The 288,358-nt window shown below is 46.2% G+C and overlaps 3 protein-coding genes across 3 annotated transcripts; all 3 read left to right on the forward strand.

Moving 5' to 3' along the window:
- The first annotated feature begins 13,377 nt into the window (after nt 1-13,377).
- On the forward strand, nt 13,378-229,226 carry LOC141047066 (uncharacterized). The gene is made up of 7 exons (XM_073541996.1): nt 13,378-13,443; nt 213,090-213,239; nt 213,369-213,548; nt 213,632-213,755; nt 213,839-213,936; nt 214,131-214,221; nt 227,473-229,226. Exons 1-7 carry the CDS (start codon nt 13,417-13,419, stop codon nt 229,164-229,166), a joined length of 2,364 nt encoding a protein of 787 aa, XP_073398097.1. The 5' UTR covers nt 13,378-13,416; the 3' UTR covers nt 229,167-229,226.
- On the forward strand, nt 15,440-22,506 carry LOC141047134 (uncharacterized). The gene is made up of 2 exons (XM_073542095.1): nt 15,440-15,512; nt 21,432-22,506. Exons 1-2 carry the CDS (start codon nt 15,440-15,442, stop codon nt 22,448-22,450), a joined length of 1,092 nt encoding a protein of 363 aa, XP_073398196.1. The 3' UTR covers nt 22,451-22,506.
- LOC141047078 (uncharacterized) lies at nt 21,462-59,542 on the forward strand. The gene is made up of 7 exons (XM_073542022.1): nt 21,462-21,589; nt 39,942-40,091; nt 40,221-40,400; nt 40,483-40,606; nt 40,690-40,787; nt 40,980-41,070; nt 57,941-59,542. The coding sequence occupies exons 2-7, from the start codon at nt 40,014-40,016 to the stop codon at nt 59,380-59,382; spliced, it is 2,013 nt and encodes a 670-aa protein (XP_073398123.1). The 5' UTR covers nt 21,462-21,589; nt 39,942-40,013; the 3' UTR covers nt 59,383-59,542.
- Nucleotides 229,227-288,358: the final 59,132 nt, after the last annotated feature.

Genomic DNA, 288,358 nt, shown 5'->3' on the forward strand with positions numbered 1-288,358 from the left:
GTTGGTTAAAAGTCATTATATTCCTATACCGGCAAATAATTTCATGACTCAATACACACGACCCGTGGGGTGCAAACCCTGCGGTTCTTGTGTTGCCTGTTGTAACATTGTCAGAGCTCATTCTTTAACTAGTTCTGACGGATTGCGTGTCTACAATATCAAAAAATCTATCACTTGTTCATCAACAGCTGTGATTTACTATGCTACATGCCCGTGTTCCCTCATCTACGTTGGCCTCACCACTCGCCAGCTCAAGGTGAGGGTTCGCGAGCATGTCTTGGGCATAAAGGCAGCTGGGGAGGTTGATGATATTGCCTCCCTTAAAACCTTGCCAAAACATTTTAAAATGTATCACAACTGTGATCCTACTTTATTAAAGGTGTCTGGGATTGACATGATTTGTAGGGGGATTAGGGGAGGCAATATCAGCAAACGTCTTGATCAATTAGAAACCCAGTGGATTTGGACACTGAATACTGTGTCCCCACTGGGTTTGAACGAGAGTCTTTCTTTTATTCCGTTTATATGAATAGTATATCTTGTACACTTATTAATATTTTATACATTTTGTATATTTATTTTAGATGGTCTGGTCGGCATATGTGTCATGGTGGATCATTCACATTGATTAACAAGAAAAAGTGACAAGACTTGCGCACATATATATTGTATTTACACATTATATTATGGTATTTGGATGTTGAAACAGCATTCATATAATAATTTTTGGCATGTTATATTAATTGTCATTTTATTCTCACGCTTCATTTTTCTATTATTTTTTTATTTTTTACTCTTTATTTTTATTTTTTATTTTTTTATTTTTTATTTTTTTCTTAATTGTCACACATATTGTTTCTCATGTGTTTATGCACCTCATTGTATGTAATTATATTAATTATTATTGCACATATTTAATTGTTATTATATATTTTTTTCACTATTTATTTTCTTTTTATTCATTTTTACATATATATATGTATATAATCTTGTCCCCATTAGTAATACATCCATTGCAGTGATGTACTAAGTTATGAGGTTTTATGCAGCAACAGCTGTACTTACACAGCCCTCAATTTCTCATGGACGGGCACTGGTGCGCATGCGCCGCCTCGGCGCCGGTTGTTCACATGGCGACGGCGTCTCCTCATGGCCGGACACGCCGGGTTTACCCGGCGGTACTTGGTCATGTGACGCCGCGCGCGATGTGTCTTCCGGGTCGCGGCGGCGCATGCGCCGTTATGTGACCTGCCCGCTAATTAGTCCAGTATATAAGGATGTACCGACCAGTCTTATACCCACCCCCTGACGAAGGAAGTTCTATTCCGAAACGCGCGTCGGGCAGCGTTCACAGGCATTCCCAGGCACCATCCACTGGCTCATTAGGTATTACTCTGTCCATTCCTAGCTCCCATTTCTTCTTTTTTCACATTGTGTAGCACCTCAGTAGTGTCACCCTTCTAATTGTGCACTGCATATCATTTATCTATTTTTCATTGCACTTCTTATTTTATTGCACTTTGTATGCACAGCAGTTGTTATTATTTGCACACTGTATATATATACTTTTTGGTTATTTATTATTATATTGTGCATTGTATGCATATTTTTTGGGGGGGCTTTAATAAGTGTACAGTCATTTCTTCTACTGTATAGCATTGAGCCTGTTCTCTATGGGTATATATTTTACCCTATGTTGAAGTTTATTATAATTCAACACTACGCATTTATTTGGGATGCCTTTTTATTTATTTTAAGTGTACACCCATTTATATTTCAATAAAGGTGTTTTTATTTTTACGTGTTGCTGTATATATTATTTTCATTTGGCACTTTGTCAGCATCATCTTCCACCATACTCATTGGTATTGGGTTCAAGAATGTGCAAATAAGTAATCAAAGCAAAAGGTGGCTACTTTTAAGAACCTAGAATATAAGACATATTTTCAGTTGTTTCACACTTTTTTTGTTAATTATATAATTCCACATGTTAATTCATAGTTTTGATGCCTTCAGAGTGAATCTACAATTTTCATAGTCATGAAAATAAAGAAAACTCTTTCAATGAGAAGGTGTGTCCAAACTTTTGGCCTGTACTGTATATATATATATATATATATATATATTTGCCTAAAATATAAAGGAAACGTGTCATCTTTAACTTTAGACCTTTTAGACATCTCTTAATCTTTAACTTGCTTAGGCTGGTTTCACACTTGCGTTTTTTTTGCGGGATTTTAGCGCTAAAAAACGCATGCGTTTTTTTTTTCCTATATTTTGCATGGGATGCGCTTATGTGCGCATACACATGCGTTTGTATGCGTTTTTCCGCGCATGCGTTTTTTTGCGGTATGCGCTCGGGCGCACAAAATGCATCCTGGTGCATTTTTTGGGCGTCCGACTTGCCTCAAAAAAACGCATGCGCGCGCAATGCGTTTTTTTACAGCAAGACACCCATTATAAGTCTATGGTGAGCATATGTGCGCATTGGCATGCTCATGTATGCGTTTTTTTGCACATGCGTTTTTTTTTTACCATTCGTTTAGACAATGGAATTTAGGGGTTTGGGTTAGAGTTAGGGTTAGTTAAGGGGGTTAGGGTTAGGGCCAGGGTTAGGATCAGGGTATGGTTTGGTTAAGGGTTAGGGTTAGGGTCAGGGTCAGGGTTAGGGTTAGTAAAGTCATGGTTTGGGTTAGTGTGAGGGGCCACCTAATGTTGGAAAAAAACGCAAACGTGGTAAAAACGCACTAAAAACGCATACAAACGCATAAAAACGCTGCGTTTTTTTCATGCATGCTCATAAAAATGCTTGAAAAAAACGCAGCATCTGTATGCGTTTGTATGCGTTTTTTCAATGCGTTTTTTTGCGGGAAAAACGCGCTGCAAAAAAAAGCAAGTGTGAAACTAGCCTTAACTATTCACATTAACAGCAAAAAACATCTTTTACAATTGGGATAATTTTCAGTTTAGTACTTAGCAGCACATCCGCACTTTTATTATTTCCATTTTTGCACAGTAATATTGCATGCACTACTCCCTTATTTTCATTTTTCTTAAGTGTTTATCCACACTTTAACACTTTACAGCTCACCGCTAATATTCACACACATTAATAGGTTGCTCATAGAGGAAACACTTTTTTCACCACTCCACCCTCTATAGGTATAATGCTTCCTTTTTCATGTTTATCTCCATACATACAGTGGGTACAGAAAGTATTCAGACCTTTTGCTCAGTATTGAGTAGAGGCATCCTTTTGAGCTAGTACAGCCATGAGTCGTCTTGGGAATGATGCAAAAAGTTTTTCACCCCTGGATTTGGGGATCATCTGTCATTCTTCCTTGCAGATCCACGCCAGTTCCGTCAGCTTGGAAGGTGAACTTTGGTGGACAGACATTTTCAGGTCCTTCAGAGATGCTCACTTGGGTTTAAGTCAGGGATCTGTCTGGGTCAGTCAAGAATGGTCACAGAGTTGTTCTGAAGTCACTCCTTTCCTATTTTAGCTGTGTGCTTAGGGTCATTGTCTTGTTGGAAGGTGAACCTTTGACCAATTCTGAGGTCCAAAGCACTCTGGCAGAGGTTTTCATCCAGGATATCTCTCTACTTGGCCATATTCAAGTTTCCTTCAATGTCAACCAGTCATCCAGTCCCTGCAGCTGAAAAACACCCCCATAGCATGATGCTGCCACCACCATGTTTCACTGTTAGGATTGTATTGGGCAGGTGATGAGCAGTGCCTGTTTTTTTCCACAGGTACCGCTTAGACCTTTTTGGTGATAATTCTATCTTCGTCTCATCATACCAGATAATCTTATTTCTCATAGTCTCGGAGTCCTTCATGTTTTTTTAGCAAAATCAATGCGGGTTTTCATATGTCTTGCACTGAGGAGGGGATTCTGTCAGGCCACTCTGCCATAAAGGCCCGACTGGTGGAGGGCTGCAGTAATATTTAACTTTGTGTAACTTCCTCCCATCTCCCTACTGCATCTGTGGAGCTCAGCCACAGTGATCTTGGGGTTCTTCTTCTACCTCTCTTACCAAGGCTCTTCTCCAACGATTGCTTAGTTTGGCTGGACGGCCAGGTCTAGGAAGACTTCTCGTGGTTCCAAACTTCTTCCATTTAAGGATTATGGAGGCTACTGTGTTCTTAGGAACCTTGAGTACTGCAGAAATTCTTTTGTAACCTTGGCCAGATCTGTGACTCAACACAATTCTGTCTGAGCTCCTTGGCAAGTCCCTTTGACCTCATTATTCTCATTTGGTCTGACATGCACTGTGAGGTCTTATATAGACAGGTGTGTGCCTTTGCAAATCAAGTCCTATCAGTTTAATTAAATACATCTGGACTACAATGAAGGTGAAGAATCGATTCAAGGAAGATCACAAGGAAATGGACAGCATGTAAATTAAATATGAGTGTCTGACCAGAGGGTCTGAATACTTATAACCATGTGATATTTCAGTTTTTCTTTTGTAATAAATTTGCAAAATTTCTACATTTCTGTTTTTTTTCAGTCAAAATGATCTGCAGATTGTACATTAATGAGAAATAATGAACTTTTTTGAATTTTCTTAATGGCTGCAATGAAACAAAGAGTGAAAAATGTAAAGGGGTCTGAATATTTTCCGTACCCACTGTATTCGGTCCAGCACCCATTATTAATTCTCTTGGCCATTCTCTTTACTGACGGCACATTATATATCCGGGCTTGGGATAATGGAGCGCACACTTCTTTGGACCACGCCTGGCACGCAGCACGGTCGTTACCATGATCTCGATACTGGACACTTTCACAGCTCATAACTATCTACCTTCACAGCTGAAATAGTTGTTCTATCTTTTCAGTATACATAGCGGTTCCCAAGTTGGCTGCCACTTGGAATTATTCATCCATTCATGGCGAATACAATTTCTTGTTCTCCATCCTATGCTACAGATCGTTGGCAGCCTATTGTGTAACACTTTTTATGCAAGTTAATCAGCTCTTCTGCTCTCCTTACCACAGGATTACATGATCTCACTGGAATTAAAGGGAACCTGTCACCAGGTTTGGCCGATATCAGATATGGCCACCGCCTTTCAGGGCTTATCTACAGCATTCTATAATACTGTAGATAAGCCCCCAATCCGACCAGAAAGATAAGATAAATAAGTTTTATTGTACTTATCCGGGGGCAGTCTGGTCCGATGGGTGTTGCAGGTCCAGGTTTGGCGCCTCCCACCTTCTCATAATTGCCGCCTTCCTGCTTGCTTCATGGCTCCCGGCATCACGCTCCTGGACAGGCGTACATATCTGTCTGTACTCAGGCCCATGTCTATTCTCTGTGTGCTCTACCCTGCGCGTCCGTACTCCTTTACCCTGCTCTGCACGTCTGTATTCCTGTATCCTGCTCTACTTCTCCGTACCCTCTACACTGCTCTGCACATCCATACTCCTGTACTCCGTTCTGTATATCTGTCTCTAGTGCTCTGGTGTTCGTCAGTCTTCTACGTTTCCCTTCTATCCCATGTGTCTCCCACTATCTGAGCCGCCTCTCTTGGTATCAGCTAACGTGGTATTTGTCACACCGCCAGTCACGCGGCTCTCACCTGGGGGCAGGACCCCACGCCCGGTGTCACCATGTCTGGCGCTGCGGCCGCTCCGGGGTTCCCATTGGGTCCGCACACGCGCCTCTCATACTTAGTTCCATGGATGCACAACGTTGCTAGTGTGCATCTGTCTCTGCTCTGTCATACTCCTTTGCACACGCTCAGCTCCTACCTTCTCCCTGTCGTGCTTCTCAGCACACCCACTCTCTAACCTTGCACTCAGGCGTGCCCTCTGCGCACACTTTGCCTAACTCTGTACTCAGACGTGCTCCTTCGCTCGCGCCCTGCTTTGCTCGCACCGGGGCGTGCTTGTCTATGCACGCCATACGTGCTCTCGTGTACCCACCTTGCACTATCCTGTATCTAGCGTACTCCCGTGTACATGCTTTGTATTGTCCTGTACTCTCAGTGCTCCCGTACACTCGCCCTGTATTGTCCTATACCCTGCATGTCCCTATGTCCACGCTATGCACACTCTTGTACTCTGCACATTCCCTGTTGCTAGACACATCACTCGTGTCTCCTGTGAGCCGGCCACCTGGTTCCAGCTGTCGTGGTAGCTCACCCCTTTAGGCTTGCCCCTGACACTCCCTGTATAGGGAGTGGTCCTCACTAGGTCAGCTCGCCCTAGGTGGGTTGGTGTCACGACCCAGAAGGTCCACTCCAGGAGTCGTCACAGAATTAGAGATCCCTGGGCCTGTCCCTGATGATCCCTGTATAGGGGTCAGTCTTCACTAGGTCAGCTCGCCCTGGAGCTATCTGTTCCACAGTCCAGAGAGTCTACTCTTATTGCTCGCCTCCCTGTGGCGTTACAGAATAACCAGGCCATGGACCCCGCTGGCACCACGTTTTCCGCGGCTTCCGTACAGGTAACAGCCTGTGGCTTTGGCTCTGTGTCCTTGCCACATTTCCCGCCTCGTGCTTGCAAGCCACCTAAGTTTTCCCAATCTGTGCAGGCGTTTTTTGACTCAGTGCAGCATCCATTTTGAACTCCTGCCCCTGTGGTATCCCACCGACCGGGCAAAGGTGGCTTTCATTTTATCTCTTCCAGAGGGAGAGGCCTTGGCTTGGGTGAATCCCCTGTGGGAGCGTGATGACCCCATTGTCTCCCAATTGGCAGCTTTTTTGGAGACTTTTCGCAGGGTCTTCGATGAACCAGGATGGCTGGCCTTCATGACTGGGTCCCTTTTCAACCTTCGCCAAGGTTCCCTGTCAGTAGCTCAGTGCGCCATTCGCGTCCGCATCCTAGCCTCCGAGTTGGGATGGAATAATGAAGCTCTGGTTGGTGCTTTCTGGCATGGGCTGTCAGGCTGGATTAAGGATGAGCTCGCGGGGCGAGATACTTCAACCTCCTTGGAGGATCTAATCTCCTTGGCCACATGCATAGATTTGTGTTCCCAGGAACGATCCTGCAAGGCTTCATAGAATCATAGAATCATAGAATCGTAGAGTTGGAAGGGACCTCCTGGGCCATCTGGTCCAACCCCCTGCTCAAAGCAGGATTCGCTAAATCATCCCAGTCAGATGTCTGTCCAGCCTCTGTTTGAAGACTTCCATTGAAGGAGAACTCACCACTTCTCGTTGCAGCCTGTTCCACTCATTGATCACTCTAACTGTCAAAAAGTTTTTTCTAATATCTAATCTGTGTCTCCTCCCATTCAGTTTCATCCCATTGCTTCTAGTCTTTCCTTGTGCAAATGAGAATAAAGTTGATCCTTCTACAATGTGACAGCCCTTTAGATATTTGTAGACAGCAATTAAGTCTCCTCTCAGTCTTCTCTTTTGCAAACTAAACATTCCCAAATCCTGCAACCTTTCCTCATAAGACAGGGTTTGCAGACCGGTCACCATTCTGGTCGCTCTTTTCTGAACTTGCTCCAGTTTGTTGATGTCTTTTTTAAAATGTGGTGCCCAAAACTGGACACAATATTCCAGATGAGGTCTGACCAAAGAGGAGTAGAGGGAAATAATGACTTCACGTGATCTAGACTGTATGCTTCTGTTAATACATCCTAGAACTGCATTTGCCTTTTTTGCTGCTGCATCACACTGTTGACTCATATTCAGTCTGTGATCTATTAGTATACCCAAGTCTTTTTCACATGTGCTGTCACTTAGCCCTATTCCTCCCATTCTATATATGCTTTTTTCATTTTTATTGCCCAGATGTAGTACTTTGCATTTCTCCCTGTTAAAAACCATTCTGTTAGTTACTGCCCACTTCTCCAGTTTATTTAAATCTTTTTGAATCCTCTCTCTCTCTTCTCTAGTATTAGCTATCCCTCCTAGCTTTGTGTCATCAGCAAATTTAATCAGTTTACCCTCAATTCCTTCATCTAAATCGTTGATAAAGATGTTGAACAATACAGGGCCCAGGACAGAGCCCTGTGGTACCCCACTTGAGACATTCTTCCAACTGGATGTGCAGCCATTTACGACCACTCTTTGGGTCCGATCACTAAGCCAGCTATGAATCCACCTAACAGTTGCCTTGTCCATTCCATACTTAGTCATTTTTTCAATTAGGATTGTATGAGAGACTTTGTCAAATGCTTTGCTGAAGTCAAGATATACTATATCTACAGCATTTCCTTGATCCACCCAATCAGTGATACCGGAGAGGCTGGTTTACTTCTTCCTCTAGGACAGGTAGGGGAGGCCTTCTTAGGAGTTCCTGATTCCTCATCTCCCTTGACTTTTTAAGTTTTGAAATACATGGAGCAGTGACATTACTCCGAGGTGGCCTATGTGGATTCGGGTGTGGAAGGCAACTTTATTAAAGTAGTCTCAAGACTGTCAGGAGGCTTCAGATTCCTGTTGTTTCCCTGGACAGACCACGTTTGATTGCATCGGTTGATGGAAGACCTTTGCCAGAGCTCGTCACCATGGTGACCGAAGAAATAGTACTACAGATTGGGGCCCTTCATTAGGAGAGCATTGCCTTGTACGTACTACCGAACCTCTCACACGCACTGTTGCTTGTGTTGCCTTGGCTCTGGTCCTATGAACCTATCCTTGATTGGTGCTCGGGTGATGTGCTACGTTGGGGGATCCTCCTGCCAGAAGCAGTGTCTGCAGCCAATTCGTCCTGTTAATCTCCCACAGTCCACCTCTGCTCCCGCAGGTCTCCCTTCGGCTTATTGGGGCTATACGGTCTCCCTTCGGCTTATTGGGGCTATACGGACGTCTTCAATAAGAAGGAGGCTGAGGTCCTTCCTCCACACCGCTCGTATGATTGCCCGATCAAGCTTGTTCCAGGTTCCTCACCGCCCAGGAAAAGGATCTACCCTTTGTCTCCGGAGGAGACTCAGGCCATGTCGGAGTATATTCAGGAGAACTTTTCCAGAGGGTTCATCCGGACAGACAAGCACACACACACAGACACACACGCAGCTCCACTCCGAACACGGCTCCACTCCGTACACCTCGTACACATGCGACTCGGCTCTGTACGTCTCGTACACACGCGGCTCTGCTACATCCACCCTGTAAACCCCTCCTGACCCCACACAGAAACTTCCCCTCATCCAGCACCAAGACAACCAGCACAGCAGAGTCCTGCATACACTGAGGCCCTGATCATGTGACCCCTGACTCCTCCCCTCCTGTGACCTCATGACAGGTCCTGTGCGCACAGAGCTGCCATATATGTGGAGTGTGGCTCTGTGGGTGGAGGTCAGTGCTGGAGGCTCCATTATTCTCTATGTGGAGTGTGGCTCTGCGGGTGGAGGTCGGTGCTGGAGGCTCCATTATTCTCTATGTGGAGTGCGGCTCTGCGGGTGGAGGTCGGTGCTGGAGGCTCCATTATTCTCTATGTGGACTGCGGCTCTGTGGGTGGAGGTCGGTGCCGGAGGCTCCATTACTCTCTATGTGGAGTGCGGCTCTGCGGGTGGAGGTAGGTGCTGGAGGCTCCATTATTCTCTATGTGGAGTGCGGCTCTGCGGGTGGAGGTAGGTGCCGGAGGCTCCATTATTCTCTATGTGGAGTGCGGCTCTGCGGGTGGAGGTCGGTGCTGGAGGCTCCATTATTCTCTATGTGGAGTGCGGCTCTGCGGGTGGAGGTCGGTGCTGGAGGCTCCATTATTCTCTATGTGGAGTGTGGCTCTGTGGGTGGAGGTCGGTGCTGGAGGCTCCATTATTCTCTATGTGGAGTGCGGCTCTGCGGGTGGAGGTCGGTGCTGGAGGCTCCATTATTCTCTATGTGGAGTGCGGCTCTGCGAGTGGAGGTCGGTGCTGGAGGCTCCATTATTCTCTATGTGGAGTGCGGCTCTGCGGGTGGAGGTCAGTGCTGGAGGCCCCATTATTCTCTATGTGGAGTGCGGCTCTGCGAGTGGAGGTCGGTGCTGGAGGCTCCATTATTCTCTATGTGGACTGCGGCTCTGCGGGTGGAGGTCAGTGCTGGAGGCTCCATTATTCTCTATGTGGAGTGCGGCTCTGCGGGTGGAGGTCGGTGCTGGAGGCTCCATTATTCTCTATGTGGAGTGCGGCTCTGCGGGTGGAGGTCGGTGCTGGAGGCTCCATTATTCTCTATGTGGAGTGCGGCTCTGCGGGTGGAGGTCGGTGCTGGAGGCTCCATTATTCTCTATGTGGAGTGTGGCTCTGTGGGTGGAGGTCGGTGCTGGAGGCTCCATTATTCTCTATGTGGAGTGCGGCTCTGCGAGTGGAGGTCGGTGCTGGAGGCTCCATTATTCTCTATGTGGAGTGCGGCTCTGTGGGTGGAGGTCAGTGCTGGAGGCCCCATTATTCTCTATGTGGAGTGCGGCTCTGCGAGTGGAGGTCGGTGCTGGAGGCTCCATTATTCTCTATGTGGAGTGCGGCTCTGCGGGTGGAGGTCAGTGCTGGAGGCTCCATTATTCTCTATGTGGAGTGCGGCTCTGCGGGTGGAGGTCGGTGCTGGAGGCTCCATTATTCTCTATGTGGAGTGCGGCTCTGCGGGTGGAGGTCGGTGCTGGAGGCTCCATTATTCTCTATGTGGAGTGCGGCTCTGCGGGTGGAGGTCGGTGCTGGAGGCTCCATTATTCTCTATGTGGACTGCGGCTCTGCGGGTGGAGGTAGGTGCCGGAGGCTCCATTATTCTCTATGTGGAGTGCGGCTCTGCGGGTGGAGGTCGGTGCTGGAGGCTCCATTATTCTCTATGTGGAGTGCGGCTCTGTGGGTGGAGGTCAGTGCTGGAGGCCCCATTATTCTCTATGTGGAGTGCGGCTCTGCGAGTGGAGGTCGGTGCTGGAGGCTCCATTATTCTCTATGTGGAGTGCGGCTCTGTGGGTGGAGGTCAGTGCTGGAGGCCCCATTATTCTCTATGTGGAGTGCGGCTCTGCGGGTGGAGGTAAGTGCTGGAGGCTCCATTATTCTCTATGTGGAGTGCGGCTCTGCGGGTGGAGGTAAGTGCTGGAGGCTCCATTATTCTCTATGTGGAGTGCGGCTCTGTGGGTGGAGGTCGGTGCTGGAGGCTCCATTATTCTCTATGTGGAGTGCGGCTCTGTGGGTGGAGGTCGGTGCGGGAGGCTCCATTATTCTCTATGTGGAGTGCGGCTCTGCGGGTGGAGGTCGGTGCTGGAGGCCCCATTATTCTCTATGTGGAGTGTGGCTCTGCGGGTGGAGGTAAGTGCGGGAGGCTCCATTATTCTCTATGTGGAGTGCGGCTCTGCGGGTGGAGGTCGGTGCGGGAGGCTCCATTATTCTCTATGTGGAGTACGGCTCTGCGGGTGGAGGTAAGTGCTGGAGGCTCCATTATTCTCTATGTGGAGTGCGGCTCTGCGGGTGGAGGTAAGTGCTGGAGGCTCCATTATTCTCTATGTGGAGTGCGGCTCTGTGGGTGGAGGTCGGTGCTGGAGGCTCCATTATTCTCTATGTGGAGTGCGGCTCTGCGGGTGGAGGTAAGTGCTGGAGGCTCCATTATTCTCTATGTGGAGTGCGGCTCTGTGGGTGGAGGTCGGTGCGGGAGGCTCCATTATTCTCTATGTGGAGTGCGACTCTGCGAGTGGAGGTCGGTGCTGGAGGCCCCATTATTCTCTATGTGGAGTGCGGCTCTGCGGGTGGAGGTCGGTGCTGGAGGCTCCATTATTCTCTATGTGGAGTGCGGGTATGTGGGTGGAGGTCGGTGCCGGAGGCTCCATTATTCTCTATGTGGAGTGCGGCTCTGCGTGTGGAGGTCGGTGCCAGAGGCTCCATTATTCTCTATGTGGAGTGTGGCTCTGCGGGTGGAAGTCAGTGCTGGAGGCTCCATTATTCTCTGTGGAGTGTGGCTCTGCGGGTGGAGGTCGGTGCCGGAGGCTCCATTATTCTCTATGTGGAGTGCGGCTCTGCGGGTGGAGGTCGGTGCTGGAGGCTCCATTATTCTCTATGTGGAGTGCGACTCTGTGTGTGGAGGTCGGTGCCGGAGGCTCCATTATTCTCTATGTGGAGCGCGGCTCTGCGGGTGGAGGTCGGTGCTGGAGGCTCCATTATTCTCTATGTGGAGTGCGGCTCTGCGGGTGGAGGTCGGTGCTGGAGGCTCCATTATTCTCTATGTGGAGTGCGGCTCTGCAGGTGGAGGTCAGTGCTGGAGGTTCCATTATTCTCTATGTGGAGTGCGGCTCTGCGGGTGGAGGTCGGTGCTGGAGGCTCCATTATTCTCTATGTGGAGTGCGGCTCTGCGGGTGGAGGTCGGTGCTGGAGGCTCCATTATTCTCTATGTGGAGTGCGACTCTGTGTGTGGAGGTCGGTGCCGGAGGCTCCATTATTCTCTATGTGGAGCGCGGCTCTGCGGGTGGAGGTCGGTGCTGGAGGCTCCATTATTCTCTATGTGGAGTGCGGCTCTGCGGGTGGAGGTCGGTGCTGGAGGCTCCATTATTCTCTGTGTGGAGTGCGGCTCTGCGGGTGGAGGTCGGTGCCGGAGGCTCCATTATTCTCTATGTGGAGTGTGGCTCTGCGGGTGGAGGTCGGTGCTGGAGGCTCCATTATTCTCTATGTGGAGTGCGGCTCTGCGGGTGGAGGTCGGTGCTGGAGGCTCCATTATTCTCTATGTGGAGTGCGGCTCTGCGGGTGGAGGTCGGTGCAGGAGGCGCCATTATTCTCTATGTGGAGTGCGGCTCTGAGGGTGGAGGTTGGTGCCGGAGGCTCCATTATTCTCTATGTGGAGTGCGGCTCTGCGGGTGGAGGTTGGTGCCAGAGGCTCCATTATTCTCTATGTGGAGTGCGGCTCTGCGGGTGGAGGTCGGTGCTGGAGGCTCCATTATTCTCTGTGTGGAGTGCGGCTCTGCGGGTGGAGGTCGGTGCTGGAGGCTCCATTATTCTCTATGTGGAGTGCGGCTCTGCGGGTGGAGGTCGGTGCTGGAGGCTCCATTATTCTCTATGTGGAGTGTGGCTCTGAGGGTGGAGGTCGGTGCCGGAGGCTCCATTATTCTCTATGTGGAGTGCGGCTCTGCGGGTGGAGGTCGGTGCCGGAGGCTCCATTATTCTCTATGTGGAGTGTGGCTCTGCGGGTGGAGGTCGGTGCTGGAGGCTCCATTATTCTCTATGTGGAGTGCGGCTCTGCGGGTGGAGGTCGGTGCCGGAGGCTCCATTATTCTCTATGTGGAGTGCGGCTCTGCGGGTGGAGGCAAGTGCTGGAGGCTCCATTATTCTCTATGTGGAGTGCGGCTCTGCGGGTGGAGGTCGGTGCTGGAGGCTCCATTATTCTCTATGTGGAGTGCGGCTCTGCGGGTGGAGGTCGGTGCTGGAGGCTCCATTATTCTCTATGTGGAGTGCGGCTCTGCGGGTGGAGGTCGGTGCCGGAGGCTCCATTATTCTCTATGTGGAGTGCGGCTCTGCGGGTGGAGCTCGGTGCTGGAGGCTCCATTATTCTCTATGTGGAGTGCGGCTCTGCGGGTGGAGGTCGGTGCTGTAGGCTCCATTATTCTCTATGTTGATTGCGGCTCTGCGGGTGGAGGTATGTGGGGATTCTCCACATCTTTTTAGTCTCTTTAGCTTCATAGTATCAGCTCTAATCCAATGGTGAGAGAGCGATTTACCCTGAAGAGTCACAGATTGTGGGGTTGGTATAAAATGTTATATTTAGCGATTTCTGTGTTGTCTCCTTATAAGAATCACAATGGTTTTGTTCCTTTTCCGCTGATTGATACAAACGACCCAACTATGAAACACGAGAACCGAGGAAACCTGTATTACTCTCATAGTACGGGGCCTCTTACTTGCCCCCATATACAGTATAATGTTCCCCCAGTATCGCCATCCTCCACACACAATATGTTTCCACCCAAACCAGGAGATAATCAGTTCTCACTCTTCCCCATACTTAATGCCATAGAGCCCCTTTCTTGGTTCCCGCACACAGAATTATGTTCCACAGTATCTCCATCCCCAATTTTATTTATTTATTTTTGTGTTTTTCATGTAATATACGGAAGCCTACAGGGAAATGCTAAAATATACCACTGTACGTGGAGACATTGGCCTCATATATATATAGGTTTTATTAGTAGATGTAAAGAAGGAAACTAAATACTGTAAAATAATAAATCTCCTCATATGTTTCCCTTATTATCTCCAGTAATTGTATTATTACACAGAATATTTATGATGTTACATCGGCTCATCTTCTCATTCAGGTCTCTACAATATCGTATCTTCTCAGTGAAGATCTATATAAGAGAATTTTCCTGATTTACCCATCAAAGATGGATATGGACAGAGACAAGATGGTGGAGAGGATATTACACCTCACCCTAGAGATCCTCTTCCGGCTTACTGGAGAGGTGAGAGATTCTGATGACGTCACATTACATCATTCTTATCTATGGGAATAACAGATGGACAGAACTGGAGAGGTGAGGACTCTGGAAATGTCTGTAGTGAGGTTTATTATTGTGTCTCTCCATAACCAGGATTACACTGTAGTGAAGAAGACCTCTAGTGGGCGCTGTCAAGACCCTGTGTCTGAGAGATTGAGAAGACCCCTGAACCCAATCATGGGGCCTCCACCTCACCCCCTGATACATGATGACATCAATGACGAGAAGATCCTAGAACTCACCTACAAGATGATTGAGCTGCTGACTGGAGAGGTGACACTGCTGGGAATGCTGGGACATTATACAGTAATGCTATGAAGGGATCAGGGGATGACGGTATCATTGTATGTGTCAGGTTCCTATAAGGTGTCAGGATGTCGCTGTCTATTTCTCCATGGAGGAGTGGGAGTATTTCGAACGACACAAAGATCTGTACAAGGACGTCATGATGGAGGTCCCACAGCCCCTCACATCACCAGGTAATAGACAGGACTAAATACACACGGCCTATAATTATCTTTATGTAAAGAATGAATTCAGTCCCTGTATGTGTTTCTTCCAGACCTGTCCAGTAAGAGGACAATACCAGAGAGATGTCCCCGTCCTCTTCTTCCACAGGACTGTAAACATGGAGATCCCAATGTTCCTCAGGATCATCAGGTAGATGGAGAGAAGGTGTTATGAGATCTCCCCTATGATGTGTAGATGGCTGTGAAGGTCTTGTGCTCAGTCTTGTTTTATCCCCCAGTATTATATGTTTTATACTTGTGTAATGAGAGCGGTGGAGATGGCAGGATTAGAGCTGATCATAGATGTGACTTCTCCATCTGTGACTTTTACAATATTTATTTTAGGGTGAAGATCTGACCCATATTAATACTACAGAGACGTGTGAGGGGTGATGAGAGATGTAAAGAGGAGATTACTGCTTATAACCGGTCGGGTGAGTACTGACCACTAAATATAGACAAGTCAGAGATTCTTCTTAGTCACCGGCTATGGCGGCTTTATCGGTGGTGTAGTCAGGCCGTATCACAATCGTGTGATCAATACTATCATAAAACCTCACCGTTTAGAAAATGATTTTTGAATATGCAAATTTTATTAGTCACACAGAGTCCAACGTCTTGGCCGAGCGGGCCTTTATCAAGGGTATTTATCTAAACAAAATATAACAATAATATAAAATAAATGAATCCTGTCTAAGAATGGCACAAAATGAAATAAGTACAGTATCACTGACTGACATATTAGTGCGAGTGAAAAAAAGTTTATAATAAAAGTGTCATGGTCACGTGTGGCAGTACACACCGCCTCCAGCAGGGCGAATTTATATGACACGCGTGACCCTGGATACACCGCCGCCAGCAGGGCGAATTTAAATAATACAACGTGCAGCTGGATACCCCGCCTCCAGCAGACGAATTTCAGTATACACGTATCTATGGATACACCGCCTCCAGGAGGGCTAATTTAAACAATAAAAGGAAACACCAGGGAAACCGATACAATGGAGGGCCCTGCGATAGGGAACGGGGACGTGGAGACCTCCTGCACTCCCCTGAGCCAGTGTCCCTGCACTCCTCACGAACCCCAGGCCGGTTCCGCACCGGGCGCCGATCAGGAACCTAAAATCCCTAACTCTCCCTGCGCCAGTCCCTTACTAGTGAAGTGGACGGTGCAGAAACTAATCCCACCACTGCACTAAACACACACTGAGGAAAGTGACAAAACAGGGAAACACCACTTAGCTATGCTCTGTTTCTAATGCTCTCAGCAACAGAGTCCAACACCTGAGTGCACCTTTTCTTCCCACCGGGTCCAACACCAGCATGCAGCCTTGGAGCAACAGAGTCCAGAACCTGAGTGCAGCAGTCCAGAAACAAAGTCCAGCATCCAAGTGTAGCTTTCCAGCAACAAAGTCCAGCATCATGATTGCAGCTTTACACCATAGCTGCCACTCCACCAAGCTTTGCAAGAACTCCTCATTGACACCATAGCTGCCACTCCACCAAGCTATGCAAGCACTCCTCGCTGACACCATAGCTGCCCCTCCAGGACTCTGACTGAGATGCCCGGGACTCTCCTCCAGCTCCTTCCTTCACCAAGGCTTGGTTGCAACTGAGCAATATCACCCACGCTGATTGCAACACCTGACACTCTTTTATAGGTCAGCCAGAGCAGTCACACCTGCTAAATAATAACGTGCAATAAACCAAAGTAACCAGTGTGCAATGACCCTAACGGCCACCGGGGGCAAACTAGAACTGAAACCACCACAGTGCAATGACCCTAACGGCCACCGAGGGCAAACTAGAACTGAAACCACCACAGTGCAATGACCCTAATGGCCACCGGGGGCAAAACCAACGCCGAGCACACAGCTCAAGGAAAAAAAAGGTTACTTGAACATTTGTCTGTCAGATCCAACCTGGATCATTACAAAAAGAAGACGTCTAATCAATATACGCAATACATTGAACAGAAATAACGAAAAAGATTTTTTTCCTCTCAGGAGTAAGGACTCCATCATCAGAATAAATCCTCACAATAAATCAATAAGTACAATCTGTAAAAAAAAGAGGAAAAGAGGGGAGAGAAGTTACTCAAATACCATAAATAAAATACAGCCTAACGCAGCTTAAAGGTACCATAGAGGAAATGTGCAAAAAGTAAAAGGATATAAGTACCTGTGTGGCTATATATTGAAGTTTCAAAAGCTCTAAGAAAGAAGAGGAGAAAATAAGGGTAAAAATAAGGTAAAAACCAGAGTATGACAGAAGAAAGCATTGTAAGTATATTGTAATATAAGCGGTATATAGCTAATATTTACAAACCTAGAACGAGAAATGCGGTAACATGGGACTGCGCTGCTGCCTGTGGAGTGTGTGCATGTGTATGGGCCGGAACTTGTGTCTCTTTTATATTCTACTCATGACACAAATGCACTACAGCTGGAGGGGTACAGGCGTGCAATATCGCCAATATCGCGCATGCGCAAACCGTCTCTCCGGACGGAAGTGGGGCATGATCTGTACGAGTAAAAAGGAAGTGTGTCAGAGAAGCTTAATGTTTAACCGCGCGGATGCAGACCGTCCCTCTGGATGGAAGTGGGGCATAATCATGTCCGAAATCGGAAGTGTGGCAAGGAGGAGTGATAATGTATAAATAATGACCGCTACAGCGCAAGCGCTAGAAATAACGAAAAGAGGAGAAAATATGTGTATAATTATAAGTATATTATATTACATATATCTGAGCCAGGTCAAATATGAAGGTCTATATCGCATGTATGTGTAAAATTGTTATAAAAACAAGAAATAGAGGGAGGGAAAGAAAAAAGAAAAGGGGGGAAAACACCACCAAGTGAAAAAGATCAGAACCGAAAGTGGGTACCTTCCTTCCGCGATTAGGTCTGTAAAAGAATAAAAAGAGAAAGAAAAAATTATTCTTATATTACATAGACACATATGAGGCACTTATATAAATACCTATACAATGCTCATAACATGTTACTTATGAGAAAACCTACGAATGTTTGCATGTGTACACATATTGAGGGATACATGTATACATATGACGAGTTTGATCTTTATCTCTCAACGGGAGATCTTTAGATATACCGGATGGTAGCCAGATTGATAGCTTGTTGCCCGGGCAAGGTGACAGATCAATACAGAGACAGGTTATGTATCTGCAACATGCCACACGGCTGTTTAATCACATCAAGTTTATATACTCTTTTGAGTAGGCGGTTACATTACATCATCATATTCCATTGGACAGTTGATTATTCAAGAGTAAGCATAAATGGTTTCAACCAATCATATTCATATTCGGCAACCAATCAGATTGTACTCGGCTGTTAATTATTAGATACATTCGGGAATTTCCAGAAAAAGGTGGAAACAGGTATTGGTTATACAATACCCTAACATTAGCCTCATTAACCTGTCTTAATAAGGGTTCATAGCCCCTTTATCTATCTATTTCTAAGACTATCTACCTTAGGCCTACATGGAACTCGTGATATGTTCTTTAGTTACATGAATCATAAGAGTTATAGAGGTGAGAGGCAAGAATAACAGGATTAGGTGATAGTTGATCTCTTCTCTGTCAGCTAATATCATAGAAGTATGGAGAGTGAGACCCTAAGAGTGTATGAAGGGACCCCAAAGAATCAGGGTTTCCCTATCACACATATATATCCAAAATAACTAATATTATAAGGTAAATATAGTGCTCTCTATAAAAAGATCAAGGCACCAAAACTCCACATTATCATAATGGAAGTTAAAATAAAATTAAAATGGAGAAAACCTGGAGAAAAAAATCAATAAAAAACCTCATACTCCCTATTAAGGCCAAAAGGTTCCAATGTTTGAAGAACAAAAATCCAATAGGACTCTCTTTCAGTCTTTGTATCCTGTTGCCACCTCGTCTAGCCAGAGGTACACTGTCAATTACTTGATAACAAAGTTTAGAAATATTGTGGTTATGAGAAATAAAATGAGCTGAAATGGGTAACAGAGTTCTCTTACAGCTGATAGTGGATTTATGTTGAGAGATTCGGTCTTGGATATGTTGGGTAGTCTCTCCAACATATCCGAGACCGCATGGGCATTTTATGAAATATATTACATATGATGAGTCACAATTGTAATAGTCCTTAATTGGAAAAATCTTTCCCGATCTGGGATGGGTAAAGGTGTCCCCTTTAGTAATTTTGGAACATTGCAAACAATGCAAGCAAGGAAAAGTCCCTTTGCGCAATGGCCTAAATAAAATTTGTCTTCTTGAATCACGGGAACTACCAATGTCTGCCCTTACTTAAAGATTGCGTAAGTTAGGAGGTTTTTTGTGACAAATCAAAGGTGGAGCTTAAAATTGGGGTATCTGAGGATAAGAATTAGAGAGGAGTGGCCAGTGTCGACGAATAACCTTATGGATGAGATACATAAAGGGATGGTATGTGTTAACGAAGGCCACCCTATTAATTTTAGTTGCATGACTAGATATAGATGGAGGAGAAAAAGACAACAGGGAATCGGGATATCCTCGGGATTCGAATTTGGATTTCATTTCAGCAAAACGACCAACACGATTAAGATTATCAGACACAATATGGTTAATACGGCAAAATTGTGATCTTGGGAGAGATTTTTTTTTATGTGTTTCGGATGACAGCTAGTGAAATGTAGGAGACTATTTTTGTCCATTGGTTTTACAAACAAATCAGTGGAAAGGGAACCATCAATATCTCTAATAACCCAGGTGTCAAGAAAAGGAATAGAAACTGAATTATATTGCTTAGTGAAAGATAAACCTGCAACTTTTGTATTAAGATCTTGGAAAAAACTCTCAAGAGAAACCAAGTCACTCGTCCAGATGAGAAAAATGTCGTCTGTGTATCTCTTCCACAGTACCGAGTACTGTTGGAAGAGAACATGTGGGTAGACAAACTCTAATTCAAATTCTGCCATAAAAATATTGGCATATGGGGGCACCAGATTTGAACCCATTGCAGTGCCAGTTAATTGAATAAAAAACTGATCCTCAAATAAGAAAAAATTCTTTGTTAGAATGAGAGTCAACATAGAAATACAAAAAGATTGAATGTCGCTAGAAAAATCCGTTTTATTTTCTAAAAATATTTTTACGGCTTGAATACCCCTTGTATGGCTAATAATAGTATATAAACTAGTGACCTCTAATGTCACCAAGTAACAATTAACCGAAGTTAAATTCAAATCCCTAATGCAAGACAAAAAATGTGATGTATCTCTAAGCCATGAGGGGATCAAATGTAAGACAGGAGAAAGGATCTTTTCAAGTACAACAGATAACGGTGATAATATTTTTACCCTTTTGTTCTCCTCTTCTGTCTTTAAAGCTTTTGAAACTTCAATATATAGCCACACAGGTACTTATATCCTTTTACTTGTTGCACATTTCCTCTATGGTACCTTTAAGCTGCGTTAGGCTGTATTTTATTTATGGTATTTGAGTAACTGTTCTCTCCCCTCTTTTTTCCCTTTTATTTACAGATTGTACTTATTGATTTATTGTGAGGATTTATTCTGATGATGGAGTCCTTACTCCTGAGAGGAAAATAATCTTTTTCGTTATTTCTGTAAATTTTGTCAATGTATTGCGTATATTGACCAATATTGACCAGATGTTTTCTTTTATTATAAACTTTTTTCACTCGCACTAATATGTCAGTCAGTGATACTGTACTTATTTCATTTTGTGTCATTCTTAGACATGATTCCTAATTTTACATTATTGTTATATTTTTTAAAGATAAAAACCCTTGATAAAGGCCTGCTCGGCCGAAACGTTGGGCTCTGTGTGACTGAAAAATAAAATTTGCATATTCAAAAATCATTTTCTAAAGCCTCAGGTTTTATGATATTATTGATTGATTTTCCTGACGGCTTGGTTGTCTTTCCCCATATATATATTATACAATCGTGTGATCACCATTTTGCCGCTAGACAACGTTTTCCACCACCCAAAACAGTTCAGATGACCTTGGTCATTGAAAGCCCTTTTCTATAGAAGTTACAACCTTGAGGATCCACTTACTACCTGGGATTAGAAAACGCTGACCATTACCTGCTCAGATCTGAAAACTAAAAAGCCAAATGACAGTGTACATAGAATGTGCTGACAAGTTAGAAAATCACTTGAAGAAAAATATTATGATGGGTCTGTAAGAGAAAGTGGAAGGTAATGATGCTGTTGGCTTCCTAGATCCCTGATATTTTATTGGATGAATCTAGCTTCTCTCCCTTCTGTGCTACTGAATGTGCTCATATGGTCCCTACAAGACCAGGTCCAGTCTTTCCGGCCAAACTTCTCTTTTATGATCACTAACATTAAATGTGCAGTGAGGCCAAGTGTGAATTTCTGTACAATAACAACAGAGTTTTCCTTCATCCTTACTTTTCAATTTAAAAATGAATAACTTCAAACAGGGTCGTGAGAAACTGCATAAAAATATTACACCTTTTATAAATTTCAATGATTTTATTCAAAAATAATAATTGGTTTTATTCTTGGCAGATGACTGTACCAGGAGATCAGGGGGACAGCTGACATCTTCAATTTTTAAATCAGATGATCTTGAGATTACACAGGATACCACTGAAGTGAATGCCATTAATCCAGATATTCCATCATCCCTTCAAAGCAAAGATCGACCTTCTGATCCTTTGAAACAGGTCCTGTCTTCTGATTCATTACTGACCCCTGAGGAAACTCAAAGTCACAAAATAAGCATTAAAAAACAAACTTATAAAGCAAAGAAACCATTCTCAAGTTCTGAATATGTAAATAGTTTTCCCCTCGAAAAGTCGTTTCTTAAATATCAAAAAATTCACACAGAGGAGAATAGATTTTCTTGTTCAAAGTGTGGGAAATGTTTTAACCAGAAATCACATCTAGTTACACACCAGATAACTCACACAGGGGAGAAGCCTTTTTCATGTTCAGAATGTGGGAAATGTTTTACAGATAAATCAAATCTTATCACACATCAGAGAACTCACACAGGGGAGAAGCCTTTTTCATGTTCAGAATGTGGGAAATATTTTACAGATAAATCAAATCTTATCACACATCAGAGAACTCACACAGGGAAGAAGCCTTTTTCCTGTTCAGAATGTGGGAAATGTTTTACAGGTAAATCAAATCTTATCACACATCAGAGAACTCACACAGGGGAGAAGCCATTTTCATGTTCAGAATGTGGGAAATATTTTACACGGAAATCAAATCTTATCACACATCAGAGAACTCACATAGGGGAGAAGCCATTTTCATGTTCAGAATGTGGGAAATATTTTACACGGAAATCAAATCTTATCACACATCAGAGTGCTCACATAGGGGAGAAGCCATTTTCATGTTCAGAATGTGGGAAATATTTTACACGGAAATCAAATCTTATCACACATCAGAGAACTCACACAGGGGAGAAGCCTTTTTCATGTTCAGAATGTGGAAAATGTTTTGAGAGGAAATCATCTCTTTTTAGCCATCAGAGCAGTCACACTGGAGAGAAGCTTTTTTCATGTTCCTAATGCGGGAAAAGTTTTATTTGGAAATTTAACTCTTAATAAACTTCAGAGTAGTCAAACAGGGGAGAAGCCTTTTTCATCTTCAGAATGTTTTAACCAAAAAGTGTATCTTATCATTTCTCATGTTCGGTCTCTTTAAAATATGAACAATCATACTCTCCTTCCATGCCTATGCTGATTAATTGGTGTTGCGATTCACATTCCCGCATTTCTTATCAAAGGGCACATCTTCCCACTCTGGTGCCATTACTGCCTCAGCTTGGAAAAAGCACTTAACTCACAGGCTTGAGCTGTCTTACATTATGAAAGTCTTGCAATTTCTCCATTCTTAATGTCGGTCTCACAAGAAAACAGCTCCACAAATCTTCTTGTGTTCTCACCGATGCCCACATACTGAGCAATGTTTGCTTCACAGGGGAATTTACCTCCCCCCTCCCAAACCACAGGGGATTCTGATATGTGGAACACCATAATTGATTTGTATACCGTATTGCATCTATGCCTACTAAACAAGACATGGAGCAATATAAACAAAGGCTGGAGACCACATACAAAACTGAAAATATGTTCCCTCACTTATAGCCTGTCACAGCTTACTGTCAAGGTACAGAGATTACAGGATGATGTTGTACAAGTTTTGGACCATCAAAATGCTCATAAACTAACACTGGATCTTCACAGCCAGCAAATAAACAGTCTGTATAATATGGTTGATGACCAAGAAAATCACAATAATATCTGGATAAGAGGTATACCTGAAAGCATCAATGCACAAGTGATTATGCAGACACTGCTCACTTAATTCAATACTATCCTACCAATGCTATACTAGATTTTCACAATAATCCTATACACTATCAATATACCGTTTCCTATACATAGTATAATATTTACAATCATAATAACATTATTAGTTACAGTCAAAAAGCTGTCATTATTTGAGGTAAGTGGCAGATTCTATCCCAGCCGGGGTATCTTCTAGTGTCCTTGTGCTGTATGGAGGACCCGCTCAAAACCTCCAACGTTGGTTTTGGGTGAGCGGCAAGATATAACTGGTTTCCCCTTTAGACCTCATCTTCGGCCACACCTAACAGGTTTTTCTTTAGGTCTGTAGTTGTTGTGCAATGATGAAGTCTCTGTATTTTAAAAGGCACGTGTAAAACCAAGAAGGAGCACCTGAATAGGTGCTAAACTATATACAAAGAAAGTTTTGATCACTCACTGTTCATGATCCCATTGTCTCTACTTCTTTTTCTCCTTATGACTATAAAACATAATCAGGTATAATATGTTGCCAAAGCCCCCCTGGGTCTAACTATTTACAACGGACTTGCCCTAGTCTCTGTTCATTTTAATGGGGCTGAATGATACAACCTCCTGGTTACATTGAAGCTGTTTGGTTCCCTTGCTTCCAGGGAAGAACTTCAGGACTACTGCGTCTTGGATGGATTATGATTGCTGTAGCAGCCTGGGTATATACTGCTTGCGGAGCTTCATCTGGTAAAGTCTCCTCCTGTCCTATTGTTGGCAATGATGATGGATTGAGTGCTGGTTGAGGTACAATTGCAGCCTGAGGAACAATCTGCCTTACTGCAGCTGGTGTCACTGCTGCTGTACGTGGCACTGGTGGTATTGCCATGGCTAGGATTACACTGACGGAGCCTCAGTTGTTGCCCCCTGGTGGTCCTGTGGAGCTATCAGCTCGGCGGGAATCCTGCGGACATGAAGCACGTACCATCTCCTGTCTCCAAGATGGCGAGTAAAGGAGACATACTCGTGAGGGAACAGATCGCGCTCCGGATGTCCCCGGATGAGATGAGCTTCGACATCCCGCCTGTTCACAAATAGGTTGGGAGCTTTTCTGGAGTCCTGGATGAACCTGAATCCTCTGAGGTCGAAGCAGAGGACTCTGCCCCAACCCATGGGATTACAGTTCTCCAAATGCTCACCATGGGCCTGGATCTTGCCCCTTAGATTACGCTCCGCCAAGGCCAGTTTCTGCCTTTGTCGCTCCCACTCTTCCTGCACAAATGTAAGTATCTGCCTATGGCAGAACTCTTGTGTGGTGATGGGGAACCCCATGACATCAGCTCCCTCTTCCTCCCCTCCCACCCGGCCATCTCCAGCCTGTTGCACGCTGCGGGAGTTGACTGCATTATGGGGACAGGTTCCAGGATCCCTCCCCTGGGCGCAGCTTTCCGGTCCCCGGCGATGTCCATGACGACCTGGCCGGAATTTGTGGTCGGTGGTAACCCGATGGGGCCTAGCAGGGCATCCCTTGTCCCAGGGGCGCTGACCGTACCTATTCCTCCAGGGCCGCAGTCATCTTTCACAGGCTCCGGTGACGGAGAGACTGGTGCGGCAGGTACCGGCGAAGATGGTACCTGGGAACTGGCGGTGGGTATCATTGGTGGTGGTACCTTGGAACTGGGAGTGGGTACCGGTGGCATTGGTACCAGTGTTCTGGCAGTTTCCTCATGGGCAGCCTGTCTTTTCTGCGCAAGGAGAGCCTGCCACTGATGCAGACTCCTTTTCAGCTCCTCAATTTCCTGCTCCAGGTTGACATACTCCGAGGGGCCGGAGCCTGATTGCACAGAGTCGGGAGAAAGTTGCATTTCTCCACCGCACTTCACAGGCCTCCTTCTGCTCTCCATCATGGCCTCCTGGTGTACTGGCTTCTCCTATGCTCTCTTTCCCACCGTGGGGCCTCTCTTCACCCCCTGGCGGCTGTGTCTTTTTCCTTTGCTGCAATACCAGGCCAAGATCCAGACCCCTCTGGCTGTCGGCCATGATGCAGTTGCATAGAAGTACAGGCAGGGGAGGTTCATGCTGCTTCACGCTCTTTCTTGGGTACCGCCCACGATGGCATGCCTCACCGCACACCTCGTGGGACCGCCATAGCAGCCATCTTTACAGTCAAAATCATAGTCCAATAAATGTGTTGTGGTTTGCCCATTGTGGTTTATTTCTCAGTACAGTCACATTTCTGGCACACAGGACCCAGTGACACCGAGCATCGAAATCCTGTTCGTGACACCAAGTTGGAGCGCCCACCAGAGCCGTGGGGTACTCTGTATCGGGCCGCTTTTTAAAGGGACAGCATCACTGCGGCGGTGACCCGGTCCGTGTCCCTGGGCATCCAATAAATGGGGTATATTTACAGGGGATTGAAAATAAAGAGTTTTTGTATACAGTGTTTGTGACGCCACCTGTAGTATCTGATCAGAAGGGACCAGCGCTGCAGTGCAGATCCTCTGGGACTGATGGTGTGATGCAGCAGAGTTGGAATAGCTCTCCACAGGCAGAGCTTAGTCCCAGTGCAGTTGTAGAAGAAATTGAGGATCACGGTGATGATATAGTGTTAGGCAAGAGATGTAGCAGTGCTGAGAATGTGACGCAGGAAGAATGCAAAAGACACAGCTGGGTGCAGTTCCAAAGCTTTACTCATAGTTCTGTCTACAGTACAGATTCCCGCTTGGTGCCACATCCTCCAGGTGAGGGATCCAGCCAACCTCCAGAAAGATAGAGAACACCTTTCCAGAATTTCCTGTCAGTATGTGCCTTCCCTGGCCATCTCACAGTGCTGCTTTCCACTTTCCTTCCTTTCCAGCACCTCACAGTCAGTGTCCCAGGCCAGCTGCCGCGAACCCTGCCAGATAACGTGACCCAAAACGTTTTCTTGATCCTTTCTGGCTGCCTTTCCGGAGAAGATAACTGTGGTAATTGGCAGTGGCCCCTAAAGTTGCCACAGCTGTTGGCTTGCTAACTGAGTCCTGTTGTCCACTCCACTAGGCTAGGGGTCGAGACCCTTCTGCGACCTGGAATTCCCCAACCTGACGTCCGTCAGCATGGAACGAGCCCCACGGGGAGTACTCTCCACCAGTGCCTCTGGGAAATCCCTATCCCCTTCAGGGAGCTTCTTTCAGTCCTTCAGTCCGTACCAGCAGTCCCTCAGAGCAGGGGTCTGCTGTACAATTCTATCTCTTCCCACCTTCACTTACGGGAAGGTTGCCTATGCACGTCTTTTCCCTTCTTCCTCTACGGGAAGACTGATCCTAACTTCCCTTCTATTCTCCCGCTCCAACCTTCCAGCTCCACCCACCTTCTAACACCCTTTCCTAGCCAGCAGGGATGGTGAAGCACATCACTTGCTGCTGTGGTGTGTGGTGGATGCAGTGTTTTTTTTTATAGCCAGGTCAGATGTCTCCATCTTACCTGAAAGGTGGGATACTACACCTCTGGTTGAGGTGCAATACCTCTGTGGCGACTGGACCCTCAGGGGCGCCACATATATTTTCAAAAATCCAAGCAGCATGAGACCATTCTGTGATGCCCTGGATATTCCCAGAATCCATATATATCTTACTGGACATCTGCTCCACCATTGCCACAGAGAGTTCCAGCACGTTGCAGAAGGCTTTCAATGGATCAGGAACTTTCCAGATGGGAAAGGAACCTGCCAATCATATGAGCTTCTGAAATGAAACTTGTCTCCCCTGATGAGAGAGACAGTTTACAGATGTTTGGTTGTTTCTTTAAGAATATAATTACATATAGCTTAATAGAGTTTTATGTTCCTCTCTCCCACTATAAAGAATGTCTCAGTTCATATAAGATCTTAGAACTGCATATAAGTTGAGCTCACATTATATTACTGTGATATCTGGCTGTATTAGTTTACTTGCTATGTATTCCATGGTTCCACTTAGTAGGATCCCTAGGACTGAAAGTTAGACTTACACCTGTAAAAAAAAAAACAACACCAGTTATGGATTTGAGTTGGGGTCTGCTTGTTTCGCAGTTTCTTTGTGTTCAATATATCCATAATCTATATGCCTTGGAGGTAGAGAGGTAGACGTTACTATCTATACTTCCTCCTTCCTCTTAATCTTTCTATCTATCCTTTTTTTCCTTCCCCCTTTTTTCCATATAATATGGCACAACTATAACTTACCAGAGCTACAGAAAGCAAAAAAAGAGTAGTGAGTGGAGGATAAGCGTATATGTTTGGTATCACAAATCTTGAGGGATGAATTATTTAAGAGCTTTGAACAAATAATGGCCGATTTTTAACTTTCCAAATAGGGTCGTTAATCAGTATCTGCAAATACGTCATGTGTATAGTACACTATCTAGAATAAACGCCTTACTGATTTATAGATCTCACAATAGATACAATTCCTAAAGTGGTGGACACAAAAGGTCTAATATCCCTTATTTATAGGCAGTTAAGGCCCTGTCACACTAAACGATGTCCAATGATCCGACATGATGGGATCGCTGGGGCATCGTTAGGCTAATCGCTGGTGAGCTGTCACATAGACAGCCCCAGCGATCGGGACGAGTGACTCTGGTTTCTAATGTAAACGTCGGGTATCCAGGAGCTGCGCGACTCCTGGATACCCGCTGTTTACCTTGGAACCCGGCGTACAAGCTGGTTTCCAAGGTAAACATCAGGTATCTAGGAGCCGCGCGGCTCCTGGATACTTGACGTTTACATTAGCAACCAGCGTCGCTGATCGCTGGTCTCTCGCTGCCACACGCAGCGATGCGCGTTGGGCAGCGGGAGACCAGCGATCGAAAAACTGCCCAGGCCGCTCAAGCACGATCAGCGATAACCGGCAGTGGGGCCAGTCGCTGATCCCCGTTACACACAGCGATCTCACTGGCAAGATTGCTGATGTGTCACAAAATCAGCGATCTCGCTAGCGAGATCACTTAGTGTGACGGGGCCTTTACTGGCCCTACATTTGATAGTTTAGACAAAATGGGAGGATGACGTGGGTCCTTTGAGGAGCAATGGGTGAAAATGCTGTATGTGATACCTAAACTTTACTTGTCGGAGTCACAAAGAATGTTCCAAATTCCTCTCATCCATAGGGTATATAAATCCCCAATGTTATGCACCAGAGAACTCACGCAGGGGAGAAGCCTTTCATGTTCAGAATGTGGAAAATGTTTTAAATAGAGATCAGATGTTGTTATACATCAAAGAACCCACACAGAGGAGAAGCTTTTTCCTGTTTAAAATGTGGGAAATGTTTTACAGAGAAATCAATACTTGTTACACATCAGAGGACTCACATAGGGGTGAAGCCATTTTCATGTTCAGAAGGTGGAAAATGTTATGTGAAGAAATCATCTCTTTTACTCTTCGCCACGACAGCACCCACTTGGAGAGAGGGATCCGCCCATAGGAACAGGAATCCTACAGAGATAAAAGAGGGCGGTCCGCCTCTCCTCCTCAGTTGGTTTCCTGTTCCTATAGGAACCACAGGATTTCTACAAAGAAGACATACCTGGGCCAAGGAACCGCCTGTGCAGTGTCTGTGCGATCGGCAAGGGTTCCGGTCCAGAAGCAGCGTCGGGGGAGTGCTGGAGTCCGGCTCCCTCCTCGTCTGGGACAGCGGCAGCGCAAGGAGAAACACCGGTACCGGGTGTAGCCGACCGGGGGTTTTCTGGTAAATCATACACGTCACCGGGATTTTGGAGACATCCATCCCGGTTCGTGTGGGGGTGCAGAGCCGAGATGAAGGAAGCATCTACGGCGTTCTAGGCCTCAGCATCAGGGAGGACGCACATACAGCGCTGGGAGGAGGCAAGGAGGAACTTCCGGGTTAACGGAGGTTCCTCAGTCCACGGAGCATGCTCGGTGTCACACAGCCGCGCGAGATCAGCAGGGAAGAGCACTCCCCACCCCTTCCAGGAAGAAAAAAAAGAGGAGATGGTTTAATGCAGCAGCGCCGGCAACTGTATTTCCAGGCCGGTTGCAGGCTAATGAGCGCGCCGCAGGCAGGCGCACCTGGGAGGGGGAGGTACCAGGTATTGAAGGGGATATAAAAAAACGGTGGGGATATGGATAGAGCGTGCAGACATGTCTTCCCCAAGACAGGACACGCAGCCCCAGGGAGGTGACACAGCGGCAGCCAAGGATCACTCACGTCGAGGCTCCTCGGATAGGAGCCACAGAAGCCATGCCAATAGAACCCCTTCTCAGCCTCCTGAGCCGGTACCTACAGCTTCTCTGGGTGAGTGGACGACTCTCTGCCTATCAAGCTGTTAAAGAATCTCTCTCTCCCTCTCTCTCTCCCTCTCTCTCCCCCCCAAAAAAAAAAATCTGCTACGTCCACCGTAGGCTAAGAGGAAAGAAAAATCAAAAAGCAAAGAATGTGCCCTCTGTACACGTCCCTTACCGGACTCTTCTACAAAGAGACTGTGCAAAAAAATGTATAAATGAGACTGCAAAACAGGCTTCAACACCAGTCACAGACATAAGGGCTATAATAAGAGAGGAGTTACAGGCCCTAACCCAGTCTAGTGGCATATCTAAGAAAACTAAGACTAACAAATCGACTGCAGTTAGCTTAGATACGGATGAGGACGAAGCAGTAGTCTCCGACAGCTCCAATACGTCTACATCATCATCTTCCTCGGATATCAAGGGACGTTCATGTTTTCCATTAGATAACATGGACAATTTGGTGAAATCAGTGAGAAACACCATGGGATGCGCAGAGACTAAAGAACCGCAGACGACACAAGACATTATGTTTGCGGGATTGACAGATAGGAGGAGAAGGGTTTTTCCCGTTATACCAGCGATAAAAGCCCTAGTGAGAAAGGAATGGGAGAAGCAGGACCAGAGAGGTTATCTTCCCTCGACGTCAAAAAGAAGGTATCCCTTCAGCGACGAGGAATTGTCAACGTGGTCTAAGGTCCCGAAAGTCGACGCGGCAGTCGCCTTAGCCTCAAAACAGTCGGCCTTACCAGTAGAAGACGCAGGGATTCTAAAAGACCCACTGGACCGGAAAGCGGATGCCTCACTAAAGAGGGCATGGGAGGCAGCTATGGGCACGTTTAAGCCGGCAATAGCCAGTACGTGCACAGCTCGCTCTATGCTGGTCTGGATTGATCAGCTAGACCAACAAATAGAACAAAAAGTCTCCAGAGAGAAGCTACGAGCTGTGATACCACTGATTCGTGGCGCAGCGGCATACATAGCAGATGCGTCAGCTGACTCGCTACGCATGTCAACCCGAACAGCAAGCTTAATAACGCCAGGCGTAGCCTGTGGCTTAAGAGCTGGAAAAGTGACACCCAATCCAAGGCAAAGCTCTGTGCCATACCTTGTGAGGGTGAGTTTTTATTTGGAAAAGCTTTGGATGAAATCCTTGCTAAAGCAAAGGAAAGGAAAAAAGGATTCCCTAACCCCTGTCTCCCATTTTATAGGAGGGCATTTAGGAGACGACCATTTGGTAGGGGAAGACCAACAGAGAATCAAAATCGCTGGGCCACGAAGGAAGGGAAAGGCAAAGGTGCTATGTTTAGAGGATCCTCCTTCCGCAGAGATCGGAGCTAAAGAACCAGTCCCTCCAGTAGGAGGGAGACTAAAATTTTTCCTTCAGGAATGGGAGAAAATCATGGCCAGCCCTTGGGTCCTAGGCATTATTAGGGAAGGACTAAAAATAGAGTTCCATCATGTACCCCGTAACTCAGTCATCGTAACATCCCTCAGCTCCCCAGTCCAACAACGGGCCTTAGAGACTGAGATTTTCAGTCTGCTGAACAAAAAAGTCTTGGTCCAGGTGCCTAGAGGACAGGAAGGGAGAGGATTTTACTCTCCTCTCTTTCTGATACCTAAACCCGATGGTTCCTTCAGGACGATAATTAACCTGAAGAAACTAAATTAATTTATAATAAATCATAAATTTAAAATGGAGTCTATTAGATCTACAATTAAGCACCTTTTCCCAAATTGTAGGATGGCAGGCCTGGATCTAAAAGATGCCTATTATCATCTTTCCATCCATTACAGATTCCAGAAATACCTCAGAGTGGCGGTCTTCCTCGAGGGCACCATACAACACCTTCAGTTCACAGTCATACCATTCGGCCTTTCCATCGCACCAAGAGTCTTTACAAAGGTGATGCTGGAAGTAATGGCTTTCTTACGACAAAAGGATACATTGATAGTTCCCTATTTGGATGATTTTTTGATAATAGGGAACTCAACTAGACAATGTAATGAACGAGTGGCTGATGCAATTTTGTCCCTACAGGCTCTTGGTTGGGTAATAAATTTCAAGAAGTCCAGAATCGAACCACAATCAGTTCAGTCCTTCCTGGGTCTTCAGCTAGACTCCATAAGCCAAAAATGTCTGCTGCCACAGGTAAAGATTACAGCAATTAAAACGAAGGTCAGGTCAGCAATAGACAAACCACACATCTTTAAGAGAGGCAATGTCCCTCCTGGGGTCCCTTACTTCCTGCATCACGGCAGTTCGGTGGGCCCAATTTCACATGAGAATTACAGCATCAAATCCTCTTGGAGGAAACTCAGGACCATGGGAATTTGAGGAAAAAAATCACCTTATCTCAGATGGTCCTAACCTCCCTAGCATGGTGGCTAGAGGAGGATAACCTATCGGGAGGAGTACCATAGGTAATAACACCCTCCCGTATAATTACTACTGACGCCAGCCCCACAGGATGGGGAGCTCATATGGGAAGCACCTTCACCCAAGGCTTATGGGGTATAAGGGAGGAGCAGGATTCATCAAACTTGAAAGAGCTAAAAGCAGTGGGTCATGCATTATATCACTTTCTTCCACAGTTACAATGACAGAACGTGAGAATCCTGGCAGACAACACCATAGTGGACGCATATCTGAACAGGCAAGGCGGGACTCGATCAGTCACATTAATTTCTTCCGCAAGAAAGATCTTGTCCTTAGCCGAAAAACATTTTTCGTCTCTCTCAGCCCTCCACATAAGAGGGGAAAACAATTCGGAAGCAGACTTTCTAAGCCACCATACACTACGGCAAGGAGAGTGGTGCCTGAATCAGCAAATATTCACACGCATCGTGTCACTATGGGGTCTTCCCCAGATAGATCTCTTCGCCACCAGGGGAAACAGGCAGGTGCGAAGATTCGCCTCTCTGAATGCGACAGACAGTCCAGAAATCCTGGATGCCCTCCAAGCCCCATGGCAGTTCAAACTAGCATACGCCTTCCCCCCCAATCATACTACCGCAGGTGATCAGGAAGATCAGGGCGGAGGAAGCACGAATAATCTTAATAGCGCCATTCTGGCCCAGGAGGCCGTGGTTTTCATGCCTGCAAGCAATGTCAGTGACAGACCCTTGGGTGCTTCCTTCAACCCCCAGGCTCCTCTCGCAGGGGCCATTCTTCCATCCTCAAGTGGACAATCTCCACTTGACGGCCTGGAACTTGAAAGGGAAATGTTGAGAGCAAGAGGATTCTCGGAGGGGTTAGTCAAAACTCTCTTACAAAGTCGGAAACTGGCTACGACGAAAATTTACACCAGGGTGTGGAAGAAATTCCTAGAGTTTCACACAACTCCTGGCTCCAGAGAAATCCGGATAACAGCAATCCTAGAATTTCTACAGAAGGGGAAAGATTTAGGACTATCGATCAACACACTAAAAGTCCATGTGTTGGCTTTAGGGGCCCTCTGTAGTTATAACGTGGCAGGCAATAGATGGATAACCAGATTTATCTCGGCCTGTGAGCGGAGCGAACCGGTACACATACCTAGAGTCCCTCCTTGGGACTTGAACCTGGTGCTAGAGGCCCTTACACTCCCTCCATTTGAACCATTAGACTCAATATCCCTTAAACATCTGTCTCTCAAAACAGTACTGCTAGTGGCACTAACCTCAGCCAGAAGAGTTAGTGACATACAAGCACTTTCAATAGAACCCCCTTTTCTGTTGACATTCCAGGATCAGTTAATATTAAAACCAGACCCCTCATATTTACCAAAGGTAGCAAGAAAGTTTCATAGATCACAAGAGATCCACCTCCCCTCATTTTTTAGTAACCCTTCTACTCCAGAGGAAGAAAAGTTCCATACGCTAGATGTTAGAAGAGCAGTACTACAATATATCGAAAGGTCTAGCAGCTGGAGGAAGAGTAGGGCTCTGTTTATTTCCTTCCAGGGCCAAAAGAAGGGATATGAGGTCACAAGGGGTACTCTGTCTCGATGGATCAGAGATGCAATCAGCCTGGCATACTCCGCGAGCAATGAAGATCCTCCGGAGGGTATCAAGGCACACTCCACTAGATCTATGGCCTCCTCTTGGGCGGAGAGGGGAGACGTCGCAATCGAGTCTATCTGTAAGGCTGCTACTTGGTCAACGCCCTCTACCTTTTATAACCACTATAGGCTTGATTTATCATGCTCATCGGACCTAGCCTTTGGTAGAGCGGTCCTCGGCACGGTGGTCCCTCCCAGGTGAAGGTCTCTGAAAGTCTCTCCAAGTGGGTGCTGTCGTGGCGAAGAGTAAAAAGCCGGATTACTTACCGGTAATGCTCTTTTAATGAGTCCACGACAGCACCCGTTCACTAACCCTCCCTAGAAGTTAACATAATGGATATACACCATCTTAGTTGTAAAGTTAATAAATTTAGAATATTGAATAATATAATGGCCTAATAATTGGCGGTCCTCCGGGTACTCTGAAATCCAACTGAGGAGGAGAGGCGGACCGCCCTCTTTTATCTCTGTAGGTTTCCTGTTCCTATGGGCAGATCCCTCTCTCCAAGTGGGTGCTGTCATGGACTCATTAAAAGAGCATTACCGGTAAGTAATCCGGCTTTTTTCATCATCAGAGTAATCACACAAGGTAAAAGCCTTTTTCCCGTTCACAATCTGGGAAAGTTTTAACCAGAAATTACATTTTGTTAAGCACCAGCAAATTCATACAGGGAAGAAGCCTTTTCCCTGTACAAAATGTTTTAACCAGAAAGCATATTTTGATAGACATCAGAGAAGTCTTCTTTAAACTGTGTTCTAAATTATTATGTAAAAAGAGTTTAGGAGTGATAAGGTTAGAATTTTTTTGTTTTGTCATTTAATCTCATTGATGGTGATGTGTGTCAGGGCTCTTTATATCACTGTAAGCAATTGCAGATACCTGTGCAAATTAGTTTGGCAGGTGTGTACAAATAAAGGCAAGACTACTTAAGAAGGCTGTTCCACATTATTGAGCAGCCTACATTTTTTGCCAAAATGGGAAAGAAAAAGGGTGTGTCAGCTGCTGAGAAGCTACAAATTGTGGAGTATTTAGGTCAAGGCATGACTACAATCAACATTGCCAAGACACTTCATCGTGATCATCTCACAATCAAGAAGTATATAGCTGATTCCCAGCACACGTGTGCGTACTGATAAGGAAAAATTGAGGACTCTTTCCAACAGGCAATTGCGGCAGGTTAAAAGAGCAGCTGCAAAAATGCCTTGTCATAGCAGCAGACAAGTTTTTGAAGCTGCTGGTGCCTCCTACGTCCCCCGAACAACAGAACAACAAGATGCAGGGTCCTTCAGAGGTTTGCAGCTGTGCGTAAGCCATCCTGTCGACCACCTCTATCCACTGCACACAAGCAGAAACGGCTCCAGTGGGCCAAACGATACATGAAGACTGACTTCCAAACTGTTTTGTTCACCGATGAGTGCCATGCAACGCTCGATGGTCCAGATGGATGGAGTGGAGGATGGCTGGTTGATGGACACCCCATGAAAACACAGCTAAGGCGCCAACAAGGAGGAGGTGGAGTAATGTTTTGGGCTGGAATCATGGGGAGAGAGATTGTCGGCCCCTTTAGGATCCCTGAAGGGGTAAAGATGAACTCCATAATCTATGTGGAGTTTCTAAAACAGGACTTCCTGCCATGGTTCAAGAGGAAGAACAGTGCTTTCCGCAGCAAGATCATTTTCATGCATGATAATGCACCATCTCATGCTGCAAATAACACATCTGCATCTCTGGCTGCTATGAGCATAAAAGAGGACAAACTTATGGTGTGGCCACCATCTTCCTCTGACCTCAACCCCATTGAGAACCTTTGGAGCATCATCAAAAGAAGTGTCTATGATGGCGGGAGGCAGTTCACATCTAAGCAACAGCTCTGGGAGGGTATTCTGTCCACATGCAAAACAATTGAAGCACAAATCATCCAAAAACTGACAAATTCAATGGACGAGAGAGTTCAGAAGCTTCTTTCAAACAAGGGGTCCTATGTGCAAATGTAACATCACCTAGAATAAAGTTTTGACTTGAAAACTGTTTGATTTCATTTTGTAATAAGCTGATAATGCTTATAATTTCACAATTGACCATTTTTTTTGTTCAAAATAAAAATAAAAAGGTTGAAAACTCTGCTGTGCATAATAATTTGGAACATGCATTTTGAATGTTTCTTATTTTTAAAAATATACTGTTTTCATAGGCAGTTTGTTCAAAAACATTGCAATTATACTAGAATATTAGATGACTGGAAAATAACAATGACTGCAATTCATATAGGTAATTTAGAGAAAATATGAGGAAATATTTTTTGCATAATAATTTGGAACACAGTGTATATTCCTAATGTGAGAAATGTTTTACTTTGAAAGACACACCTTTATCAGGAAAAAAATCTTGCTAATAAGTGTCTAATAGACTGGAGACGGCTTCCTGTGACATAGTACGAAACCGGTTGGAAGGATCTGGTCCGTACTACCTGCTGATCTCAGTCACGTGACTTTTTGACGTCATCAAGGTCCTGCAACTTCACTGCAGCCGGCGGCATCGCGCCGCGAAGAACGTCGGCGCACCGAGGGAGCTGCGTACAGTGAGTAACTAAGAGACTGTCACCGGCCGGGACAGTTCTCAGCAGATATTGCTGGACTGAGTGCCTTAAACGTACTCTTGTCTTGCTTTTAGACTCTGTATGTACAGTATTTGATTATCATTGCAGCGATGGAGCCTCAACTTCATTAGCTCCCTCATAATCGCTACATTCTGGTCCCCTTATGAGGCTTTGAACGTTTTTTTGGAATGCACCTAAGGTACATATATATATCCTCTTAAAGTGTTTTTATTATTTATACGCCTATTATATATGTTTGATCCTTTTATCTATTTTTATATAGTGGTAGTTTCATTCAGTGTGTTTTCTGCTACTGCGTTTTTTAGAACATATATGTTTGGTGGACATTCTGTTTTTTCATTGTATATATTGATTAATTGAGATCCCCATATCCATTTGTAATTTATTGCTATATTTGGCCTCTTTAACCCTTGCTTTTGTGGGGTTGTGTGGTTTATTCAGCGCAGACATTTTCTACATTAACAGAATAATATTAGAAAGAAATAAAAAGACACAAGATGTAATACACAGATGGGAATAATAGAGGAAATATTGGAGAACAACACATGTAATATTCAGATGGAGCCAATCATTGTTTTATTAAAAAAAACTACTTATTAAATGAACCAAAACATGATGGAACAAAGCTCCGCTCCTTACACAAACAGATCTGCTCAGTACACATCGTAAACACACGGATCTGCTCAGTACATGTCGTAGACACATGGCTCCTATCCGTACACAAGCAACTCTGCTCCGTACATATTGTACACGCACTGCTCAGCACTGTACACTACGTACACACGCAGCTCCACTCCATACACCCTGTACACAGGCGGCTTCGCTCCATATATCCCGTACACACACAGCTCCACTCCATACACCCTGTACACAGGCGGCTTCGCTCCATATATCCCGTACACACACAGCTCCACTCCATACACCCTGTACACAGGCGGCTTCGCTCCATATATCCTGGACACACACAGCTCCACTCCATACACCCTGTACACAGGCGGCTTCGCTCCATATATCCCGTACACACACAGCTCCACTCCATACACCCTGTACACAGGCGGCTTCGCTCCATATATCCTGGACACACACAGCTCCACTCCATACACCCTGTACACAGGCGGCTTCGCTCCATATATCCCGTACACAGACAGCTCCACTCCATACACCCTGTACACAGGCGGCTTCGCTCCATATATCCCGTACACACACAGCTCCACTCCATACACCCTGTACACAGGCGGCTTCGCTCCATATATCCCGTACACAGACAGCTCCACTCCATACACCCTGTACACAGGCGGCTTCGCTCCATATATCCCGTACACACACACCTCCACTCCATACACCCTGTACACAGGCTGCTTCTCTCCATATATCCCGCACACACACAGCTCCACTCCATACACCCTGTACACAGGCGGCTTCGCTCCATATATCTCGTACACACACAGCTCCACTCCATACACCCTGTACACAGGCGGCTTCGCTCCATAGATCCCGTACACACGCAGCTTCGCTCCATACACCTTGTACACACGCTGCTCCACTCCGTACACCTCGTATGCACACGGCTCCGCTTCATAGATCCCGTACACACGCAGCTCTGCTCCGTACACCTCGTACACACAGCTCTGCTCCGTACACACGTGGCTCCGCTCCATACACCCCGCATACACACGGCTCTGCTCCGAACACCTCCTACACATGTGGCTCCACTCCGTACACCTCATACACACACGGCTCTGCTACGAACACCTCGTACACATGTGGCTCCACTCCGTACACCTCATACACACACGGCTCTGCTCCATACACTTCGTACACACACGGCTCTGCTATATCCACACTGTAAATCCCTCCTGACCCCCCGAACACACAAACTTCTCCTCATCCAGCACCATGACAACCAGCACAGCAGAGTCCTGGCATACACTGAGGCCCTGATCATGTGACCCCTGACTCCTCCCCTCCTGTGACACAGGACAGCCATACGTGTGTGCGGTTCTGCAGATGAAGGTATGTGGAGATTCTCCATTACTGGCGCATTAATATTAGAAATATATTGCTTGGTCTTCCAGACTTTATCTTGACCTCTACTGTTCCTGATAACTGCCATGTCTTAATTACATTTAGAACTGAGGAAAGGGCAACTTGGAAGAAAACTCTTTGCTATCTTCTTATATCCTTCTCCTGGCTGGGAAATTTGCATCACCTGGATAGAACAAGCCATAACCCTAACCAGGCTCATTAAGGTCTGAAACTTGGGTCTAAGTTATCTGAGCACACAAATCTCCTGGCGTGGCCAATCTTTTTCATCACCCCATTCTCCTTTTTGTACTTTTTAAAATGTAAAAAATGCCTATATATATTTGCCTAAATGCAAAGGAAATGTGTCATCTTTAATTTTAGGCTTTTTAGACTTCGTTTAATCTTTAATTTGCTTAACTGTTCACATTAACAGCAAAAAACATCTTTTACAATTGGGATCATTTTCAGTTTCGTACTTAGCAGCACATCCACACTTTTATTATTTCCTTTTTTGCACAGTAATATTGCATGCACTAGTCCCTTATTTTCATTTTTCTTAAGTGTTTATCCACACTTTAACACTTTACAGCTCAACGGTAATATTCACACACATTAATAGGTTGCTCATAGAGGAAACACATTCTTCACCACTCCACTCTCTATAGGTATAATGCTTCCTTTTTCATGTTTATCTCCATACATACAGTGGGTACAGAAAGTATTCCGACCCCTTTACATTTATCACTTTTTGTTTCATTGCAGCCATTTGGTAAAGTCAAAAAAATTCATTTTTTTTTCTCATTAATGTTCACTCTGCACCCCATCTTGACTGAAATAAAACAAAAATATAGAAATTTTTGCAAATTTATTAAAAACCAAAATCTGAAATATCACATGGTCATAAATATTCAGACCCTTTGCTCAGTATTGAGTAGAAGCACCCTTTTGAGCTAGTACAGCCATGAGTCTTCTTGGGAATGATGCCACCAGTTTTTCACCCCTGGATTTGGGGATCCTCCGCCATTCTTCCTTGCAGAGCCTCTCTAGTTCCGTCAGGTTGGATGGTGAACGTTGGTAGACAGCCATTTTCAGGTCTCTCTAGAGATACTCAGTTGGGTTCAGGTCAGGACTCTGTCTGGGCCAGTCAAAAATGGTCACAGAGTTGTTCTGAAGTCACTCCTTTGTTATTTTAGCTGTGTGCTTAGGGTCTTTATCTTGTTGGAAGGTGAACCTTCAGCCAAGTCTGAGGTCCAGAGCACTCTGGAAGAGGTTTTCATCCAGGATATCTCTGTACTTGGCTGTATTCATGTTTCCTTCAATGGCAACCAGTCATCCTGTCCCTGCAGCTCAAAAACACCCTCATAGCATGATGCTGCCACCACCATGTTTCACTGTTGGGATTGTATTGGGCAGGTGATGAGCAGTGCCTATTTTTCTCCACACATACCTCTTAGAATTATCACCAAAAAGGTCTATCTTCTTCTCATCCGACCAGAGAGTCCTATTTCTCATAGTCTGGGAGTCCTTCAAGTGTTTTTTAGCAAACTGTATGTGGGTTTTCATATGCATATGGAAGATGAGTCTATGAGGAACGTATTCAGCTGCCGACTCCGAGGGAGAAACTGCTTGTTGTCTGTGGCCTAAATATATAGGTTTTATTAGTAGATGTAAAGAAGAAACTAAATACTGTACAATAATAAATCTTCTCATATGTTTCCCTTATTATCTCCAGTAATTGTATTATTACACAGGATTTTTATGATGTTACATCGGCTCATCTTCTCATTCAGGTCTCTACAATATCGGATCCTCTCAGTGAAGATCTTCTACAAAAGAGAATTTTCCTGATTTACACATCAAAGATGGATATGGACAGAGACAAGATGGTGGAGAGGATATTACACCTCACCCTAGAGATCCTCTTCCGGCTTACTGGAGAGGTGAGAGATTCTGATGACGTCACATTACATCAGTCTTATCTATGGGAATAACAGATGGACCGAACTGGAGAGTTGAGGATTCTGGAAATGTCTGTAGTGAGGTTTATTATTGTGTCTCTCCATAACCAGGATTACACTGTAGTGAAGAAGACCTCTAGTGAGCGCTGTCAGGACCTTGTGTCTGAGGGATGCAGAAGACCCCTGAACCCAATCACAGAGCCTCCACCTCTCCAACTGATCCATGGTGATATAAATGACCAGAAGATCCTAGAACTCACCTACAAGATGTTTGAGCTGCTGACTGGAGAGGTGACACTGCTGGGAATCCTGGGACATTATACAGTAATGTTATGAAGGGATCTGGGGATGATGGTATCATTGTATGTGTCAGGTTCCTATAAGGTGTCAGGATGTCGCTGTCTATTTCTCCATGGAAGAGTGGGAGTATTTAGAAGGACACAGAGATCTGTACAAGGACGTCATGATGGAGGTTCCCCAGCCCCTCACATCACCAGGTAATAGACAGGACTAAATACACACGGCCTATAATTATCTGTATGTAAAGAATAAATTCATTGCCTGTATGTGTTTCTTCCAGACCTGTCCAGTAAGAGGACAATACCAGAGAGATGTCCCCATCCTTTTCTTCCACAGGACTGTAAACATGGAGATCCCAATGTTCCTCAGGATCATCAGGTAGATGGAGAGAAGGTGTCATGAGATCTCCCCTATGATGTGTAGACGGCTGTGACGGTCTTGTGCTCAGTCTTGTTTTATCCCACAGTATTATATTTTATACTTGTGTAATAAGATCGGTGGAGATGGCAGGATTGGAGCTGATCATAGATGTGACTTCTCCATCTGTGACTTTTACAATATTTATTTTAGGGTGAAGATCTGACCCATATTAATACTACAGAGACATGTGTGAGGGGTGATGAGAGATGTAAAGAGGAGATTACTGCTTATAACCGGTCGGGTGAGTACTGACCACTAAATATAGACAAGTCAGAGATTCTTCTTAGTCACCGGCTATGGCAGCTTTATCGATGGTGTAGTCAGGCCGTATCACAATCGTGTGATCAATACTATCATAAAACCTCAGGCTTTAGAAAATGATTTTTGAATATGCAAATTTTATTAGTCACACAGAGCCCAACGTTTCGGCCGAGCAGGCCGTTATCAAAGGTATTTATCTAAACAAAATATAACAATAATGTAAAATTAGGAATCCTGTCGAAGAATGACACAAAATGAAATATGTACAGTATCACTGACTGACATATTAGTGCGAGTGAAAAAAGTTTATAATAAGTGTCATGGTCACGTGTGGCTGGACACACCGCCACCAGCAGGGGGAATTTATAAGACACGCGTGACCCTGGATACACCGCCTCCAGCAGGGCGAATTTAAATAATAGAACGTGCAGCTGGATACCCCGCCTCCAGCAGGCGAATTTCAGTATACACGTATCTCTGGATGCACCGCCTCCAGGAGGGCTAATTTAAACAATAAAAGGAAACACCAGTGAAACCGATACAATGGAGGGCCCTGCGACAGGGGATGTGGAAACCTCCTGCACTCCCCTGAGCCAGTGTCCCTGCACTCCTCACGAACCCTAGGCCGGTTCCGCACCGGGCGCCGATCAGGAACCTAAAATCCCTAACTCGCCCTGCGCCAATCCCTTACTAGTGAAGTGGACGGTGCAGAAACTAATCCCACCACTGCACTAAACACACACTGAGGAAAGTGACAAAACAGGGAAACACCACTTAGCTTTGCTCTGTTGCTAATGCTCCCAGCAACAGAGTCCAACACCTGAGTGCACCTTTTCCTCCCACCGGGTCCAACACCAGCGTGCAGCCTTGGAGCTACAGAGTCCAGAACCTGAGTGCAGCAGTCCAGAAACATAGTCCAGCATCCAAGAGTAGCTTTCCAGCAACAAAGTCCAGCATCATGAGTGCAGCTTTACACCATAGCTGCCACTCCACCAAGCTTTGCAAGAACTCACTGACACCATAGCTGCCACTCCACCAAGCAAAGCAAGCACTCCTCGCTGACACCATAGCTGCCACTCCTGGACTCTGACTCTGACTGAGATGCCCGGGACTCTCCTCCAGCTCCTTCCTTCACCAAGGCTTGGTTTCAACTGAGCAATATCACCCACGCTGATTGCAACACCTGACACTCTTTTATAGGTCAGCCAGAGCAATCACACCTGCTAAATAATAACGTTCAATAAACCAAAGTAACCAGTGTGCAATGACCCTAACAGCCACCGGGGGAACCTAGAACTGAAACCACCACAGTGCAATGACCCTAATGGCCACCGGGGGGCAAAACCAACGCCGAGCACACAGCTCAAGGAAAAAAAAGGTTACTTGTACATTTATCTGTCAGATCCAGCCTGGATCATGACAAAAAGAAGACGTCTAATCAATATACGCAATACATTGACAAAATTAACAGAAATAACGAAAAATATTTTTTTCCTCTCAGGAGTAAGGACTCCATCATCAGAATAAATCCTCACAATAAATCAATAAGTACAATCTGTAAAAAAAGAAGAAAAGTGGGGAGAGAAGTTACTCAAATACCATAAATAAAATACAGCCTAATGCAGCTTAAAGGTACCATAGAGGAAATGTGCAACAAGTAAAAGGATATAAGTACCTGTGTGGCTATATATTGAAGTTTCAAAAGCTCTAAGAAAGAAGAGGAGAAAAAAAGGGTAAAAATAAGGTAAAAACCAGAGTATGACAGAAGAAAGCATTGTAAGTATATTGTAATATAAGCGGTATATAGCTAATCTTTACAAACCTAGAACGAGAAATGCGGTAACTTGGGACTGCGCCGCTGCCTGTGGAGTGTGTGCATGTGTATGGGCCGGAACTTGTGTCTTTTATATTCTACTCATGACACAAATGCACTACAGCTGGAGGGGTACAGGCGTCCAATAGCGCCAATATCGCGCATGCGCAAACCGTCTCTCCGGACGGAAGTGGGGCATGATCTGTACGAGTAAAAAGGAAGTGTGTCAGAGAAGCTTAATGTTTAACCGCGCGGATGCAGACCGTCCCTCTGGATGGAAGTGGGGCATAATCAAGTCCGAAACAGGAAGTGTGGCAAGGAGGAGTGATAATGTATAAATAATGACCGCTACAGCGCAAGCGCTAGAAATAATGAAAAAAGGGGAAAATATGTGTATAATTACAAGTATATTATATTACATATATCTGAGCCAGGTCAAATCTGAAGGTCTATATCGCATGTATGTGTAAAATTGTTATAAAAACAAGAAATAGAGGGAGGGAAGGAAAAAAGAAAAGGGGGAAAAACACCACCAAGTGAAAAAGATCAGAACCGAAAGTGGGTTCCTTCCTTCCGCGATTAGGTCTGTAAAAGAATAAAAAGAGAGAGAAAAAATTATTCTTATATTACATAGACACATATGAGGCACTTATATAAATACCTATACAATGCTCATAACATGTTACTTATGAGAAAACCTACGAATGTTTGCATGTGTACACATATTGAGGGATACATGTATACACATACATATGACGAGTTTGATCTTTATCTCTCAACGTGAGATCTTTAGATATACCGGATGGTAGCCAGATTGATAGCTTGTTGCCCGGGCAAGGTGACAGATCAACACAGAGACAGGTTATGTATCTGCAAAATGCCGCACGGCTGTTTAATCAGATCAAGTTTATATACAGTACTCTTTTGAGTAGGCGGTTACATTACATCATCATATTCCATTGGACAGTTGATTATTCAAGAGTAAGCATAAATGGTTTCAACCAATCATATTCATATTCGGCAACCAATCAGATTGTACTCGGCTGTTAATTATTAGATATATTTGGGAATTTCCAGAAAAAGGTGGAAACAGGTATTGGTTATACAGTACCCTAACATTAGCCTCATTAACCTGTCTTAATAATGGTTCATAGCCCCTTTATCTATCTATTTCTAAGACTATGTACTCATTATCTACCTTAGGCCTACGTGGAACTCGTGATATGTTCTTTAGTTACATGAATATAGAGGTGAGAGGCAAGAATAACAGGATTAGGTGAGAGTTGATCTCTTCTCTGTCAGCTAATATCATAGAAGTATGGAGAGTGAGACCCTAAGAGTGTATGAAGGGACCCCAAAGAATCAGGGTTTCCCTATCAGTCCCCCCTTTTGAGAACAGATATCATTCTCTCACCCTCCTTCCTCCAGGTACTTGAAAGGCCTAAGCGCCAGTTTTGAGCTTGTTATTATTTTCTTCACCAAATTCCCTGGAGTGGGTTGAGAGATCATATCTCATTCTCAACCTTGTCAATTCTTGGGGGAGTATTCACGTATTTTATTGTGTTAGTGGAAGGTGTTGGGCCTAGCTTGATCTGTTATTCCCCTTATTGCATCTCTAGTGTAATTTATAAACCTCTGTTGATTACAGTAAATGTAATTCATCCAGTACACATGTTTCTTAAAATCAAATGAGCTGCATTTCTTGCTACATGTTCACAGACTTACCAGTGGAAAAGTCAAACTTCACATGCCACAAATGCAAGCTTGTGTCCCTATTGGAGGAAAAGTTGCAAAATCTCGGAGAGGTTAGCTACATTGAAGATCATTAAGGAAGTTGAAGAGTTCTTAGACAGAGCAGAATTATCTCTTCATGTTACAGAAAGAGAAGAAATTCAAAGTGCACCTGAAGAAACAGAGGAATGGAAACATGTGACCCAGAGAAGCAGGAGGATCAGGAGGCAGTCAGCACCCATACTTCTCAGGAACCAGTACCAGGCTCTCACGCAGGAAAATGATGAAGAAATACATCAGGATAAGACTTTGCCCACAAACAGCAACCTTGTACGCCTTCAGAGTCCTCCTGGATGGAGAAAGAAAAATGTTGTGAAGAAGAAACAGAGAGTGGTGGTCATGGTGGATTCCCTGCTGAGAGGAATAGAGGCCGCTATCTGCAGACCGGATATAGCTTCAAGAGAAATGTGCTGTCTTCCAGGTGCAAAAATTAAAGATGTGTCTGACAGGATATCAGGACTCTTCAGACCTACAGATGACTACCCATTCCTGCTACTACATGTGGGGACAAATGACACCGCAAGAAACGACCTGGAAACCATCTGTAGAGACTTAGGCAAGAAAGTGAAAGAACTGGGAGCGCAGGTGGTCTTCTCTTCCATCCTCCCAGTGGATGGCCATGGAACAAGGAGGTGGAATATGATTCTGCAGGTGAACAACTGGCTACGTCGATGGTGCCGTCAGCAACGATATGGATTTCTGGATCACGGAGTGAATTACCTATAAGATGGACTAATTGCTAGAGATGGGGTGCACCTTACGAAGACTGGAAAACAAGTATTTGGAAGTCGCCTTGCTACACTTGTAAGGAGAGATTTAAACTAGAACAACGTGGGAAGGGAAGCAAAAGGCCAGAAAAAGCCATACACCTGACAAATGCTATTGAGAACTCTGCTATTAGAAGTGGAAAGGAAGAACAAAGACAAAAGAATCTAATTAATAAAAATATTGGAGAAAGAGAAACCAATCACAAACTAAAATGTTTCTATACTAATGCACAAAGCATGGGCAACAAACAAGGAGAATTGGAACTACTAACGCAGGAAAAGAAATATGATGTCATTGGAATCACTGAAACTTGGTGGGACGATACACATGATTGGAATACAAGACTAGAAGGATACAACTTATTTGCAAGAAAGAGACTTGATAAACGAGGAGGGGGTGTCGCATTGTATATTAGAAACGCGTATATCTGCACAGAGATTGAATCTTCAGAGACTGGGAGTTCTGTGGAAACTGTTTGGGTAAGAATACAAGGACAGAACAATGGAAAGGACACCATTGTAGGCATTTACTACAGGCCGCCTGTGCAAGTTGAAGATATGGATGAACTCTTTATGCATCAAATGGCCAAGTTCTCCAAAAAATATGACATAGTTGTCATGGAAGATTTCAACTATCCAGACATTTGTTGGGAATCTCTCTCAGGCAAAACTAACAGGTCAAGGAAATTCTTATCCTCTCTTGCTGACAACTTTATCTTCCAAAAGGTAGGGGAGAAAACAAGTGGAACTGCTACCTTGGATCTAATCCTTATAAACAGGGAGGAAATGGTTGAGGAGGTAAAAGTGGCTGGGACCCTAGGAGGTAGCGACCATGCTATTTTAGAATTTTGGATAACTAGAGGAGGAAGACCTGTGAAGACTCAGACTTCAAGGTTAGATTTCAGAAAGGCAGATTTTAAGGGATTCAGAAAGAGAATTGGAGGGATCCAATGGCTGGATATCCTTAAAGACAAAAATGTCCAGGAAGGATAGGAAATCTTGAAAAATGAAATTCTCAAAGCACAATTGTTAACAATTCCGAAAAGAGGGAAGAATAGGAAGCATTTAAGGAAACCAGGATGGATGAACACAGAACTTAAGCACATGCCAAATAGGAAGAAAGAAATGTTTATAAAATGGAAAGAGGGAGGCATTTCTAAAGAAGAATATAATGCTGTCTGCAGAACCTGCAGGGCACAAAATAGATTATCTAAAGCTGACAATGAATTGAGGCTTGCAAGAGATGTCAAAAGCAATAATAAAGGATTTTGGGGATGTCAAAAGTAAAAGAAAAGTCAAAGATGCTATAGGATTTTTACAGGATGAAAATGATGAAATGGTAAGACAGGATGTTGAGAAGGCCGAACTTTTAAATTCCTATTTTGCATCTGTTTTCTCTCAGAAAGAAAATGTAACATCAACTGTTCTTCACTGTCCTATTAATGGAATAGAAGAATCCAGGATATCTATAAACAGAAAGATAGTGAGGAAACACTTAGCTAACCTAAATGAATTCAAGTCTCCAGGTCCAGATGAATTACACCCCAGAGTACTGAAGGAGATAGCAGAAGAAATTTTTGAACCCCTCTCCATAATCTTTGAAAATTCTTGGAGAACAGGAGAAGTCCCAGAAGACTGGAGAAGAGCAAATGTTGTTCCTATCTTCAAAAAGGGGAAGAAGGTGGACCCAGGCAACTATAGGCCGGTGAGTCTGACTTCGATACCAGGAAAGATCTTTGAACAAATTATTAAACAACATGTATGTCAGTACCTGGATAAGAATGAAGTGATTAAACAGAGTCAGCATGGTTTTGTAACTAATAAGTCATGTCAGACTAACTTAATTTCCTTCTATGACGGAATCACTGATTGGGTGGATCAAGGAAATGCTGTAGATATAGTATATCTTGACTTCAGCAAAGCATTTGACAAAGTATCTCATACAATCCTTACTGAAAAAATGACTAAGTATGGAATGGACAAGGCAACTGTTAGGTGGATTCATAACTGGCTTAGTGATCGGACCCAAAGAGTGGTCGTAAATGGCTGCACATCCAGTTGGAAGAATGTCTCAAGTGGGGTACCACAGGGCTCCGTCCTGGGCCCTGTATTGTTCAACATCTTTATCAACGATTTAGATGAAGGAATTGAGGGTAAACTGATTAAATTTTCTGATGACATATAGGTAGGAGGGATAGCTAATACTAGAGAAGAGAGAGAGAGGATTCAAAAAGATATAACTAAACTGGAGCAGTGGGCAGCAACTAACAGACTGGTTTTTAACAGGGAAAAATCAAAGTGCTACATCTGGGCAATAAAAATGAAAAAGGCATATACAGAATGGGAGGAATAGGGCTAAGCAACAGCACATGTGAAAAAGACTTGGGTATACTAATAGATCACAGACTGAATATGAGTCAACAGTGTGATGCAGCAGCAAAAAAGGCAAATGTAATTCTAGGATGTATTAACAGAAGCATACAGTCTAGATCACGTGAAGTCATTATTGCCCTCTACTCCTCTTTGGTCAGACCTCATCTGGAATATTGTGTCCAGTTTTGGGCACCACATTTTAAAAAAGACATCAACAAACTGGAGCAAGTTCAGAAAAGAGCGACCAGAATGGTGACCGGTCTGCAAACTCTGTCTTAGGTTGCAGGATTTGGGAATGTTTAGTTTGCAAAAGAGAAGACTGAGAGGAGACTTAATAGCTGTCTACAAATATCTAAAGGGCTGTCACATTGTAGAAGGATCATCTTTATTCTCATTTGCACAAGGAAAGACTAGAAGCAATGGGATGAAACTGAATGGGAGGAGACACAGATTAGATATTAGAAAAAACTTTTTGACAGAGTGATCAATGAGTGGAACAGGCTGCCACGAGAAGTGGTGAGTTCTACTTCCATGGAAGTCTTCAAACAGAGGCTGGACAGACATCTGACTGGGATGATTTAGTGAATCCTGCTTTGAGCAGGGGGTTGGACCAGATGGCCCAGGAGGTCCCTTCCAACTCTATGATTCTATGATTCTAAATCTAAAAGGAGCTGCTGTCTTTAAAATGTAATTTTGGAGTCTCTGCGTCTGTCCCTTTTGGAGCAAGGCTGTCATCAGCAACAGGAACAGGATCATCATTCTTCCGTTCCAGGGCCTTGCAGTGGCTGGCATGAATCCAAGTGGGTTTTCCTTCAAGCTTCACTGATGTGGATGTAGTGAGGAGAACTTGGAATGGACCGTCGAACCTTGGTTCCAGTGGTTTCCGTGTGTGTCTTTTAACCACCACCCAATCTCCTGGTTGGAGAGAGTGGGTTCCTTCTTGATTCTCTGGGTCTGGAATAGAATCAAAGACTTGTTTATGCACAAGTGAGAGCCTCTTCTGAAGGCTCTGGATATAGCTAGTGAGATTGTCACACTGTAGCTGCAGTGTCTGTGGGAAGTATAGGCCTAACCTTGGCGCTGACCCAAACAAAACTTCAAAGGGGGGACACTTTTGTCTTTCTATTAGGTGTGTACCTAATGGAGAACAAAGCTAGGGGTAAACATTCTGTCCAAGGTTTCCCCAATTCCTCACTTGCTTTTTGAATCTTTAACTTAAGTGTCCCATTCAGCCGCTCAACCTTACCACTTGCTTGGGGTCTGTAGGGTGTGTGGAATGCTTGTGTGACCCCCAACGTTTGCATAACATGCTGCATTACCTCTCCAGTGAAGTGGGTACCTCTATCGGACTCTATGGTTTCAGATAGTCCGAACCTACAGAAAACTTCTGACATCAGCTTCTTTGCAGTAGCCCTTGCAGTGGCTTTCGGCATCGGGAATGCTTCTGGCCACCCTGAGAAGAGGTCAACACACGAGCACATATTCATACGTTGCTACTTGGGGTAACTGTATGAAGTCAATCTGCAGTCGTTGAAACGGGTAGAGGGGCTTAGGTATGTGTTTCTGTGGTACTTTCACTACACCTCCTGGGTTGTGTTGTGCGCATGTCAGACATGCTTGTGTGAACCTAGTAGCAACCGTTGTGAAACCTGGGGCGATCCATTGCTTATCCACCAAAGAACACATAGCATTTTTAGAAAGGTGCGTCGGTCCATGGGCTGCTTGAGCCATGACGGGGTACAAGGATCTTGGCAGACACACCCGCTGTCCCACCATCCACAAACCTTCATGGTCACGTGCTCCAGCTTTTGACCAGACCTGTTTCTCTTCCCCGGTTGTCTGCCGAGTCAGAGCCTGCAAGATACTCAAGTCGAAATGGTTACACTCAGTGCTTACCATAACCAGTGGAGGTGCCTCAGGGGTCTCATTGTGTTTGGGTCTTCTAGCTGCTTCCTTGGCAGCTCGATCCCCTTTGTCATTTCCTCTTGCTTCGGTGGTATTAAGCTTTGTATGTGCCTTTACCTTAACTATGGCAACCTCTTTGGGCAGCAGCAACGCTTCCATCAGTTGTTTGATGAGGTGCCCATGTTTAATAGGAGTGCCTGTTGATGTAAGAAAGTCTCTTGCTCTCCATATAGGACCGTAGTCATGGGCCACCCCGAAAGCATACCTTGAGTCTGTGGAAATGTTGTAGCTTCTACCGTCAGCCCCTTTAAGCGCTTCAATGAGTGCCGTCAACTCCGCCTGCTGCGCAGACATTTGAGGAGGGAGTGGTTCTGCTTTTACTACCTCGTGCTGTGTTACCACTGCATAACCAGTGTAGAACCGTCCGTCTTCACCGATGCTTCCATCTATGAAAAGCTCAACATCTGGATTAGCGAGAGGTACATCAGAAACATGTGAAAAACCTGCTGTCTCTTGGGCCATAAGGGCCATACAATCATGTTCATGATATACATCAAAAAGCTCCTCTTCAGTCAAATTCTGCAAAAACAGTGGTTTGCCTTGTCCTTCTCCCCCCCCCCTTTTGAATCCACCACATTAATGGGAATGAGAGAGGCTGGATTCAAAGTTGTACATCGTTTCAGAGTGACATTGAGAGGCATGAGAAGTGTACACTGCAGTCTCAGGTGTCTGGCTACAGAAATGTGCTTGGGTTGAACTTGGTTAAGAATGCTGTGCAAGTCATGTGGAGTGTAGATGGTTAGAGTAGTCCAGTATGATCTCTGATGCTTTGTCAAGAAGGAATGTGACAGCTGTTACTGCTCGGACACAAGATGGTGCTCCTCTCGCTGCAGGGTCCAGGCGGGCTGAGTAGTATGCCACAGGCCTGTTTTGCTGACCATGTTTTTGGGCTAGGACCCCTGTAGCATGTCCTTGCATTTCTGTGCAGTACAGGAGGAAAAGTTTGGCATAGTCTGGGGTGCCTAGAGCTGGGGCAGAGACGATTGCTAGTTTGAGTGAGTAGAAACTGTCTAGTGCTTCCTGATCAAGTCTGAAGGGTTGAGAGGGCACACAATCATAGAGTGGCTGCATGAGAATGGATGCAGAACGAATCCAAGGCCTACAATATGATGCCAACCCCAGGAAGGTGTGTAGATGTTGAACCCCTGTGGGTGGTTTTAGCACTTCAATCGCCTTTTTCTTGTCCTCTGTCAAGTGGCGTGCACCCTGTGATATGCAATGTCCGAGAAACACAACTTTTGGCTGACAAAACTGTAACTTTTCTCTGGATGCCTTACACTTTTTGGCAGCAAGATGTAGAAACAATGAGATTGTAGCTTCACAGCATTCATCTCTGTTTGGGGCACAAAGGAGTAGGTCATCAACATACTGAAGTAAGACAACCTCAGCATGTTTGGTGTCCCAATCCTGCAAAATGAATTGCAAAGCAGCAGTATACAGGGTCGGAGAGTTTTGAGCTCCATGCGGCAGCACCAGCCATGTATACTGTTGGCTCCTAAAAGTAAAAGCAAACAAATACTGACAGTCCGGATGCAAAGGGACAGAAAAGAAAGCATTTGCCAGGTCAATAAAACTGAAATAGGCAGCTGTTGAAGGGATCTGTGACAAAATTGTGTGCGGATTCGTAACTACTGGTGTCAGTAATTCTGTGACAGCATTTATGGCTCTAAGATCATTAACCATCCTGTAAGTAACTGGCCCCCCTTTCCTGCCTTTCTTTTTCACTGGGAACAAGGGGGTGTTGGCTATAGATTTTGTGAGTTTGATTGCCCCAGAGGCAATTAATTCTGTAATGTTTTTGCCTATAGCTTCCTCTTGAGCTGTGCTTAATGGATACTGTTTTAATTCCAGTGGTCTCTCTCCTGGTTTCAGGTTAATCATTACAGGAGAGACTGGCATGTGTCCGATGTCAGTTTTAGACTTTGACTATAGCGAGTCTGGGATCTGCACTAACTCCCTATTCTCTTCTGAAAGGGCGGGGGAGTCAGAAAAATACATGCAGGCTAGAACTTTGCACAGGGTGCGCTCAGAGACTCCAGCCTTCAATTTCACATTCCCGTCAGATTCATACAAGATATGTGCCTGTATCGCTTGCAGTACATCAGAACCAAGTAAGTTTACGGGTGTTTTGTCACTAACTAGCAGCTTAGTTAGGCATGTGTGGTCAGCCAGTCGAAGGGGCAATGGTTTCGTCATTTTACATTCCTGTATCAGTCCCTCAAACCCTTGAGTGTAAATGGTTTCGTCGGATATGTCAGATGGTTTCACATGTTCCTGGCAAATAACAGTTTTGGCTGCCCCCGTACCCACCAGGAATGGGATTTTCTTACCATCTGGGAGAGATACTGAGACTACCCCTTGTGGACCTGTTTTTTAACAGGAAGGTGTCCTAAGGGGGTAGATGGCTACGGGGTTGCCTATTTCCTATTGTGGGTCTTGGGTCGGGACGTCCGTCCTGGCCTGGTTCTCTTTTCTGGTTGATCTGCACTGTCGGCTAATATGGCCCATCTTACCGCACTTGTAACATTCAATCTGTCTGCGGTAATTTCTGGCTGGGGTAGCTTTCTGACCTGTCTGGGTGTCATTGGACGCATACTGTATCTGTACTGGCTTCATCCTCTGGTCTAACTCAACACCTTTTGCCACACGCACTAAGTCTTCTATGAGGCATGTCCTCCAGTCGGGCTTAGCTGCCTGCACCCTCTGTCGAGCTGTGATCTAAGCCCTGCCATAAAAGCTCCATGGAAAAGTTTCCTTCCTGCTTCTCCCATGATGTCATAGCCCAGATCTGCATATCTCAACTTCAAGTTCCCCCAAAACTGGTCTACTGTCTCCTTAGGACCCTGTACCACATCCAGAAGGGAGATAGTGGATTCCCCCTCCTTTCCTCGACTCCATGTGTGCATACCTCTCAGGAAATGCATCCCTGACTCTATAGTTCTTACGTACTGTGCTCCCAGTCTACTCTCTGCACTGTATGACCTTCCAGCTCTGTTTATGTCCTCTAATACTGACTCCATTCTTGCATCCCCAATTTTCCCCCTCAGGAGGGACTCGTAAGTCCATCCATGTGCAGGTGTAGGTGTTGTTTAATCCTACCATCCATCTATAAAAGGCCATTGGCAAGTCAAATGGGTCTGGGGCGTCTTTGACTAACGTCATTTGGTCCTTTGGACTCCATGGTCAGTAATGAGACACAGTAGTTGTCTGTATAGTCGGTCGTGCGGGGGTAGATGTTGCAGCTGCTGCGATACCAGTCGTGTCCATGGTCTGATATTCCCCTTCTTCCATTGTAATCAGCATACTGTTTTCTGGTTTTACTACCATGTTGTTGTATGTACCCAGGGACCTGATACTGAGTCTGACCCTGCAGGACTGGGTATATCCCTGTGCCCTTGTGGGGTCTTGGTCTCCCGCAAGCAGAACATTGTTCACGCCAGTCGGGGTTTTCCTGTCCACACACACAAGTCCATCCCTCTGGTCCTGCCATAGGATGGGCCTGATAAGGTGGAGGCGTTTTTATTTTCCTTGCATACCTCACTCCTTTTGGAGTTTCTTCCTTAACCCAACAACCGTCTCTCTTCATTTCCTTTGCTACCTCTGCCCAAGCCTTTGCTTGTTTTATTAACTCATTGTCAGCAATCCATCCCCTGCTTGGTGCTAGAGCAGACTCCCAGAGAGAGTAATCCAGTGGATCACCCTCCATTCCTAAACCTTTTAACAGCTTCTTTGCCTCTTTTACAGCAAACTTTCCTTTTCTTCTCTCTATTATCTCACACGCCTTGCAACCCTCCTGATGCTCTGAACGTTCTGCGTTTCCCATTTCTGTCTGATCTCTCTGTCTGCCTCTTTCTCTGGTTGTTACTCACTATTCTCTTAATACGTGCTGCTATTTTGTGCCCACTTCCCAACTTCTTTCTCACTTTGCTTGCAATTCCTTGACCTATGCCGACTGCACTTCGCTAATTCGATGCATAGGCTTGCATGCCGTTGTTATAAGGGGTTTCCGCTCAGTGTCTGAACTTTCGTGACCTAGACTGCCTCCCCACCTTCCCAGTTGATAGGTGTCAAGACCCGTAGAAACCTGATAAAGAAGTTTACTTATTTGGTGGTTTGGCCAATGTGACCCTACCCGGTCACCTCCCACTAAATCTCTATGTTCTCAGTACAAGATGGCACTTCTCTGTAATTAATCCTAGTATATTCAGCAATTCTATATATCAACCAGAGAGAAAATCCAACTAACCATAGGCAGACTAATATGACCCAAATTTTCTCATAATCTTCTAGTCCCATATGAGGCAAGGCAGAAATTGAACAGTCCTATACCATGGAGGGTGCGATCATGCATAACCCACACAGTTGCAGCTTCCCCAAGATATCATCTAAGTTGTTGTAAAACCCGCAGGCCAACAGAAAACACGGATAGGGCAAGCCCAACCACGTGCAATCCAATTTCTCTGCGTGGCTCCGCTACAATAGCAAAATATATTGGTTTCAGCTTATCTCATTCATTCAGGTGTGACTATGTGTTCGACTTCCTAGTGTTCCTCCACTCTATTTCTGGTACCAATTGACCAGTTAGCATACCTAACGGACTCCCTTATACATTCAGGATTTTATGTCACAATCCTTATTACATGCATACGGTCTTTCAATTCACTCAGGGAGTCTCATCCTCTACACACACATTCACACCTCCAATACGGTATACCGTTAATTTATCACAAGGATATTCTATGGTTCTTTGCCAAACAACTGGTCATATAAGAAGACGGCTATACTGTACCCGAAACCCGGCTGCAGAGCATGTGACAAGAGGAGACACAGAAAGTTGTAAGAAACAATGGCTCTTACCTTCACCGGTGATTTTGGTCTGTGTTTCCTCTAGGCCTCAGTCTGCGGCTGCCGTATCTCAGATGCCGGGGGTCTTCCTGTTGCGACCAGCCCGCCCAATGGGACGCCAAATAACGAGTTTGATCTTTATCTCTCAACGGGAGATCTTTAGATATACTGGATGGTAGCCAGATTGATAGCTTGTTGCCCGGGCAAGGTGACTGATCAACACAGAGACAGGTTATGTATCTGCAAAATGCCACACAGCTGTTTAATCAGATCAAGTTTATATACTCTTTTGAGTAGGCGGTTACATTACATCATCATATTCCATTGGACAGTTGATTATTCAAGAGTAAGCATAAATGGTTGCAACCAATCAGATTGTACTCGGCTGCTAATTATTAGATACATTCGGGAATTTCCAGAAAACGGTGGAAACAGGTATTGGGTATACAATACCCTAACATTAGCCTCATTAACCTGTCTTAATAAGGGTTCATAGCCCCTTTATCTATCTGTTTCTAAGACTTTGTACTCATTATCTACCTTAGGCCTACATGGAACTCGTGATATGTTCTTTAGTTGCATGAATCATAACAGTTACAGAGGTGAGAGGCAAGAATAACAGGATTAGGTGAGAGTTGATCTCTTCTCTGTCAGCTAATATCATAGAAGTATGGAGAGTGAGACCCTAAGAGTGTATGAAGGGACCCCAAAGAATCAGGGTTTCCCTATCACATATATATATCCAAAATAACTAATATTATAAGGTAAATATAGTGCTCTCTATAAAAAGATCAAGGCACCAAAACTCCACATTATCATAATGGAAGTTTAAAATTAAAATGGAGAAAACCTGGAGAAAAAATCAATAAAAAAATCAATGAAAAGCCTCATACTCCCTATTAATGCCAAAAGGTTCCAATGTTTGAAGACCAAATTCCAATAGGACTCTCTTTCTTTAAATCTTTGTATCCTGTTGCCACCTCGTCTATCCAGAGGTACACTGTCAATAACTTGATAACGAAGCTGAGAAATATTGTGGTTATGAGAAATAAAATGAGCTGGAATGGGTAATAGAGTTCTCTTACAGCTGATAGTGGATTTATGTTGAGAGATAAGGTCTCGGATATGTTGGGTAGTCTCTCCAACATATCCGAGACCACATGGGCATTTTATGAAATATATTACATATGATGAGTCACAATTGTAATAGTCCTTAATTGGAAAAATCTTTCCCGATCTGGCATGGGTAAAGGTTTCACCTTTAGTAATGTTGGAACATTGCAAACAATGCAAGCAAAGAAAAGTCCCTTTGCGTAATGGCCTAAATAAAATTTGTCTTCTTGAATCACGGGAACTACCAATATCTGCCCTTACTAAAAGATTGCGTAAGTTAGGAGGTTTTTTGTGACAAATCAAAGGTGGAGCTTGAAATTGGGGTATCTGAGGATAAGAATTAGAGAGGAGTGACCAGTGTCGACGAATAACCTTATGGATGAGATACATAAAGGGATGGTATGTGTTAACGAAGGCCACCCTATTAATTTTACTTGCAGGACTAGATATAGATGGAGGAGAAAAAGACAACAGGGAATCGAGATATCCTCGGGATTCGAATTTGGATTTCATTTCAGCAAAACGACCAACACGATTAAGATTATCAGAACATGTGGGTAGACAAACTCTAATTCAAATTCTGCCATAAAAATATTGGCATATAGGGGCACCACATTTGAATCCATTGCAGTGCCAGTTAATTGAATAAAAAACTGATCCTCAAATAAAGAAAAATTCTTTGTTAGAATGAGAGTCAACATAGAAATACAAAAAGATTGAATATCGCTAGAAAAATCCGTTTTATTTTCTAAAAAAATTTTTACGGCTTGAATACCCCTTGTATGGCTAATACTAGTATATAAACTAGTGACCTATAATGTCACCAAGTAACAATTAACCGAAGTTAAATTCAAATCCCTAATGCAAGACAAAAAATGTGATGTATCTCTAAGCCATGAGGGGATCAAATGTAAGAGAGGAGAAAGGATCTTTTCAAGTACAACAGATAACGGTGATAATATATTTACCCTTTTGTTCTCCTCTTCTTTCTTAGAGCTTTTGAAACTTCAATATATAGCCACACAGGTACTTATATCCTTTTACTTGTTGCACAGTTCCTCTATGGTACCTTTAAGCTGCGTTAGGCTGTATTTTATTTATGGTATTTGAGTAACTGTTCTCTCCCCTCTTTTTTCCCTTTTTTTTTACAGATTGTACTTATTGATTTATTGTGAGGATTTATTCTGATGATGGAGTCCTTACTCCTGAGAGGAAAAAAATCTTTTTAGTTATTTCTGTAAATTTTGTCAATGTATTGCGTATATTGACCAATATTGACCATATGTCTTCTTTTATTATAAACTTTTTTCACTCGCACTAATACGTCAGTCAGTGATACTGTACTTATTTCATTTTGTGTCATTCTTAGACATGATTCCTAATTTTACATTATTATATTTTTTAAATATAAATACCCTTGATAAAGGCCTGCTTGGCCGAAACGTTGGGCTCTGTGTGACTGAAAAATAAAATTTGCATATTCAAAAATCATTTTCTAAAGCCTCAGGTTTTATGATATTATTGATTGATTTTCCTGACGGCTTGGTTGTCTTTCCCCATATATATTATACAATCGTGTGATCACCATTTTGCTGCTAGACAACGTTTTCCACCACCCAAAACAGTTCAGATGACGTTGGTTGGTTGGTTGGTTGGTTGAAAGCCCTTTTCTATAGAAGATACAACTTGGAGGAACCACTTACCCCCTGGGATTAGAAGACGCTGATCATTACCTGCCCAGATCTGAAAACTAAAAAGCCAAATGAAAGTGTACATAGAATGTGCTGACAAGTTAGAAAATTACTTGAAGAAAAATATTATGATGCGTCTGTAAGAGAAAGTGGAAGGTAATGATGCTGTTGGCTTCCTAGATTCCTGATATTTTATTGGATGAATGTAGCTTCTCTCCCTTCTGTGCTACTGAATGTGCTCATATGGTCCCTACAAGACCAGGTCCAGTCTTTCTGGCCAAACTTCTCTTTTATGATCACTAACATTAAATGTGCAGTGAGGCCAAGTGTGAATTTCTGTACAATAACAACAGAGTTTCCCTTTTTCCTGACCTTTCAGTTTAAAAATGACTAAATTCAAACAGGGTCGTGAGAAACTGCATAAAAATATTACACCTTTTATAAATTTCAATGATTTTATTCAAAAATAATAATTGGTTTTATTCTTGGCAGATGATTGTACCAGGAGATCAGGGGGACAGCTGACATCTTCAATTTTTAAATCAGATGATCTTGAGATTACACAGGATACAACTGAAGTGAATGCCATTACTCCAGATATACCATCATTCCTTCAAAGCAAAGATCGACCTTCTGATCCTTTGAAACAGGTCCTGTCTTCTGATTCATTACTGACCCCTGAGGAAACTCAAAGTCACAAAATAAGCATTAAAAAACAAACTTATAAAGCAAAGAAACCATTCTCACGTTCTGAATATGTAAATAGTTTTCCCCTCGAAAAGTCTTTTCTTAAATATCAAAAAATTCACACAGAGGAGAATAGATTTTCTTGTTCCAAGTGTGGGAAATGTTTTAACCAGAAATCACATCTAGTTACACACCAGATAACTCACACAGGGGAGAAGCCTTTTTCATGTTCAGAATGTGGGAAATGTTTTACAGATAAATCAAGTCTTATCAAACATCAGAGGACTCACACAGAGGAGAAGCCTTTTTCATGTTCAGAATGTGGGAAATATTTTACAGATAAATCAAATCTTATCACACATCAGAGGACTCACACAGAGGAGAAACCTTTTTCATGTTCAGAATGTGGGAAATGTTTTAACCATAAATCAAATCTTATCACACATCAGAGAACTCACACAGGGGAGAAGCCTTTTTCCTGTTCACAATGTGGGAAATGTTTTACAGTTAAATCAAGTCTTAACAAACATCAGAGGACTCACACAGGGGAGAAGCCTTTTTCATGTTCAGAATGTGGGAAATATTTTATCCAGAAATCAAATCTTATCACACATCAGAGAACTCACACAGGGAAGAAACCTTTTTCATGTTCAGAATGTGGGAAATGTTTTAACAATAAATCACATCTTATCACACATCAGGGAACTCACACAGGGGAGAAGCCTTTTTCCTGTTCACAATGTGGGAAATGTTTTACAGTTAAATCAAGTCTTAACAAACATCAGAGAACTCACACAGGGGAGAAGCCTTTTTCATGTTCAGAATGTGGAAAATGTTTTACAGTTAAATCAAGTCTTATCGCACATCAGAGTGCTCACACAGGGGAGAAGCCTTTTTCATGTTCAGAATGTGGGAAATATTTTACACGGAAATCAAATCTTATCACACATCAGAGAACTCACACAGGGGAAAAGCCTTTTTCCTGTTCAGAATGTGGGAAATGTTTTAACCATAAACCACATCTTATCACACATCAGAGAATTCACACAGGGGAGAAGCCTTTTTCCTGTTCAGAATGTGGGAAATGTTTTACACTTAAATCAAATCTTATCACACATCATCAGAGAACTCACACATGGAAGAAACCTTTTTCATGTTCAGAATGTGGAAAATGTTTTGAGAGGAAATCATCTCTTTTTAGCCATCAGAGCAGTCACACGGGGGAGAAGCTTTTTTCATTTTCCTAATGCAGGAAAAGTTTTATTTGGAAATTTAACTCTTAATAAACTTCAGAGTAGTCACACAGGGGAGAAGCCTTTTTCATCTTCAGAATGTTGTTTTAACCGAAAAGTGTATCTTATCATTTCTCGTGTTCGGTCTCTTTAAAATATAAACAATCATACTCTCCTTCCATGCCTATGCTGATTAATTGGTGTCGCGATTCACATTCCCGCATTTCTTATCAAAGGGCACATCTTCCCACTCTGGTGCCATTTCTGCCTCAGCTTGGAAAAAGCACTTAACTCACAGGCTTGAGCTGTCTTACATTATGAAAGTCTTGCAATTTCTCCTTTCTTAATGTCGGTCTCACAAGAAAACAGCTCCACAAATCTTCTTGTGTTCTCACCGATGCCCACATACTGAGCAATGTTTGCTTCACAGGGGAATTTACCTCCCCCCTCCCAAACCACAGGGGATTCTGATATGTGGAACATCATAATTGATTTGTATATCATATTGCATCTATGCCTACTAAACAAGACATGGAGCAATATATACAAAGGCTGGAGACCACATACAAAACTGAAAATATGTTCCCTCACTTATAGCCTGTCACAGCTTACTGTCAAGGTACAGAGATTACAGGATGATGTTTACAAGTTTTGGACCATCAACATGCTCATAAACGAACACTGGATCTTCACAGCCAGCAAATAAACAGTCTGCATAATATGGTTGATGACCAAGAAAATCACAATAATATCTGGATAAGAGGTATACCTGAAAGCATCAATACCCAAGTGATTATGCAGACACTGCTTACTTTATTCAATACTATCCTTGGTGATCCTATTGATAAGGACTGCTGGAGATCGATAGGATGCACCATACAGTAGACAATCATGGCTCAAATTCTGAGAGTCCAATAGACATTATTTGTCGCGCATTTTTTCAAAGTAAATGAGCCCATTATGAGGAAAACAAGAGAGTTGGGTCTTATTAATTTCAATGTAAAACGCATACAATTGCTCACAGATCCTTTCTGAATGAGCACTCTCCACCCGTGCCTCTGGGAAATCCCTTTCCCCTTCAGGGAGCTTCTTTCAGTCCTTCAGTCCGTACCAGCAGGCCCTCAGAGCAGGGGTCTGCTGTACAATTCTATGTCTTCCCACCTTCCCCTACGGGAAGGTTGCCTATGCACGTCTTTCCCCTTCTTCCCCTAAGGGAAGACTGATCCTAACTTCCCTTCTATTCTCCCACTCCAACCTTCCAGCTCCACCCACCTTCTAACACCCTTTCCTAGCCAGCAGGGATGGTGAAGCACATCACCTGCTGCTGTGGTGGATGCAGTGTTGTGTAAGAGCCAGGTCTGGTGTCTCCATCTTACCTGAAAGGTGGGATACTACACCTCTGGTTGAGGTGCAGTACCTCTGTGGCGACTGGACCCTCAGGGGCGCCACATTACCCCCCATTAAGCGCAGCACGTCCACGGGCTGAAACAGAGTACATGATGTTACAGGGGAACATACAAACAATTTAAACACGTGTTATCAGGTAAAACATATTCAAACTCAACTTCTCTTTATGAGAGACACTCTCTCACTTCAACGTTACATGATAACATTACCTTACATTATCTATATCTTACATCCTAGATAGTTATCCATTCCTATCTTCTATATTCTAAAGTACTACTGGCAGCAACCATTACCAACTGTGAAGTTCGTTACCAAGTCAGGGCACACTATCCCTGCTGAAATACTTTCATTATTCCTTATGTCTTGCATCTATCTATACAATACTAACACATGTCCCTAAACTGTTTGGGTGACAACAGTTGCTAATTGGTTCGTCACCTGCTCTGGACACCTTGTCCCAGAAACAATACTTCTCTCATTTACTATTAGACATTCACCATATTTTACAAAAAGCCGGTTCCCTACTTAATAATCTACGGATACCTATTAGTTCTGATACTCTACCAATGCTATACTAGATTTTCACAATAATCCTATACACTATCAATATACTGTTTCCTATACATAGTATAATATTTACAATCATAATAACACTTTTATTAGTTACAATGAAAAAGCTGTCATTATTTGAGGTAAGTGGCAGATTCTATCCCAGCCGGGGTATCTTCTAGTGTCCTTGTGCTGTATGGAGGACCCGCTCAAAACTTCCAACGTTGGTTTTGGGTGGGCGGCAAGATATAACTGGTTTCCCCTTTTGACCTCATCTTCGGCCACACCTAACAGGTTTTTCTTTAGGTCTGTAGTTGTTGTGCAATGATGAAGTCTCTGTATTTTAAAAGGCACGTGTAAAACCAAGAAGGAGCACCTGAATAGGTGCTAAACTATATAAAAAGAAAGTTTTGATCACTCACTGTTCATGATCCCATTGTCTCTACTTCTTTTTCTCCTTATGACTATAAAACATGATCAGCTATAACATGTTGCCAAAGCCCCCCTGGGCCTAACTATTTACAACGGACTTGCCCTAGTCTCTGTTCATTTTAATGGGGCTGAATGATACAACCTCCTGGTTACATTGAAGCTGTTTGGTTCCCTTGCTTCCAGGGAAGAACTTCAGGACTACTGCGTCTTGGATGGATTATGATTGCTGTAGAAGCCTTGGTATATACTGCTTGCGGAGCTTCATCCGGTAAAGTCTCCTGCTGTCCTATTGTTGGCAATGATGATGGAATGGCTGCTGATTGAGGTACAATTGCAGCTTGAGGAACAATCTGCCTTACTGCAGCTGGTGTCACTGCTGCTGTACGTGTCACTGGTGGTATTGCCATGGCTAGGATTACACTGACGGAGCCTCAGTTGTTGCCCCCTGGTGGTCCTGTGGAGCTATCAGCTCGGCGGGAATCCTGCGGACATGAAGCATGTACCATCTCCTGTCTCCAAGATGGCGGGTAAAGGAGACGTACTCGTCAGGGAACAGATCGCGCTACGGATGTCCCTGGATGAGATGAGCTTCGACATCCCGCCTGTTCACAAACAGGTTGGGAGCTTTTCTGGAGTCCTGGATGAACCCGAATCCTCTGTCGAGGTCGAAGCAGAGGACTCTGCCCCAACCCATGGGATTACAGTTCTCCAAATGCTCACCCTGGGCCTGGATCTTGCCCCTTAGATCACGCTCCGCCAAGGCCAGTTTCTGCATTTGTCGCTTCCTCTCTTTCTGCTCAAATTCAAGTATCTGCCTATGGCAGAACTCTTCTGTGGTGATGGGGAACCCCATGACATCAGCTCCCTCTTCCTCCCACCTGGGGATCTTCAGCCTGCTGCATGCTGCGGGAGTTGACTGCGGTATGGGGACAGGTTCCAGGATCCCTCCCCTGGGCGCAGCTTTCCGGTCCCCGGCGATGTCCATGACGACCTGGCCGGAATTTGTGGTCGGTGGTAACCCGATGGGGCCTAGCAGGGCATCCCTTGTCCCAGGGGCGCTGACCGTACCTATTCCTCCTGGCCCGCAGTCATCTTTTACAGGCTCCGGTGACGGAGAGACTGGTGCGGCAGGTACTGGCGAAGATGGTACCTGGGAACTGGCGGTAGGTATCATTGGTGGTGGTACCTTGGGACTGGCAGTGGGTACCGGTGGCATTGGTACCAGTGTTCTGGCAGTTTCCTCCTGGGTAGCCTGTCTTTTCTGCGCAAGCAGAGCCTGCCACTGACGCAGACTTCTGTTCAGCTCCTCAATTTCCTGCTCCAGGTTGACATACTCCGAGGGGCCGGAGCCTCATTCCACAGAGTCGGGAGAAGGTTGCATTTCTCCACCGCACTTCACAGGCCTCCTTCTGCTCTCCATCATGGCCCCCTGGTGTACTGGCTTCTCCTATGCTCTCTTTCCCGCCGTGGGGCCTCTCTCCACCCCCTGGTGGCGGTGTCTTTTTCCTTTGCTGCCATACCCGGCCAAGATCCAGACCCCTCTGGCTGTCGGCCATGATGCAGTTGCATAGAAGTACAGGCAGGAGAGGTTCATGCTGCTTCACGCTCTTTCTAGGGTACCGCCCACGATGGCATGCCTCACCGCACACCTCGTGGGACCGCCATAGCAGCCATCTTTGCAGTCAAAATCATAGTCCAATAAATGTGTTGTGGTTTGCCCATTGTGGTTTGTTATTTCTCAGTACAGTCAAATTTCTGGCACACAGGACCCGGTGACACCGAGCATCGAAATCCTGTTCGTGACACCAAGTTGGAGCGCCCGCCAGGGCCGTGGGGTACTCTGTATCGGGCTGCTTTTTAAAGGGACAGTGTCACTGCGGCGGTGACCCGGTCCATGGCCCTGGGCATCCAATAAAAGGGGTATATTTACAGGGGATTGAAAATAAAGAGTTTTTGTATACAGTGTTCGTGACGCCACCTGTGGTATCTGATCAGAAGGGACCAGCGCTGCAGTGCAGATCCTCTGGGACTGATGGTGTGATGCAGCAGAGTTGGAATAGCTCTCCACAGGCAGAGCTTAGTCCCAGTGCAGCTGTAGAAGAAATTTGCAGTTGTAGAAGAAATTGAGGACGACGGTGATGATATAGTGTTAGGCAAGAGATGTAGCAGTGCTGAGAATGTGACACAGGAAGAATGCAGAAGACACAGCTGGGTGCAGTTCCGAAGCTTTACTCACAGTTCTGTCTGCAGTACAGATTCCCGCTTGGTGCCACGTCCTCCAGGTGAGGGATCCAGCCAGCCTCCAGAAAGATAGAGAACACCTTTCCAGAATTTCCTGTCAGTATGTGCCTTCCCTGGCCATCTCACAGTGCTGCTTTCCACTTTCCTTCCTTTCCAGCACCTCACAGTCAGTGTCCCAGGCCAGCTGCCGCGAACCCTGCCGGATAACGTGACCCAAAACGTTTCCTTGATCCTTTCTGGCTGCCTTTCCGGAGAAGATAACTGTGGTAATTGGCTGTGGCCCCTAAAGTTGCCACAGCTGTTGGCTTGCTAACTGAGTCCTGTTGTCCACTCCACTAGGCTAGGGGTCGAGACCCTTCTGCGACCTGGATTTCCCCAATCTGACGTCCGTCAGTGTGGAACGAGCCCCACGGGGAGCACTCTCCACCCGTGCCTCTGGAAATCCCTTTCCCCTTCAGGGAGCTTCTTTCAGTCCGTACCAGCAGGCCCTCAGAGCAGGGGTCTGCTGTACAATTCTATCTCTTCCCACCTTCACTTACGGGAAGGTTGCCTATGCACGTCTTTTCCCTTCTTCCTCTACGGGAAGACTGATCCTAACTTCCCTTCTATTCTCCCGCTCCAACCTTCCAGCTTCACCCACCTTCTAACACCCTTTCCTAGCCAGCAGGGATGGTGAAGCATATGCTGCTGTGGTGTGTGGTAGATGCAGTGTTTTTTTTGTAGCCAGGTCAAGTGTCTCCATCTTACCTGAAAGTTGGGATACTACACCTCTGGTTGAGGTGCAATACCTCTGTGGCGACTGAACCCTCAGGGGCGCCACATGTATTTTCAAAAATCCAAGCAGCATGAGACCATTCTGTGATGCCCTGGACATTCCCAGAATCCATATATCTGACTGGACACCTGCTCCACCATTGCCACAGAGAGTTCCAGCATGTTGCAGAAGGCTTTCAATGGATCAGGAACTTTCCAGATGGGAAAGGAACCTACCAATCATATGTGCTTCTGAAATGAAACTTGTCTCCACTGATGAGAGAGACACTTTGCAGATGTTTGGTTGATTCTTTAAGAATATAATTACATATAGCTTAATAGAGTTTTATGTTCCTCTCTCCCACTATAAAGGATGTCTCAGTTCATATAAGATCTTAGAACTGCATATAAGTTGAGCTCACATTATATTACTGTAATATCTGGCTGTATTAATTTACTTGCTATGTATTCCATGGTTCCCCTTAGTAGGATCCCTAGGACCGAAAGTAAGACTTACACCTGTAAAAAAAAAAAACACCAGTTATGGATTTGAGTTGGGGTCTGCTTGTTTCGCAGTTTCTTTGTGTTCAATATATCCATAATCTATATGCCTTGGAGGTAGAGAGGTAGACGTTACTATCTACCTTCTATACTTCCTCCTTGCTCTTAATCTTACTATCCTTTTTTTCCTTCCCCCTTTTTTCCATATAATATGGCACAACTATAACTTACCAGAGCTACAAAAAACAAAAAAAGAGTAGTGAGTGGAGGATAAGCGTATATGTTTGGTATCACAAATCTTGAGGGATGGATTATTCAAGAGCTTTGAACAAATAAAGGCCGATTTTTAACCTTCCAAATAGGGTCGTTGATCAGTATCTGCAAATACGTCATGTGTATAGTACACTATCTAGAACAAACGCCTTACTGATTTATAGATCTCACAATAGATACCATTCCTAAAGTGGTGGACACAAAAGGTGTAATATCCCTTATTTATAGGCAGTTAAGGCCCTGTCACACTAAACGATGTCCAGCGATCCCACCAACGATCCGACATGATGGGATCGTTGGGACATCGTTAGGCTGATCGCTGGTGAGCTGTCACATAGACAGCCCCAGCGATCAGGACGAGCGACGCTGGACGCTGGTTTCTAATGTAAACGGCGGGTATCCAGGAGCTGCGCGACTCCTGGATATCCGCTGTTTACCTTGGAACCCGGCGTACACGATGGTTTCCAAGGTAAACATCGGGTATCTAGGAGTCGCGCGGCTCCTGAATACCCGATGTTTACATTAGCATCCAGCGTCGCTGATCGCTGGTCTCTCGCTGCCACTTGCAGCGATGCGCGTTGGGCAGCGGGAGACCAGCGATCGAAAAACTGCCCAGGCCGCTCGAGCACGATCAGCGATAACCGGCAGGGGGACCGGTCGCTGATCCCCGTCACACACAGTGATCTCACTGGCGAGATCGCTGATGTGTCACAAAATCAGCGATCTCGCTAGCGAGATCGCTTAGTGTGACGGGGCCTTTACTGGACCTGCATTTGATAGTTAAGACAAAATGGGAGGATGATGTGGGTCCTTTGAGGAGCAATGGGCGAAAATGCTGTATGTGACACCTAAACTTTACTTGTCGGAGTCACAAAGAATGTTCCAAATTCCTCTCATCCATAGGGTATATAAATCCCCAATGTTGTTATGCACCAGAGAACTCACACAGGGGAGAAGCCTTTCATGTTCAGAATGTGGAAAATGTTTTAACTAGAGATCAGATGTTGTTATACATCAAAGAACCCACACAGGGGAGAAGCTTTTTCCTGTTTAAAATGTGGGAAATGTTTTACAGAGAAATCAACACTTGTTACACATCAGAGGACTCACATAGGGGTGAAGCCATTTTCATGTTCAGAAGGTGGAAAATGTTATGTGAAGAAATCATCTCTTTTTCATCATCAGAGTACTCACACAAGGTAAAAGCCTTTTTCCTGTTCATAATCTGGGAAAGTTTTAACCAGAAATTACATTTTGATAAGACCAGCAAATTCATACAGGGAAGAAGTCTTTTCCTTGTTCAAAATGTTTTAACCAGGAAGCATATTTTGATAGACATCAGAGAAATCACACAGGGGAGAAGCCTTCTTTAATGTATATTCCTAATGTGAGAAATGTTTTACTTTGAAAGACACACCTTTATCAGGAAAAAAATCTTGCTAATAAGTGTCTAATAGACTGGAGCTGGCTTCCTGTGACACAGGAGAACAATAAGACAATGTCCATCCTGATCACCGAGAGAACTTCTCTCCTCCAGCCCCACACTTATCTACATGAACTGATTGGTGCAGAATAGAAGAGGAAGGTTGCGGGACCTGCACATCCTGAGGGAGCAGCAGAAGAACCTTCTACCTGACTAGGTCAAGGACCTGGACCTTTCAGATCATAGAACACTGTTTTACATATTTTCAAAAGTTGTCAGGTTCAGTTATGAAATGAGCCATTTCTTAATGATTTAGACCTCCTGACTTCAAATCTAACAATGAAAATGTTTAATTGTCTCTTGTTTCTTTGATATGAAAGAGTTTTCCTTTTACCTCTACATATAATAAAAGCATAAAAGTTTCAGTACTTTGAAACATTATTATTTTTGCAAATATAAAGATGCAGAGTATTTCGTTATGCCAATTTTTAACATTTATTTAGAGGAATTTTAGCAACAATTCAAATAACTTAAACTTGTCTAAACTCTATTGTGAATAAAAAACAGTTGCAGCGGTTTATTTTCTGCAGCATGTCAATTCTTTGTGCGGATTCCACAGCGTTTTTACAGCAATTCCATTATAGGAATCCGCAGGTGTAAAAACGCAGACGAAATCCGCACTAAATCCACTAGAAATCCGCAGGAAAACCACAGTAAATCCGCAAGTAAAACGCAGGCATTTTGACCTGTGGATTCTGCAGATTCTGCACGGAAAAATCCACACACAAATCTGCAACGTGTGCACAAACCCTTACAATTGTCCAACAGTAACCTGCAAGCATTGATGGATTCCATTTTCCTTGATATCTTTTCTCCATAGCCGCAATATCTTGGAGAAATCTCTCACCGTTCTCGTTGCTCACTGCTCCGCAGTTTGGTGGGAAGAAGCTTAGATGCGAATGTAAGAAATTAATCTTTAAGTTCGTTACAGTAAAGATCTTTACATGTTTTGAAGAGATAAGCACTAGCATGGGGTTCCCGGGCGGGAACTGCCTCAGCCTTCTGATTGGTTATAGACCCTTGCTTGTGCCTCCTGTGCCTGGAGAAGATTCTCCTTTATGATAGGCATTACTTTCGCCATGCTCTCCTGCAGCTGCGGAACACAGAATAATATTAATAAATATGGGTATATTGGGGGCGCTAATCCTATAGGGGGGGATATCCACTGCAAGACAAAACAACAGACCACTAAGTCGTTTAATTATAATACAGATAATGTAGAAAATGTCTGCGCTGAATAAACCACACAACCCCACAAAAGCAAGGGTTAAAGAGGCCAAATATAGCAATAAATTGCAAATGGATATGGGGATCTCAATTAATCAATATATACAATGAAAAAACAGAATGTCCACCAAACATATATGTTCTAAAAAACGCAGTAGCAGAAAACACACTGAATGAAACTACCACTATATAAAAATAGATAAAAGGATCAAACATATATAATAGGCGTATAAATAATAAAAACACTTTAAGAGGATATATATATGTACCTTAGGTGCATTCCAAAAAAACGTTCAAAGCCTCATAAGGGGACCAGAATGTAGCGATTATGAGGGAGCTAATGAAGTTGAGGCTCCATCGCTGCAATGATAATCAAATACTGTACATACAGAGTCTAAAAGCAAGACAAGAGTACGTTTAAGGCACTCAGTCCAGCAATATCTGCTGAGAACTGTCCCGGCCGGTGACGGTCTCTTAGTTACTCACTGTACGCTGCTCCCTCGGTGCGCCGCACCTTTCATGCATAAATACCTTTTTTATATCAGTTCAGATGTATGTAAACTGCCGCTGTCCGGTCCGCTGGGCGGGGCTTATTCAACTGCCTCCCCCCCTCCCTGTCTTGCTCTACACAAGAAGAAATGCGTAGAGCAAGACAGGGGGGGAGCAGTTGAATAAGCCCCTCCCAGCGGACCGGACAGCGGACATCTGAACCGATATAAACAAGGTATTTATGCATGAAAGGTGCGGGGTCAGGGGGAAGCAAAAGTACTAAGAGAATCCTTATGTGACACACAATTGACTGATATCATTATATGATATCTCAGAAAAGGGGTGACAGATTCCATTTAAGTATTTATCCAGACTTTAACACTTTACAGCTCAACGGTAATATTCACACAGATTAATAGGTTGCTCACAGAGGAAACACTTTCTTCACCACTCCACCCTCTATATGTATAATGCTTCCTTTTTCATGTTTATCTCCATACATACAGTGGGTACAGAAAGTATTCAGACCCCTTTACATTTATCACTTTTTGTTTCATTGCAGCCATTTGGTAAATTCAAAAAAATTCATTTTTTTTTCTCATTAATGTTCACTCTGCACCAAATCTTGACTCAAATAAAGCAAAAATATAGAAATTTTTGCAAATTTATTAAAAAACAAAAGCTGAAATATCACATGGTCATAAGTATTCAGACCCTTTGCTCAGTATTGAGTAGAAGCACCCTTTTGAGCTAGTACAGCCATGAGTCTTCTTGGGAATGATGCCACCAGTTTTTCACCCCTGGATTTGGGGATCCTCCGCCATTCTTCCTTGCAGATCCTCTCCAGTTCCGGCAGGTTGGATGGTGAACATTGGTGGACAGCCATTTTCAGGTCTCTCCAGAGATACTCAGTTGGGTTCAGGTCAGGACTCTGTCTGGGCCAGTCAAAAATGGTCACAGAGTTGTTCTGAAGTCACTCCTTTGTTATTTTAGCTGTGTGCTTAGGGTCTTTATCTTGTTGGAAGGTGAACCTTCAGCCAAGTCTGAGGTTCAGAGCACTCTGGAAGAGGTTTTCATCCAGGATATCTCTGTACTTGGCTGTATTCATGTTTCCTTCATTGGCAACCAGTCATCCTGTCCCTGCAGCTCAAAAACACCCTCATAGCATGATGCTGTCACCACCATGTTTCACTGTTGGGATTGTATTGGGCAGGTGATGAGCAGTGCCTGTTTTTCTCCACACATACCTCTTAGAATTATCACCAAAAAGGTCTATCTTCTTCTCATCCGACCAGAGAATCCTATTTCTCATAGTCTGGGAGTCCTTCATGTGTTTTTTAGCAAACTCTATGTGGGTTTTCATATGTCTTGCACTGAGGAGTGGATTCCGTCGGGTCACTCTGCCATAAAGGCCCAACTTGTGACATCGGCGGGTATGCCCGCCGATGCCCCTGCTGCTGCAGCGCGCACCGCAGCGTTACCTCACCTGCGCGCTCCCGTCCGGTCACGCGCCCGCCGTCCACTCGTCCACACGGCGGCTCCTGGCTCCCGCCCCCTGGTTCGCGCACGCCACCTCCCGCGCCCTCTCTCCAGCGGTGGGCGGCGCTGAGGGGCGGGCCTGGGGGACGCACTTCCGGGGGTTGCTGTATTTCAGGCGTCCTCGCTGTCAGGAGGACGCCTGATGATTGTGTAGTTTCTCTGCACCCTCTGGCCTCTACAGTTTTCCTGTAGTTTAACCTCTCTCTGCCTGATTCGCCCTGTCGTCCTCAGTCTCGTGTCTCCCTTCCCACCCAGTCTGCCTGGGCGCTGTCTTCCTTCCATCCCCTGTGCCGTCCTCTGTCTCCAGTCCGCCTTGGTCTTCCACTTGCCTTTCTCCCGTATTGTTCCTTCCCTGTGCCACTGGTCCTTGCTCGTTTTTCGCACCGTCATCTCCCCAGTCCTTTTGTCCGTGGAGCCGTCCCTCTTGGTTCCGGCTGTCGCGCCTCCGTCCTCTGTGGTCCTGCCCCAAACGATCCCTGTATAGGGGTCGGTCTTCACCTGGCGTGCTCGGCCCAGGGGCTCCGGATCCGTGACCCAGAGGGTCCACTCTCTAACGTAGTTTTCCCCTAAATATTACAGTATCATCAGGCCATGGACCCCGCCGGTGCCGCGGCTGCCACTCAAAAGGAACTGCTTTTCCTTAGAGAGAATCAGACCCGTATCATGTCGTTCATGAAGTCCATTGACTCCCGGCTCTCCGCTCTTCAAACCGCAGACCCAGCGCACGCACCCCTCTTAGTCAGTCTCCAGCAGGAGCTCGCACAACAGCGCGATGCTCAGTCTCACATTTTGGGGTATATGGCGTCCGTGGATGATCGGCTGCTTTCTTTGCAGTCCTCTGCGGCCGCTTCCACCCAAGCCCGGGACGCCGTCTCTTGTCCTCCCCCCCGTCTCGGTAAACCGCCCAGGTACTGTGGGGACCCAAAATTGTGTAGGGGATTTTTAAATCAGTGCAGATTGCACTTTGATCTGTTGCCCCAACAGTACCCCACGGACCGTGCTAAGGTGGCCTTTATAATCTCCCATCTAGAGGGGGAGGCGTTGGCTTGGGTGAATCCCTTATGGGAGAGGGATGACCCGGTGGTGACCAACATTCAGTGTTTTTTGGAGACATTCCGTAAGGTTTTTGATGAACCTGGACGCCATGCTTCCTCTACAGAGGCCCTTTTTAACCTCAGCCAGGGGTCCCTTACGGTAGGGCAATACGCCATCCGTTTCCGGACCTTGTCCTCAGAGCTGGGGTGGAATAATGAAGCCCTGGTTGGTGCGTTTTGGAGAGGCCTTTCTAGTAAAATCAAAGACGAGTTGGCCGGGCGTGACCTTCCCACCACCCTGGAAGATCTCATCTCCCTGGCTACCCGTATTGACCTGCGTTTTCAGGAACGCGCTAGAGAGTCAGCCAGGGAGAAGAGGCCCTTTAGATTATACCAAGCTCCCATTCCGCGCTCCGTTGCTCTCCCTAGTAACCCTACCCCTGAGCCTATGCAAGTAGATCGCATCAAGCTGTCTGAACAACGGCGGAAGGAGAGGATGACCAAGGGACTCTGTCTCTATTGTGGAGGGGCCAATCACTTCATACGCACTTGCCCTGAGAGACCGGGAAACGCATCCGCCTAGGCCAGGTAGGAGAGGGCCCCCTAGGTGATTCTACCCCCTCTCTTCCACTTACTGTTTCAGCTCTACTTATTTCAGGTCGGGGGCGTAGCTCTGTGGAGGCGTATGTGGACTCGGGCGCGGCAGGCAACTTCATCCACCAGGAGGAGGTTGACAGACTCCAGATTCCCGTGGTCGTCCTAAGTAACCCTCGAGCAATCACCTCCGTTGATGGCAAACCTCTTCCTGGGCTCATCACCACGGTAACCACTGAAGTAAACCTGCAAATTGGCGCACTTCATTCTGAGAAGATTGCCTTTTATGTCCTGCCTCAATTATCCCACGCCATTCTCTTGGGACTACCTTGGCTTAGGCGGCATGAGCCAGTTGTCGACTGGCGCTCCGGAGAGATCCTGCGCTGGGGGCACGCCTGCCATGTAAGCTGTTTACGTACCCTGGTTCGTTCCCATCCTCAGCTTAAGCCTACAGACCTCCCTGGTCTTCCTGTGCCATACCACGCTTATGCTGATGTTTTCTGCAAGAAAGAGGCGGATTCCCTGCCTCCGCACCGGCCTTATGACTGCCCCATCGACCTGATTCCTGGAGCGGTTCCTCCCAGAGGTAGAACATACCCTCTCTCTCCAGCCGAGACCTCTGCCATGACGGAATATATCCACGAAAATCTGTCCAAGGGGTTTATCCGAAAGTCCTCCTCTCCCGCGGGCGCGGGTTTTTTCTTCGTCCGGAAGAAAGATGGATCACTGCGGCCTTGCATTGATTACCGGGGTCTGAACAAAATCACCATCAAAAATCGTTACCCCCTTCCGTTGATTCCGGAGCTTTTTGACCGGCTGAGAGGAGCCCGGATCTTCACGAAGTTAGACCTGCGGGGAGCCTACAATTTGGTCCGAATCCGTGCTGGGGACGAGTGGAAGACGGCCTTCAATACCCGTGACGGGCATTATGAATACCTAGTCATGCCATTCGGCCTTTGCAATGCCCCCGCTGTGTTCCAAGAATTTATCAATGAGGTATTCCGGGATCTACTCTATTCCTGTGTTGTCATCTATCTGGACGACATTCTCGTTTTCTCCCCCGATCTGCCCTCTCATCGCAAAAGTGTACGCTTGGTCTTGCACCGCCTTCGAGAGAACCAACTCTACGCCAAGATCGAGAAATGCCTTTTTGAGCAGTCGTCACCACCCTTCTTGGGATATGTCGTCACCGACTCCGGTCTAAGGATGGATCCCGAAAAACTCGGTGCGGTACTCAAGTGGCCCCGTCCAGTGGGGATTAAGGCCATCCAGCGGTTTCTTGGGTTCGCAAACTATTACCGTCAGTTTGTGCCTCACTTTTCTACGGTTACCAAACCCATCACGGACCTGACCCGCAAGGGAACGAAGCCCAACACCTGGTCCCCTGAAGCGGAAAACGCCTTCCAAACTCTGAAACGTTCTTTTTCGTCAGCACCCATTTTGCATCGGCCTGTGACCAGCAGACCCTTTGTCCTGGAAGTGGATGCCTCCTCCACTGGAGCGGGGGCGGTCCTGTCCCAGCAGGCTTCGTCCGGACGGCTGGTTCCTTGCGGCTTCTTTTCTAAAGTCTTTTCACCGGCGGAGTGCAACTACTCCATTGGAGACCGAGAATTACTGGCCATTAAGATGGCCTTGGCTGAATGGCGGTATTTACTCGAGGGGGCTGTCCATCCCTTTACCATCCTCACGGACCACAAGAACCTGGCTTATCTGCAGTCTGCCCAAAGGCTCAATGCCCGGCAAGCCAGGTGGGCCCTGTATTTCTCCCGCTTTGACTTCCAACTTCGCTTCCGACCGGGTAATAGGAACATCAAGGCCGATGCCCTTTCCAGGTCGTTGCAGTCTTCAGAGAGGGATGAAGTCCCATCCTATATTATCGAGCCGACTAAGATGATCACCGTGGCTCCTGTGAATTTTGCTATCCCTCCGCCCGGTAAGACCTTCGTCCCTTCAAGCAGACGTATAGAGGTGTTGGGCTGGGGACATTCCTCCAAGATTGCTGGACACGTTGGGACAAAGAAGACTCTCTTAGGCTAGTTTCACACTTGCTTTTTTTTGCAGCGCGTTTTTCCCGCAAAAAAACGCATTGAAAAAACGCATACAAAAGCATACAACTGCTGCGATTTTTTCAAGCATTTTTATGAGCATGCATGAAAAAAATGCAGCGTTTTTAAGCGTTTGTATGCGTTTTTAGTGCGTTTTTACCGCGTTTGCGTTTTTTTCCAACATTTTTAGGTGGCCCCTCACACTACCCAAACCATGACTTTACTAACCCTAACCCTGACCCTAACGCTAACCCTAACCCTGACCCTAACCCTTAACCAAATCATACTTAACCCTAACCCAAACCCTAAACCCTAACTAACCCTAACCCTAACCCTAACCCTGACCCTAACCCTGACCCTAACCCTGACCCTAACCCTAACCCTGACCCTAACCCTTAACAAAACCATACTTAACCCTGACCCTAACCCTAACCCTAACCCTTAACCAAACCATACTTAACCCTAATCCTGACCCTAACCCTGACCCTAACCCTGACCCTAACCCTTAACCAAACCATACTTAACCCTAATCCTGACCCTAACCCTGACCCTAACCCTTAACAAAACCATACTTAACCCTAACCCTGACCCTAACCCTGACCCTAACCCTAACCCTGACCCTAACCCTAACCCTAACCCTGACCCTAACCCTTAACCAAACCATACTTAACCCTAATCCTGACCCTAACCCTGACCCTAATCCTTAACAAAACCATACTTAACCCTAACCCTGACCCTAACCCTGACCCTAACCCTAACGCTAACCCTGACCCTAACCCTTAACAAAACCATACTTAACCCTAATCCTGACCCTAACCCTGACCCTAACCCTTAACCAAACCATACTTAACCCTAACCCTGACCCAAAACCCAACCCTAACCCTGACCCTGACCCTAACCCTAACCCTAAACCCCCTTAACTAACCCTAACTCTAACCCAAACCCCTAAATTCCATGGTTAAAAAAAAAAAACGCATATGCAAAAAAACGCTTACATGAGCATGCCAGTGCGCACATATGCGCATCCATAGGCTATAATGGCCATTTTTAGCGCAAAACGTGCGCATATGTGCGCATGCGCTTTTTTGCAGGGCCAAAAAATGCAACATGATGCGTCTGGAAAATCCAATCGCACACCCCAAAAAAACGCAGCGCATGAAAATCGCATACATGCGCTTACAAGCGCGCAGGTATGCGCACCCATGTTAAATATAGGGGAAAAAACGCATGCGCAGGTTAGCGTTTTTTTCCAGCGCTAAAAAACGCAAATGTGAAACCAGCCTTACTGCTGTCCCGGTATTACTGGTGGCCCACGCTTCGCCAGGATGTGATGGACTACGTGGCCTCTTGCACAATCTGTGCCCAGAATAAGGTGGCTAGGACTTTGCCCGCCGGTCTTCTTCACCCGTTGCCAGTTCCTGAGGCCCCCTGGCAGCAGATCGCCATGGATTTCGTGACTGACTTACCCCGCTCAGCCGGATGTACCACCATCTTAGTCGTGGCAGATCGTTTTTCCAAAATGGCCCATTTTATTCCCTTACCGGGACTACCGTCCGCCCCGAAGTTGGCTGAGATCTTCATCCACCAGGTCTTCAGGCTGCATGGTCTCCCTCAGCGGATTCTGTCGGATCGGGGGGTCCAGTTCACCTCCCGCTTCTGGAGGACACTCTGCCGGCTTATGGGTACATCTCTCGACTTCTCCTCCGCATATCATCCTCAGACCAACGGGCAAGTGGAGCGAATTAATCAGGGGTTAACCACCTTCCTACGTCACTTCACCAACGCTCATCAGGACGACTGGGTTGCGCTCTTACCTTGGGCTGAATTCTCGCACAATAATCATCCCAGTGAATCTACCACTAAGTCACCTTTTTTTGTGGTAACCGGTCAAAACCCAGGTATTCCGTTGCCTTTCTCCACCTCTACAGGAGTACCCGCAGCCGATTCTCTTGCTAAAGAATTCTCGCAGATTTGGAGAGAGACCAGGGACGCGCTCAAAAGTGCCAACGACCGAATCAAGAAACATGCGGACAAGAGACGGAAGGACGTGCCCCCGTACCATCCTGGTGACAAGGTCTGGCTTTCAACTCGACATATCCGTCTGAGAGTTCCCTCTTATAAGCTGAGTCCTCGGTACATTGGACCATTTGAAGTGATTGGACGTATTAATGCAGTGGCTTACAAACTGAGGTTGCCTGCTTCGCTCCAGGTGCCCAACGCTTTCCATGTCTCGCTCTTGAAACCCGTAGTCCTGAATCGGTTCCAACCAGTTTCCATCGTCCCTCCCTCACCTGCTATCTCGGACAACGTCTTCGAGGTCAAGGACATCTTGGCTATGAAAAAAGTCCGGGGTAAGACCCTTTTTCTTATCGATTGGGTGGGTTTTGGTCCCGAGGAGAGGTCCTGGGAGCCTCGGGAGAATATCAACGCCCCTCGCATTCTGAAAAAGTTTTTGGCCAATCTCAGTAAGGGAGGACGTAAGGGGAGGGGTACTGTGACATCGGCGGGTATGCCCGCCGATGCCCCTGCTGCTGCAGCGCGCACCGCAGCGTTACCTCACCTGCGCGCTCCCGTCCGGTCACGCGCCCGCCGTCCACTCGTCCACACGGCGGCTCCTGGCTCCCGCCCCCTGGTTCGCGCACGCCCCTTCCCGCGCCCTCTCTCCAGCGGTGGGCGGCGCTGAGGGGCGGGCCTGGGGGACGCACTTCCGGGGGTTGCTGTATTTCAGGCGTCCTCGCTGTCAGGAGGACGCCTGATGATTGTGTAGTTTCTCTGCACCCTCTGGCCTCTACAGTTTTCCTGTAGTTTAACCTCTCTCTGCCTGATTCGCCCTGTCGTCCTCAGTCTCATGTCTCCCTTCCCACCCAGTCTGCCTGGGCGCTGTCTTCCTTCCATCCCCTGTGCCGTCCTCTGTCTCCAGTCCGCCTTGGTCTTCCACTTGCCTTTCTCCCGTATTGTTCCTTCCCTGTGCCACTGGTCCTTGCTCGTTTTTCGCACCGTCATCTCCCCAGTCCTTTTGTCCGTGGAGCCGTCCCTCTTGGTTCCGGCTGTCGCGCCTCCGTCCTCTGTGGTCCTGCCCCAAACGATCCCTGTATAGGGGTCGGTCTTCACCTGGCGTGCTCGGCCCAGGGGCTCCGGATCCGTGACCCAGAGGGTCCACTCTCTAACGTAGTTTTCCCCTAAATATTACACAACTGGTGGAGGGCTGCAGTAATAGTTGACTTTGTAGCACTTTCTCCCATCTCCCTACTGTATCTGTGGAGCGTTGCCACAGTGATCTTGGGGTTCTTCTTTCCCTCTCTCACCAAGGCTCTTCTCTCACAATTGCTCAGTTTGGCTGGACAGCCATGTGTAGGAAGGTTTCAGGTGGTCCCACACTTCTTCCATTTAAGGATTATGGAGGCCACTGTGCTCTTAGGAACCTTGAGTACTGCAGAAATTCTTTTGTAACCTTGGCCAGATCTGTGCCTTGCCACAATTCTGTCTCTGAGCTCCTTAGTCAGTTCCTTTGACCTCATGATTCTCTTTTGGTCTGACATGCACTGTGAGCTGTGAGGTCTTATATAGACAGGTGTGTGCCTTTCCAAATCAAGTCCTATCAGTTTATTTAAACACAGCTGGATTCCAAGGAAGGAGTAGAACCATCTTATGGAGGATCACAAGGAAATAGACAGCATGTGACTTAAATATGAGTGTCTGAGCAGAGGGTCTGAATACTTATGACCATGTGATATTTAGTTTTTTCTTTTGTAATAAATTTGCAAAATTTCTACATTTGTATTTTTGAGTCAAGATGATGTGCAGATTGTATATTAATGGGAAAATATGAGCTTTTTTGAATTTACCAAATGGCTGCAATGAAACATAGAGTGAAAAATGTAAAGGAGTCTGAATACTTTCCATACCCACTGTATTAGGTCCAGCACCCATTATACATTCCCTTGGTCATTCTATTTACTGATGGCACATTATATATCCAGGCTTGGGATAATAGAGCTCACGCTTCTTTGGACCACGCCTCTTGACCTGCTTGTCCTCGGCTATCGGACCCCGCTGGCACGCAGCACAATCGCAGTTGCTGGGCCTCTCTGACCTTTTCTGGCGCCTGCGCACTGTAGTACTTTATTTTGCCCTCAATAGGGCAGATAAGTACGCCTGCGCAGAAGCGCGATGCCAGGGAGTCATGAAGCAAGCAGGAGGCAGCGATCATGGGAAGGGAGGGGCCGGACCTGGACCTGCCACACCGATCAGAGCGGACTGCACCCAGAGTGAGAATAATAAAATTATTTTTTCTTCTCTTTCAAGTCGGATCATGGGGCTATCCACAGCATTATAGAATGCTGTAGATAAGCCCTGAAAGGCGGTGGCCGCATCTTATATTAGCCAAACCTGGTGACTGGTTCGCTTTATTAGAGAATTGTATACATATGCACTATGCACTGTAATTTTCTTATTGCTGGATTAGACAGCATGTTTGGGCCCTTCCCTGACATCTGTATTTGCATCTAGTCTTACTGTCTCCATTTATAGCACTGTATTCTCTAAGTAGTGTGATCAACTTTTTACTATTGAGGCTGCCTATGCAGCATCAGTAGTGAAAAGATCTAATGTTAAAAATAATTTTTAAAAAATAAAAAATCGGGTTTTATTCATCTTCCGGCGTCCCGCGCAGCCTTCCCAGGCCTCAGTGATGCTTCCGTTCCCAGTAATGCCTTGCGAGACCTTCGATGACGTCGCGGTCTCGCGATACTGTAGCGATCTCGTGAGGAATAGGGACCGCTACAGTATCGCGAGACTGCGATGTCATCAAAGGTCTCACAAGGCATTACTGGGAACGGGAGCATCGCTGAGGCCTGGGAAGGCGGCGCAGGACGCCGGAAGGTGAATATAACCCGATTTTTTTTAAATTTTTTATTCCATTTTTTACAGGGATATGGTACCCACAGCCTGGAGGAGAGTCTCCTCTCCTCCTCCCCCTGGGTATCATCCGCAAATGTTCTGCTTACTTTTCGCATGGTGGGAACAGCCACATGCGGAAAGTAAGCAGAACAATGCATTCCTATGTGGGCGGAATCCCCGCGATTCCGCAAAATTAATGAGCATGCTGCATATTTTTCCGTGATGCGATTCTGCTGCTGAAAAACCCGCAGCATTAGCACAGCATTGCGGAATCCCATAGGAATGCATGGGATGCTGTTTTTTTATGTTTTCGCAGCAAAAACGTGCGTTAAAAACCGACATGAAAATGCGAAAAAAACGCAAAGTGTGAACGCAGCCTTAGGCTACTTTCACATCAGTGATTTTTGCCATTCACGGCAGATCCAGCAGTTTTTCCGTATCTGCCACGAAGGGCCGGTTTTTCGGCAAAGTGGGGCCCTTGGCAAAGTTTAAAATGGGGCCCCAAATGCTAACATTGCATATCACACAGAAGCATTTCGATTGTATTTACATGCGCTGAGTTCAGGCCACTAAATGAGTGTGATCGACAATATTGAAGTCGTTCAACACTTGTTTCCCAGCCTCTTTCCACCGTCTGAGAAAGAATGATGGGGACAGAACGATCACTAACAGATCACCATACAGTATCATGTTATCAGTAGCACATCTACAGTTTACACCTCATAGGACTCCATATAATATGATGTGCCCCATCGTCCTCCATATAGTATATTACACTCCTCAGTCCTCCATATAGTATAATATACTCCTCATAGTCCTCCATATAGTATAATACACTCCTCATAGCCCTCCATATATTAAAATACACTCAGTCCGCCAGTCATCCATGTAGTACAATTACCATATATACTGTACTTGTGCATAAGCCGACCTCCATAATTTTTCCACAAAAAACTGGGAAAACTTATTGACTCGTGTATAAGCCTAGGGTGGAAAATGCAGCAGCTACTGGTAAATTTCAAAAATAAAAATAGATGTCAGGAGCACCGCACTGCACTTGCTCACTGAGCCAGTGCACTTGTCCTGAGTAAGACAAACTGTGCTCTAAGATACCTGTGGAGCGGGCAGCAGCAGAGAAGATGCGTGCTTCAGACCAGCAGGACGCGAAGCACATGACTGCTGGGGGCGTGGCCTAAACTCCAGAGAGCTAGGAGCTGAAGGAAAACTCCTAGGAGGGTAACTACAGGACAAAGTTACTAAGGGGCATAGACAGGGACACACGATGAGGAAGTACGGGGGCAGCCGGCTTCCTGATCGCTTCTGATATGACTAGAGCTGGAAAGTTTGCAGAAGTTGCGGAGGACGAGCGATTACTGACCAGAGCCCTCTCTCAGTAGCAGCATCCCCTGCATAGCCTTGGATTTCTGCCTGGCTTCCACTGAGACATCCTCTGCCTCTGATGCTTACCAGGAATCTCTGCTTTTTGCCTAGGCCTTCCTCTTCTCGGTCTCTGTCTATCGCCCTGCTCTGCGCCTCCTCATCCAGAACAGGGCGCAGAACAGGGCGATAGTGACCGAGACGAGGAAGGCCTGGGCGAAAAGCAGAGATTCCTGGCAAGCATCGGAGGATGTCTGAGTGGAAGCCAGGCGGGTCTGGAGCAGCAGAGGTAACGCCAACCACAAGCTCTGCAGCGTGCCTGCAGAGACTCGTATGTCAGTCACTCCATGCCACCGTCATGAGCTTGTCCAGTCTCAGCCCGTACTTAGGGTTCCCGGCCAAGCGTCTTTTCCGTTTCCCGCCCCCGCTGCCACTTCAATCACTGTAGCAAAACTTTTTTTTATGGAGCCATCACTTTTGCGTGGAGTGCGCAGGTGCCGCACGGCAAAATTATATTAAACAACATCTGAAAGGGGCAGGGAGACCGTGTGCTCACAGAGTGTGGGTCACATCCTCGGGGAGGGCGGTCACACATTCTCCCTCAGTGTCCGCGCTGTGTAATGAGGGCATGCAGCAGACCCCCGCAGCAGTGGGCAGGCCAACCCAGGACAAAAAAAGACAAACCTTGCTCAAGTGCCCCTCCCCACATCCTCCCACCCTAGGCACGTGCCCTCAGTGCCTAGTGGCAAATACGGCCTTGAGAAACTCCTTATTTTATCATCCATTTTCAGTGTTATGTTGTGTTTTTTTTTGTTTTTTTTAATATTTTTATTGATTTTTTTAACATAACATCGGATAGGGTAACGTAGCATAGGATAGGATAAGATATAGCATCAGCAATGACACTGTAAATTACCAAAAGTACATATACAAATCTTACTTGTCAGACTACAGGTCCGTATAACTTTTTAAAATAGTATATAGATACATAGATAGATCTCCATCAATGCCTTGTAACCAGAGATGAGCGACTTTGCCTTTTTTAGGGTCGAGTCGGGTTTCATGAAACCCGACTTTCGCAAAAGCCGGGTCGAACTAAATCGTCCGACTATAGCGAAAAGTCGGAGGCCAACTGAAACACGACACCCAATGCAAGTCAATGGGGAAGCAAAGTTGGCAGCAAGTGGAGGACAGTAAACACACCTACAGTGCCCATTTCAATGCCAAAACATCAATTCTTATTACTGAAGCTTGTCAACCTTAATTTACTTCATAATAATAGTTACGCATTGAAAACTGGGGGTTATTTGGCTAAAGTTGTGGGGGGGTAGGGCTGGCTCCAGGTTTTCGTGTGCCCTGGGCCAAAGAGTGTCAGTGCGCCCCTTTAACACATACCACAACTCATGATGCTCCGATACGGCACAGAAAGATAGGTATAGTACAATGACAAATACTTCACTGCTTACATGACATGACTGATCTAATTTAAATTGTACAATAGCTCAAAAACAGGACAGTATATTACTCCATACAGTGTTATGGCCACCACATTGTGCACCATACAGAATAATGAGCCCCATCAAATGGCCAAGTTCTCCAAAAAATATGACATAGTTGTCATGGGAGATTTCAACTATCCAGACATTTGTTGGGAATCTCTCTCAGGCAAAACTAACAGGTCAAGGAAATTCTTATCCTCTCTTGCTGACAACTTTATCTTCCAAAAGGTAGGGGAGAAAACAAGGGGAACTGCTACCTTGGATCTAATCCTTATAAACAGGGAGGAAATGGTTGAGGAGGTAAAAGTGGCTGGGACCCTAGGAGGTAGCGACCATGCTATTTTAGAATTTTGGATAACTAGAGGAGGAAGACCTGTGAAGACTCAGACGTCAAGGTTAGATTTCAGAAAGGCAGATTTTAAGGGATTCAGAAAGAGAATTGGAGGGATCCAATGGCTGGATATCCTTAAAGACAAAAATGTCCAGGAAGGTTGGGAAATCTTGAAAAGTGAAATTCTCAAAGCACAATTGTTAACAATTCCGAAAAGAAGGAAGAATAGGAAGCATTTAAGGAAACGAGGATGGATGAACACAGAACTTAAGCACATGCTAAAAAGGAAGAAAAAAATGTTTATAAAATGGAAAGAGGGAGGCATATCTAAAGAAGAATATAATGCTGTCTGCAGAACCTGCAGGGCACAAATCAGATTATCTAAAGCTGAAAATGAATTGAGGCTTGCAAGAGATGTCAAAAGCAATAATAAAGGATTTTGGGGATATGTCAAAAGTAAAAGAAAAGTCAAAGATGCTATAGGATTTTTACAGGATGAAAATGATGAAATGGTAAGACAGGATGTTGAGAAGGCCGAACTTTTAAATTCCTATTTTGCATCTGTTTTCTCTCAGAAAGGAAATGTAACATCAACTGTTCTTCACTGTCCTATTAAGGGAATAGAAGAATCCAGGATATCTATAAACAGAAAGTTAGTGAGGAAACACTTAGCTAACCTAAATGAATTCAAGTCTCCAGGTCCAGATGAATTACACCCCAGAGTACTGAAGGAGATAGCAGAAGAAATTTTTGAACCCCTCTCCATAATCTTTGAAAATTCTTGGAGAACAGGAGAAGTCCCAGAAGACTGGAGAAGAGCAAATGTTGTTCCTATCTTCAAAAAGGGGAAGAAGGTGGACCCAGGCAACTATAGGCCGGTGAGTCTGACTTCTATACCAGGAAAGATCTTTGAACAGATTATTAAACAACATGTATGTCAGTACCTGGATAAGAATGAAGTGATTAAACAGAGTCAGCATGGGTTTGTAACTAATAAGTCATGTCAAACTAACTTAATTTCCTTCTATGATGGAATCACTGATTGGGTGGATCAAGGAAATGCTGTAGATATAGTATATCTTGACTTCAGCAAAGCATTTGACAAAGTATCTCATACAATCCTTATTGAAAAAGTGACTAAGTATGGAATGGACAAGGCAACTGTTAGGTGGATTCATAACTGGCTTAGTGATCGGACCCAAAGAGTGGTCGTGAATGGCTGCACATCCAGTTGGAAGAATGTGTCAAGTGGGGTACCACAGGGCTCTGTATTGTTCAACATCTTTATCAATGATTTAGATGAAGGAATTGAGGGTAAACTGATTAAATTTGCTGATGACACAAAGCTAGGAGGGATAGCTAATACTAGAGGAGAGAGAGAGGATTCAAAAAGATATAAATAAACTGGAGAAGTGGGCAGCAACTAACAGAATGGTTTTTAACAGGGAAAAATGCAAAGTACTACATCTGGGCAATAAAAATGAAAAAAGCATATACAGAATGGGAGGAATAGGGCTAAGCAACAGCACATGTGAAAAAGACTTGGGTATACTAATAGATCACAGACTGAATATGAGTCAACAGTGTGATGCAGCAGCAAAAAAGGCAAATGCAATTTTAGGATGTATTAACAGAAGCATACAGTCTAGATCACGTGAAGTCATTATTTCCCTCTACTCCTCATTGGTCAGACCTCATCTGGAATATTGTGTCCAGTTTTGGGCACCACATTTTAAAAAAGACATCAACAAACTGGAGCAAGTTCAGAAAAGAGCGACCAGAATGGTGACCGGTCTGCAAACCCTGTCTTATGAGGAAAGGTTGCAGGATTTGGGAATGTTTAGTTTGAAAAAGAGAAGACTGAGAGGAGACTTAATAGCTGTCTACAAATATCTAAAGGGCTGTCACATTGTAGAAGGATCAACTTTATTCTCATTTGCACAAGGAAAGACTAGAAGCAATGGGATGAAACTGAATGGGAGGAGACACAGATTAGATATTAGAAAAATCTTTTTGACAGTTAGAGTGATCAATGAGTGGAACAAGCTGCCACGAGAAGTGGTGAGTTCTCCTTCAATGAAAGTCTTCAAACAGAGGCTGGACAGACATCTGACTGGGATGATTTAGCGAATCCTGCTTTGAGCAGGGGGTTGGACCAGATGGCCCAGGAGGTCCTTTCCAACTCTACGATTCTGTGATTCTATGATATATTTCTCCATACAGAATAATTGGTCACATATAATGTTCCATAGAGTATATGATGAGCTCCACATAATGCTACAGTATATGATGGTCCCTATGGACGATGCTCCAGTGTGTTATGAGTCCAAATAATGTTCCATATATAATGGGCCCCATTTCTAATGCTCCAGTGTATAATGTGCCCCTTAGATGCTGCTCCAGTGCCTGATCTGCCCCATTTACAATGCTCCAGTATATGATGGGCCTCATGGATGATGCTCCAGTGTATGATGGGCCCAAATAATGCTCCATATATAATGGGCCCCATTTCTAATGCTCCAGTGTATAATGTGCCCCATAGATGCTGCTCCAGTGTCTGATCTGCCCCTTTTATAATGCTCCAGTATATGATGGGCCTCATGGATGATGCTCCAGTGTATGATGGGCCCTAATAATGCTCCATATATAATGGGCCCCATTTCTAATGCTCCAGTGTATAATGGGCCCCGTAAATGCTGCTCCAGTGTCTAATGTCCCCAATCTGGATTGCTCCAGTATATGATGGGCCTCATGGATGATGCTCCAGTGTATGATGGGCCCTAATAATGCTCCATATATAATGGGACCAATTTCTAATGCTCCACTGTATAATGTGCCCCATAGATGCTGCTCCAGTGTCTGATCTGCCCCATTTACAATGCTCCAGGATATGATGGGCCTCATGGATGATGCTCCAGTGTGTGATGGGCCCAAATAATGCTCCAGTGTATAATGGGCCCCATTTCTAATGCTCCAGTGTATAATGGGCCCCGTAAATGCTGCTCCAGTGTCTGATGTCCCCCATTTGGAATGCTCCAGTATATGATGGGCCCCATTTTTAATTAACCCAGGCGTGGTATGTGAAAAGATCTCCATGGAGTAATCTAAAGTGTGTGCTGCCGCATCCTTCACTTTTGGTGTGGGTGAAAGACACAAGGAAAGAGGTTGCTCCTGACCAGAAGCCTGCAGTTACGACTCAGTGCTTCCATTTTTTTAAACTTCAGAAGAGGAGGCGATAGAGCTGGAGGCTGTTTCAGCAATGTAAGCCAAAAACAGTTCCTGATGCTCCGCTTTAAAAGCAGTTTACGTACTCCCAGAAAATGGAGCCTTACAGGCCTTCCAGAGCTACACCATGATGCAGGCTCAACACCTCCTGCCTTAGCTGCTATTGTGTTTTTGGCACTACCAGCAGATGCACCACCATCAGTACCAGGTGGCCCCCCACACCCACGTCCGCGTCCTCTTCCACCATACTTTCTCATGTTTTGGAAAATGGACCCAAAATACCAGCAGATATATGGTACTGTATCAGAAGCGTATAGCTCTATACAGTCTAGGGATAACAGTATATCTCCGTACATATTTCATGAGTCATACAAAGACGCTCTCAGGCTCAGTATGGATTACCCAATAAAATAAAAAGTTGAAAAAGGGCACAGTATCACCAGATACAAGGTATATATAGTATAGTGTAAACATTCTGAATCTCCGTATACCTTTCAGGAGGCAGACACAAACGCTCTCAGGCCCAGTATGGATTACACAAGAATATGAAAAGCTGTAAATGGGTAATGTAACACAAGTGTACAGCTGTATACAGTGTTGGGGTAATCTTAAAGCTCCAAATATATTGCCGGAGTAACAGACAGACGTTCACTGGCTCATTATGGATTACACCAGAATCTAAATAGCTAAAAAGGTTACTGTATCAGAAGCGTACAGCTGTATACAGTGTTGGCCAAGTTTGAAATCTCGGTATATATTTCCGGAGTCACCCTCAGACGCTCACTCAGTCTGGGTTTGACCGTAATAAAAAATGTTTTAAAAAAGGTACTGGATAACAAGATAGCAAGTATATACACTCACTGGCCACTTTATTAGGTACACCATGCTAGTAACGGGTTGGACCCCCTTTTGCCTTCAGAACTGCCTCAATTCTTCGTGGCAGAGATTCAACAAGGTGCTGGAAGCATTCCTCAGAGATTTTGGACCATATTGACATGATGGCATCACACAGTTGGCGCAGATTTGTCGGCTGCACATCCCTGATGCGAATCTCCCGTTCCACCACATCCCAAAGATGCTCTATTGGATTGAGATCTGGTGACTGAGGAGGCCATTTGAGTACAGTGAACTCATTGTCATGTTCAAGAAACCAATCTGAGATGATTCGAGCTTTATGACATGGCGCATTATCCTGCTGAAAGTAGCCATCAGATGTTGGGTACATTGTGGTCATAAAGGGATGGACATGGTCAGCAACAATACTCAGGTAGGCTGTGGCGTTGCAGCGATGCTCAATTAGTACCAAGGGGCCCAAAGAGTGCCAAGAAAAAATTCCCCACACCATGACACCACCACCACCAGCCTGAACCGTTGATACAAGGCAGGATGGATCCATGCTTTCATGTTGTTTACGCCAAATTCTGACCCTACCATCCGAATGTCGCAGCAGAAATCGAGACTCATCAGACCAGGCAACGTTTTTCCAATCTTCTACTGGCCAATTTCGATGAGCTTGTGCAAATTGTATCCTCAGTTTCCTGTTCTTAGCTGAGAGGAGTGGTACCCAGTGTGGTCTTCTGCTGCTGTAGCCCATCTGCCTCAAAGTTCGACGCACTGTGCGTTCAGAGATGCTCTTCTGCCTAACTTGGTTGTAACGGGTGGCAATTTGAGTCACTGTTGCCTTTCTATCAGCTCGAACCAGTCTGCCCATTCTCCTCTGACCTCTGGCATCAACAAGGCATTTCCGGCCACAGAACTGCCGCTCACTGGATTTTTTTTCTTTTTTGGACCATTCTCTGTAAACCCTAGAGATGGTTGTGCGTGAAAATCCCAGTAGATCAGCAGTTTCTGAAATACTCAGACCAGCCCTTCTGGCACCAACAATCATGCCACGTTCAAAGGCACTCAAATCACCTTTCTTCCCCATACTGATGCTCGGTTTGAACTGCAGGAGATTGTCTTGACCATGTCTACATGCCTAAATGCACTGAGTTGCCGCCATGTGATTGGCTGATTAGAAATTAAGTCTTAACACACAGTTGGACAGGTGTACCTAATAAAGTGGCCAGTGAGTGTATATTATAGGGTACAATTGAAATCTCCATATACATAGTCCCGTAGTCACTCTCAGACGCTTACTCAGTATGGATTTGACCGTAATACTAAATATCGAACAAAGGTACTGTTTAACAAGATACAAGCTGTATCGAGTTTAGGGTAAAAATTGATATCTCCGATTCACCATATACATATGGTATATAGAAGGCGTAAACCACACACGCTCATTCACTATGGATGATACCGTAATACAAAATTTTTAACAAAGGTACTGTATCAGCACATACCAGGTGTATCCAGTCTAGGGGTAATTGTAAATTTCCGTCTATACTTCTGGAGTCAAACACAGACACTCACAGGCTCACTATGTATTACACCAGAATTTAAAAAGTAGAAAAAGGGAAAGGTAGTTGAAGCATACAAGAATATACAGTGTTGTGGTACTTTTAAATCTTCGTATATATTTCTATCTCGGTAAGGCAGTCCAGACTCTCTGCTACTGGAAGCTACATGGATACAAGTACAGACGGAAAGTCGAGTGTTAGCAGAAATTTGAGAATTACTCATCGCGGGAAAACCTCACGGTAGATGTTGCAGAGGTGATGCAAACCCTCAATTACTGTGTCTGTGGAGACAGCGAAAACGGTTCTTTGTGAAGAAAGGATTGCTTTATCGCAGTAGCGTGGATCACATCACCGTTACTCGTCTCCATCAAATTGTGATCACAGGGAGAGATATAGACATGATCCTCACTGCCTATCATGATGTGTCTGGTCATTTTGGAGTGCAAAAGACAGAAGCCACAGGCCATAGGCGATTCTATTGGATTGGCATGAGAGGAGACATTGAAAAATGGTGGCAGGAATGTCACACGTCTGTGACTATCACAACTGTGAAAGGTGATCATAAAGCACCACTGCATCCGCTTGTAAGTTGACGTCCATTACAAATGGTAGCCATTGATCATCTGAAGGTAGAGGCCAGCAGGACAGGCCATAGCTACATCTTAACCATCATCGATCAATACACCAAATTTCTAGTGGCCGTCCTTGTGAAGGATTTAACTGCCCAGACTACACAGCGGTGGAGCAGGGAGAGGTAAGTATTGCAACTTGCAAGTGCTGTGGCCATGACCAAGCGGGGGGGCACACTCGTGGTCGACGGTACTGGCACTGGGCCCCTCATAGTACGCTGGTGTGTCTGACGGCGAGTGGGCCCTCCCACTGTCAGAGACACTGTATTGTACTATGATGGGCCCTGTGCCAGTGCCGTTGGTCATCAGTGAGCCCATCCACGTGTTCAGAGCAATGGCACTTGCCCGGGTGCGCCAGGTGTTGACCCCAGCTCTTGGGGGGGGGCAGCCAATTAGGGAGGTTTAAAAAATGGCATGGGTTGATGTGTTGGCTGGACATTCAGCTGCTGCAAAGGGCGGAATTGGGCAAGCCCGAGGAAGAGGAGGACAAAAGCGAGGCAGTTTTCTGGCAACCTATGTGTCATCAGGGGAAGGTGGGACAAAATCCTTTGAAACCCATGCATGGTTCATTTTAATGAAGGTTAGATCATCAACATTTTGGGTCGACAGACAGGTCCTTTTTTTCTGTCAGGATTAATCCAGCAGCACTGAAGACTCTTTCAGATAACACACTAGCAGCAGGGCAAGCGAGCTCCTATAAGGCATATTGTGCCAATTCAGGCCAGGTGTCCAATTTAGAGGCCCAATAGTCAAAGGGGAATGACCTGTGAGGGAGAACATCGATATGGGAGGAGAATTAGTTTGTAATCATAGTTGACAACTGCTGTCTCCTGTCACTTTTAATCGATGCAGTATTAGCAGTCGTGTGAGCGGTACTTGAGAAATCATTCCACAACATGGTCATTAAACCCCTGTCTCCAATGCCACTTCGGCTGTGTTCCATGAACACCTCTTCCATTATGCCCACTATGGCTCGTGGGAGAACAGCACCGCTGCTGTGTGCTGGGAAAGCCTCAAACAAATGGTTTACCAGAGTTGCTTATTTGTTAGCCAATATTACCTCTAGGTTTTCCTGTGGCATGATGTTGTGTAATTTGCCTTTGTTGCGTGGATCGAGGATGCTGGCCAGCCAGTATTCGTCATCCTTCATCATTTTGGCAATGCGGGGGTCCCTTTTTAGGATCCACAAGACATAATCGCACATGTGGGCCAATGTTCCAGGTGTCAATGATGCACTGCCACTGCTGGGTGGAGGAGCACTTTCTGGCAAATCCACATCCCTACAGTCACACACAAAGACTGTACCTGACCTTGGAACGCCAACATTTTCTCTTGCCCCATGAGAAACATCCTCCTGCCCAAAATAATCATCCCCCTCATCCTCCTCCTCTTCCTCCACCTCGTCCAGGACAGTTTCCTGACCAGACAATGGCTGACTGTCATCAAGGCTTCCTCCTCCTCCTTCTCCGATGCAGACGCCTGATCCTTAATGTGCATCAAACTTTGCATGAGCAGACGCATAAGTGGGATGCTCATGCTTATGATGGCGTCATTTGCGCTTACCAGCTGTTTGCATTCCTCAAAACACTGAAGGACTTTACAGAGGTCTTTCAGCTTTGATGACTGCTCACCTGACAATTCCATGTCTTCCCTCAAACTGCCTGCCCGTGTATCCTCCCACAAATGCATTACAGCCTGCCTCTTCACACAGGCTCTCAACCATGTGCAGGGTGGAGTTCCACCTTGTTGCAACGTCTATGATTAGGCGGTGCTTTGGGAGGTGGAGCAATCGCTGCAGCTTCAGCATACGAGTGGAGTGGACGTTTGAGCGACCTTATGGAGCAGGGATGTTAACTCCGGATAATTATTAAGGAAGCACTGCACCACCAGGTTCAAAGTGTGAGCCAGGCAAGGTATGTGTGTGAGTTTTGCATGGGCTATGGCTGCCACAAAATTACTGCCATTATCACTGACTACCTTGCCTGGCTCAAGATGTAGACTGCCCAGCCATGACTCAGTTTGTTGCAGCAAGTAATCGGCCAGTACCTCCGCGGTGTATCTGTTTTCGCCCAAAGACATCATCATTAACACAGCCTGCTGACGCTTACCACTAGCTGTTCGATAGTGGGACACCTCGTGTGCAACACTGCCAGCTGCGGATCGAGTGCTCGTGCGACTGCGCTCTGTGGATGAGCTTTTGCTGATGGAGGAGGAGGGTCGAAAGTCTACAGCCAACTGTTTCCTATACCGTGGGCTAGGCAGCACTGTTCCACCGCCGCTGTCCCCTGTGGAGCCTGCATCCACCACATTAACCCAGTGCGCAGTGATGGACATGTAACGGCCCTGGCCATGCCTACTGGTCCATGCATCTGTTTTGAGGTGCACCTATAAACTCACTGTTTCACATGCCGGTGTAGGGCAGGGATGGATTTTCAAGAAAAGAAGTGCCGACTGGGTAGGTCATAGCGTGGGACAGCGTAGGCCATGAGCTTGCAGAAAGCTTCGCTTTCAACCAAACAGTAGGGCATCATCTCTAATGAGATTAGTTTGGCAATGTAGGTGTTCAAACACAGTGTACGCGGATGAGAGGATGAGTACTTTCTTGTCCTACTCAGAGTGTCTGGTAGGGTGAGCTGGACTGGAGAGCTGCATATGGGGGAAGTAGTGGTGGACCAGACAGAGTGAGAGGGGGTTGGTGATGGTATTGGTGGTGATGGCCTAGATTCAGTGTTGTGTTGCAAAACCATTGTGATTCCCTGAGTGCTTTGGCCTTGCGACCACACCTCCACATTTAGTGCTGGTGGTGTGCTTAACGGTGGCAGTGGTCTTACAGTGGGGGAAGCGATGGAACGTTGCTGGCTACCTTCAGTCGGAGCAGGTGCACATGTGCTACCTGAAGTTTTGTAGTCCGTCCACGCTTGCAAGTGCATGTTGATTAAATGTCTAAGCATGCAACTGGTATTCAAATTTCTGAGTTGTTTACCTCGGCTAAAGGTCCTTCCGCACTTCTTACAGGTAACCTTTGCCTCATCAGTAGGATTTTGGACAAAGTGCCACACTGCACTCTTCCTATTATGGTATACATTTTCTGGCCTTGCACGCTGTGCTAAGTTGACCGTCTGGCCAAGCTGTCCTGCAACTCTTGTAGTTTTTGTTCCACGTTTTTGGACAGCTACGGGCCTGCCAGATAACCGCTGCTGCGATGTCAATGCCTGCTGCGGATCCTTCTCCTTATCTGAACTATTGCCAGCGCCACCCTTCACCCCCAATGGATGCCAATCCGGGTCAAGAACTGGGTCATCCATCACCTCCTCTTCAAAGTCATCTGCACCTTCCTCTTTACCTTCCTCAGTGTCACAGTGTAAGGTGGTATAGTATGCGGGAAGGGGCACCTGAGTTTTATCAGGGTCAGATTCTGCCTCAGTAGACTGCGAGGGCAATGTAATGCTCAGGGTCAATGTACCAGCAGAATCATCTAGCAGTGGCTGTGCATCAGGGCACTTCATGTCAGATTCATCTTGGACTGGGGAATTCAGGATTTGACTGGATAACCCAGGCATGGTATGTGAAAAGAGCTCCATAGAGTAATCTGAAGTGTGAGCTGCCGCATCCCTAACTTTTGGTGGGGGTGATGGACACAAGGAAAGGTGTTTTTCCTGACCAGAACCCTGCACTGACGACTCCGTGCTTGCAGGTTTCGAACATTCAGAAGAGGAGGCAATAGAGCTGGTGGCTGTTTCGGCAATGTACGCCAAAACCTGTTCCTGATGCTCCGGCTTTAAAAGCGGTTTTCCTACACCAAGAAAAGGGAACCTTACAGGCCTTCTTGGGCCAGACGATGATGCAGGCTCAACACCTCCTGCCTTATCTGCTATTGTGCTTTTGCCAGAACCAGACGATGCACCACCACCATCAGTACCAGCTGCTCCCCCCTGCCCACGTCCGCGGCCTCTTCCACCATACTTCCTCATGTTTGGGAAAATGTACCAAAAATACCAGCAGAGAGATGGTACTGTATGAGGCGTGTCCAGCTGTGTAAGATATATTAAAAAAATTAAATCTACATATATATTTTGTTACTCACAGACGCTCTCACAGTATGTATTTGACCGTAATCCAACAAGCAGATATACGGAACTGTATCAGAAGTGTACAGCTGTATTCGTTTTTTGTGTAACGAACAATCTCCCTATATGTATTTACGGAGTGTCACACACACACGCTAACTCTGTATAGATCTGACTGTAATGCTAACGGCAGATATACAATACTGTTTGAGACTCGGACAGCTCTATACGGTGACTGTATGGAAAATTGTCAATCTCCCTCTATTTTTATACAGACTGACACGCTGTCTCTCTAGTTTTGACCGTTATGAAACAGCAGATGTACGAAACTGTTTGAAAAGCGGACAGCTCTCTAAGGTGTAGGTCTGGAAAAATGGAAAATCTCCTCGGCTTGTTTTTCCAGAGTCACACACAGATAGCTTCTATTTGTCCGTGATACAAGGCGGTACACGGTAGTGTGTGAGGAGCGTACACCGCTATACGGTGTCTGTATGGAAAATTGTCAATCTTCGTCTATTTGTATACGGACTGACACACGCTGTCTCTGTCTTGTTTTGACCATTATCAAACAGCAGATATACGAAACTGTTTGAAAAGCGGACAGTTATCTAAGGTGTAGGTCTGGAAAAATGGAAAATCTCAGCTTGTTGTTCCAGAGTCACACACAGATAGTTTCTATTTGTCCGTGATACCAGCTGGTACATGGTAGTGTGTGAGGAGCTTGCACCGCTATACGGTGTGTGAAAAAATGAACGCTCGGTAACTCACCAGAACAAAATAATAAAAGTTGGAATGCTTTGAAAAAGCAGTTTGAACAGCAGTGTGCACACAGCAATGCAGCTAGCAGGTAGCCTTAAAAGGCAGCCTAATCACCACCAGCGCTACTGCACACAACAAAAATCCTCCCCTTTCACTGCACACTAACTGTACAGTGAAAAGCGCTATCAGCAGAAGCTATTTTTTTTTCTTCTTCCCTGCCTAATGCTCTCCCTATTCAGAATCAGCAGCAGCACCTCTCCCTATTCTAAGATCGGCAGAAGTAAGATGGCGGTCGGCGGTCACAGCCTTTTATACCCACTGTGATGCCACACAAAACCAGCCAATCACTTCAATGCCCTTCTCTAAGATGGTGGTGGCCGCTGCCCATGTCATCGTGTTGTCCACAGTGTGCGTCCTCCATCATTGGCTGAGAAAAGGCGCTGGAAGCATTATTTGAAGCGCGAGTTTGGAGCTAGGCTCGGCGACCTCATGGCCGACCTCACGCTATGGTCGGGTTTCGATCGGCGGGTTTTGAATTTTACCGACCCGTTTCGCTCAACTCTACTTGCAACAAAAAATTTGGGGAAACAGTAAGAAAAAGAAAAGACAGACTGACTACATAGATGGATAATAGGGGAAGGTAGAGAATCTCTTTTACTGTATTTTGCATTGTCAAGAGTGTCATTGTACGGTAATATATGTTGTATCTTTAATAGACATTATACATCTGGAATAGTTTCCAAGACCCCTAACGTCTCGCTCAAATCCTCTAGACAGTACCATTCCGTGTGGCGGAAGGGACTAATCATTCTCGATGTTTCGTGAGGGCTACAGTGGAAACCAATGAACGTTTTCCACAGCGGAAATACTTTCCCTGCAGATTTTTCTTTACTCCTTTCCGCCTGTATTAATTCAATTCCCAGTAAGTGTTTCATCTGGGCTATTATCATCACCATTGATGGGGTGCTTGGTTTAAGCCATTCGCCAAATAAACCACGTAAGGCTACAACAATGAATGTGTGGATGTTTTTAGGGATCTATGCTTTAACTTCTGTGGGTTGTGTCTCCGGGGGTCTTAACTGGTGAAATAGCATAGTTTGTGGTGTTTGTGGGAGATGGATTCCCCAGCACAATCGAACCTGCTCCCCTACCTGTTTCCAGTACTCTTTAGCTGCCCTGCATTCCCACACCCCGTGCCAGAGATTCGTTGAAGGCGTTCTGCACTTAGGGCACACTGTAATTTTGTCAGGGAGTCTAGGAGAGGATGGGATATTGGAACCATATAATGCTGTATGCATGAGCTTAAAATAGGTTTCACTCCATCTTTCACATAAAATGGATTTTTTAACTCCTGTAGAATTGTCTCTGCGATATCCTTATCCCCGGTCCACTTCTCCCAAGTCTTAAACAGCTTGTTCTGCTTTAGCTTCAAGAATTTATGTCTTACAGTGTTGTATATTGAGGATATGCTCACATTCTGAGTGCTCATACCCACTCTATTATCTAGAATATGTAGTTCCACTTTGTGGCGCCCTGCGTCTTTATCGCAACAAAAGGGTTAAATATGTACTGTTCTGTATGTGTTTTATGAGCAATGGGAGTTATGCTTTCTCTGCTAGACACACACACTGTTATGCTGTGAGGCTGCAAACCTCCGGAAGCTGAACCCTCAGGACCGCGACGACGAACCTCCCCTAGGCGAGCTGACCAGGTGGACCACCCCCTATACAGGGAGTGTTAGGGGCAGACCCAAGGGAGACTATCGCCGCGGAAGCTGATACCCGGGGACAACCGGAGGAAGACGTAGGCAGGGGAAGGACTGGAGAACCGATGGGGAATGAAAACGACCACAGGGGAGACTGCTGTTGCCACGAGGATGGAGGTGACCACCAGGAGGGATGCTGGAACAGGTAGCAGGACAGGAACGGAGCATACCTGGAAAGGAACACGAGAGGGTAACTAATAGGCAGACTAGCGGGAAGTCAGGGGGAGTGCAAGGCACAGAGACAGACAGAGCGCTAGGAAGCGTGGACCCGATATCAGAGCGCGAAGCACAATTGATAATCAGGCAGGGAACCTAGGGAGAGGCTGCCTGATATAGGGCACGCAGGTGGACTTCCGGGATAGGGAGAGGCGGAGAGCCGGGTTAGGGAGAGGCGGAGCCTAGGATCCGAGGGATAGGACGCCTGGACTGGGGGGGCGTGCGCCTGCGTACCTGGGGAGGTGCAGAGGAGGCGGGACGAGGTGACCGGAAGTGCTTGGTCAGCGTGGAGCCACGGGGGAGAGCGGAGACCGCCGGCGACATGGCGACAGGGGATGCAGCAGAGGTGAGCGGCGCGGCGGTGGCAGGAGCAAGGTCAGTACGCGCTGTGGCGGCAGCGGTCCGAGCGGTGGCTACAGAAGCCGCAGGATGCGCCGGAGCCGGGGAGGTGAGCGTGACAGTACCCCCCTCCTTACGCCCCCTCCTCTTAAGGCCAGAAAGGAATCGGGCTAAGATACGAGGAGCCTGAATATTCTCGCGGGGCTCCCAAGATCTCTCCTCGGGGCCGAATCCCTTCCAGTCAATTAAGAAGAGCGTCCTACCTCTGGATCTTTTCATCGCAAGAATGTCTTTAACTTCAAAGACATCCTGTGTGGACACAGGCAGGGGTGAGCGGCCAGTGGAAGGGTGAAAACGGTTCAAAATAACAGGCTTCAAGAGAGAAGCATGGAACGAATTAGGAATTCTCAGCGAGGCGGGAAGTTTTAACTTGTAGGCCACATCATTGATACGAGTCAAGACTTCAAACGGACCTATATACCGAGGACCCAGTTTGTACGAGTTTTGTTTTAGACGGACAAATTTTGAAGACAGCCATACTTTATCTCCGGGTTGGTACAGTGGAGAATCCAGGCGTCTTTTATCTGCATGTTTCTTGATCCTACCCTGAGCCTGATCAAGCGCGGTTTTGGTCTCCTGCCAGACCCTGGAGAACTCCTCGGTCAGAAGATCGGCCGCCGGCACACCCGAGACAGGAGGTACCGGCAGAGGAACACCTGGATGTTGTCCATAGACAATGAAGAAGGGTGATTTGGAGGAGGATTCACTGGTATGGTTGTTGTAGGTGAATTCAGCCCAAGGGAGTAGGTTGGACCAATCATTCTGGTGGGCGTTGGAAAAATGCCGGAGATAAGATACAAGGATTTGATTCATGCGTTCAGCCTGGCCGTTGGTCTGGGGATGGTAGGAAGAGGAGAACTCCAACATTACCTCCATCATGCTGCACAGGGCCCTCCAAAACCATGAAGTGAACTGAACCCCTCTGTCGGAAACGATATGTTTGGGGAAGCCGTGAATCCGGAACACATGGGTGATGAAAATCTTCGCCAATTCAGGGGCGGAGGGTAAGCCGGGCAGAGCAATAAAATGGGCCATCTTAGAAAACCGATCCACCACAACCAAGATGACGGTGTGACCAGAAGACCGGGGCAGATCAGTAATAAAGTCCATTGCGACGTGCTGCCAGGGGGCTGAAGGAATCGGAAGCGGGTGTAAGAGTCCAGAGGATAGGTGCCGTGGGACTTTGTTTTTTGCACACGATGGGCACGAGGCGATAAAGTTTCGGACATCTTGACGAAGAGATGGCCACCAATAAAAACGAGAAATGAGAAGGAGTGTTTTCTTGAGGCCTACATGGCCGGCTAGTTTGGAGGCATGGCCCCAATGTAGTACTCGTTTCCTCTCGCTTTCCTGCACGAAGGTCTTACCCGACGATAATGAAGTCAAGCTAACGGGTGCGACCGTGATGACCTTACTGGGATCCATGATGTGCGATGGTTCCTCTTCATGATCCGAGACCAGAAAGGACCTGGGTAAGGCATCTGCTTTGAGATTCTTGTCCCCAGGGTGGAAATGCAGTTCAAAGTCGAAGCGGGCAAAGAATAGTGAACACCTGGCTTGCCGGGGATTAAGTCTTTGTGCTGACTGGATGTATGCCAGGTTCTTGTGGTCGGTGTAGATTTTGAACGGATGCACAGCTCCCTCCAAAAGGTACCGCCACTCCTCCAGGGCCAATTTGATGGCAAGCAACTCTCTGTCACCAATGGCATAGTTTCTCTCCACGGTGGAGAACATCTTCGAGAAAAAACTGCAGGTGAGCAGACGACCGGAGGGAGATCTCTGGGAGAGAACCGCCCCTGCTCCGATGGCTGATGCGTCTACTTCGAGAATAAAAGGTTTGTTGACCTCAGGACGATGGAGGATGGGAGCCGTAGCGAAGGCTTGTCTCAAGGCCTGAAAAGCATCCTCAGCTTCCGAGGACCAGAGGTCAGGATTGGCTCCCTTTTGGGTTAGGGCGGAGATTGGAGCGGTCAAGGTAGAAAAGTGTGGAATAAACTGCCGATAATAATTGGCAAAACCAAGGAAACGTTTGATCGCTTTGATTCCCTGGGGACGCGGCCATTTGAGCACGGCGGACACTTTTCCCGGGTCCATACGTAGGCCTGAGTCTGAAATGATATAACCCAGGAACGGCAGAGAAGATTGCTCAAAGGCGCATTTCTCGAGTTTGGTGTAGAGACGATGCTCTCTTAATCGTAGTAAGACTTGACGGACGTCTTTTCGGTGGACAGCCAGGTCCGGGGAAAATACAAGGATATCGTCCAAATACACCACCACACAAGAGTAGAGAAGGTCTCGAAACACGTCGTTGACGAACTCCTGAAACACTGCGGGAGCATTGCACAGGCCAAAAGGCATAACCAAATACTCGTAGTGGCCGTCTCGGGTATTGAAAGCGGTCTTCCACTCGTCTCCGGAGCGAATGCGGACTAGATTATAGGCCCCTCGAGATCCAATTTCGTGAAGACTCGTGCTCCCCGTAGACGGTCAAATAGCTCCGAAATGAGAGGCAGCGGGTATTTGTTTTTGATGGTGATATTATTGAGACCCCGATAATCAATGCAGGGACAAAGAGATCCATGCTTTTTCTTGACGAAAAAGAACCCTGCTCCTGCAGGTGACGACGACTTGCGAATAAAGCCTTTTGCCAAGTTTTCCTGGATATATTCGGTCATGGCCAGTGTCTCGGGAGGGGATAAAAGATAGATCCGACCTCGAGGTGGAGTCGACCCAGGGACCAGATCGGCGCCTCCTTCTTATCGAAGACGTCCGAAAAAGCCCAATAGGCTGATGGAAGATCAGAGGAGGCTACAGTAAGAGGCGTGAAGTTATTCGGTAGAACGGCAGACATCTATCTTGACAAGACTGTCACCAGCGCAGGATGTCTCCGGAGCACCAGTTCAAGGTAGGCTCGTGAGTTCTCAACCAGGGTAGGCCCAAGAGGATGGTATGGGATAGCGCGGGCAGTACATAAAAGACAATCTTCTCCCGGTGTAAGGCTCCAATCTGAAGTTCTACTTCTCCGGTGACCTGAGTAACGGACATCCGCAAGGGTCGGCCGTCGACCGAAGCAATCTGCCGAGGAGTCTCCAGGGATCGCACAGGGATCCGAAGTCTCTTAACCGCCTCGAACTGAATAAAGTTGCCCGCTGCGCCTGAATCAAGGTAAGCCCACTCAGAGAAACGTTTGGAGCCTATGTGCAGAAGGACGGAGAGAATCAAAGGTAGAGAGGAATCATGATCACCTAGGGAGGCCTCTCTTACCTGTCCTAGGCGGAGGCGTTTCCCGGGCGAATAGGACAGGAACGGAGGAAGTGGGAAGCACTCCCACAATAGAAGCAGAGCCTCTGTTCGATCCTCTCTCTCTGACGCTCCTCCACAGGTTTTAGACGATCGACTTGCATGGGCTCCGGTGCAGAAACCGCAGAAGACGACGCAGGACGGGAGCGGGGAGGGCTGCGAGCGACCGGAAGGACGCGAGGTCTTCTCTCTCTAGCGGCCTTGCGGGATCGCTCCTGGAATCGTAGGTCGATGCGGGTGGCCAGGGAGATCAAGTCCTCCAGGGAGGCTGGAGTATCACGTCCTGCTAACTCGTCTTTAATTCGGGCAGAGAGTCCCCGCCAAAAGGCTCCCACCAAGGCCTCATTGTTCCACCCCAACTCAGAGGATAGGGTACGGAACTGAATGGCATACTGACCTACCGAGAGTGCCCCCTGGTGGAGATTAAACAGCGCGTCGGTAGTGGAGACTAAACGACCTGGTTCATCGAACACCTTCCGAAAGGTGTCCAGAAAAATAGACAGCTGGGAGACAATGGGATCATCTCGTTCCCAGAGTGGGTTCACCCAAGCCAGGGCCTCCCCCTCCAAGTGGGACACGACAAAAGCAACCTTGGCCCGGTCAGTGGGATACTGCAGAGGGGACAGCTCAAAGTGTAGCTGACATTGATTTAGGAACCCTCTGCATAATTTGGGATCGCCATTATAGCGTGGGGGCTTTGCTAGACGGGGTGGTGGGTGGGAAGCTGCTGCCTGGGGTGGCGCGGAGGCTGCGGACTGGAGAGCCAGAAGACGGTTATCCACTGAGGCCATGTAGTTTAAAATGTGGGCCTGAGTGTCACGCTGCTGTGCGAGCTACTGCTGAAGACCCGCCATCTGAGGGGCGCTAGTGGGATCAGAGGTCTGTATGGATGACAGACGGGACTCCATGGACTTGAGGAAGGACATTATCCTCGCCTAGTTTTCTCGTAGGAACAGGAGTTCCTTTTGAGTCGGGGTCGGGGTACCAGCGGGGTCCATGGCCTGATTATACTGTTATGCTGTGAGGCTGCAAACCTCCGGAAGCTGAACCCTCAGGACCGCGCGAAGCACAATTGATAATCAGGCAGGGAACCTAGGGAGAGGCTGCCTGATATAGGGCACGCAGGTGGACTTCCGGGTTAGGGAGAGGCGGAGAGCTGGGTTAGGGAGAGGAGGAGCCTAGGATCCGAGGGATAGGACGCCTGGACTGGGGGGGCGTGCGCCTGCGTACCTGGGGAGGTGCAGAGGAGGCGGGACGAGGTGACCGGAAGTGCTTGGTCAGCGTGGAGCCACGGGGGAGAGCAGAGACCGCCGGCGTCATGGCGACAGGGGACGCAGCAGAGGCGAGCGGCGCGGCGGTGGCAGGAGCAAGGTCAGTACGCGCTGTGGCAGCAGCGGTCCGAGCGGCGGCTACAGAAGCCGCAGGACGCGCCGGAGCCGGGGAGGTGAGCGTGACACACACACAATTTGCCTCACTCCTCCACTTGTCTGAAGCTGAGAGCTTTGCAGACTTACCCTAACTGGGATGGGGAAGGGCCGACTTGTAGTTCTCAGTGTGTGAAGAAGGAGGAAGTACGCTTGGACACTATGATGACATGTGGCTGATCCAGGACTAAGAGCTAAAAAGCAGGGAACCAGCGCCTAGATCATTCATTCTTTCAGAGCTGGGTGGTAAGCTGAGAGACTGCTTGGGATAACACAACCAGCAGAAAGGTGTTTTCCCTCAGAAATAAGGCAATAACCTGGAATCAGTGAAGGACAGTGCAAGTGGGAACTTGAGCTGCGTCACAAAGGATTCAAACTGCAAGTTGCTGAAGGCGAAATACACAGTGAGTAAAGGCAATACTGGGAAGTTCTAAACTCCAGAAAGCCTTGGTCCCAGAAGGGATTAGAATAGCAGGAGGTACACTGAGTCACAGCAAAGAGAAAGATAACTCCCATTCTCCAGAGCAGACTGTAACCTGATGAGAGTTGTAATATCTCCTCTGAACTGCACCTGAACTACAGTAAATACTAAAGTGACTTTCCTTGATTCCTGCCTTATTACTCCATGCCTTCTACTTGCATCACAATCTCTGGGGGTCCTGCCCTGGTTGAAGAGGGTTTTAACATCTGCACTGCCATCACCATCTACTCCCCCAGGGATCATCTGCAGTGCCGGCTATACAAAAGACACTCAAAAACACTCACGAGCAACAAGTAGTGCGTCCGGAAAGAAAAAAAGAGTGGTAGTTATGGGCGACTCACTACTAAGAGGCAAGGAGGCAACTATCTGCAGAGCGGACATAACCGCACGAGAAGTATGCTGCCTCCCAGGAGCAAAAATCAAGGATGTGGCCAACAGGATACCAACTATCCTCAAATCCAAGGACGACTACCCTTTCCTACTGATACATGTAGGCACAAACGACACGGCAAGAAATGACCTACCAACTATCTGCGAAGACTTTGAAATTCTGGGGAAGAAAATAAAGGAACGGAACGTACAGGTTGTTTTCTCATCAATCCTCCCAGTTGATGGTCATGGCATCAGAAGATGGGATAGGATACTAGAGGTGAACAACTGGCTATGACGATGGTGCAGGCGGCAAGGATTTGGATTCTTGGACCATGGCGTGAATTACCTCTTCGATGGACTTCTCGCAAGAGACGGGATACACCTCACAAAACCTGGGAAACACATTCGCCAGAAGACTTGGCACACTCATCAGGATGGCTTTAAACTAGAAGAAAAGGGAGGATGTGAGGAAAAACAGCAGACTAGAACATGCAGCAGAAGGACAAACTAATCAAGGATACTAGATGTGGTAAAGAGGACCCAAGACAGGGTACTCAAAAGGAAGCAAAACTTCTTTCCTGCATGCTGACCAATGCAAGAAGCCTGACCAATAAGATTGAAGATCTGGAGTTGGTAATGTATGAGGAAAAATACGACATAGTAGGAATAACTGAGACATGGTTAGACGACAGCTATGACTGGGCGGCTAATTTGCAAGGATATGATTTGTTTAGGAGGGATCGTAAAAAAAAGGAAAGGGGGTGGAGTCTGTCTATATATAAAGTCCACTTTAAAGCCCACACTAAGAGAAGATCTACAAGAGGGAAATGAAGAGGTGGAGTCTATGGGTGGAGATACAAGGAGGGAAAAGTAATAAAATCCTCATAGGGGTTTGTTATAAGCCACCAAATATAAGAGAAACCACTGAAAATGTATTATTGAAACAAATAGACAAAGCAGCAAATCACAATGAGGTGATTATTATGGGGGACTTCAACTACCCCGACATAGACTGGGAAACTGAAACCTGCGTATCTCAGAAAGGAAACCAATTTCTGTCAGTGACCAAGGATAATTATCTGTCACAACTTGTGCAGGGCCCAACTAGAGGGACAGCCCTTCTGGGCTTAATTTTAAGCAACAGGCCAGATAGGAAAACAGAAGTACGAGTCGATGGGCACCTAGGGAACAGTGACCACAATATAATACAATTCCACTTGTCCTTCAGTAAGGTGCCCTGGAAGGGGGTTACAAAAACGCTGAATTTCAGGAAAGCAAAGTTTGATCAGCTTAGAGAGGACCTTCGCCGAATTGATTGGGACAATGTCCTCAAAAATAGGAGCACAGAAAATAAATGGGAAATATTTAAATCAGTTTTACACACCCACTGCGAGCTAGCAGAAATAAAAGGGCTAGGAACAGAAGAACACCAATGTGGCTAAATAAGGATGTAAAAAGGGCAATAAATAACAAGAACAAGGCATTTAAGAAGCTAAAACAAGAAGGCAATGAAGAAGCATTAAAAAGTTATAGAGAAAAAAATAAAATGTGTAAAAAAACAAATACATTTAGCAAAAGTGGAAACTGAGAGACTGATTGCAAAGGAAAGTAAAACAAACCCCAAACTATTCTTTAATTATATAAACAGTAAAATGATTAAAATTGATGGTGTCGGCCTTTTAAAGAACAATGTGGGTGAAATCATAGAGAGCGATGTGGGAAAAGCAAATGTTTTAAATACTTTTTTTTCAACAGTGTTCACACAGGAAAAGGATTTGCCAGGGGAAATGCAGAGTGATAATGTAAATTCCCCATTAAGTATTATAAAGTCCCCATCCGCAAGGACTCCCGGAAATACCTCAGACTGGCGGTCTCCATAGGAGGCGAAGTAAGAGAGTTCCAATACAGGGCCCTGCCATTTGGAATTTCTGTAGCCTCGTGACTTCACGAAGCTAGTGGCAGAGATGATGGCACACCTGAGAGAACAAGATATTCTAATAGTCCCATATCTGGACGACTTTTTAATTGCGAGCAACTCGGCCCAAAGATTCCGGGAACAGAGAGACAGAGTGATAGACACTCTACAAAATCTGGGCTGGCTTCTAAACCTAAAGAAATCAAGGCTGGAGCCCAAACAAGTTCAGGAGTTGCTAGGCCTGACACTGGACTCAAACACCCAGGAGTGTTACCTCCCAGACCACAAAAAAGAAAAGATTATTCAGGTGGTAGCAAGAGCAATGCAGAACCCTTCCATGACATTAAGGAAAGCAATGTCCCTGTTAGGGTCCCTCTCCGTCTGTCTGCCAGCGGTCCAGTGGGCACAGATACATACAAGAGATCTCCAATGGGATGTATTGGCCAACCAGTCGGCATTAGGAGGTCACTGGGAGGGTCACGTCACACTAGACTCCAAAACTATTCATTCCCTAGCTTGGTGGGGGAACAGAGACAACCTATCCAAAGGGGTTCCCTGGGTGATAATCACACACGTAATCACCACGGATGCCAGTCCCAAGGGATGGGGAGCACATATGAGCAACAGAGTGGCTCAGGGGGAATGGGGAGCTCAGGAACTAGAAGCCTCCTCGAACCAAAAAGAACTATTAGCAGTACACCATGCCCTAATACACTTCCTGCCGGTACTACGGGGCCATCAAGTCCGGACATTTTCAGACAATCGGGTGACGGTGGCCTGTATAAACCATCGGGGGGGGAACCAGGTCCCGAACACTAATGAATACATCCTCCGAAATATTCACGTTAGCCGAGGAAACCTACTATCCCTCTCTGCATTCCACATACGAGGGGCAGAAAACCAGATAGCGGACTTCCTGAGTCGCACCCAGCTACATCAAGGGGAGTGGGTTCTAAAACAGTCCATTTTTCTACAGATTGTAAAAATGTGGGGAACCCCGGACATGGATCTGTTTGCTGACTACAAAAACAAGAAAGTAAAAGCTTTCTGTTCCTTAAACCCCAGGGGAAACCCCCAGGCCCTGGATGCATTTATGCTCCCGTGGACACAGTGCCTAATGTATGCCTTTCTGCCGCCCATTCTCATTCCGGCGGTCATAAGGAAAGTAAGGGAAGACGGGGAAAGAATGTTACTAATAGCCCCGTTCTGGCCAAAACGAACCTGGTTCTTAAAGAGAATCTACCTATGTCTGCACTGAGCCAGTTAAACATTCAGCAGTTATATACCACCAGGGGGCAGTATCCTCACCCCAGGTGCCTGCAGTACAGCACGTACAGACTCCAGTTGATGATTCTATTGCAGATTTACGGCTGCAAGTACAAGAACTGACTAAAAATATGGCTGGTCTAAGTAAAACTGTTAAGAGTCTCCAGACTTAATCCCCCACAGAGAGGATCCAACTAGCATCAAGCCCAGATGATCTCCCATGGCGACGGCCAAAGAGGATGCCGCAACATCAGCGACGACTGACTCACACCGGCAGGAGAACAACGGACCGATTTTACTCTTCTGGGAGACCCATCTGCAGACGGTGCAATAAGGTGGATCACATCGAAAGAGAATGTCCTTTAAATGGGCGATCCCTGGGGCCGAGGACCACCCCCCAGGAGTAAGACAATCTGGTCCAACAAACTGGAGAAATAGCTATGTTGGAGGACGTCCACTTATACCCGTGGTAGTGGATGGTATTCCCTTCACCGCCCTCGTGGACACTGGATCACAGGTAACCACAATGCCTCAAACACTGTACCAAAGATATTGGACTGAGACTGATTTCACCCAACTTCCTGATGGTAACTTGTCTTTAATAGCAAGTAATGGTCAACCACTGGCACAGGTGGGGTACAAAGAGGTTGTCATTAAAGTGGGGAAGGTGGAGCTCAAAGCTCAAGGTCTTGTGGTGGTAGAGGTGGAAAGAGGAGAGTGTCCACCTATCCTAACATTGGGCACAAATGTGATTGAAAATTGTTTAAGTGAGGTCATCACCATTTTGAAAGACATAGCCGAGTCGGCCCTGTACAAAGAACAGCATGCCCTCAATAAAGATATCAAGGCCCTTGTGCAGCAACAGCAGGTGGTGTTAACTGGTGGAGAGATTGGTAGCTTAAGGGTGAGTGATCCCTACTCCATTATGCTTCCCCCTTGGAGTGAGACACTCATCTGGTGCAGAGCACCCATAGGCATCAGAGGATGGGACTACCAAGCTCTCCTTGAACCAGTCTACTCAGATAGCAGACCTACTGTGTTGACGGCCAGATGAATTGTTGATGGTAAAAGGGGCAGGGTTCCGGTACGTGTTCTAAACTGTGGAGAGGAGGAAGCATGCTTGCCCCGTTATGCAACCATAGCCAAACTGTTCACAGTCAGTAACAATGATATTCAGGCTGTAGAACCCTTGACTCCGTCAGAAGCGACGGATGGCAATGGCTCCAAAAGATACATATTGCACCGACTCCACTCCTGTACATCAGGAAAATGGAGTGCAGCAGGTGGTGCAAGAATACGAGAGGGTTTTCAGTAATCAGCCCTTGGATTTTGGGCAGGTAAAAGGGTTTCAACATAACATCCCCCACAGGAGATCACCCACCTATCAAAGAGAGGTATCTGTTATGAATGAGTCACCGTAGGAGGCAAAAACAGAAATACTAGCTAAGTCCAGAAAACCAGAGAAGTTGGCAGCTATCGGATTGCAGACCCCTGAACCTATCAACAACAACTAGCGGTAGCCGTGGGGGGTTCCTACGGTGCCCTAGACCCCTCGATCACAGCCGGAGAACTAAATAGCCTAAAGACAGAAAGGGAAATCTAAACTGCCCCAGAGCAGACCCCAAAGCAATAGGCAGCCCCCAACATATAATGACGGTGAAGCAAGATGAAAAAACACTCACACAGATAGAAAGATAGGCTGAGCAAATAATGGGGCTCAAGCTAACTAAATAGGACAGGATAGAAAAGTTGCTGTCTGCAATCCGCCAAAACCCTATCAAAACAAGAGCCAACAGACTGATAGGGAAAAAAGCCCTGAAGACGCTAGGCTTCAAAAAGACTATATCAGTACTCAGGTATTTTCTGAAGACAGAGCAAAATGGAATTCAGCTCACCCCAGCAGGGAATGGCAGAAATCCAGAAAAACAAGGCAAAACAAAACCAAAACAACAAATGCAAAAAGCAGAGCAGAAAACTTAGCTTTTGAGGAGCAGAAAACAGACTGGTCTCCTAGAATCCCTCAGAGAAATCACCAGCAAGGCAGAAGGGTGTCGGCTGCCTTATATCCAGTCAACAATTCCAGTCACCCAGTCATCATCATCCTGCTCAGGTGCTTGGTAATCAGCCTCACTACCTTCCTTCACCAGAAGAGGGAGTTCATCAGACCTCAATGGTGAAGGGGAAAATGAACTCACAGCAGTACCTCCCCCTTGAGGAGGGGTCACCGAACCCTCATCCACGCCACCAGGGCGATCAGGGTGAGCCCGATGAAAGGCACGCACCAATCTTTTGGCATGAATATCAGAGGCAGAGACCCAGGAATTATCCTCCTGACTAGAGTTGAGCGAAACGGGTCGGTCAATTTCAAAAGTCGCCGACTTTTGGCAAAGTCGGGTTTCATGAAACGAAACCCGACCCTAGGATGAGGTCGGCGACTTACGCGCCAAAGTCGCGTTTCAAAAGTTTGTTTTACGCTCTTTTTCAGCCAATCAGGATCCACGGACACTGTGGGCAACGTGATGACATAGGCACGGGTCACCAACATCTTTCAGAAGGGCATGCAAGTGATTGGCTTGCTTTGGTGGGCGTCACAGGGGGTATAAAAGGGCGTACACGCCGACCGCCATCTTACTTCTGCCGATCTTAGCATATGGAGAGGTTGCTGCTGATTCTGTAGGGAGAGCGTTAGGCAGGGAAGAAGAAAAAAAAACTGCTTCTGCTGCTAGCGATTGTGCCTGTACAACACACCAGTCACTGTGTGTGCAGTGCAAGGGGAGGCTATATTGTGGTGTATCAGTGGTGTTGGTTGTTGGGCTGCCTTCTAAGGCTTCCTGACAGCTGCATTGCTGTTTACCCACTGCTCTGCAAACTGCTTTTTTAAAAGCAATCCCAATTTTTTTTTTTTGTCCTGCTGAGGTACTGAGCGTGCATTTTTTCACACCATACAGCGGTGTACGCTCCTCACACAGTACCGTGTAACGGCTCTTATCACAGCCACAGTGAAGCTATCTGTGTCACTCTGTGAGAATAAGTCGAGGACATGTTCCGTTCTTACAGACCTGCACTCTAGGGAGATTCCTATTCTGCCCAATTCAACATACACCTTGTAGTTTGTGATACACTAGCCAATTTCTGCCTGTGACATAGAGCTCAGATATTCAGTGGGCCTCACACAATCCAAAAGTGTCCAGTGTCTGCAGAAATTCAAAATCTCACTTATCCTCTAGTCACTTTGGTCACAGCTGTGCCATCGAGCCTGTGACATAGCGCTCAGATATTCAGTGGGCCTCACACAATCCAAAAGTGTCCAGTGTCTGCAGAAATTCAAAATCTCACTTATCCTCTAGTCACTTTGGTCACAGCTGTGCCATCGAGCCTGTGACATAGCGCTCAGATATTCAGTGGGCCTCACACAATCCAAAAGTGTCCAGTGTCCAGTAGTGTGAGCAGAAATTCAAAATCTCCCCTGTCCTATAGACAACTTGTACCTTGTTTTACATTACTATATAGTTTGTTGGATTTTGTCTACATTTCTACCGAAAATGAGGAAGGCTGGTGGAAGAGGCCGTGGAATTGGGCGGGGGTTGGCAGCTGGTAATGATGGTGTTGGTGGTGGATCTGATGGTAGTGGCAAGAGCAAAATAGGACCGAATGCAGGAGGTGTTGAGCCTGCGTCATCGTCTGGCTCCATAAGGCTTCGAAGGCTTAGTTTTCTAGGAGTTGGCAAACCGCTTTTAAAGCCAGAGCATCAGGAAAAAGTTTTGTCTTACATTGCTGACTCAGCCTCCAGCTCTATCGCCTCCTCTTCTTCAGTTGTAAAAAGTAAAAGCACTGAGTCGTCATTGGAGGCTCATGTTCATGAACCACACCTTTCCTTGTGTCCTTCACCCCAACCAAAATTGAAGGATGACGCAGGCCATACTACTGATTACTCCATGGAGCTGTTTTCACATACCATGCCTGGATTATCAAGTCAAATGGTGAATTACCCAGGCCAAGATGAATCTGACATGGAGTGCACTGATGCACAGCCGCTGATAGATGATTCTGCTGGTACATTCACTCAGAGCACTACATTGTCCTCGCAGTGTACAGAGCCAGATTCTGACCCTGATGAGACTCAGGTGCCCCTTCCCGCACACTATACCACCATACACGGTGACACAGAGGAAGGTGCACATGACATTGAAGAGGAGGTGATGGATGACCCAGTTGTTGACCCAGATTGGCATCCATTGGGGGAAGAGGGTGCTGCTTCCAATAGCTCAGATGAGGAGCATCCACAGCAGACATCGACATCGCAACAGCTGTTATCTGGCAGGCCCGGAGCACTCCAAAAACAGGTTCCAAAAATCAAAAGAGTTGCTGGACAGCTTGTCCAGAGGGTCAAAACATCACAGCGTGCTAGGCCGCAAAATGTCTGCCAAAGTAGGAAGAGTGCAGTGTGGCACTTTTTTGAACAAAATCCTCATGATCAGGCCAAGGTTATCTGTAAGAAGTGCGCAAAGACCTTTAGCCGAGGGAAAAATCTGAAAAATTTGAATACCAGTTGCATGCTTAGACATTTAACCAGCATGCACTTGCAAGCGTGGACACAACACCAAACCTCAAGTGCCACATGTGCAACTGATCACAACGAAGGTAGTCAGCAACGCTACATTGTTTCCCCCACTGTAAGCCCACCGGTTAGCACAGCAGCAAATGTTGAGGTGTCGTTGCAAGGCCACAGCAGTCAGGGAATCCCACTTTAATATCAACGAAAGACTGATTCTAGGCCATCAGAAAGAACACCAACTCCATCACCATCATCAACCCTCTCTCAGTCCGCCCTGTCCACCGCTACTTCCACCATATGCAGCTCTCAAGTCCAGCTCACCCTCCCAGACACTATGAGTAGGTCAAGAAAGTACTCAGTCTCTCATCCGCGTACACTGGGTTTGAACGCCCACATTGCCAAACTAATCTCGTTTGAGATGATGCCCTTTCGGTTGGTGGAAAGCGCAGCTTTCCGGGAACTCATGGCCTATGCAGTACCACGCTATGACCTACCCAGTCGCCACTTCTTCTCTCGCAAAGCCATCCCAGCCCTCCACCATCATGTGAAAGACCGCATTGTCCATGCACTCAAGCAGTCAGTGAGCGGAAAGGTGCACCTCACAACTGATGCATGGTCCAGTCGGCATGGCCAGGGCTGTTACGTGTCCATCACTGCGCACTGGGTTAATGTGGTGGATGCAGGGTCCACAGGGGACAGCGGTGGTGGGACAGTGCTGCCTAGCCCACGGTATAGGAAACAGTTGGCTGTAGGCGTTCGACCCTCCTCCTCCTCCTCCAGAAGCGAAAGCTCGTCCACAAAGCGCAGTCGTACGAGCACTCCATCTGCAGCTGCCACTGTTGCACACGAGGTGTCCCCCTATCGAGCAGCTAGTGGAAAGCGTCAGCAGGCTGTGTTGCCGGTGATGTGTTTGGGCGACAGACACACCGCCGAGGTGCTGGCCGAGTACTTGAAGCGACAAAATGAGTCATGGCTGGGCAGTGTACATCTTGAGGCAGGCAAGGTAGTTAGTGATAACGGCCGTAATTTTGTGGCAGCCATAGCCCTTTCAAAACTCAGCCACATACCTTGCTTGGCTCACACCTTGAACCTGGTGGTGCAGTGCTTCCTCAAAAATTATCCGGAGTTAACAGCCCTGCTCCAGAAGGTGCGAAGACTGTGCGCGCACATCCGCCGGTCGCCTGTACACTCCGTTCGTATGCAGAAGCTGCAGCGATTGCTCCACCTTCCCAACCACCGCCTCATTATCGACATTGCAACAAGGTGGAACTCCACCCTGCACATGGTGGAGCGGCTGTGCGAGCAGAGGCAGGCCATAATGCATATGTGGGAGGATACACGGCCAGGCACTTTGAGAGCAGAGTGGAGTTGACCGGTGTGCAGTGGTCGAAGCTGAAAGACCTCTGTAAAGTCCTTCAGTGTTTTGAGGAATGCACACGGCTGATAAGCGCAGACGACGCCATCCTAAGCATGAGCATCCCACTTATGCGCCTGCTCATGCAAGCTTTGACGCACCTTAAGGAGCAGGCTTCTGCAGCCAATGTTGATGAGGAGGAAGAGGAGGAGGGAATCCTTGATGACATTCAGCCATTGTCTGCTCAGGGACCTCTCCTGGACGAGGTGGAGGAAGAAGAGGAGGAGGAGGATGATGGGGATGATTACTTAGGGGAGGAGGATGCATCTCGTGGGGCAAGTGAAAATGTTGGCGTGGCAAGGTCTGGTACAGGGTTTGTGCGTGACTGGAGGGATGTGGATTTGCCAGAAAGTGCTCCTCCAACCAGCACTCGCAGTGCATCATTGACACCGGGAACATTGGCCCACATGTCAGATTATGCCTTGCAGATCCTAAAAAGGGACCCCCGCATTGCCAAAATGATGAACGATGACGACTACTGGTTGGCCAGCATCCTGGATCCACGCTATAAAGGCAAATTACAAAACATCATGCCACAGTAGAACCTTGACCTAATATTGGCTAATAAACAAGCAACTCTGGTAAATCGGTTGCTTGAGGCATTCCCAGCACACAGCAGCGGTGATGGTTCTCACACGAGCCGTACGGGCCGGGGGCAGCTTGGCAGAGGTGTTCGTGGTGCACACAGCAGAAGTGGCATTGGAGACAGGGGTTTCATGACAATGTTGTGGACTGATTTTTCAAGTACCGCTCACACAACTGGTAATACTGCATCGATGGAAAGTGACAGGAGACAGCAGTTGTCAACTATGGTTACAAACTACTTTTCCTCCCATATCGATGTTCTCCCACACAGGTCATTCCCCTTTGACTATTGGGCTGCTAAACTGGACACCTGGCCTGAATTGGCACAATATGCCTCACAGGAGCTCGCTTGCCCAGCTGCAAGTGTGCTATCGGAAAGAGTCTTCAGTGCAGCTGGATCAATCCTGACAGAAAAAAGGACCCGTCTGTCAACCCAAAATGTGGATGATCTAACCTTCATTAAAATGAACCATGCATGGGTTTCCAAGGATTTTGTCCCACCTTCCCCTGATGACACATAGGGTGACAGAAAACTGGCTTGCTTTGGTCCACCTCTTCCTGGGACTTGACCTATTTCGTCTTTTGCATCAGCTGAATGTCCAACATCAACATATGCCACTTTCAAAAACTCCCTAACTGTGCTGCCCCCCCCCCATGGCCGGGGTCACCACCTAGCGCACAACACCGTGCGAGTTTCGTTGCCCTGGACAGGTGGGTAGGCCGACTCTCGGGCGCGGGCACTGGCACAGGGTCCCTCATAGTGCAATCAAGTGTCTCTGACGGTGGTGGTGCACACCCGCCGTCAGACACACCGCCGTACTATGAGGGGCCCAGTGCCAGTACCGACGCCCACGAGTGGGCCCCCCTTGCTTGGGCAGGGCCCCAGCATTTGCAATCTTTACCTCTCCCTGCTCCTCCGCTGTGTAGTCTGGGTCGTCAAATCCATACTGTGCCTGACACCATTTGAGCCTGCCTCCTGATGTATAGACATATATTTTGAATGTGTACGCTATCCATACATGTTATCTGGGGATACAGTACCCTTTCTAACCTTTGTGCAATCACGTGCAATCCATACTGGGCCTAACACCGTCTGAGCCTGCCTCCTGATGTATAGACATATTTTGAATGTGTACGCTATCCATACATGTTTTCTGGGGATACGGTACCCTTTCTAACCTTTGTGCAATCACGTGCAATCCATACTGGGCCTAACACCGTCTGAGCCTGCCTCCTGATGATTAGACATATATTTTGAATGTGTACGCTATCCATACATGTTATCTGGGGATACGGTACCCTTTCTAACCTTTGTGCAATCACGTGCAATCCATACTGGCCCTAACACCGTCTGAGCCTGCCTCCTGATGTATAGACATATATTTTGAATGTGTACGCTATCCATACATGTTATCTGGGGATACGGTACCCTTTCTAACCTTTGTGCAATCACGTGCAATCCATACTGGGCCTAACACCGTCTGAGCCTGCCTCCTGATGTATAGACATATATTTTGAATGTGTACGCTATCCATACATGTTATCTGGGGATACGGTACCCTTTCTCACCTTTGTGCAATCACTTGTAATCCATACTGGGCGTGAGAACGGCTGGCGAGCTGTTAAGCAAGCTACAGCACCTGTGGTTTGCACACGTAAGTTTTTCATTTTTTCAGGAATGACGGTTAGGCCTAATTCCGGAACTGCGGTTGACCTGCACTTACTGGGAAATCATTGTTCGCTGGTAATAATTGTAATCAGTGATCCCCATCATTAACGTTGTTCAGCGGGTTATCTGCACCTGTAAGCGACAAACGCTGGCCTTTTCAGTGTAGCGCACATGCAGCCACGGACATGTAAGGGTATGACACACCAGTTATTGGCCAATCTCATGTGCCAGAGCCTCACGTGTCCCTCTAGTAAGCCGGACTCGGACTGAGGGGCATGACGGAGTCTCGTTCGTTAACGGAATTAAGCTTGCAATGTGTGCATCTGTTCTGTAGCTGGCATGGTTGAGGTTTCCCAGGTGGAGTCGAATTTAACCGTAGGCTCCACTCCTGGTGGTGCCCTTCTGGACATTCCTTTAAGGTTCAGCTTTGCAACCATACTGCCCACGTAAAACAAACACTTTGCCTTCATGAACGCTGTTTGGAGGGTCATGACTCGTGGGAATAACGCCGCCCAATCAGTTAACCTGCTAGAGAGATCGTTCGTTGCTCCCAAGCATGACATCACACTCCCTAGGAAGAAGGTAATGCCACTGTGGCGACCGTACTCCTGGGGGCGACACAAGTGCACTGATGCCCAGCCACTGCTCGATGAATCTGCTGGTACATTGACCCAGACCACTACATTCCCCTCGCACGCTACACGGCCTGAATCTGACCCTGATGAAACTCAGGTTACCCTTCCCATATACAGTTCCATCTTACACGGTGACAAAGAGGAAGCTGCAGATGAAAGTGCAGGTTCGGCCCACCCGCCATCAGACACACCACCGTACTATCAGGGGCCCTGTGCCAGTGCCGTCGCCAACGAGTGGGCCCCCCCTGCTTGCTCAGGATCACAGCACTTGCAAAGTTGAAATACTGTGCAGTGAGATGGAAGATGGGGACGACGAGGAGTCCAGACAAGTACAGGGATTCCCTAGCGAGGAGACTTATTTGATTGTTTTCAATGTTGGGACAGCAATTTTTGGGGAGCACTATACTCTGGAGAATGATAGATGGGGCCCACCATACACTGGAACATTCCAAAGGTGGACATCAGACACTGGAGCAGCATTTACAGGGCCCATTATACACTAGAGCATTAGAAATGGGGCCCATTATGTTTGGAGCATTATTTGGGCCCATAAGACAGTGGAGCTTCATCCATGGGGACCAACATATACTGTAGCATTATGTGGAGCTCATCATATACTGTTTCAAACATTATATGGGACCAGTGATTCTGTATGGAGAAATAGATGGGCGTCGTCATGAGATGTAAAAAGTGAAGTATTTTTCATTGTACTATACCGCTATTTCTCTGCCGTATCGGAGCATGATGAGTTGTGGTATGTGTTAAAGGGGCGTTCTTTCGCCCAGGGCACATGAAAACCTGGAGCCAGCCCTACCCCCCCACAACTTTAGCCAAATAACCCCCATTTTTCAGTGCGTAACTTGTATTATGAAGTTAATTAAGGTTGGCAAGCTTAAGTAAGAAGAATTGATGCTTTTGGCATTCAAATGGGCACTGTAGGTGTGTTTCCTGTCCTCCTCTCACTGCCGACTTTTATTCCCCATTGACTTACATTGGGTTTCGTGTTTCGGGACGACCCCGACTTTTCCCTATAATCGGACGATCTTGCTCGACCCGACTTTTGGAAAAGTTGGGTTTCACGAAACGAAACGCGACCCTAAAAAACCAAAAGTCGCTCAACTCTACTCCTGACCATAACCCTTCCACTTAACCAAATACTGGAGTCTCCGTCTAGCCAGACGGGAATCCAGTATCTTCTCTACCTCATATTCCATGTTACCTTCAACCAATACAGGGTCCGGAGGTGCCACCCCAGGAACAACTGGTTCAACAAACCTCTTCAACAAGGACTTATGAAACGCATTATGGATTTTAAATGTGAAAGGAAGAGCCAAACGAAAAGAGACCGGATTAATAATCTCCAAAATCTTGTAAGGTCCAATAAATCTAGGCTTAAACTTAGGAGAAGTCGCCTTCATAGCGATATTTTTTGATGATAACCAAACCATATCACCAACCTTAAACTGGGGACCAATGGTCCTATGTCGGTTGGAAAACCGCTGGGCCTTTTCCTGGGAGAGAGACAACTTATCCACCACTTGGTCCCAGATCTGGTGCATTCTCTCCACCACAGTGTCAACACCTGGGCAGGCAGAAGGCTCCACCTGCCCTGAAGAAAATCGAGGATGAAACCCAAAGTTACAAAAAAAGGTGACATCAAAGTGGCAGAACTAGCTCTATTATTTAAAGCAAATTCGGCCAAGGGCAAAAATGAAACCCAATCATCCTGATCAGCGGAAATAAAACATCTCAAATACGACTCCAAGGTCTGGTTTGTTCTCTCCGTCTGCCCATTGGTCTGAGGGTGAAAAGCAGAGGAGAAGGACAACTGAATTCCCAGCTTGGAACAGAAAGTCCTCCAAAATCTAGACACAAACTGAACTCCTCTGTCAGATACAATGTTCTCAGGAATCCCGTGCAAGCGAACCACCTGTTGCAAAAACAGGGGCACCAACTCAGAGGAAGATGGCAACTTAGGGAGTGGTACAAGATGGACCATCTTAGAGAACCTATCACAAATCACCCAAATAAGTCATTCTCTGAGAGACAGGCATATCAGAGATGAAATCCATTGAAATATGGGTCCATGGCCTCCTGGGGACCGGCAAAGGCATCAACAACCCACTAGAGCGAGAACAAGGTTTAGACCGGGAGCAAGTCCCACAGGACTGCACAAAATTCCTGACATCACGAGACAAGGCAGGCCACCAAAAAGACCGACTCACCAGATCTCTAGTACCAAAAATACCTGGATGACCAGCCAATGCAGAGCAATGAACTTCAGACATCACTCTCTTCTTCCACTGGTCAGGAACAAACAACTTTCCACTGGGACAACGCTCAGGTTTGTCCTCCTGGAACTCTTCCAGAGCACATCTCAAATCGGGCGAGATGGCAGAAAATACTACCCCTTCGCCTAAGATGGTAGCATGCTTGGTCACCACAGGAGAATCAGCAAAGAAGCTCCTAGAGAGAGCATCAGCCTTGACATTCTTAGTGCCAGGAAGAAAAGAGACCACAAAATCAAAACGTGTAAAAAACAAGACCCACCTAGCCTGTCTAGCGTTCAAGCGTTTGGCCGACTCCAGGTAAATCAAATTCTTGTGGTCAGTGAGGACCACGATTTGATGTTTAGCTCCCTCCAACCAATGTCTCCACTCCTCAAATGCCCATTTCATGGCTAACAGTTCCCGATTCCCCACATCATAGTTACGTTCAGATGGAGAGAACTTTCGGGAAAAGAAAGCACAGGGATTCATTTTAGATGTTACAGGATCCTTTTGGGACAAAACAGCTCCTGCACCAATCTCAGAAGCGTCCACCTCTACCTGGAACGGGAGTGAGACATCAGGTTGCCGCAAAACCGGGGCAGAAGTGAATCTTCGCTTCAGCTCCTGAAAGGAAGAAACAGCCTCCGGAGACCAATTCAACACTTCAGCACCCTTCTTAGTCAGATCAGTCAATGGCTTGGCAATACTAGAAAATTTTGCTATAAATTTCCGATAAAAATTAGCAAAACCCAAAAATTTCTGGAGGGCCTTCAAAGAAGTGGGCTGAACCCAATCATAAATGGCCTGTACCTTGGCCGGGTCCATTTCAATAGTTGACGGAGACAAAATAAATCCCAAAAATGAAATCCTCTGTACCCCAAAAAGGCATTTCGATCCTTTGACATACAAGGAATTCTCCCTCAAGATCCGGAACACAGTCCGAACATGTTCCACATGAGAATCCCAATCCTTGGAGAAGATGAAAATATAATCCATATAGATAATCAAAAATTATTCCGCAAAGTCCCGGAAAATGTCGTTCATGAAGCACTGGAAGACAGAAGGGGCATTAGTGAGCCCAAAAGGCATCACCAGGTACTCAAAATGTCCCTCCGGAGTATTAAACGCTGTCTTCCATTCATCCCCATGCTTAATGCGGATAAGATTATACGCCCCCCTGAGTTCAAGCTTGGTAAACCAGCAAGTACCTTTAACTCGGGAGAATAAATCCGAAATCAGGGGTAACGGATATTGATATTTAATAGTAATTTTGTTGAGGGCACGATAATCAATACAAGGCCTTAATGAACCATCCTTTTTGTCCACGAAAAAAACCCGGCACCTAAGGGTGAAGAGGATGGTCTAATATGACCCTTCTCCAACGCCTCCTTAATATAGGATCGCATAGCCTCGTGCTCGGGTACAGATAAATTGAAGAGCCGACCCTTGGGAAATTTACACCCCGGGCTCAGTTCAATTGCACAGTCATAACTCCTATGAGGAGGCAAAGACGCAGACTCATTCTCACTAAATACATCATAAAAGTCCACCAAATAGTCAGGAACATCATGCGACTGAGGAGAGGTGGAAAAAAACGGAGCCTCACTAAGGGCACACCGACAACACCAACTCACCACAGACACAGATTTCCAATCCGAAACTGGATTATGAATTTGCAACCAGGGAAACCCCAGAACAATGGTATCATGAAAATTATGCAACACCAAAAATCTGCTATTTTCTTGATGGTCTGGGGCGACCCGCTATACCACCTGGGTCCAAAACTGAGGTTTATTTTTTGCCAATCAATCCCCCTCAAAGGGATAGGCGTCCGCAGAAGTGTCATTGGAAATCCACAACGTTTAGCAAAATCCAAGTCCATTAGGTTCAGGGCTGCTCCCGAATCCACAAAAGCCTTGGCGGAAAATGTGGACAGGGAGCAGATCAGAGTAATTGCCAGAAGAAACTTAGGTTGAACACCACCCACAGAAAACGTGTTTGCAAAACGTTTCTCTCGTATAGGACAGACAGAAATAATATGCGAGGCATCTCCACAAAAAAACACGGCTTATTACGCCTTCTGAACTCCTGACGTTGCTCCCTGGACAAAACTCTATCACATTGCATAGGTTCAGACACTTGTTCAACGGGTGGCAACACCTCTCGTGCAGTCCTGCGTTCACGTAAACGCCGATCAACCTGAATGGCTAATGACATAGAATCGTCAAGACCAGAGGGAACAGGAAATCCCACCATAGTATCTTTTACGGCTTCTGAAAAACCCTTCCGAAAGAGAGATGCCAAGGCATCATTCCAGGTAGTAAGGACCGCCCACTTTCGGAATTTTTGACAGTACAATTCTGCAGAATCACGACCCTGGCTCAATGCCAACAGGGTCTTTTCAGCCTGATCAATAGCATTAGGTTCATCATACAACAACCCCAAGGCTTGAAAAAATGCGTTCACATTAGTCAGAATAGGATCATCTGGTTTCAAAGAAAACGCCCAATCCTGGGGATCGCCACGCAGCAAAGAGATGACAATTTTAACCCGCTGCGTGGAGCTCCCTGATGAGTTAGGCTTTAAGGCAAAAAATAATTTACAATTATTTTTGAAATTCAAAAATTTAGACCGATCCCCAAAAAACACATCAGGAGTAGGGATCTCTGGTTCAGCAGCATGTGAATGAGCAAGGTAGGCGGAAATTCCCCGCACTTCCGCAGCGAGCTGCTCCACACGATCAGACAATTGCTTTATGTCCATTGAGAGAAAAAAAATTCCCCCTACGGCCTCAGAGATATAGAGGAAAAAATATACACACTTTTTTTTTTTAACAATTCTTTCCTGCTATTGAGTACCCTAGGATCTGCGGTATGGCTGGTGATTCTGTTATGAATGAGTCACCGTAGGAGGCAAAAACAGAAATACTAGCTAAGTCCAGAAAACCAGAGAAGTTGGCAGTATCGGATTGCAGACCCCTGAACCTATCAACAACAACTAGCGGTAGCCGTGGGGGGTTCCTACGGTGCCCTAGACCCCTCGATCACAGCCGGAGAACTAAATAGCCTAAAGACAGAAAGGGAAATCTAAACTGCCCCAGAGCAGACCCCAAAGCAATAGGCAGCCCCCAACATATAATGATGGTGAAGCAAGATGAAAAAACACTCACACAGATAGAAAGATAGGCTGAGCAAATGATGGGGCCCAAGCTAACTAAATAGGACAGGATAGAAAAGCTGCTGTCTGCAATCCACCAAAACCCTATCAAAACAAGAGCCAACAGACTGATAGGGAAAAAAGCCCTGAGGACACTAGGCTTCAAAAAGACTATATCAGTACTCAGGTATTTTCTGAAGACAGAGCAAAAAGGAATTCAGCTCACCCCAGAAGGGAATGGCAGAAATCCAGAAAAACAAGGCAAAACAAAACCAAAACAACAAATGCAAAAAGCAGAGCAGAAAACTTAGCTTTTGAGGAGCAGGAAACAGACTGGTCTCCTAGAATCCCTCAGAGAAATCACCAGCAAGGCAGAAGGGCGTCGGCTGCCTTATATCCAGTCAGCAATTCCAGTCACCCAGTCATCATCCTGCTCAGGTGCTTGGTAATCAGCCTCACTACCTTCCTTCACCAGAAGAGGGAGTTCTGTTGTGAGTTCATTTTCCCCTTCATTACTGAGGCCCGAGGAACTCCCTCTTCTGGTAAAGAAAGGTAGTGAGCCTGATTGTCAAACACCTGAGGCTGATGATTGTGACTGGCTGAGTGGAGTTACGGACTGGATATAATGCTGCCGGCGCCCTTCTGCCCTGCGGGTGATTTCTCTATGGGATCCTTGGAGACCAGTCTGAATTCCTGCTCCTCTAAAGCTAAGTTTGCTGCTCGGCCTTTTGCTTTTGTGCTTTGACTTTGTTTTTGCTTTGTTTTTCTGGATTTCTGCCATTCCCTGCTGGGGTGTGCTGAATTCATTTAGCTCTGTCTTCTGAAAATACCTGAGTGCTGATTCAGTTTTGGAAGCCTAGCTGCTTCAGGGCCTTTTTCATATCAGCTGGTTGGCTTATGTCTTTGATAGGGTTTTGGCAGATTGCAGACAGCAGCCTTCTTGTCCTTTCCTATCTAGGTAGTTTTGGGGCCCCGTCTTTGCTCAGTCTATCTTTCTGTCTGTGTTAGTATTTTCATCTTGCTTCACCGTCATTATATGTTGGGGGCTGCCTATTGCTTTGGGGTCTGCTCTGGGGCAGTTTAGATTTCCCCTTTCTTTCTTTAGGCCTATGTATTTCTCCGGCTGTGATCGAGGGGTCTAGGGCATCGTAGGAACCCCCCACGGCTACTGCTAGTTGTGTTGATAGGTTCAGGGGTCTGCAATCTGATAGTTGCCAACTTCTCTGGTTTTCTGGACTTAGCTTGTATTTCTGCTTTTGCCTCCTACGGTGACTCATTCATAACAGATTCTAGGGTACTCAACAGCAGGAAAGAATTGTAAAAAAAAAAAAAAAAAAAAAAAAGGGTGTATATTTTTTCCTCTATAGCTCTGAGGCCGTAGGGGGAATTTTTTTTTTTCTCTCAATGGAGATAAAGCAATTGTCTGATCGTGTGGAGCAGCTCGCTGCGGAAGTGCGGGGAATTTCCGCCTACCTTGCTCATTCACATGCTGCTGAACCAAAGATTCCTACACCTGATGTATTTTTTGGGGATCGGTCTAAATTTTTGAATTTCAAAAATAATTGTAAATTATTTTTTGCCTTGAAGCCTAACTCGTCAGGGAGCTCCGCGCAGCAGGTTAAAATTGTCATCTCTTTGCTGCGCGGCGATCCCCAGGATTGGGCGTTTTCTTTGAAACCAGATGATCCTATTCTGACTAATGTGAACGCATTCTTTCAAGCTTTGGGGTTGTTGTATGACAAACCTAATGCCACTGATCAGGCTGAAAAGACCCTGCTGGCATTGAGCCAGGGTCGTGATTCTGCAGAATTGTACTGTCAAAAATTCCGAAAGTGGGCAGTACTTACTACCTGGAATGATAATGCCTTGGCTGCTCTCTTTCGGAAGGGATTGTCAGAAGCCGTAAAAGATACTATGGTGGGATTTCCTGTTCCCTCTGGTCTTGACGATTCTATGTCATTAGCCATTCAGGTTGATCGGCGTTTGCGCGAACGCAAAGCTGCACGAGAGGTGTTGCCACCTGTTGAACAAATGTCTGAACCTATGCAATGTGATAGAGTTTTTTCCAGAGAGCAGCGTCAGGAGTTCAGAAGGCGTAATAGGTTGTGTTTTTTCTGTGGAGATGCCTCGCATATTATTTCTGTCTGTCCCAAACGAGAGAAACGCTTTGCACACATGTTTTCTGTTGGGGGTGTTCAACCTAAGTTTCTTCTGGCTATTACTCTGATCTGCTCCCTGTCGACATTTTCCGCCAAGGCGTTTGTGGATTCGGGAGCAGCCCTAAACCTAATGGACTTGGATTTTGCTAAACGTTGTGGATTTCCGATGACACCTCTGCAGACGCCTATCCCTTTGAGGGGAATTGATGCTACTCCTTTGGCTAAAAATAAACCCCAGTTTTGGACCCAGGTGGTAATGCGGGTCGCCCCAGACCATCAAGAAAATTGCAGATTTCTGGTGTTGCATAATCTGCATGATACTGTTGTTCTGGGGTTTCCCTGGTTACAGATTCATAATCCAGTTTTGGATTGGAAATCTGTGTCTGTGGCGAGTTGGGGTTGTCGATGTGCCTTTAGTGAGGCTCCGGTGTTTTCCACCTCTCCTCAGTCGCATGATGTTCCTGATTATTTGGCGGACTTTTATGATGTATTTAGTGAGAATGAGTCTGCGTCTCTGCCTCCTCATAGGAGTTATGACTGTGCAATTGAACTGAGCCCGGGGTGTAAATTTCCTAAGGGTCGGCTCTTCAATTTATCTGTACCCGAGCACGAGGCTATGCGATCCTATATTAAGGAGGCGTTGGAGAAGGGTCATATTAGACCATCCTCGTCACCCTTGGGTGCCGTTTTTTTTTTTTTGTAGCCAAAAAGGATGGATCATTAAGACCTTGTATTGATTATCGTGCCCTCAACAAAATTACTGTTAAATATCAGTATCCGTTACCCCTGATTTCTGATCTATTCTCCAGAGTTAAAGGTGCTTGCTGGTTTACCAAGCTTGACCTCAGGGGGGCCTATAATCTTATTCGCATTAAGCATGGGGATGAATGGAAGATGGCGTTTAATACTCCGGAGGAACATTTTGAGTACCTGGTGATGCCTTTTGGGCTCACTAATGCCCCTTCTGTCTTCCAGTGCTTCATGAACGATATTTTCCGAGATTTTGTCGATAAATTTTTGATTATCTATCTGGATGATATTTTGATCTTCTCCAAGGATTGGGATTCTCATGTGGAACATATTCGGACTGTGTTCCGGATCTTGAGGGAGAATTCCCTGTATGTCAAGGGATCTAAATGCCTTTTTGGAGTACAGAGGATTTCTTTTTTGGGATTTATTTTGTCCCCGTCAACTATTGAAATGGACCCGGCCAAGGTACAGGCCATTCACGATTGGGTTCAGCCCACTTCTTTGAAGGCCCTCCAGAAGTTTTTGGGTTTTGCTAATTTTTATCAGAAATTTATAGCAAAATTTTCTAGTATTGCCAAGCCATTGACTGATTTGACTAAAAAGGGTGCTGATGTGTTAAATTGGTCTCCGGAGGCTGTTTCTTCCTTTCAGGAGTTGAAGCGAAGATTCACCTCCGCCCCGGTTTTGCGGCAACCTGATGTCTCACTTCCATTCCAGGTAGAGGTGGATGCTTCTGAGATTGGTGCAGGAGCTGTTTTGTCCCAAAAGGATCCTGTAACATCTAAAATGAATCCCTGTGCTTTCTTCTCCCGAAAGTTCTCTCCATCTGAACGTAACTATGATGTGGGGAATAGGGAACTGTTGGCCATGAAATGGGCATTTGAGGAGTGGAGACATTGGTTGGAGGGAGCTAAGCATCAAGTCGTGGTCCTCACTGACCACAAGAATTTGATTTACCTAGAGTCGGCTAAGCGCTTGAACCCTAGACAGGCTAGGTGGGCCTTGTTTTTTACACGTTTTGATTTTGTGGTTTCTTTTCTTCCTGGAACAAATAATGTCAAGGCAGACGCCCTCTCTAGGAGCTTCCTTGCTGATGCTCCTGTGGTGACCAAGCCTGCTACCATCTTAGGCGAAGATGTAGTTCTTTATGCCATCTCGCCCGATTTGAGACGTGCTCTGGAAGAATTCCAGGAGGACAAACCTGAGCGTTGTCCCAGTGGAAAATTGTATGTTCCTGACCAGTGGAAGAAGAGAGTGATGTCTGAAGTTCATTGCTCTGCTTTGGCTGGTCATCCAGGTATTTTTGGTACTAGAGATCTGGTGAGTCGGTTTTTTTGGTGGCCCTCCTTGTCTCGCGATGTCAGGAATTTTGTGCAGTCCTGTGGGACTTGCTCCCGGTCTAAATCGTGTTCTCGCTCTAGTGGGTTGTTGATGCCTTTGCCTGTCCCCAAGAGGCCATGGACCCATATTTCAATGGATTTCATCTCTGATATGCCTGTCTCTCAGAGGATGACTGTTATTTGGGTGATTTGTGATAGGTTCTCTAAGATGGTTCATCTTGTACCACTCCCTAAGTTGCCGTCTTCCTCTGAGTTGGTGCCCCTGTTTTTACAACAGGTGGTTCGTTTGCACGGGATTCCTGAGAACATTGTATCTGACAGAGGAGTGCAGTTTGTGTCTAGATTTTGGAGAACTTTCTGTTCCAGGCTGGGAATTCAGTTGTCCTTCTCCTCTGATTTTCACCCTCAGACCAATGGGCAGACAGAGAGAACAAACCAGACATTGGAGTCATATTTGAGATGTTTTATTTCTGCTGATCAGGAGGATGATTGGGTTTCATTTTTGCCCTTGGCCGAATTTGCTTTGAATAATAGAGCTAGTTCTGCCACTTTGATGTCACCTTTTTTTTGTAACTTTGGGTTTCATCCTCGATTTTCTTCAGGGCAGGTGGAGCCCTCTGCCTGCCCAGGTGTTGACACTGTGGTGGAGAAAATGCACCAGATCTGGGACCAAGTGGTGGATAAGTTATCTCTCTCCCAGGAGAAGGCCCAGCGGTTTTCCAACCGACATAGGACCATTGGTCCCCAGTTTAAGGTTGGTGATATGGTGTGGTTATCATCAAAAAATATTGCTATGAAGGTGGCTTCTCCTAAGTTTAAGCCTAGATTTATTGGACCTTACAAGATTGTGGAGATTATTAATCCGGTCTCTTTTCGTTTGGCTCTTCCTGTCACATTTAAAATCCATAATGTGTTCCATAAATCTTTGTTGAAGAGGTTTGTTGAACCTGTTGTTCCGGGGTGGCACCTCCAGACCCTGTATTGGTTGAAGGTAACATGGAGTATGAGGTAGAGAAAGTACTGGATTCCCGTCTGGCTAGACGGAGACTCCAGTATTTGGTTAAGTGGAAGGGTTATGGTCAGGAGGATAATTCCTTGGTCTCCGCCTCTAATATTCATGCCAAACGATTGGTGCGTGCCTTTCATCGGGCTCACCCTGATCGCCCTGGTGGCATAGTTGAGGGTTCGGTGACCCCTCCTCAAGGGGGAGGTACTGTTGTGAGTTCATTTTCCCCTTCATTACTGAGGCCCGAGGAACTCCCTCTTCTGGTAAAGAAAGGTAGTGAGCCTGATTGTCAAACACCTGAGGCTGATGATTGTGACTGACTGAGTGGAGTTACGGACTGGATATAATGCTGCCGACGCCCTTCTGCCCTGCGGGTGAATTCTCTGTGGGATCCTTGGAGACCAGTCTGAATCCCTGCTCCTCCAAAGCTAAGTTTGCTGCTCGGCCTTTTGCTTTTGTGCTTTGACTTTGTTTTTGCTTTGTTTTTCTGGATTTCTGCCATTCCCTGCTGAGGTGTGCTGAATTCATTTAGCTCTGTCTTCTGAAAATACCTGAGTGCTGATTCAGTTTTGGAAGCCTAGCTGCTTCAGGGCCTTTTTCATTTCAGCTGGTTGGCTTATGTCTTTGATAGGGTTTTGGCAGATTGCAGACAGCAGCCTTCCTGTCCTTTCCTATCTAGGTAGTTTTGGGGCCCCGTCTTTGCTCAGTCTATCTTTCTGTCTGTGTTAGTATTTTCATCTTGCTTCACCGTCATTATATGTTGGGGGCTGCCTATTGCTTTGGGGTCTGCTCTGGGGCAGTTTAGATTTCCCCTTTCTTTCTTTAGGCCTATGTATTTCTCCGGCTGTGATCGAGGGGTCTAGGGCATCGTAGGAACCCCCCACGGCTACTGCTAGTTGTGTTGATAGGTTCAGGGGTCTGCAATCTGATAGTTGCCAACTTCTCTGGTTTTCTGGACTTAGCTTGTATTTCTGCTTTTGCCTCCTACGGTGACTCATTCATAACAGAGTTCATCAGACCACAATGGTGAAGGGGAAAATGAACTCACAACAGGTATCGTCCTGTACCTCCAGCTCATTATCAGTATAGCTACAGTCCTTGGGCAGCTCCCCTGGTGTTAGTCAAAAAGAAAAATGGTACAATGCGCATGTGTGTAGATTACAGACAGGTTAACAAAATTACTTACTAAGATGCATACCCTTTACGGTGCATAGAGGAGTCTCTAGCAGCATTAAAATCAGCTAGGTACTTCTCCACTTTGGACTTAACCAGTGGATACTGGCAGGTTCCTGTTGCTGAGGCAGACAAAGAAAAAACTGCATTCACTACCCCTATGAGGCTATGTGAATTTAATTACATGCTGTTTGTATTGAGCAGTGCTCCTGGAACCTTTCAGAGAATTATGGAATGTTGCCTGGGACATATGAACTTTGAGACTGTGCTGTTGCACTTGGATGATGTGATTGTATATTTCAGGACCTATGAGGAACATCTGCAACACCTGGCAGAGGTCTTGGAGGCGTTGTCCAACTTTGGCTTGAAGGTAAAACCATCTAAATGTCATGTCCTAAGCCCAAAGTGCAGTATTTAGGCCATGTCATGAGTGCAGAAGGAGTAGCACCCGACCCAGACAAAGTGACTGTCATCAGGGACTGGCAAGTACCCACCAACACCCAAAAGGTCAGACAATTCCTAGGTCTAGTGGGGTACTACAGACACTTTATCAAAGACTTTGCTAAATTGGCAGCCCCACTTCAAGATCTCCTAGTTGGCCAATCCAAAAAGGCTAGCAGCAATAGTCCCCTGATTGAGTGGAATGCTAAGTTGGATGAGTCATTCAACAGCCTTAAGCAAGCACTTACGGGAGAAGAGATCTTAGTGTATCCAGACTATGATTAGCCGTTTATCCTGCACACTGATGCCAGCAATGTTGGGTTATTAGCTGTCCTATCTCAAGTGCAGCAGGGTAAGGAGAAAGTCATTGCTTCTGCCAGTCGGAAGCTTCGTCCTACTGAGAGGAACCCTACCAACTATAGCTCCTTCAGGCTAGAATTCTTGGATATCGTTTGGGCAGTGACTGAGAGGTTCAAGCACTATTTGGCCTCATCCAAATTTACCATCTATATGGACAACAATCCGTTAAGCCAAATGGAGACTGCCAGACTTGGCGCCTTGGAACAAAGATGGGTGGCTCGGTTGTCCAATTATGAGTTCGTCATTAAATACCGAGCTGTCACTAAAAATGCCAATCCCGATGCCTTGTCCTGTATGCCAAATGCTCCTGTTCCAGCAAAGGATCTAGACGACCTGGAAGAAATAGAGATGCCAGCATTCCACCGCCACGGTGTCTCCCAAGACTCAAACCACGTGACAGGGAGAAGTCTTGCCATTCACGAAGTTTCCCTTTATCCACTACCTCACCATGGTTGGGCAGAGACACAGAGCAATGACCCAGCTATATGTATGGTCAAAGAACTCCTTGGAGAAGCAGATTCATCTCCAGCTCCTGATGCGCCTGCAGATGTCCAACAGTTGTGGAAAGAGAGAAAGAGGCTGTTCCTTTATGAAGGCAAGTTGATCCGAAGAGCAATTAACCCATGTACGCATGAACTAGTGTGGCAGATCGTGGTCCCCAAAAAGGACGTGCCCATGGTCTTGGAAGCATACCACAATCAAGCGGGACATTTTGGTTGGAAAAAGTCATCCGCGACCGCTTCTTCTGGGCAGGTATGAGATGGTCCATTGAACAGTGGTGTAGGGAATGCGGCCCATGTAATCTTAGAAGAAAGAATTCTGACAATCAAAGGGCCCCCTTGAAGCCCATCATCACTAAACAACCTTTGGAACTGGTGGCCCTAGACCACGTGCAACTAACCCCAAGCCGATCAGGGTATACCTATGCCTTAACAATAGTGGATCACTATTCCCGTTTCCTAGTGGTCATTCCGGTGAAAGACCAAACAGCAAGAACAGCTGCAAAGGCATTCCGAGAATATTTCTGCAGACCCCATGGCTACCCAGGTCAAGTGCTGACAGACAGAGGTCCAGCCTTCGAAGCAGAAGTCTTTCAAGAATTTTGCTCCCTTTACACCATACCATCCTCAAGGCAATGGTCTTTGCGAAAAACTAAATCATCTGGTGATCAATTTATTGCAGATCCTACCACTGGAAGAAAGGAGCCAATGGCCTGAGAAATTGCCTGATTTGATTGAAATGTACAACCATATCCCAACCAGTGCAACAGGATGTGCCCCAGCGTACATGATGTCTGCACATCTAGGTAAAATCCCCATCGAACTAGAAATGGGAGTCCTAACTCCTGAAACCATATCCAGCCAACTGGACACTGATTGGAATACTAAAAGACAATTGCAGTATCAGAAAGTTCAACAATGTGTAGAAGAAAGTCTTGCGCAAGCTAGGCAAAAACAGGAAAGGAACTTTAATAAACATGCTGTAGCAACCCCCTTACCAACAGGTGAACAAGTGCTGAAGAAAAAGAGAAGAAACCACAAATTAGATGAACAATGGGAGGCTCAGCCTTACACTATTCAACCATCTAGCTCTGACAGCAGCAAAGTGTGTACCATCTCCAAAGATGGTGGAAAAACGTGTACCACAGTATCCAGAGACAATCTGAAAGTATATCCAGCACAATTGCGTGAAAGAGTTGAGACTAAAGAAGATTCTCAGCAAAAAGAAAGGACTGATACAACGATTCGCACTGTTCTAGGTGAATTCCCTAGATCTTGGCTACAAGTTAACAGCGCAGTGGTAAGTCCAGTGATGGTGTTCCCACAAAAGTCTTTACCAGAGACACCGAATTGTTCTGGAAGCTATGAATCGCTAATGCCAACCACTAACGTTGTGCATGAGGAAGAATCAGAAAATTTGCCCACAATCAGCAGTGAACCTGTTGTACCCATGGTAGGTTCAAAGATTCATAGGAAGCTGCCTAGTATTCCTAACGTGCGCAGATCACCAGCGTTGCACACCGGGCCAAACACCTTCTCATTATAGAAATGATTTATAGAAATAATTTGTAAAAAAAAATATTTACTTGCATTGAATTTTGCCTTAGGTAACGTTACTAAAAATGTTAAAGAAATTGTGCCCACATGGACTAATGTGAGATTTCACTAGTTATTATGCTTTTTTCTACTACAAGAACTCTTGTAAAGACTCTTAAACTTGAGAAGAAAAATCTGTTCATCGTGCCTTCGCAGGAAGCCATCTAAAACAGCCAGTGCAGTGAATTTTCTATTATGGTCTGTGTGCCCTGCAGCTGCACTCAGGGACAATCCAAACAATCAGAAGTGGTTTTGGGCTGTAATCCACAACTCAACTCAGTTACTGGGACTGTTTACTTATACTCAAGTTAACTGTTATGTCATTTATTATATGCTTATGTTCCTTGTGAAGCCCGAGGACGTGCTACCTTTAACTAGGGGGGAATGTGGTGCCCTGCATCTTTATCACCACAAAAGGGTTAAATATGTACTGTTCTGTATGTGTTTTGTGAGCAAAGGGAGTTATGTTTTCTCTGCTAGACATACACACACAATTTGCCTCACTCCCCCACTTGTCTGAAGCTGAGAGCTTTGCAGACATACCCTAACTGGGAGGGGGAGGGGCATGATGACATGTGGCTGATCCAGGAGTTAGCGCTAAAAAGCAGGGAACCAGCCCCTAGATCATCTATGCTTTCAGAGCTGGGTGGTAAGCTGAGAGACTGCTTGTGATTACACAACCAGCAGAAAGGTGTTTTCCCTCAGAAATACAGCAATAACCTGGAATCAGTGAAGGACCGTGCAAGTGGGAACTTGAGCTGCGTCACAAAGGGTTCAGACTGCAAGTTGCTGAAGGCGAAATACACAGTGAGTAAAGGCAATGCTGGGAAGTTCTAAACTCCAGAAAGCCTTGGTCCCAGAAGGGATTAGAATAGCAGGAGGTACACTGAGTCACAGCAAAGAGAAAAATAACTCCCATTCTCCAGAGCAGACTGTAACACGATGAGAGTTGTAATATCTCCTCTGAACTGCTCCTGAACTACAGTAAATACTAAAGTGACTTTCCTTGTCTCCTGCCTTATTACTCCATGCCTTCTACTTGCATCACAATCTCTGGGGGTCCTGCCCTGGTTGAAGAGGGTTTTAACATCTGCACTGCCATCACCATCTACTCCCCCCGGGATCATCTGCAGTGCCGGCTATACTACAGTCGAACACTCCAACTTGCGTCACGAATCACTACATAAACTATTCAATTCTACCACTTTTACATGACCGCCTGGGGCCATGGACCGGGTCACTGCCACTGTGACATCTCCCATTGAAGTTAACGGGCTCGGTACCGAGTACTCCATGGCCCCTCGGGCGCGTCAACTTCATTAGACAGCCTACGATGTCTAGATAAGCAGAAAGAATGGACCTGCATGACCTGTTGGAAGTGTCTGCTTTCTATATGGAATTTGTCCATGATTTCTTGTGGGCTCAGCCATCATTTAACCTCTGTATGCATAATATCCCCTGCTTTGTTCATATTATCGCCTCCTTGTTCTATCGCTCTTTTGATTTCTGTTCCCTGGGGAAATTCCGGGTGACCAAATAGTGGAATATGTTTAGAGATCTGGAAGGGAAGGCCGAATGCCTTCCTTACTATCTTCCAGCATACAATAGTATCCCGAAGCAATAGGGAGGATTTTACATTTTGCGGGAGTTTGGCCTGTTTTGTATGTAAGAGGGCATTTAATTTCCACGGCGACGCCAGTTGTCTTTCCAATTCGGTATCTATATATATAATTACTTTAAATTGTCTGTCATCCACTTCCGGCTGGATGTCCCCGAATCCCACAATCCACCGCGCCGATGGACCCCCCCCGCCGCTGACTGCCCACCCACCTCTGTTACAGCCGCCAGGAAAGACCGCGGCTTGCGGCCTGTGCACAGGTCGCGAGCCGCAGTCTTTCCTGCCGGCTGGCTACCGCCAGGTCTCCCCGCCGGACCCGCCCACCCACCTCCGTCACCAGGGGCGTATCTAAGGGGGGGCAGCTGGGGCAGTTGCCCCGGGCGCAGCCGGCAGGGGGCGCAGTCCGGGCCGGAATGCAACGGTCCGCAGTGTCCTCCCTGGCGGCTGCGTTCTGCCGCCCCCCTCCGGCCTGAGAGTCGGCGGTTCTCTGTGTCAGCTGTCAAGCTGACAGCTGGCGCAGAGAAGGTGCGCATTCCGGCTGGCTCCCAGGGAACAATTGTACTGGCGTCTGTATAGACGCCAGTACAATTGCAGCTCTGATCGCCGGGCCAGAGCGACGTCAGCAGCGTGACATGTCATGTGATCACGCTGCTGACGTCACTCCCCGGCGCCCAGAGTGAACGCTCAGTGCTGGTGGTAAGTGTGCTCCAATGTGGAGCTGAAGAAACCACTGAAGAGGGGGGGTGTTAATGTGTGGCGATGGGGTTAATGAGTGGGGATGGGGTTAATGTGTGGGGGGGTTAATGATTGGAGATGGGGTTAATGGATGGGGGTTAATGTGTGGGGATGGGTGTTACTGTGTGGGGGTAAAGAGTGGGGATGGGGTTAATGTGGGGGGGTTAATGAGTGGATATGGGGGTTAATGTGGGGGGGTTAATGAGTGGGGATGGGGTTAATGTGTGGGGGGGTTAATGAGTGGAGATGGGGTTAATGGATGGGGGTTAATGTGTGGGGATGGGGGTTAATGAGTGGGGGGTTAATGAGTGGAGATGGGGGTTACTGTGTGGGGGGTAAAGAGTGAGGATGGGGTTAATGTGGGGGGGTTAATGAGTAGAGATGGGGGTTAATGTGTGGGGGTTGTTAATGAGTGGGGATGGGGTTAATGTGTGTGGGGGTTAATGAGTGGGGATGGGGTTAATGTGTGGGGGTTTAATGAGTGGGGATGGGGTTAATGTGTGGGGGGGTTAATGAGTGGAGATGGGGTTAATGAGTGGGGATGGGGTTAATGAGTGGGGATGGAGTTAATGAGTGGGGATGGAATTAATTTGTGGAGGGTTAATGAGTGGGGATGGAATTAATGTCTGGGGGGTTAATGAGTGGGAGATTTGCCGCGGTCTTTCCTGCCGGCTGGCCGCTGCCAGGACCCCCCACCGCTGGACCTGCCGCCGCTGAACCTCCCCACCACCGCCTGTACTCACATACACATACACACACGTACTCACACACGTACTCACATACACACACACGTACTCACATACACACGTATACACGCACATACTCACATACACACGCACATACATACACACGCACGTACTCACATACACACGCACGTACTCACATACACACGCACGTACTCACATACACACGCACGTACTCACATACACACACATACACACACACGTACTTACATACACATATATACTCACACTAGAGCCAGCAAGGCCGGTTTCTCTCCCGACTGGCTGTGGCAACCACCCCATCCAATTCAGTTAGTACCTTTCGTATGTTTTTCACCGCCGCCCTACCCTTAACGAATCCCACTTGTGCAGGGGTCACCAGTTGGGGTAATACTACTGCCAATCTGTCCGCCATTATTTTTGACATAATCTTCTGGTCTACATAAATAAGGGAAATGGGTCTGTAAGAGCAGGCCTCAAGGGGGTCCTTGCCTGGTTTGGGTATGACTTTAATATGTGTTTCTTTAGATCTTTCTGATATGACCCCCGTTAAGAGGATGGTGTTGTAATAGTTTGTTAGCATTGGGGAGTTATGTTCCCTGAGGGCCCTATAAAACTCCCCGCCAAATCCATCTGGGCCTGGTGCTTTCCCATTTTGAAGATGGCTTATGGTTTGTCTCACTTCTTCTGTTCTCCTTCTCGTTCTGTTATTTCTGCATTAATTGTATCTTGTTGTTCTTGTGTTAGTTTTGGAAGAGTGACTTGTTGGAGGAATTTTTATCCTTCTGCCAAATTAGTATGTGAGGGTTTATACAATTCTTTGTAAAGGTTTTGTAGTGTTTCATTGATTTTCCTGGGGTCGGAGGTTATATTTCCCTGGCCATCTCGTAATCTACCTATTGGACTCGCCTGCAGTCTTCCTTTTGCCAGTCTTGCCGGCAATTTCCCCACTCTGTACCCATATCTCAGCAATTCAGACTCCTGCGTAGAGCGGAACACCTGCTCTTTCCTATCAATCCAGGTTTCAAACTCTTGTTTGGCCAGCTTCCATTGTTCCCTTTTTTGAGTTGTGGGGCTCTGCAAGAACTCTGTATATAGATTTCTAAGCTTCGCACTAGAATCTGAGTATTTTTCCGCTACTCTTTTCTTGAGTGAGGCCACAAACATCATAATTTTGCCACTTAGTACCGCTTTTGCCGTATTCCAGTACAAATGGTGTTGGTTTGCATGTTCCTTGTTGTCCCATTCATGAAAGTGGATAGAGATTAAAACCTTAAAGCAAGCAAACGGTGAGTTCTCAGTACGCTGTAGTGTATTTCTAGCTTCTTACACCACTAATAGCGTTGTGGACTTTCCTTTTTTCTGAGGAAGGAAGAACTACCAAAAGAAAAAGAAAGGAAAAAAGAGAAAAAAAAGCCTGTGGAAAGAAACATATCCCACACCAAATGTTATAAATGATTGTCACATTGCCATCTGCATCTTCTCCTCCGCCCTTGGCAGCACCTTTGCATAGCTCTTTTGCCCTCCACCCTGCCAAACCCGGGTCCCTTCCCCCAAATATGGAGCCGATGGACACTTCTGTCATCTAGGGGAGACATTGTCCTGTTTGTAGGAAAGGTGTGTGTAGTGGTGGGGGGGAGAACTGTCAAGAGCAAGATGTATATGGTGCAGTCCATTTCTCTGGTGCTTCACCTGGGCTGGTCATATGTCCTCTGAGGCTTTGGTGTTGAGGGGAAGCGGTCTTCCTCATGGCCTCTTCTTTGTTCGATGTTTTTTGCATTGCGCAGTTTTTTTTCCATGTCTTTTTCTGCATCATTTGGCGAGTTGTAGATGAGGTTATCACCTTCGTTTTGGAAAATCCTCAGCGTTGCCGGGTATTGCAGTGTAAAGCTCTTCTTTGCTTAATAGAGTGCTGCACATATTTTACTAAAGGCTCTCCTGCCTTTTGCCACCTCCGCGGAATAGTCTTCAAATTGTATGACTTTCATCCTACTCAAAGTCACTGGCTGGGAACAGCTTTCTCTCATCTGCTCTCATTATGTCAAACTTATCATTATAGTCCAGGAATTTCATGATTACTTGACGTGGTCTTAATGTCTGTTCATTCGATCCTTGGTTGTGAGATCGTAGATCTGGCCCAACTCTGTTAGCCCTTTTAACCGTACAACCATGATTAATTCCCAGGGCCATTTATGGGTCTCTTTCGCAGAGTCTTTGCAGTTCAGCTGCATGGATTGACTCAGAGAGCCCCACTAGCCTTAAGTTGCTGCGCATTGACCTGTTTTCCAGGTCCTCGACCTTCTCAGACAGGCATTTTGTTTCTGTAGTTGTCTCTTTCAACTGTGAGGAGAGCTGCACGTTATCACCCTCCAGTTGTGGGACCCTCTGCTTCAGCTCCTCTATCTGTCCTTTATGTTTGCTCAGTTCCTCTTGAATGTGCAGGAGGGCCTTCCTGATAGCATGTTCCAGGGTCTTTTGGATGACTGGCATGATGCTACTTGCCACGTCAGCTGCCAGTTTGTTATAGTCTATTGTTATCAATCTTGAAGGGTCTTCCCTGCTACACTCAGTTAGGTCTTCTATGTCCTCCCTACCAAAGGTTTTCTGTTGCGAGTGTGTTGCGGTAGCATCCTCTCTTGTGGGGCTTGGGTCCATGATTTCTTCCCCCTTACTGTGGTTCCCACTGCTTGTTTGCATAGTGTTCTCCGGCTTTCATGAGCTACGTAACATGTAGAGATCCATTTGCTGAATTGATGATGTAAATGGGGTCAGCGTCTGAGCCCTCTCTGTTGTTGCAGTTTATCCTTTCTCCAGAGAATTATCAATTCTTATGTTTCTTGGCAGCTATAGAAATATCTCTCCCTATAGCACAAAGCAGGTACTTGTAGTTCTTATTTTGGTCCACTAGGACTGCCTTGTGTGAAAAGCAGTTGCAGTTCACTGTAGCTGCAGGCAGATGTCACAATTTCCCAGGAGAAATGACCAGCCGACTGTGTTTAACCTCCCTTCTTGGGCCCTGTCGTTGCTGAAGAGACCTTTTTCTCTCTCAGCTTTTCCTGGTCGCTGTCCCACTTTTAGGGGCCCCTTTACAGGTGTTCCTGGGGGGGGGGTTCTGTGTGCAGCTAGTCTCTGATTGTGCCTTTTATCACAGTGGGTTTTGTTGTGGGTTACCCTGGGGGGAGATAGTAGCTCCTCCAGGCCTCACTGGGAGCACGTTGGTGGGCAGCTGGCCAGGACCCTCCGGGGGTCTCAGGAGTGGTCCAGGAACTAGTGACTGACCTGTTAGGGTGATGTGGAGTGGGGGCCAGTGGTATTCTATCTTTTTCTTGTCTAGGAGGTACAGATGTTGGCAGATTTGTTAGTAGGGCTTCTGTCTGGTGTGGGAGCTGCTCCTTCAGCCCTGCTACATCCTCAGCGCTGGAACCGGAAGTCGATGCATAGGATAACAGTATGTCATTATCAAATGAAAAAGTAATATGAACTTGGTTTTCCTGTGGCCATCCAGTACGTGGGTTCAAAGGCTTATTGTGGTGCGTGTTACTTTGGGGCAGGGTAGGCCTTGAATTCAATGCATAGGATAACAGTATGGCAGTACCAAAAGATTAATGTAAACTTGGTTTTCCTGTATCCATCCAGTCCGTGGATTCAAAGGCTTATTGGGGTGCGTGTAACTTTGTGGCAAGGCGGGCCTTGCATTCAATGTAAAGGCTAACAGTATGGCAGTACCAAAAGAATAATGTGAACTTTCTTATTGGTTTGCTTATAACTTTGTGGCAAGGTGGGCCTTCCATTCAATGCATAGGCTAACAGTATGGCAGTGTAAGGGAGGGATAGGACTGTAGTCGTGACCTAAATAACTGCAACATCTGTGTCCAGTCCTTCCCCTACAGAAAACTGTACTCTTCTCTTCAGCGTACCTGCATTTCCAGATCCAGCTTCACCCGGGCACTTCCCAGGCGATGACGGACCCTCTTCCAGGCGACTCCTAACAATGGAGACTCAAATACATCAGGCCCTAAGATCGAGTGCATCAGTACTCGATTCCTAGCCTAGGACCTCATTGTTTCAGCCAATCTGTTTGGCTGAAACAATGAGAAGCGCTGTGATTGGCTGTTCGGAATAGAACAGCCAATCACAGCGATCAGGGGGGCGGACCAGGGAGGAGACAGCCCTTCTGATGATGACTTTTATGGTGAGGATGCAGGAGAGGGTTTTTGTGATGATTCTTCGATGAAGGTCATATTTGTGCAGATGTCTCTGAAGAGTACAACAATGAACCACAAATTCAGTGTCTGCTAAATCCTTCTGATGGTCTCTTACAGTCAAGCATCTATGGAAGGTCAGCTCACTTAGCTGCTCCACGAGGCAGACACAGGAAAACATTTGGTTAAAGTCTCTGGATTGTTTATTGCAACATAAATCAAATAGCCCAAACTGGTAACAGAAACAGCCTTTCTGGCTCAAATGAAAGTAAAAAGTTCATATAAAGTCCTCCCCAGTATGGCATCCATCTTCTGGGACAACACATATAGCAGCTCTCGCAAGAGCGTCAGTCTGGAGGCTTCCTTCCTCCACACAACACAGACAGAGGAAAACAAAACTGGCTGGACATTTATTTCCCCAGCCACAGCCTTGAGGTGGAGATATGTTGAGTAGAAGTCCCGCCCATCCCCTGAGGCCATCTTTTGCATGGCTTATCTTACTGCTTTTTGGACGCAGAGTCATTAGCTTGATGTGGGGCAGGGGCGGTTTCTCTGCTGCGGACATCTCCCACCAGGAGTACCATCTGCCTCTGTTGTTGTTGGATCTGCTGCATCAGGAGTTTATTTGTCTCCTGCTGCTGCACACGGAACTGCTGCTCCTGGCACTGCTGCTGTTCACAATGCAGTTGATGTTGCTGCTTTTGAATCAAAATCAGGTGCTTGATTAGCTCCTCCATTTCGTCCAAGCGTTGTTCCATCTTTGTAGCCGTCTTAACCCAGGACATACAATTTTTCCACAGTTGCTACCCGTGTTCCTCGCTTAGCTGCTCCCTGAGGTAGACACAGGAAAATGTTTGGTTTATGATGCAATAAATAAACCACCCAGAGACTTTAACCAAACAGCCCAAACTGGTAACAGAAAACAGCCTTTTTGGCTCAAATGAAAGTAAATAGTACATATAAACTCCTCCCCAGTATGGCTTCCATCTTCTGGGAGAGCACATAAAGCGGCTCTGATAGGAGCATCAGTCTGGAGGCTTCCTTCCTCCACACAACACAGACAGAGGACAAAAACTACTGGCTGGCCATTTAATTCACCAGCCACACCCTTTCAGTGGAGATATGGTGAGTAGGCATCCCGCCCATCTCTTACCTACTCACCTAGAAACCGTCCCATCTCATGGCTGATTAACACTTTCAGCACATGGCATGCTGAAGAGAAACTTATAGCTTTCTAGATCACGGAGGAAAGCAATCTTTGGGACACATATCTCCCCTCATATACTGTGCCAGTGACCCTGTCACATATTCCCCCCTCTGCTCAAAGCCGGGGGCTTTGGCACCTTCAGACACCAAACTGGGAATTCAGGAGAGGGCAACTGCGTTCCCTATTAACTTCCCAGGTCTGTGTTCTACATGGAACCTGACATTCTGGAGGCCTAAGAACCACCTAGTCACCCAGACATTCTTACCCTTTGTCTACCTTAACCATCTCAGAGAGGTATGATTGGACACAAGTTTGAACCTTCGGTCTAGTAGAAAATACCTAATTGTATCCAAGACCCATTTTATGGCTAGACACTACTTCTTGATGATGGCGTAGTCCTTTTCACATGACGAGAGCTTCCGGTTCAAATACAGAATAGGATGTTCTTCTCCATTTATTACTTGAGACAGCATGGCTCCAAAACCAACTTCTGACACATCCGTCTGGACAACAAACTCTTTGCTTAAGTTTGGTGAGACCAGAACCGGATGTTTACACAGCGCCCTCTTCGGCTCCTGGAACGCCATCTGTTATGATTCTGCAACCGTGGAGGATAGCCGGGGCATAGGCTAGGCAACCAGAACACCAGAAAGGTTGGTAACTAAGCGGACTGCAGTCCCCTAAACTGACAACACAACTAGAATTAGTCGTGGGACGTACCTACGATGCCCTTGGCGCCTCGGCTCAGCCAAAGAGTTAACTAAACCGAAAGAAAGAAAGAAAGAAAGAAAGAAAGAAAGAAAGAAAGGGAAATGCTAAACTGCCCCGGAGTAGAACCCCAAAGGAATAAATAGCCCTCAAACATATATTGCCGCTGAGACAAGATGAAGCACAAACACAGGCAGAAAATAGAGTAAGCAAATTATGGGGCCCATACTGTCTAGATAGAATAGGACAGGAAAGAATCCTGTCTGCAATCACGCAAAAAACTCTAAGAAAAATCCATCACATCTGATAAGCAAAAATACTGAGGCCACACGACCTCTCCCCCACTAGATCAGAATTCTGGTGTGAACTGGAAGCAAAGCAAAAGGCACTGATATACCAGGGGATCAGAAACACTGAACAAACTGACATGAGCTGAAGCATATAGAACGGGGTCCAGCGCAGGTCCCCGCAGGAACAAGGCTTAGCACACAACAGCAAAGCAGAAATCAGAGTAAAGCAAAAACGGACAAATAACTTATCTGAAAGATGCAGGACCAAGCAGGGGACAAACAGACTTCCAAAGTGCACAGGAAGATACAAAATCACCAGCAGCAATTGAGGGAAGGTTGCTCACTTAAATCTTCCCAGTCAGTAACACCTGACCTCCAATCATCTTCTTCAGGTGATTGACCTCCGTCAGATAGACCAACTTCATTACCCGCTGCAACCACCAGAGGGAGCCCAAACTCAGAATCCAGGTCAAACGTGTTGACAACAGTACATCCCCCTTGAGGAGGGGTCACCGAACCCTGACCCGAGCCACCAGACCAATCAGGATGGGCCCTGGTGGAAGGCGCGAACCAATCTCTCGACATGAATGTCAGAAGCAAACACCCAAGAATAATCTTCCTGACCATAACCCTTCCAGCTGACCAAGTACTGGAGTCCCCGTCTAGCCAGACGAGAATCCAATACCTTTTCTACTTCCTACTCCAGATTATCCTTAGCCTAGCCAACACAGGATCAGGGGGCGCAGCCATGGGAACTACTGGCTCCACAAACCTTTTCAACAAAGATTTATGAAAATCGCTGTGAAACTTAAACGTTCCTGGAAGAGCCAAATGGAAGGAAACAGGATTAATGATTTTCAAAATCTTATAAGGTCCAATGAACCTGTTAGGCGTCGGGTTCCGGTTGCTGCACAGCAGGAATCCCGAGCCTTGCATTTGGCAGTCTCCCATTCCTCTCCGGCCGCAGAGGAGGCTGCTCTGCAGACTCGTTGATCCAGGCGCTCTGGTCAGACCAGCTCTGTAGGTTTGGTTGCTGCTGCTGCTGCCACCTCTGGTCCAGCTATAGCAATGCATGCTGGTCAGCAGCGAGCTACTCCAGGGACTAAGTCCTCCTTTCGGTCCACTGAGCATGTCCATGGGATGATCTCTCATTGGAAATCGGAGGTCGCATGCTCAGGTCCTTCTCCAGCTCGGATTGGACCATCAGGAAGGTCCCGGAAGGACGCTGCTATAAAAGAGTCGCATGGCCGCACGGCCATGCACTAGTATAGACTCTTATGCTTAAGGTGTGTATAATGATGGATGCATGTATCTAGTGACTGACTCATTGGAAACCCCTACCCTTCGTTGTGTCTGCATTTAGGTTCTTCGTGTTAGTCAGCGCCCATCAGTGGCTAGGCTTTAGGCCACAGCGCGTCCAGGTCAGCACCTCACGTAGCGCCATATTGTGCCATCCAGCACAAGGCACATAGTACCGCATCTACTGCGGTGCCGTTGAGGGAGGATCTGGAGTCACCAAGTGATTTCCAAATTAATCCACAGGGTGTTGCCAGCAACTGAGAATGACCAGACGGAGACGTGTCTCTGTTTGGGAGGATCAAGGCAGATCTCTAATCCCCTTTATTGTATCACCTCTTTTATAGTATTAGCAGTAGCGTAGCTACCGGGGGGGGGGGCAGAGGGGGCGGTCGCCTCGGGCCCTGCCCTCTGAGGGGGCCCACCGGAGCTACACTTATGTAACTGTATCGACGTTCACAGCGCGCCCATACAGTTACATTCTGCGGCAGAGCAGGGAGAATTGATCTCCTTCCTCTGCCACCCGGCCGCTATGGGCCCCTGAGAAGGCAGTGGGGGGCCCCGGTGCCAGCAGTGGGCTTACAGCCAGCAATGTAATCCTGAGTTAATCTGTGCGCACAGGACCTGTGATGAGGTCACACGAGGGGCAGAGTCAGGGGGTCACATGATCAGGGACTTCAGTGGCTGGCTGCAGGACTCTGCTGTGCTGGTTGTCATGCATTGGTGCTGGATAAGGTGAAGTTTATGTGTGGGGTCAGGAGGGGTTTACAGCCAGGTGGATGTAGCAGAGCTGTGTGTGTATGAGGTGTACAGAGTGGAGCTGTGTGTGTAGAAGGTGTACGAAGCGGAGATATGCATGTATGAGGTGTACGGAGGAGCAGAGCCGCGTATGTATGGGGTGAGCGGAACCGTTTGTGTACAAGGTGTACGGAGCGGAGCCATTTGTGTACAAGGTGTTCGGAGCGGAGCCGTTTGTGTACAAGGTGTTCGGAGCGGAGCTGTTTGTGTACAAGGTGTACGGAGCGGAAACGTGTGTGTGCGGGGTGTACGGAGCGGAGCCGTATGTGTACAAGGTGTATGGAGCGAATGGGGGGTGCTGCCTTATACTACAGTCTGCCTATAGGGGATGGGGGGGTGCCTTATACTACAGTCTGCCTATGGGGGGTTGTGCTGCCTTATAATACAGGCTGCCTATTGGGGGGTTGGGGGGGTGCTGCCTTACATTACAGTCTGCTTATGGGGGCTGCAATATACTATTGAGTCTGCCCATGGGGGGGCTGCATTATACTGTAGAGTCTGCCTAAGGGGGCTGCATTATACTATATTGAGGACTATCTGGTGTATTATACTATATGGAGGCTATCTAGGGGGCCATCATACAATGTGGAGATTATTAAGGGGGCCATCATACAGCGTTGGAGCCATTATTGGGGGATACTAAGGGGTCAGTATGTATACAGTGAGGGGGCATATTACTGTGTATAGGGGAGCTGTACAGGGGGGGACTCAGGACATTAATAAATGTAAAGTGGTCACTTATTGTTATAGGGGAACTCAGGTTCCAGTGACTGTCAAACGGGGCACACAGAGGGCAATATTACATTCTAGGAGACAATATGTGGGCACTGTTTTTTAGGGCAATTGCACCCGGCATTACTATATTATAGAGGGATGCTTTAGAATTTAGAGGTCACACAGAACCACACAGTAGGTGCAGTAATAGGGACACATACAGCTGCAGCGGCTCAGTATTGGGGTATCAGGTGCAGTAATAGGGACAAATACGGCAGCAGAGTCTCAGTATTGGGGTATCAGGTGCAGTAATAGGGACACATACGGCAGCAGTGGCTCAGTATTGGGGTATCAGGTGCAGTAATAGGGACAAATACGGCAGCAGAGGCTCAGTATTGGGGTATCAGGTGCAGTAATAGGGACACATACGGCAGCAGTGGCTCAGTATTGGGGTATCAGGTGCAGTAATAGGGACAAATATGGCAGCAGCGGCTCAGCATTGGGGTATCAGGTGCAGCACTAGGGACACACGGCAGCAGAGGCTCAGCATTGGGGTATCAGGTGCAGTAATAGGGACACATGGCAGCAGCGGCTCAGCATTGGGGTATCAGGTGCAGTAATAGGGACAAATACGGCAGCAGAGGCTCAGTATTGGGGTATCAGGTGCAGTAATAGGGACATACGGCAGCAGTGGCTCAGTATTGGGGTATCAAGTGCAGTAATAGGGACAAATATGGCAGCAGCGGCTCAGTATTGGGGTATCAGGTGCAGCAATAGGGACAGATGGCAGCAGAGGCTCAGCATTGGGGTATCAAGTGCAGTAATAGGGACACATGAGGCAGCAGAGGCTCAGCATTGGGGTATCAGGTGCAGTAATAGGGACACATATGGCAGCAGCAGCTCAGCATTGCGGTATCAGGTGCAGTAATAGGGACACATACGGCAGCAAAGGCTCAGCATTGGGGTATCAAGTACAGTAATAGGGACACATATGGCAGCAGCGGCTCAGCATTGAGGTATCAGGTGCAGTAATAGGGACACATATGGCAGCAGCGGCTCAGAATTGGGGTATCAGGTGCAGTAATAGGGACAAATACGGCAGCAGAGGCTCAGTATTGGGGTATCAGGTGCAGTAATAGGGACACATATGGCAGCAGCGGCTCAGCATTGGGGTATCAGGTGCAGTAATAGGGACACATACGGCAGCAGAGGCTCAGCATTGGGGTATCAAGTGCAGTAATAGGGACACATATGGCAGCAGCGGCTCAGCATTGGGGTATCAGGTGCAGTAATAGGGACAAATATGGCAACAGAGGCTCAGTATTGGGGTATCAGGTGCAGTAATAGGGAAACATACGGCAGTAGCAGCTCAGTATTGGGGGTATCAGGTGCAGTAATAGGGACACATATGGCAGCAGCGGCTCAGCATTGGGGTATCAGGTGCAGTAATAGGGACACATACGGCAGCAGAGGCTCAGCATTGGGGTATCAGGTGCAGTAATAGGGACACATATGGCAGCAGCTCAGCATTGGGGTATCAGGTGCAGTAATAGGGACACATACGGCAGCAGCGGCTCAGTATTGGGGTATTAGGTGCAGTAATAAGGACACATACCCCAATACTGAGCCTCTGCTGCCGTATGTGTCCTTATTACTGCACCTAATACCCCAATACTGAGCCGCTGCTGCCGTATGTGTCCCTATTACTGCACCTGATACCCCAATGCTGAGCTGCTGCCATATGTGTCCCTATTACTGCACCTGATACCCCAATGCTGAGCCTCTACTGCCGTATCAGGTGCAGTTATAGGGACACATACGGCAGCAGCAGTGGCTCAGCATTGGGGTATCAGGTGCAGTAATAGGGACACATGGCAGCAGCAGCAGCTCAGCATTGGGGTATCAGGTGCAGTAATAGGGACCCATACGGCAGCAGCGGCTCAGTATTGGGGTATTAGGTGCAGTAATAAGGACACATATGGCAGCAGCGGCTCAGCATTGGGGTATCAGGTGCAGTAATTGGGACACATACTGCAGCAGATGCTCATCATTGTGGTATCAGGTGCAGTAATAGGGACACATACGGCAGCAGCGACTCAGTATTGGGGTATTAGGTGCAGTAATAAGGACACATATGGCAGCAGCGGCTCAGCATTGGGGTATCAGGTGCAGTAATAGGGACACATACGGCAGCAGAGGCTCAGCATTGGGGTATCAGGTGCAGTAATAGGGACACATATGGCAGCAGCAGCTCAGCATTGGGGTATCAGGTGCAGTAATAGGGACACATACGGCAGCAGCGGCTCAGTATTGGGGTATCAGGTGCAGTAATAGGGACACATATGGCAGCAGCTCAGCATTGGGGTATCAGGTGCAGTAATAGGGACACATACGGCAGCAGCAGCTCAGCATTGGGGTTTCAAGTTCAGTAATAGGGACACATATGTCAGCAGCGGCTCAGCATTGGGGTATCAGGTGCAGTAATAGGGACACATACGGCAGCAGCGGATCAGCATTGGGGTATCAGGTGCAGTAATAGGGACACATACGGCAGCAGGGACTCAGCATTGGGGTATCAGGTGCAGTAATAAGGACACATACGGCGGCAGCAGCTCAGCAATGGGGTATCAGGTGCAGTAATAGGGACACATACGGCAGCAGCAGCTCAGCATTCGGGTTTCAAGTTCAGTAATAGGGACACATGTGGCAGCAGCGGATCAGCATTGGGGTATCAGGTGCAGTAATAGGGACACATACGGCAGCAGAGGCTCAGCATTGGGGTATCAGGTGCTTTAATAGGGACACATACGGCAGCAGCAGCTCAGCATTCGGGTTTCAAGTTCAGTAATAGGGACACATATGGCAGCAGCGGCTCAGTATTGGGGTATCAGGTGCAGTAATAGGGACACATACGGCAGCAGGGACTCAGCATTGGGGTATCAGGTGCAGTAATAAGGACACATACGGCGGAAGCAGCTCAGCAATGGGGTATCAGGTGCAGTAATAGGGACACATACGGCAGCAGCAGCTCAGCATTCGGGTTTCAAGTTCAGTAATAGGGACACATGTGGCAGCAGCGGATCAGCATTGGGGTATCAGGTGCAGTAATAGGGACACATACGGCAGCAGGGACTCAGCATTGGGGTATCAGGTGCAGTAATAAGGACACATATGGCGGCAGCAGCTCAGCAATGGGGTATCAGGTGCAGTATTAGGGACACATACGGCAGCAGAGGCTCAGCATTGGGGTATCAGGTGCAGTAATAGGGACACATACAGCAGCAGAGGCTCAGCATTGGGGTATCAGGTGCAGTAATAGGGACACATACAGCAGCAGTGGCTCAGCATTGGGGTATCAGGTGCAGTAATAGGGACACATACGGCAGCAGCAGTGGCTCAGCATTGGGGTATCAGGTGCAGTAATAGGGACACATACAGCAGCAGCGGCTCAGTATAGGGGTATCAGGTGCACTAATAAGGACACATACGGCAGCAGAGGCTCAGCATTGGGGTATCAGGTGCAGTAATAGGGACACATACAGCAGCAGAGGCTCAGCATTGGGGTATCAGGTGCAGTAATAGGGACAAATATGGCAACAGAGGCTCAGTATTGGGGTATCAGGTGCAGTAATAGGGAAACATACGGCAGCAGCAGCTCAGTATTGGGGGTATCAGGTGCAGTAATAGGGACACATATGGCAGCAGCGGCTCAGCATTGGGGTATCAGGTGCAGTAATAGGGACACATACGGCAGCAGAGGCTCAGCATTGGGGTATCAGGTGCAGTAATAGGGACACATATGGCAGCAGCAGCTCAGCATTGGGGTATCAGGTGCAGTAATAGGGACACATACGGCAGCAGCGGCTCAGTATTGGGGTATTAGGTGCAGTAATAAGGACACATACGGCAGCAGAGGCTCAGTATTGGGGTATCAGGTGCAGTTATAGGGACACATACGGCAGCAGCAGTGGCTCAGCATTGGGGTATCAGGTGCAGTAATAGGGACACATACGGCAGCAGCGGCTCAGTATTGGGGTATTAGGTGCAGTAATAAGGACACATATGGCAGCAGCGGCTCAGCATTGGGGTATCAGGTGCAGTAATAGGGACACATACAGCAGCAGCAGTGGCTCAGTATTGGGGTATCAGGTGCAGTAATAAGGACACATACAGCAGCGGCTCAGCATTGGGGTATCAGGTGCAGTAATAAGGACACATACGGCAGCAGAGGCTCAGTATTGTGGTATCAGGTGCAGTAATAGGGACACATACGGCAGCAGCAGTGGCTCAGCATTGGGGTATCAGGTGCAGTAATAGGGACACATACGGCAGCAGCGGCTCAGTATTGGGGTATCAGGTGCAGTAATAGGGACACATAAGGCAGCAGCGGCTCAGTATTGGGGTATCAAGTGCAGTAATAGGGACACATATGGCAGCAGAGGCTCAGTATTGGGGTATCAGGTGCAGTAATAGGGACACATACGGCAGCAGCAGTGGCTCAGCATTGAGGTATCAGGTGCAGTAATAGGGACACATACGGCAGCAGAGGCTCAGTATTGGGGTATCAGGTGCTGTAATAGGGACACATACGGCAGCATCGTCTCAATATTGGGGTATCAGATGCAGTAGTAGGGACACATACAGCAGCAGCGGCTCAGCATTGTGGTATCAGGTGCAGTAATAGGGACACATATGGCAGCAGCGGCTCAGCATTAAGGTATCAGGTGCAGTAATAGGGACACATATGGCAGCAGCGGCTCAGCATTGGGGTATCAGGTGCAGTAATAGGGACAAATACGGCAGCAGAGGCTCAGTATTGGGGTATCACGTGCAGTAATAGGGACACATATGGCAGCAGCGGCTCAGCATTGGGGTATCAGGTGCAGTAATAGGGACACATACGGCAGCAGAGGCTCAGCATTGGGGTATCAAGTGCAGTAATAGGGACACATATGGCAGCAGCGGCTCAGCATTGGGGTATCAGGTGCAGTAATAGGGACAAATATGGCAACAGAGGCTCAGTATTGGGGTATCAGGTGCAGTAATAGGGAAACATACGGCAGCAGCAGCTCAGTATTGGGGGTATCAGGTGCAGTAATAGGGACACATATGGCAGCAGCGGCTCAGCATCGGGGTATCAGGTGCAGTAATAGGGACACATACGGCAGCAGAGGCTCAGCATTGGGGTATCAGGTGCAGTAATAGGGACACATATGGCAGCAGCTCAGCATTGGGGTATCAGGTGCAGTAATAGGGACACATACGGCAGCAGCGGCTCAGTATTGGGGTATTAGGTGCAGTAATAAGGACACATACCCCAATACTGAGCCTCTGCTGCCGTATGTGTCCTTATTGCTGCACCTAATACCCCAATACTGAGCCGCTGCTGCCGTATGTGTCCCTATTACTGCACCTGATACCCCAATGCTGAGCTGCTGCCATATGTGTCCCTATTACTGCACCTGATACCCCAATGCTGAGCCTCTGCTGCCGTATCAGGTGCAGTTATAGGGACACATACGGCAGCAGCAGTGGCTCAGCATTGGGGTATCAGGTGCAGTAATAGGGACACATATGGCAGCAGCAGCAGCTCAGCATTGGGGTATCAGGTGCAGTAATAGGGACCCATACGGCAGCAGCGGCTCAGTATTGGGGTATTAGGTGCAGTAATAAGGACACATATGGCAGCAGCGGCTCAGCATTGGGGTATCAGGTGCAGTAATAGGGACACATACGGCAGCAGAGGCTCAGCATTGGGGTATCAGGTGCAGTAATAGGGACACATATGGCAGCAGCAGCTCAGCATTGGGGTATCAGGTGCAGTAATAGGGACACATACGGCAGCAGCGGCTCAGTATTGGGGTATCAGGTGCAGTAATAGGGACACATATGGCAGCAGCTCAGCATTGGGGTATCAGGTGCAGTAATAGGGACACATACGGCAGCAGCAGCAGCTCAGCATTGGGGTTTCAAGTTCCGTAATAGGGACACATATGTCAGCAGCGGCTCAGCATTGGGGTATCAGGTGCAGTAATAGGGACACATACGGCAGCTGGGACTCAGCATTGGGGTATCAGGTGCAGTAATAAGGACACATACGGCGGCAGCAGCTCAGCAATGGGGTATCAGGTGCAGTAATAGGGACACATACGGCAGCAGAGGCTCAGCATTGGGGTATCAGGTGCTTTAATAGGGACACATACGGCAGCAGCAGCTCAGCATTCGGGTTTCAAGTTCAGTAATAGGGACACATATGGCAGCAGCGGCTCAGTATTGGGGTATCAGGTGCAGTAATAGGGACACATACGGCAGCAGAGGCTCAGCATTGGGGTATCAGGTGCAGTAATAGGGACACATACAGCAGCAGCGGCTCAGTATTGGGGTATCAGGTGCACTAATAAGGACACATACGGCAGCAGAGGCTCAGCATTGGGGTATCAGGTGCAGTAATAGGGACACATACAGCAGCAGAGGCTCAGCATTGGGGTATCAGGTGCAGTAATAGGGACACATACAGCAGCAGTGGCTCAGTATTGGTGTATCAGGTGCAGTAATAGGGACACATACGGCAGCAGCAGTGGCTCAGCATTGGGGTATCAGGTGCAGTAATAGGGACACATACAGCAGCAGCGGCTCAGTATTGGGGTATCAGGTGCACTAATAAGGACACATACGGCAGCAGAGGCTCAGCATTGGGGTATCAGGTGCAGTAATAGGGACACATACAGCAGCAGAGGCTCAGCATTGGGGTATCAGGTGCAGTAATAGGGACAAATATGGCAACAGAGGCTCAGTATTGGGGTATCAGGTGCAGTAATAGGGAAACATACGGCAGCAGCAGCTCAGTATTGGGGGTATCAGGTGCAGTAATAGGGACACATATGGCAGCAGCGGCTCAGCATTGGGGTATCAGGTGCAGTAATAGGGACACATACGGCAGCAGAGGCTCAGCATTGGGGTATCAGGTGCAGTAATAGGGACACATACGGCAGCAGCGGCTCAGTATTGGGGTATTAGGTGCAGTAATAAGGACAAATACGGCAGCAGAGGCTCAGTATTGGGGTATCAGGTGCAGTTATAGGGACACATACGGCAGCAGCAGTGGCTCAGCATTGGGGTATCAGGTGCAGTAATAGGGACACATACGGCAGGAGCGGCTCAGTATTAGGGTATTAGGTGCAGTAATAAGGACACATATGGCAGCAGCGGCTCAGCATTGGGGTATCAGGTGCAGTAATAGGGACACATACGGCAGCAGCAGTGGCTCAGTATTGGGGTATCAGGTGCAGTAATAAGGACACATACAGCAGCGGCTCAGCATTGGGGTATCAGGTGCAGTAATAAGGACACATACGGCAGCAGAGGCTCAGTATTGTGGTATCAGGTGCAGTAATAGGGACACATACGGCAGCAGCAGTGGCTCAGCATTGGGGTATCAGGTGCAGTAATAGGGACACATACGGCAGCAGCGGCTCAGTATTGGGGTATCAGGTGCAGTAATAGGGACACATAAGGCAGCAGCGGCTCAGTATTGAGGTATCAAGTGCAGTAATAGGGACACATACGGCAGCAGAGGCTCAGTATTGGGGTATCAGGTGCAGTAATAGGGACACATACGGCAGCAGCAGTGGCTCAGCATTGAGGTATCAGGTGCAGTAATAGGGACACATACGGCAGCAGAGGCTCAGTATTGGGGTATCAGGTGCTGTAATAGGGACACACGGCAGCATCGGCTCAATATTGGGGTATCAGATGCAGTAGTAGGGACACATACAGCAGCAGCGGCTCAGCATTGTGGTATCAGGTGCAGTAATAGGGACACATATGGCTCAGTATTGGGGTATCAGGTGCAGTAATAGGGACACATACAGCAGCAGCGGCTCAGTATTGGGTATCAAGTGCAGTATTAGGGACACATACGGCAGCAGTGGCTTAGTATTGGGGTATCAGGTGCAGTACTAGGGACACATACGGCAGCAGCTCAGTATTGGGGTATCAGGTGCAGTAATAGGGACACAAATGGCAGCGGCTCAGTATTGGGGTAGCAGCAGGATGAGGAGTTTGTGCAGGTTGGGGATAGATGGTGATGGGGCTGGAATATGAGAAGTGAAACATGTCTTTGTTGTATTCTCTGTAGCAGAGTCGTGGCTGGAGAAGTTGTCATGTTGGTCTGGGCCATATGGAAAAGACTTGAAAAGTGGACGATTCCATCAGAAAGAACGTCAGCGGTAAGGCAATATCTGTAACTGTGCAGTAATTACTTGTATGTTTTGTAGGACTGGTATTTACCACTGACCATGTAATATCCATGTTGGTCTTTATATTGGGATTATTTTCAGTAACAGCGCAGTCATCTTCTACATCCACTATTAGGGTGCGTCACCGAGTTGTAATCAAAGTTACCTAGTTAGGGGCCCACTCTGAAGTTTCGCCCCCTCTAAAGCAAAACCCTAGCTACGCCTCTGAGTATTAGCATACAGCACTTAACCTATAAAAATACAGAAAAACCGGAAACTACATATATGTCCGTATCTACGTGGCATGGAAAGAAGCACAATAGCACATTCATCAGAGTCATACACAATAATACACCCCCGGGTCTCATATCTCATATCTTGTTCATACTGGAGCAGTCTGGTTTTATTACAGCCATGGACTTTACTCTAGTTAAGTTGCAGAATTTATCTCGTAAACAACAAGATAGATTCACCAGCATAAAAATGGAGCCTTTAGTTTTGATCTTAGATTAGCCCTTCACAGAGGGACTCCGACCCTGTGTCTTGGGGCAGAGTCCTGTAACTTTACCCCAGCGCTCACCTCGCCGAGCTCTGTGATCTTAACAGGCTTCAGCATTTATGTTCAGTGTTGGTGTGGCTCTGTGAGGCAACAGAGTTACACCGGGTGACGCAAACCCGCGTGCGTTCACTTATTATGCCGCTATATAGTGTCCGCCATTACCGAGCAGCAGCTACCATCTCTGCACGGTGGACCCCGGGCTGCGAACGCACCTAAATACCTTCTATTTTATTTGGTGCGTTCCGCCAGCCCCTAACCGAACCTTGGCTTGAATTTTGGAGACGCAACTTTCATAGGAATATTTTTTGAGGATAACCAAACCATGTCACCCACTTTCAACCGGGGACCAATAGTCCTATGCCGGTTGGCAAACCGTTAGGCCTTCTCCTGAGAATGAGACAACTTATCCACTACTTGATCCCAAATCTGCTGCATTCTCTCTACCACAGAATCTACACCTGGACAGGCCGAAGCCTCCACCTGTCCTGAAGAAAACCGAGGGTGAAACCCAAAGTTGCAGAATAAAGGAGACATCAAAGTGGCAAAACTAGCCCTATTATTTAGAGCAAATTCAGCCAAGGGAAAAAAGAGACCCAGTCATCTTGCTCAGCAGAAACAAAACATCTCAAATAGGTTTCCAAAGTCTGGTTTGCTCTCTCAGTCTGCCCATTGGTCTGAGGATGAAACGCAGAGGAGAAGGACAACTGAATTCCCAGTTTAGAACAAAAAGTTCTCCAAAATCTGGAAACAAACTGGACTCCAGACACAATGTTCTCAGGAATGCCATGCAAACAAACAAACCACCTGTTTGTTTCGGAAGAGGATGGCAACTTCAGCAATGGTACAAGATGGACCATCTTGGAGAATCCATCACAGATCACCCAGATAACAGTCATTCTCTGAGAGACAGGGAGGTTGGAAATAAAATCCATTGAGATATGGGTCCATGGCCTCCTGGGCACCGGCAGTGGCATTAACAATCTACTAGAACAAGAACAAGTGTTGTGAGTTCATTTTCCCCTTCATTGCTGAGGCCCGAGGAACTCCCTCTTCTGGTAAAGAAAGGTAGTGAGCCTGATTGTCAAACACCTGAGGCTGATGATTGTGACTGGCTGAGTGAAGTTACGGACTGGATATAATGCTGCCAACGCCCTTCTGCCCTGCGGGTGATTTCTCTGTGGGATCCTTGGAGACCAGTCTGAATTCCTTCTCCTCCAAAGCTAAGTTTGCTGCTCGACCTTTTGCTTTTGTGCTTTGACTTTGTTTTTGCTTTGTTTTTCTGGATTTCTGCCATTCCCTGCTGGGGTGTGCTGAATTCATTTAGCTCTGTCTTCTGAAAATACCTGAGTGCTGATTCAGTTTTTGAAGCCTAGCTGCTTCAGGGCCTTTTTCTTATCAGCTGGTTGGCTTATGTCTTTGATAGGGTTTTGGCAGATTGCAGACAGCAGCCTTCCTTTCCTATCTAGGTAGTTTTGGGGCCCCGTCTTTGCTCAGTCTATCTTTCTGTCTGTGTTAGTATTTTCATCTTGCTTCACCGTCATTATATGTTGGGGGCTGCCTACTACTTTGGGGTCTGCTCTGGGGCAGTTTAGATTTCCCCTTTCTTTCTTTAGGCCTATGTATTTCTCCGGCTGTGATCGAGGGGTCTAGGGCATCGTAGGAACCCCCCACGGCTACTGCTAGTTGTGTTGATAGGTTCAGGGGTCTGCAATCTGATAGTTGCCAACTTCTCTGGTTTTCTGGACTTAGCTTGTATTTCTGCTTTTGCCTCCTATGGTGACTCATTCATAACAGAATCACCCGCCATACCGCAGATTCTAGGGTACTCAATAGCAGGAAAGAATTGTAAAAAAAAAAAAAAGTGTGTATATTTTTTCCTCTATATCTCTGAGGCCGTAGGGGGAATTTTTTTTTTCCATCAATGGAGATAAAGCAATTGTCTGATCGTGTGGAGCAGCTCGCTGCGGAAGTGCGGGGAATTTCCGCCTACCTTGCTCATTCACATGATGTTGAACCAAAGATTCCTACACCTGATGTATTTTTTGGGGATCGGTCTAAATTTTTGAATTTCAAAAATAATTGTAAATTATTTTTTGCCTTGAAGCCTAACTCGTCAGGGAGCTCCGCGCAGCAGGTTAAAATTGTCATCTCTTTGCTGCGCGGCGATCCCCAGTATTGGGCGTTTTCTTTGAAACCAGATGATCCTATTCTGACTAATCTGAACGCATTCTTTCAAGCTTTGGGGTTGTTGTATGACGAACCTAATGCTATTGATCAGGCTGAAAAGACCCTGCTGGCATTGAGCCAGGGTCGTGATTCTGCAGAATTGTACTGTCAAAAATTCCGAAAGTGGGCAGTACTTACTACCTGGAATGATAATGCCTTGGCTGCTCTCTTTCGGAAGGGGTTGTCAGAAGCCGTAAAAGATACTATGGTGGGATTTCCTGTTCCCTCTGGTCTTGACGATTCTATTTCATTAGCCATTCAGGTTGATCGGCGTTTGCGCGAACGCAAAGCTGCACGAGAGGTGTTGCCACCTGTTGAACAAATGTCTGAACCTATGCAATGTGATAGAGTTTTTTCCAGAGAGCAGCGTCAGGAGTTCAGAAGGCGTAATAAGTTGTGTTTTTTCTGTGGAGATGCCTCGCATATTATTTCTGTCTATCCCAAACGAGAGAAACGCTTTGCACACACGTTTTCTGTTGGGGGTGTTCAACCTAAGTTTTTTCTGGCTATTACTCTGATCTGCTCCCTGTCCACATTTTCCGCCAAGGCGTTTGTGGATTCGGGAGCAGCCCTAAACCTAATGGACTTGGATTTTGCTAAACGTTGTGGATTTCCGATGACACCTCTGCAGACGCCTATCCCTTTGAGGGGAATTGATGCTACTCCTTTGGCTAAAAATAAACCCCAGTTTTGGACACAGGTGGTAATGCGGGTCGCGCCAGACCATCAAGAAAATTGCAGATTTCTGGTGTTGCATAATTTGCATGATACTGTTGTTCTGGGGTTTCCCTGGTTACAGATTCATAATCCAGTTTTGGATTGGAAATCTGTGTCTGTGGTGAGTTGGGATTGTCGGTGTGCCTTTAGTGAGGCTCCGGTGTTTTCCACCTCTCCTCAGTCGCATGATGTTCCTGATTATTTGGCGGACTTTTATGATGTATTTAGTGAGAATGAGTCTGCGTCTCTGCCTCCTCATAGGAGTTATGACTGTGCAATTGAACTGAGCCCGGGGTGTAAATTTCCCAAGGGTCGGCTCTTCAATTTATCTGTACCCGAGCACGAGGCTATGCGATCCTATATTAAGGAGGCGTTGGAGAAGGGTCATATTAGACCATCCTCGTCACCCTTGGGTGCCGGTTTTTTTTTGTAGCCAAAAAGGATGGATCATTAAGACCTTGTATTGATTATCGTGCCCTCAACAAAATTACTGTTAAATATCAGTATCCGTTACCTCTGATTTCTGATCTATTCTCCAGAGTTAAAGGTGCTTGCTGGTTTACCAAGCTTGACCTCAGGGGGGCGTATAATCTTATCCGCATTAAGCAGGGGGATGAATGGAAGACGGCGTTTAATACTCTGGAGGGACATTTTGAGTACCTGGTGATGCCTTTTGGGCTCACTAATGCCCCTTCTGTCTTCTAGTGCTTCATGAACGATATTTTCTGAGATTTTGTCGATAAATTTTTGATTATCTATCTGGATGATATTTTGATCTTCTCCAAGGATTGGGATTCTCATGTGGAACATATTCGGACTGTGTTTCTTGAGGGAGAATTCCCTGTATGTCAAGGGATCTAAATGCCTTTTTGGAGTACAGAGGATTTCTTTTTTGGGATTTATTTTGTCCCCGTCAACTATTGAAATGGACCCGGCCAAGGTACAGGCCATTCACGATTGGGTTCAGCCCACTTCTTTGAAGGCCCTTCAGAAGTTTTTGGGTTTTGCTAATTTTTATCGTAAATTTATAGCAAAATTTTCTAGTATTGCCAAGCCATTGACTGATTTGACTAAAAAGGGTGCTGATGTGTTAAATTGGTCTCCGGAGGCTGTTTCTTCCTTTCAGGAGTTGAAGCGAAGATTCACCTCCGCCCCGGTTTTGCGGCAACCTGATGTCTCACTTCCATTCCAGGTAGAGGTGGATGCTTCTGAGATTGGTGCAGGAGCTGTTTTGTCCCAAAAGGATCCTGTAACATCTAAAATGAATCCCTGTGCTTTCTTTTCCCGAAAGTTCTCTCCATCTGAACGTAACTATGATGTGGGGAATAGGGAACTGTTGGCCATGAAATGGGCATTTGAGGAGTGGAGACATTGGTTAGAGGGAGCTAAGCATCAAGTTGTGGTCCTCACTGACCACAAGAATTTGATTTACCTAGAGTCGGCTAAGCGCTTGAACCCTAGACAGGCTAGGTGGGCCATGTTTTTTACACATTTTGATTTTGTGGTTTCTTTTCTTCCTGGAACAAAGAATGTCAAGGCAGACACCCTCTCTAGGAGCTTCCTTGCTGATTCTCCTGTGGTGACCAAGCCTGCTACCATCTTAGGCGAAGGGGTAGTTCTTTCTGCCATCTCGCCCGATTTGAGACGTGCTCTGGAAGAGTTCCAGGAGGACAAACCTGAGCATTGTCCCAGTGGAAAGTTGTATGTTCCTGACCAGTGGAAGATGAGAGTGATGTCTGAAGTTCATTGCTCTGCTTTGGCTGGTCATCCAGGTATTTTTGGTACTAGAGATCTGGTGAGTCGGTTTTTTTGGTGGCCCTCCTTGTCTCGTGATGTCAGGAATTTTGTGCAGTCCTGTGGGACGTGCTCCCGGTCTAAATCGTGTTCTCGCTCTAGTGGGTTGTTGATGCCTTTGCCTGTCCCCAAGAGGCCATGGACCCATATTTCAATGGATTTCATCTCTGATATGCCTGTCTCTCAGAGGATGACTGTTATTTGGGTGATTTGTGATAGGTTCTCTAAGATGGTTCATCTTGTACCACTCCCTAAGTTGCCATCTTCCTCTGAGTTGGTGCCCCTGTTTTTACAACAGGTAGTTCGTTTGCACGGGATTCCTGAGAACATTGTATCTGACAGAGGAGTTCAGTTTGTGTCTAGATTTTGGAGAACTTTCTGTTCCAGGCTGGGAATTCAGTTGTCCTTCTCCTCTGCTTTTCACCCTCAGACCAATGGGCAGACAGAGAGAACAAACCAGACCTTGGAGTCACATTTGAGATGTTTTATTTCTGCTGATCAGGATCTATGATTCTATGATTCTATGATTCTATGATTCTATGATTGGGTTTCATTTTTGCCCTTGGCCGAATTTGCTTTGAATAATAGAGCTAGTTCTGCCACTTTGATGTCACCTTTTTTTTGTAACTTTGGGTTTCATCCTCGATTTTCTTCAGGGCAGGTGGAGCCCTCTGCCTGCCCAGGTGTTGACACTGTGGTGGAGAGAATGCACCAGATCTGGGACCAAGTGGTGGATAAGTTATCTCTCTCCCAGGAGAAGGCCCAGCGGTTTTCCAACCGACATAGGACCATTGGTCCCCAGTTTAAGGTTAGTGATATGGTGTGGTTATCATCAAAAAATATTGCTATGAAGGTGGCTTCTCCTAAGTTTAAGCCTAGATTTATTGGACCTTACAAGATTGTGGAGATTATTAATCCGGTCTCTTTTTGTTTGGCTCTTCCTGTCACATTTAAAATCCATAATGTGTTCCATAAATCTTTGTTGAACCTGTTGTTCCGGGGGTGGCACCTCCAGACCCTGTATTGGTTGAAGGTAACATGGAGTATGAGGTAGAGAAAGTACTGGATTCCTGTCTGGCTAGACGGAGACTCCAGTATTTGGCTAAGTGGAAGGGTTATGGTCAGGAGGATAATTCCTGGGTCTCCGCCTCTGATATTCTTGCCAAACGATTGGTGCGTGCCTTTCATCGGGCTCACCCTGATCGCCCTGGTGGCATAGTTGAGGGTTCAGTGACCCCTCCTCAAGGGGGAGGTACTGTTGTGAGTTCATTTTCCCCTTCATTACTGAGGCCCGAGGAACTCCCTCTTCTGGTAAAGAAAGGTAGTGAGCCTGATTGTCAAACACCTGAGGCTGATGATTGTGACTGGCTGAGTGGAGTTACGGACTGGATATAATGCTGCCGACGCCCTTCTGCCCTGCGGGTGATTTCTCTGTGGGATCCTTGGACACCAGTCTGAATTCCTTCTCCTCCAAAGCTAAGTTTGCTGCTCGGCCTTTTGCTTTTGTGCTTTGACTTTGTTTTTGCTTTGTTTTTCTGGATTTCTGCCATTCCCTGCTGGGGTGTGCTGAATTCATTTAGCTCTGTCTTCTGAAAATACCTGAGTGCTGATTCAGTTTTTGAAGCCTAGCTGCTTCAGGGCCTTTTTCTTATCAGCTGGTTGGCTTATGTCTTTGATAGGGTTTTGGCAGATTGCAGACAGCAGCCTTCCTGTCATGTCGGACACTGTTCACACCAGGGTGTCCGGCAGACAGCGGTAATACCCTGTTGGGTATTCTGTTCCAGTCGGGATAGGGTTAACCAGGTTGTCATGCTGGCTGAGGGCTGGGCCACGCCCTTGGTCTTTAAATAGTTCGTCCTGACTATGGGCGTCGCCGACTATAGCTTTAGCCTAGTGCTAGCAATACCGGTCAGCAGTGGTGGTTTTGGAGCGTCTGATATCTGGTGCAGTATATCCCTCAGTGGTTCTTTCTCCAATCTGTTATAGATATATATATATTTGGTTGCCCTTGCACATTATTGTATTCCCTTGTGTATTAACTGTTTGGTGTTTCTTTTACCCCTGTCCATACGTATTTGTGGGGTCTGGTGTCTGGTCCCCTCACTGGGTGGAGGGTGGTGGGTTCAGCTTAGGGCTGGACAGGAGACAGGGACAGGGTGGAGGCTCAGGCTGGCACACCTTCAGTGTAAACCCTGGGTAGAGGGACAGACAGGGTTCCCCTAGTCTGAGGGACATCGCAGGGGTCCCGGGGTTTCTGCCTAAAGTAACCTAGGCATACCATGACATTATAGTCGGCCCAAATAATAAAGTGAGAAAAAAAAAAAAAAAAGGTATAGATAGGGAATATAGGGGTTACTTACTATGGATCCTATACTTTCCCTAACCAAGCAGCTGGAGGCTCTATCCATACAGGTCACTGAACTCAGGGGGGCGGTCCAGCAACAAGGCCTGTCAGCTCCTGCAGTACCTGCTGAGGCTGCAGCCAGGGCAGCTGAGCCCAAGTTTGCCCTTCCTGAACGATTTGCTGGTGATCGTGGTAAGTTCACGGTGTTTCGTGAATCATGCAAATTGTATTTCCGTATGCGTCCACATTCCTCAGGTAATGAGGCTCAACGCGTTGGCTTGGTGATTTCTTTGCTGAGTGGTGACCCACAGGCCTGGGCCTTTTCACTTCCTTCAGACTCACCGGCATTTGAATCTGTAGATTTTTTTTTCTCTGCTCTGGGTTTGATCTATGACGATCCGGATAGATTAAACTTAGCAGAGTCTAAGATATGCTCACTGCTACAGGGTGATCGACCAGCTGAGGATTACTGCACGGAATTCCGGCGCTGGGCAGTGGACACGCAGTGGAATGACCCTGCGCTTAGAAGTCAATTTTTGCATGGGGTTTCTGGAAGGGTTAAACAGACTCTCCTAATGTACGAGACTCCCGCCTCTCTGGAGGCTGCGATGGCACTTGTAGTACGCATAGACCGACGTCTCCGTCAGGGGGCGCTGGTTTCGTTGCCTCCGGGAGGTGGGGGAGTGGTCGGTGAGGTTGCCGCGGGTGAATCCGTGGAACCCATGCAGATCGCTGGTATAGCACAGTCACCGAGTAACAAGCCTAAACGTCCTTGGCACAGAAGGCAGGGGCTCTGTTTTTTTTGTGGCAAAGGAGGACATTTTATTAACGCTTGCCCCCTGGTACCTAAGAAGGGCGCACCGGCGGAAAACTGATAGGCTCAGAGGGTTTGGAGGAGTCTAGTCTGAGCCTTTGTGTATCCTCCGTCATGGTTTCCCAGTGTATGCTCCCTGCTAGGGTGGTACTTGGGGGGCAAATGCTCTCTATTACAGTATTTATTGATAGTGGCTCAGCTGCCAATCTCATTGATGAGAGATTCGCGCATACAGCGGGATTTCCGGTGGAGAAATTGCCGAACCCCATCCGGGTGGTTACCATCAATGCTTCCCCGTTGTCTCAAGGGGAGATCACAGAGTGTGTGTTGGATATACAACTCCACATCGGAGTATTACACTCAGAGCGGGTAACTTGTAAGGTGCTTAGTAACTTACCGGCTCAGATGGTTCTGGGCTTTCCATGGTTGTCAATGCATATCCCTGTTATTGATTGGAAGACCCAGGACATAATTCAGTGGAGCAGGGAGTGTCAGGAGAGGTGCCTGGCTACATGTATTTCCGCTTTGACCCCCAGTATCCCGGAGCCGTTGCTGGATTATGCGGATGTATTTTCTGAGAAGGGTTGTTCGGAACTACCACCGCATCGCCCCTATGACTGTGCTATTAGGTTGAAACCAGGGGCCAAGTTACCTAAAGCTAGAATGTTTAATATCTCAGGTCCCGAGAGGCTAGCTCTCAAGGAATACATTGCGGATAGCCTGAGCAAGGGTCATATTAGACCTTCCTCTTCTCCTCTGGCTGCTGGCTTCTTCTTTGTTAAAAAGAAGGATGGCGGTTTACGCCCGTGTCTGGATTTCAGAGAACTCAACCAGATTACGGTCCGTGATCCTTACCCTATGCCACTTATACCCGATTTATTCAACCAAGTGGTTGGTGCCAGGTGGTTCTCCAAACTGGACCTCAGGGGGGCGTACAATCTTATAAGAGTCCGTCAGGGGGATGAGTGGAAGACAGCGTTCAATACCCCTGAGGGTCACTTTGAGAGTTTGGTAATGCCGTTTGGGTTGACTATGGCACCGGCGGTCTTTCAACACTTCATTAATGATGTCTTCTCTCAGTTGTTGGGGAGGTTCGTTATAATTTATCTTGACGACATCCTCATTTTCTCTCGCGACCATGATACACATATAGAGCATGTTAGACAGGTTCTGCAGTTGCTCATAGAGAACAGGCTCTATGTCAAGCTTGAAAAATGTGTGTTTTTCGTACAGGAGCTACCGTTCTTGGGTTTTATAATCTCCACCTCAGGTTTTAAGATGGACACCGCAAAGGTGCAGGCGGTACTACATTGGGATCGGCCTGATAATCTTAAGGCGCTTCAGCGATTTCTTGGCTTCTCCAATTACTATAGGAAATTTATTAAGAACTTCTCTATGATTGCCAAACCACTGACTGACATGACTAAGAAGGGTACAGACTTTTCTGACTGGTCTGAGCCTGCGGTACAGGCGTTTGAATTCCTCAAGAATAGTTTTGCCTCAGCGCCCATTCTGGTGCAGCCCGATGTCTCCTTACCGTTTGTCGTGGAGGTGGATGCGTCGGAGGTTGGAGTGGGGGCTGTACTGTCTCAGGGCCCTTCTTGGGCCAAGTTGCATCCGTGTGCCTTCTTCTCCAAGAAGCTGTCGCCTGCGGAGCGTAATTATGATATTGGCAACAGGGAACTATTGGCCATCAAATTGGCATTTGAGGAGTGGCGACACTTCTTGGAGGGGGCTGTTCATCAGATTACTGTGATAACCGACCATAAGAATTTGCTTTATTTAGAATCTGCTAAGCGCCTGTCCTGCAGACAGGCTCGCTGGGCATTATTCTTCACCCGGTTCAACTTCATTGTCACCTATCGACCTGGGTCGAAGAATGTTAAGGCAGACGCTTTATCCAGGTGTTTTCCTGGTGGAGAGTTATGTGAAGAGCCGGTGCCTATTCTCCAAAAGGGTGTGGTGGTATCTGCCATCACGACAGAGATTGAGGCAGAGATTGCGGAGGCTCAGGAGGTGGTACCGCCGGGGTTGCCTGCTAATAAATCTTTTGTGCCGCTACATCTACGCTCTAGAGTGTTGGGCGAACATCACGACACGGTACTGGCAGGTCATCCAGGGGTTAAGAGCACTCAGGAACTGGTATCGCGTCGTTTTTGGTGGCCTAAAATCCGGCAGGATGTGGCCTCATATGTGGCTGCCTGTACCACGTGCGCACGGGCCAAGACTCCTCGTTCCCGTCCCGCTGGTAGCTTGCAGCCTCTCGGGGTGCCCAGTAAGCCATGGACTGAGATTTCCATGGATTTTATTACTGACTTGCCCGCCTCGGCAGGGAACTCGGTCATTTTGGTAATTGTTGATAGGTTCTCCAAAATGTCACATTTCGTTGCTTTACCGTCTTTGCCCAATGCTAAGACTCTTGCTCAGATATTTATTCGCGAGGTGGTCAGACTTCATGGTGTCCCGTCTGACATTGTGTCTGATCGAGGTACGCAGTTTGTGGCAAAGTTTTGGAGAGCTTTTTGTTCTCGCCTTGGAATCAAATTATCTCATTCATCGGCTTTCCACCCTCAGTCGAATGGACAGACTGAGCGGATGAACCAAAACCTGGAGCAATACTTGCGCTGCTTTATTTCCGACAATCAGGAAGAGTGGTCAGCGTTTCTTCCTCTGGCAGAATTCGCAATAAACAACCATTGCCAGGAATCGTCTGGGGAATCTCCTTTTTTTTTGTGTGTATGGTCAACATCCTCAATTTTGCACCTTGCGTCAGGGGTGCTCAGTTGGCGTCCCTGAGGAGGACCAGTTGGGAGCTCAATTGTCGTCTGTTTGGAGGAAAGTCAAGCAGCGCTTGTTGAAGGTGGGTTCCAGGTACAAACGGGTGGCTGACTGCAGACGTGTGCCAGGTCCGGACCTGTGTGTGGGTGATTGGGTGTGGTTATCTACTAGGAACATTAAGCTCAAGATACCGTCACTTAAGTTGGGTCCCAGGTTCATTGGCCCATTTAGAATCTCCGCAGTGATCAACCCCGTGGCATTTCGTTTGGAGTTGCCGGCTGTGTATAAGATTCATAATGTATTTCACAAAGCATTGCTAAAGAAGGTCGTGGGTTTGGTGGATGGTTCCCCCGGGCCACCACCTCCCGTCTTGGTGGATGGCGCGTTGGAATTTGAGGTGTCCAAAGTGGTGGACTCTAGGGTTGTGCGTCGCACTCTACAGTACCTGGTCCACTTGCGTGGTTATGGTCCTGAGGAGAGGACATGGGTGCCGGCCTCTGACATTCATGCTGATCGACTGGTTACTATGTTCCATCGTCGCCATCCGGACAAGCCAGGTCCTCGACATGGTGAGGTTCCGGAGGTCCCTCGTAGAAGGCGGGGTACTGTCATGTCGGACACTGTTCACACCAGGGTGTCCGGCAGACAGCGGTAATACCCTGTTGGGTATTCTGTTCCAGTCGGGATAGGGTTAACCAGGTTGTCATGCTGGCTGAGGGCTGGGCCACGCCCTTGGTCTTTAAATAGTTCGTCCTGACTATGGGCGTCGCCGACTATAGCTTTAGCCTAGTGCTAGCAATACCGGTCAGCAGTGGTGGTTTTGGAGCGTCTGATATCTGGTGCAGTATATCCCTCAGTGGTTCTTTCTCCAATCTGTTATATATATATATATTTGGTTGCCCTTGCACATTATTGTATTCCCTTGTGTATTAACTGTTTGGTGTTTCTTTTACCCCTGTCCATACGTATTTGTGGGGTCTGGTGTCTGGTCCCCTCACTGGGTGGAGGGTGGTGGGTTCAGCTTAGGGCTGGACAGGAGACAGGGACAGGGTGGAGGCTCAGGCAGGCACACCTTCAGTGTAAACCCTGGGTAGAGGGACAGACAGGGTTCCCCTAGTCTGAGGGACATCGCAGGGGTCCCGGGGTTTCTGCCTAAAGTAACCTAGGCATACCATGACACTTCCTTTCCTTTCCTATCTAGGTAGTTTTGGGGCCCCGTCTTTGCTCAGTCTATCTTTCTCCCTCACCCATGACAGCACCACGGAGAGAGGGGGTCCGCCCATCAAGGACAGGAACCTACAGACAAAAGAGCGGCACCTCTCCTCCGCCCCCAGTTGGGTTCCTGTCCTTGACGGGTGAACCACGGCAGCAGGAGCGCAGCGCTTACCGGAAGGTGAAGATCCGGGACCGTCCCGTCCACGGTCAGACAGCGGGGAGGCCCCTGTCGCGGCGGGGTCGGTTGCCGAAGCCGCCACCGCTGCAGCTGAGGGGCTGTCCAGGGTGAGCGGGCGGGGAGGACCGGGCCGCCGCTCCGGGAGGAGTAGGGGCCGGGGGACGCCGGTATAGGGGCAGCGCCGGGTACAGAGGTGTACCAAGATGGCGCTGCCCCGGAAGTAGAAGGAGGAACTTCCGGGTTCCCGCGGTCGGCACATGCGCAGTGCGCACTCCCCGGGGGAGGCAGCGGTGCAGGCCGGGAAGACAGGTGACGCCAGGGCGGCTTATTCAAATTTGGAACGCTGAAGCAGCCTCAGGGCTGGAAGCGTTCAGGCGCGATGGATAGCGACCAGCATGAGGAGCTACAGCAGCCTAAGCAGCAGCAACATAGGCAGCATCACCAGCACCGCCAAAAGGATAAAGACGGATGGGGGAGCCGGTCCAGTAGCCACTCCACGCAGCATTCAACTGCAAGGAGCAAGTCACCTGCCGTGGATCGCCCAGTGAGAGATTTGGATCCACTTCCAGAACCGGTACCTGCAACCGCGCATGGGGGGTAAGTGGATCTTCGTGAATGTTCCCCATTGTAATAGACTTCTTTCCCTTATCAGGGAAAGAAGAAAGAAAATACCAAGAACAGGGAATGCCCCACCTGTAGGAAACCATTACCAACGCCCTGGGAGAAAAAATTGTGTGACTCCTGTATACAGGAGGTCCTCGGCGGTGAAACCCCGGATCATGCCGCAGACCTAAGGGCGGTAATCCGCGCAGAAATTCAGAGTGCCCTTTCATCCAAAAAACGGGAAAAGAAAGGAAGGAAGGGGGACGTGGTAATAGAGTCCCAATCAGAGAGCTTATCGTCAGGGGAAGTCACCTCCCATACTGTAAATACCGACTCGTCATCCTCCGAAGAGGAGACGGAAGGTCGTCATTGTTTCCCCCTGGACGAAGTGGATGCCTTAGTAAAGGCGGTAAGATCCACTATGGGGGTGGAAGACCCCCGGACTGATAGATTAGTCCAGGACATTATGTTCGGGGGACTGGGTCAAAAGAAACGGAGGGTATTTCCGTTAAATAAGAACGTCCAAGGCCTCATAGATAAAGAATGGGAAAAACCGGATAGGAAAAGCTCTACGGTTCCTTCCATCAAAAGAAAGTACCCATTTGATGAGGAGGCATCCACATTGTGGGATAAGGCCCCCAAACTAGACGTGGCGGTAGCCAAAGCTTCAAGAAGGTTTGCACTCCCCTTTGAAGATATGGGTACCCTGAAAGACCCGTTAGATAAAAAAGCGGATACCCTACTTAAGGGCACCTGGGAATCAGCAGGGGGAAACATCAGGCCGGCGGTAGCGGCAACCTGTACCTCCAGAGCTCTTATGGTATGGATAGACCAATTGGAGAGACAGATAAGGGAAGGGGTTCCCAGAGATAAAATCCTGGAATCCATGCCAATGATAAGAGGGGCGGCAGCCTTCCTGGCCGACTCTTCGGCTGATTCGATAAGATTGTCATCTAAAACGGAAGCCTTGTCGAATGCAGCTAGAAGAGCTTTATGGTTAAAATGTTTGCCTGGGGATCTCCAGACAAAAATGAAGTTAAAAAAAAGAAAAGAGAAGCCAGCGTTGCCAAGGTCAGAACGCATAACATAAAGTGCATTTGCACATAACATCTAACTGTATTCAAAATGAGATATTTAGCAAAAAAATTGATCAATTCAATTGAGCCACCCCGCCGCGCCAAGGCAATCTCATGTGGGGGGTCCTACTCTACGTTTTTAATAAACACTGTGCCATTACGACCTCCTAGATACATTAAAAGCAAGACCACTTTAAATGCAATCCGTACCTGAGCATTTCTGGATCGCTCCCATGATGCCAGAAAAGGCAAGTGCGGATGAAGGCCAACCAGGTCTGAATGCAGACGTGTCAGGTTTAGCCTCCACACATTGCCCGACCAGCAAGCATAGATGAAGGGCAATGCAGGTTCAGATACAGGTGCACAATTAAATAAAGCTTGGGGCAGGGTGGGGCTGCTGTGTATGTGTGCACAGCAGCCTAGATCCATCACAGTGAACACAGAAAAAATGGCGAACACAACCCAGCGCGCACGGCAACAGTGGTGGTCAGCCACATACCAATGTACAAAAAAAGAAAAGAGAAGCCAGCGTTGCCAAGGTCAGAACGCATAACATAAAGTGCATTTGCACATAACATCTAACTGTATTCAAAATGAGATATTTAGCAAAAAAATTGATCAATTCAATTGAGCCACCCCGCCGCGCCAAGGCAATCTCATGTGGGGGGGTCCTACTCTACGTTTTTAATAAACACTGTGCCATTACGGCCTCCTAGATACATTAAAAGCAAGACCACTTTAAATGCAATCCGTACCTGAGCATTTCTGGATCGCTCCCATGATGCCAGAAAAGGCAAGTGCGGATGAAGGCCAACCAGGTCTGAATGCAGACGTGTCAGGTTTAGCCTCCACACATTGCCCGACCAATGAAGTTATGCGCCATTCCCTGTGAAGGAAAATTCCTCTTCGGGGAAACCTTGGATGACATCCTCGAAAAGGCAGGCGACAAAAAGAAAGGCTTCCCAAACCTAGGACCAGTGAGCGCCACAGGCTTTAAACGGTCCTTTCGGAACAAAAAGTTCTTTCAGAGGAGACCCCCCGAGAGACCAAAAATGGGAAGACAGAAGAAGGGACAGGGGGTTCATCTTCGGTAACTCGTCCCGGGATAAAAAACCCGCCAAGTGACTGTGGGCCCAGGGTGGGAGGGAGACTAAGTTTTTTCCTCCCAGCCTGGGAGAAAATATCCAACAATCCCTGGCTGATAAATCTTGTAAGATCAGGATTAAGGATAAACTTTTATTCTCTCCCTCCGCAAAAATATATAATTACCCCGATAAGGTCGTCAAAAAACGAACAGGACGCCCTCGAAAAGGAGGTCCTGAGTATGTAGGACAAAAAAGTCCTACAGGAGGTTCCCCCACAGGAGAGAGGCAGGGGGTTCTACTCGCCTCTCTTCCTGGTAGCCAAACCAGACGGCACCTTCCGCACCATCATAAATTTAAAAAGACTGAATTGCTATATCAAGAACGAAAAATTCAAGATGAAATCGATCAAATCGACCATCAAAATTCTCTTTCCGCAATGCTTTATGGTGGTCTTAGACCTCAGCGATGCCTACTACCATGTCCCCATTCACAAAGAATCCAGGCAATACCTCAGGCTAGCAGTCTCGATAGCAGGAGAAATAAGAGAATTCCAATACAAGGCCCTGCCATTTGGGATCTCAGTGGCTCCACGGGTCTTTACGAAATTGGTGGCAGAGATGATGGCTCACATAAGAGAACAGGATGTTCTGATAGTGCCTTATTTGGACGACTTTTTAATAGCGAGCAACTCGGGCCAGAAATGCACAGAACAGAGGGACAGAGTGATGAGCACTCTAAAAAACCTCGGGTGGCTTCTGAACCTGAAAAAGTCAAGGCTGGAACCAAGGAGAGTCCAGGAGTTCCTAGGCCTGACACTGGATTCAAACATCCAAGTGTGTTACTTGCCAGATCACAAAAGGGACAGAATTATTCATATGGTACAAAAAGCGAGGCAAAACCCTTCTATGACACTAAGACGAGCAATGTCCCTGTTACGGTCCTTCTCTGCATGCTTGCCGGCGGTCCAGTGGGCACAAATACACATGAGGGATCTGCAGTGGGATATCCTGACCAACCAGCGGGCCTTAGGAGACCACTTGGAACATCATATTACGCTAGTTTCAAAAACTATTCATTCCCTAGCCTGGTGGGAGGACAAGAACAACTTGTCCAAAGGGATCCCCTGGGAGGCCAAGATCACACATGTAATTACCACCGACGCCAGTCCTGTGGGATGGGGAGCACACATGGGCATCAGTGTGGCTCAAGGGGGATGGAGAAGTCAAGAACTAAAAGCCTCCTCGAATCAAAAAGAACTGCTAGCAGTAAATTATGCCTTGAGTCACTTTTTGCCAGCATTAAAGGGCCATCATGTCCAGATATTCTCGGACAACCGAGTAACAGTGGCCTATATAAACCACCAGGGGGGAACCAGGTCCAGAACGCTAATGGAGGCATCCTCCGAGATATTCAGGTTAGCCGAGGAAAACTTACTGTCCCTATCGGCGCTACACATACGGGGAGTAGAGAACCAGACAGCAGACTTTCTGAGCCGTACCCAACTACATCAAGGGGAGTGGGCTCTAAATCAGTCCGTTTTTCAGAAGATTGTGGAAATGTGGGGAACCCCAGACATAGACTTATTTGCAGACCACAAAAACAAAAAAGTGGAAGCATTCTGTTCTCTAAATCCCAAGGGGAATCCTCAGACCCTGGACGCATTTATGCTCCCATGGACACGGGGACTACTGTATGCCTTCCCACCGACCATTCTCCTCCCGGCGGTGATAAGGAAAGTCAGGGAAGAGGGGGCTCGGGTAATACTTATAGCCCCTTTCTGGCCAAAAAGAACATGGTTTTCATGGCTCAGAATAATGTCAGTAACCGACCCCTGGGTTCTACCAGATCTCCCCGACCTTCTATCGCAGGGTCCTGTGCTACACCCCCAAGCAGTGAACCTCCATTTAACAGCATGGAATTTGAAAGGTCACTGCTGAGGGGGAAAGGATTTTCAGAAAATCTAAATTTCCACGTTACAAAAAAGTAGAAAACCAATTACAATCAAAGCCTATGGTAGAACCTGGAGGAAATTCCTATCCAGTTCGGGAGCAAAGGTTCAGGATGGAATACAAATGGATAAAATCCTGGAATTCCTCCAAAGGGGGTTAGAACAGGGACTAGCGACTAACACACTGAGGGTACAGGTAGCGGCCCTAGGCGCCCTCTATAATCAGGAGGTGGCGAGCGACCCTTGGGTATCACGGTTTATGAGGGCCGCAGCCAGGTCTAGACCAATAGCTACCCAGAAAGTACCATCATGGGATCTGAACTTAGTGTTGTCAGCCCTAACAGGACCCCCATTCGAGCCTATTCAGTCAGCTCCACTAAAGACCCTATCATTAAAAACGATACTGCTAGTGGCCCTAACATCGGCTCGCAGAGTGAGTGACATTCAAGCCTTATCGGCATTACCCCCATTCATTAAAATTATGGAGGATAGAATTATATTGAAACCTGACCCTGCATATTTGCCCAAGGTAGCAACACACTTCCATAGATCACAGGAGGTAGTCCTTCCTTCCTTCAGCCAAAACCCTACGAATAGAGGAGAGGAGAAATTTCACACATTAGATGTGAAGAGGTGCTTAGTGCACTACCTAGAGGCCACCAAGGAATGTAGGAAGGAAGGATCTCTCTTTGTGTGTTTCCAGGGACCTCGTAAGGGGCTCGGGGCGTCCAAAAGTACCCTGGCAAGATGGATAAGGGATGCGATTGCCCTGGCATACTCATGCAGCGGGAATACCATTCCGGAGGGTCTAAAAGCCCACTCTACGAGAGCAATGGCGACCTCATGGGCAGAAAGATCAGAGGTATCAATAGAACAGATCTGTAAGGCGGCCACCTGGTCAACACCTTCTACCTTTTTCAAACACTATCGCCTAGATCTAGCCTCTGCGTCTGACCTGACCTTCGGGAGAAGGGTCCTTCAGGCGGTGGTCCCTCCCTAAGCTACCAATCTCTGAAATTCTCTCCGTGGTGCTGTCATGGGTGAGGGAGAATAGCTTAGTTACTCACCGATAACGGTGTTTCTCGGAACCCATGACAGCACCCGCTTAATTCCCCCCCTTTTTTCACGTGTGTGGTGAGCACGATTTAATGTGTGTAGAGTGTGTTCTTAGACACGAGGCTTCTCTATAAGTATACAAATTATAATGTTATGTATATACTTTTGTTGTTAACTAACCGGGAGACCCTCTGATGCTCTGTAACCAACTGGGGGCGGAGGAGAGGTGCCGCTCTTTTGTCTGTAGGTTCCTGTCCTTGATGGGCGGACCCCCTCTCTCCGTGGTGCTGTCATGGGTTCCGAGAAACACCGTTATCGGTGAGTAACTAAGCTATTCTGTCTGTGTTAGTATTTTCATCTTGCTTCACCGTCATTATATGTTGGGGGCTGCCTATTGCTTTGGGGTCTGCTCTGGGGCAGTTTAGATTTCCCCTTTCTTTCTTTAGGCCTATGTATTTCTCCGGCTGTGATCGAGGGGTCTAGGGCATCGTAGGAACCCCCCACGGCTGCTGCTAGTTGTGTTGATAGGTTCAGGGGTCTGCAATCTGATAGTTGCCAACTTCTCTGGTTTTCTGGACTTAGCTTGTATTTCTGCTTTTGCCTCCTACGGTGACTCATTCATAACAAACAGGGATTGAACCGAGAAAAAGTCCTACAGGACTGCACAAAGTTCCTGACATCACGAGATAAGGCAGGCCACCAAAAAGACCGACTCACCAAATCTCTGGTACCAAAAATACCCGGATGACCAGCCAACGCGGAGCAATGAATTTCAGACATCACTCTTCTCCTCCATTGGTCTGGGACATACAATTTCCCCATTGGGCATCGTTCAGGTTTGTCCTCCTGAAATTCCTCCAAGGCAAGTCTCAAATCGGGTGAAATAGCGGAAAGAACCACACCCTCATTTAGAATAGTAATAGGCTCAGTCACATCAAGAGAATCCACAAAGAAACTCCTAGAGAGGGCATCCACCTTAATATTCTTAGTGCCCGGAAGAAAGGAGACCACAAAATTAAAACGCGTGAAAAACAAGGCCCACCTAGCCTGTCTAGGATTCAATCGCTTGGCTGATTTAAGATAGATCAAGTTCTTGTGGTCGGTGAGGCCCACAACTTGATGTCTGGCTCCCTCCAACCAACGTCTCCACTCCTCAAACGCCCACTTCATAGCCAACAATTCCCGATTCCCCACATCATAATTACGTTCAGAATGGGGAAAATTTTCGAGAAAAGAAGGCACAAGGGTTCATCTTAGAGGTTACCGGATCTCTTTGAGACAAAACAGCTCCTGCACCAATCTCAGAAGCATCTATCTCCACCTGAAATGGGAGAGAAACATCAGGTTGCCATAGAACAGAGCAGAAGTGAATCTCCGCTTAAGCTCCCGAAACTCCAAAACTGCTTCTGGAGACCAATTCACCACATCAGTGCCCTTTTTGGTCAAATCCGTCAGTGGTTTCACAATACCAGAAAAATTACTTATGAATTTACGGTAAAAATTAGCAAAACCCAAAAATTTCTGGAGAGCCTTCAAGGAAGTGGGCTGAACCCAATCATAAATGGCCTGGACTTCAACTGGGTCCATTTCAATAGCGGACGGGGACAAAATGAATCCCAAAAACAAAATTTTTTGTACGCCAAAGAGACATTTTGATCCCTTAACATACAGAGCATTTTCTCTCAAAATCCGGAATACAATCCGAACATGTTCCATATGAGAATCTCAATCATTGGAAAAAATCAAAATATCATCCAAATAAACGATCAAAAACTTGTCTACATAATCCCGGAAAATATCGTTCATGAAAGATTGGAAGACGGAAGGGGCATTAGTGAGCCCAAAAGGCATCACTAGGTACTCAAAATGCCCCTCAAGAGTATTAAACGCCGTCTTCCATTCATCACCGTGCTTGATGCGAATAAGATTATACGCCCCCCTAAGGTCAAACTTGGTAAACCAACTAGCACCTTTCACTCTGGAGAATAAATCAGAAATCAGGGGTAATGGATACTGATATTTAACAGTGATTTTATTAAGGAGACGATAATCAATACATGGTCTTAATGAGCCATCTTTCTTGGCCACAAAGAAAAAGCCGGCACCTAAAGGTGAAGAGGACGGTCTGATATGACCCTACTCCAATGACTCCTTGATATAAGCATAGCATCATGTTCAGGTACAGATAAGTTGAAAGGCCGACCTTTGGGAAATTTACAACCAGGCGCTAACTCGATCGCGCAATCATAACTCCTATGAGGAGGCAAAGACGCAGACTTACTCTCACTAAATACATCAGAAAAATCAGCCAAATAGTCAGGAACATCATGAGACTGGGGAGAGGTGGAGAAACCAGTAGTGTCACTAAGCACTCATTGACAACCCCAACTCACCACAGACATAGATTTCCAATCCAGAACAGGATTATGGGTCTGCAACCAAGGAAAACCCAGTACAATAATGTCATGTAAATTATGCAACACCAAAAATTTACAACTCTCTTGGGTCCAAAACTGGGGTTTATTCTCCACCAAAGGGATAGCATCGATCCCCGTTAAAGGAATAGGAGTCCGCAGGGGTACCATGGGAAAACCACAACGTTTGGCAAAGTCAAAATCCATCAGGTTCAGGGCTGCTCCTGAATCAACAAAAACCTTAGCAGAAAATGAAAACAAGAAGCAGATCAAATAAACCGCCAAAAAGAATTTAGGCTGTACACTGCACAAAGCAAATGAGTGAGCAAAACGTTTTTCTCGCTTAGGGCAGACGGAAATAGTATGAGAGGCGTCCCCACAAAAGAAGCACAACTCATTACGCCTTCTAAATTCTTAACGTTGCGCCCTGGACAAAACTCTATCACACTGCATGGTTTCAGAAGTTTGTTCGAAAGGCAACACCGCCTCTCACATAGTTTTACGTTTACGTAAACGTCGATCAATTTGAATGGCTAATGACATAGAGTCGTTAAGATCAGAGGGGACAGGAAGTCCCACCATAACATCTTTTACGGTTTCTGCCAGACCCTTCCGAAAAAGAGCCGCTAGAGCGTCATCATTCCATTTAGTAAGGACCACCCACTTTTGGAATTTCTGACAATATAACTCTGCTGTTTCCTGACCCTGGTTCAATGCCAGTAAAGTTTTCTCAGCTTGATCAATCACATTAGGTTCATCATACAACAACCCCAGAGCCTGAAAAAATGCATCCACATTAGCCAGAATAGGATCCCCAGGTGTCAGGGAAAAAGCCCAGTCCTAAGGGTCACCGCGCAACAGAGAGATGACAATTTTAACCTGCTGCACTGAGGTCCCCGAGGACTTAGGTTTCAAGGCAAAAAACAGTTTACAATTATTCTTAAAGTTCAAAAATTTAGACCGATCCCCAGAAAATAAATCAGGAATAGGTTCTACAGCAGACGATTGAGCAAGATAGGCAGAAATTCCCCGAACTTCAGCAGCAAGCTGCTCAACACGATCGGACAATTGCTTAGTCTCCATTACAGAAAAAATCCTCCTACGGCCCCCAGAGAAAAAGAGGAAAAAATATATAAAAAATTCTGACACATTTTTTTTTTTTTTTTTTTACAATTCTCGCCTTCTTTAGAGTTCCCTAGGATCTATAATGTGGGCTGGTGATTCTGTTATGATTCGGAAACTGAGGAGGATAGTCGGGGCATAGGCTAGGCAACCAGAACACCAGAAAGCTTGGTAACTAAGCCGACTGCAGACCCCTGAACTGACAACACAAATAGAATTAGTCGTGGGACGTACCTACGATGCCCTAGACGCCTCGGCACAGCCAAAGAGTTATCTAAGCCTAAAGAAAGAAAAGGAAACTCTAAACTGCCCCGGAGTAGAACCCCAAAGGAATAGATAGCCCACAAACATATATTGCAGGTGAGACAAGATAACGCACAAACACAGGCAGAAAATAGAGTAAGCAAATGATGGAGCCCAAACTGTCTAGATAGAATAGGACAGGAAAGAATACTGTCTGCAATCACGCAAAAAACCCTAAGAAAAATCCAACACATCTGATAAGCAAAAATACTGAGGCCGCACGACCTCTACCCCACTAGATCAGAATTTTGGTGTTAACTGGAAGCAAAGCAAAAGACACTGATATACCAGGGGATCAGAAACACTGAACAAACTGACATGAGCTGAGGCATATAGAACGGGGTCCAGCACAGGTCCCCGCAGGGAACAATGCTGAACACACAACAGCAAAGCAGAAATCAGAGAAAAGCAAAAATGGACAAATAATTTATCTGAAAGATGCAGGACCAAGCAGGGGACAAGCAGACTTCCAAAGTGCACAGGAAGAAACAAAATCACCAGCAGCAATTGAGGGAAGATTGCTCACTTAAATCTTCCCAGTCAGTAACACCTGACCTCCAATCATCTTCTTCAGGTGATTGACCTCAGTCAGCTAGACCAACTATATTACCCACTGCAACCACCAGAGGGAGCCCAAACTCAGAATCCATGTTAAAGTGTTCGCAACAGCCATCTCTGTGTCATCAGTCCATTTAACTATCGTCGATTTGATGCATGTAAGAAGCTCCATCAATGTTGCGGCTATTATAGTGAAACTCAGAATAAATCGCCGATAGTACCCCACAATTCCAAGAAACGCCCTCACTCGCTTCTTGGAAAGCGGTTGCGGCCACTCTTGAATGGCCTCGATCTTGTTTATTTGTAGCTTAATTTCGCCCTTCCTGACGACATAGCCTAGGTACTATTTTTTCAGAATTATGGTGAACCCCGCATTTCTTAAAGCATCCAGAACCATCTGTACCTTTGGCAGATTACTAGCCCAGTCAGGGCTAAAGACCACAATGTCGTCGAGGTACGCTGTGGCATACTTCTTATGCGGAGTCAGGATCCGTTCTATCGCACTCTGGAAGGTTACCGGGGGCCCCTGCAGACTGAAGGGCATTTTGATGTATTGAAAACACCCATCAGGTGTCGAGAAGGCCATCTTCTCTTTGACACTATGGGACATGGGAATTTGACACTAGCCCTTCGTCAGGTCTAGGGTTTTAATGTACCTTGCGGGACCAAGTCTCTCAATGAGCTCGTTCACATAAGGCATTGGGTGTGTATCAAATCTTTAGACTTCAGTCAGCTTGCAGTAGTCTTTACAGAACTGCCACTCACCGTCAGGCTTTGCCACAAGGATGATTGGACTCCACTATCCACTGTTCGACTCCTATATCACCCCGAGATCTAGCATCCTTTTCACCTCATTTGAAATTACCTCCCGACATGCTACTGGAATTCTATAGGGCTTGAGGTTCACCCTGACATGCGGTTCTGTCAACACGTCATGCTCTACAACCTGAGTATGCCCTAAATGCTCCGAGAACAGGTCATGGTTCTGCTGCAATAGCTCCCGACGCTGTTGTCTCTGGGCAGGTGTTAGATTCTCCGCAACAGTGACATCGTCCACTGTGGCTTTGGGACTGGCTCTCAGGCAAGGGGTGTCCAGCGACTCTTGGTCTAACATGATAGACTTGGTGCAGTTTCCTTCGACCCAGCTGTGTACTTTGTAATTAAATTCACCCAGTTTTTCTACCACCTCGTATGGGCCTTACCACTTAGCTAGGAACTTGCTCTCCACCGTACAGATAAGCACTAGCACGGGGTTCCCGGGCTGGAACTGCCACAGCCTTGCTGATTGGTTATAGACTCTTGACTGTGCATCCTGTGCCTGGAGAAGATTCTCTTTTATGATAGGCATTACTTTCGCCATGCTCTCCTGCAGTTGTGGAACACAGAATAATATTAGAAAGAAGGAAAAAGACACAAGACGATAATACACGGATGGGAATAATGGAGAGGAAATATTGGAGAACAATACATGCAGGCTCTGTCTGGCCTGGCGGGGTACCGGGAAATCCCCCGGTAGGCCCTCCCCTTGGCTGTGGGAATGAGCCAGCCAGGAGGAGAAGAGAAAAAAATAAAAAAAAGGGTGCGGGCCCTTTAAAAGAGCAGGGAGGCGCGCACGCAGTGTTCATTACCTGAACTGCTGCGGCGCGCGTTCCGATTGATAGTGGCATGTGTGCGCCCGGCGTATGACGTCAGTTTCATGCGACGGGCACACACATCCACCGCTGGCCTCTGCTATGTCGGTGGCCATTTTGCAATGAGCGCGCCGGCCGCCGACCTGCAGAGGAGGAGGAGGACGCCAGTGCCACCGCTGGGAGCGCAGGCAGGTAAGAGTGAAAGATTTTTTTTTTTCTTCTCTCTCTCTCGGGAGGAGGGGGCCCTGGAAGGATGCACATAAGGGGGGACCTGCATGGATGCAAACAATGGGCGGAGCCCTGGAAGGATGTACATAACAGGGGGGGGCCTGGAAGGATGCACATAACGGGGGGGGCCTGCATGGATGCAAATAGCGGGGTGGGCCCTGGAAGGATGCACATAACAGGGAGGGCCTGGAAGGATGCACATAACGGGGGGGTCCCTGGAAGGATGTGTGGCACCCCTGAGTCTCAGTCGCCACAGAGGTACTGCACCTCCTCCTGAGGTGTGGTGCCCCACCATCCCGGTAAGTTGGAGGCTCCTGACCACGCTCCAACACCTGCATCCCACACAACATGGTAGTTCAGCAAAGCCACATTGCGGCTCCCTGCTTGGAGTGTAGCAGAGCACCTTTGGTGGCTCCCTGCTTAGAACACGAAACGTGCTGGGAGGCGGGTGGAGTTAGAATACATAAAAGAGCGGGAAGGTTTAGGATTTGAGGTCAGTCAGTCAGAGGGACACACCGCAAGATTCTGATGCAGAAAGGTGATTTAATAGATAACAGTACATACATACACAGACGTTTCGGTCTAGGACCTTCATCAATGTACTGTGAAATATAAATAACAAAAGAAAATAATAAAATTGGAAATAAAGTATATACAGTATATACAACAATATATGGGTATTTCACGTAAACAGTTGAAAGGAATGCTGAGACATCGGTCACATTATAGCACATGATGAATACTGGCATAAGAAATAGTCAATCATGAAGAGGAAAAAAAAAAAAAAAAAGGGGCTGGAAAAACACATACACCGATATATTGTACTGTGAGGTTCTCAGTGACTGGGCTTTGTGAGATAAACCTAAAGGAGAATATAGGTACTATAATAGCCAGGAAAACTTTGTGAGTGATAAGATAACTATGTCATCTTAGTTACATACCAATCCTATGAGGAGGTACATGTGGCCGTCCCACTACTGAAAACAGAAAACAGCGCTGAGATGAAGAAAAGTGACGTGCAGTCACTAATCTGTCTGTGTAAAGCATCTAGGTCTTACCGTGGTTATATGTGGAGTATGGACGCGGTATCCGCCGCGAATCCAAGGCGCTATGGTGTGAGAGAGTGACATGGTTATATAGCCCTGTAAATCTTAAACCCTGGATGGGAGTGCGCCACCGGAAGTCGGTGGGCGTGTACTGAACACGTCATCAAGCGCTGTGAGAAACAGGGATGAGGCGTGTCGGCAACGAACCCGGGGAGTATACCAGACACATCATCATGTGCTCATGCGCTGTGATAGACAGGGAGGAGGTGTGTCGATAATGAGCCCGGGGAATGTGCCCCAGTCTATCAGGCTGGCTAACAGGGCAGTGCGGTGAAATGGGGTATATTACCCTGGGGGCTACTGCGGCGCCGGTGTCACAGGTGCCAATGGTGAGGATAGTGGCTATTCAGTGCTTTTTGAGGTGATGATTCAAAAAATCACAGTTGTGGGTTCTGTAAATGAGACAAAGTACAATTAGTATCGATGGCATACAATATTACAGCAGTATACAAAAAGGAATATTATAGCGGTATACAACAAAGATAAAATAAAAAGGATAAAAGAAACGAGGTCATTATTTATGATATTGTTATACTAGTGACAATGTTCAGGTACCGGAAGATGTGAGAAATTATGATTGTAAGAAGGCCTGTGTATCATAGTCTTTATTTAACCCCTTAGGTGTCAGGGTATTGAGCTCATGGATCCAATAGGCCTCTCTCCTTTTTAATATATTGATACGGTTGCTTCCTCTGCGTGATGGATGGATTTGCTCGATAACTTGAAATTTCAAATGAGCAATGGTATGACCAGGGGTAATGAAGTGATATGGGATGGGGAGAAGCATATTCTTGCACCTGATCATAGATTTATGCTTGGATATACGATCCCTAATATGTTGTGTGGTTTCCCCCACATAGAGTAGGCCACACGGACATTTAATGATGTATACTACAAACGAGCTGTCGCAGGTGTAGTATTCACGAATATTAAATTTTTTGCCGGTGTAAGGATGGTAAAAGGAGTTACCTTTCTGTACATTAAAAAACCTAGAAAAGACAAAATGAAAAAACCCTGCTGTAATTAAATAAGTAAAAAGCAAAAGTGCATTTAAATCATACAGAGTTCTTAGTAATACTGTATTTGATCAAACATTTGAGGGTTTTTTCATTTTGTCTTTTCTAGGTTTTGTATGCTTTTTGGCCATGTGAACATGCATTTATATGCTGCATGTGTACCAACTCAAACCAAGCTCAATTTTTGTGTTCTTTCTTTGTATTTTTGCATTCTGTGCAAGCTGGGGTGTGGCCTCCCTCTCCTGAGCTGGAAATTGTATTTAAAGGCTTCCCCTGACTGGTGTCCAGTGGTTGGGACCCGGTCCTTGTCTGCCCTTATTCACACAGACGTCAACTTTGACACATGATAAGGTTTTTAATACTAGACAGTGTAGGACCGCCCCGACCACAGAGTCACCTTGTCGATGGTGGGGCGGCTTTTATGCTATGTTTGATCAAATACAGTATTACTAAGAACTCTGTATGATTTAAATGCACTTTTGCTTTTTACTTATTTAATTACAGCAGGGTTTTTTCATTTTGTCTTTTCTAGGTTTTGTATGCTTTTTGGCCATGTGAACATGCATTTATATGCTGCATGTGTACCAACTCAAACCAAGCTCAATTTTTGTGTTCTTTCTTTGTATTTTTGCATTCTGTGCAAGCTGGGGTGTGGCCTCCCTCTCCTGAGCTGGAAATTGTATTTAAAGGCTTCCCCTGACTGGTGTCCAGTGGTTGGGACCCGGTCCTTGTCTGCCCTTATTCACACAGACGTCAACTTTGACACATGATAAGGTTTTTAATACTAGACAGTGTAGGACCGCCCCGACCACAGAGTCACCTTGTCGATGGTGGGACGGCTTTTATGCTATGTTTGATCAAATACAGTATTACTAAGAACTCTGTATGATTTAAATGCACTTTTGCTTTTTACTTATTTAATTACAGCAGGGTTTTTTCATTTTGTCTTTTCTAGGTTTTGTATGCTTTTTGGCCATGTGAACATGCATTTATATGCTGCATGTGTACCAACTCAAAGCAAGCTCAATTTTTGTGTTCTTAATTTGTATTTTTGCATTCTGTTCAAGCTGGGGTGTGGCCTCCCTCTCCTGAGCTGGAAATTGTATTTAAAGGCTTCCCCTGACTGTTGTCCAGTGGTTGGGACCCGGTCCTTGTCTGCCCTTATTCACACAGACGTCAACTTTGACACATGATAAGGTTTTTAATACTAGACAGTGTAGGACCGCCCCGACCACAGAGTCACCTTGTCGACGGTGGGACGGCTTTTATGCTATGTTTGATCAAATACAGTATTACTAAGAACTCTGTATGATTTAAATGCATTTTTGCTTTTTACTTATTTAATTACAGCAGGGTTTTTTCATTTTGTCTTTTCTAGGTTTTGTATGCTTTTTGGCCATGTGAACATGCATTTATATGCTGCACGTGTACCAACTCAAACCAAGCTCAATTTTTGTGTTCTTTCTTTGTATTTTTGCATTCTGTGCAAGCTGGGGTGTGGCCTCCCTCTCCTGAGCTGGAAATTGTATTTAAAGGCTTCCCCTGACTGGTGTCCAGTGGTTGGGACCAACTCAAACCAAGCTCAATTTTTGTGTTCTACCTTTCTGTACATTGTTGCACTGTGTGCATTGCAGGCAAGGGAAAGTGCCGAATTTAGGATTTGATAAGAAACGTTGTTGTTTTAAAGGGGCAGGGGAGCCAATATCTGATTTAATTAGAGTGTCACGAACATTCCGTGGTCTCCTAAAGCAAGGTAGAAAGGGTTCTCTAAATGCCTCAACATGTGGGTGAGCCGTGGAGAGGAGATGCCAATGACGTCTGATACTGGAATGGATACGATAGGCAAAGGGGTGGTAGTTGTGGATGAAAGAAATGCGGTTGGTGACCTTAGATTTCATAGGGGGGGAAGTATCTACATTGTTTAATACATATGTCGGATATCCCCTCTCAAGGAATTTAGTGCGCATTTCGTCCATGCGTGTTTCTAGGATCTCAGTGTTCGACACTATCCTCTGAACCCTTTTGAACTGTGACTTAGGTATCGCATTTTTCATTTTGGTGGGATGAAAGCTATCGTAATGTAGCAAGCTGTTGCGGTCAGTGGGTTTCCTGTACAGGTCAGTGGAAAGGTGTCCCGAATAATCCTTCATGACTAGTGTGTCCAAGAAGTTGATCTGTTGAAGGTGATAGGTCATGGTGAAACTCAGTCCTGGCCAGGCTGTTTGTAGCATAGAAAAGAAGGATTGTAGTGTATCTAGTGATCCCCCCCAAATACAGAAGATATCGTCGATGTATCTCTTCCACACTAGCGCGTGAGTGCGGAAGAGACAATCACGATAGATGATAGAATCCTCAAAGTGGGCTACGTAACAATTTGCATAGGGGGGTGCGGTGTTCGAGCCCATCGCAGTCCCCCTGGTCTGCAAATAGTACGTATCTTCAAAAATAAAAAAATTCCTGGTTAATATGATGGACAATAATTCACAACACAAGTTGGTTTGTTCTGGGTGAAAATTAGACAGTTCAAGAAGCCTTTGCACTGACTGGATACCCTGCATGTGGGGAATGGATGTATATAAATCTTTTACATCAAATGTAACAAGGATGGCATCTCTAGGGACGTGGTTCAAGGTACGGATCACGTCTAGAAAGGCCCCTGTGTCAAGTAGGAAGGAAGATGTCTGTTTGATAAGAGGTGTAAGGATTTTCTCAAGGTATTTGGAAATAGGAGAAAAAATAGACTCTGTAGAGGCCACGATGGGTCTTCCTGGTGGATTGTCTAGGTTTTTGTGCACTTTAAGAAGTATGTAGAAGACTGGTGTGATGGGGAATCTTTTAGTTAAGAAATCACATGTTTTATTGTCTAGGACTCCGCTCAATTTGTATTTCGATAAAGCAGTTTGGATCATTAGTTTTACTTCGTTGGTGGGATCCCTCTCAAGTGGTAAGTAGACCGAGGTATCACTCAATTGGCGATGAACTTCGCCCAAATACATTGTTTTGTCAAGAACAACTATGGCCCCCCCCTTGTCTGCTGGTTTAATGATTATGTCTTTATCGTCCTGTAGGGTTTTAAGGGCTTGTTGATCAAGTGCAGTAAGATTAGATGGGAAATGCATTCGCCCTTTGTGGATGTCGTCTCGCAGATTTTGGAAAGTGTTGTCAATGAAAGAAATGAATGTTTCCAAGGCATGTGAGCCCGTGGGTGGTCTAAAATTGCTTTTGTTCCTAAGTCCTAAGCTATCCGAGGATAGCAGGAGAGGATGTGGAAGTATAGTGCTATTGTTGATAACAGTAACATTGGAAAAATGTAGTTTTAATCTTAGCGATCTATAGAACCTCTGCAGGTCCATGTCAAGATTAAAGGTATTGTACCTATAACTTGGGCAGAAGGAAAGGCCCTTTTGTAATACGCGATATTCTGCAATGCCTAGGCTTTTGGAAGAGATGTTGATTACCAACGGGTCTATACCTGCGAGCGGGTGATACGACCGGAGTCCATACTTCTGTGTGGGTCTCTTCCCCCTGCGGGTCCTCTTCTTTTCGTGGATCTGCGTCTCTGTCCTAAAAAACGACTGGATGAAGTCTGTCTGTCGTGATCCGATCCTGAAGATGAAATGTCCGTAGTGGATCTGTAATTGGAATAGGGATTGAAATTGCCGGAGTTGTGAGACTCTCGCCATTTGTAAACTCTATTTTGTTCGTAATCTTCTGTATCACGGGCAAACTTATTTGTTTTCCTTGTCTCAATGTCTCGTCGATGCTGTTCAATGACTCCGTTGATCTTGGTCTTCAGATTGTTGAAATCTTCAGTACTGATGGAAGATGAGAGCTGGGTTTCTATGTTAGTGATTTCCTCTTTACACTTGGCGATTCCAAGATGCAGATGCTCTAACGTGAGAGTTATAAGGTCAAAAGATCATTTATTAATAATTTGTTCAAAACGGGAACAAAAATCACTTGAATCGCTGAAGAGGGTGGGACGTAGGGGAACACGTAGTCCCCTTGGTATCCTCTGAACTTTAAGGTATTCAGTAAGAGTAACACAGTGTAACTCCAGATTAGTGCACCGCCTGAGTGTCCTCTCCAAGTCACGACCCTTGGTCTCCTTGGGAGGAATTCTAAGGAAATCGCTAGGAAGAGTGGATTGTGCTATAATGTTCGATGTCTCTTCTGCATTATACGAGAAGGTAAGAGATGTCATTGCCAAAAAAGGGTGTGCACAGCGTAAAGGATAATGATATAGGAACAAAACCGTTGGCACAACCCTGGAGGTCAGAGGTGGTGCCCAAGTAGGATCCCAATCCGTGAACTTAATATATATAAACTTCGCACACACCGCCAAGAGATACATCGACGATATCTTCTGTATTTGGGGGGATCACTAGATACACTACAATCCTTCTTTTCTATGCTACAAACAGCCTGGCCGGGACTGAGTTTCACCATGACCTATCACCTTCAACAGATCAACTTCTTGGACACACTAGTCATGAAGGATGATTCGGGACACCTTTCCATTGACCTGTACAGGAAACCCACTGACCGCAACAGCTTGCTACATTACGATAGCTTTCATCCCACCAAAATGAAAAATGCGATACCTAAGTCACAGTTCAAAAGGGTTCAGAGGATAGTGTCGAACACTGAGATCCTAGAAACACGCATGGACGAAATGCGCACTAAATTCCTTGAGAGGGGATATCCGACATATGTATTAAACAATGTAGATACTCCCCCCCCCCCCCCCTATGAAATCTAAGGTCACCAACCGCATTTCTTTCATCCACGACTACCACCCCTTTGCCTATCGTATCCATTCCAGTATCAGACGTCATTGGCATCTCCTCTCCACGGCTCACCCACATGTTGAGGCATTTAGAGAACCCTTTCTACCTTGCTTTAGGAGACCACAGAATGTTCGTGACACTCTAATTAAAGCAGATATTGGCTCCCCTGCCCCTTTAAAACAACAACGTTTCTTATCAAATCCTAAATTCGGCACTTTCCCTTGCCTGCAATGCACACAGTGCAACAATGTACAGAAAGTTAACTCCTTTTACCATCCTTACACCGGCAAAAAATTTAATATTCGTGAATACTACACCTGCGACAGCTCGTTTGTAGTATACATCATTAAATGTCCGTGTGGCCTACTCTATGTGGGGGAAACCACACAACATATTAGGGATCGTATATCCAAGCATAAATCTACGATCAGGTGCAAGAATATGCTTCTCCCCATCCCATATCACTTCATTACCCCTGGTCATACCATTGCTCAATTGAAATTTCAAGTTATCGAGCAAATCCATCCATCACGCAGAGGAAGCAACCGTATCAATATATTAAAAAGGAGAGAGGCCTATTGGATCCATGAGCTCAATACCCTGACACCTAAGGGGTTAAATAAAGACTATGATACACAGGCCTTCTTACAATCATAATTTCTCACATCTTCCGGTACCTGAACATTGTCACTAGTGTAACAATATCATAAATAATGACCTTGTTTCTTTTATCCTTTTTATTTTATCTTTATTGTATACCGCTATAATATTCCTTTTTGTATACTGCTGTAATATTGTATGCCATCGATACTAATTGTACTTTGTCTCATTTACAGAACCCACAACTGTGATTTTTTTGAATCATCACCTCAAAAAGCACTGAATAGCCACTATCCTCACCATTGGCACCTGTGACACCGGCGCCGCAGTAGCCCCCAGGGTAATATACCCCTTTTCACCACACTGCCCTGTTAGCCAGCCTGATAGACTGGGGCACATTCCCCGGGCTCATTATCGACACACCTCCTCCCTGTCTATCACAGCGCCTTAGCACATGATGACGTGTCTGGTATACTCCCCGGGTTCGTTGCCGACACGCCTCCTCCCTGTTTCTCACAGCGCTTGATGACGTGTTCAGTACACGCCCACCGACTTCCGGTGGCGCACTCCCATCCAGGGTTTAAGATTTACAGGGCTATATAACCCTGTCACTCTCTCACACCATAGCGCCTTGGATTCGCGGCGGATACCGCGTCCATACGCCACATATAACCACGGTAAGACCTAGATGCTTTACACAGACAGATTAGTGACTGCACGTCACTTTTCTTCATCTCAGCGCTGTTTTCTGTTTTCAGTAGTGGGACGGCCACATGTACCTCCTCATAGGATTGGTATGTAACTAAGATGACATAGTTATCTTATCACTCACAAAGTTTTCCTGGCTATTATAGTACCTATATTCTCCTTTAGGTTTATCTCACAAAGCCCAGTCACTGAGAACCTCACAGTACAATATATCGGTGTATGTGTTTTTCCAGCCCCTTTTTTTTTTTTTTTTTTTTCCTCTTCATGATTGACTATTTCTTATGCCAGTATTCATCATGTGCTATAATGTGACCGATGTCTCAGCATTCCTTTCAACTGTTTACGTGAAATACCCATATATTGTTGTATATACTTTATTTCCAATTTTATTATTTTCTTTTGTTATTTATATTTCACAGTACATTGATGAAGGTCCTAGACCGAAACGTCTGTGTATGTATGTACTGTTATCTATTAAATCACCTTTCTGCATCAGAATCTTGCGGAGTGTGCCAAGTTTATATATATTAAGTTCACGGATTGGGATCCTACTTGGGCACCACCTCTGACCTCCAGGGTTGTGCCAACGGTTTTGTTCCTATAAGTCAGTCAGAGGGAGTCACTCAGTTAGGAGTGAGGAAAGAAGATCCCTCAGAGAGGGATGGAGGAAGGAGGTGCTGCAGCAGATCTCAGTGACCTGGGTCTGCTGGCACGGGAAAGGAAAGAAGGAGAAAGACATTGAACTGAAACCTGATCTTCCATAAGAAGGAGAGACTAGTACGGAACGAAGGAGTAAAAGGGAACAGAGGACGTGGGTTAGGAGAGAACCCTGCCTAGAATTTCTAAGCGCAAGGCCGGGGCCCGGTCACCGAGGTTGTATGAATACTAATGGTCCTACAGCAGACACCGGTGGAGTAGTGGGATGTAAATGCACTACTCCCATCTAAGACTTGGGGGCACAACAGCAACTTGGATAGTGAGCCGGGACTCAGGAGTCAGGAGTCCCCGAAGCAGGCTACAGCTGTCTGCCGTACATGTAGAGTTCTTGGGAACATCTGTCAGGAGGCACTCCAGTGTAACTCAGTACTGGGAGTACTTCACACTTAAAGGCGCTATAAGAGGAGACGTTCAGAAAGGCACATGTTGGCGGAACGTTGGAAGGGAGCATTCCATCTGGCCTGGAGGTTGATTGAGTCCCTGACCCGGAGGACACGGCACGGAGGCGGGCAACTGTATGTGTACTACAGACTGTGAGTAAAGCTTTGGAGCTACAAGCCTGGTGTCCTCCATTGATTCTTGCGCCAACACACCCAGCACCGCTACATCTGGGTACCAGTTCTACACCGCTTGTCCCTCTCCTCTAACCCCTACATCCACACTGCCCTGGGGCTACAGCTCCACCTGTGGGGAGCTTCACCATCTTGGCTGCAACACACCACCAGCCCCAGAGGATCTGCACACAGCGTCAGCTCAACGTCTCACTTGCCGAACACCACAGGTGGCGTCACGAACTATTCCATTAACTACATTCCACCATTCAACTTCCCTGTTAATTGGGCACCCAGGGCCACGGACCGGGTCACTGTTGCTGTGACACATCCCACCGACACCGGCCCGGTACCGAGTACCCCACATCCCTGGGAGGGCGACCCAGATGCACATAACGGGAGGGGGCCTGCATGAATGCAAATAACGGACGGGGCCTGGAAGGATGCACATAATGGGGGGGCCCTACATGGATGCAAATAATGGGGGGGCCCTGGAAGGATGCACATAACAGGGGGGGCTTGGAAGGATGCACATAACGGGGGGACCTGGAAGGATGCACATAATGGGGGGGCTGGAAGGATGCACATAACGGGGGGGCCTGGATGGATGCACATAACGGGGGGGCACCTGGATGGATGCACATAATGGGGGGGCTGGATGGATACACATAATGGGGGGGCTGGATGGATGCAAATAATGGGGGGGCACCTGGATGGATGCAAATAACGGGGGGGGCCTGGATGGATGCAAATAACGGGGGGGGGGCCTGGATGGATGCAAATAACGGGGGGGGCCTGGATGGATGCAAATAACGGGGGGGCCTGGATGGATGCACATAATGGGGGGACCTGGATGGATACACATAATGGGGGGGCCTGGATGGATGCACATACAGGGGATGGGAGGGTGGATGGATGCACATACAGGGGAGCCTGGTTGGATGCCCATACAGGGGTTGGGGGGGCTGGATGGATGCACATAACGGGGGGGCCTGGATGGATGCACATAACGGGGGGGCACCTGGATGGATGCACATAATGGGGGGGCTGGATGGATGCAAATAATGGGGGGGCACCTGGATGGATGCAAATAACGGGGGGGCCTGGATGGATGCAAATAACGGGGGGGGCCTGGATGGATGCAAATAACGGGGGGGGCCTGGATGGATGCACATAATGGGGGGGCCTGGATGGATGCACATAACGGGGGGCCTGGATGGATGCACATACAGGGGATGGGAGGGTGGATGGATGCACATACAGGGGAGCCTGGTTGGATGCCCATACAGGGGTTGGGGGGGCTGGATGGATGCCCATACAGGGCGGAGCCTGGAAGGATGTACATACAGGGGTTGGGGGGGCCCTGGAGGGATGCACATACAGGGGATGGAAGGGGGCTGGAAGGATGCACATACAGGGGATGGGGGGCCCTGGATGGATGCACATACAGGGGATGGAGGGGGGCTGTAAGGATGCACATACAGGGGATGGGGGGCCCTAGAAGGATGCACATACAGGAGATGGGGGGCCCAGGAAGGATGCACATACACGGGATGGAGGGGGGCTGGAAGGATGCACATACAGGGGATGGGGGGCCCTGGAAGGATGCACATACAGGGGATGGGGGGCATTGGATGGATGCACATACAGGGGATGGGGGGCCCTGGAAGGATGCACATACATGGGATGGAGGGGGGCTGGAAGGATGCACATACAGGGGAGGGGGGTCTGGATGGATGCTCATACAGGGGAGGGGGGCCTGGATGCAGGCACATACAGGGAAGAGGAGAGCCCTGGATGGATGCACATGGGGGCAGAATGGATGAATGTACAGGGGAGGCCAGGATAGATACATGTACGGGATGGAGCTAGGATGGATGCACATGGGGGCCAGGGGTAGGACAAGGGGCCAGGATGGATACACACATGGGGGGGAGGGGCAGGACAAGATGCCTGGATGGATACCCATCCGGGGGGTGCAGGATGGATACATGTGGGGGGCCCAGATGGATACATATGGGGGGCCAGGATAGATACTGTATATGGGGGGCAGGATAAGAGACGAGGATGGATATATGAGGGAGTCAGGATATATTTATGTGGGGGGCCAGGATGGATTTATGAGGGACAGGACAAGGGACCAGGATGCATATTTATGGTGGGTCAAGATGCATATTTGGAGCGGGTAGGATGGATATATGGGGGAGGGGGCCCTGATGGATATATGGGGGAGGGGCAGGACAAGGGACCAGGATGCATATTTAAGGGGGGGGGCCTGGATGCATATATATGGGGGGGTGGCCAGGATGCATTTATAGGGGAGGGGGACAGGATGGATATATGGGGGAGGGGCAGGTCAAGGGACCAGTATGCATATATATAGGGGGGCCTGGATGCATATACTGTAAATGGCAGGCCAGGATTCATTTATGGGGCAGCCAGGATGGATATATGGGGGGAGGTGGTGGCCAGGATGAATATATGGAGGGGGGCAGGTTGGATACATATGAGTGGGCAAGAATTCATATATGGGGGGAAGGGACCAGGATGCAGATATATGGGGTCCCAAGATAGATTTATGGGTGAGGGGGGCAGGGCAAGGGACCAAGATGCAGATATATGGGGAGGTGCCAGGGTGGATATATATGGGGGGGCAGGTTGCATATATGTGGGGCCAGGATGGCTATATGGGGGGGCAGGACAAGGGACCAGGAAGGATATATGCGGGTCCAGGAGAGATATATGGTGAGGCAGGACAAGGGACATATGAGGGCCAGTATGTATACCTGGGGAAGCGGGATGGATATCTGGGGGCCAGTCTGGACAAGGGACATAGGGGTTCAGGCTGGGTGAGGTTATTAAATAAAGGGGGCCAGGATGAGGGACTTTATTACTGTTTGGGGGCCAGAATGAAGAACATGCTATATTAGTTTATGGTGACAAGTGGGGAACATAATTTCTTTAGGGTCCAATTAGGGACATTATTACTACTGTAATATAATTTACTTTTTAGGAAATGGTTTTCCATGGAGGGAACAAAAGGGGATCTTGTTACTGTGCAGGGTGGTACTACGTTGCTTTTCTTCTTCATCTGACATAGTGTAAAGTCAGGGAAAAAGTAAGGAAAATGCTCAGGAAGCGATCAGCTATTGATGACTGTGTTATTTTTTGCAGAGACGAGTCCTGGTTGGAAGATGTGACGGCAGTCTGTGCTGGTTGAAGAAAAGCAAAGATGAAGGACTTCAACTACAGACGTCACTGGTGAGGCAGTGTATTACATGCACACACACACTATACACTATATACTGTGTACAGAGCTCCTTTGTATAATGTTACTGGTGATCATTGTATTACCTGCACACTATATGCTATATACAGAGGTCCTGTGTATAATGTCACTAGTGATCTCTTTATTACCTGTACACTGACACTATATACAGAGCTCCTGTGTATAATGTCACTGGTGATCACTGTATTACCTGCACACTGACACTATATGCAGAGCTCCTGTGTGTAATGTGACTGGTATTACCTGTACACTGATACTATATATAGAGTTCTTGTGAATAATGTCACTGGTGGTAATAAGTGTTGTTAGTATTGTGGTTTGTATTCATAATCAGTATTGTATGCGGTCACTATGTGGTGGTAATTTGTGGTCTGGTCACAGTGTGGCAGTATTTCTCCTTGTATGTGGTATTATTTGGTCCCTATATGTTGGTAATATGTCATATTATTCGGTCACTATGTGGTGCTAATATGTGGTCTAGTCATGGTGTGGTGGTATTTGTCCCTTGTATGTAGTATTATGCGGTCTCCATGTGGTCTGATCATGGTGTTTTGGTGTTTCTTCCTGTATGTGATGGTATTGGTCTTGGTATAATGGATTGTGTTGTGTATGGCGGTCATTTGTTCTCTCTGATATTATTTAGGAGAAGATTCTTTATTTCAACTAGAGATTAAATACTGTGTACACAGCGGCAGAGATGCACTTACAGGGGGTTTCCTGTGGAAAAAAGTAATCATCTCTCCACAGGATAAATGATAACGTATTGATTGGTGGGGGTCTGACTACTTGGACCCATTCAGCAAAATGTGGAACTTTTCATCCCCATTAGACTGGAGTGGCATGTCCGACTTGACCACTGATCCATTCTTTCCCTCAGTGGCTGCACTTTTTTTTTTTTTTTTTTGTAGACGCTCCAAAGAGAATGAATGGAGCTTCAGTCAGATATCTAACCTGCCGCTCCATTTTAAAATGAGGATAAGTGTCCTATCAACGATAAAACTTCCTCATTCTTCCGATCGGTGCAGTTTCTAATGGTCGGACCTAAGCGATCACCTATGCTGTGGAGCCCATGGATCGGTGATAACTTGTTCTAACCAAAGAACCCCATTAATGTAAACTACTGTAATTATACATCCCATTTGTGGTGGCGCACAGTAGATGTACAGGAGTTGCCTATATTTTACAGCCGATGCTCCACTATAATGGGGATAACGACTGACAGATATTTGTATATAGCTGTAGGGTGGGCCCCTAGAGTCCATTCCCCTGGTGGGCCCCAGACACCCCAGTCCAACCCTGAATACATGTAATATTCAGATGGATCCAATCATTGTTTTATTAAAAAATCTACATATGAAATGAACCAAAACTTGATGGAACAAAGCTCAGCTCTGTACATACACGGCTCCGCTCCGTACACCTCGTACACACACGGCTCCACTCCGTACACCTCGTACACACACGACTCTGCTCCGTACACCTCGTACACACACGGCTCCGCTCCGTACACCTTGCACACACACGGCTCGGCTACATTCACACTGTAAACCCCTCCTGACCCCACACATAAACTTCCCCTCATCCAGCACCATGACAACCAGCACAGCAGAGTCCTGCATACACTGAGGCCCCTGATCATGTGACCACTGACTCCTCCCCTCCTGTGACCTCATCACAGGTCCTGTGCGCACAGAACAGCCATACATGTGTGCGGCTCTGCAGGTGAAGGTATGTGGAGATTCTCCATTACTGATGCATTAATATTAGAAATATATTGCTTGATCTTCCAGACCTTATCTTGACCTCTACTGTTCCTGATAACTGCCAGTTTCTTAATTACTAGAGTTGACCAAAACAGGTCGGCCAAATTCAGAATCCGACGATCGAAACCAGACCATAGCGTGAGGTCGGCCATGAGGTCGCCGACTTGAGCGCCAAAGTCGCGTTTCCCACAATCCTTCCAGCGCCTTTTCTCAGCCAATCATCAAGGACACACACTGTGGGCAACGCGATTACTTCGGCAGCGGCCCCCACCATGTTAGAGAAGGGCGTGCAAGTGATTGGCTTTGTGTGGCGTCACAGTGCCTATAAAAGGCCGTGACCGCCGACCGCCATCTTACTTCTGCCGATCTTACCATAGGGAAAGGTTGATGCTGATCGTTCTCAATAGGGAGAGTGTTTAGGCAGGGAAAAACTAAAACAAATTCCTTCTGCTGATAGCGATTGTCACTGTAAAACACAACACTTAGTGAGCAGTGACAGGGGAGGATATATTTGTGTGCAGCAGCTCTGGTGGTTATTAGGCTGCCTTATAAGGCTCCCTGATAGCTGCATTGCTGTTTGCACACTGCTGTGCAGACTGCTTTTTTAAAAGCAAAAATCCTTTTATTCTTTTTTTTCTGCACAGTAATAATAATAATAATAAATTTTATTTCTATAGCGCCGACATATTCCGCAGCACTTTACATTTCAGAGGGGATTTGTACAGACAATAGACATTACAGCATAACAATAATCACATACAGTAGATTATAGCAAATAACAAGAGGAGTGAGGGCCCTGCTCGCAAGCTTACAGTCTTTGAGGAAAGAGGTAGACACGAAAGGTGGGTGGTAACAGTTGCCCTGATTGTATGCACCAGCCATAAAGTGTGTGACAGTACAGACACAGAGGGCTAATGGATGCATAAAGCATGTGGGAACATGATGCAGGAAATCTGGTTATGGTAAAACTTTTGGCTGTGCCACACAGGGATAGATTAGGTTAATGTGTTGAGGTGATAGGCCAGTCTGAATAAATGTGTTTTCAGGGCACGCTTAAAATTGTGGGGATTGGCGACTAATCGTATTGACCTGGGAAGTGCATTCCAAAGAATTGGCGCGGCACGTGTAAAGTCTTGGAGACGGGAGTGGGAGGTTCTGACTATTGAGGATACTAACCTCAGGTCATCAGCAGAACGGAGGGCGCGGGTAGGGTGGTATACTGAAACAAAGGAGGAGATGTAGGGTGGTGCTGAGCCATGGAGGGCTTTGTGGGTGAGGGTAATAAGTTTATACTGAATTCTGGAGTGGATGGTTAGCCAGTGTAATGACTGGCACAAGGTAGAGGCATCGGTGTAGCGATTGGTGAGGAATATGATCCTGGCTGCAGCATTCAAGACAGATTGGAGAGGGGAGAGTTTGGTAAGAGGGAGACCGATTAGAAGAGAGTTACAATAGTCCAGACGAGAATGAATAAGAGAAACAGTAAGAGTTTTTGCAGAGTCAAAAGTAAGAAAAGGTCGAATTCTAGAAATGTTTTTGAGGTGCAGATGACAAGAGCGAGCCAGTGATCGAATGTGGGGGGCAAAGGAAAGCTCAGAATCAAGTGTGACCCCAAGACAGCGGGCCTGTTGCTGGGGAGTAATAGTGGAGCCACACACAGAAATAGCAATGTCGGGTATAGGTACATTAGTAGCGGGAGGAAACACCAGGAGTTCAGTCTTTGACAGGTTCAGTTTCAGATATAGTGAGGACATGATATTAGACACAGTGTTTAGACAATCGCCGGTGTTTTCTAGAAAGGCTGGCGTGATGTCAGGAGAAGAAGCGTATAATTGGGTGTCATCAGCATAGAGATGGTACTGGAAACCAAATCTACTGATTGTTTGACCAATAGGGGCAGTGTACAAGGAGAAGAGGAGGGGGCCTAGAACCGATCCTTGGGGGACCCCAACAGTAAGGTGAAGGTGAGAGGAGGAGGAACCGGCAAAAGATACAGTAAAGGAGCGGTCGGAGAGATAGGAAGAGAACCAGGAGAGAACGGTATCCTTGAGGCCAATGGAATGGAGCATAGTGAGGAGGAGCTGATGATCCACCGTGTCGAATGCTGCAGAGAGATCCAAGAGAATTAGCATGGAGTAATGACCATTTGATTTAGCTGTTAGCAGATCATTAGAGACTTTAGTGAGGGCAGTTTCAGTGGAGTGTAAAGAGCGGAAACCGGATTGGAGAGGGTCGAGAACAGAGTTTTCTGAGAGATAGCGGATAAGACGGGAGTGGACCAGGCGTTCCAGGAGTTTAGAGATGAAGGGAAGATTAGAGACAGGTCTATAGTTAGCTATAGATACTGAGCGTAATTTTTTTCACACACCGTTTAGAGGTGTACGTGCCTCACACACTACCGTGTACCGGCTGGTATCACTGACAAATACATGCTATATGTTGTGAGCTCATTTTCTCGTTCACCTTTGGTGTCCGATGAACTCCCTCTGCTGGTGAAAGGAGGTGGTGAAACTGATTTGGATGGGAGAGACCTGCCACCTGAACAGGTGGATTGTGATTGGACATCAGGAATCTCTGAGTGGATATAAGGCAGCCGGCGCCCTGTAGGGTTGCTGGTGATGTTCTCCTGCTCTGAGCTCTGGCCTCCAGTTCAGTTCCTGTCTTCTAAAGCTAAGTTTTGCTCTGCTATTGTTCCATGAGATTTTGTCTGATTTACTTAGTTTTGTGTTCAGCCAGCCCCTGCTGGGACTGTGCTGAACTTCCATTTTGTCCCTGATCGGTTTAATCTCTTTTGCTCTGTCCTCAGAATATATCGGAGTGCTGATATAGGGATTTTGAAGTCTAGTGACTTCAGGGCCGTTTTTCCTATCAGACGTGTTGGGACATTTTTGGTAGGGTTTTTGCGGATTGCAGCCAGCAACTTTTCTGTCCTGACCTATCTAGTTAGTTGGGCCCCATCATTTGCTCTGCTTGTCTTTCTGTCTGTGTTTGTGTTTTCATCTTTTTTCAACGACAATACATGTTGGGGGCTGTCTATTGCTTTGGGGTCTGCTCTGGGGCAGTTTAGATTTCCCCTTTCTTTCTTTAGGCTTATTTAGCTCTCCGGCTGTGACGAGGCATCTAGGACCACCGTAGGCACGCTCCACGGCTACTGTTAGCTGTTGTGAATAGGATCAGGGGTCTGCAATCTGCTAGCTACCAACCTCTCCGGTTTTCTGGACTTAGCTTGCATTTTTGTTTTTTCCTCCTCCGGTGACTCATTCGTAACACTATATGTGTGTGACTCCGTAAAAAAATACACGGAGATTAACATTTTTCCATACATACACCGTATAGAGGTGTCCGATTCTCAAACAGTATCGGATATCTGGTGTTTTTACTACGGTCATATCTACGCAGAGTCAGCGTGTGTGTGACACTCCATAAATACATATACGGACATTTCCTTTTCTCCATACACTGTATTGACTGCTGTTCGATTCTCTAACAGTATCGGATATTCGGTGTTCTTATTAAGGTCACATCTCCACAGAGTCAGCGTGTGTGTGTGACACTCCGTAAATACCAATACGGACATTTCCATTTCTCCATACACCGTATTGACTGCTGTCCGATTCTCTAACAGTATCGGATATCTGGTGGTCTTAGTTATTATGGTCACATCTCCACAGAGTCAGCGTGTGTGTGACACTCTGTAAATACATATACGGACATTTCCATTTCTCCATAAACCGTATTGACTGCCGTCCGATTCTCTAACAGTATCGGATATCTGGTGTTCTTATTACGGTCACATCTACACAGTCAGTGTGTGTGTGTGTCACACTCCGTAAATACATATACATTTTCACCAACAGCGTATACAGCTGTACACTTCTGATACAGTACTGTATATCTTCTTGTTGGATTACGGTGAAATACATACTGGGTGTGTGTCTGTGATTCACAAAATATATACAGCAATTTCACTTTTTACATACACCTTACATAGCTGTACGCTCCTCATACAGTACCATTTCTCTGTTGGTCTTTTTGGTACATTTTTCCAAACATGAGGAAGTATGGTGGAAGAGGCCGCAGACGTGGGCGGGGGGGCGCAGCTGGTACTGATGGTGGTGGTGGTGCATCGGCTGGTTCTGGGAAAAGCACAATAGCAGCTAAGGCAGGAGGTGTTGAACCTGCGTCATTGTCTGGTACAAGAAGGCCTTTAAGTTTCCCTTTTCTGGGAGTAGGTAAACCGCTTTTAAAGCCGGAGCTTCAGGAACAGGTTTTGGCTTACATTGCCGAAACAGCCTCCAGCTCTATTGCATCCTTTTCTGAAGTTACAACAACTGCAAGCATGGAATCGTCAGTGCAGGCTTCTGGTCAGGAACAACACTTTTCCTTGTGTCCTTCACCCACATCAAAAGTGAAGGATGCCGCAGCACACACTTCAGATTACTCCATGGAGCTCTTTTCACATACCATGCCTGGGTTATCAAGTCAAATCCTGAATTCCCCAGTCCAAGATGAATCTGACATGGACTGCACTGATGCACAGCCACTGCTAGATGATTATGCTGGTACATTCACCCACAACACTACATTGCCCTTGCAGTCTACTGAGCCAGAATCAGACCCTGATGAAACTCAGGTGCCCCTTCCCGCATACTATACCACCTTACACGGTGACACAGAGGAAGGTACAGAGGAAGGTGCAGATGACATTGAAGACGAGGTCATGGATGACCCAGTTGTTGACCTGGATTGGCATCCATTGGGGGAAGAGGGTGCCGGTGAAATTAGGTCAGAACAGGAGAAGGATCCGCAGCAGGCATCGTCATCGCAGCGGTTATCTGGCAGGCCCGTAGCTGTCAAAAAACTTGCTAAGAAAACTAAGAGTTGCAGGACAGCTTGGCCAGATGGTCAAATTAGTACAGCGTGCAAGCCCTGAAAATTTATACCATAGTAGGAAGAGTGCAGTGTGGCACTTTTTGAACAAAATCCTACTGATGACGCAAAGGTTATCTGTAAGAAGTGCCGAAGGACCTTTAGCAGAGGGAAAAATCTAAGAAGTTTGAATACCAGTTGCATGCTTAGACATTTAATCAACATGCACTTGGAAGCGTGGACGGACTACAAAACCTCAGGTAGCACATGTGCATCTGCTCCGACTGAAGGTAGTCGGCAATGCTCCATCGCTTCACCCACTGTAAGGCCACCGTCAAGCACACCACCATCAAGAAATGTTGAGGTGTCGTCGCAAGGCCAAAGCAGTCAGTGAATCACAATATTTTCGCCAGGAAACACTGAATCTAGGCCATCAACACCCTCACCAACCCCTTTTCAGTCCATCCGGTCCAACGCTAGTTCCCCCATATGCAGCTCTCAAGTCCAGCTCAACCTACCAGACACTCTCAGGACAAGAAAGTACTCATCCTCTCATCCGCTTACACTGGCTTTGAACGCCAGTAACGGCACCCTTGACTGGGACCACCCTGCTTGCTCAGGGACACAGCACTTGCAATACTTACCTCTCCCTGCTCCACCGATGTGTAGTCTGGCCACTTAAATCCTTCACAGGGACGGCCACTACAAATTTGGTGTACTGATCGATGATAGTTAAGATGTAGCTATGTCCTGTCCTGCTGGCCTCTACCTTCAGATGATCAATGGCTACCATTTGTAATGGATGTCAACTCACAATCAGCTGCAGTGGTGCTTTATGACCACCTTTCACATTTTTTAAAGTCATAGACGTGTGACATTCCTTCCACCATTTTTCAATGTCTCCTCTCATGGCAATCCAATAGAATCCCCTACGGCCTGTGTCTTCTGTGTTTTGCACTCCAAAGTGACCAGACAGATCATAATAGGCAGTGAGGACCATGTCTACAGCTCTCCCTGCGATCACAATGTGATGGAGACGAGTAACGGTGATGGGATCGACGCTACTGCGATACAGCAACCCTTTCTTCACTAATTTCCGTTTTAGCTGTATCCACATTAAAAGTAATTGAGGGTCAGCATTGCCTCTGCTAATTCTCCCGGGAGGTTTTCCCGTGATTAGTAATTCAAACTTTTCTGAAATCACTCGCCTTTCCGTCTGTACTTTTATCCATCTAGCTTCTTGTAGCGGAGAGTCTGGACTGGCTTACTGAGACTGAAATATATACGAAGATTTCAAAGTACCCCATCACTGTATAATGGTGTACGTTTCGAATACATTTCCCTTTTTCTCATTTTTATATTCTTGTGTAATCCATACTGAGCCTGTGAACGTCTGTCTGTAACTCCAGAAATATATTTGTACATTTAAGATTCCCCAACACTGTATACAGCTGTACGCTTGTGATACCTTACCCATTTAATGCTTTTAATATTGTGGTCTAATCCATACTGAGCCAGTGACAGTCTGTTTCTGACTCTGGAAATATATACTGAGATTTACAATGCCCCCTACACCGTATACAGCTGTAGGCTTCTGATCCATTACCCTTTTACTGCTTTTTATATTGTGTAATCCATACTGACGCTGAGAGCGTCTGTGTCTGCCTCCTGAAATAAATAGGGAGATTTGCAATATTTAAACAATACTATATCTACCTTGTATCTGGTGAAACAGTACCCTTTTTGTACTTTTTATATTCTTGGCTAATGCATACTGGGACTTAGAGCGTCTGTGTCTGCCTCCAAAAATATAAACGTAGATTTAGAATGTTGAAACTATACTATATAGCCCTTTTATCTGGTGTTAAAATGAAATGCCATGCAGGGCCGGGGGTTACTCAGTACCAGGCCTTTCAGGCTCTTTTAAGGGTGAAGTATGTCACGATGGTGATTGGGACCCAGTACGTGGCCCTGGGTGTCCAATAAAGAAGATGACCGTTCAGATGAGGGGGAAGATGGTATGATAATTAATTTGGAAAACGGGGATCATGACGCCACCTGTGGTGCTCAGCTAGGGCAGCCGACGCTGCAATGCATATCCTCTGGGACGTTGTTAAAGCATCCAAGATGATGAAGCTCTCCACGGGCACAGCTGTATTCCAGGGCAGTTGAGATGGTGCTTGTGAGCCGTTGACTGTGATGGTGAGTGTACCTTGTGTAGCAGGCGAGTTGTAAAAGACAACAAGGACATAGTTGGGTGCAGTTTCTGAGTTTTTCCGCAAAAGTTTTGTGCGCAATATGACCCGCTTGGTACTGTGTCCTCTGAGGGATGGGTCCGCCAAACTCCAAGGTAGATCAGGAACACCTGTTCAAGACTACTCCTTGTGTATCCTTTCTAGGCCGTGTCTCTGCGCTGATCGCTCCCTTCCTTCCTGCTGTGTGCCTTTGCAAACAGTGTCCCAAGCCGGCAGCCACGGATCACACCGGGCAACGTGGGTCAGGCCCCGGGGTCCTTTATTCCAACTGCTGCCTTTTTGAGTTTTGAATGCGGCTGCGACTGAGGCGCTTAAAGTTACCTCTGCCTCCGTCTTTCTAGCTGAGCCCTGTATTTCTCCACTACCTTTAGGAGCCACCTTCCCGAACGAGGCCTGGTCCTTCCTTGTCCAGAAACGGGCTTCACAGGTGGGTTATTGCACTTCCCGTGCCCCAATGACCCCTTCCTTCCAGTCTAGGAGCTTGGACAAAATGTTTCTCTCTTCTCTGACCCTCAGCCCTCTCACAGCAATCCTGCTCTTACTCTGTCCTGTCACCAACTGACAACTCTCTAGAAAGATCCATTTACCTCAGACTAGCTACACCCACCAACTGTCACCTTGCGCTCTCTCATTGGATGGCCACAATCACTCCACTACCTAAGCTCCTCCCACTGTACCTACCTTCCACACTAACCCCCAACACCCTTTCCTAGTCAGTCTGGGATGAGGCCATTCTCCCGCCGGGTACACCCAGATGCCCTGACAATCTAGTGTGTGTGTTGAGTGCAGGGTTAGGAGTCCTGAGTGGTGATCCCTCTTTACCTGAGGGTGGGATACCACACCTTTGGATGAGGTGCAGTACCTCTGTGGCGACTGTACCCTCAGGGGCACCATAGTACCCTTTCTCAATGTTCTATATTGTTGTCGGATCCATACTGGGCCTGAGAGCGTCTGTGTTTGCCTCCAGAAATGTTTACGGATATTCATTATGTTTAAACTATACTATAGATACCTTGTATCTAGTGATACTGTACCCTTTTGCAAATTTTTATATTATTGTCTAATCCATACTGAGCCTGGACCGTCTGTGTCTGACTCATGAAATATATACGGAGATTTACAATTATCCCTAGACTGTATAGAGCTGTCCACTTCTGATACAGTACCATATATTTGCTTGTGTTTTGAGTCCATTTTCACAAAAATTATTAAGTATGGTGGAAGAGGCCGCGGACGTGGGTGTGGAGGGGCCAGCTGGTACTAATGGTGGTGGTGCATCTGCTGGTAGTGCCAAAAGCACAATAGCAGCTAAGGCAGGAGGTGTTGAGCCTGCGTCAACGTCTGGCACAAGAAGGCCTTTAAGGCTCCCTTTTCTGGGAGTAGGTAAACTGCTTTTAAAGCCGGAGCATCAGGAACTGGTTTTGCCTTACATTGCCGAAACAGCCACCAGCTCTATCACCTCCTCTTCTGAAGTTTACAAAAATGCAAGCACTGAGTCGTCAGTGCAAGCTTCTGGTCAGGAACCATCCCTTTCCTTGTCTCCTTCACCCCCCACCCAAAGTACAGGATGCGGCAGCCCACAATTCAGATTACTCCATGGAGCTCTTTTGTCATGCCATGCCTGTTGTATCAAGTGAAATCCTGAATTCCCCAGTCCAACATGAATCAGAGATGGAGTGCACTGATGCACAGCCACTGCTAGATGATTCCGCTGGTACATTCACCCACAGCACTACATTCCTCTTGCACTCTAGAGCCAGAATGTGACACTGATGAAACTCAGGTGCCCCTTCCCGCATACTATTCCACCTTACACGGTGACACAGAGGAAGGTGCAGATAAAAGTGGCGGTTCCCTGAGCAGGTGGGGGGTCCTACTCGTGGGCGACGGCAGTGTCTCAGGGCCCCTCATGGCATGCAAAAGTGTCTCTGCCGGTGGGAGGGCCCACTCGCCGTCAGACATACCTTTGTAATATGTGGGGCCCTGTGCCAGTGCCGTCACCCACGAGTGGGCCGCCCCATGCTTGCTCAGGGCCACAGCACTTGCAATACTTACCTCTCCCTGCTCCAGCACCGTGACGTCTTCCACGTTTCCTGACAGTGACATTCAGGTTAGAGAGCGCGTTGACATCACGTCTGTATGCCCTCTACCGAAACAGTACAAGTGCAGAGAGCTTGAAGATGGGAATGCTGAGGAGTCCAGAGTACAGCAGTGCCCAGCGAGGAGAGGTATTTAATTTATTTAAATGTTGGGAGCATTTTTTGGGGAGCAATATACACTGGAGAATGAGATATGGGGCCCATCATACACTAGAGCATCATCCATTTGGCCCATCATATACTGGAGCATTCCAAATGGGGGACTTCAGACACTGGAGCAGCATTTACGGGGCCCATTATACACTGGATGATTAGAAATGGGGCCCATTATATATGGAGTATTATTTGGGCCCATAACACACTGGAGCATCGTCCATGGGGACCAACATATACTGGAGCATTCCAAATGGGGGACATCAGACACTGGAGCAGCATTTACGGTGCCCATTATACACTGGAGCATTAGAAATGGGGCCCATTATATATTGAGCATTATTTGGGCTCATAACACAGTGGAGCATCATGCATGGGGACCAACCTATACTGTAGCATTATGTGGATCTCATCATATACTGTATGGAACATTATATGTGACCAATTATTCTGTATGGAGAAATATGGGGCTCATTATTCTGTATGGCGCACTAGGTGGTGGCCATAATATTGTATGGAGTAATATACTGTCCGTTTTTTGAGCTATTGTAGAATTTAAAATAGATAATATTAGTCATGTCATGTAAGCAGTGAAGTATTTTTCATTGTACTATACCTATATTTCTGTGCCGTATCGGAGCATTATGAATTGTGGGATGTGTTAAAAGGGCGCACTGACACTCTTTGGCCAAGGGCACATGAAAACCTGGTGCCAGCCCTACCCCCTCACAACTTTAGCCAAATAACCCCCAGTTTTCAATGCGTAACTATTATTATGAAGTAAATTAAGGTTGACAAGCTTCAGTAATATGAACTGATGTATTTGGCATTGAAATGGGCACTGTAGGTGTGTTTACTGTCCTCCACTCCCTGCCGACTATGCTTCCCCATTGACTTGCATTGGGATTCGTGTTTCAGTCAGACCCCGACTTTTCCCTATAGTCGGCCGATTTCGTTCGACCCGACTTTTGAGAAAGTTGGGTTTCATTAAACCTGATTCGACCCGAAAAAAGGCAAAGTCGCTCATCTCTATTAATTACATTTTGAACTGAGGAAAGGGCAACTTGAAGAAAACACTTTGCTATCTTCTTATATCCTTCTCCCTATTTGTGGGCCTCCACCATTTTCATTTTCAGAGTGCTATGCAGCTGCTTAGAACCCATGGCTGCTATTTTTTGGCACAAGGTTAGAGGAGGCTGGGCATTTTACAAAGCTGGGAAATTTGCATCACCTGGATAACAATGATAGTGAACAAGCCATAACCCTAACAGACTAATTAAGGTGTGAAACCTGGGTCTAAGTTATCTGGGCACACAAATCTACAAGGGTGTCCAAACTTTTTCTTCACCCCCTTTTCCTTTTTGTAGTTTTTAAAATGTAAAAAATGGCTATATACAATATATATATATACACTCACTGGCCACTTTATTAGGTACACCTGTCCAACTGTGTGTTAAGACTTAATTTCTAATCATCCAATCACATGGCGGCAACTCAGTGCATTTAGGCATGTAGACATGGTCAAGACAATCTCCTGCAGTTCATACCGAGCATCAGTATGGGGAAGAAAGGTGATTTGAGTGCCTTTGAACGTGGCATGATTGTTGGTGCCAGAAGGGCTGGTCTGAGTATTTCAGAAACTGCTGATCTACTGGGATTTTCACGCACAACCATCTCTAGGGTTTACAGAGAATGGTCCGAAAAAGAAAAAAAATCCAGTGAGCGGCAGTTCTGTGGCCGGAAATGCCTTGTTGATGCCAGAGGTCAGAGGAGAATGGGCAGACTGGTTCGAGCTGATAGAAAGGCAACAGTGACTCAAATTGCCACCCGTTACAACCAAGGTAGGCAGAAGAGCATCTCTGAACGCACAGTGCGTCGAACTTTGAGGCAGATGGGCTACAGCAGCAGAAGACCACACTGGGTACCACTCCTCTCAGCTAAGAACAGGCATCTGATGGCTACTTTCAGCAGGATAATGCGCCATGTCATAAAGCTCGAATCATCTCAGATTGGTTTCTTGAACATGACAATGAGTTCACTGTACTCAAATGGCCTCCTCAGTCACCAGATCTCAATCCAATAGAGCATCTTTGGGATGTGGTGGAACGGGAGATTCGCATCAGGGATGTGCAGCCGACAAATCTGCGCCAACTGTGTGATGCCATCATGTCAATATGGTCCAAAATCTCTGAGGAATGCTTCCAGCACCTTGTTGAATCTCTGCCACGAAGAATTGAGGCAGTTCTGAAGGCAAAAGGGGGTCCAACCCGTTACTAGCATGGTGTACCTAATAAAGTGGCCAGTGAGTGTATATATATATATATATATATATATATGTGACGAGCATCAGCTTACGCTGAGTCGTTTTTCTTGAATGAGTGGACCCTCCGCACACTTTGTACACACACGACTCCCCTCCGTACACCTCGTACACACGGCTCCGCTCCGTACACCTTATACATACATGGCTCTGCTCCGTACACCTTGTATACACACGGCTCCGCTCCGTACGCCTTATACACACATGGCTCTGCTCCGTACACCTTGTATACACACGGCTCCGCTCCATACACCTTGTATACACACGGCTCCGCTCCATACACCTTGTATACACACGGCTCCGCTCCGTACACCTTGTATACACACGGCTCCGCTCCGTACACCTTGTATACACACGGCTCCGCTCCATACACCTTGTATACACACGGCTCCGCTCCGTACACCTTATACACACGCGGCTCCACTCCGAACACCTCCTTCACACACGGCTCCGCTCCGAACACCTCGTACACACACGGCTCTGCTCCGTTCACCTCGTTCACACACGGCTGCGCTCCGTACACCTCGTACACATGCGGCTCTACTACGTACACCTAGTACACACTGTTCCTCTCCGTACATTTCATACACACACGGCTCTGCTATATCCACACTGTAAGGGTAAGTGCACACACTGCGGATAGTGCTGCAGATTTTTCCGTGTGGATTAGCCTGCGGTTTTGCCCTTCGGTTTGACACCTGTACAATGGAGCAGGTTTAAAACTGCTGTGGATTCCGCACAAAGAATTGACATGCTGCGGAATTGAAACCGCAGCAAATCCGCGCGGAAAAATCCGCAGCATATCCACAGCGGTTTTTGTTTTTCATTGATTTTAATGGTACTGTACAATGCAGCAGAAACTGCAGCGTGTGCACACACCCTCAATCCCTCCTGACCCCCCCACATAAACTTCCCCTCATCCAGTACCATGACAACCAACACAGCAGAGTCCTGCATACACTGAGGCCCCTGATCATGTGACCCCTGACTCCTCCCCTCCTTTGACCTCATCACAAGTCCTGTGCGCACAGAACAGCCATACATGTGTGCGGCTCTGCAGGTGAAGGTATGTGGAGATTCTCCAATATTGGCGCATTATTATTAGAAATATATTGCTTGGTCTTCCAGACCTTATCTTGACCTCTACTGTTCCTGATAACTGCCATGTCTTAATTACATTTTGAACTGAGGAAAGGGCAACTTAAAGAAAACGCTTTGCTATCTTCTTACAGCCTTCTCCCGATTTGTGGGCCTCCACCATTTTCATTTTCAGAGTGCTAGGCAGCTGCTTAGAACCCACGGCTGCTATTTTTTGGCACAAGGTTAGAGGAGGCTGGGTTTTTTTTACAAAGCTGGGAAACTTGCATCACCTGGATAACAATGATGGTGAACAAGCCACAACCCTAACAGGCTAATTAAGGTGTGAAACCTGGGTCTAAGTTATCTGCGCACACAAATCTCCAAGCGTGCCCAAACTTTTTATCACCCCGTTTTCCTTTTTCTACTTTTTAAAGTGTAAAAATGCCTATATATATATATGGTACAGACCAAAAGTTTGGACACACCTCATTCAAAGAGTTTTCTTTATTTTCATGACTATGAAAATTGTAGATTCACTCTGAAGGCATCAAAACTATGAATTAACACATGTGGAATTATATCATTAACAAAAAAGTGTGAAACAACTGAAAATATGTCTTATATTCTAGGTTCTTCAAAAGTAGCCACCTTTTGCTTTGATTACTGCTTTGCACACTCTTGGCATTCTCTTGATGAGCTTCAAGAAGTAGTCACCGGGAATGGTTTTCACTTCACAGGTGTGCCGTCAGGTTAAATAAGTGGGATTTCATGCCTTATAAATGGGGTTGGGACCATCAGTTGTGTTGTGCAGAAGTCTGGTGGATACACAGCTTATAGTCCTACTGAATAGACTGTTAGAATTTGTATTATGGCAAGAAAAAAGCAGCTAAGTAAAGAAAAACGAGTGGCCATCATTACTTTTAGAAATGAAGGTCAGTCAGTCCGAAAAATTGGGAAAACTTTGAAAGTGTCCCCAAGTGCAGTGGCAAAAACCATCAAGCGCTACAAAGAAACTGACTCACATGAGGACTTCCCCAGGAAAGGAAGACCAAGAGTCACCTCTGCTGCGGAGGATAAGTTAATCCGAGTCACCAGCCTCAGAAATCGCAGGTTAACAGCAGCTCAGATTAGAGACCAGGTCAATGCCACACAGAGTTCTAGCAGCAGACACATCTCTACAACAACTGTTAAGAGGAGACTTTGTGCAGCAGGCCTTCATGGTAAAATAGCTTCTAGGAAACCACTGCTAAGGACAGGCAACAAGCAGAAGAGACTTGTTTGGGCTAAAGAACACAAGGAATGGACATTAGACCAGTGGAAATCTGTGCTTTGGTCTGATGAGTCCAAATTTGAGATCTTTGGTTCCAACGACGCAGAAAAGGTGAACGGATGGACTCTACATGCCTGGTTCCCACCGTGAAGCATGGAGGAGGAGGTGTGATGGTGTGGGGGTGCTTTGCTGGTGGCACTGTTGGGGATTTATTCAAAATAGAAGGCATACTGAACCAGCATGGCTACCACAGCATCTTGCAGCGGCATGCTATTCCATCAGGTTTGTGTTTAGTTGGACCATCATTTATTTTTCAACAGTACAATGACCCCAAACACACCTCCAGGCTGTGTAAGGGCTATTTGACCAAGAAGGAGAGTGATGGGGTGCTACGCCAGATGACCTGGCCTCCACAGTCACCAGACCTGAACCCAATCGAGATGGTTTGGGGTGAGCTGGACCGCAGAGTGAAGGCAAAAGGGCCATCAAGTGCTAAGCATCTCTGGGAACTCCTTCAAGACTGTTGGAAGACCATTTCCGGTGACTACCTCTTGAAGCTCATCAAGAGAATGCCAAGAATGTGCAAAGAAGTAATCAAAGCAAAAGGTGGCTACTTTGAAGAACCTAGAATATAAGACATATTTTCAGTTGTTTCACACTTTTTTGCTAATTATATAATTCCACATGTGTTAATTCATAGTTTTGATGCCTTCAGAGAGAATCTACAATTTTCATAGTCATGAAAATAAAGAAAACTCTTTGAATGAGAAGGTGTGTCCAAACTTTTGGCCTGTACTGTATATATGTGTATATATATATTTGCCTAAAATATAAAGGAAATGTGTCATCTGTAACTTTAGACCTTTTAGACATCTCTTAATCTTTAACTTGCTTAACTGTTCACATTAACAGCAAAAAACATCTTTTACAATTGGGATAATTTTCAGTTTAGTACTTAGCAGCACATCCGCACTTTTATTATTTCCATTTTTGCACAGTAATATTGCATGCACTAGTCCCTTATTTTCATTTTTCTTAAGTGTTTATCCACACTTTAATACTTTACAGCTCACCGCTAATATTCACACACATTAATAGGTTGCTCATAGAGGAAACACTTTCTTCACCACTCCACCCTCTATAGGTATAATGCTTCCTTTTTCATGTTTATCTCCATACATACAGTGGGTACAGAAAGTATTCAGACTTTTTGCTCAGTATTGAGTAGAGGCATCCTTTTGAGCTAGTACAGCCATGAGTCTTCTTGGGAATGATGCAAAAAGTTTTTCACCCCTGGATTTGGGGATCCTCTGCCATTCTTCCTTGCAGATCCACACCAGTTCCGTCAGCTTGGAAGGTGATCTTTGGTGGACAGACATTTTCAGGTCCTCCAGAGATGCTCAATTTGGTTTAAGTCCGGGCTCTGTCTGGGTCAGTCAAGAATGGTCACAGAGTTGTTCTGAAGTCACTCCTTTCCTATTTTAGCTGTGTGCTTAGGGTCATTGTCTTGTTGGAAGGTGAACCTTTCACCAATTCTGAGGTCCAAAGCACTCTGGAAGAGGTTTTCATCCAGGATATCTCTCTACTTGGCCGTATTCAAGTTTCCTTCAATGTCAACCAGTCATCCAGTCCCTGCAGCTGAAAAACACCCCCATAGCATGATGCTGCCACCACCATGTTTCACTGTTAGGATTGTATTGGGCAGGTGATGAGCAGTGCCTGTTTTTTTACACAGGTACCTGTTGTGAGTTCATTTTCCCCTTCACTACTGAGGCCCGAGGAACTCCCTCTTCTGGTAAAGAAAGGTAGTGAGCCTGATTATCAAACACCTGAGCCTGATTTTGATGACTGGCTGAGTGGAGTTACTGACTGGATATAAGGCTGCCGACGCCCTTCTGCCCGGCGGGTGATTTCTCTGTGGACTTCTAGGATACCAGTCTGATTCCTGCTCCTCTAAAGCTAAGTTTTCTGCTTTGTCTTTTAGCATTTGTGTTTTGTTTTCCCTGCTTTTCTGGATTCTGCCATTCCCTGCTCAGGTGAGCTGAATCTCCTTTTGCCTGTTGCTCTGTCTTCAGAATATTCCTGAGTACTGACATAGCCTATTTGAAGCCTAGCGTCTTCAGGGCCTTTTTCACTGTCAGTTTGTTGGCTCTTATTTTCATAGGGTTTTTCACGGATTTCAGACAGCAGCCTTCTTGTCCTTTCCTATCTAGTTAAGCTTGGGCCCCGTCTTTGCTCAGTCTATCTTTCTGTCTGTGTTGTGTTCTTTCTTCTTGCTTCACCGTCATTATATGTGGGGGGCTGCCTTTTGCTTTGGGGTCTGCTCTGGGGCAGTTTAGATTTCCCTTTCTGTCTTTAGGCTATTTAGTCCTCCGGCCGTGATCGAGGGGCCTAGGGCATCGTAGGAGCCCCCCACAGCTACTGCTAGTTGTGCTGATAGGTTCAGGGGTCTGCAATCCGATAGCTGCCAACCTCTCTGGCTTTCTGGATGATTTTATGAAACAAACACAACTCTCCCTAGCAGCTGCTCACACTCTCCCTACACTTGCTGTGTTCTGAGTTATGATTGAGTCACCATAGGAGGCAAAAATAGAAATGCTAGCTAAGTCCAGAAAACCAGAGAGGTTGGCAGCTATCGGATTGCAGACCCCTGAACCTATCAGCACAACTAGCAGTAGCCGTGGGGGGCTCCTACGATGCCCTAGGCCCCTCGATCACAGCCGGAGGACTAAATAGCCTAAAGACAGAAAGGGAAATCTAAACTGCCCCAGAGCAGACCCCAAAGCAAAAGGCAGCCCCCCACATATAATGACGGTGAAGCAAGAAGAAAGAACACAACACAGACAGAAAGATAGACTGAGCAAAGACGGGGCCCAAGCTTAACTAGATAGGAAAGGACAGGAAGGCTGCTGTCTGCAATCCGTGAAAAACCCTATGATAATAAGAGCCAACAAACTGACAGTGAAAAAGGCCCTGAAGACGCTAGGCTTCAAAAAGGCTATGTCAGTACTCAGGAATATTCTGAAGACAGAGCAAAAGGCAAACGGAGATTCAGCTTACCCCAGCAGGGATTGGCAGAATCCAGAAAAGCAAGGCAAACAAAAACAAAACACAAATGCTAAAAGGCAAAGCAGAAAACTTAGCTTTAGAGGAGCAGGAATCAGACTGGTATCTTAGAAGTCCACAGAGAAATCACCCGCCGGGCAGAAGGGCGTCGGCAGCCTTATATCCAGTCAGTAACTCCACTCAGCCAGTCATCAAAATTAGGCTCAGGTGTTTGATAATCAGGCTCACTACCTTTCTTTACCAGAAGAGGGAGTTCCTCGGGCCTCAGTAGTGAAGGGGAAAATGAACTCACAACAGGTACCGCTTAGAATTATCACCAAAAAGGTCTATCTTCGTCTCATCAGACCAGATAATCTTATTTCTCATAGTCTCTGAGTCCTTCATGTTTTTTAGCAAAATCAATGCGGGTTTTCATATGTCTTGCACTGAGGAGGGGATTCTGTCAGGCCACTCTGCCATAAAGGCCCGACTGGTGGACGGCTGCAGTAATATTTAACTTTGTGTAACTTCCTCCCATCTCCCTACTGCATCTGTGGAGCTCAGCCACAGTAATCTTGGGGTTCTTCTTCTACCTCTCTCACCAAGGCTCTTCTCCAACGATTGCTTAGTTTGGCTGGACGGCCAGGTCTGGAAGACTTCTCGTGGTTCCAAACTTCTTCCATTTAAGGATTATGGAAGCTACTGTGTTCTTAGGAACCTTGAGTACTGCAGAAATTCTTTTGTAACCTTGGCCAGATCTGTGACTCAACACAATTCTGTCTCTGAGCTCCTTGGCAAGTTCCTTTGACCTCATGATTCTCATTTGGTCTGACATGCACTGTGAGGTCTTATATAGACAGGTGTGTGCCTTTGCAAATCAAGTCCTATCAGTTTAATTAAATACAGCTGGACTACAATGAAGGTGAAGAATCGATTCAAGGAAGATCACAAGGAAATGGACAGCATGTGAATTAAATGTGAGTGTCTGACCAGAGGGTCTGAATACATATAACCATGTGATATTTCAGTTTTTCTTTTGTAATAAATTTGCAAAATTTCTACATTTCTGTTTTTTTTTTTCAGTCAAAATGATCTGCAGATTGTACATTAATGAGAAATAATGAACTTTTTTGAATTTTCTAAATGGCTGCAATGAAACAAAGAGTGAAAAATATAAAGGGGTCTGAATATTTTCCGTACCCACTGTATTCGGTCCAGCACCCATTATTCATTCTCTTGGCCATTCTCTTTACTGACGGCACATTATATATCCGGGCTTGGGATAATTGAGCGCATGCTTCTTTGGACCACGCCTCTTGACCTGCTTGTCCTCGGCTATCGGACCCCACTGGCACGCGGCACGGTCGTTACCATGATCTCAATACTGGACACTTTCACAGCTCAGAACTATCTACCTTCACAGCTGAAATAGTTGTTCTATCTTTTCAGTATACATAGCGGTTCCCAAGTTGGCTGCCACTTGGAATTATTCATCCATTCATGGCGAATACAATTTCTTGTTCTCCATCCTATGCTACAGATCGTTGGCAGCCTATTGTGTAACACTTTTTATGCAAGTTAATCAGCTCTTCTGCTCTCCTTACCACAGGATTACATGATCTTACTGGAATTAAAGGGAATCTGTCACCAGGTTTGGCCGATATCAGATATGGCCACCGCCTTTCAGGGCTTATCTACAGCATTCTATAATACTGTAGATAAGCCCCCAATCCGACCAGAAAGATAAGATAAATAAGTTTTATTATACTTATCCGGGGGCAGTCTGGTCCGATGGGTGTTGCAGGTCCAGGTTTGGCGCCTCCCACCTTCTCATAATTGCCGCCCTCCTGCTTGCTTCATGGCTCCCGGCATCACGCTCCTGGACAGGCGTACATATCTGCCTGTACTCAGGCCCGTGTCTATACTCTGTGTGCTCTACCCTGCGCGTCCGTACTCCTTTACCCTGCTCTGCATGTCTGTATTCCTGTATCCTGCTCTACTTCTCTGTACCCTGTGCACTGCTCTGCACATCCATACTCCTGTACTCCGTTCTGTATGTCTGTCTCTAATGCTCTGGTGTTCGTCAGTCTTCTACGTTTCCCTTCTATCCCATGTGTCTCCCGCTATCTGAGCCCCCCTCTTGGTATCAGCTAACGTGGTATTTGTCACACTGCCAGTCACGCCGCTCTCACCTGGGGGCAGGACCCCACGCCCGGTGTCACCATGTCTGGCGCTGCGGCCGCTCCGGGGTTCCCATCGGGTCCGCACACGCGCCTCTCATACTTAGTTCCATGGATGCACAACGTTGCTAGTGTGCATCTGTCTCTGCTCTGTCATACTCCTTTGCACACGCTCAGCTCCTACCTTCTCCATGTCATGCTTCTCAGCACACCCACTGTCTAACCTTGCACTCAGGCGTGCCCTCTGCGCACGCTTTGTCTAACTCTGTACTCTGTGCTCCTTCGCTCGCGCCCTGCTTTGCTCGCACCTGGGCGTGCTTGTCTGTGCACGCCATACGTGCTCTCGTGTACCCACCTTGCACTATCCTGTATCTAGCGTACTCCCGTGTACATGCTTTGTATTGTCCTGTACTCTCCGTGCTCCCGTACACTCGCCCTGTTTTGTCCTATACCCTGCGTGTCCCTATGTTCACGCTATGCACACTTTTGTACTCTGCACATTCCCTGTTGCTAGACACATCACTCGTGTCTCCTGTGAGCCGGCCACCTGGTTCCAGCTGTCGTGGTAGCTCACCCCCTTAGGCTTGCCCCTGACACTTCCTGTATAGGGAGTGGTCCTCACTAGGTCAGCTCGCCCTAGGTGGGTTGGTGTCACGACCCAGAAGGTCCACTCCAGGAGTCGTCACAGAATTCGAGATCCCTGGGCCTGTCCCTGATGATCTCTGTATAGGGGTCAGTCTTCACTAGGTCAGCTCGCCCTGGAGCTATCTGTTCCACAGTCCAGAGAGTCTACTCTTATTGCTCGCCTCCCTGAGGCGTTACAGAATAACCAGGCCATAGACCCCGCTGGCACCATGTTTTCCGCGGCTTCCGTACAGGTAACAGCCCGTGGCTTTGGCTCTGTGTCCTTGCCACATTTCCCGCCTCGTGCTTGCAAGCCACCTAAGTTTTCCCAATCTGTGCAGGGTTTTTTTGACTCAGTGCAGCATCCATTTTGAACTCCTGCCCCTGTGGTATCCCACCGACCGGGCAAAGGTGGCTTTCATTTTATCTCTTCCAGAGGGAGAGGCCTTGGCTTGGGTGAAGCCCCTGTGGGAGAGTGATGACCCCATTGTCTCCCAATTGGCAGCTTTTTTGGAGACTTTTCGCAGGGTCTTCGATGAACCGGGATGGCTGGCCTCCATGACTGGGTCCCTTTTCAACCTTCGCCAAGGTTCCCTGTCAGTAGCTCAGTGCGCCATTCGCTTCCGCATCCTAGCCTCCGAGTTGGGATGGAATAATGAGGCTCTGGTTGGTGCTTTCTGGCATGGGCTGTCAGGCTGGATTAAGGATGAGCTCGCGGGGCGAGATACTTCAACCTCCTTGGAGGATCTAATCTCCCTGGCCACATGCATAGATTTGCGTTCCCAGGAACGATCCTGCAAGGCTTCCAGAGAGGCTGGTTTACTTCTTCCTCTAGGACAGGTAGGGGAGGCCTTCTTAGGAGTTCCTGATTCCTCATCTCCCTTGACTTTTTACGTTTTGATATACCTGGAACAGAGACGTTACTCCGAGGTGGCCTATGTGGATTCGGGTGCGGCAGGCAACTTTATTAAAGTAGTCTCAAGACTGTCAGGAGGCTTCAGATTCTTGTTGTTTCCCTGGACAGACCACGTTTGATTGCATCGGTGGATGGAAGACCTTTGCCAGAGCTCGTCACCATGGTGACCGAAGAAATAGTACTACAGATTGGGGCCCTTCATTAGGAGAGCATTGCCTTGTACGTACTACCGAACCTCTCACATGCATTGTTGCTTGTGTTTCCTTGGCTCAGGTCCTATGAACCTATCCTTGATTGGTGCTCGGGTGATGTGCTACGTTGGGGGATCCTCCTGCCAGAAGCAGTGTCTGCAGCCAATTCGTCCTGTTAATCTCCCACAGTCCACCTCTGCTCCCGCAGGTCTCCCTTCGGCTTATTGGGGCTATACGGACGTCTTCAATAAGAAGGAGGCTGAGGTCCTTCCTCCACACCGCTCGTATGATTGCCCGATCAAGCTTGTTCCAGGTTCCTCACCGCCCAGGAAAAGGATGTACCCTTTATCTCCAGAGGAGACTCAGGCCATGTCGGAATATATTCAGGAGAACTTTTCCAGAGGGTTCATCCGGACAGACACGCACACACACACAGACACACACGCAGCTCCACTCCGAACACGGCTCCACTCCGTACATCTCGTACACATGCGACTCGGCTACGTACGTCTCGTACACACACGGCTCTGCTACATCCACCCTGTAAACCCCTCCTGACCCCACAAAGAAACTTCCCCTCATCCAGCACCAAGACAACCAGCACAGCAGAGTCCTGCATACACTGAGGCCCTGATCATGTGACCCCTGACTCCTCCCCTCCTGTGCGCACAGAGCAGCCATATATGTGGAGTGTGGCTCTGCGGGTGGAGGTAGGTGCCGGAGGCTCCATTATTCTCTATGTGGAGTGCGGCTCTGCGGGTGGAGGTCGGTGCCGGAGGCTCCATTATTCTCTATGCGGAGTGTGGCTCTGCGGGTGGAGGTCGGTGCCGGAGGCTCCATTATTCTCTATGTGGAGTGCGGCTCTGCGGGTGGAGGTCGGTGCCGGAGGCTCCATTATTCTCTATGCGGAGTGTGGCTCTGCGGGTGGAGGTCGGTGCTGGAGGCTCCATTATTCTCTATGTGGAGTGCGGCTCTGCGGGTGGAGGTCGGTGCTGGAGGCTCCATTATTCTCTATGTGGAGTGCGGCTCTGCGGGTGGAGGTAGGTGCCGGAGGCTCCATTATTCTCTATGTGGAGTGCGGCTCTGCGGGTGGAGGTCGGTGCCGGAGGCTCCATTATTCTCTATGCGGAGTGTGGCTCTGCGGGTGGAGGTCGGTGCCGGAGGCTCCATTATTCTCTATGTGGAGTGCGGCTCTGCGGGTGGAGGTCGGTGCCGGAGGCTCCATTATTCTCTATGCGGAGTGTGGCTCTGCGGGTGGAGGTCGGTGCCGGAGGCTCCATTATTCTCTATGCGGAGTGCGGCTCTGCGGGTGGAGGTCGGTGCTGGAGGCTCCATTATTCTCTATGTGGAGTGCGGGTGGAGGTCGGTGCTGGAGGCTCCATTATTCTCTATGTGGAGTGTGGCTCTGCGGGTGGAGGTCGGTGCTGGAGGCTCCATTATTCTCTATGTGGAGTGCGGCTCTGCGGGTGGAGGTCGGTGCTGGAGGCTCCATTATTCTCTATGTGGAGTGCGGCCCTGCGGGTGGAGGTCGGTGCCGGAGGCTCCATTATTCTCTATGTGGAGTGCGGCTCTGCGGGTGGAGGTCGGTGCTGGAGGCTCCATTATTCTCTATGTGGAGTGTGGCTCTGCGGGTGGAGGTAAGTGCTGGAGGCTCCATTATTCTCTATGTGGAGTGCGGCTCTGCGGGTGGAGGTCGGTGCTGGAGGCTCCATTATTCTCTATGTGGAGTGCGGCTCTGCGGGTGGAGGTCGGTGCTGGAGGCTCCATTATTCTCTATGTGGAGTGCGGCTCTGCGGGTGGAGGTCGGTGCTGGAGGCTCCATTCTCTATGTGGAGTGCGGCTCTGCGGGTGGAGGTCGGTGCTGGAGGCTCCATTATTCTCTATGTGGAGTGCGGCTCTGCGGGTGGAGGTCGGTGCCGGAGGCTCCATTATTCTCTATGTGGAGTGCGGGTATGTGGGTGGAGGTCGGTGCTGGAGGCTCCATTATTCTCTATGTGGAGTGCGGCTCTGCGGGTGGAGGTCGGTGCCGGAGGCTCCATTATTCTCTATGTGGAGTGCGGCACTGCGGGTGGAAGTCGGTGCTGGAGGCTCCATTATTCTCTATGTGGAGTACGGCTCTGCGGGTGGAGGTCGGTGCCGGAGGCTCCATTATTCTCTATGTGGAGTGCGGCTCTGCGGGTGGAGGTCGGTGCTGGAGGCTCCATTATTCTCTATGTGGAGTGTGGCTCTGCGGGTGGAGGTCGGTGCTGGAGGCTCCATTATTCTCTATGTGGAGTGTGGCTCTGCGGGTGGAGGTAAGTGCTGGAGGCTCCATTATTCTCTATGTGGAGTGCGGCTCTGCGGGTGGAGGTCGGTGCTGGAGGCTCCATTATTCTCTATGTGGAGTGCGGCTCTGCGGGTGGAGGTCGGTGCTGGAGGCTCCATTATTCTCTATGTGGAGTGCGGCTCTGCGGGTGGAGGTCGGTGCTGGAGGCTCCATTATTCTCTATGTGGAGTGCGGCTCTGCGGGTGGAGGTCGGTGCCGGAGGCTCCATTATTCTCTATGTGGAGTGCGGGTATGTGGGTGGAGGTCGGTGCCGGAGGCTCCATTATTCTCTATGTGGAGTGCGGCACTGCGGGTGGAAGTCGGTGCTGGAGGCTCCATTATTCTCTATGTGGAGTGCGGCTCTGCGGGTGGAGGTCGGTGCCGGAGGCTCCATTATTCTCTATGTGGAGTGCGGCTCTGCGGGTGGAGGTCGGTGCTGGAGGCTCCATTATTCTCTATGTGGAGTGCGGCTCTGCGGTTGGAGGTCGGTGCTGGAGGCTCCATTATTCTCTATGAGGAGTGCGGCTCTGCAGGTGGAGGTCGGTGCCGGAGGCTCCATTATTCTCTATGCGGAGTGCGGCTCTGCGGGTGGAGGTCGGTGCTGGAGGCTCCATTATTCTCTATGTGGAGTGCGGCTCTGCGGGTGGAGGTCGGTGCTGGAGGCTCCATTATTCTCTATGAGGAGTGTGGCTCTGCGGGTGGAGGTCGGTGCCGGAGGCTCCATTATTCTCTATGTGGAGTGCGGCTCTGCGGGTGGAGGTCGGTGCTGGAGGCTCCATTATTCTCTATGTGGAGTGCGGCTCTGCGGGTGGAGGTCGGTGCCGGAGGCTCCATTATTCTCTATGCGGAGTGTGGCTCTGCGGGTGGAGGTCGGTGCCGGAGGCTCCATTATTCTCTATGTGGAGTGCGGCTCTGCGGGTGGAGGTCGGTGCTGGAGGCTCCATTATTCTCTATGTGGAGTGCGGCTCTGCGGGTGGAGGTCGGTGCTGGAGGCTCCATTATTCTCTATGTGGAGTGCGGCTCTGCGGGTGGAGGCTCCATTATTCTCTATGCGGAGTGTGGCTCTGCGGGTGGAGGTCGGTGCCGGAGGCTCCATTATTCTCTATGTGGAGTGCGGCTCTGCGGGTGGAGGTCGGTGCTGGAGGCTCCACATCTTTTTAGTCTCTTTAGCTTCATAGTATCAGCTCTAATCCAATGGTGAGAGAGCGATTTGCCCTGAAGAGTCACAGATTGTGGGGTTGGTATAAAATGTTATATTTAGCGGTTTCTGTGTTGTCTCCTTATAAGAATCACAATGGTTTTGTTCCTTTTCCGCTGATTGATACAAACGACCCAACTATGAAACACGAGAACCAAGGAAACCTGTATTACTCTCATAGTACGGGGCCTCTTACTTGGCCCCATATACAGTATAATGTTCCCCCAGTATCGCCATCCTCCACACACAATATGTTTCCACCCAAACCTGGAGATAATCAGTTCTCACTCTTCCCCATACTTAATGCCATAGAGCCCCTTTCTTGGTTCCCGCACACAGAATTATGTTCCACAGTATCTCCATCCCCAATTTTATTTATTTTTTTTTTGTGTTTTTCATGTAATATACGGAAGCCTACAGGGAAATGCTAAAATATACCACTGTACATGGAGACATTGGCCTCATATATCTCCTGTCTTGTTGTTCTTACAAAGAAGTTTTTCTAAAAGCCTCAAACTTCTGTGTGTGACTCAGACCTGAGATCTAACGTGATAGAAGATTACAGTGCGGGGAAGACGGGAAACCTTCATATAGACGGCCGGTGGGGATGGAGTCAGTGACGGACTCTGGCCAAATATGTTTCTAGAGCCGTAGTAGGAGATGAAGATGTCGTCCTCATCATGAAGTAGTTATTTCTCCTGTCCCGTGTAATGAATATCTCCTGCAGTATTGCTAATGCCGATTCCAGTGTCGGTAAATGAGACGAGAATTAGCGTTATGGAAGATGAGTCTATGAGGAACGTATTCAGCTGCCGACTCCGAGGGAGAAACTGCTTGTTGTCTGTGGCCTAAATATATAGGTTTTATTAGTAGATGTAAAGAAGGAAACTAAATACTGTAAAATAATAAATCTCCTCATATGTTTCCCTTATTATCTCCAGTAATTGTATTATTACACAGGATATTTATGACGTTACATCGGCTCATCTTCTCATTCAGGTCTCTACAATATCGGATCCTCTCAGTGAAGATCTTCTACATAAGAGAATTTTCCTGTTTTACCCATCAAGGATGGATATGGACAGAGACAAGATGGCGGAGAGGATATTACACCTCACCCTAGAGATCCTCTTCCGGCTTACTGGAGAGGTGAGAGATTCTGATGACGTCACATTACATCATTCTTATCTATGGGAATAACAGATGGACAGAACTGGAGAGGTGAGGACTCTGGGAATGTCTGTAGTGAGATTTATTAATGTGTCTCTCCATAACCAGGATTACACAGTAGTGAAGAAGACCTCTAGTGAGCGCTGTCAGGACCCTGTGTCTGAGGGATGGGGAAGACCCCTGAACCCAATCATGGGGCCTCCACCTCACCCACTGATACATGAGGACGTCAATGACCAGAAGATCCTAGAACTCACCTACAAGATGATTGAGCTGCTGACTGGAGAGGTGACACTGCTGGGAATGCTGGGACATTATACAGTAATGCTATAAAGGTATCGGGGGGATGACGGTATAATTGTATGTATCAGGTTCCTATAAGGTGTCAGGATGTCGCTGTCTATTTCTCCATGGAGGAGTGGGAGTATTTAGAAGGACACAAAGATCTGTACAAGGATGTCATGATGGAGGTTCCCCAGCCCCTCACATCACCAGGTAATAGACAGGACTAAATACACACGGCCTATAATTATCTGTATGTAAAGAATGAATTCAGTCCCTGTATGTGTTTCCTCCAGATCTATCCAGTAAGAGGACAACACCAGAGGGATGTCCCCGTCCTCTTCTTTCGCAGGACTGTAAACAAGAAGATCCCAATGTTCCTCAGGATCATCAGGTAGATGGAGAGAAGGTGTCATGAGATCTCCCCTATGATGTGTAGACGGCTGTGAAGGTCTTGTGCTCTGTCTTGTTTTATCCCCCAGTATTATATGTTTTATACTTGTGTAATGAGAGCGGTGGAGATGGCAGGATTAGAACTGATCATAGATGTGACTTCTCCATCTGTGACTTTTACAATATTTATTTTAGGGTGAAGATCTGACCCATATTAATACTACAGAGACATATATGAGGGGTGATGAGAGATGTAAAGAGGAGATTACTGCTTATAACCGGTCGGGTGAGTACTGACCACTAAATATAGACAAGTCACAGATTCCTCTCAGTCACCGGCTATGGCAGCTTTATCGATGGTGTAGTCAGGCGGTATCACAATCATGTGATCAATACTATCATAAAATCTCAGGCTTTAGAAAATGATTTTTGAATATGCAAATTTTATTAGTCACACAGAGCCCAACGTTTCGGCCGAACGGGCCTTTATCAAGGGTATTTATCTAAACAAAATATAACAATAATGTAAAATTAGGAATCCTGTCTAAGAATGACACAAAATGAAATAAGTACAGTATCACTGACTGACATATTAGTGCGAGTGAAAAAAAGTTTATAATAAAAGTGTCATGGTCACGTGTGGCTGGACACACCGCCTCCAGCAGGGCGAATTTATATGACACGCGTGACCCTGGATACACCGCCTCCAGCAGGGCGAATTTAAATAATAGAACGTCCAGCTGGATACCCCGCCTCCAGCAGGCGAATTTCAGTATACACGTATCTCTGGATACTCCGCCTCCAGGAGGGCGAATTTAAACAATAAAGGGAAACACCAGGGAATCCGATACAATGGAGGGCCCTGAGATAGGGAACGGGGACGTGGAGACCTCCTGCACTCCCCTGAGCCAGTGTCCCTGCACTCCTCATGAACCCTAGGCCGGTTCCGCACTGGGCGCCGATCAGGAACCTAAAATCCCTAACTCGCCCTGCGCCAATCCCTTACTAGTGAAGTTGACGGTGCAGAAACTAATCCCACCACTGCACTAAACACACACTGAGGAAAGTGACAAAACAGGGAAACACCACTTAGCTTTGCTCTGTTGCTCATGCTCCCAGCAACAGAGTCCAACACCTGAGTGCACCTTTTCCTCCCACCGGGTCCAACACCAGCGTGCAGCCTTGGAGCTACAGAGTCCAGAACCTGAGTGCAGCAGTCCAGAAATAAAGTCCAGCATCCAAGTGTAGCTTTCCAGCAACAAAGTCCAGCATCATGAGTGCATCTTTACACCATAGCTGCCTCTCCACCAAGCTTTGCAAGAACTCCTCACTGACACCATAGCTGCCACTCCAGGACTCTGACTGAGCTGCCCGGGACTCTCCTCCAGCTCCTTCCTTCAACAAGGCTTGGTTGCAACTGAGCAATATCACCCACGCTGATTGCAACACCTGACACTCTTTTATTGGTCAGCCAGAGCAATCACACCTGCTAAATAATAACGTTCAATAAACCAAAGTAACCAGTGTGCAATGACCCTAACGGCCACCGGGGGCAAACTAGAACTGAAACCACCACAGTGCAATGACCCTAATGGCCACCGGGGGCAAAACCAACGCCGAGCACACAGCTCAAGGAAAAAAAAAAGGTTACTTGTACATTTGTCTGTCAGATCCAACCTGGATCATGACAAAAAGAAGACGTCTAATCAATATGCGCAATACATTGAACAGAAATAACGAAAAAGATTTTTTTCCTCTCAGGAGTAAGGACTCCATCATCAGAATAAATCCTCACAATAAATCAATAAGTACAATCTGTAAAAAAAGAGGAAAAGTGGGGAGAGAAGTTACTCAAATACCATAAATAAAATACAGCCTAACGCAGCTTAAAGGTACCATAGAGGAAATGTGCAAAAAGTAAAAGGATATAAGTACCTGTGTGGCTATATATTGAAGTTTCAAAAGCTCTAAGAAAGAAGAGGAGAAAAAAAGGGTAAAAATAAGGTAAAAACCAGAGTATGACAGAAGAAAGCATTGTAAGTATATTGTAATATAAGCGGTATATAGCTAATCTTTACAAACCTAGAACGAGAAATGCGGTAACTTGGGACTGCGCCCCTGCCTGTGGAGTGTGTGCATGTGTGTGGGCTGGAACTTGTGTCTTTTATATTCTACTCATGACACAAATGCACTACAGCTGGAGGGGTACAGGCGTCCAATAGCGCCAATATCGCGCATGCGCAAACCGTCTCTCCGGACGGAAGTGGGGCATGATCTGTACGAGTAAAAAGGAAGTGTGTCAGAGAAGCTTAATGTTTAACCGCGCGTATGCAGACCGTCCCTCTGGATGGAAGTGGGGCATAATCAAGTCCGAAACAGGAAGTGTGGCAAGGAGGAGTGATAATGTATAAATAATGACCGCTACAGCGCAAGCGCTAGAAATAATGAAAAAAGGGGAAAATATGTGTATAATTATAAGTATATTATATTACATATATCTGAGCCAGGTCAAATCTGAAGGTCTATATCGCATGTATGTGTAAAATTGTTATAAAAACAAGAAATAGAGGGAAAGAAAAAGAAAAGGGGGGAAAACATCACCAAGTGAAAAAGATCAGAACCAAAAGTGGGTACCTTCCTTCCGCGATTAGGTCTGTAAAAGAATAAAAAGAGAAAGAAAAAATTATTCTTATATTACATAGACACATATGAGGCACTTATATAAATACCTATACAATGCTCATAACATGTTACTTATGAGAAAACCTACGAATGTTTGCATGTGTACACATATTGAGGGATACATGTATACACATACATATGACGAGTTTGATCTTTATCTCTCAACGGGAGATCTTTAGATATACCGGATGGTAGCCAGATTGATAGCTTGTTGCCCGGGCAAGGTGACAGATCAACACAGAGACAGGTTATGTATCTGCAACATGCCACACGGCTGTTTAATCACATCAAGTTTATATACTCTTTTGAGTAGGCGGTTACATTACATCATCATATTCCATTGGACAGTTGATTATTCAAGAGTAAGCATAAATGGTTTCAACCAATCATATTCATATTCGGCAACCAATCAGATTGTACTCGGCTGTTAATTATTAGATACATTCGGGAATTTCCAGAAAAAGGTGGAAACAGGTATTGGTTATACAATACCCTAACGTTAGCCTCATTAACCTGTCTTAATAAGGGTTCATAGCCCCTTTATCTATCTATTTCTAAGACTATGTACTCATTATCTACCGTAGGCCTACGTGGAACTCGTGATATGTTCTTTAGTTACATGAATCATAAGAGTTATAGAGGTGAGAGGCAAGAATAACAGGATTAGGTGAGAGTTGATCTCTTCTCTGTCAGCTAATATCATAGAAGTATGGAGAGTGAGACCCTAAGAGTGTATGAAGGGACCCCAAAGAATCAGGGTTTCCCTATCAGTCCCCCCTTTTGAGAACAGATATCATTCTCTCACCCTCCTTCCTCCAGGTACTTCAAAGGCCTAAGCGCCAGTGTTGGGCTTATTATTTTCTTCACCAAATTCCCTGGAGTGGGTTGAGAGATCATATCTCATTCTCAACCTTGTCAATTCTTGGGGGAGTATTCACGTATTTTATCGTGTTAGTGGAAGGTGTTGGGCCTAGCTTGATCTGTTATTCCCCTTATTGCATCTCTAGTGTAATTTATAAACCTCTGTTGATTATAGTAAATGTAATTCATCCAGTACACATGTTTCTTAAAATCAAATCTAAAAGGAGCTGCTGTCTTTAAAATGTCATTTTGGTTTCTCTGCGTCTGTCCCTTTTGGAGCAAGGCTGTCATCAGAAACAGGAACAGGATCATCATTCTTCCGTTCCAGGGCCTTGCAGTGGCTGGCATGAATCCAAGTGGGTTTTCCTTCAAGCTTCACTGAAGTGGATGTAGTGAGGAGAACTTGGAATGGACCGTCGAACCTTGGTTCCAGTGGTTTCTGTGTGTGTCTTTTAACCACCACCCAATCTCCTGGTTGGAGAGAGTGGGTTCCTTCTTGATTCTCTGGGTCTGGAATAGAATCAAAGACTTGTTTATGCACAAGTGAGAGCCTCTTCTGAAGGCTCTGGATATAGCTAGTGAGATTGTCACACTGTAGCTGCAGTGTCTGTGGGAAGTATAGGCCTAACCTTGGCGCTGACCCAAACAAAACTTCATAGGGGAACACTTTTGTCTTTCTATTAGGTGTGTACCTAATGGAGACCAAAGCTAGGGGTAAACATTCTGTCCAAGGTTTCCCCAATTCCTCACTTGCTTTTTGAATCTTTAACTTAAGTGTCCCATTCAGCCGCTCAACCTTACCACTTGCTTGGGGTCTGTAGGGTGTGTGGAATGCTTGTGTGACCCCCAACATTTGCATAACATGCTGCATTACCTCTCCAGTGAAGTGGGTACCTCTATCGGACTCTATGGTTTCAGGTAGTCCGAACCTACAGAAAACTTCTGACATCAGCTTCTCTGCAGTAGCCCTTGCAGTGGCTTTCGGCATCGGGAATGCTTCTGGCCACCCATAGAAGAGGTCAACACACACGAGCACATTCATACATTGCTACTTGGGGTAACTGTATGAAGTCAATCTGCAGTCGTTGAAACGGGTAGAGGGGCTTAGGTATGTGTTTCTGTGGTACTTTCACTACACCTCCTGGGTTGTGTTGTGCGCATGTCAGACATGCCTGTGTGAACCTAGTAGCAACCGTTGTGAAGCCTGGGGCTATCCATTGCTTATCCACCAAAGAACACATAGCATTTTTAGAAAGGTACGTCGGTCCATGGGCTGCTTGAGCCATGACGGGGTACAAGGATCTTGGCAGACACACCCGCTGTTCCCACCATCCACAAACCTTCATGGTCACGTGCTCCAGCTTTCGACCAGACCTGTTTCTCTTCCCCGGTTGTCTGCCGAGTCAGAGCCTGCAAGATACTCAAGTCGAAGTGGTTACACTCAGTGCTTACCATAACCAGTGGAGGTGCCTCAGGGGTCTCATTGTGTCTGGGTCTTCTAGCTGCTTCTTTGGCAGCTCGATCCGCTTTGTCGTTTCCTCTTGCTTCGGTGATATTAAGCTTTGTATGTGCCTTTACCTTAACTATGGCAACCTCTTTGGGCAGCAGTAACGCTTCCATCAGTTGTTTGATGAGGTGCCCATGTTTAATAAGAGTGCCTGTTGATGTAAGAAAGTCTCTTGCTCTCCATATAGGACCGTAGTCATGGGCCACCCCGAAAGCATACCTTGAGTCTGTGTAAATGTTGTAGCTTCTACCGTCAGCCCCTTTAAGCGCTTCAATGAGTGCCGTCAACTCCGCCTGCTGCGCAGACATATGAGGAGGGAGTGGTTCTGCTTTTACTACCTCGTGCTGTGTTACCACTGCATAACCAGTGTAGAACCGTCCGTCTTCACCGATGCTTCCATCTATGAAAAGCTCAACATCTGGATTAGCGAGGGGTACATCAGAAACATGTGAAAAACCTGCTGTCTCTTGGGCCATAAGGGCCATACAATCATGTTCATGATATACATCAAAAAGCTCCTCTTCAGTCAAATTCTGCAAAAACAGTGGTTTGCCTTGTCCTTCTCCCCCCCCCCCCCCCCCCCCCTTTTGAATCCACCACATTAATGGGAATGAGAGAGGCTGGATTCAAAGTTGTACATCGTTTCAGAGTGACATTGGGAGGCATGAGAAGTGCACACTGCAGTCTCAGGTGTCTGGCTACAGAAATGTGCTTGGGTTGAACTTGGTTAAGAATGCTGTGCAAGTCATGTGGAGTGTAGATGGTTAGAGTAGTCCAGTATGATCTCTGATGCTTTGTCAAGAAGGAATGTGACAGCTGTTACTGCTCGGACACAAGATGGTGCTCCTCTCGCTGCAGGGTCCAGGCGGGCTGAGTAGCATGCCACAGGCCTGTTTTGCTGACCATGTTTTTGGGCTAGGACCCCTGTAGCATGTCCTTGCATTTCAGTGCAGTACAGGAGGAAAAGTTTGGCATAGTCTGGGGTGCCTAGAGCTGGGGCAGAGACGATTGCTAGTTTAAATGAGTAGAAACTGTCTAGTGCTTCCTGATCAAGTCTGAAGGGTTGAGAGGGCACACAATCATAGAGTGGCTGCATGAGAATGGATGCAGAACGAATCCAAGGCCTAAAATATGATGCCAACCCCAGGAAGGTGTGTAGATGTTGAACCCCTGTGGGTGGTTTTAGCACTTCAATCGCCTTTTTCTTGTCCTCTGTCAAGTGGCGTGCACCCTGTGATATGCAATGTCCGAGAAACACAACTTTTGGCTGACAAAACTGTAACTTTTCTCTGGATGCCTTACACTTTTTGGCAGCAAGATGTAGAAACAATGAGTTTGTAGCTTCGCAGCATTCATCTCTGTTTGGGGCACAAAGGAGTAGGTCATCAACATACTGAAGTAAGACAACCTCAGCATGTTTGGTGTCCCAATCCTGCAAAATGAATTGCAAAGCAGCAGTATACAGGGTCGGAGAGTTTTGAGCTCCATGCGGCAGCACCAGCCATGTATACTGTTGGCCCCTAAAAGTAAAAGCAAACAAATACTGACAGTTCGGATGCTAAGGGACAGAAAAGAAAGCATTTGCCAGGTTAATACAACTGAAATAGGCAGCTGTTGAAGGGATCTGTGACAAAATTGTGTGCGGATTCGTAACTACTGGTGTCAGTAATTCTGTGCCAGCATTTATGGCTCTAAGATCATGAACCATCCTGTAACTGGCTCCCCTTTCCTGCCTTTCTTTTTCACTGGGAACAAGGGGGTGTTGGCTATAGATTTTGTGAGTTTGATTGCCCCAGAGGCAATTAATTCTGTAATGTTTTTGCCTATAGCTTCCTCTTGAGCTGTGCTTAATGGATACTGTTTTAATTCCGGTGGTCTCTCTCCTGGTTTGAGGTTAATCATTACAGGAGAGACTGGCATGTGTCCGATGTCAGTTTTAGACTTTGACCATAGCGAGTCTGGGATCTGCGCTAACTCCCTATTCTCTTCTGAAAGGGCGGGGGAGTCAGAAAAATACATGCAGGCTAGAACTTTGCACAGGGTGCGCTCAGAGACTCCAGCCTTCAATTTCACATTCCCGTCACAGGCACATATCTTGTATGAATCTATCGCTTGCAGTACATCAGAACCAAGTAAGTTTACGGGTGTTTTGTCACTAGCAGCTTAGTTAGGCATGTGTGGTCAGCCAGTCGAAGGGGCAATGGTTTCGTCATTTTACATTCCTGTATCAGTCCCTCAAACCCTTGAGTGTAAATGGTTTCGTCGGATATGTCAGATGGTTTCACATGTTCCTGGCAAATAACAGTTTTGGCTGCCCCCGTATCCACCAGGAATGGGATTTTCTTACCATCTGGGAGAGATACTGAGACTACCCCTTGTGGACCTGTGTTTTAACTGGAAGGTGTCCTAAGGGGGTAGATGGCTACGGGGTTGCCTATTTCCTATTGTGGGTCTTGGGTCGGGACGTCCGTCATGGCCTGGTTCTCTTTTCTGGTTGATCTGCACTGTCGGCTAATATGGCACATCTTACCGCACTTGTAACATTCAATCTGTCTGCGGTAATTTCTGGCTGGGGTAGCTTTCTGACCTGTCTGGGTGTCATTGGACGCATACTGTATCTGTACTGGCTTCATCCTCTGGTCTAACTCAACACCTTTTGCCACACGCACTAAGTCTTCTATGAGGAATGTCCTCCAGTTGGGCTTAGCTGCCTGCACCCTCTGTCTGAGCTGTGATCTAAGCCCTGCCATAAAAGCTCCATGGAAAAGTTTCCTTCCTGCTTCTCCCATGATGTCATAGCCCAGATCTGCATATCTCAACTTCAGGTTCCCCCAAAACTGGTCTACTGTCTCCTTAGGACCCTGTACCACATCCAGAAGGGAGATAGTGGATTCCCCCTCCTTTCCTCGACTCCATGTGTGCAGACCTCTCAGGAAATGCATCCCTGACTCTATAGTTCTTACTGTACGTACTGTGCTCCCAGTCTACTCTCTGCACTGTATGACCTTCCAGCTCTGTTTATATCCTCTAATACTGACTCCATTCTTGCATCCCCAATTTTCCCCCTCAGGAGGGACTTGTAAGTCCATCCATGTGCAGGTGTAGGTGTTGTTTAATCCTACCATCCATCTATAAAAGGCCATTGGCAAGTCAAATGGGTGTGGGGCATCTTTGACTAATGTCATTTGGTCCTTTGGACTCCATGGTCAGTAATGAGACACAGTAGTTGTCTGTATAGTCGGTTGTGCGGGGGTAGATGTTGCAGCTGCTGCGATACCAGTCGTGTCCATGGTCTGATATTCCCCTTCTTCCATTGTAATCAGCATACTGTTTTCTGGTTTTACTACCATGTTGTTGTATGTACCCAGGGACCTGATACTGAGTCTGACCCTGCAGGACTGGGTATATCCCTTTGCCCTTGTGGGGTCTTGGTCTCCTGCAAGCAGAACATTGTTCACGCCAGTCGGGGTTTTCCTGTCCACACACACAAGTCCATCCCTCTGGTCCTGCCATAGGATGGGCCTGATAAGGTGGAGGCGTTTTTATTTTCCTTGCATACCTCACTCCTTTCGGGGTTTCTTCCTTAACCCAACAACCATCTCTCTTCATTTTCTTTGCTACCTCTGCCCAAGCCTTTGCTTGTTTTATTAACTCATTGTGAGCAATCCATCCCCTGCTTGGTGCTAGAGCAGACTCCCAGAGAGAGTAATCCAGTGGATCACCCTCCATTCCTAAACCTTTTAACAACTTCTTTGCCTCTTTTACAGCAAACTTTCCTTTTCTTCTCTCTATTATCTCACACGCCTTGCAACCCTCCTGATGCTCTGAACGTTCTGCGTTTCCCATTTCTGTCTGATCTCTCTGTCTGCCTCTTTCTCTGGTTGTTACTCTCTATTCTCTTAATACGTGCTGCTATTTTGTGCCCACTTCCCAACTTCGCTTGCAATTCCTTGACCTATGCCGACTGCACTTCACTAATTCGATGCATAGGCTTGCGTGCCGTTGTTATAAGGGATTTCCGCTCAGTGTCTGAACTTTCGTGACCTAAACTGCCTCCCCACCTTCCCAGTTGATAGGTGTCAAGACCGTAGAAACCTGATAAAGAAGTTTACTTATTTAGTGGTTTGGCCAACGTGACCCCACCCGGTCACCTCCCACTAAATCTCTACATGCTCAGTACGAGATGGCACTTCTCTGTAATTAATCCTAGTATATTCAGCAATTCTATATATCAACCAGAGAGAAAATCCAACTAACCATAGGCAGACTAATATGACCCAAATTTTCTCATAATCTTCTAGTCCCATATGAGGCAAGGCAGAAATTGAACAGTCCTATACCATGGAGGGTGCGATCATGCATAACCCACACAGTTGCAGCTTCCCCAAGATATCAGCTAAGTTGTTGTAAAACCCGCAGGCCAACAGAAAACACGGATAGGGCAAGCCCAAACACGTGCAATCCAATTTCTCTGCGTGGCTCCGCGACAACAGCAAAATATATTGGTTTCAGCTTATCTCATTCATTCAGGTGTGACTATGTGTTTGACTTCCTAGTGTTCCTCCACTCTATTTCTGGTACCAATTGACCAGTTAGCATACCTAACGGACTCCCTTATACATTCAGGATTTTATGTCACAATCCTTATTATATGCATACGGTCATTCAATTCACTCAGGGAGTCTCATCCTCTACACACACATTCACACCTCCAATACGGTATACCGTTAATGTATCACAAGGATATTCTATGGTTCTTTGCCAAACAACTGGTCATATAAGAAGATGGCTATACTGTACCCGAAACCCGGCTGCAGAGCATGTGACAAGAGGAGACACAGAAAGTTGTAAGAAACAATGGCTCTTACCTTCACCAGTGATTTTGGTCTGTGTTTCCTCTAGGCCTCAGTCTGCGGCTGCCGAATCTCAGATGCCGGGGGTCTTCCTGTTGCGACCAGCCCGCCCAATGGGACGCCAAATGACGAGTTTGATCTTTATCTCTCAACGGAGATCTTTAGATATACTGGATGGTAGCCAGATTGATAGCTTGTTGCCCGGGCAAGGTGACTGATCAACACAGAGACAGGTTATGTATCTGCAAAATGCCACACAGCTGTTTAATCAGATCAAGTTTATATACTCTTTTGAGTAGGCGGTTACATTACATCATCATATTCCATTAGACAGTTGATTATTCAAGAGTAAGCATAAATGGTTTCAACCAATCATATTCATATTCGGCAACCAATCAGATTGTACTCGGCTGTTAATTATTAGATACATTCGGGAATTTCCAGAAAAAGGTGGAAACGGGTATTGGTTATACAATACCCTAACATTAGCCTCATTAACCTGTCTTAATAAGGGTTCATAGCCCCTTTATCTGTTTCTAAGGCTATGTACTCATTATCTACCTTAGGCCTACATGGAACTCGTGATATGTTCTTTAGTTACATGAATCATAAGAGTTATAGAGGTGAGAGGCAAGAATAACAGGATTAGGTGAGAGTTGATCTCTTCTCTGTCAGCTAAGATCATAGAAGTATGGAGAGTGAGACCCTAAGAGTGTATGAAGGGACCCCAAAGAATCAGGGTTTCCCTATCACATATATATATATCCAAAATAACTAATATTATAAGGTAAATATAGTGCTCTCTATAAAAAGAAGATCAAGGCACCAAAACTCCACATTATCATAATGGAAGTTAAAAATAAAATTTAAAATGGAGAAAACCTGGAGAAAAAATCAATAAAAAAATCAATGAAAAACCTCATACTCCCTATTAATGCCAAAGGGTTCCAATGTTTGAAGAACAAAAATCCAATAGGACTCTCTTTCTTTCAATCTTTGTATCCTGTTGCCACCTCGTCTATCCAGAGGTATACTTTCAATAACTTGATAACGAAGCTGAGAAATATTGTGGTTATGAGAAAAAAAAATGAGCTGAAATGGGTAACAGAGTTCTCTTACAGCTGATAGTGGATTTATGTTGAGAGACACAGTCTCGGATATGTTGGGTAGTCTCTCCAACATATCCGAGACCACATGGGCATTTTATGAAATATATTACATATGATAAGTCACAATTGTAATAGTCCTTAATTGGAAAAATCTTTCCCGATCTGGCATGGGTAAAGGTTTCACCTTTAGTAATGTTGGAACATTGCAAACAATGCAAGCAAGGAAAAGTCCCTTTGCGTAATGGCCTAAATAAAATTTGTCTTCTTGAATCACGGGAACTACCAATGTCTGCCCTTACTAAAAGATTGCGTAAGTTAGGAGGTTTTTTGTGACAAATCAAAGGTGGAGCTTGAAATTGGGGTATCTGAAGATAAGAATTAGAGAGGAGTGGCCAGTGTCGACGAATAACCTTATGGATGAGATACATAAAGGGATGGTATGTGTTAACGAAGGCCACCTTATTAATTTTAGTTGCAGGACTAGATAGAGATGGAGGAGAAAAAGACAACAGGGAATCGAGATATCCTCGGGATTCGAATTTGGATTTCATTTCAGCAAAACGACCAACACGATTAAGATTATCAGACACAATATGGTTAATACGTCAAAATTGTGATCTTGGGAGAGATATTTTTTCTTATGTGTTAAGGATGACAGCTAGTGAAATGAAGGAGACTATTTTTGTCCGTTGGTTTTACAATCAAATCAGTGGAAAGGGAACCATCAATATCTCTAATAACCCTGGTGTTAAGAAAAGGAATAGAAACTGAATTATATTGCACAGTGAAAGATAAACCTGCAACTTTTGTATTAATATCTTGGAAAAAACTCTTAAGAGAAACCAAGTCACCCGTCCAGATGAGAGAAATGTCATCTATGTATCTCTTCCACAGTACCGAGTACTGTTGGAAGAGAACATGTGGGTAGACAAACTCTAATTCAAATTCTGCCATAAAAATATTGGCATATGGGGGCACCACATTTGAACCCATTGCAGTGCCACTTGAATAAAAAACTGATCCTCAAATAAGAAAAAATTCTTTGTTAGAATGAGAGTCAACATAGAAATACAAAAAGATTGAATGTCGTTAGAAAAATCCGTTTTATTTTCTAAAAAAATTTTTACGGCTTGAATACCCCTTGTATGGCTAATACTAGTATATAAACTAGTGACCTCTAATGTCACCAAGTAACATTTAACCGAAGTTAAATTCAAATCCCTAATGCAAGACAAAAAATGTGATGTATCTCTAAGCCATGAGGGGATCAAATGTAAGAGAGGAGAAAGGATCTTTTCAAGTACAACAGATAACGGTGATAATATTTTTACCCTTTTGCTCTCCTCTTCTTTCTTAGAGCTTTTGAAACTTCAATATATAGCCACACAGGTACTTATATCCTTTTACTTGTTGCACATTTCCTCTATGGTACCTTTAAACTGCGTTAGGCTGTATTTTATTTATGGTATTTGAGTAACTGTTCTCTCCCCTCTTTTTTCCCTTTTTTTTACAGATTGTACTTATTGATTTATTGTGAGGATTTATTCTGATGATGGAGTCCTTACTCCTGAGAGGAAAAAAATCTTTTTAGTTATTTCTGTAAATTTTGTCAATGTATTGCGTATATTGACCATATGTCTTCTTTTATTATAAACTTTTTTCACTCGCACTAATACGTCAGTCAGTGATACTGTACTTATTTCATTTTGTGTCATTCTTAGACATGATTCCTAATTTTACATTATTATTATATTTTTTAAATATAAATACCCTTGATAAAGGCCTGCTCGGCCGAAACGTTGGGCTCTGTGTGACTGAAAAATAAAATTTGCATATTCAAAAATCATTTTCAAAAGCCTCAGGTTTTATGATATTATTGATTGATTTTCCTGACGGCTTGGTTGTCTTTCCCCATATATATTATACAATCGTGTGATCACCATTTTGCTGCTAGACAACAATTTCCACCACCCAAAACAGTTCAGATGACGTTGGTCATTGAAAGCCCTTTTCTATAGAAGTTACAACTTGGAGGAACCACTTACCCCCTGGGATTAGAAGACGCTGATCATTACCTGCCCAGATCTGAAAACTAAAAAGCCAAATGACAGTGTACATAGAATGTGCTGACAAGTTAGAAAATTACTTGAAGAAAAATATTATGATGGGTCTGTAAGAGAAAGTGGAAGGTAATGATGCTGTTGGCTTCCTAGATCCCTGATATTTTATTGGATGAATGTAGCTTCTCTCCCTTCTGTGCTACTGAATGTGCTCATATGGTCCCTACAAGACCAGGTCCAGTCTTTCTGGCCAAACTTCTCTTTTATGATCACTAACATTAAATGTGCAGTGAGGCCAAGTGTGAATTTCTGTACAATAACAACAGAGTTTCCCTTTATCCTGACTTTTCAGTTTAAAAATGACTAACTTCAAACAGGGTCGTGAGAAACTGCATAAAAATATTACACCTTTTATAAATTTCAATGATTTTATTCAAAAATAATAATTGGTTTTATTCTTGGCAGATGATTGTACCAGGAGATCAGGGGGACAGCTGACATCTTCAATTTTTAAATCAGATGATCTTGAGATTACACAGGATACAACTGAAGTGAATGCCATTACTCCAGATATACCATCATCCCTTCAAAGCAAAGATCGACCTTCTGATCCTTTGAAACAGGTCCTGTCTTCTGATTCATTACTGACCCCTGAGGAAACTCAAAGTCACAAAATAAGCATTAAAAAACAAACTTATAAAGCAAATAAACCATTCTCACGTTCTGAATATGTAAATAGTTTTCCCCTCGAAAAGTCTTTTCTTAAATATCAAAAAATTCACACAGAGGAGAATAGGTTTTCTTGTTCCAAGTGTGGGAAATGTTTTAACCAGAAATCACATCTAGTTACACACCAGATAACTCACACAGGGGAGAAGCCTTTTTCATGTTCAGAATGTGGGAAATGTTTTACAGATAAATCAAATCTTATCAAACATCAGAGAGCTCACACAGGGGAGAAGCCTTTTTCATGTTCAGAATGTGGGAAATATTTTACAGATAAATCAAATCTTATCACACATCAGAGGACTCACACAGAGGAGAAACCTTTTTCATGTTCAGAATGTGGGAAATGTTTTAACCATAAATCAAATCTTATCACACATCAGAGAACTCACACAGGGGAGATGCCTTTTTCATGTTCAGAATGTGGGAAATGTTTTACAGTTAAATCAAGTCTTATCACACATCAGAGAACTCACACAGGGGAGAAGCCTTTTTCATGTTCAGAATGTGGGAAATATTTTATCCAGAAATCAAATCTTATCACACATCAGAGAACTCACACAGGGAAGAAACCTTTTTCATGTTCAGAATGTGGGAAATGTTTTAACAATATATCACATCTTATCACACATCAGGGAACTCACACAGGGGAGAAGCCTTTTTCATGTTCAGAATGTGGAAAATGTTTTACAGTTAAATCAAGTCTTATCGCACATCAGAGTGTTCACACAGAGGAGAAGCCTTTTTCATGTTCAGAATGTGGGAAATATTTTACACGGAAATCAAATCTTATCACACATCAGAGAAGTCACACAGGGGAGAAGCCTTTTTCCTGTTCAGAATGTGGGAAATGTTTTAACCATAAACCACATCTTATCACACATCAGAGAATTCACACAGGGGAGAAGCCTTTTTCCTGTTTAGAATGTGGGAAATGTTTTAACAATAAATCACATCTTGTCACACATCAGGGAACTCACACAGGGGAGAAGCCTTTTTCATGTTCAGAATGTGGAAAATGTTTTACAGTTAAATCAAGTCTTATCGCACATCAGGGAACTCACACAGAGGAGAAGCCTTTTTCATGTTCAGAATGTGGGAAATATTTTACACGGAAATCAAATCTTATCACACATCAGAGAACTCACACAGGGGAGAAGCCTTTTTCCTGTTCAGAATGTGGGAAATGTTTTAACCATAAACCACATCTTATCACACATCAGAGAACTCACACAGGGGAGAAGCCTTTTTCCTGTTCAGAATGTGGGAAATGTTTTACACTTAAATCAAATCTTATCACACATCATCAGAGAACTCACACATGGAAGAAAACTTTTTCATGTTCAGAATGTGGAAAATGTTTTGAGAGGAAATCATCTCTTTTTAGCCATCAGAGCAGTCACACGGGGGAGAAGCTTTTTTCATGTTCCTAATGCAGGAAAAGTTTTATTTGGAAATTTAACTCTTAATAAACTTCAGAGTAGTCACACAGGGGAGAAGCCTTTTTCATCTTCAGAATGTTGTTTTAACCGAAAAGTGTATCTTATCATTTCTCGTGTTCGGTCTCTTTGTTTATATTTTAATCATACTCTCCTTCCATGCCTATGCTGATTAATTGGTGTTGCGATTCACATTCCCGCATTTCTTATCAAAGGGCACATCTTGCCACTCCGGTGCCATTTCTGCCTCAGCTTGGAAAAAGCACTGAACTCACAGGCTTGAGCTGTCTTACAATATGAAAGTCTTGCAATTTCTCCTTTCTTAATGTCGGTCTCACAAGAAAACAGCTCCACAAATCTTCTTGTGTTCTCACCGATGCCCACATACTGAGCAATGTTTGCTTCACAGGGGAATTTACCTCCCCCCTCCCAAACCACAGGGGATTCTGATATGTGGAACACCATAATTGATTTGTATATCATATTGCATCTATGCCTACTAAACAAGACATGGAGCAATATATACAAAGGCTGGAGACCACATACAAAACTGAAAATATGTTCCCTCACTTATAGCCTGTCACAGCTTACTGTCAAGGTACAGAGATTACAGGATGATGTTTACAAGTTTTGGACCATCAACATGCTCATAAACGAACACTGGATCTTTACAGCCAGCAAATAAACAGTCTGTATAATATGGTTGATGACCAAGAAAATCACAATAATATCTGGATAAGAGGTATACCTGAAAGCATCAATACCCAAGTGATTATGCAGACACTGCTTACTTTATTCAATACTATCCTTGGTGATCCTATTGGTAAAGAGCTGGAGATCGATAGGATGCACCATACACTAGACAATCGTGGCTCAAATTCTGAGAGTCCAATAGACATTATTTGTCGCGCATTTTTTCAAAGTAAATGAGCCCATTATGAGGAAAACAAGAGAGTTGGGTCTTATTAATTTCAATGTAAAACGCATACAATTGCTCACAGATCCTTTCTGAATGAGAACTCTCCACCCGTGCCTCTGGGAAATCCCTTTCCCCTTCAGGGAGCTTCCTTCAGTCCGTACCAGCAGGCCCTCAGAGCAGGGGTCTGCTGTACAATTCTATGTCTTCCCACCTTCCCCTACGGGAAGGTTGCCTATGCACGTCTTTCCCCTTCTTCCCCTAAGGGAAGACTGATCCTAACTTCCCTTCTATTCTCCCACTCCAACCTTCCAGCTCCACCCACCTTCTAACACCCTTTCCTAGCCAGCAGGGATGGTGAAGCACATCACCTGCTGCTGTGGTGGATGCAGTGTTGTGTAAGAGCCAGGTCTGGTGTCTCCATCTTACCTGAAAGGTGGGATACTACACCTCTGGTTGAGGTGCAGTACCTCTGTGGCGACTGGACCCTCAGGGGCGCCACATTACCCCCCATTAAGCGCAGCACGTCCACGGGCTGAAACAGAGTACATGATGTTACAGGGGAACATACAAACAATTTAAACACGTGTTATCAGGTAAAACATATTCAAACTCAACTTCTCTTTATGAGAGACACTCTCTCACTTCAACGTTACATGATAACATTACCTTACATTATCTATATCTTACATCCTAGATAGTTATCCATTCCTATCTTCTATATTGTGCTACTGGCAGCAACCATTACCAACTGTGAAGTTCGTTACCAAGTCAGGCCACACTATCCCTGCTGAAATACTTTCATTATTCCTTATGTCTTGCATCTATCTATACAATACTAACACATGTCCCTAAACTGTTTGGGTGACAACAGTTGCTAATTGGTTCGCCACCTGCTCTGGACACCTTGTCCCAGAAACAATACTTCTCTCATTTACTATTAGACATTCACCATATTTTACACTATCAATATACCGTTTCCTATACATAGTATAATATTTACAATCATAATAACATTTTTATTAGTTACAATGAAAAAACAGTCATTATTTGAGGTAAGTGGCAGATTCTATCCCAGCCGGGGTATCTTCTAGTGTCCTTGTGCTGTATGGAGGACCCGCTCAAAACCTCCAACGTTGGTTTTGGGTGGGCGGCAAGATATAACTGGTTTCCCCTTTAGACCTCATCTTCGGCCACACCTAACAGGTTTTTCTTCAGGTCTGTAGTTGATGTGCAATGATGAAGTCTCTGTATTTCAAAAGGCACGTGTAAAACCAAGAAGGAGCACCTGAATAGGTGCTAAACTATATACAAAGAAAGTTTTGATCACTCACTGTTCATGATCCCATTGTCTCTACTTCTTTTTCTCCTTATGACTATAAAACATAATCAGGTATAACATGTTGCCAAAGCTCCCCTGGGTCTAACTATTTACAACGGACTTGCCCTAGTCTCTGTTCATTTTAATGGGGCTGAATGATACAACCTCCTGGTTACATTGAAGCTGTTTGGTTCCCTTGCTTCCAGGGAAGAACTTCAGGACTACTGCGTCTTGGATGGATTATGATTGCTGTAGAAGCCTTGGTATATACTGCTTGCGGAACTTCATCCGGTAAAGTCTCCTCCTGTCCTATTGTTGGCAATGATGATGGAATGGCTGCTGGTTGAGGTACAATTGCAGCCTGAGGAACAATCTGCCTTACTGCAGCTGGTGTCACTGCTGCTGTACGTGGCACTGGTGGTATTGCCATGGCTAGGATTACACTGACGGAGCCTCAGTTGTTGCCCCCTGGTGGTCCTGTGGAGCTATCAGCTCGGCGGGAATCCTGCGGACATGAAGCATGTACCATCTCCTGTCTCCAAGATGGTGGGTAAAGGTGATGTACTCGTCAGGGAACAGATCGCGCTCCGGATGTCCCTGGATGAGATGAGCTTCGACATCCCGCCTGTTCACAAACAGGTTGGGAGCTTTTCTGGAGTCCTGGATGAACCCGAATCCTCTGTCGAGGTCGAAGCAGAGGACTCTGCCCCAACCCATGGGATTACAGTTCTCCAAATGCTCACCCTGGGCCTGGATCTTGCCCCTTAGATCACTCTCCGCCAAGGCCAGTTTCTGCATTTGTTGCTTCCTCTCTTTCTGCTCAAATTCAAGTATCTGCCTATGGCAGAACTCTTCTGTGGTGATGGGGAACCCCATGACATCAGCTCCCTCTTCCTCCCACCTGGGGATCTTCAGCCTGCTGCATGCTGCGGGAGTTGACTGCAGTATGGGGACAGGTTCCAGGATCCCTCCCCTGGGCGCAGCTTTCCGGTCCCCGGCGATGTCCATGACGACCTGGCCGGAATTTGTGGTCGGTGGTAACCCGATGGGGCCCAGCAGGGCATCCCTTGTCCCAGGGGCGCTGACCGTACCTATTCCTCCTGGCCCGCAGTCATCTTTTACAGGCTCCGGTGATGGAGAGACTGGTGCGGCTGGTGCGGCAGGTAGTGGCGAAGATGGTACCTGGGAACTGGCGGTGGGTATCATTGGTGGTGGTACCTTGGGACTGGCAGTGGGTACCGGTGGCATTGGTACCAGTGTTCTGGCAGTTTCCTCCTGGGTAGCCTGTCTTTTCTGCGCAAGCAGAGCCTGCCACTGACGCAGACTTCTGTTCAGCTCCTCAATTTCCTGCTCCAGGTTGACATACTCCGAGGGGCCGGAGTCTCATTCCACAGAGTCGGGAGAAGGTTGCATTTCTCCACCGCACTTCACAGGCCTCCTTCTGCTCTCCATCATGGGCCCCCTGGTGTACTGGCTTCTCCTATGCTCTCTTTCCCGCCGTGGGGCCTCTCTCCACCCCCTGGTGGTGGTGTCTTTTTCCTTTGCTGCCATACCCGGCCAAGATCCAGACCCCTCTGGCTGTCGGCCATGATGCAGTTGCATAGAAGTACAGGCAGGAGAGGTTCATGCTGCTTCACGCTCTTTCTAGGGTACCGCCCACGATGGCATGCCTCACCGCACACCTCGTGGGACCGCCATAGCAGCCATCTTTACAGTCAAAATCATAGTCCAATAAATGTGTTGTGGTTTGCCCATTGTGGTTTGTTATTTCTCAGTACAGTCAAATTTCTGGCACACAGGACCCGGTGACACCGAGCATCGAAATCCTGTTCGTGACACCAAGTTGGAGCGCCCGCCAGGGCCGTGAGGTACTCTGTATCGGGCCGCTTTTTAAAGGGACAGTGTCACTGCGGCGGTGACCCGGTCCGTGGCCCTGGGCGTCCAATAAAAGGGGTATATTTACGGGGGATTGAAAATAAAGAGTTTTTGTATACAGTGTTCGTGACGCCACCTGTGGTATCTGATCAGAAGGGACCAGCGCTGCAGTGCAGATCCTCTGGGACTGATGGTGTGATGCAGCAGAGTTGGAATAGCTCTCCACAGGCAGAGCTTAGTCCCAGTGCAGTTGTAGAAGAAATTGAGGCCGACGGTGATGATATAGTGTTAGGCAAGAGATGTAGCAGTGCTGAGAATGTGACGCAGGAAGAATGCAGAAGACACAGCTGGGTGCAGTTCCGAAGCTTTACTCACAGTTCTGTCTGCAGTACAGATTCCCGCTTGGTGCCACGTCCTCCAGGTGAGGGATCCAGCCAGCCTCCAGAAAGATAGAGAACACCTTTCCAGAATTTCCTGTCAGTATGTGCCTTCCCTGGCCATCTCACAGTGCTGCTTTCCACTTTCCTTCCTTTCCAGCACCTCACAGTCAGTGTCCCAGGCCAGCTGCCGCGAACCCTGCCGGATAACGTGACCCAAAACGTTTCCTTGATCCTTTCTGGCTGCCTTTCCGGAGAAGATAACTGTGGTAATTGGCTGTGGCCCCTAAAGTTGCCACAGCTGTTGGCTTGCTAACTGAGTCCTGTTGTCCACTCCACTAGGCTAGGGGTCGAGACCCTTCTGCGACCTGGATTTCCCCAACCTGATGTCCGTCAGCGTGGAACGAGCCCCACGGGGGGCACTCTCCACCCATGCCTCTGGGAAATCCCTTTCCCCTTCAGGGAGCTTCCTTCAGTCCGTACCAGCAGTCCCTCAGAGCAGGGGTCTGCTGTACAATTCTATCTCTTCCCACCTTCACTTATGAGAAGGTTGCCTATGCACGTCTTTTCCCTTCTTCCTCTACGGGAAGACTGATCCTAACTTCCCTTCTATTCTCCCGCTCCAACCTTTCAGCTCCACCCACCTTCTAACACCCTTTCCTAGCCAGCAGGGATTGTGAAGCACATGCTGCTGTGGTGTGTGGTGGATGCAGTGTTTTTTTTTATAGCCAGGTCAAGTGTCTCCATCTTACCTGAAAGGTGGGATACTACACCTCTGGTTGAGGTGCAATACCTCTGTGGCGACTGAACCCTCAGGGGCGCCACATGTATTTTCAAAAATCCAAGCAGCATGAGACCATTCTGTGATGCCCTGGACATTCCCAGAATCCATATATCTGACTGGACACCTGCTCCACCATTGCCACAGAGAGTTCCAGCATGTTGCAGAAGGCTTTCAATGGATCAGGAACTTTCCAGATGGGAAAGGAACCTACCAATCATATGTGCTTCTGAAATGAAACTTGTCTCCACTGATGAGAGAGACAGTTTGCAGATGTTTGGTTGATTCTTTAAGAATATAATTACATATAGCTTAATAAAGTTTTATGTTCCTCTCTCCCACTATAAAGGATGTCTCAGTTCATATAAGATCTTAGAACTGCATATAAGTTGAGCTCACATTATATTACTGTAATATCTGGCTGTATTAGTTTACTTGCTATGTATTCCATGGTTCCCCTTAGTAGGATCCCTAGGACCGAAAGTAAGACTTACACCTGTAAAAAAAAAACCCACCAGTTATGGATTTGAGTTGGGGTCTGCTTGTTTCGCAGTTTCTTTGTGTTCAATATATCCATAATCTATATGCCTTGGAGGTAGAGAGGTAGACGTTACTATCTACCTTCTATACTTCCTCCTTGCTCTTAATCTTACTATCCTTTTTTTCCTTCCCCCTTTTTTCCATATAATATGGCACAACTATAACTTACCAGAGCTACAGAAAACAAAAAAAGAGTAGTGAGTGGAGGATAAGCGTATATGTTTGGTATCACAAATCTTGAGGGATGGATTATTCAAGAGCTTTGAACAAATAAAGGCCGATTTTTAACCTTCCAAATAGGGTCGTTGATCAGTATCTGCAAATACGTCATGTGTCTAGTACACTATCTAGAACAAACGCCTTACTGATTTATAGATCTCACAATAGATACCATTCCTAAAGTGGTGGACACAAAAGGTGTAATATCCCTTATTTATAGGCAGTTAAGGCCCTGTCACACTAAACGATGTCCAGCGATCCCACCAACGATCCGACATGATGGGATCGTTGGGACATCGTTAGGCTGATCGCTGGTGAGCTGTCACATAGACATCCCCAGCGATCAGGACGAGCGACGCTGGTTTCTAATGTAAACGGCGGGTATCCAGGAGCTGCGCGATTCCTGGATATCCGCTGTTTACCTTGGAACCCGGCGTACACGATGGTTTCCAAGGTAAACATCGGGTATCTAGGAGTCGCGCGGCTCCTGAATACCCGATGTTTACATTAGCATCCAGCGTTGCTGATCGCTGGTCTCTCGCTGCCACATGCAGCGATGCGCGTTGGGCAGCGGGAGACCAGCGATCGAAAAACTGCCCAGGCAGCTCGAGCTCGATCAGCGATAACCGGCAGGGGGACCGGTCGCTGATCCCCGTCACACACAGTGATCTCACTGGCGAGATCGCTGATGTGTCACAAAATCAGCGATCTCGCTAGCGAGATCGCTTAGTGTGACGGGGCCTTTACTGGACCTGCATTTGATAGTTAAGACAAAATGGGAGGATGATGTGGGTCCTTTGAGGAGCAATGGGTGAAAATGCTGTATGTGACACCTAAACTTTACTTGTCGGAGTCACAAAGAATGTTCCAAATTCCTCTCATCCATAGGGTATATAAATCCCCAATGTTGTTATGCACCAGAGAACTCACACAGGGGAGAAGCCTTTCATGTTCAGAATGTGGAAAATGTTTTAACTAGAGATCAGATGTTGTTATACATCAAAGAACCCACACAGGGGAGAAGCTTTTTCCTGTTTAAAATGTGGGAAATGTTTTACAGAGAAATCAACACTTGTTACACATCAGAGGACTCACATAGGGGTGAAGCCATTTTCATGTTCAGAAGGTGGAAAATGTTATGTGAAGAAATCATCTCTTTTTCATCATCAGAGTACTCACACAAGGTAAAAGCCTTTTTCCTGTTCATAATCTGGGAAAGTTTTAACCAGAAATTACATTTTGTTAAGACCAGCAAATTCATACAGGGAAGAAGTCCCCTGTTCAAAATGTTTTAACCAGGAAGCATATTTTGATAGACATCAGAGAAATCACACAGGGGAGAAGCCTTCTTTAATGTATATTCCTAATGTGAGAAATGTTTTACTTTGAAAGACACACCTTTATCAGGAAAAAAATCTTGCTAATAAGTGTCTAATAGACAGGAGCTGGCTTCCTGTGACACAGGAGAACAAGAAGACAATGTCCATCCTGATCACCGAGAGAACTTCTCTCCTCCAGCCCCACACTTATCTACATGAACTGATTGGTGCAGAATAGAAGAGGAAGGTTGCGGGACCTGCACATCCTGAGGGAGCAGCAGAAGAACCTTCTACCTGACTAGGTCAAGGACCTGGACCTTTCAGATCATAGAACACTGTTTTACATATTTTCAAAAGTTGTCAGGTTCAGTTATGAAATGAGCCATTTCTTAATGATTTAGACCTCCTGACTTCAAATCTAACAATGAAAATGTTTAATTGTCTCTTGTTTCTTTGATATGAAAGAGTTTTCCTTTTACTGCTACATATAATAAAAGCATAAAAGTTTCAGTACTTTGAAACATTATTATTTTTGCAAATATAAAGATGCAGAGTATTTTGTTATGCCAATTTTTAACATTTATTTAGAGGAATTTTAGCAACAATTCAAATAACTTAAACTTGTCTAAACTCTATTGTGAATAAAAAACAGTTGCAGCGGTTTATTTTCTGCAGCATGTCAATTCTTTGTGCGGATTCCGCAGCGTTTTTACAGCAATTCCATTACAGGAATCCGCAGGTGTAAAAACGCAGGCTAAATCCGCACTAAATCCACTAGAAATCCGCAGGAAAACCACAGTAAATCCGCAAGTAAAACGCAGGCATTTTGACCTGTGGATTCTGCAGATTCTGCGCGGAAAAATCCACACACAAATCTGCAACGTGTGCACATACCCTTACAATTGTCCAACAGTAACCTGCAAGCATTGATGGATTCCATATTCCTTGATATCTTTTCTCCATAGCCGCAATATCTTGGAGAAATCTCTCACCGTTCTCGTTGCTCACTGCTCCGCAGTTTGGTGGGAAGAAGCTTAGATGCGAATGTAAGAAATTAATCTTTAAGTTCGTTACAGTAAAGATCTTTACATGTTTTGAGGAGATAAGCACTAGCATGGGGTTCCCGGGCGGGAACTGCCTCAGCGTTCTGATTGGTTATAGACCCTTGCTTGTGCCTCCTGTGCCTGGAGAAGATTCTCCTTTATGATAGGCATTACTTTCGCCATGCTCTCCTGCAGCTGCGGAACACAGAATAATATTAATAAATATGGGTATATTGGGGGCGCTAATCCTATAGGGGGGATATCCGCTGCAAGACAAAACAACAGACCACTAAGTCATTTAATTATAATACAGATAATGTAGAAAATGTCTGCGCTGAATAAACAACACAACCCCACAAAAGCAAGGGTTAAAGAGGCCAAATATAGCAATAATTTGCAAATGGATGTGGGGATCTCAATTAATCAATATATACAATGAAAAAACAGAATGTTCACCAAACATATATGTTCTAAAAAACGCAGTAGCAGAAAACACACTGAATGAAACTACCACTATATAAAAATAGATAAAAGGATCAAACATATATAATAGGCGTATAAATAATAAAAACAGTTTAAGAGGATATATATATGTACCTTGGGTGCATTCCAAAAAAACGTTCAAAGCCTCATAAGGGGACCAGAATGTAGCGATTATGAGGGAGCTAATGAAGTTGAGGCTCCATTGCTGCAATGATAATCAAATACTGTACATACAGAGTCTAAAAGCAAGACAAGAGTACGTTTAAGGCACTCAATCCAGCAATATCTGCTGAGAACTGTCCCGGCTGGTGACAGTCTCTTAGTTACTCACTGTACGCAGCTCCCTCGGTGCGCTGGCGTGGCGTTCTTCGTAGTACGAAACCGGTTGGAAGGATCTGGTCCGTACTACCTGCTGATCTCAGTCACGTGACTTTTTGACGTCATCAAGGTCCTGCAACTTCACTGCAGCTGGCGGCATCGCCTCATCCAGAACATGGCGCAGAACAGGGTGATGGTGACCGAGCAGAGGAAGGCCTGGGCGAAAAGCAGAGATTCCTGGCAAGCATCGGAGGATGTTTCAGTGGAAGCCAGGCGGGTCCGGAGCAGCGGAGGTAACGCCAACCACAAGCTCTGCAGCGTCCCTGCAGAGACTCATATGTCAGTCACTCCATGCCACCGTCATGAGCTTGTCCAGTCTCAGCCCGTACTTAGGGTTCCCGGCCAAGCGTCTTTTCCGTTTCCCGCCACCGCTGCCACTTCAATCACTGTAGCAAAACTTTTTTTATGGAGCCATCACTATTGCGCGGAGTGCGCAGGTGCCGCACGGCCAAATTATATTAAACAACATCTGAAAGGGGCGGGGAGGCCGTGTGCTCACAGAGTGTAGGTCACATTCTCGGGGAGGGCGGTCACACATTCTCCCTCAGTGTCCGCGCTGTGTAATGAGGGCATGCAGCAGATCCCCGCAACAGTGGGCGGGCCAACCCCGGACAAAAAAAACAAACCTTGCTCAAGTGCCCCTCCCCACATCCTCCCACTCTAGGCACGTGCCTAGTGGCAAATACGGCCTTGATAAACTCCTTATTTTATCATCCATTTTCAGTTTTTCAGTGTTTGTTATGTTCTTTTTTTTTTTTTTTAATAAAATCATTTTTATTGACTTTTTTAACATAACATCGGATAGGGTAACATAGCATAGGATAGGATATAGCATCAGCAATGACACTGTAAATTACCAAAAGTACATATACAAATCTTACTTGTCAGACTACAGGTCCGTATAACTTTTTAAAATAGTATATAGATACATAGATAGATCTCCATCAATGCCTTGTAACCAGAGATGAGCGACTTTGCCTTTTTTAGGGTCGAGTCGGGTTTCATGAAACCCGACTTTCGCAAAAGTCGGGTCGAACGAAATCGTCCGACTATAGCGAAAAGTCGGAGGCCGACTGAAACACGACACCCAATGCAAGTCAATGGGGAAGCAAAGTCGGCAGGGAGTGAGGACAGTAAACACACCTACAGTGCCCATTTCAATGCCAAAAACATCAATTCTTATTAATGAAGCTTGTCAACCTTAATTTACTTCATAATAATAGTTACGCATTGAAGACTGGGGGTTATTTGGCTAAAGTTGTGGGGGTAGGGCTGGCTCCAGGTTTTCGTGTGCCCTGGGCCAAAGAGTGTCAGTGCGCCCCTTTAACACATACCACAACTCATGATGCTCCGATACGGCACAGAAATATAGGTATAGTACAATGACAAATACTTCACTGCTTACATGACATGACTGATCTATTTTAAATTGTACAATAGCTCAAAAACAGGACAGTATATTACTCCATACAGTGTTATGGCCAACACATTGTGTGCCATACAGAATAATGAGCCCCATATATTTCTCCATACAGAATAATTGGTCACATACAGTTGTGGCCAAAAGTATTGACACCCCTGCAATTCTGTCAGGTAATACTCAGTTTCTTCCTGAAAATGATTGCAAACACAAATTCTTTGGTATTGTTATCTTCATATAAGATAAGATAATCCTTTAATCGTCCCCCCATGGGGAAAATTCAGAGCATTACAGCAGCAAGGCAGGAACAAGTACAGATACAGATGCATAAAGCATTACATTGACAGTAGGTAGGTACATATATGAAAAAAAAGATGTAACCGGACTATCACAACTTTGGATCTATCAGTTCACTGTTTGGGTCGTTCTCCGTTTTGGACAGTGCTGGTTATACAGCCTAACTGCAGCAGGAAGGAAGGACTTTCGATAGCGCTCCCTCTCACATTTAGGATGAAGTAGCCGGTCACTGACAGTAATGCACATCTTTGTCACGGTCTCATGCATGGGATGGGAATCATTCTGCACCATGTAGCTCACCTTGGCCAGTATCCACCTGTCGCCTACTTCCTGAACTGGATCAAGGGGGCATCCCAGGACAGAGCTGGCCCTTCTAATCAGTTTGTCCAGCCCAATCCTGTCCCTGGTTGATATGCCACCACCCCAGCACACCACACCAAAGAAGATGACTGATGCCACAACAGAGTTGAAGAAGGATTCAAGGAGTGCCCCTCTAACTCCAAAGGCTCTCAGCCTTCTGAGCAGATAAAGCCTACTTTGGCCCTTCCTGTACACTGCATCCAAGTGATGGGCCCAGTCAAGCTTATTATTGAAGATCACACCAAGGTACTTATAGGTGTCGACTATCTCAATGTCATTTCCCTGAATGTTCACCACTACTGGTGGATTTTTGCCCTTGCGAAAGTCCACCACCAATTCCTTGGTCTTCCCGGAATTAATCCTAAGGTGGTTCCTCTGACACCACTTCACAAAAGCTTGGTTAGTATCTCTGTACTCTCTTTCATCTCCTCCTGTGATGAGGCCTACTATTGCAGAGTCATCAGAATACTTCTGCAAGTAGCAGCTAGATGAGTTGCACTTAAAATCCGCAGTGTACAGTGTGAAGAGAAAAGGGGCAAGAACTGTACCTTGAGGTGCCCCTGTATTGCAGATCACCGTGTCTGACACACTGTCCCGAACCTTTACAAACTGTGGTCGTTCGTGAGGTAGTTAAGGATCCATGTGGAGAGTTGGAGGTCCACGCCAACAAGGCCCAGCTTGTATCTCAGTAGACCTGGCTGTATGGTATTAAAAGCACTAGAGTAATCGAAGAACATTATTCTCACAGTGTTCCCAGGTTTCTCCAGGTGAGAGAGTCCTATCTAGAAGGTGGATAATGGCATCATCCACACCAATGCCCGGCCTGTAGGCAAACTGGAGAGGGTCCATATCCGAGCTCACTAGAGGACGGAGACGTGTGAGAACCAATCTCTCTAGTACCTTCATCAGGTGTGATGTCAATGCTACAGGTCTATAGTCATTAAAGTCTTTCGGATAAGGTTTCTTCGGAACTGGTACCACACACGATAATTTCCACAGTTGTGGTACTTTACCTATTCTCCGGCTCATATTGAACAGATATGTAATGATCTCACTCAGCTGGTGCCCGCAGGTTTTGATTAGCCTTGCACTGATGCCGTCAGGACCTGCAGCCTTCAAAACTTTGATCTTATCCAGTTCTTTTGCAACCTGGGTACTTGTGAAGAACAGACCCTGGCTCAGTTGACAAGTTGCAGCAGGGGGTGAGGTTATTGTAGCAGAGAGGTGTGAATGGTATGCAGGGGCAGGAGCAGCCAGTGTGTGATTAAATCTGTTAAAGAATAGATTAAGTTCATTAAGCCCCTCTTTATCTACAACCATCCTGGAGACAGTCTGTCTATGCCCAGATATAGACTTTAGACCCTCCCAGACTTCATGAATCCTTTTCTGTGACAATTTCAGTTCAATTTTTCTGTTATAATTAGCCTTTTCAAGCCTGATTAGATTCTTCAGATCTTTCTGCACCTCTCTCAGCCTGCCCTTGGTCACCTGATCTGAAGGCCAACTTTCTTTGAGAAGAGCCTTTATTGCGGGGCTGATCCATGGTTTATTGTTAGAGAAGCACCTCACTACTTTTGTGGGTACTGTGTTGTCTACACAGAAATTAATGTAGTCCGTTATACAGTGTGTGAGACCATCCATGTCATCACCATAGGAATCTTGCAGCACTTCCCAAGTGGTTGTTTCAAAGCAGTCTCTCAGAGCATCATCACTCTCCTCTGTCCATATCCTCACTGTGCGAGTGACAGCAGGTTCTCTCTGTACAAGTGGCTTGTACACGGGTTGGAGGTGCACTAGGTTGTGATCCGATCTTCCAAGGGGCGGTAGGGCTGACGAGGCATATGCCCCTCTCACATTGGCAAAGAACAAGTCCAATGTTTTGTTGTCTCTAGTGAGGCAGGTAACATACTGTGTGCAACTGGGTAGTATGGATGCTGGAGACACATGATTGAAGTCTCCCGAAACCAGAAGGAGTGCTTGGGGGTGAAGGGACTGCATCATGCTCACTGTGGATTGTAGGACCTTAGTGGTGGCATCAGCTTTCGCAGAAGGGGGGACATATGCAGCTATCATGATTACATGCGATAGTTCCCTCGGTAAATAAAAAGGTCTCATGCCCACAGCTAATAGCTCAATGTCCTTACAGCATGTTTGCTCTTTGACCACGATGTGCCTAGAGTCACACCATCTATCATTCACAAATATCGCCAGCCCTCCGCCTTTACTCTTACCGCTCTCCCTTGTCCTGTCCACGCGAATGAGTTTAAAGCCATCCAACGAGACAACAGTGTCCGGAGTACCTTCGGTGAGCCAGGTCTCTGTAAACGGCAACATACTGCTCTCCCTTAATTCCTGATGATGTCTGGTCAGCGCCGACAGTTCGTCCATCTTATTCCTGAGTGACCTCACATTGCCCATAATGACGGAGGGAAGAGCAGGTCTATAGCGCCTTCTTCTAGCTTTCCTGAGGGCTCCAGCTCTGCAACCTCTTCTCTTAGTCTTCCTTATTTCTGGTAGAATGTCCTCTGGTCTATTAGCAGCATGCTGCCTTGCTGTATCCCTAAGCAGCAGTATAGCTTCTCTGGAGTAGACAATAGGGTCTTGTTCAGTTCCTGGATTTCCCAACACAATAGATCCAAGTAAAAACAAGGTAAAAAGTCCATCGAAGGTCCAGGTCCTCTTATGGTTTTCCATAGTGCAATGTCCTTTGGAGTAACAATAAAAAAAAAAGAGAAAGGAAAAATAGAAAATAGCGAAAAAAGGAGAGCAAAGAAGGATCTACTGTAACAGGCTGCCACTCCAGCGGCGCCAGGAAGTCATTAATTTGTCTTAAATGAAAAAACACAAAAGAGAATGAAGCAAAAAGCAAAACATTGATCATTTCACACAAAACTCCAAAAATGGGCCAGACAAAAGTATCGGCACCCTCAGCCTAATACTTGGTTGCACAACCTTTAGCCAAAATAACTGCGACCAACCGCTTCTGGTAACCTTCAATGAGTTTCTTACAATGCTCTGCTGGAATTTTAGACCATTCTTCTTTGGCAAACTGCTCCAGGTCCCTAATATTTGAAGGGTGCCTTCTCCAAACTGCCATTTTTAGATCTCTTCACAGGTGTTCTATGGGATTCAGGTCTGGACTCATTGCTGGCCACCTTAGAAGTCTCCAGTGCTTTCTCTCAAACCATTTTCTATTGCTTTTTGAAGTGTGTTTTGGGTCATTGTCATGCTGGAAGACTCATGACCTCTGAGGGAGACCCAGCTTTCTCACACTGGGCCCTACATTATGCTGCAAAATTTGTTGGTAGTCTTCAGACTTCATAAAGCCATGCACACGGTCAAGCAGTCCAGTGCCAGAGGCAGCAAAGCAACCTCAAAACATCAGGGAACCTCCACCATGTTTGACTGTAGGGACCGTGTTTTTTCTTTGAATGCCTCTTTTTTTCTCCTGTAAACTCTATGTTGATGCCTTTGCCCAAAAAGCTCTACTTTTGTCTCATCTGACCAGAGAACATTCTTCCAAAATGTTTTAGGCTTTTTCAGGTAAGTTTTGGCAAACTCCAGCCTGGCTTTTTTATGTCTCGGGGTAAGAAGTGAGGTCTTCCTTGGTCTCCTAACATGCAGTCCATTTTCATTCAGATGCGGATGGATAGTATGGGTTGACACTGTTGTACCCTCGGACTGCAGGGCAGCTTGAACTTGTTTGGATGTTAGTCGAGGTTCTTTATCCAACATCCGCACAATCTTGCATTGAAATCTCTTGTCAATTTTTCTTTTCCGTCCACATCTAGGGAGGTTAGCCACAGTGCCATGGGCTTTAAACTTCTTAATGACACTGCGCACGGCAGACACAGGAACATTCAGGTCTTTGGAGATGGACTTGTAGCCTTGAGATTGCTCATGTTTCCTCACAATTTGGTTTCTCAAGTCCTCAGACAGTTCTTTGGTCTTCTTTCTTTTCTCCATGCTCAATGTGATACACATAAGGACACAGGACAGAGGTTGAGTCAATTTTAATCCATGTCAACTGGCTGCAAGTGTGATTCAGTTATTGCCAACACCTGTTAGGTGCCACAGGTAAGTTACAGGTGCTGTTAATTACACAAATTAGAGAAGCATCACATGATTTTTCGAACAGTGCCAATACTTTTGTCCACCCTCTTTTTTATGTTTGGTGTGGAATTATATCCAATTTGGCTTTAGGACAATTCTTTTTGTGTTTTTTCATTTAACACAAATTAAATGAAGATAATAATAACAAAGAATTTGTGTTTGCAATCGTTTTCTGACAGAATTGCAGGGGTGCCAATACTTTTGGCCACAACTGTATAATGTTCCATACAGTATATGATAAGCTCCAGATAATGCTACAGTATATGATGGTCCTTATGGACGATGCTCCAGTGTGTTATGGGCCCAAATAATGCTCCATATGTAATGGCCCCCATTTCTAATGCTCCAGTGTATAATGTGCCCCATAGATGCTGCTCCAGGGTCTGATCTGCCCCATTTATAATGCTCCAGTATATAATGGGCCTCATGGATGATGCTCCAGTGTATGATGGGCCCTAATAATGCTCCATATATAATGGGCCCCACTTCTAATGCTCCAGTGAATAATGGGCCCCATAAATGCTGCTCCAGTGTCTGATGTCCCCATTCTGGATTGCTCCAGTATATGATGGGCCCCATTTTTAATTAACCCAGGCATGGTATGTGAAAAGATCTCCATGGAGTAATCTGAACTGTGTGCTGCCGCATCCTTCACTTTTGGTGTGGGTGAAGGACACAAGGAAAGGGGTTGCTTCTGACCAGAAGCCTGCACTTACGACTCAGTGCTTCCATTTTTTTAACTTCAGAAGAAGACGCAATAGAGCTGGAGGCTGTCTCAGCAATGTAAGCCAAAAACAGTTCCTGATGCTCCGCTTTAAAAGCAGTCTACCTACTCCCAGAAAACGGAGCCTTACAGGCCTTCCAGAGCTACACCATGATGCAGGCTCAACACCTCCTGCCTTAGCTGCTATTGTGTTTTTGGCACTACCAGCAGATGCACCACCATCAGTACCAGGTGGCCCCCCATGTCAGCATCCTCTTCCACTATACTTCCTCATGTTTTGGAAAATGGACCCAAAATACCAGCAGATATATGGTACTGTATCAGAAGCGTACAGCTCTATACAGTCTAGGGATAACAGTAAATCTCAGTATATATTTCATGAGTCATACACAGACGCTCACAGGCTCAGTATGGATTACCCAATAAAATAAATAGTTGAAAAAGGGTACAGTATCACCAGATACAAGTTATATATAGTATAGTGTAAACATTCTGAATCTCCGTATGCCTTTCAGGAGGCAGACACAAACGCTCTCAGGCCCAGTATGGATTGCACAAGAATATGAAAAGCTGTAAATGGGTAATGTAACACAAGCGTACAGCTGTATACAGTGTTGGGGTAATCTTAAAGCTCCAAATATATTGCCGGAGTAACAGACAGATGTTCACTGGCTCATTATGGATTACACCAAAATCTAAATAGCTGAAAGGGTTACTGTATCAGAAGTGTACAGCTGTATACAGTGTTGGCCAAATTTGAAATCTCGGTATATATTTCCGGAGTCACCCTCAGACGCTCACTCAGTCTGGGTTTGACCATAATAAAAAATGTTTTAAAAAAGTACTGGATAAGAAGATAGCAAGTATATATATTATAGGGTACAATTGAAATCTCCATATACATAGTCCCGTAGTCACTCTCAGACGCTTACTCAGTATGGATGTGACCGTAATACTAAATGTCGAACAAAAGTACTGTATAACAAGATACAAGCTGTATCGAGTATAGGGTAAAAATTGGTATCTCCGATTCACCGTATATATAGAAGGCGTAAACTACACATGCTCATTCACTATGGATGATACCGTAATACAAAATTTTTAACAAAGGTACTGTATCAGCACATACCAGGTGTATCCAGTCTAGGGGTAATTGTAAATTTCAGTCTATACTTCCGGAGTTAAACATAGACACTCACAGGCTCACTATGTATTACACCAGAATTTAAAAAGTAGAAAAAGGGAAAGGTAGTCGAAGCATACAAGAATATACAGTGTTGTGGTACTTTTAAATCTTCGTATATATTTCAATCTCAGTAAGCCAGTCCAGACTCTCCGCTACTGGAAACTACATGGATGCAAGTACAGACAGAAAGTCGAGTGTTAGCAGAAATTTGAGAATTACTCATCGCGGGAAAACCTCACGGTAGATGTTGCAGAGGTGATGCAGACCCTCAATTACTGTGTCTGTGGAGACAGCGAAAACGGTTCTTTGTGAAGAAAGATTGCTTTATCGCAGTAGCATGGATCACATCACCGTTACTCTGCTCCATCAAATTGTGATCACAGGGAGAGATGTAGACATGGTCCTCACTGCCTATCATGATGTGTCTGGTCATTTTGGAGTGCAAAAGACAGAAGCCACAGGCCATAGGCGATTCTATTGGATTGGCATGAGAGGAGACATTGAAAAATGGTGGCAGGAATGTCACACGTCTGTGACTATCACAACTGTGAAAGGTGATCATAAAGCACTACTGCATCCGCTTGTAAGTTGACGTCCATTACAAATGGTAGCCATTGATCATCTGAAGGTAGAGGCCAGTAGGACAGGCCATAGCTACATCTTAACCATCATTGATCAATACACCAAATTTCTAGTGGCCGTCCCTGTGAAGGATTTAACTGCCCAGACTACACAGCCGTGGAGCAGGGAGAGGTAAGTATTGCAACTTGCAAGTGCTGTGGCCATGACCAAGCAGGGAGGGCACACTCGTGGTCGACAGTACTGGCACAATGCCCCTCATAGTACGCTGGTGTGTCTGACGATGAGTGGACCCTCCCACCGTCAGAGACACTGTATTGTACTATGATGGGCCCTGTGCCAGTGCCGTCGGTCATCAGTGGGCCCATCCACGTGTTCAGAGCAACGGCACTTGCCCGGGTGCTCCAGGTGTTGACCCCAGCCCTTGGGGGGGTGGGCAGCCCAGATAGGGAGGTTTAAAAAATGGCATATGTTGATGTGTTGGCTGGACATTCAGCTGCTGCAAAGGGCGGGATTGGGCAAGTCCGAGGAAGAGGAGGACAAAAGCGAGGCAGTTTTCTGGCAACCTATGTGTCATCAGGGGAAGGTGGGACAAAATCCTTTGAAACCCATGCATGGTTCATTTTATTGAAGGTTAGATCAGCATTTTGGGTCGACAGACGGGTCCTTTTTTCTGTCAGGATTGATCCAGCAGCACTGAAGACTCTTTCAGATAACACACTAGCAGCAGGGCAAGCGAGCTCCTATAAGGCATATTGTGCCAATTCAGGCCAGGTGTCCAGTTTAGAGGCCTAATAGTCAAAGGGGAATGACCTGTGAGGGAGAACATCGATATGGGAGGAGAAGTAGTTTGTAATCATAGTTGACAACTGCTGTCTCCTGTCACTTTTAATCGATGCAGTATTAGCAGTCGTGTGAGTGGTACTTGAGAAATCATTCCACAACATGGTTATTAAACCCCTGTCTCCAACGCCACTTCGGCTGTGTGCACCACGAACACCTCTTCCATTGTGCCCACTACGGCTCGTGGGAGAACCAGCACCGCTGCTGTGTGCTGGGAAAGCCTCAAACAAACGGTTTACCAGAGTTGCTTGTTTGTTAGCCAATATTATCTCTAGGTTGTCCTGTGGCATGATGTTGTGTAATTTGCCTTTGTAGCATGGATCGAGGATGCTGGCCAGCCAGTATTCGTCATCCCTCATCATTTTGGTAATGCGGGGTCCATTTTTAGGATCCACAAGACATAATCGCACATGTGGGCCAATGTTCCAGGTGTCAATGAGGCACTGCCACTGCTGGGTGGAGGAGCACTTTCTGGCAAATCCACATCCCTACAGTCACACACAAAGACTGTACCTGACCTTGGAATGCCAACATTTTCTCTTGCCCCCTGAGAAGCATCCTCCTGCCCAAAATAATCATCCCCCTCATCCTCCTCTTCCTCCACCTCGTCCAGGACAGTTCCCTGACCAGACAATGGCTGACTGTCATCAAGGCTTCCCTCCTCCTCCTTCTCCGCTGCAGACGCCTGATCCTTAATGTGCGTCAAACTTTGCATGAGCAGACGCATAAGTGGGATGCTCATGCTTATGATGGCGTCATCTGCACTTACCAGCAGTGTGCATTCCTCAAAACACTGAAGGACTTTACAGAGGTCTTTCAGCTTTGACCACTGCATGCCTGACAATTCCATGTGTTCCCTCAAACTGCCTGCCCGTGTATCGTCCCACAAAGGCATTACTGCCTGCCTCTTCACACAGCCTCTCAACCATGTGCAGGGCGGAGTTCCACCTTGTTGCAACGTCTATGATTAGGCGGTGCTTGGGGAGGTGGAGCAATCGCTGCAGGTTCTGCATACGAGTGGAGTGGACGTTTAAGCGACGGATGTGCAAGCACAGTCTTCGCACCTTATGGAGCAGGGATGTTATCTCCTGATAATTATTAAGGAAGCACTGCCCCACCACGTTCAAAGTGTGAGCCAGGCAAGATATGTGTGTGAGTTTTGCACGGGCTATTGCTGCCACAAAATTACGGCCGTTATCACTGACTATCTTGCCTGGCTCAAGATGTAGACTGCCCAGCCATGACTCAGTTTGTTGCTGCAAGTAATTGGCCAGTACCTCCGCGGTGTGTCTGTTGTCGCCCAAAGACATCATCATTAACACAGCCTGCTGACGCTTACCACTAGCTGTTCGATAGTGAGACACCTCATGTGCAACACTGCCAGCTGCAGATTGAGTGCTCGTGTGACTGCGCTCTGTGGATGAGCTTTCGCTGATGGAGGAGGAGGAGGGTCGAAAGCCTACAGCCAACTGTTTCCTATACCGTGGGCTAGGCAGCACTGTTCCACCGCCGCTGTCCCCTGTGGAGCCTGCATCCACCACATTAACCCTGTGTGCAGTGGTGGACACATAAGGCCCTGGCCATGCCTACTGGTCCATGCATCTGTTGTGAGGTGCACCTTTCCACTCACTGACTGTTTTAGTGCATGGACAATGCGGTCTTTCACATGCCGGTGTAGGGCAGGAATGGATTTTCAAGAAAAGAAGTGCTGACTGGGTAGGTCATAGCGTGGGACAGCGTAGGCCATGAGCTCGCGGAAAGCTTCGCTTTCAACCAAATAGTAGGGCATCATCTCTAATGAGATTAGTTTGGCAATGTAGGCATTCAAACACAGTGTACGAGGATGAGAGGATGAATACTTTCTTGTCCTACTCAGAGTGTCTGGTAGGGTGAGCTGGACTGGAGAGCTGCATATGGGGGGAAGTGGCGGTGGACCGGACGGAGTGAGAGGGGGTTGGTGATGGTATTGGTGGTGATGGCCTAGATTCAGTGTTGTGTTGCAAAACCGTTGTGATTCCCTGAGTGCTTTGGCCTTGCGACCACACTTCCACATTTAGTGCTGGTGGTGTGCTTAACGGTGGCGGTGGTCTTACAGTGGGGAAAGCGATGGAGCGTTGCTGGCTACCTTCAGTCGGAGCAGGTGCACATGCGCTACCTGAGGTTTTGTAGTCCATCCACGCTTGCAAGTGCATGTTGATTAAATGTCTAAGCATGCAACTGGTATTCAAATTTCTGAGTTGTTTACCTCGGCTAAAGGTCCTTCTGCACTTCTTACAGGTAACCTTTGCCTCATCAGTAGGATTTTGGACACAGAAGTGCCACACTGCACTCTTCCTACTATGGTATACATTTTCTGGCCTTGCACGCTGTGCTAAGTTGACCGTCTGGCCAAGCTGTCCTGAAGCTCTTTTAGTTTTTATTCCGCGTTTTTGGACAGCTACGGGCCTGCCAGATAACCGCTGCTGCGATGTCAATGCCTGCTGCTCATCCTTCTCCTTATCTGAACTATTGCCAGCCCCACCCTTCTCCCCCATTGGATGCATATCCGGGTCAAGAACTGGGTCATCCATCACCTCCTATTCAAAGTCATCTGCACCTTTCTCTTTACCTTCCTCTGTGTCTCCGTGTAAGGTGGTATAGTATGCGGGAAGGGGCACCTGAGTTTCATCAGGGTCAGATTCAGGCTCAGTAGACTGCGAGGGCAATGTAATGCTCAGGGTCAATGTACCAGCAGAATCATCTAGCAGTGGCTGTGCATCAGTGCACTCCATGTCAGATTCATCTTGGACTGGGGAATTCAGGATTTGACTGGATAACCCAGGCATGGTATGTGAAAAGAGCTCCATAGAGTAATCTGAAGTGTGGGCTGCCGCATCCCTAACTTTTGGTGGGGGTGAAGGACACAAGGAAAGGTGTTTTTCCTGACCAGAACCCTGCACTGATGACTCCGTGCTTGCAGGTTTCGAACATTCAGAAGTGGAGGCAATAGAGCTGGTGGCTGTTTCGGCAATGTACGCCAAAACCTGTTCCTGATGCTCCGGCTTTAAAAGCGGTATTCCTACTCCAAGAAAAGGGAACCTTACAGGCCTTCTTGGGCCAGAAGATGACGCAGGCTCAACACCTCCTGCCTTAGCTGCTATTGTGCTTTTGCCAGAACCAGCCGATGCACCACCACCATCAGTGCCAGCTGCGCCCCACGTCCGTGGCCTCTTCCACCATACTTCCTCATGTTTGGGAAAATGTACCAAAAATACCAACAGAGAGATGGTACTGTATGAGGAGCGTCCAGCTGTGTAAGGTATATTAAAAAATTAAATCTACGTATATATTTTGTTAGTCACAGACGCTCTCACAGTATGTATTTGACCATAATCCAACAAGCAGATATACGGAACTGTATCAGAAGTGTACAGCTGTTTTCATTTTTTGAGTAACTAGCAATCTCCGCATATGTATTTATAGAGTGTCACACACACGCTGACTCTGTATAGATGTGACTGTAATGCAAACGGCAGATATACAATACTGTTTGAGACTCGCACAGCTCTATACGGTGTCTGAATGCAAAATTGTCAATCTCCGTCTATTTTTATACTGACTGACACACGCTGTCTCTGTCTAGTTTTGACCGTTATCAAACAGCAGATGTACGAAACTGTTTGAAAAGTTGACAGCTCTCTAAGGTTTAGGTCTGGAAAAATGTAAACTCTCCACGGCTTGTTTTTCCAGATCCACACGCAGATAGCTTCTATTTGTCCGTGATACCAGCCGGTACACGGTAGTGTATGAGGAGCGTACACCGCTATACGGTGTCTGTATGGAAAATTGTCAATCTCGTATTTGTATACGGACTGACACACGCTGTCTCTGTCTAGTTTTGACCATTATCAAACAGCAGATATACGAAACTGTTTGAAAAGCGGACAGTTCTCTAAGGTGTAAAGGTGTAGGTCTGGAAAAATGGAAAATTTCCTCAGCTTGTTGTTCCACAGTCACACACAGATAGCTTCTATTTGTCTGTGATACAAGGCGGTACACAGTAGTGTGTGAGGAGCGTACACCGCTATACGGTGTCTGTATAGAAAATTGTCAATCTCCATCTATTTGTATACGGACTGACACATGCTCTCTCTGTCTAGTTTTGACCGTTATCAAACAGCAGATATACAAAACTGTTTGAAAAGCGGACAGCTCTCTAAGGTGTATTTCTGGAAAAATAGAAAATCTCCTCGGCTTGTTTTTCCAGATTCACACACAGATAGCTTCTATTTGTCCGCGATACCAGCTGGTACACGGTAGTGTGTGAGGAGCATACACCGCTATACGGTGTTTGTATGGAAAATTGTCAATCTCCGTCTATTTGTATACGGACTGACACACGCTGTCTCTGTCTAGTTTAGACCGTTATCAAACAGCAGATATACGAAACTGTTTGAAAAGCGGACAGCTCTCTAAGGTGTAGGTCTGGAAAAATGGAAAATCTCCTCGGCTTGTTTTTCCAGAATCACACCCAGATAATTTCTATTTGTCCGTGATACCAGCCGGTACACGGTAGTGTGTGAGGAGCGTACACCGCTATACGGTGTGTGAAAAAATGAACGCTCGGTAACTCACCAGAACAAAATAATAAAAGTTGGAATGCTTGGAAAAAGCAGTTTGAACAGCAGTGTGCACACAGCAATGCAGCTAGCAGGTAGCCTTAAAAGGCAGCCTAATCACCACCAGCGCTGCTGCACACAACAAAAATCCTCCCCTTTCACTGCCCACTAACTGTACAGTGAAAAGCGCTATCAGCAGAAGCTATTTTTTTTTCTTCCCTGCCTAATGCTCTCCCTATTCAGAATCAGCAGCAGCACCTCTCCCTATTCTAAGATCGGCAGAAGTAAGATGGCGGTCGGCGGTCACGGCCTTTTATACCCACTGTGACGCTACACAAAGCCAGCCAATCACTTCAATGCCCTTCTCTAAGATGGTGGTGGCCGCTGCCCATGTCATCGAGTTGCCCACAGTGTGTGTCCTCCATCATTGGCTGAGAAAAGGCGCTGGAAGCATTATTTGGAACGCGACCTCATGGCCAAACTCACGCTATGGTCGGGTTTCGATCGGCGAAACCCGACTTTAGCTAAAGTCTGCGTTTTTTTAATTTGACCGACCCATTTCGCTCAACTCTACTTGTAACAAAAATTTTGGGGAAACAGTAAGAAAAAGAAAAGACAGACTGACTACATAGATGGGTAATAGGGGAAGGTAGAGAATCTCTTTTACTGTATTTTGCATTGTCAAGAGTGTCATTGTACGGTAATATACGTTGTATTTTTAATAGCCATTATACATCTGGAATAGTTCCCAAGACCCCTAACGTCTCGCTCAAATCATCTAGACAGTACCATTCCGTGTGGTGGAAGGGACTAATCATTCTCGATATTTCGTGAGGGCTATAGTGGAAACCAATGAACGTTTTCCACAGCGGAAATACTTTCCCTGCAGATTTTTCTTTACTCCTTTCTGCCTCTATTAATTCAAATCCCAGTAAGTGTTTCATCTGGGCTATTATCATCACCATTGATGGGGTGCTTGGTTTAAGCCATTCGCCAAATAAACCATGTAAGGCTACAACTAAGAATGTGTGGATGTTTTTAGGGATCTTTGCTTTAACTTCTGTGGGTTGTGTCTCCGGGGGTCTTAACTGGTGAAATAGTATAGTTTGTGGTGTTTGTGGGAGATGGATTCCCCAGCACAATCGAACCTGCTCCCCTACCTGTTTCCAGTACTCTTTAGCTGCCCTGCATTCCCACACCCCATGCCAGAGATTTGTTGAAGGCGTTCCGCACTTAGGGCACGCTGTAATTTTGTCATGGAATCTAGGAGAGGATGGGATATTGGAACCATATAATGCTGTATGCATGAGCTTAAAATAGGTTTCACTCTATCTTTCACATAAAATGGATTTTTTAACCTGTTCCCACTCCTGTAGAATTGTCTCTGTGATATCCTTATCCCCGGTCCATTTCTCCCAAGTCTTGAACAGCTTGTTCTGCTTTAGCTTCAAGAATTTATGTCTTACAGTGTTGTATATTGAGGATATGCTCGCATTCTGAGTGCTCATACCCACTCTGTTATCTAGAATATGTAGTTCCACTTTGTGGCGCCCTGCGTCTTCATCGCCACAAAAGGGTTAAATATGTATTGTTCTGTATGTGATTTGTGAGCAATTGGAGTTATGCTTTCTCTGCTAGACACACACACACAATTTGCCTCACTCCCCCACTTGTCTGAAGCTGAGAGCTTTGCAGACATACCCTAACTGGGAGGGGGGGGGCCGACTTGTAGTTCTCAGTGTGTGAAGAAGGAGGAAGTATGCTTGGACACCATGATGACATGTGACTAGGGATGGGCGAGTCTACTCGCTAGGACTCGTTACTCGGCAAATAGTAAGGGACTCGCTGGACTCGTTACTCGGCGAGTCTCCCAGAGATTACTCGCACAGTAACGAGTCCAATGCAAGTCAATGGCAATCCTAGTTTTGTCAGAGTTTTTTTTTCTCACTCGCTAGACTCGCTATATCACATCGCTGTCAACAGCGAGTCTGAGCGAGTCTGAGCGAGTCTGAGCGAGTCTACGATTCCGAGTCCTGTATACTGGATTCGGGACTCGCTTATACAGAATATGTTATGTTCCTACAAGTTTCCAAGACAGCCTATGTCTCACGCTATGGTCACACAGCGATTGTGAGCGAGTCTGAGCGAGTCTACGAATCCCGAGTCCTGTATACTGGATTCGGGACTCGCAAATATAGAATCTGTTATGTTCCTACAAAGCTTCCGAGACAGCCTAGCGTGTTAGGTCAGAAAACTTTTTTAGATGGACAAGCATGTAAGCCAATCATATTCAGTAATGTTGGTTGTGGCAGGACTATGATTGGCTTCTGTCCATCATGATGCCTATGTCATGTATGAGAGGCGAGGCTGTATATAAGCCTTTTCCACCGCCATTTCCTCTACATTCCTGAGAGATCTGAGATAGAGCAGGGTGAGGTAGATGCTTGAGCAGATCATAGGGATTGTCAGTTAGTGTAGGGAAACTTCAAGATTCCTTATATTAAACCCAAACAGCTCTTCTGAGAGCTACCAGGAGGACAGAGGAGTACTGTGTAGACTGTAGGCAGGCAGGCAGGGAGGATCAAGCCTTACAGTGCAGTGCACAGTGCAGGGACTAGTGTGCAGCTTCACTGCTAGGTGTCAGCACACACACTTACCCCGCCAGCAAGTGACGCCTACAGCACCACCTAACTCCATCTCGGTGACTGTGCATTTGTCAACAATGTCACAAAAACCACAATTTCCCAAAAAAGAGGTTGCAAAGGGACGAGGTCGTGGCCGTAGCAGTGCAGGGAACATCACTTGAGCGATCTCCCTCCAGGCTGTAGTCCGCTGGATGTTATGCCCATAGGCAGGGTCAGTGGGGAGCCAAAGCAGGGGCCGAGCCTCCACCAGATCAATCAACTGCAGCGTGTTGACAGTGACACGGGCCATGATTGCTCTGTATTGCTCTGTGTGTGTGTGCGTATGTCAACTCGACTCGGATTATTTCCTGTTTGCTCAAAGCATGGTGTGTGCTAGAGAAAATCGCTTCCCTCACCTCATCGGCGCTAAATAAGACAAACAAATGCGAGTTTGGACTCGGACACAGCAGCAACAAACTGTTGCGAGTGGGGTTTACAAATCGCCAATGCAAGCGCTTTCCAAGACACATCTGCGATTTGTAAATCGCACATTACTCGCTAAGACTCGCTTCTCCATTCATTAACATTGGACTCGCTAGACTCGCAACGAGTAGCGAGTCCCGGGCTCGGACTCGCTAGAGTCAAGCGATTCCGAGTAATTTAGGACTCGCCCATCACTACATGTGACTGATCCAGGAGTAAGAGCTAAAAAGCAGGGAACCAGCCCCTAGATCATCCATGCTTTCAGAGCTGGGTGGTAAGCTGAGAGACTGCTTGGGATTACACAACCAGCAGAAAGGTGTTTTCCCTCAGAAATACGGCAATAACCTGGAATCAGTGAAGGACAGTGCAAGTGGGAATTTGAGCTGCGTCACAAAGGATTCAAACTGCAAGTTGCTGAAGGCGAAATACACAGTGAGTAATGGCAATACTGGGAAGTTCTAAACTCCATAAAGCCTTGGTCCCAGAAGGGATTAGAATAGCAGGAGGTACACTGCGTCACAGCAAAGAGAAAGATAACTCCCATTCTCCAGAGCAGACTGTAACCTGATGAGAGTTGTAATATCTCCTCTGAACTGCACCTGAACTACAGTAAATACTAAAGTGACTTTCCTTGTCTCCTGCCTTATTACTCCATGCCTTCTACTTGCATCACTATCTCTGGGGGTCCTGCCCTGGTTGAAGAGGGTTTTAACATCTGCACTGCCATCACCATCTACTCCCCCAGGGATCATCTGCAGTGCCGGCTATACTACAGTCGAACACTCCAACTGGCATCATGAATCACTACATAAACTTAATCCCCATTCAATTCTACCCCTTTTACATGACCGCCTTGGGCCATGGACCGGGTCACTGCCACTGTGACATCTCCCATTGAAGATAACAGGCTCAGTACCGAGTACTCTACGGCCCCTCAGGCGCGTCATTTTTGGCGTCACAAACAGGATTCGGACAGGATTACCGTGCATGCCTAAAGTCCTACAGAAGCAACGACCTGCAGCAACTGAAACGGTGAGTCGCACCCCTGCAAAGGTTAACTAGGGGGGAAGATGTCTAATCCCGGCAAGACTCAGGGTGCAGCAGCTGCAGCTCCCATATTGCCTCTCACCATGCCTTATATACCGGGTGCAACTTGGCTGCCACAGTACAATGGCGAATCACACACCTTAAGTGACTTTAAAGGGAAGCTGCGCAGCATGTTTGAAATTTACCCTATGTCAGAGTGTAAAATAATGCATATCCTGTAAAATACTCAGGACTAGTTACCAGATAAAAATATAGTGGTTTATTTGGATTCTTCCATCAAAGAAAGGTTATTACAGAAAAACAGGTGAATAAAAATAAGTGAAAGAGATATTGTCCATTGTTTATAGCAAAGCAGCATGTATTCTTCTTTCTCTCCGGGATCTCACATGGCAAATGGCGTCTGTCTCTCAGTTCGGCTTCTTCGTAATAAAGTAACATACCAGCTGTTGAGTTATGTCATCTTGCGTCTGTGTCTCATGATGGTGAGGGAAGAAGAAGAGCGACCTCTACAGTTAGCCATGAATTATATACGTCTCCTAAAGCACGTGGTCTCTACATATATGGAGCTGTCTTTCTACCATGAGCCAAGCTTAAAAATAGCCTATGTCATGTAAGCTAAAGCATTCTACAGAACTGGGTGTAATAAGAAATATTTAACGAATTATTAATATTTAACAATTCCCCCTTTTGAGGGAGACAGACATTAATTGGAACCCTCAAATATAACGATCTTTTTTCTTCTTTTCTTCTTCTTTGACAAAATAATTTAATATCAAATAATAATAATAATAATAATAATAATAATATTAGATTACCGTTATAAGTACTCAATGACATAATTGATGTGAATTCATGTTATGGTAAGCCGTGAACAATATTCATATAAAATATGTATAATTATACTTCCCTAAGTCTAAATTGAAGCATCTCAGGTCCAGTCATCATCATCTGGTGTCATCTGGTCTTCATTTTGATGTCTTCTGTCTTCTTCTTGGTTCTTTTAAAAACACAGTTTTTCTATAGCATATAGAAATTGTGTTGTGTATCAAATCAAAGTCCATAATTTCAAATGTTAATACGAAAACAAAGTCTATGCAGCTTTAATATCTGTGCAGTGTCATCTTTAAAAACCTGGGCTTATATTGGCTCGCCTTGGATATTCTGGAATCCTCCATCGGTACTGGTCTTTGAACAGGTGTGACGTCTTTGGTCTGCAAAGCAAGGGTTAAAATGACTCTTCCTTGCTAAACATAGCACCATAACCAGTCCTTGTCCTAATGCACAGGACATATGTCAGGGTTGTAGCTTCCTGATAATTACCTTCATTGTTCACCAGCTTTCATCGAAGCTTTTCAGGTGATTGAAAACCTCTGGAACTTGATAAGAACGTGATAACACCGTTCATCTCAGCATCATAGGATCATCGTCCTCTGGTTGTCAGGTTAGACACTTTAATTGTGACTGTCGGTGGTGGATACTGCACTTGTGACTGTCAGTGGTGGATACTGCACTTGTGACTGTCAGTGGTGGATACTGCATTTGTAATTAACACAGTCTATTACTCAGTAATCATAGCTTTGTTACCTTCTGGGACTTCTGGATCGCGGCATTCTTCTTCTTGCAACTGATAAAAATCAATGAAGTTTAGAAATGTGAAAAGTCTTTATTAACATAATTTCAGTATCTTGCTTGAAGTCTTCATTCCCTATTCTATACCAAATCTGGTAATTTCCCTATCCCATAATATCACAGCGTACCATAGCAATCAGTAATATCCATATAATTATTATCAGAATTTGTACCATATATGGATTTCAATATTTGAAATAATAAACGATAATACATTATTATCCGCATTTTTCATGTGATAGAACATTTTTTTATGTCATAGGTGTAATTACCTTTTTCAACCCATAGGTGTCACTGTGTTTTATGTAACCAGTGTTATCATCTTTATTAATAAGGAATATATTCATTATACTAATAATATGTAGGAATGTAAAGCCATGAACCAAAATAAGAATATATGAGTGAGCGAATGAATGAATAAAAGAATTGTTGCATATAACTCAGAAGTGAAACATTTTCCTTAGTAATAGAACCATATAATTGCTATATTTAATGAAGCAATATTCTCAGTAGATATTACTTTACTAAATATTGGTGAAAGAATTAAAAATAATGAAAAATAAGAATAAAAATAAAAATAAGAATAAGGCCTTTATGTTGATGCAGAGTAGTTATGTCTTCAGTAACATATACCCTTAATATTTCCATGATCTGGATTATTTCATAATTGTCATAAACTTGTGTTATCAAAATATTCAAATTATGCAACTTTGCATATAATTCCTCTTAGTGTAAAGAAATGACTCTTTATAATACTTGTTATTATACCCAATACTTATACCATTGTACCTTATTAATATTTTTTTCCTATTAAAATGTGTGAAGAAGAGGGTATTAATCAAATGTGATGATGTAGTCAGGATCAAAAACATATTTTCCCCCTTAATACCAAAAAATATTGTTCTATGAAATTCATTTATCAAAACCAAAATTAAAGATAATTAATGTATAAATTATGTGAATTTATACTTGCTTATACCATTATTTGTCTGAAGATGTATAACCATCAAAATTAATTTGAATATCATAAAATTATCCTTTGGAAAAATTAATTTGCATAAACCATTTTGATGTGCGATGGCACTTATCCACAATTAACTAAATCAAGAAATAATTACTATAGAAATACAGAAATATATGTTGTATAGATAATATTTCATTATGTATCTTAATATTCTAATAATTTCCTAAAGATAAAAGCTTTGGGGTTTTTTTTTCTCTCCTCATTCAGAATCCTGAGGCCTCATACAAACGTATCACATTACTCGCTCAGCAGCTGCTCATACACTCAGTCACTGTCACTCAGACTGTGTCACATATTAACTTTAAACCAAATACCTCACATATGAAGGTGTGATGAATACACGTATTTTAACCCAAATTATCCTAATTATCAATGCATTGTAAACTATTTCAATTTAGTCTCTTAATATTTCTTTGAATATTCCCCACATGACATAAATATATGTATATGTATAGCTATACTTGACATTTAGGCCTGGAAAAAAAATTCCATTGGTTTGCAAAAGTTGAGACCCCCTTAAAAATTATTTTCCTAAGGAACAGGGACATAGTATACTGGTCTGGTATACTTGTATTATTAGAACAAGGTTCAAATTCCCCTGCTGTGGTTGTCATTCAAACCATGCAGTAAAGCACACACCCAGAACATTTTAAAAAGCAATTAGTTATTTCCTTTTAAGGGTTAGATATATAAAATCATGCAATATTGCAACTTCCTGTGTAAATAAAGGCATAAATCCTTGGAAGAGAATTTTTCTCGATTAAGTCCTGCTTTGAAATGAAAATTCTAAGGAAACATAAAAAATAAGGTTAATATCATATTCATATTCTAAATATTATTACTGATGTAGATTTTAATTTTCATTAAAAATACAGTTCTACTATTTCTACTTCTACAAACACTCTATATATACTGTATGACTATGTATATATCCACAAACCATAAAACTACAGGATTATACTCTATAACTCACTAATTGTATAACACTGTTACACAATATATATTACTTTTTTCCTAGCCAATTCCTACACCCATACTTATTTCTCTGCAAAAAATATCCTGAAAGGTTCTTGCCATTTTAAAGCTGATAGATTCTTGGAGCAGAGTATTCAGTTTACAGGCCATGATGTCACTCACCACCTGTTTCTGTCTGTTAAATTCGGCCATCTTTGTTACAGAAAGAAAATCAGAACTCATCATTTTTCTTAATTCCATTTGTGTCTTTTCGGTGTTCCTTTGCATCATTCCATATGGCTTATAACAAACATGTGATTTTCTTTTTCTTTCTTCGTAGATTTGATTTTGGGGAAATCTCATTTTAGAAGGCTTTGCTAATACAGGCTTCTGATAAGATTTTACTCTGCCTGTCTTTACAAAATTAGCACAATTTACTTTCCTCTCACGATTCTCGTGTTTTCTGGCAAAATCAAGGGATTGCGCACATTCAAACAAAGAATCTTTTTGTGACGCAATAACACGAGATGCAGGATTTAGAAACCAAAATTTGCTTACAAAACTCCTTATGAGGGACGGTGTTTTGACATTCTCACTCAGCATTTTGTACAAACGTTCATATATGGACATGAACGTAAAAATACATTCCTTCCGACCAATTCTTAATTTTTGAAGAATATCAATATCTGGATGATTTTCATTTGATGAACAAAAAATGAGAATTTTTAATCTGTCTTTATCAGTTAAATTCTCATGTGTTTCACCAGATAACTTTAAAGACAATCTCCTAGCAAAATTTACAGGGATCCACATTTTGAACAACTGATTCTTCTCCTCGTTAGATAAATCAAATTTATCAGCACAACTTTCAAAAATCTCAGAGTTTCTACAAACATCTATTTTGTTGTCATAAGCAGGTATTATTTGGCATATCTTTATCAAAGTTTTCCTTCGGATTTGGGCCTGTGAGTCGTCTATTTTTAGTGGTACGTCTTTCCCTTGTACGTCCTCTACGTCAGTTCTGAAGTCTCCTCCTACTTCTCCATCTTGTTCCACGTCTGCAAGGTCACCTTCAATAGCTGCTACTTGTAACTGTTTCTCCACATTACAGTGAATCTCGGGAACATCACAACAATCATTTTTAGATTTCTCTGACACAGATCTATGAAATATATCTACCATCTGTAGAATATTTTTTAATCTCTCTCTTTCTCTATTGAAAAACTTAGAATCTAACCTCTGATTCTCGAGTTCACACTCGGCATATAAACTTAACCATAAAACTTCTGAATTAGAATTGTCTACAGACTTAAATTTCAATTTACTCTGCTTAGCAAGACAATTAATGACATCCATTTTATCTTACCTTGAAATGTCTCAGCTTGTTCCTTTGATGGACAACGCTGGGTTCCTGTTGTCTTGGTTTCAGCACGTCTGGCACTTTGGCACTTGTAGTACTTCTCAATCTATCTGGCACTTCTTACTTCTAGGTTCTGTGTGATTCTTGTAAGTAGTGGAATTCCCGATAACTTGCACATATGATTTGACGTTAGCAAAGTCCAATCCCCCGTGTGGGCAAGTTGAGGGAAATCCGCAAAAAAGTACAAAAATTCAGATCTGGCTGGCTCTCCAATGTAAAATAATGCATATCCTGTAAAATACTCAGGACTAGTTACCAGATAAAAATATAGTGGTTTATTTGGATTCTTCCATCAAAGAAAGGTTATTACAGAAAAACAGGTGAATAAAAATAAGTGAAAGAGATATTGTCCATTGTTTATAGCAAAGCAGCATGTATTCTTCTTTCTCTCCGGGATCTCACATGGCAAATGGCGTCTGTCTCTCAGTTCGGCTTCTTCGTAATAAAGTAACATACCAGCTGTTGAGTTATGTCATCTTGCGTCTGTGTCTCATGATGGTGAGGGAAGAAGAAGAGCGACCTCTACAGTTAGCCATGAATTATATACGTCTCCTAAAGCACGTGGTCTCTACATATATGGAGCTGTCTTTCTACCATGAGCCAAGCTTAAAAATAGCCTATGTCATGTAAGCTAAAGCATTCTACAGAACTGGGTGTAATAAGAAATATTTAACGAATTATTAATATTTAACACAGAGAAGTAGAAAGTCAGTATACTGATAAGTCAGCTCAGTGGCGCTGCCCAGAGAGAAGTTAAATCTTGGCCAGCAACTGAAAAAAAAACCTGTAAAAGACATTTTTGCTAAGCTAAAGGATACTTTTGACACCCGTACTGCTTCAGAAATAAAGATGTGATTTTTCAGCTGCAGACAGAAACCACAGGACACTGTCAGAGACTATGCCCTTTACCTGCATGAGGCGCTGCAAGCCATTAAACAAATTGATCCAGACAGTGTAAGAGATGAGAACAAAATGCTGAAAGAGCAGTTCATTGAAGGTCTTATGTCTGATTCCAGTAAGGCACAACTGCGCATGATGTCATTGCAGAACCCTAACATGGACTTTGTTCAGTTTAAGGACAGATCCATCCGTATCTTAAGAGAATCTACCTATGTCTGCACTGAGCCAGTTAAACATCCAGCAGTTATATACCACCAGGGGGCAGTATCCTCACCCCAGGTGCCTGCAGTACAGCACGTGCAGACTCCAGTTGATGATTCTATTGCAGATTTACGGCTGCAAGTACAGGAACTGACTAAAAATATGGCTGGTCTAAGTAAAACTGTTCAGACTCTCCAGACTTATTCCCCCACAGAGAGGATCCAACTAGCATCAAGCCCGGATGATCTCCCATGGCGACGGCCAAAGAGGATGCCGCAACATCAGCGACGACTGACTCACACCGGCAGGAGAACAACGGACCGATTTTACTCTTCTGGGAGACCCATCTGCAGACGGTGCAATAAGGTGTGGTGTCCAATTTTGGGCACCACATTTTAAAAAAGACATCAACAAACTGGAGCAAGTTCAGAAAAGAGCGACCAGAATGGTGACCGGTCTGCAAACCCTGTCTTATGAGGAAAGGTTGCAGGATTTGGGAATGTTTAGTTTGCAAAAGAGAAGACTGAGAAGAGACTTAATAGCTGTCTACAAATATCTAAAGGGCTGTCACATTGTAGAAGGATCAACTTTATTCTCATTTGCACAAGGAAAGACTAGAAGCAATGGGATGAAGCTGAATGGGAGGAGACACAGATTAGATATTAGAAAAAACTTTTTGACAGTTAGAGTGATCAATGAGTGGAACAGGCTGCCACGAGAAGTGGTGAGTTCTCCTTCAATGGAAGTCTTCAAACAGAGGCTGGACAGACATCTAACTGGGATGATTTAGCGAATCCTGCTTTGAGCAGGGGGTTGGACCAGATGGCCCAGGAGGTCCCTTCCAACTCTACGATTCTATGATTCTATGATTCTATGATCACATCGAAAGAGAATGTCCTTTAAATGGGCGACCCCTGGGGCCGAGGACCACCCACCAGGAGTAAGACAATCTGGTCCAACATACTGGAGAAACAGCTATGTTGGAGGACGTCCACTTATACCCGTGGTAGTGGATGGTATCCCCTTCACCGCCCTCGTGGACACTGGATCACAAGTAACCACAAAGCCTCACACACTGTACCAAAGATATTGGACTGAGACAGATTTCACCCAACTTCCTGATGGTAACTTGTCTTTAATAACAAGTAATGGTCAACCTCTGGCACAGGTGGGGTAGAAAGAGGTTGTCATTAAAGTGGGGAAGGTGGAGCTCAAAGCTCAAGGTCTTGTGGTGGTAGAGGTGGAAAGAGGAGAGTGTTCACCTATCCTAACATTGGGCACAAATGTGAGTGAAAATTGTTTAAGTGAGGTCATCACCATTTTGAAAGACATAGCTGAGTCGGCCCCGTACAAAGAACAGCATGCCCTCAATAAAGATATCAAGGCCCTTGTGCAGCAACAGCAGGTGGTGTTAACTGGTGGAGAGATTGCTAGCTTAAGGGTGAGTGATCCCTACTCCATTATGCTTCCCCCTAGGAGTGAGACACTCATCTGGTGCAGAGCAGCCATAGCCATCAGAGGATGGGACTACCAAGCTCTCCTTGAACCAGTCTACTCAGATAGCAGAGCTACTGTGCTGACGGCCAGATGAATTGTTGATGTTTAAAGAGGCAGGGTTCCGGTACGTGTTCTAAACTTTGGAGAGGAGGAAGCTTGCTTGCCCCGTTATGCAACCGTAGCCAAACTGTTCACAGTCAGTAACAATGATATTCAGGCTGTAGAACCCTTGACTCCGTCAGAAGCGACGGATGGCAATGGCTCCAAAAGATACATATTGCACCGACTCCACTCCTGTACATCAGAAAAATGGAGTGCAAGTGGGTGGTGCAAGAATATGAGAGGGTTTTCAGTAATCATCCCTTGGATTTTGGGCAGGTAAAAGGGTTTCAACATAACATCCCCACAGGAGATCACCCACCTATCAAAGAGAGGTATCGTCCTGTACCTCCAGCTCATTAACAGTGGGCAAAAGGTATGCTAAGAGAAATGAAACAAGCAGGGGTAATCAGGGATAGCTACAGTCCTTGGGCAGCTCCCCTGGTGTTAGTCAAAAAGAAAGATGGTACAATTCGCATGTGTGTAGATTACAGACAGCTTAACAAAATTACTCACAAAGATGCATACCCCTTACCGCGCATAGAGGAGTCTCTAGCAGCATTAAAATCAGCTAGGTACTTCTCCACTTTGGACCTAACCAGTGGATACTGGCAGGTTCCTGTTGCTGAGGCAGACAAAGAAAAAACTGCATTAACTACCCCTATGAGGCTTTGTGAATTTAATTACATGCTGTTTGGATTGAGCAGTGCTCCTGGAACCTTTCAGAGAATTATGGAATGTTGCCTGGGACATATGAACTTTGAGACTGTGCTGTTGCACTTGGATGATGTGATTGTATATTTCAGGACATATGAGGAACATTTGCAACACCTGGCAGAAGTCTTGGAGGCGTTGTCCAACTTCGGCTTGAAGGTAAAACCATCTAAATGTCATGTCCTAAAGCCCAAAGTGCAGTATTTACGCCATGTCGTGAGTGCAGAAGGAGTAGCACCCGATCCAGACAAAGTGACTGTCATCAGGGACTGGCAAGTACCCACCAACACCCAAGAGGTCAGACAATTCCTAGGTCTAGTGGGGTACTACAGACGCTTTATCAAAGACTTTACTAAATTGGCAGCCCCTCTTCAAGATCTCCTAGCTGGCCAATCCAAAAAGGCCAGCGGCAATAGTCCCCTGATTGAGTGGAATGCTAGGTTGGATGAGTAATTCAACATCCTTAAGCAAGCACTTACGGGAGAAGAGATCTTAGTGTATCCAGACTATGATCAGCCGTTTATCCTGCACACCGATTCCAGCAATGTTGGGTTAGGAGCTGTCCTATCTCAAGTGCAGCAGGGTAAGGAGAAAGTCATTGCTTCTGCCAGTCGGAAGCTTCGTCCTACTGAGAGGAACCCTACCAACTATAGCTCCTTCAGGATACAATGCTTGGCTATCGTTTGGGCAGTGACTGAGAGGTTCAAGCACTAATTGGCCTCATCCAAATTTACCATCTATATGGACAACAATCCGTTAACCCATCTGGAGACCGCCAGGCTTGGCGCCTTGGAACAAAGATGGATGGCTCGGTTGTCCAATTATGAGTTCGCCATTAAATACCGAGCTGGCACTAAAAATGCCAATGCCGATGCCTTGTCCCGTATGCCAAATGCTCCTGTTCCAGCAGAGGATCTAGACGACCTGGAAGAAATAGAGATGCCAGCATTCCACCGCCATGGTGTCTCCCAAGACTCAAATCACATGACAGGGAGAAGTCTTGCCATTCACGAAGTTTCCCTTAATCCACTACCTCACCATGGTTGGGCAGAGACGCAGAGCAGTGACCCAGCTATATGTATGGTCAAAGAACTCCTTGGAGAACCACATTCATCTCCAGCTCCTGATGCGCCTGCAGATGTCCAACAGTTGTGGAAAGAGAGAAAGAGGCTGTTCCTTTATGAAGGCAAGTTGATCCGAAGAGCAATTAACCCATGTACACAAACTGGTGTGGGAGATGGTGGTCCCCAAAAAGGACGTGCCCATGGTCTTGGAAGCTTACCACAATCAAGCAGGACACTTTGGTTTGAAAAGGCTGGAAGTAGTCATCCGTGACCGCTTCTTCTGGACAGGTAACATAGTAACATAGTAACATAGTTTTGAAGGCTGAAGGAAGCCCTTATGTCCATCTAGTTCAGCCTATTTTTAGTGCAGCTGTTCTGCATTGTTGATCCTGGGGAAGGCAATAAACCCACAGAGTAGAAGCCAATTTTCTCCATGGGAAAAAAAATTCCTTCCCCTAAGCTGGGTCAACCATCTACCTATAATATTATGTTATTCGTAACCTTCTATACTGTTACTCACAAGAAAAGCATCCATTTCTTTCTTAAATTCATTCAGTGAGTTGGCCATCACCACTTCCTCAGGAAGAGAATTACAGAGCCTCACTGCTCTTACCTTGAAGAACCCTCTTCTGTGCTGGTGCAGAAATTGTCTTTCCTCCAAACGAAGAGAATGCCCCCTTGTTCTTGTCACAGTCCTTGGACAAACAGTTCATTGGAAAGATCTCTGTATTGCCCTCTGATATACTTGTACATATATATTAGGTCTCCCCTAAGTCTTCTCTTTTCTAGAGTAAATAGACCTAATTTTGATAACCTTTCTGGGTATTGTAGAGAACCAACTCCATTTAGCATTTTAGTAGCCCGCCTTTGAACCCTTTCAAGTTCAGTAATGTCTTTCTTGAGCACCGGCGTCCAAAATTGCACACAATACTCCAAGTGTGGTCTGACGAGTGATTTGTACAGAGGGAGAATTATGCTTTCATCTCGTGTCCCCAGACCTCTTCTAATGCATCCCATGACCTTATTTGCTTTGGTGGCAGCTGCCTGACACTGGGCACTCCAATTTAGCTTCTTATTGACTAAGATGCGTAAGTCTTTTTCCATGTCTGATTTCCCCAGCAGTTTCCCATTTAGTAAGTAATTATAGCATCTGTTTCTCCTTCCCATGTGCATAACCTTACACTTATCTATGTTAAACCTCATTTGCCATTTTTTCAGCCCAATTCTCCAAATTACTCAAATTTGTCTGTAGTTGCAAACTGTCCTCCTTTGTGTTAACTACCTTACATAGTTTTATATCATCTGCAAATACTGATATTTTACTGTGTAAGCCTTCCACTAGATCATTAATAAATATATTAAATAGTAGGGGGCCCAATACAGAACCCTGTGGTACCCCACTGGTAACCCTGGCCCAATCTGAGTATGCACCATTAATAACCACTCTTTGTTTTCTATCACTAAGCCAGCTACCCATCTACACAAATTTTCCCCTAGCCCAAGCTTTCTCATCTTACTTACCAATCTTTTATGTGGGACAGTGTCAAATGCTTTAGAGAAGTCGAGATAAATGACATCCAATGATTCTCCTTGGTCCATTTGAGAGCTTACATCCTCATAGAAGCTGATCAGGTTAGTTTGACAGGAGCGATCCTTCATAAATCCATGTTGATATGGAGTTAAATATTTATTAACATTGAGATATTCCATAATGGTATCCTTTAGAAACCCTTCAAAAAATTTTACCCACAACAGATGTTAAGCTTACCGGCCTATAGTTTCCAGGTTCCCCTTTACACCCCTTTTGAATATTGGTACCACATTTGCTTGCTGCCAATCAAAAGGAACAGACCCTGTTTCTATAGAGTCTTTAAATATAAGAAATAGAGGCCTGTCTATCACATTACTTAACTCCCTTAATACCCGAGGGTGAATGCCATCAGGGCCTGTTGATTTGTCAATTTTAATCTTACTAAGGCGGTTCTGCACTTCTTCCTGGGTTAGGCAGGTAATACTTAATGGGGAGTTTACATTATCACTCTGCATTTCCCCTGGCAGGTATGAGATGGTCCATTGATCAGTGGTGTAGGGAATGCGACCCATGTAATCTCAGAAGAAAGAATTCTGCCAATCAAAGGGCCCCCTTGAAGCCCATCATCACTAAACAACCTTTGGAATTGGTGGCCCTAGACCACGTGCAACTAACCCCAAGCCGATCAGGGTATACCTATGCCTTAACAATAGTGGATCACTATTCCCGTTTCCTAGTGGTCGTTCCGGTGAAAGACCAAACAGCAAGAACAGCTGCAAAGGCATTCCGAGAATATTTCTGCAGACCCCATGGCTACCCAGATCAAGTGCTGACAGATAGAGGTCCAGCCTTCGAAGCAGAAGTCTTTCAAGAATTTTGCTCCCTCTATGGGTGTAAAAGATCAGAACTACACCATACCATCCTCAAGGCAATGGTCTTTGTGAAAAACTAAATCATCTGGTGATCAATTTATTGCAGATCCTACCACTGGAAGAAAGGAACCAATGGCCTGTGAAATTGCCTGATTTGATTAAAATGTACAACCATATCCCAACTAGTGCAACAGGATATTCCCCAGCGTACTTGATGCGTGCACGTCCAGGTAAACTCCCCAACGACCTAGAAATGGGAGTCCTAACTCCTGAAACCATATCCAGCCAACTGGACACTGATTGGAATACTAAAAGACAATTGCAGTATCAGAAAGTTAAGCAATGTGTAGAAGAAAGTCTTGCGCAAGCTAGGCAAAAACAGGAAAGGAACTTTAATAGACATGCTGTAGCAATCCCCTTACCAACAGGTGAACAAGTGCTGAAGAAAAAGAGAAGAAACCACAAATTAGATGACCAATGGGAGGCTCAGCCTTACACAATTCAACCATCTAGCTCTCACAACAGCAAAGTGTGTACCATCTCCAAAGATGGTGGAAAAACGTGTACCACAGTATCCAGAGACAATCTGAAAGTATATCCAGCACAATTGCGTGAAAGAGTTGAGACTAAAGAAGATTCTCAGCAAAAAGAAAGGACTGATACAAAGATTCGCACTGTTCTAGGTGAATTCCCTAGTTCTTGGCTACAAGTTAACAACACAGTGGTAGGTCCAGTGATGGTGTTCCCACAAAAGTCTTTACCAGAGACACCGAATTGTTCTGTAAGTGAATCGCTAATGCCAACCACTAACGTTGTGCATGAGGAAGAATCAGAAAACTTGCCCATAGTCAGCAGTGAACCTGTTGTACCCATGGTAGGTTCAAAGATTCGTAGGAAGCTACCTAGTATTCCTATCGTGCGCAGATCACAGCGTTGCACACAGGGCCAAATCCCTTCTCATTATAGAAATGATTTATAGAAATGATTTGTAAAAAAAATATTTACTTGCATTGAATTTTGCCTTAGGTAACGTTACTAAAAATGTTAAAGAAATTGTGCCCACGTGGACTAATGTTAGATTTCACTAGTTATTATGCCTTTTTCTACTACAAGAACTCTTGTAAAGACTCTTAAACTTGAGAAGAAAAATCTGTTCATCGTGCCTTGGCAGGAAGCCATCTAAAACAGCCAGTGCAGTGTATTTTCTATTATGTTCTGTGTGCCCTGCAGCTGCACTCAGGGACGATCCAAACAATCAGAAGTGGTTTTGGGCTGTAATCCACGACTCAACTCAGTTACTGGGACTGTTTACTTATACTCAAGTTAACTGTTATGTCATTTATTATATGCTTATGTTCCTTGTGAAGCCCGAGGACGTGCTACCATTAACTAGGGGGGAATGTGGCGCCCTGCTTCTATATCGCCACAAAAGGGTTAAATATGTACTGTTCTGTATGTGTTTTGTGAGCAATGGGAGTTATGCTTTCTCTGCTAGACATACACACACAATTTGCCTCACTCCCCCACTTGTCTGAAGCTGAGAGCTTTGCAGACATACCCTAACTGGGAGGGGGAGGGGCATGATGACAAGTGGCTGATCCAGGAGTAAGAGCTAAAAAGCAGGGAACCAGCCCCTAGATCATCCATGCTTTCAGAGCTGGGTGGTAAGCTGAGAGACTGCTTGGGATTACACAACCAGCAGAAAGGTGTTTTCCCTCAGAAATACGGCAATAACCTGGAATCAGTGAAGGACAGTGCAAGTGGGAACTTGAGCCGCGTCACAAAGGATTCAAACTGCAAGCTGCTGAAGTCGAAATACACAGTGAGTAAAAGCAATACTGGGAAGTTCTAAACTCCAGAAAGCCTTGGTCACAGAAGGGATTAGAATAGCAGGAGGTACACTGAGTCACAGCAAAGAGAAAGATAACTCCCATTCTCCAGAGCAGACTGTAACCTGATGAGAGTTGTAATATCTCCTCTGAACTGCACCTGAACTACAGTAAATACTAAAGTGACTTTCCTTGTCTCCGGCCTTATTACTCCATGCCTTCTACTTGCATCACAATCTCTGGGGGTCCTGCCCTGATTGAAGAGGGTTTTAACATCTGCACTGCCATCACCATCTACTCCCCCAGGGATCATCTGCAGTGCCGGCTATACTACAGTCGAACACTCCAACTCGCGTCACAAATCACTACATAAACTTTATCCCTATTCAATTCTTCCACTTTTACATGACCGCCTAGGGCCACAGACCAGGTCACCGCCACTGTGACATCTCCCATTGAAGTTAACGGGCTCGGTACCAAGTACCTCACGGCCCCTCGGGCGCGTCAACTTCATTAGACAGCCTACGAAGTCTAGATAAGCAGAAAGAATGGACCTGCATGACCTGTTGGAAGTGTCTGCTTTCTATATGGAATTTGTCCATGATTTCTTGTGGGCTCAGCCATCGTTTAACCTCTGTATGCATAATATCCCCTGCTTTCTTCATATTATCGCCTGTTTGTCCTATCGCTCTTTTGATTTCTGTTCCCTGGGGAAATTCCGGGTGACCAAATAGTGTCATATATTTAAAGATCTGGAAGGGAAGGCCGAATGCCTTCCTTACTATCTTCCAGCATACAATAGTATCCCGAAGCAATAGGGAGGATTTTACATTTTGCGGGAGTTTGGCCTGTTTTGTATGTAAGAGGGCATTTAATTTCCACGGCGCCGCCAGTTGTCTTTCCAATTGAGTATCTATATATATAATTACCTTAAATTGTCTGTCATCCACTTCCGTCTGGATGTCCCCGAATCCCACAATCCACCGCGCCGATGGACCCCCCCCGCCACTGCCTGCCCACCCACCTCCGTTACAGCCGCCAGGAAAGACCGCGGCACAGGCCGCAAGCCGCGGTCTTTCCTGCTGGCTGGGCGCTGCCTGAACCCCCCCCCACAGCTGGACCTGCCGCCGCTGAACCTCCCAACCGCTGCCTGTACTCACATACACACACACACACATACACACACGTATTCACATACATACACGAACACACGCACGTACTCACACACACGTACTCACATACACACGTACTCACACACACGTGCTCACATACACACACGTACTCACATACATACTCACGTATACACGCACGTACTCACATACACACACATACACACACACACGTACTCACATACACATACACGTATATACTCACACTAGAGCCAGCAAGGCCGGTTTCTCTCCCGACTGGCTGCGGCAACCACCCCGTCCAATTCAGTTAATACCTTTCGTATGTTTTTCACCTCGGCCCTACCCTTAACGAATCCCACTTGTGCAGGGTTCACCAGTTGGGGTAATACTACTGCCAATCTGTCCGCCATTATTTTTGACGTAATCTTCTGGTCTACATAAATAAGGGAAATGGGTCTGTAAGAGCAGGCCTCAAGGGGGTCCTTGCCTGGTTTGGGTATGACTTTAATATGTGTTTCTTTAGATCTTTCTGGTATGACCCCCGTTAAGAGGATGGTGTTGTAATAGTTTGTTAGCATTGGGGAGATATGTTCCCTGAGGGCCCTATAAAACTACCCGCCAAATCCATCTGGGCCTGGTGCTTTCCTATTTTGAAGATGACTTATGGTTTGTCTCACTTCTCCTGTTCTCCTTCTCCTTCTGTTATTTCTGCATTAATTGTATCTTGTTGTTCTTGTGTTAGTTTTGGAAGAGTGACTTGTTGGAGGAATTTTTTACCTTCTGCCAAATTAGTATGTGAGGGTTTATACAATTCTTTGTAAAAGTTTTGTAGTGTTTCATTGATTTTCCTTGGGTCGGAGGTTATATTTCCCTGGCCATCTCGTAATCTACCTATTGGACTCGCCTGCAGTCTCCCTTTTGCCAGTCTTTCCAGCAATTTCCCCACTCTGTTCCCATATCTCAGCAATTCAGCCTCCTGCCTAGAGCAGAACATCTGTTCCCTCCTATCAATCCAGGTTTCAAATGGCCAGCTTCTATTGTTCCCTGTTTTGCGTTGTGGGGCTCTGCAAGAACGCTGTATATAGATTTTTAAGCTTCACACTAGAATCTGAGTATTTTTCCACTACTCTTTTCTTGAGTGAGGCCTCAAACATCATAATTTTGTTTCTTAGTACCGCTTTCGCTGTATTCCAGTACAAAGCGTGTTGGTTTGCATGTTCCTTGTTGTCCCATTCAAATTCCTCCCACCAGCCCCGTAGTTTGTCATTAAATCCCTCATCTTTTGTAAGATAAGCTGGAAATTTCCATATGTAATGTGCTCCTTTTATCTGGTTATCCACCAATTCCATATCCACCTAAGCATGGTCAGATACGACAAGGTCGTGGATCTCCACTGACTTCGTTCTATTTAACAGTCTCTCCGAGATCAACAGATCTATCCTTGACCAGGATTGATCGGCATGAGAGAAGTGGGTAAACTCTCTATCCTCTGCATGGAGCCAACGCTAAACATCTCTCAATCCAGTTTGTTCAAGGAAGGAGGGAAGAATAGTCTATTTTGAAGGGATCAGACTCTGGCTCTTTCTGTCCTCCTTCCCATTGTGAACCGTGTTCAAGTCTCCCCCAGTAATTATCAGAGGCGAGTTGTCCAAGACAATTTTTCTCTCCAGGTCATTAAAGAAGACTTTGCTTGGACCATTAGGTCCATATACATTATAGATTGAATAGACTTCTCCATGCTCTATGGTGACCCAAACCCATCTTTCCTGATCATCACACTCCTGGGACAGCAGATTAAATACAAAATAACGATGGAATAGTATCACTGCCCCTTCGTGTCTGCCTTGAGCTACCGAGCCCACTACTTTCCCTACCCACAGCTTGTTGAGCATAGAAAAATCCTCTTCCTTTAGATCGGTTTTTGAAGCAATACAATATCTGGCGAGTACCTTTTCAGATGTCTCAGTATCTTTACTCTTTTATTCGGGGATCTTCGGCCTTTCACTTTCCAGGAGTTGATCTTCATAATCACTGTCACTACTGCCTATTTCCTCTTGCTTTGTTTTCCTTCTAAGGGTTCTCCAGATTAAAGGGAGATTCTCAGGTGGTTAGAGAAGGGTAGAAAAGAAAGAAAAAAGACTCAACAAAGATATGAAAGGGGATAGAGATTAAAACCTTAAAGCAAGCAAACGGTGAGTTCTCAGTACGCTGTAGTGTATTTCTAGCTTCTTACACCACTAATAGCGTTGTGGACTTTCCTTTTTTCTGAGGAAGGAAGAACTAGCAAAAGAAAAAGAAAGGAAAAAAGAGAAAAAAAAACCTGTGGAAAGAAACATATCCCACACCAAATGTTATAAATGATTGTCACATTGCCATCTGCATCTTCTCCTCCGCCCTTGGCAGCACCTTGGCATAGCTCTTTGCCCTCCACCCTGCCAAACCCGGGTCCCTTCCCCCAAATATGGAGCCGATGGACACTTCTGTCATCTAGGGGAGACATTGTCCTGTTTGTAGGAAAGGTGTGTGTAGTGGTGGGGGGGAGAACTGTCAAGAGCAAGATGTATATGGTGCAGTCCATTTGTCTGGTGCTTCACCTGGGCTGGTCATATGTCCTCTGAGGCTTTGGTGTTGAGGGGAAACGGTCTTCCTCATGGCCTCTTCTTTGTTCGATGTTTTTTGCATTGCGCAGTATTTTTTCCATGTCTTTTTCTGCATCATTTGGCGAGTTGTAGATGAGGTTATCACCTTCGTTTTGGAAAATCCTCAGTGTCGCCGAATATTGCAGTGTAAAGCTCTTCTTTGCTTAATAGAGTGCTGCACATATTTTACTAAAGGCTCTCCTGCCTTTTGCCACCTCCGCGGAATAGTCTTCAATATGTAGGACTTTCATCCTTCTCAAAGTCACTGGCCGGGAGCATCTTCTGTATGCTCTCATTATCAAACTTATAGTCCAGGAATTTCATGATTACTTGACATGGTCTTAATGTCCGTTCATTCGATCCTTGGTTGTGAGATCGTAGATCTGGCCCAACTCTGTGAGCCCTTTCAACCATACAACCATGATTAATTCCCAGGGCCATTTATGGGTCTCTTTCAGAGTCTTTGCAGTTCAGCTGCATGGATCAACTCAGAGAGCCCCACTAGCCTTAAGTTGCTGCGCATTGACCTGTTTTCCAGGTCCTCGACCTTCTCAGACAGGCATTTTGTTTCTGTAGTTGTCTCTTTCAACTGTGAGGAGAGCTGCACGTTATCACCCTCCAGTTGTGGGACCCTCTGCTTCAGCTCCTCTATCTGTCCTTTATGTTTGCTCAATTCCTCTTGAATGTGCTGGAGGGCCTTCCTGATAGCATGTTCCAGGGTCTTTTGGATGACTGGCATGATGTTACTTGCCACGTCAGCTGCCAGTTTGTTATAGTCTATTGTTATCAATCTTGAAAGGTCTTCCCTGCTACACTCAGTTAGGTCTTCAATGTCCTCCCTACCAAAGGTTTTCTGTTGCGAGTGTGTTGCGGTAGCATCCTCTCTTGTGGGGCTTGGGTCCATGATGTCTTCCCCCTTACTGTGGTTCCCACTGCTTGTTTGCATAGGGTTCTCCGGCTTTTGTGAGCTACGTCACATGTGGAGATCCATTTGCTGAATTGGTGATGTAAATGGGGTCAGCGTCTGAGCCCTCTGTTGTTGCAGTTTATCCTTTCTCCAGAGAATTATCAATTCTTATGTTTCTTGGCAGCTATAGAAATATCTCTCCCTATAGCACAAAGCAGGTACTTGTAGTTCTTATTTTTGTCCACTAGGACTGCCTTGTGTGAAAGGCAGTTGCAGTTCACTGTAGCTGCAGGCAGATATCACCATTTTTCCCAGGAGAAATGACCAGCCGACTGTGTTTAACCTCCCTTCTTGGGCCCTGTCGTTGCTGAAGAGACCTTTTTCTCTCTCACTTTTAGGGACCTCTTTATAGGTGTTCCTGGGGGGGTTCTGTGTGCAGCTAGTCTCTGATTGTGCCTTTTATCACAGTGGGTTTTGTTGTGGGTTACCCTGGGGGGAGATAGCAGCTCCTCCAGGCCTCACTGGGATCATGTGGGTGGGCAGCTGGCCAGGACCATCCGGGGGTCTCAGGAGTGGTCCAGGAACTAGTGACTGACCTTTTTGGGTGATTTGGAGTGGGTGCAAGTGGTATTCTATCTTTTTCTTGTCTAGGAGGTACAGATGTTGGCAGATTTGTTAGTAGGGCTTCTGTCTGGTGTGGGAGCTGCTCCTTCAGCCCTGCTACATCCTCAGCTCTGGAACCGGAAGTCGATACATAGGATAACAGTATGTCATTATCAAATGAAAAAGTAATATTAACTTGGTTTTCCTGTGGCCATCCAGTACGTGGGTTCAAAGGCTTATTGTGGTGCGTGTTACTTTGGGGCAGGGCAGGCCTTGCATTCAATGCATAGGATAACAGTATGGCAGTACCAAAAGAATAATGTAAACTTGGTTTTCCTGTATCCATCCAGTCCGTAGATTCAAAGGCTTATTGGGGTGCGTGTAACTTTGTGGCAAGGCGGGCCTTGCATTCAATGTAAAGGCTAACAGTATGGCAGTACCAAAAGAATAATGTGAACTTGCTTATTGGTTTGCTTATAACTTTGTGGCAAGGCGGGCCTTCCATTCAATGCATAGGCTAACAGTATGGCAGAGTAAGGGAGGGATAGGACTGTAGTCGTGACCTGAATAACTGCAACATCTGTGTCCAGTCCTTCCCCTACAGAAAACTGTACTCTTCTCTTCAGTGTACCTGCATTTCCAGATCCAGCTTCACCTGGGCACTTCCCAGGCGATGACGGTCCCTTTTCCCGGCGACTCCTAACAATGGAGACACAATCCAAGTTAACTGTAATACTTTCGTTACTGGATAATCTGGTACATCTTGACATTTACTTGTTTACTCATCTTTCCCTTTCTTGCTGTTGCTTCTGTGCAGTACACACCCGGACCGGACCGTCCTAGACAGCTCACCAGTTCCTTCCTGGCCTGACCTGGCCATAATGACAATTCCTTCTGCCTGTTTCGCCCCAGACTCGAATACATCAGTCATTAGGTTTGGTTGCCTCTGGTAAAGCATCCGGTCCACCTGTACTGATCTCATCGAAGCTCCAACTTCCTTCATCTCTTTAGTCCAACCAACTTCTGCCCTAAAAGCATCTGCCCAGGCGTTAAGTTGCCACATCTTTCCTTTCTTATTCTGGCCCACTGCTATGACACACAGTGGCCGTGGGTAACATGGACTGCAGCAGTTCAACGTTGCGTGGCTGCAATGCTGTGCGTGCCTATAGCCCATGTGGACCCTAGGGCACCCTGGCCCCATCTGACTTAACTTCCTAGAAACTTCTCTCTTACTACCTGGCAGCCCCTCCTACAATTAAACCGACCGAAGTACCCTCCTCTAATGTCCCCAAAAAGGATGTACTGACTTACCCTAAGCTGTACATAAATATGCATATACATCATATAACATTATATAATACAAAGGAATCCAAAACAATATATTACAGTCTCTACAACATGGTAGCATATATAATGTGACAATAACAATAAGTTGAGTGGTAATACATGAACGTATGTTGCAGTACCGCAAGCATTTAACATACACATTATCAACCTTAGCACTATGTACACATTAACAGAGCAAAGGCAATAAGAGGAAGGGAAGCAAGAAGGTCACTATATCTCACCCCCTTACAGCAGTACCAAATGAATAATGTGAACTTGGTTTTCCTGTGTCCATCCAGTCCGTAGGTTCAAAGGCTTATTGGGGTGCATGTAGCTTTGGTGCAGGGCGGGCCTTGCATTCAATGCATAGGCTAACAGTATGGCAGTACCAAATGAATAATGTGAACTTGGTTTTCCTGCGGCCTTCCAGTATGTGATTTTAAAGGCTTATTGGGGTGTGTGTAAATGAATAATGTGAACTCCCCACACACCAGAGAGAGGCAGAGAAGGTTACCCCCCACCTGACCAGGCCGGGTAGCAGAAAGCAAACCTCGACATGGATCATGACAGTTTGCATCAAGAATTTGTGGAAATTTAATTTAATCCATTCTTCCCTCTACCCGGGAAATATTCCTTGTGCCATTGGCTGCAACACAACCCCAAAGCATGATTGATCCACCTCCCCATGCTTAACCCCTTCACTCCCAAGGGTGGTTTGCACGTTAAGTCCCGGTCCAATTTTTACAATTCTGACCACTGTCCCTTTATGAGGTAATAACTCTGGAATACTTCAACAGATCTGGGCGATTCTGAGATTGTTTTCTTGAGACATATTGTACTTCACATTAGTGGTAAAAATTTTCCGCTATAACGCGTTTATTTATGAAAAAAATGGAAATATATGGCGAAAATGTTGAAAATTTTGCAATTTTCAAAATTTGAATTTTTATGCCCTTAAAACAGAAATATGTTGCACAAAATAGTTACTAAATAACATTTCCTACATGCTTACTTTACATCAGCACAATTTTGGAAACAAAATTTTTTTTGTTAGGAAGTTATAAGGGTTAAAAGTTGACCAGCGATTTCTCATTTTTACAATAAAATTTACGAAACCATTTTTTTTATCGACCACCTCACATTTAAAGTCACTTTGCGGGGTCTATATGGGAGAAAAGACCCAAAAGTGACACCATTCTAAACACTGCACCCCTCAAGCTACTCAAAACTACATTCAAGAAGATTTTTAACTCTTCAGGTGCTTCACAGGAGCAGAGCAACGTGGAAGGAAAAAATGAACATTTAACTTTTTAGTCACAAAAATGATCTTTTGGCAACAATTTTTTTTATTTTCCCAAGGGTAACAGGAGAAAATTGGACACTAAAAGTTGTTGTCCATTTTGTCCTGAGTACGCTGATACCCTATATGTGGGGGGGACCACTGTTTGGGCGCGCGGCAGGGCTCGGAAGGGAAGCAGCGCCGTTTGACTTTTTCAACCTAAAATTGGCTGGATTTGAAATTTGACGCCATGTTGCATTTGACAAGCCCCTGATGTGCCTAAACAGTGGAAACCCCCCACAAGTGATCCAATTTTGGAAACTAGACGTGTTGTGAGCATTTGAATCCCTAAGGGCTTCACAGGAGTTTGTAATGCCCGTGTGTTAAATAAAAAAAAATATTTTTTCCACAAACATGATCTTTTAGTACACAATTTTTAATTTTCCCAAGGGTAACGGGAGAAATTGGACCTCAAAAGTTGTTGTCCAATTTGTTCTGAGTACGCTGATACCCCATATGTGGGAAAAAAACTACTGTTTGGGCACACATCGGGGCTCGGAAGAGAAGTAGTGATGCTTTGGAATGCAGACTTTGATGGAATGGTCTGCAGGCGTCATGTTCCGTTTGCAGAGTCCCTGATGTGCCTAAACAGTAGAAACCTCCCGCAAGTGACCCCATTTTGAAAACTAGACCCCTAAGAAAACTTATCTAGATGTATGGTGAGAACTTGGAACCCCCCAAGTGTTTCACTAAAGTTTATACTGCCCGGCCGTGAAAATAAAAAATCCTATTTTTTGCCTACAAAAATGATCTTTTAATCCCCAATTTTAAATTTTGCCAAGGGTAACAGGAGAAATTGGACGCCATGTGGGAAAAAACTGTTTAGGCACATGTCGGGACTTGGAAGGGAGTGATGTTTTGGAATGCAGACTTTGATGGAATAGTCTGCGAGCGTCATGTTCCGTTTGCAGAGTCCCTGATGTGCCTAAACAGTAAAAAAAAAATCAGTAATCAGTGGCTCGTAATTTTCAGGTGGCGAGGTCCACACAGGGTCTGCTGAATCAGCTGTGGGCATGGTGGGCGCTGCCTCATCTGTCCTGGGGCATCTGTGTGGTAGTTACGCAGGACCTGAGGAGGAAGATGAGGAGGGGGAAGAAGAAAAGGAAGAGGAAGAAGAATCAGAAAAATAAAGAAAAGTGGGATCCTCTCCCTTGCTATCAGTGTCGGAGGCAAGTATACTGCCGCTGTACCCTGCGATTGGCGCGATCGATCAAATCGGCGATCGCGCCAATCCGGGGGGTTGCCAGGCACCGGCCCTAGGATCGAGTACATCAGTACTCGATTCCTAGCCTAGGACCTCATTGTTTCAGGTGGCTGAGAAGCACTGTGATTGGCTGTTCGGAATAGAGCAGCCAATCACAGCGATCAGTGGGGCGGACCAGGGAGGAGACAGCCCGGGATGCCGAGGCCATCTACCCCTAAGTTGCGATGTTGCATTAAAGAGCATGACGTACTATTTCGTCCATGGGACTTAGGTCCCAGGTCACATGGACGGAATAGTACGTCCAATGTTGGGAAGGGGTTAATGTTTGGCGAGATGTTATTTTCCTGAAATTCTGTGCTCGTTTTTCTCCACACATACCTTTGATCATTATGGCCAAAAAGTACTTGTTTCCAAAATGCATCAGGCTTGTTTAGATGTTCTTTTGCATACTTCTGATGATGACTTTTATGGTGAGGATGCAGGAGAGGTTTTTTGTGATGATTCTTCCATGAAGGCCATATTTGTGCAGATATCTCTGAAGAGTACAACAATGTACCACAACTTCAGTGTCTGCTAAATCCTTTTGATGGTCTTTTACAGTCAAGCAGGTGTGGAAGGTCAGCTCACTTAGGCTAGTTTCACATTTGCGCTTTTGAGCGCAGCGACGGCCTGTGCACGGCCGCTAAGCCCCGCCCCCTGCTGTGCCTCCGCCGGTAGCTCCACCTACCGGCACATGACGCTGCATGTGTCCTGCGTCCCCTATCTTTATCACTGGGGTGCAGGCCGTGCGCAGTATGCGTTTGGCGGCGCATGCGTCCTTTTCACGGTGCGCCGAGCGCAACCAAACTGCAGCGGAGGCGCGGCAGGGGCGTGGCTTAGCGGCAGCCGTGCGCAGGCCGTCGCTGCGCTCAAAAGCGCAAATGTGAAACTAGCCTTAGCTGCTCCACGAGGCAGACACAGGAACACATTTGGTTAAAGTCTCTGGATGGTTTATTGCATCATAAATCAAACAGCCCAAACTGGTAACAGAAATAGCCCTTCTGGCTCAAATGAAAGTAAAAGTTCATCTAAAGTCCTCCCCAGTATGGCATTCGTCTTCTGGGACAATACGTATAGCAGCTCTCGCAAGAGCGTCAGTCTGGAGGCTTCCTCCCTCAACACAACACAGAGAGAGGAAAACAAAACTGGCTGGACATTTATTTCCCCAGCCACAGCCTTCAGGTGGAGATATGTTGAGTAGACGTCCCGCCCATCCCCTGGGGCCATCTTTTGCATGGCTTATCTTACTACTTTTTGGACGCACGAGTCATTAACTTGATGTGGGGCAGGGGCGGTTTCTCTGCTGCGGACATCCCCCACCAGGAGTTCCATCTGCCTCTTGTTGTTGGATCTGCTGCATCAGGAGTTTATTTGTCTCCTGCTGTTTCTGCTGCTGTACACGGAACTGCTGTTCCTGGCACTGCTGCTGTTCACAATGCAGTTGATGCTGCTGCTTTTGACTCAAAATCAGGTGCTTGAGTAGCCCCTCCATTTCGTCCAACCGTTGTTCCATCTTTGTAGCCGTCTTAACCCAGGACATACAATTTGTCCACAGTTACTACCCGTGTTCCTGGAACTTTTGCCCACATTCGAAACACCATTTGTGGAAGGTCTGCTCGCTTAGCTGCTCGCTGAGGTAGACACAGGAAAATTTTTGGTTTATGATGCAATAAATAAACCACCCAGAGACTTTAACCAAACAGCCCAAACTGGTAACAGAAGCCAGCCTTTTTGGCTCAAATGAAAGTAAAAAGTATATATAAACTCCTCCCCAGTATGGCTTCTATCTTCTGGGGCAACACATAAAGCAGCTCTGACAGGAGCATCAGTCTGGAGGCTTCCTTCCTCCACACAACACAGACAGAGGGCAAAAAAAACTGGCTGGCCATTTAATTCACCAGCCACACCCTTGCGGTGGAGATATGGTGAGTAGGCATCCCGCCCATCTCTTACCTACTCACCTAGAAACCGTCCCATCTCATGGCTGATTAACACTTTCAGCACATAGCATGCTGAAGAGAAACTTATAGCTTTCTAGATCACGGAGGAAAGCAATCTTTGTGACACATATCTCCCCTCATATACTGTGCCAGTGACCCTGTCGCATATTCCCCCCTCTGCCCAAAGCCGGGGGCTTTGGCACCTTCAGACACCAAACTGGGAATTCAGGAGGGGGCAACTGCGTTCCCTTTTAACTTCCCAGGTCTGTGTTCTACATGGAACCTGATATTCTGGAGGCCTAAGAACCACCTAGTCACCCAGACATTCTTACCCTTTGCCTACCTTAACCATCTCGGAGAGGTATGATTGGACACAAGTTTGAACCTTCGGCCTAGTAGAAAATACCTAATTGTATCCACAACCCATGTTATGGCTAGACACTACTTCTTGATGATGGCGTAGTCCTTTTCACAAGACGAGAGCTTCCGGATCAAATACAGGATAGGATGTTCTCCATTTATTACTTGAGACAGCATGGCTCCCAAGCCAACTTCTGACACATCCGTCTGGACCACGAACTCTTTGCTTAAGTTTGGTGAGACCAGAACCGGATGTTTACACAGCGCCCTCTTCGGCTCCTGGAACGCCATCTGTTATGATTCGCCAACCAAGGAGGATAGCCGGGGCATAGGCTAGGCAACCAGAACACCAGAAAGGTTGGTAACTAAGCGGACTGCAGTCCACTGAACTGACAACACAACTAGAATTAGTCGTGGGACATACCTACGATGTCCTAGACGCCTCGGCACAGCCAAAGAGTTAACTAAGCCTAAAGAAAGAAAGGGAGATGCTAAACTGCCCCGGAGTAGAACCCCAAAGGAATAGATAGCCCTCAAACATATATTGCCGCTGAAACAAGAGGAAGCACAAACACAGGCAGAAAATAGAGTAAGCAAATTATGGGGCCCAAACTGTCTAGATAGAATAGGACGGGAAAGAATCCTGTCTGCAATCACGCAAAAAACCCTAAGAAAAATCCATCATATCTGATAAGCAAAAATACTGAAGCCACACGACCTCTCCCCCACTAGATCAAAATTCTGGTGTGAACTGGAAGCAAAGCAAAAGGCACTGATATACCAGGGGATCAGAAACACTGAACAAACTGACATGAGCTGAAGCATATAGAACGGGGTCCAGAGCAGGTCCCCGCAGGGAACAAGGCTGAACACACAACAGCAAAGCAGAAATCAGAGTAAAGCAAAAACGGACAAATAACTTATCTGAAAGATGCAGGACCAAGCAGGGGACAAACAGACTTCCAAAGTGCACAGGAAGAACCGAAATCACCAGCAGCAATTGAGGGAAGGTGGCTCACTTAAATCTTCCCAGTCACTAACACCTGACCTCCAATCATCTTCCTCAGGAGATTGACCTCCGTCAGCTAGACCAACTTCATTACCCGCTGCAACCACCAGAGGGAGCCCAAACTCAGAATCCAGGTCAAACGTGTTCACAACAGTACATCCCCCTTGAGGAGGGGTCACCGAACCCTCACTCGAGCCACCAGACCAATCAGGATGGGCCCCGGTGGAAGGCGCGAACCAATCTCTCGGCATGAATGTCAGAAGCAAACACCCAAGAATTATCTTCCTGACCATAACCCTTCCAGTTGACCAAGTACTGGAGTCTCCGTCTAGCCAGACGAGAATCCAATACCTTTTCTACCTCATACTCCAGATTATCCTTAACCAATACAGGATCAGGGGGCGCAGCCATGGGAACTACTGGCTCCATAAACCTTTTCAACAAAGTTTAATGAAAATCGTTGTGAATCTTAAACTTTCCTGGAAGAGCCAAACGGAAGGAAACAGGATTAAGGATTTCCAAAATCTTATAAGGTCCAATTAACCTGTTAGGCATCAGGTTCTGGTCTCTGCACAACAGGAATCCCGAGCCTTGCATTCGGCAGTCTCCCATTCCTCTCCGGTCGCAGAGGAGGCTGCTCAGCAGACTCGTCGATCCAGGCGCTCTTGTCAGACCAGCTCTGTAGGTTTGGTTGATGCTGCCACCTCTGGTCCAGCTATAGCAACGCATGCTGGTCAGCAGCGAGCTACTCCAGGGACTAAGTCCTCCTTTCGGTCCACTGAGCATGTCCGTGGGACGATCTCTCATTGGAGATCGGAGGTCACATGCTCAGGTCCTTCTCCAGCTCGGATTGGACCATCAGGAAGGTCCCGGAAGGACGCTGCTATTAAAGAGTCGCATGGCCGCACGGCCATGCACTAGTATAGACTCTTATGCTTAAGGTGTGTATGATGATGGATGCATGTATCGGGTGACAGACTCATTGGAAACCCCTACCCTTGGTTGTGTCTGCGTTTAGGGTCTTGGTGTTACAGTCAGCGCCCATCAGTGGCTAGGCTTTAGGCCACAGCGCATCTGGGTCAGCACCTCACGTAGCGCCATATTGTGCCATCCAGCACAAGGCACATAGTACCGCATCTACTGCGGTGCCGAGTGCTGGTGAGTCTGGAGGGACTCCGACCCTGTGTCTTGGGGAAGAGTCCTGTGACTTTACACAAGCGCTCACCTCGCCAAGCTCTGTGATCTTAACAGGCTTCGGCATTTATGTTCAGAGGTGGTGTGGCTCTGTGAGGCAACATAGTCCGCCTCGTATATACCGGGTGACGTTAACCCGCGTGCGTTCACTTATACCGCTATATAGTGTCCACCATTACAGAGCAGCAGTTACCATCTCTGCACGGTGGACCCCGGGCTGCAAACGCACCTAAATACCTTCTATTTTATTTGGTGTGTTCTGCCATGGAGGCTGTCTCCCGTGTGACCACTGCCATCCCTGCCCTGACTTTGTCCCGCCTCCCGCTGCCCGAGAAGTTCTCGGGCGATAGTGCTTCTTGTAGGGGTTTCGTGAGCCAGTGCTTTATACAGCTGGAGCTGCTGGCAGCACGATTCCCCTCCGAACGGGCTAAGGTGGGATTTATTATTTACATCCTGTCGGGCAGGGCTTTGGAGTGGGCCAAACCGCTGTGGGAGTGGGGTGATCATGTGGTGCAGAGTGCCTCGCAGTTCTTGGGCACTTTGAAGCAGGTGTTGCTGGGATGGCGAGTCACCCATGACACCGTGCTCCGGCTTTTGACATTTTCACAGGGCTCGTCCATGGTCAGCCATTTTGCCATCCAGTTCCGGATGCTGGCCTCGGAGTTAGAGTGGCCAGATAAGGTCCTCATTCAGGCATTCTGGAGAGGTTTGGCTGACCATGTGAAGGACGCTCTTGCCACCGGGGAGATTCCCGCTACACTGGAGGAGCTTATCACTGTCTCCACCTGTATAGACCTTCGCTTTGCCGAGCGAGGCTTGGAGCGGTCCCAGTGTAGGCAGAGGTTTAGGTTGGCACCCAGCTTTGCTAAACCTCTGGAACCTCCCGCTCGGTCGTCCAAGCGTCAGGGGGCTTCCCGTGAGGGATCCAGGCCCGGTCCGCTCGAGCCCCTGTGATCTGTCATGGTTGCCGGCAGTCCGGTCACCTTGCCAACCGGTGCCCACGGTGGCTGGGAAAACGCTCGCGCCTAGTGGCCGTAGGAGGCGGGTCACTAGAATCCGTGGGGTTTTCCTCCAAGTTGTCCTTTAAGGGGACACTTGAGTTTGGTTCTTCCACTCTGGCGGTGGAGATTTGCGTGGATTCTGGAGCAGAGAGTAATTTTATGTCATCTGCCTTCGTTCAAAGGCACGCAATACCACTGTTTATGATGTCTAAGCCAGTCACCGTCAGAGTAGTGAACAGCGCGACTCTGCCCTCACAGATTACCCACCAAATCACTCCACTGATACTCTTGGTGTCTCCATCTCATCAGGAGATGATTTCCCTCCTTGTCATGCCCGAGGGTATCGACCAGGTCCTTCTAGGGGTCCCCTGGTTGCGGTATCACTCTCCCCATATAGAGTGGTCCTCCGGGAGAATTTTTGGTTGGAGTAAGTCATGTGAGGGTAGATGTCTGAGGGAGTGCGTCCAGGTTGCCTCCACTGAGGTCCCCGCAGATCTTTCCTCACTCCTCAAACACTATCGACAGTATGCAGACTTGTTCTCCAAAAAGGCGGCGGAGACCCTTCCACCGCATCGACCCTATGACTGTCCTTTTGACCTCTTGCCGGGTGCTGAGCCTCCCCAGGGTCGAGTCTACCCCTTATCTCTCCCGGAGACAGAGGCCATGTCTCAATACATCAGGGAGAATCTGGCAAGAGGATTCATTGGGAAGTCAGTGTCACCAGCTGGCGCGTGATTTTTCTTTGTCCAGAAGAAGAATGGAGAACTGCGTCCCTGCATCGATTACAGGGTCTTAACGCTATTACCGTTAAGGACAAGTATCCTCTGCCCCTGATATCTGAACTGTTCGATAGACTACGGGGAGCGAGAGTGATTACTAAACTTGATCTGCAGGGGGCTTACAACCTGATTCGCATCCGTGAGGGGGACGAATGGAAGACAGCCTTTAACACCAGGGATGGGCACTACGAATACCTGGTGATACCCTTCGGCCTCTGTAATGTTCCTGCCATCTTCCAAGACTTTGTGAATGACATCTTCCGGGGTATGCTCACCACTCATCAGTTGAAGTCTATCTGGATGATATCCTCATCTACTCTCCAGATATTGATTCCCACTGGAGAGATGTTTGCAAAGTTTTCGACCTTCGGGCACACTCCCTCTATGCCAAGTTGGAGAAGTGTGTGTTTGAGCAGGAGTCCTTGCCGTTTCTGGACTATATCGTCTCCGCCCAGGGATTGGCCATGGATCCTGCCAAGCTACAGGTGGTGATGGATTGGCAGGAACCCCATTCTCTCAAAGCAGTGCAGCGCTTTATGGGGTTAATAAATTACTATCGCCAATTCATCCCCCACTTCTCTACTTTTGTAGCCCCCTTGATAGCCCTCACCAAGAAGGGTGCAAATCCCAAGTTGTGGTCAGAACCTGCCTCCAAGGCCTTCTCCTCCTTTTAGACCCATTTCGCTAGCTCTCCCATTCTACATCGCCCCGATGTAGATAAACCCTTCATTCTGGAGGTGGATGCCTCTTCCGTCGGTGCTGGAGCGGTCCTGTACCAGAAGGACACGCAAGGTCGGAAGCACCCATGCTTCTTCTTGTCTAAGGCCTGTTTCACACTTGCTTTTTTTTGCAGCGCGTTTTTCCCGCAAAAAAATGCATTGAAAAACGCATACAAAAGCATACAACTGCTGCGTTTTTTTCAAGCATTTTTATGAGCATGCATGAAAAAAACGCAGCGTTTTTATGCGTTTGTATGCGTTTTTAGTGCGTTTTTACCGCGTTTGCGTTTTTTTCCAACATTAGGTGGCCCCTCACACTAACCCAAACCATGACTTTACTAACCCTAACCCTGACCCTAACCCTAACCCTGACCCTAACCCTAACCCTGACCCTAACCCTTAACCAAACCATACTTAACCCTAACCCTGACCCTTAACCAAACCATACTTAACCCTAACCCTGACCCTAACCCTGACCCTAACCCTGACCCTAACCCTTAACCAAACCATACTTAACCCTAACCCTGACCCTAACCCTGACCCTAACCCTAACCCTAACCCTGACCCTAACCCTTAACCAAACCATACTTAACCCTAACCCTAACCCTTAACCAAACCATACTTAACCCTAACCCTAACCCTGACCCTAACCCTTAACCAAACCATACTTAACCCTAACCCTAACCCTGACCCTAACCCTAACCCTGACCCTAACCCTTAACCAAACCATACTTAACCCTAACCCTGACCCTAACCCTGACCCTAACCCTAACCCTGAACCTAACCCTTAACCAAACCATACTTAACCCTAAACCTGACCCTAACCCTAACCCTAACCCTTAACCAAACCATACTTAACCCTAACCCTAACCCTGACCCTAACCCTTAACCAAACCATACTTAACCCTAACCCTAACCCTAACCCTGACCCTAACCCTTAACCAAACCATACTTAACCCTAACCCTGACCCTAACCCTGACCCTAACCCTAACCCTAACCCTGACCCTAACCCTTAACCAAACCATACTTAACCCTGACCCTAACCCTGACCCTAACCCTAACCCTTAACCAAACCATACTTAACCCTAACCCTGACCCTAACCCTGACCCTAACCCTAACCCTGACCCTAACCCTTAACCAAATCATACTTAACCCTAACCCTGACCCTAACCCTAACCCTGACCCTAACAATAACCCTAAACCCCCTTAACTAACTCTAACTCTAACCCAAACCCCTAAATTCCATGGTTAACAAAAAAAACGCATGTGTAAAAAAAAACGCATACATAAGCATGCCAATGCGCACATATGCGCACCCATAGACTTATATTGGGTGTCTTGCTGTAAAAAAACGCATTGCGCGCATGCGTTTTTTTGAGGCAAATCGGACGCACAAAAAATGCAACAAGTTGCATTTTGTGCGCCCGAGCGCATACCGCAAAAAAACGCATGCGCGGTAAAACGCGTACAAACGCATGTGTATGCGCACATAAGCGCATCCCATGCAAAGTATAGGAAAAAAAAACGCATGCGCTATTTAGCGCTAAATTACCGGGAAAAAAAACGCAAATGTGAAACTAGCCTAAGACCTTCACACCGGCGGAGAGGAATTATTCCATCGGGGACAGGGAGTTGCTAGCGATGAAGTTGGCCTTCTCGGAGTGGAGACACCTCCTGGAGGAAGCTCGCCACCCTTTTCAGGTGTTCACTGACCACAAGAACCTGGTGTATTTGC

The sequence above is a fragment of the Dendrobates tinctorius genome, unplaced genomic scaffold (genome assembly GCF_039654945.1).
Source record: "Dendrobates tinctorius isolate UK_male_01 unplaced genomic scaffold, ASM3965494v1 ptg000126l, whole genome shotgun sequence".
In the NCBI taxonomy this organism is placed as follows: Eukaryota; Metazoa; Chordata; class Amphibia; order Anura; family Dendrobatidae; genus Dendrobates; species Dendrobates tinctorius.

Coding starts and splice junctions, on each gene's coding strand:
- LOC141047066 (XM_073541996.1), top strand. CDS start 13,417: ATGTGGAGTGCGGCTCTGCGGGTGGAG. Junction 213,549..213,631: donor TTGAGCTGCTGACTGGAGAG/GTGACACTGCTG, acceptor TGTATGTATCAG/GTTCCTATAAGGTGTCAGGA. Junction 213,756..213,838: donor CCAGCCCCTCACATCACCAG/GTAATAGACAGG, acceptor TGTTTCCTCCAG/ATCTATCCAGTAAGAGGACA.
- LOC141047134 (XM_073542095.1), top strand. CDS start 15,440: ATGATTTTTGAATATGCAAATTTTATTAGTCACACAGAGTCCAACGTC. Junction 15,513..21,431: donor CGAGCGGGCCTTTATCAAGG/GTATTTATCTAA, acceptor TATTCTTGGCAG/ATGACTGTACCAGGAGATCA.
- LOC141047078 (XM_073542022.1), top strand. CDS start 40,014: ATGGATATGGACAGAGACAAGATGGTGGAGAGGATATTACACCTCACC. Junction 40,401..40,482: donor TTGAGCTGCTGACTGGAGAG/GTGACACTGCTG, acceptor TGTATGTGTCAG/GTTCCTATAAGGTGTCAGGA. Junction 41,071..57,940: donor TACTGCTTATAACCGGTCGG/GTGAGTACTGAC, acceptor TATTCTTGGCAG/ATGATTGTACCAGGAGATCA.